The sequence below is a fragment of the Anas platyrhynchos genome, chromosome 1 (genome assembly GCF_047663525.1).
Source record: "Anas platyrhynchos isolate ZD024472 breed Pekin duck chromosome 1, IASCAAS_PekinDuck_T2T, whole genome shotgun sequence".
In the NCBI taxonomy this organism is placed as follows: Eukaryota; Metazoa; Chordata; class Aves; order Anseriformes; family Anatidae; genus Anas; species Anas platyrhynchos.
Genome location: NC_092587.1, coordinates 175,659,619 through 175,947,976, shown reverse-complemented (window position 1 = coordinate 175,947,976; position 288,358 = coordinate 175,659,619). Strand labels below are relative to the sequence as shown.

General features: G+C 38.4%; 2 protein-coding genes across 11 annotated transcripts; both read right to left on the bottom strand.

Moving 5' to 3' along the window:
• Nucleotides 1-55,856: 55,856 nt before the first annotated feature.
• On the bottom strand, nt 55,857-107,301 carry AKAP11 (A-kinase anchoring protein 11). Of its 7 annotated transcripts, XM_072032526.1 has the most exons (13): nt 97,848-97,862; nt 95,617-95,736; nt 93,527-93,630; nt 87,635-87,751; nt 83,899-83,946; nt 82,398-82,532; nt 81,254-81,512; nt 76,144-80,800; nt 73,637-73,792; nt 69,107-69,220; nt 68,315-68,361; nt 66,175-66,335; nt 55,857-60,786 (listed from the first exon to the last, which is right to left on the bottom strand). In XM_072032526.1, exons 3-13 carry the CDS (start codon nt 93,584-93,586, stop codon nt 60,640-60,642), a joined length of 5,901 nt encoding a protein of 1,966 aa, XP_071888627.1. In that variant the 5' UTR covers nt 93,587-93,630; nt 95,617-95,736; nt 97,848-97,862; the 3' UTR covers nt 55,857-60,639. The 7 variants fall into 7 exon arrangements, with proteins under 7 accessions (XP_071888627.1, XP_071888628.1, XP_071888626.1 ...); XM_072032527.1 differs by lacking the exons at nt 95,617-95,736; nt 97,848-97,862 and adding an exon at nt 107,079-107,301; XM_072032525.1 differs by lacking the exon at nt 95,617-95,736 and having other exon boundaries at nt 97,848-97,998.
• A 7,241-nt stretch (nt 107,302-114,542) lies between these two features.
• DGKH (diacylglycerol kinase eta) lies at nt 114,543-287,792 on the bottom strand. Of its 4 annotated transcripts, XM_027472310.3 has the most exons (31): nt 287,633-287,792; nt 280,953-281,150; nt 199,133-199,243; nt 197,306-197,386; nt 180,135-180,239; nt 179,676-179,808; nt 172,347-172,453; nt 171,339-171,464; nt 170,051-170,153; nt 168,169-168,331; nt 165,836-165,944; nt 165,406-165,545; nt 163,587-163,674; nt 161,276-161,361; nt 159,754-159,853; nt 158,167-158,443; nt 157,597-157,725; nt 152,000-152,134; nt 150,202-150,319; nt 149,202-149,312; nt 148,955-149,051; nt 145,853-145,960; nt 142,568-142,681; nt 142,144-142,278; nt 140,997-141,160; nt 139,693-139,798; nt 138,077-138,169; nt 133,053-133,172; nt 132,624-132,732; nt 131,051-131,181; nt 114,543-125,147 (listed from the first exon to the last, which is right to left on the bottom strand). In XM_027472310.3, the coding sequence occupies exons 1-31, from the start codon at nt 287,684-287,686 to the stop codon at nt 125,058-125,060; spliced, it is 3,741 nt and encodes a 1,246-aa protein (XP_027328111.3). In that variant the 5' UTR covers nt 287,687-287,792; the 3' UTR covers nt 114,543-125,057. The 4 variants fall into 4 exon arrangements, with proteins under 4 accessions (XP_027328111.3, XP_071888623.1, XP_071888624.1 ...); XM_072032522.1 differs by lacking the exon at nt 149,202-149,312; XM_072032523.1 differs by lacking the exon at nt 131,051-131,181 and having other exon boundaries at nt 287,633-287,791.
• Nucleotides 287,793-288,358: the final 566 nt, after the last annotated feature.

The following is a 288,358-nucleotide window of genomic DNA, read 5'->3' as shown; positions in this document are numbered from 1 at the left end:
TTAATGTAAATGCACCCACACAAGCCCACAGAGCAGACTTTCTCGTTTCTCCTGTCCTCTGCTCCGTCAGCCTGATGAAGGTTTTGGTGTGTGGCTCTGCATGGGGTCAGGAATGTTAGCAATCCCCACTGTAATGCATGTGTGGCTAGAGCAGCAGAGCAGTCAAGGACAACTTGCTGCCCCCACTTTGTGACACAGCTGGTTACAATAGAAACTTTCACGCTTCTCTGCTGTTGCCCCGGTGTTGTTTTTGTAGATGGCAAGCTTGTCAGCTTGCAGTGAGCTGAAGGAGGCATATCATATTGTGCACAGAACCAAGGAAACTGGACAAAATTTCTGAATATCTGCTCTACTCCATCATCTCCATATGCACAGGAGCCCCAAGTAAATGGCTGCAGGAGCCCTAGAAGTCCTTCACAAACAGGAGATAAAATGACTTCCCAGCTACGCCACTGGAGGATGAGGAAGGCTGGGGCTACATGCTTGAATCAGAATGCCCATCCATCAGTACTGGCCCTTTCCATCTCACTTTCCCCCCATAGGTGGGGATTTGGATTGCCAGCAGCCACCACAACAGAACATGCTGATCTCATGGCCAAAAACCAACCAACCAACCAAACAAACAAACAAACAACTACCAACAACAACAAACAACAAATAAAATGTGATGATTCTTCCCTAACAAGGGTCATCAAAAAGCAAAGAGGTACTGTCCCCATACTGTATGCATATGTGTGAAGGACTGTAGGATGGTTTCTGGTACTTAAAGCCAGCACTAGCTCACCTGTGGGGCTGAAGACACTGATCACCTGCTGCATGAGGTATGTAAGCAGAAATATACTTTTATAATATGAATTTTTGTCATTTTCAACATTATTTTTGAAATCTAATCCCTCATTTTTTCCTTTCTTTACATTTGGTATTATAAAGGAGTTGATGGTCAAACGTGAATTTGCTGGCTAATTCAGGAGTTTGCAGTGATCAGTTTAAATATTTTCTTTGTTATCAGTGGCTTTCTTCATTAGTTAAATGGCTATAAGTATCTCTCTTTTTATGTTTTCTAATTTATTTTACTTAAAATCAAATATAAAGATAGGTTTCAGTAGCTTCAGTTTTCCTAACATGCGATTTTTGTCTCAGCATATATTGTCCCCAAATGGTATATGATCCCAGAAGAAGAGAGATGAACACCAAAGGAGAACACGTATTCTCGTGGCCAGAGGGACAGGGCTAAAGTTTAAGTGGGGAAAGGAAGAGAAGAGTGGAGAATGAGAGAGAGTGATGACATTTGTTTTCTCAGATGAAAAGCTATTGTCCCTTGAGACTGCTTAATGTATTTATCTTTTAGGGGAAGAAAAAAATTCCCACTAGATAGACTGAAAATTCGACAAAGGTCTGAGAAATAGGATCTTCTCAGGCTTTGTCTGTAGGTGGGTAAAGTCATAATAGCTCTGTTTTTCTTGGTTTTCTTTACATGAGAAAAACTGAGTAAGAATGCCTTACTGTGCATAATTGTAAGGATATTCATTTCTCTGAGCCTTTTTACACTGCATCGCAGTCAACTGAAAGGTCAATTTAGTTATTTTTCCCTCCCTCACATCCTATACAGAAGAAAAAAAGAAAAGAAAAAAAGAAAGAAAGGAAAAGAAAAAAAAAAGAACAACACACACACCAAAACATGTAGACAGGTCTTTCAGATTTCAATGAAAATAACAGATGTTACCCATCAAAACAGCTTTCACCCAGAGCAAGGATGATATAGCCACAGAGTGACTGAGATTTTCCTTCCAGCAGACAAAGCTTTATCTCAGACAGAGGCAGGCAGCACTCTGCTTAGCAGAAACGACTATCATAATTTCACTGTAAAACATCCTCTGCTTTGGGACTGAAAGGAAACCTTTGATCTAATTGCATCTACTGATTTACCATATAGATGATGGAGCATATTGACTGTCAAAATCACTAGACTCAGCATTTGTTTGTTTGGCACGGAGCATGCAGAAGCTTAGGTTGCATATTGTTTTGGTCAGAAGCAGGCTATGAATTCCCTTCATGTTGCCTGATCTGCGAGCTGGAAAGACCGCCGATCTTTTGGGTGGGCTCCGGAGCAGTCTCTATTTCCCAATTTATTTAAATTCAGGGCACAAAATTGTTGTAACAAAACCACAAAAGCCATGGAGTTTACAGACTAGAACCTCTTCTCCAGTGGCTTTCACGTAGTTAGTGTAATACCAAGTAAGCAAATATGGCTTAACGGGGATTTAGTTTCTGCCCCAAAACAGGGAGTAGCTAGAGAGACTGACACTTCGCATGTGTGCCAAACTGCAGGTCAAGCACAGATCCAGTGCAATAGTGGTCTCAAGTTCAGTAAATGTTCAATCTGACTGAGTTTAAGCTCCTGCTCAAACAAAGTCAGAGCACAACAAAGAAAGATTGAACTCTGTCTTCCCCTTTGTGTACAGCAGATCAGATAAGCTGGTAACAACCACAGACTTTCACACTAACCTTAGTCCATTAACATAACATTCCATAAGGCAGACGTCAAAATCATAAAACAATGTAGGGCAGAGAAGCTGTGGGCTCATCCATAGCATGGGGCTGAGATAGGTGGGCTATCTGGTCTCAGCTGGGTGTGCATCCCCAGAGAGCAGGTCAGTCACAGTGCCTGGGGTGCTTTGACTGCTCCTATGCCCCAATACCCAAACCATCCACAGTGGAAAATAGATTTGGTAAGAACCTTTTGGCTAGAGGTTTTGAAGGACACATACGGTGTTTCCCAATGACATTCCATCCAACTGTCTCTAGGTCAGAAGAGGGATGACAAGAGCCACAAGAGATTTTCAGTTTTAATAACTTAATGGGAGTTGAGCACTCTAGAAAAAATCTAGCTTTAATTGGACATGTATGGCATGCTTGAAATTGGGTGCAATATTATCAAAACCAAAGAGTTTCTATTTCAGGCAGTTATAGTAATAATAATAATAAAAATAATAATAATTTTAAAAAGCCAGTCATGAGAAAGGTCTTTTGCCTGTGGTAAAAGGCACCATCACCATTAATTTTTTCTCCAGCTGACAGCTTCCGACAGCTTTTGCTGCAGCCTTCTGCAATCTCCTTGCCTTGCAGTGCACCTTTGAGTCCTGGAGGGTAGCACAGTGCTGCTGCTCCCGGGCAGGGCATCTCCCAGCAGAACTGACATTGCCATTGCTGAACAGCTTTCCCTAATGGAGCTCTGCGCACAAGTGTTTGGTTTTCAGGGATAATGCTGTGGCTTTTTATATTGTCTACAAGTATGCAGAGCTGCTGTGCATTACCAGTGCTTCTCAAGAGACCTGTTAACTTCCTTTTAATATTTCAACCTCTGACCTGTGTGTTAATGTGTTGTTATAATTGGAAAAGTTGCTCTGCCTTACTCAGCAGTTTAGCTCCATGTGTGTGTTCCAAGTTGTGCTTGCTGACTTTATTGACACACATAATAAATTTAATACTTCTCCTCTTGCTGGATACTATTATTGCCAAGTCCCAGGCATGCAATCTTCAGTCTTAATGGGGACGCGTAAGCCAGAAGGACACAGTCTGTTTGTTGTGTGTGTTTTTTTTTAACTAGGACTGACATTGCAGTCATCAGGTAACAAAATGAGGGATAAGAATGAATCCCTTCAATAGGAAAAATGTTATTCTGGTCCAGCAGTCCTGTCAACACAGCTTGGCAGAGTGCTTGTTCTCCGTTTCTCACTGGCAATGAAGAATATTCAATCCCCATCAACATAATATCTGCCCACCCCTTAGTTATTTAAAACTGTATTTGAATGTCTGTTTCTTTTTGCTTTCCAACTTTGTCCACAAAAGCCAGAACCAGAGCTATTCCTTGGCCTGGAGTTAGACCATATTAAGTTCTGATGAAGTGTGGCCAAAGGTAGCAAGCTGTTTGACAGCTTTTGATGTTAACCTTAAGTTTAGGTTAAGCAGTGTTGTCTAGAAAAAAAAAAAAAAAAAAAAAAAAAAAAAAAAAAAAAGAAAGAACAGAATTGATTGTAAAAAGCTAGGACTTTTTCATCAGTGGGAAAATTAAAGGCTTCCTACCACCATAAAGAAAATAATAATTTGAAAAGAATGGGTTCAGTAAGAAGAACCTAATTTAATATAAAATGTTAGCCCAACCATATATAGAAAGTTAACCCATCCCTATACATAAAACTTACTCCTGTTTCACATCTTCACATTAATTATTTGTATTTTCTTCTTTTTCAACTTATATTTTTAGGATCACCACAAATTTGCTTCAGCCTTAGTAGAAGTCTTTCAACAGAGCAGAGACAATTGCGTTTGGGGAGTTGGGAGCTGATGGTAATGTTAAAACTGGGATCAGGTTAAAGCCGTGACAGCCCTGCCACAAGGGCAAGGAGGGCTGGTGCTAAAGGGGCAGAGGTGGGGAAAGTCTTGCATGGGCATATTATCACCTCCATGAACTGATTTGCCACATGTTCACGCTCATTTTTACCAGCAAAGGAAATGGAAGGATGTTCAGGAGTGAGGGAAGGAGAGCTGGACCATGTCACCTTCAACTTACATGAGCTTCAGCTGTCACAGAACCACAGTGTGGGGGCTATGGCTACAGAAGAAAGCTTTGAGCAGCACACACACCTGCATCACTATCTCCAAGTGCATTATCTGTCTGTGGACCTAATCCAGTGAATGTTGTGCCTGCATAGTGATTATTACAACAAGGCACTTTTTTTTTTCTTTTCTTTCTTTCTTTTTTTTAAACAATTAATTTCATGCCAAGCTCAGCTACAGTGGTAAGAACCTCAAATAATTCTCTGGGTTTCATTTCCTCCGTGTGGTCATGGATTTTCCAGACGAGCTCAGCACCTTTATATGCAGCCCATTCAAGCAGTCCTACTGCATGAAAATCCCACAGCAGTGATTGCCATTGTGATCTCCCTCAAACTCAGCTTCCATTTGTACAAACATTGATTTGATGGGTTGTTTGTAAACAGTAAGCGAGTACTCCAGCTCGCAGTGTCCTTGCAAAAGCAAGTAGCACGATCCCACACTACAGACGAGTGCTGCAGACTGAGTCATCATAGTGCAGCTTCTGTAAAAACATTGCAAACGTAGCTGCATAGCCTGTGGGAGACAGCCTTATTAGCTTCTGACTGTACAGTTCTGACAATAATGAAAGAAAAATATTCTGATGTCCTGTGGGAATGTGGATGTCTGGTCTCAGATATGAATGAGTGAAGTATTAATCAGTCATTGCATTCCCTTAATGAGGAATTGCATTAACTGTGTCATTTGCTGTTATTGCTTGAAGGGTTAGAAAGCTATGTTGTACTCATTCAGCTCAGTCCCGTGCATAGTAATTTTTCTGTGCAAGTACATACCTTACCACAAAGAACAAATCTGTTGGAAAATGCTCTTATTGATTACAAGTACTCTTGTTAACTAGAGACATTCCCAAATGGCGATCTCTGCTTCTGCAAACCATGAGAAATGGCACTATTAGCAAAAACAATAGTACCAAACTCAAAGCAGCAGGTGCTGGCTTTGAAACAGTTGTCTTTTCATTCTGAGAATATGTTAATACTTTGCAAATATTCTGTAGGTATGCCAGGTGACTCAATTCTCTCCTTTTTTTTTTCTTTCTTTTTTTTTTTTTTTTTTGCTACAGTTAAATAACATGATATTTCTGAATGCAGATTAACAAAACAAGAAATATCTATATTTAATGTGTGGAGAGCATTCTTAAAACTTAAGAACAAATTAAAAATCTGTTTGGGTTTCTTTGGATTTTAGACAATATATTTTTGTTACAGGAGGTATTTTTATTTTAACCATTTTAGTTAGCATATAGTTAGCATAGCAAAAATAGAAAGGACAAACAAATATTTTTCTGTTATTCTCAATGTACATTTTGTCCTTCTCTGGCATAAAAAAAATAATGATTATTTCAATCACCAAAACATGTAAGATTTTGGATCTTGATCCAGCTCCCAGGGTATCAGATGGGTGTCTGCCCACAGTTCTTGACTGTCGTAGAGTAAAAAAGAATAGCACACTTCAAGCCTCTTCCTCCACCTATGGAAAGCTGGGATTTGTTGCTAGGCCAGGTAGCACAGATCATTTGGCAGAAGTCCTTGCATAACTGTAACCATTATACACAGCACTTTTACTTTTTTTTTCAAAATCGTGGTCCCATTTCCTTCAGGTGGCAGCACACTGACCCATATGCCAACACCTGCCTGACTAACCTCACAGGTATCCCTACAAGTAAGGGACTGACCTACTGGGTCTTAGGTGCACCATGGGCAGGGGATGGGATATGGCAGCAAGACACGGTTTTACAGGATGTTGCAGTTTCACCCAGGCAAAAGTGAGCATGTTTCCTTTCAAAATTAGGACACGCAGGAGGGTTTCTGGCTTCCACACTCCTTGACCTGCCATGGAGAAGATGGGGTTCAAAGCCATGAGCTGATCTTCAGTTACTGAGTCCCAGGCAGCGAGGTGCCTTGGCTGTTTTGTTTTCTCTGCAGTTAGCTGCATCTATGAAATTATGCCCTACACGAGGAGAGTTCACACCGTCTGTATTTAGATATTTAACTTGGCATGCTCTGAATTGCTTCCAAACTAAATGCTGGAGGTGTTCTAATAGAGATGTTGTGCACTCAGAGGGAAAATTTGTTAAGAAAAAAACAGTCTCTCTTTAAAAATACTATAAAACAATCCTGCACTGCAATGATGCAGGAAATCCTTACGTTTACTGTATTACCAGACAAGCGGAAAGAGAAGCATACGGAAGGCTAAACCAATGTATTTGTTATCTTATCTCTTGTTTGGAAAAAGAAAAAAGAATTTAAAGTTGCAGTTTGGATATGTGTCACTTCAGAAGCTATAAGCCTCAATCATAGGCAAGAAACATATATATATGAATTATAAGTTGGGGCAAATTCAGGTGTCATTTTCACTTTCTCTCGTTTGTCTGAAGATTAGCTGGCTAAGCAAAACACTTCTGTATCTCTGGGTAACAAAGCAGATTTTGGCAGTTCTTCAGGGCTGTGGGTGTTCTCTGTGGGTTTTAGTGACACATTCTTGTACGCTTCAGGCGGAAACCGTCTTAGTGTGGGACAGGCAGAAAGGGTTAAGAACCCACTGCTGCTGTGTTTGATAATGTTTTCTTCTCTATTTCATTTTCGCTGTACAGGAAAATAGTTGCTCTGATTTAGTTTGCTAATGAACTGAGCACTGCCATCTTGTGTTTTATTTATCAAGCGCAATTATCCTTTGATATATTTCAGAGGGTGGCAATAAAGGAATCCGTGAAGACCTTATCTGTAGATTACATGCCATACTGTGCATACTGTTCAAGTCCATGATCTTTTGTTGTATAGATCTTAAAATGCAACAAATAAGGCAAATTTTTAACTGTAATATAATTTTAAAAGCTTGCCTGTATAACTTCAAGATATATATTTAGATTTAAACCTTCTTCCTGCATTTTTTTTTTCTAGAAAGGTTGGAGATTAACAGTGTCATGGGAACTTCACAAGCTGAGGCCTCTCAGTTTCTCTGCACAACTCTGAGACCAGAATTTGTGCACAATTTTTCATAAACCGTGAACTCAAAATCTAGTAATTATTTGTGAAGTATGTTGACTCAGGGCTTGATGGTGGAAGGACAATTCTGTAAAGATAGCCCAGACCCAAAACTAACACATCTTCCTTGCAAGTATTAATTCAAGGGCTGTTCTTTGAGCTCTGTGTTAAGCAATAGATGAGACAGCATAATTTGAAAAACTCCAAGATGAAACCTGGAGCCGAGGACTGCTTATCACGGTTCTTCAGTACGGGAAGAGATGCTGATACAGCCTTCCTTTATGAAAATCATTTCAGTAAAACATAACCTTAAAACGAAAGAAAGCAATAAAAACAGTCTGCTTTGCAGTCTCTTGTTGTCTGATGAAGAAGTGCCAACACAACAGGATCAAGGCATACCTACACATCAGTGTTGTTAGAGAAGTCAAAACACATTAAAGAGTATCAAGAATACCAATCATGCACTTTCATGACAACTTCTTTTCTCCAAGAGGCACCACAGTATATCTGCAGAAATGTAGATAAAAGTATAGAAAGAAAGAGTATTGGTGAGAAGCCACTTCAGCATATCACTATTAAATAAATTATTTAATAAGTAAAGCTGGCTAATTCAACAACATGCCACAGAAATGCCCTTTAAACTGAAAAAAAAAAAAAAAAAAAAAAAAAAAAGAGAACAACTGGGAGCTTAAGCTACCCTAAATGGCTTCTGTTTGGCATCATGAGCAAAGCCATCTTTATCAAAACCACCAAGGACTACTTTCTTATCTACCACGTTTTGACTTTCTACTATATTAAGGGCCACCATGACAGCAAACCAACTGGAATGCTATGAGGAAGTTTAAGAGTTTCTTCAGTCCTTAAAACTGAAGCCACTGCTTGAAACTGCCTGGATGGACCCTGGGTAGGACCAAGAAGAAGTCAAGGCACCCAGCACCACGTAGACCCTGGCCATTCCAATCCGGGGGCTCATGGGACAGCTTCGTCTCTGAATAACTGGAAGCTGAGTGCTGAGAGAAATTGCTGTACAACCCGCATTTCCATAGCAGTGAGACGTGGGCCAAGAGCAATTCAAAACGGGAAGACAGAACCATCTCTGGTTGATGCTTCAGGTGATGTCTAGACCATCACAAGGAATCAAGGCCATTGGTGCAAAAACCTGCTCATTGCCCGCAGCCTGGAATAGCAATGGTGTTGTCCAAGACAACAGCAATTCTTGCCTCTTGCCAGGAATAAAGTGTGTGTCACTTGATGACGAGGGACTTTTCCTCTGACTCAATGCCTGAGGGAAAATTTCACTGACCAGAGTCCCCTGCTAACAATCCCTAAATCCAAGAACTATGTCCTCACACCTGGCCTACCATCTTTTGGGGCTGTGTTTAGGCTCCTGATGAGTGCTGCAAAACCCAAACCATCTTTGTGGGCCATGTTCAAGAATAAGAAATTCAGTCATTAGCCAGAAAAGTAGGAAGATGGAGGGAGCTCCCTGTGTTCATCAGGCAAACTTCCTCCTAATGTCCATGTAGAAAGAGACAATCCATATAGTTTCATGGTTGGGTTTATATATATAATAATTATTTTTTTTTTTGAGTTTATATATATTGCAAGGAAATCAGCCCTGAAGAAATCACTATGGTGCTTTATCAGCACCACAGGGCTTATAGTATAAATGTGCAATGCCTGCAGGCTTCCCTTGTGCTGTGAATTTGCATAAATGGCCATCACGTGGACACATGCTGGACACTCCAGCTTGGGATGCTATCATTGCGCTGGTTCTTGGAAGCAACCTAGAAAAGGATCATTGACATGACCACAGGATGGTTTCTTCTCCTCCTTTGAACCTCCAGTTCTTCCCATTGCTCCAGAAATCCAGAATCCATGACTCATGAGAACAACTTACACGATGCACATGCTAATGTATAGTTATCAAGACATATGGAGGGTTATTTACTTTTGCTATAGATGGATGATATGGCCATTAGTGAGCCCTGGTGTTCTTTACAGTCCTATTCTTCATCTGTAAGATGGGTTTAATGATATAATTTTTTAAAAGAACATTGAAAGACAGAGCTTAGAAGTACTACATGTAAGAGCTAGAAACTATTAACAGTCTCCAGTCAACAAAGTTGAGATAAGTTGCTTGAATAGAAAGGATTATGAATAGTTTTATTAATGTTTTTAAAGCACTTTAAGGCCCTAGCATGGATTGTGGGAACAAATATTGTATAAACGTGCTATTATTAAATGACCACTCTGCTCTGGGAAATGGCATGGGAGTGGTTTTCCATATTTGTTGTGACTCAGTGATTCCAGGTAAAACACATCCGTTTCACAAGTTAAAAAAAGAGAGTATTTCTAACTGTCAGCTCTGTCAACACATCTTAGCCAAGCTGCGTTTTGCCTGGCTTGCTGATTAACACCAGCAGTGGCAAGGCTACTGGCCAAACACTCTTTGCCATTGGCTTCCATCCTGTTCTCCAGGGCTTCACGTGAAGATGTGAGTATTCTACCTGCAGATGAAAGGTTGTACAGAGAGGCTGACAGACATTGCATATTTAATGTTACCAATGGTCTTTGACTCCAAGAGCCTCCAGCTCATCTTCCCCACTTTGGGAGGTTTTAGCAGAGTTTTTACATGTTAAAAATCTTAAACAATTATTTAGATTATTAAAGGCAGCAGTGACTAGATTCACACAGGGAATGGGTTGGGTAAGAAGTGCCATTTTCACATTTTCACGTAGTCACTTTACAGAGTGCAATTTATGGTATTTAATTATACATTATTTGTCAAAATACCAAAGCTATTCATCTCCTCTCTGGACTAACAACCCATCAAAATGTCACTTTCTTTTTTTTTTTTTTTTTCAGTGTGGCTTCTAACCACTGATATTTAGCACAGATAATTATGCCTCTTCAAATGTAAAGTAGTTAAGCTTTGTAAAGCATGATGCGTGAAGCAGTTTTACAAGCTGTTTTTCCAAGTCTGAATTTCTGAGCTAGACTGATACATCGTGAGCCTCTTGCATGACTTTTGGTGGTTTCGTGAAAAGCATTGGGAGGGGAAAACAGTGTTGTATTGTATTTCCACTGTGTTTGGATTATGGCCCATGTGGGCTCAAACACCCCCAGAAGCAAGTTGAAGCTGGACTTGTGGCCATCGACACCACTCTGGATATGGCTTATGGAAAGGTTCCATTTCATTTTACACTTGCAATAACATTATCCTTCGTGTGTTATTTTTTTTCTTTTTGTTAGCTGAAAGGCATATGTTTTGACTTTTCCCATCAACGTAGGAGCAATGGCTTGTATTTTAAGTCATGAGACAGAAAAGAAATAACAAAGTCAAGGCTTTATTTCCAAACCGCACCTATGAAACATTTTTATGAGTGTTTTCACTGATTTGCATAATTGATTTTGCTGTTTTTTAAATCACTTTTGCTAATTGTAATCATTTATTTTTGCCGAGAGTTAACAGTTTGCAAGGATATTTTCAAACTATAGAAGCAAATTCTCTCTACCAGGATATTTACAGCTGCAACTATAGCCAGAAAGTGCTGATATACATAAAATGCATCAAATATATTACCTTCCTCACCAGTCCATAAAAAATCCAATAAAATCAAGTGGCACAGAAAACTTTTTTACAAGGTGCTCTGACACCAGAACACTGGATTTCATCATTCATATGGTCTGATCATAGCCATGTAACTGCCTATGAACTGATAAACTCAGGTCAGATTTAACATTAAATGGCCAGCAACCATTAGTCTTCAAACCCTGTCAGCTGATGCACAACAAGAACAAATTTAATTTTATGAGCTAATTTGTGAAGTCAGAAACTACTCAAGCTAGTAAAGGTATAAGAAGTAGCACTGAGTATAAATGTTATCTTGTTATTTGCTGGACTTAAGATAGTGACCACCCAGTAAGTATTATAAATACCAAAAACATAGTCTTTTTCTAATGCCAACATGACAATATTGGAAAATAATCAGTATAAAGTTGAACAGCTTTATATTTTACTAGCAGACCCATTGGAACTCATCTCTCATTACACTGAATTCTACTGTTTTTTATGAAAACAAATTCCCCCATGATGCAGAAACTTAAATAAATCAAGGCAAAGTGATAAAAAAAAAAAATCACAGGACTTCTAGTGGACCTAATTTTAGAAGTAGAATTAATTTGACAGTCAAGTAAACTCAGTTGATTTGAAGGGAAGGGCTTTTAAGCATGTAGGCTTAGAAGGAGTAGGCTAGTGTGATTCAGTTTTATTTAGTTAACAAGAACTGCATTAAAAAAAAAATCCCCTAAAATAATTCTCATGAACTGAATCAGGCTGGGACCCTGTCTGACTTCTTAAATCCATATTAGATTATAGTTTTGTCTTCTGAATCTCTCCAGAGGGACTTTGCTTTCCCAGTAACTATAGAAGGATTTTATTTTATTTTTTTTTTTAAAAAAAAAGCACTTAGGAAAGACTATTTCATCAGGCACATCTAACAGAGGTGTCTGCTAAGCTGGGCAGGATAGATCCCACTGTAAATATACAAAGCAGACGTAAGGAAAAGCCATTTACTTATTCAAATTTACTCTCTGGGTGCTGTGCTGAGGACTAAGCATGCCCACCTGAAAGCTGGTCCTGGTGGCCCTTGTAGCTTCTGTGATTTGCTTGGTGTTTCTTATTCCCACTGAAGCAAACGGGAGAAGGAACCCCAGTACTCTATGGAGTCTAGATCACTGGGTCCCTGCAGATAGTTTGCTGGCATCAGGGAGAAAAGCCCTGCCAGATGGCACCCCTGAGAGAGGGGATTAGCTCCATCTCAAAGCTGGCATCCACTTTCATAACATCCACTTTCATAGCATGGGTTTACACGTGACAAAAAGATGGTTATATGTGCAGACTCAGTTCTCCATGTCACTCTACGTTTGACTTTGTGGGATGGGGAATTTGGCCATGCTGGCTATCACAGGCAGGGCAAATATCAAACTGGGCATGCAGATGATCCAGCTCACAGCAGGAACCACAGCTGTAGCTGGCAGCCTCTCTGAGAGCACAGACACATATAATCATCCCTGCCCCATGCAACGAGCTGACATCAGCTTACGCTCACAAGTGGACTCGGTGCCTGAAGTGCAGACAACTCATTTCAGGGATCATTAACTGGCCTTCTCCAAAATTCCTGGTCTGAAAGTGTTGATGGTATTTAAGATGCTATCACATTCAAACAGAGGAGACACTGAAGTATTGATATTTAAACAGACTGAGAACCACTTTTTGCCAATACAGAAGGAAACGTTTATTGGAGAAATCATACATTTGCAGAATTATGTGTGCTGAAAGTTATATTCACCACAGAATCCCTTATTTTTGTTAACAGGCTGCATATAGATAATATCTCCTTTGTAGTGACACACCATAGTACAAACGGAAAAGTCAGACATAGTGGTGATTATCTTGTGGACAATTCCTCATTTCTCTTGGAAATGTCTCAGGGATGAAGTAACAGTAACCACAGTGAAAAAAAAAAAAAAAAAAAAAAAAAAAAAAAAGTCAAACAAACAATACAGTATTATGGCAACTGATTACTTCTGGTTCAAAAAAAAAAAGGGGGGGGGGCATCTGTATTTTTTTTTCTTTTCTTTTCTTTTCTTTTCTTTTCTTTTCTTTTCTTTTCTTTTCTTTTCTTTTCTTTTCTTTTCTTTTCTTTTCTTTTCTTTTCTTTTCTTTTCTTTTCTTTTCTTTTCTTTTCTTTTCTTTTCTTTTCTTTTCTTTTCTTTTCTTTTCTTTTCTTTTCTTTTTTCTTTTCTTTTCTACTGGCATATATATTTTTCCTCAATCCACGTCCCCCCAGTCTTTCTGCTGGGATTCATGCTCAAAGCAAAATAGCTATATAAAGTGCAAAGTGTGGTTCCCAGAGGAGCTCAAAAATATAGGATCTACGCTGTTTTCAAGGCATCTAGTCAAATAGTGCATTTGACTTTGAAATTAAATATGGTCCTGGGGATTCCTTTTGTGGTCACATAGATCAATAGGATAACTTTCAATATGCAATACATAGTGTTCACAGCAGGAGGATCACAAAGTGGGAAGCTTAAACAAGTTAATGGTCATCCAAGTAAAAAGAAAAAAAAAAAAGATTATCATAATCATACAATGATCACTTACCACTCCTGTAACTTCCCAGACTGTTTTTGCTTTCCAATTTTTGTTTATAGTAACAATAAATAAGGGAAATTAAAAATAATAATCATATTTTTTTAAAAAAGACATTTTTAGGGAACACCAAAAATTAAATTGTACCAAGAATAAAATCATGTTTGGAAAGAGCCAAGCAAATATTAAAGTCATGGCTAACTACCACAAACTACAACGTATTATCTAGTACATATTCACTTCCAAACTCCTAGAGTTTATACATATATTTTTAAAAAAGCATTTACACTAAAACTATTTGGGATGGAAAAGAAAGGCTCTATTTTAGGGACATAATGAGGGATGCAATTCTAGAAGCTACATTTCATTAAAGACAGCAGAGTCCTGTTTAAATGCTTCCACTGATTAAAAGGCACAAAGTATAGCACAAAGCAAGAGTCCATTTTTTAACGTAGTACATCAAACCAGAAAGCAAATAGAGTTAAACTGCCTTGAAAACCATAAGGTGTGGGACAACTGACTGTGAAACACTCACGTCACAAGTTGATACTGAATTACACCACGTGTGTAATGTGCTAGCTTCACTTCCTGCAAGTTCTCAAGATATGGCAAGAGTGCTACCCAAACTCCAGGTGACACGGGCATGGCTCATGGTATCAAAGCCAAGATTCAAAAGTAGACACAACCTCCTACCCACACCAGCTGAAAAAAAGAATTGTAAAGAAACTGCTGCCAGCATTGACCAGCTACCAGCTTCCACCTTTCTGATAGAGCTTGGATATTGACAGAGTGAGCTAGAAATTGGATAAATATAAAATATAATAAAATATAGCAATCAGAACTCCCAAATAAAAAAAAATAATAATAATAATAAAAAAAAACTAGATGAGCAGAGCAGAGAAGAGAAGAGAGGAAAAAGGAAAAAAAAAAGAAAAGAAAAAAAAAGAAAAGAAAGAAAAGAAAAGAAAAGAAAAAAGAAAAGAAAAGAAAAGAAAAGAAAAGAAAAGAAAAGAAAAGAAAAGAAAAGAAAAGAAAAGAAAAGAAAAGAAAAGAAAAGAAAAGAAAAGAAAAGAAAAGAAAAGAAAAGAAAAGAAAAGAAAAAAAGAAAAAAAATCTTAAAATAGCTACATTTTAAGTTAATTGCTTTTCAATGTCAACAAGAAATAAATTATTTGAATGCTTTCTGTCATTTATGCTTAAATCAAATTTCACTTAGAGCAGCAGATTTCTATATTACTAATATTTTGCTACAGGGTTGGCCACTAAACCAAGGGCTGCTTTCCAGTAGACCCCTCATTCTGCCACAAATTGCACAACAACACAAGCAAACATAAATAATGCATCTGGAAATACATGACATATTTAAAACCTGCAATCAAAGACAGCACAATGGGGAGCCAAAAACACTGGTACAGGCTCTACAGCATTTATATAGCATGGACCCTTTGCCCCTGGATGCAATCTGCTTGGTACATGCTGGAAAACCTCACTGGGCCGGCACTTCGTTCCTGATTGTCCTCGGCAGAGATCCAGCTTTAACCATGCTGGCTTCAGCTGGAGAGATGACTGAGGGAATGAGGGAAGATGGACAAATTCATCCATTGGTCTGAAGGCCAAAAACATCTGCTGGAGTCATGGAGTTGTTGAGTTGGCTGAGTTCACAGAAAGGAAGCCCCGCTGGGAGTCGGTACCCAGCTCTTTCTAGTTTTGAGGGTTATCCTTGAAGACCACAGATTTTTGCTACCTAGGGGCAGCAGAATGTCAAACCAACCAAGAAATCCTTCGGTCTATTAGCACAACATGACACAGCCAAAATACCCTTCGTGAAAATCAGATAAGTATTAAAACGTGGAACTTTTTAAAGAAATCCACAGGGCCACATACAGTCCAAAAGCTGAGCTCACGGCACTAAATTAAATGCTTCAAGTGTGCACTGACTGGTAATGCATTCATTTGGAAGATGTAGATGTGGATATTGAAGTGACAGGCAACACAACTAGTGCTGAAGACAGATAAGATTCTTTTTTTTTGAGGAACAGGACCCAAGCAGATTGAAGGTCAAGATTAAATAGTAGGATAGTTCCAGTGTTAGGCAACCTTAAGACTAACGTTTTAAGAGGCTGTGTCATTAATGCCACAGTTCCTTGTCCCTGACTCTTGCTAAGTATTTGATGTGGTGATATTTGGTAACAGTACGATGCCAGTTTCATTTGTGTGATTCATGTCATCGGCTTTTAGAAGAGTGATATTGAATTAACAAACTATTCCACATAGTTCTGGATTAAAAACTTTTTTATAAACACCTTAGTTTTCAGTTTCTAGATAAGTGTAATCTTAAAAAGCAGTAGATTAAACAAATAAATTAATAATTCAATGCTGCAGCCTGCAACTCTGTACCAAACTTTACAACTGAATTTAGCTTCTGTCTCTGATGACTAAGGAGTTGCAATAAGTGTTGTCCTTGTGGTTTAAGTACAATTTCCTAGCAGTCTGCTGTATCTGAGTCATCATAAACACTTAGCAGGAGAGGAGTGAAAACTCCCTTCATTTTGTACTTCTCATATTTGAGCTAGAGGCACAGAACATTTTAGAGGCTACTTCCAGTTCACTTATTGAAACAAGTGGGAGTCTTTATGGTGAATTCCTTAGTTTTGGATTGGACTGAGTATTGTGCCGTACATTTAACAGAAAAGTTTAAAAGTTGTCTCCTTCCATTACAAGACTCAAGATATACAAATGTTTTCTAACAGTTAGCATTGTAATTGATGTGGTATTTGAAAGTTAGCTTTAGCAATATAGGTAATGCATATGTACATAATTTAAGAACCTGATCCTGTAAAATGATGGTGACATTTTCAGCAGAAAGCTATATCTTTGGCTTACATACAAATGTTGCAGGCTTTAAGCAAATATCCCTTACTAGTTGGTTTATTAGGCAAAGATTGCAACTCGCAGGTGTCAAAACTCGCAGTTTTTCTGGGCTTTGCATGACTAGCTGTGAAGCACTCAATTGCCTTTAGCACTGCTTGTAATTCAAACTTGAGCACCTAGATAAAGAGACTGAAATTCAAGCACTCAGATTTATGGATTATCATCAAACACACACCATCTCCCCGGGCCTGCATTTCTACTTCTGTAGAAGTGGGACCACTCTACACTAACTCCACAGAAGGAAAAGTTTCATGAAACATTCTGTGAGACTTCAGCTGTTGTAGAAAAACTTGTAGAAGATACCATTAGAAGATACTATTTTGTTCACAGATGTATTTTCATCAAAACTTTGCTCTCATGCTATGACATAGACAGTTATACCGATACACCCAGTGAGTTTTAGAAGATTTATGGATTCTTATTACACATTTAATGGTGGAGAGAGAAGATAGGAGATATGATTTATCTTTTGTACATTTAATATTTGGTTAACAAATACATGGAGAAACAATCCTATTTTAGTAAGCTCCTGGCTAAATATTTAAACAGTAAGATATTAATTCAAGAGCAATTTTTAAGTTACTATCCATCTTATTTTTGTAAGATGTCTCATAAGAATTACAGTGTTGAATCTTGAAATATTTATTGAAGCAACACTATGTTTTTGCCTGGGTAACAACTCAGTAATGACTTCAGCATATAATTCACATTATTTAAGTCATATGTGACATCCATATTTTAAACAGTAAGTCAGCTCCTTCAAATTGTATCAACACTGTGTTGTATAACCTTGTGGTAGGAATAGAAGCAGTTTTTGTTTGAAGCTACTATTTAAATTTTCACCAGAGAAAGAGAAAGTATCAATTTATCCATGGAAATAAGATGTTTCTGAATATTACAAAATAACCATTATTTATGGTTAACTGCATCCAGAACCTTTTCTAAACTTGATGTGAACTTGTACAGCTCTTCCAAGGAATGTTTTTAGTCAATCTTGTATGACATCCGTAGCCATAATCTGGGGAAAGTAGAGTAACTGGATACCGGTATTTAGTACCAGGAGGATGTACTCTGTCTCTTACGATTTATCAATTATGTTTATAGTGCCTCAGTAACCAATGTGTACAATGAAGAGACTGATTGCATTCATGAAAAATGGGCCTTTTAAACTGTAATGCTGAACGGCTGGGCTTACAGGCAGCCAGATAACTGAAGAACTGAATGAAGATTAAAGAGCTTTCAATTATAATGTATAATTACTAAGAAACTCTGTGCAAGTTAAAACCAGGAAAAAAGTTACCCTCAACATTGTTTTTCACACATTGAAAGAAAATATGCTGCATCTTTGTTGTGTCAAAATCAAAGCCCAGATCTTTTTAGTTCAGGATGAGAATTTAGACACAAAGGAACTGACTCTTATGTCTATGGAGACCATTGAAGGCACCGCTCGATGCTGTTAACAGGAATAGACACATTATTTTGAGTGTGCCTTTTTCCTGGACGTAGGTTAAAAAATATATTAAAAACAAAAAAAAAAAATCCAGATGCTCTTTAGAGTTACATCAATGACACAAGGAAAGATAATGTTCCTGAGGGGGAAAAAAAAAAAAAAAAAAAGAGAGAGAGAGAGAGAGAGAAAAAAAGAAAAAAAGAAAAAAAAAAAAAGAAAAGGGGGGATTACATCAGGCTTTCATTTTTAAAATCACCATGATTTCATCACTCTGTGGTTGGCTAGACAGATCGCTAACATTTTTGGTAATTAACACTGTTTTTGTCACTTTGTGAAATTGTTTGCAAATCTATATTTACATAATTGCTTCTCCAAACTGCAACAGAATCTGGCACAGGCATGCGTCATGGAACAAGTTGTTTTTAGACCTGCTCATTGTCTAACCTCTCTGATTGTGGAGAAATACAAGGTTTTACCTTCATCATCTTAATTAGCTGACCCATGTTGTGTTTTTTACATGCTTGAAAACAATTAGCTTCTGTTTCCTAGTAACCGATCTTTAACTTCAGAACTGACATACACATTGCAAAAGAGATTTCATCGAGCTTCAGAATAACATCCTCCTGAATATTTGGTAGTTTTCTGCTCTTCTTCATAACAGTAAATCTATGCCTGTGCAAAGTCGATGGACCAAGACAATAATCCTGGCCCTTCTGAGATCTGCCCGTGTGGCATTAAATCAAGGATCAAGGTATTAATTAGTTGCTCAGCTTTACTCTTACTTACATAATGACTGTATTTTTATTCAAAGAGACACACTCAGCAGTGAGGCTCCGCGTATTTACAGCATTGAGCTTCAGCCCTCTCATGGCCTGGAGACAAGTGCTCTGAAGCCCTGGACCCCACAGTGAGACCGCTGACATGGAAAATATGGCCTTTGAAAGATCAAAGTTATCTTGTCTAGGAAATTACCCACAGTCTCTTATTATGAGTGTGAGCTTTTCATGTTTCCATTTTAAAATCTGTTGTGAATGTTGAAATCATGTGTTCTCCTTTCAGCCCTAATGTTTCCTTTAAAGAAGCTATAGGAAGGAAATTTGAGTCTGTGCCTACTGCTTTCTATGTGAATAGAATATTAAACTGGGGGAGAATAAGGCCATCAGGAAAAAAAAAAAAAAAAAAAAAAAAAAAACAAAAAAAAAACAAAGACATTGTAAGAAAAAAAAAGAAAAACAACACCATGTTTTCGGTCTTTCTATTAGTACTATTAGTAACAGTCATATGGCATCAAAGTTAACCCACCCTCATGAGTTGTCATTGATGTCTGCATCACATTTCTAATCATATCTCAGCCTTACAAATCCCTGGCAGTCTTTCCACTGCCACTAACAGAAGACACTTTAAGCACCTTAGCAGTCTGCTAAATTTTAATTGCTGCTTCTTTTTAATGGCAGTGAGCCATAGATTTACCCAAGAGAGTTTTCAATGTATGGAAATCCTTCAGAGGATAGCAAGAGGTTTGTCGGTGCTTCTGTGCCGTAAGAGCTCATCATCCCTTCCCCACCACTCTAATGTATCTTTTTCTGGAATTCCTGGAAAGTCTGAAATGACTGCAGATTACCAGATCCAGCACAGCCTGTTTGCCCTGCTCCTCCCACCATATGGAAAATCATATATGATGAGACCTGAGCGTATGGCAAGCCAGAAAGTATATTTGTAGCTGTCACGTTGTTATTAAACATTTTCTCCATCACCAGCTGCAGAGGCCCCAGAAGAAAGGCTGCTGAGGGCCTTTCAAACTACACATCTGTTTGTTTATTTGTTCAACGTGTTCAACTTATGTCAGCTGTTCGGAGAGCTTTCTCAAACCACTTAAGCAATGGTCAGCCTGCTTCCCGAAACTAGTCCCACGGCCGGCACTGATGCAGGCATGTATCAGAAATTTGTCTTAAAACAAGCCAAGTAAATAATTACAGTTCAGTATAAATTACAGAGCAACTCCTCTTCTAAGGCTTATCATTCTTCCACTGCCTTCTATTCCTTTGACTTTATCTGGGAAGGAAAACATGGGGAGGTGGTAAGCACAAGGAAAGGGGTTATTTTGAGGGGCATGAATCAGCCATTCACAGGCCCTCTAATAAATGCACTTCAGGCAAAAATAGTTTTAATTTCTTCTTTGTAGTTGGTCGCTCTAAATTCATACGTGTACCAACAGATATCTAGCCACCTCACATGGAAAATTGGAAATTGAAAACCAAAGACGCCAAAACACGTCGAAAGAAGAAACGCGATTGCAAGGATGGAAGGTAAATATGAATGTTTCACTAAGTGCTCAAGCCTGTTGCCCACACACAGATATTTAGAGATATTTGAGGTTCCTTGTAGTCTCCTGCCTGCACTCCATCTGCTGGCCCATGGCTCCCCCGTAGACTTTGTGTCCTACTCCTCAGCCCCCCTTGGATGTCTCAGACACCACAGGGCATCTATGTTTAGGAGGCTGAATCCCTAAGCCACAAGTGTTTGATATTCAGGTCCAGACTGTAGACACCTAAATATACCTTCTAAATGTGAATGTCTTCATGTGATCCAGGTGTCTGAGCTCCTGTTATAGCTGGCGGAGACTAGTCAATAGGGGCAGAGAAGTTTGCAGAGCTATTCTGATCTCCCTAAAACAGATCCCATGTCTGGACCTCCTGACCACATGGATAGGGCTGACCAGCTTTCTCTTACTGTTGCAGCAGCTTGACTCCTGGCTGAGATGAGAGGCTGGTACTTAGACCCTGGTTGTAAGTGTCTACAACCAAGAACTGGATCCCATCCCGAAAACCCCATCAATTGTTGTGAGCAGCTGTTAATGATAAGGAACCATACTGTCTCAGTCTTTTCTGATATTAAGAGACAATGATTTTGATGAGTTGGGCCTTTCATGAAGTCTCTGTAAGTACTCTGACAATTATATACCTGGATTGCTTTATAGTATGCCATAGAAGTAAAGCATGGCTGTTCTGCATTGAGTGGCAAAGGGGCTATGAAGGGACAAGGTGTCCACCTTCTGCTGAAAGACCCTCAAGTCAAACATGGCCATGCCAACAGAGAGGAAATTCCCTGTACAATTGGGTGGTCTTCTTCTTCTCCATCGGTCTTTACTTAGGCTGCCCTTAACAAAGGAATATAGACCTGGTACTGCTGATCAAAAGTGTTCTTTTAATACATGCAGAGTTTTAAAAAAATCTCAGAGATTTTACTTAAACTTTGTGGAGAGCTCTGCGTTTTTTTCTGCCACTGAGAAAAAAAAAATCAAGTTTTCCTCTCAGATTTCCTCTCAATTTTCCAAGGTTCCTCAAAGGCATGGCCAGCAATCTGGTGCAGTTCTTCATTTCTGCAGGGCCCCTGTGAAAAGCTGTTTTAGCTCTATTAACAACACAGCTGAAATCCTTTAGAGAGAGTTAACAGATTATGAAAGCAAACAGATACTGCATGTTTTCATACAGCTCCCCTTCCACAGGACCAGATAAGCTCCCTCTTCACTAACCTCCCACTGTTCTGCCATTTCTGAGAGACTGCTTTTTAAATACATCTGAGATGTATTTAAAAATCAGAAGTTGAATTATTAGCCCATAACCCAAAGTGGAAAATATTGGAAAATATAGTGGAAAATATATCACAAACTGAAAGAAATTCAAACCATATTCTCCTGTGTCCCCTGTGGGAGTTCTCCACATTAAACAAGAATCCTAAGTGAGATTAACAGTGACTGAACGGCACAAAAAAATGGGGGAAGGAAAAGAAAACATCCTCCTCTTCTCCTCCACTACTATATGGTGTGAAGGCTTGCAATTGAATGTTACAAGAACACGAGTGCTTGATATTATATGTGCAGAGAGAAGAAACAGGGTAAGTAGCTTGGGAGAATGTTTTTTCTTCATTTTACTTACTGGTTCATATGTCCATATAGCCACTTAAAACTAGTGTGAATACTAACATTCAATGTCTGCATATGGACAATAAAACACATCAAACAATCACAGAAAATATTCTGAAACTCTTAAATTTCATCACTCCACCGGTTGAAGGTAAAATATTTCCATATCTAGAAAAAAAAAAAAAAAAAAAGAAAGAAAGAAAATAGAAATGATGCAATTTTCTCTCTGTATAAATATTTTAAAAGTTTCTTAGATACTGGTTCTTGTGCTTCTGCCTTCCTTTACTGTGATGAACTTTTGTCTTGTAAAACCATTTATCTCTTCTGGTAAATTTAAGACACTTTTCACCTAAATTGACAATATCCCCCACACCTATCTACTTAATCTGTTTCTCTGTTGTGTGTTGTTGTTGTTTGTTTGTTTGTTTGATTGTTTGTTTAATTTTGATTTTGATTAAAGTAACTTAAATGGAAAGTTTGCAGAAGTTTTATAAGGGGAGAAGGATTATTATTATTATTATTATTATTATTATTATTATTATTATTATTATTATTTCCACTGCCTTTAAAATATCTTAAGCTTCACATTTGAAAATGCAACACTCACAGGAGAAAATAGCTAAAGATGAAAATTTTTAGAAGCCAATAGAAAATACAACTAGCGTAGAGCTACTTTGCTAGCCCAGTAGGCTATAAATCAGTTGTTGCCATTATCACTTCTACTGTGAAAACTGTTCTCTAATGTACTCAAACACACAATAACCCTGAATACAAATAAGAGGACAAATGGCTCCAAAATCAAATTCATAATATGATTTGCCCAAATTTTCCAGGACAAAATTGCATGATATGCATTTAACTTTCTTCAAAACTATGCCCACATACAGAGAGTTCCATGGCCACTGGATGGGTTGCTTTGGCTTTTATATCTCTTAATAAGTAAGTTAGTCTATTAGTAGAGAATATTTTAAATGACGCCTGTTTTAAAATGACTTTTCTGTCCAGAGCAGAGTATCCCAGATGGAGGTGACTTTGGCACAGGAGGACAACTGGATCATACAATACTAGTGCAATGCTGGAACACCTCAGTACTGGGCAGCATGTAGGTACAGCACAGGGGGAAGTCTCTGCAGAAAGGCTGTAGATATTTTTTTTATTCTATACACTAATTTCCAGAAGCAGGTGTAGAAGCACATTATGTAGTAACCATACTATGGCACCGCTTTGAGTTTTCATTTGTCAGGCTGGGATCACAGACAGGACACCAATTTCTGCCACCATTCACTGAGACACTGTACAGCCAGTGTAAAATTACTTTTTAGTACCAAATATGTTTTTTTTCACCACCCTAAGATGAATTGTCCAAAGTACTGAAAATTTGGTCTTCCTCAGAGTCCAGGGAAGAAGACCATATGCTTCAAATTGATTTAGATTCCTTGTTTGGTCAGTATAGAAGACCCTACAATTCTCAGAATGAAGCTCCCACCGAAAATAAATAAATAAAAAGTATGTATTTGATAGAAAATGACATTGAATATCTAGGCAATTAATATTTATTTTGATGTTATGTTTTTTTTAGCATGTGGTTTCCGGAACTGCCTGTTTCCGTATTTGTTCTGGTGAGAACAATTCTGAGGAGAAGGACCTGGGAGTGTTGCTTGATGAGTAGCTCACCATGAGCCAGCAATGTGTGCCTGCAGCCCAGAAACCAGATGTATCCTGGGCTGCATCAAAGGAAGTGTGGCCAGGAGGGTGAGGGAGGTGATTGTCCCCCTCTGCTCTGCTCTTGTGAGACCCCACCTGGAGTGCTGCCTTCAGCTCTGGGGCTCTCAGCACAAGAAGGACATGGACCTATTAGAGCAAGTCCAGAGGAGGACCATGAGGATTATCAGAGGGCTGGAGCACCTACTCTATGAAGACAGGCTGAGGGAGTTGGGGTCATTCAGCCTGGAGAAGAGAAGGCTCCGGGGAAAATTAGAGCAGCATTCCAGTGCTTAAAGGAGCCTACAGAAAAGCTGGGGAGGGACTTTCTACATTGGTATTTAGTGATAAGTCAAGGGATAATAGATGAAAGAGAGGAGTTTTAGGTTAGATATTAGGAAGAAATTCTACACTGTGAGGGTGGTGAGGCCCTGGCACAGACTGCCCAGAGAAGCTGTGGCTGCCCCATCCCTGGAGGTGCTCAAGGCCAGGCTGGATGGGGCTTTGGGCAGCCTGGTCTGGTGGGAGGTGTCCCTGCCCATGGCAAGGGGTTGGAATTAGATGGCCTTTAAGGTCTCTTCCAATCCAAACCATTCCATGATTCTATGATTCTAAAATACCACATGCAGTATCCAGCAAGGAAGACATTGATGCATTACTATTAAACTGAAAGATAAACACGCACTCTGCATATTTTGCTGCTTCTGTTTCAACACTCTGCTCAAGATTACTGAAGGTACGCAGATTTCTGCCTATATTTTCAAAATGCTAAAAGCCTCATACAAGGAGTTTGCACTTGATTTGTGACAATCGACTACTTAGGTTTGCTTTGCTGCTAGCACGTTTTCCAGCACACAGATGCATTCATGGACAATTAAATGTGTCTATGCCATGGGATACTGGTTCCTTTTGTACCAACAGAGAGGCCTCTAATTCTTCTGAGGAAATACTGATAAATACCTTAAATAATTTTTAGACATACTTAAACCTGTCAGAAGAACCAGAAAATGAACAGGAAAAGCTTTCTAAGGAAACAGGATTTGAGTTTCCTTAGACCTCAGCGAAGTGTTGCATATTTCTTAGAAATATAACTTTTTTATATTAAAAAAAAAAAAAAATCATTCAAAGCACCTCTGCTAATAGTTTGCTGCCTGGTTTGAGGCCGTTTAACCTTAAGGTGTGGCAGGCTGTGGAAACTTACTGTGACTCACTGAGTAATAACCAGCTACAACATAAAACACCAGCCTACACACAATTTTCCAACCTCATTCTGTAAATCTTTCACTTGAAAAGAAAAATAAAACAATTATCTTATTTAGTATGTTTTAATCTTTATTACAAAAAGTAATATACTTAGGGATATTATTCTTTCTTGAAAGCACATTAAAATATTAAAGAAAATTGAATATATATCCCCAAAGAGCTTATTTGAAAATCTACAATCCATTTCTTTATCTAAAATGTATTTTAAAATGACATATGACAGCTACAATATTACATGCAAGTATATACAGCTTGGAAAAAGAAACTTTGCAATATCTATTACATTATTATTATTAACAAAACAACAACAAAAAAAAAAAAGGCAAGAAGTTGACACTAATTTTTAATATATATATAAACATATATGTATATATTATTTTCATCCTTCCAGACAGGATAAGAGTTATACTCAGCCTTCATGTGAATAATCTTTGTTCACAGAAATACTCCAAGTGACTCCAGACCAAGGACCAAATGAAGGATGCTGTAAGTCCTTTATAGCCTCATCTCACCTAAGTTTCCTTTTTGCAAATGAAAACCAAAATGTTTAAGAAGTGAGAAGTCAGAACGGACACAGAAAAGGCAATATCACAATCCCGAAAAGGGAGTCGGAAAGTAGCTGGATGCACATCTGCATCTGGGAACCTCAAAGTGCTCCTAGAGTTCAAGACTTAATGTGGCAATATGCTTAGATAAGTAGCCCTGAGTGAGCATGGATCCCAAGGATAGCCACAGCTACAAGTGTTTCCCATTTACAATAATGCAATAAGATAGATATGACCTTCAGGATGTGATCTTTTCACGTGCACCTGCTCCAAATGCCTTTGCCAAGAAAGATAAGGTTGTTCAAAGGCAGGAGGAGATGGATCAGGTGGGGAACAGCTCCGTAACTGATGGCACATGCACTGAAAAAGGACTAGAGAAATGATGAATGGATGTCTTCAAAACACAAAGCGTTTTGGCAGCACTGAAGCAACCCGTCCTCCTGAGGACTAAACTTTCAGGAGCAACTGTGAAGCTTTAATTTTGCTTTTCTCTGTGTCTTTAGCTACCACAAAATATACTTCTTTTGAAAGTCTTTGGTCTATAATACACTGTAGGATTCTTTAGTCTCTTTCCAGACACCAGGATGAATGATGAGCTTCCAGTTCTCGCCCTTTCCTCTCTCCTCTTCCATCATGTTAATCAAGGATGTAGATGGACAGGTGTGGTAAGAGAGCTCTCAGGTAGCAGCCATCCCTCTCTCGGCTTGGGGTTCTTGGCTGGCAAGCCTTTGATTCTTCTGTTGGATGGCTTCTTATGCCAGATAACACGAAATGGAAGGGATTCATCAGTGGCAGAGGAAAAATGCAGAGTTCACAAAGTTAAAGTTCTTTTAAAAAGTAGGAGATTTTTAAGTCCAACATCAACTGCCTAATTTTGGTAGGAAGCATGAGGTTACTCCAAAGAGAAGAGGCAGTGAACCATGTATTTGTGGCATTCAGATTGGTGATATAAACATGTAACTCCAAAACAGGAATGATTTACAGTGCCAAAAACTACAGAGTTATGTGCAATCCAGACTATGGATGGAGGTGCCCAGGCACAGCAGGCTGATCATTTCTGGTGACTGCCCCATTATATGCCAAGTGTCCAGGTAAAGTTCTGTTGGAGTCTATCCATTTTTAGAAAGAGGTGTGTGTTTATATATATATACGTATATATATATATATATATATATGTATACTTTGTTATAAAAAGTTTGCCAATGTACAAAAGAGTAAGTATTAAATACACTAAATAGTCACAGTAATCCTTTGATCCCTTCAGAATCAATGTTCTTGTTTTTTGTTTTTGTCTCAAAAATCACCACGGCTTTTCCATCTGTGTGCTAAAATCACAAGTGAAATTGCATGCCTAATTTAACAAAATAAGCAGTGCCTTTGCATGTGTGATCCCGGTGACTGCATGTGCAGAACCCCTAAAGCGTCTGCGAGGCCACAAAGGCAGTCAGCTTATGCCTGTAATTACTTCAACAACACAAACACGTTCTGTGCAAACCATATTTTGTCCTTTGGTATTTACTATGCAAGTGCTAAACGATAAAAGAAATGCAGAAACAGAAAACACAGTAGTTTTCCAAGCCTGTGGGATGATTCACATAAGGGTTTGGAGAATTGGACCCCAAATGCAGGAAACAATGTTCTGTTTTGTTTTTAAATTAAAAAAAAAAAAAAAAAAAAAGTAAAAATTCTAAATTTATAGATGGCACGTTTTTTTCACTCTGCAGCATCTCACACAAGTTTTGTTTGTGGCCATCTTGAACGCCCACAGCTCCAGAGACACTGTAATTACCCCAGCCCATGTGATGCAGCATGTGCCTTCCTCTGCCAAATGATAGATGTCTCTTCCATACAGCACTTTCCTGGCTCTATACTCCGCATGCAATAATGCCCATGAAGTAGGAATACAATTGCCCAGTCCAATAGGAAAGCAATTAATTTGGATGATCTGAATGCTTTTAATTTCCTAAGTATATTTAACATAAATCTTAGACAAGCACCATAAGAAATAAAGCTAATCTGTTCCTACATGTACCTATAAAATTCCTCATTTGTGCTTGCTAGCGGCAAGAACATCACATAAACTGCACACTGTTACAACAGTATTAAAATAATACTATTAATACTCTAAAAATAATTAAAAATTAGCCACCCAAGACTATAGGTAAATGCTTAAGAGAGTCAAACGTAGTCAAACCCAAAATTGCTTTGCCAAAATATGATGAGCTCCAAGGATTTAATGGCACTGATCACAAGGATGGGAAACAAGCCCCCAAGAGTCTTCCTGTCTCGAGCCAAGCAAAATACAGAAAACAGCAAATTGCAGCTACAGTACAAAATCAAGAAATACAAAAGAGACCACACAAATATTTACCACTGAGTTTGAAGGACAGCCCTCGGAGAGGACTATCAAACAGGGAAAAGTCCGCCCCCAAAAATCCCTTGAGTGTGATTTCTCTAACTCAGCAAGTAAGATTTCCAGTTCAATAGTGTAAATATTTTTAAGTATAGTTAAAATACAAATATTTTTATATAAATTCCATATTAATATTGCTTGCAAAATTAACAAATACATGGCTAAAAAAAGAATATCCCTTATGCTAAATCTGAGCAGCTGGCAGTAGATCACTTGGTGTGTGCTGTTTGTATTTAGACATGCAATCTAACCTGGGCTCCACTGCCTACACAGGTAAATTTTACTTAAGCATTTCAGGCTATTTTTTATTAAATTTTAATTAAATTAAAAAAAATAAAAAAACTGAGTAATGTTACATGGAAATAATATTTGCGTTCCTAGCAATGGACAATGGGAGTAAAATTATATCGTGGATGTTAAATACATCTATGTAATCTCAGTCATGGAGCAATGAGGTTATTTTTTGCACATCATTTTAAATTTGTGAGATGCAACCTGCAAAATATCAAGTGGTATTTTTTAATATAATAAAACTTCCAAATTTAAGAATAATTATATCACTTTCATAATTGTACACATAAATATGTACAAACACAGAAAATGCCCAGTTTAGGAACATGTAGAAACATACCTTTGTTCACATCTGAGAATATGATTTTTTCAAATACACAGTTATGACAAAGAACTGGCAGACACTTGAACCATTTCTTTTGTAACTTTTGAAACATTACATTGTATTTTTTTCCTTTTCAAAATGGCATATTTCTTTCAAAATCTAGAAGGAAATTGTGTGATCAGTTAGAGAGTGAAAATTGTCTGTAGCATATGAAACATTCACATGGATGCCAAATTATTCATTTATTCAAATGTTTGTATTTAACTGGTAAGCAAAAAAAAAGAACAAATATGTCACTCTTTGCCCAAGCTTCCTTTGGATGCACATTCATGTTTCGAATGCTTGTTTTGAAAAGCTGTCCATAAATCCCATCCAAGTGGCATTGTGGCTCAAGGGTTCCTAGAAGTAAGAGATAACAAAACACTCCTTAGATCACCCAGTTCATCTCACTGCTAATGTCAGACAAAATAACAACAAAATAACAACTCTTACTGCCAGGAAGTTTCTCTTCCCAGCATCCAATGGCATTTTCCTCCACTGTTTCACTCCATTGCATCTGCCTCATGCAGTATTTTGAATTATTTTCTCCTTTTCTGATATTCTACACTGTAGTCACATTGCTCTTAGTGTAAAGCCACCATGCACTGGCACGTTTTTGGTGAAATAATGCTAGTGTTAACCTCAGACATCCAAGAATCAAAAGGTAGGACCCCAAAATAACAAAGTCAGAAAGAGGTTTTGAGATCAGCAAAATAACAGTGAGTTTTGGAAGTATCTTAACCTTTTCCTGCATTGCCCCCAGCAGTTCTGGATTTAATGAGAAATAATGCCCTGGCAGACAAAAGGACCAAGTTCCTGATTGCCACCATAGACTTGCCCCCTTCCCCTGCATTTTGAAGACTCACAACTGCTGCAAACCCTATTTCCTGGGAGTTTCCTGCATCTAAGGAAGGAGTAAAGAGGTGGCTGCCGATGTGCTGCGGGAGGCACAGTCTAGGTCCTTCTCTGTGCAGTTCAGATTTCTCTCAACTGGAAGAGTCACTTGAGCCCACATCTGCCCCATCCCAAGCTCTGCATCCGCTGCTGGTCTCTAGACCATAGCCAACAGCCTTCTGTTTTTGGGGAAGACTTTTATTTTCCTGTGAGTGCGGAATGGAAACAACAATTGAAACCTCAGAGGTTGCCACATCATGAATTTCTCTGGCAGCTCTTGTCATATGGGAATTTTAAAAGAGCCTTTAGTAGTCTTGAATCCAAAAATATTCCCATGAATTCTGACTTTTATCTGCAATGGTCAATGGTTTCCATGAATTGCAACGTAGGGGTTGGCTGTCCATAGAAAGAACACTGCCTGCTTTCCCAGCCTTTGAAGGAAGAACCAAAGGAGCCACCTCCAAGGAGGTTTGCCATCTCTGCTGGTTTCCAAAGAATGGAAATCCTATCCCACAGTCTCATTTAGGATGACTCTTCCCCCTTTTCCATGAGCCTTCCCAACACAGGGAGGAAAAGCCAGCAGAAAACCATGTCTGAATGCTATCTTGATCCAAGAGTGTCGGCTGGGTGGCAGAAAAGAGGAATGGAGAGGAGACAGAGAAATAACTGGGTAAGAGGGAGCAGGGCTGGTAGGGGTGTGTGAAGCAAGAAAAGCAAGAGCATGAGGGAAAGTGGCCAGAGCCCCCAACAAGAAGCAAGAGGAACTGCTTAGTAAGGGCTGTACAGTGCAGCCACAGCAGCCGAGCAGAGAAAGAGCAATGTAGGAAGAAATGACAGATTTACAGTCATAATTACTAGCCGCAAATAAGATCTTCTTTCCTAGAGAGCTGATGAGATAGTCAGACTGGTGTGGATGTGCTTCCCAAGCGATCCGTAGGTAGGCAGAACAACAACAGGATGCTTTTGTTCATTTACTTCTAATACCCTGCATTTTTAGTTCATAATCTCTGAACATCTGCAGGAGGTAGCAAGGTAATAACAAGACTGAGGATGCCTAAATGGCAGTTTTGGTCTGTTTTAAAATACCTGCATGACGGCTGCTTGTCAGAAGAGCCCTCAAATGTCCCAGAAGGAAATTTTTCTGAATCAGAAAAGACAGAGGGAAAACAGGTATTTCTCTTAGTGGGGAAAAAATGTGTCTCAAACTTTTAGAACTACTGTCTGAGTCCTGGGACAGGATGCTACAGGATCCTAGGGTCCAGAAAGCTCTGTTATAAAAGACAATATAAAAGACAATTCTATTTTAAAAAGCTAATTGGAGATATCCAATACAAAGAGGTGGCAAGAATCATATTTTGCTGAATGCAAAAAACAACCTTTCTTCATAATCAAAAAGTGAGTGTTGATAAACTATCACCATGCACAGGAAAAATCTACTGTGACTAATATTTCACCTGAGAATTTCCTTAAGTTGAGAAAGAAAGTGACCACTGAGGCTCATGTAATGATTTTTTACTGTTCTCCACTTTTTCTTAGTTAGAATAGATTAAATCAAGCTAAGGAATTGCACTTCCTTGCATCAGAAAACCTCACTCACATACCAAGATGTCAGAGCGCATCAGAAAACCCTAAATTGCGCAAAACCACAAGTGGCCTACTGCGTTTTATATTTTTACTACGATGAATTAATACATCGTGGTTTTCTCTATTTGTTTCCTGTTCAGTATTGTCTTAAAAAAATACTTGTTTAAAAAAACTTGTTTACTTATATTACTGGAGGGAATGATCTTGATTCCACCCTCAACAGAATTTGAAGGGCAATAATAGCTTAGAGCATGCAGCCAAGCAGCAGCATCCTTCTCAAGAAAATCTACTCCTTTCACTTGCCTGCAGATAAAGAAGCAAAAGAGTCAGAATTTTGCCCACCATTTTTTTTTTTCTGTAGCATACATCAGCCTTTCAAGGCATTTGAAACCTTCTCAGGATTCAGTTTAACTTAAGTTGATCCAGGGAGATCACTGGAAATATGTCAGCAAAGGTGGCTAGCTGTGGTTAGCTGCTGGTGTGCTCCAAGCTTCTAGAAACAATGAGATGTGAGTCATCAGTAAGTGATGTGGGACTTTTCCCCTCTTAGAATATCTGTTGTTATTCTGCAATTTGATTTATGCTCCTGTACTTCTAACATTAGGAATTACCCAAGCAATGGAAGGGCTTTCAAGAGAAGATGCCATTCTTAGCTGGCTGTCCTGTGTTAGAAAGCAGGTACAGTAAGAAGGGATCACAAACTTTTCTGATAAGAGGATTTATCCTCCTACATACATGGAAAAAATGACTTTGTGAGAGCACATGCTCACCATTCTCCATATTATAAGTAAAACTGCTTGTGAATGAGGGCATATGACATTGAGTCAGGAAGACACTTTTAACAAGGAACTGTGTGTTTCTGGTTTTATAGCATCATTTTTCTAAGTTGAAGCACAATTTAAGTGTAATGACTTCCCATCTATTTAGAAATTCTGATATTATTTTTTTTTTTTCAGAATAATTTAAAAATATATATAAAGGAAGAGGAAATCAAGTAAAACCATCCCACTGTTAAAGTACTGAGTGGTGCATTTTCATCTTCAAGTGCCAAAAGAACTACCCTTATCATCCTTAGGTAGGCTGGGCTCACCGCCCAGCAACCAAGTTAAAATTTATCAGCAAAACTTATAAATTCATGGTCATGGGAGTCATGTTTCTGTAGAATGTGGGAGGATTATGCTGAGTCCTGGATGAGTGGCAGATATCCCACTGCAGTGTCACAGCTGTGGTTTTGGACTTTTTGGAGCAGCGTGGAGTCCCACAGCTCCTGACTTACCCTCTGCTCAACCAGGGTGCTTCTGGAGTCCTCACCCAAAGACTCCATCCCAATCCTAATTTCCTTCTGATGAAATATTCTTTTAACTCTTGGAAGTGCACAGGTTATTCCTCCATATATGCAGAATTCAGAAACATATCAAAGGTTTAAAAGTAAGACAAAGTTTTAAATGGCCAGTCATTCAGACATATCCATACATCCTTCAGCCAAACGTCTGCTCTGGTACCACCAGATCACTCAGCCATGGGCAAGCAGCCAGCAAACTGCTTCATGTACGCAGTCAGCATTCCTAATCATGCTCTTCTTGCTATTATTTCTCTAATATCTAACCAACTGGTGACTTAAACACCCGCTTACTGTGTCCTACTGTGAGCAAAGTTTATAGGCTGAGGGCTGCTTTTGCATCTCACGTGTACAACACACGTGGCAAAATGAGGTCCTGTCTTGATGGCATCTACCGTATGTTACAAATAATAGCAAAAATATAACTGCTGCTACTATTTGACATGACCTATTTCCAGATAGGAAATGGTCTATCATAGCGTAATTGAGAAGATAACCCATTATTAACTCCTGTCTCCTAAAGTTCCAAGAAGGCTGATTATATGGTTCACCGTGAAACACTGCAATTTCACTAACATATTTGTTGGGAGCAATTATAATCTATACAGTACTTCATAGATCTTGGACTACAATAGCTTTAAGTGGAGCAAATGGCTTGTGTGCCCCAATCTCAAATGAAACGTGACACTATTATATCTTCGGAGGTTACCAGCAAATCTCTTTCTCCTGGGTAAACAAAGAAAATCATGACTAGGAGAGAAAAAGAAAATATTTTGAAAACTTGCGAGCCCAGATTCTCTCTGTCAACAGCTGTGCAGACACTGGGGTTGACTTGTTGCCAGAGTCAGCACACTCGCTAAAATCTCACGTTCTGCTTGCAGCAGCTTCATGATAAAAAAAAAAAAAAAAAAAAAAAAAAGGAAAAAATGCTTCCCTTCTTTGCCTCCTTCAGCAGACTACCCCAGCCTGCAAAGCAGCCAATCTGAGTGTTTGTTGCAACAGCAATTTGCAAAGTTTTCACTCATTAAAAACTTTGCCAGAGCTTTATTCCATGACCTGAATGACTGGCTGCCTGCCTGCCTTTTCCCGGACTGGTGAGGGTGAGATGGAGAGGTAACACTGTTATCTTGGTGTCTTAAAATGGCAAAATAAGGGGTTTTCACCTCTCAGCCAAACAAGGCTACAACAAGAACCGCTGATCTGGCACCTGGGTTCACTCCAGGAGGTGCCATTCCTGATGTAGCAGCCAGTGCAATCCCTGGCAATGGACACTGAGGAGCCTGGCACTGCATGCCGAGGACACAAAAAAGGGCAGTGCTTGAGACAGCTGATGGTCCTGGCTGTTTGCTGTAGCCCCAGGAGGAGGCTGAACACCTGAAAGCAGGAGAGCCTCTCAGCCATGACCTTGGGGCAGCTTCTGAAAGGTACCCTCGGGTGTTGCATGAGCTGTTCTGCATGAACCCCCACCAGCTTAGTACACTCTTGAGGCTACATGCTTATATTTCTGCCCTCCCTCCCCTTGACATCCCATTCCCTAATTTCCACGGTCCTGGCATTGACCAGGAGGGCTGGGAGAGCAGCAGGATCATGGTTTTGGTATGGCACATAGACAGTCTGAAAGCAAAGCTCATGTCCTGACTTCCCACTCCTGGCTAGCACCAGGGCAAGAGAACAGAGCGGGCCCAGCACAGCTCCCGGGAGAGAAGCTGGACCTCAGGAAAGGATTTATCACTGCACCCCAAGCACATGGAGCAGCCAGTGCAATCAGTCGATACAAGCTTGTTGAGATGAACAGGTTTCAAGGGTTATTGTTGCGCATAGCTCATTGCCACCAAACTGAAGATCTGTTGGTTATCTAGATCTATCTATCCCAGCACCTTCTGTTCATGTTATGGGAAAGAATATGGCTTTATAAATAAAAACAAACATGACTGTGATTGAGGGGGGGTCCAAGGCACCCCAGAATCCTCAGTCATTCCTCCTGACTAGGTGGAAGTGGCTCCCCAAACATCGTGTCTGTTCCTGAACCACTAGTGGAGGCCTGTAACTCCATAATACTGATGTTCAAGGCATCCATCTCAGGATCTGTGTTCTTCTGGGGGCCAAAAGCTTACAGGCATCTGTATCCCTTTCTCCTTCCAGCTCTCAATGCCTCCCCAGTGAGGTGGCCTCCTTTTTTCCTCAGATGTCAGGAAGCTTTGAGTTTCTGCTAATGAGCCGTGGATGGGAAGGAGGGAGTACCTCAAGAGAAGACGTCTTCTCCCTTCTCAGTGTAAACAAATAAAAAATGTTCTTCTTTCTCCACTGGGGTACAATTTGTAGACCATTTCCCAAATGCAGCAAACAAAAGCCAAACAAAGTCATTTGTCATGCCTCTTCCCGCATGTCCTCAGAAAGGCGAGGTGCGTGTGTACCATGGGGCAGAGCCGGCTAAGAGGAAGCATGGGGAGGATGTGATGTACCACAGAGAGACCAGGGAGTTTTGGTGGTTTAGATACACACCTCTGTCATCAGTTCTTAGCAGAAAATGACAGTCAGAAGGCCAAAGTAGCTGTCATTTAGAGAAACTAAAAGGTCCTCAAAATAACTTAGGTTTTGTCTCTAATAATATTGTACTGAGGAAATCCATTATCTTATTTACGGTCTGTTTTTTGGGGTCAGAGCAGACACTGTGCTATATATTGTGAAATACAGGTTGTAATGTTGTAACAGGTTGGGTCACTGCTGTGGGTTTGTCATATCTAGTTTATCTGTACTCACCAAGTATAACAATCAGCTTGTAGGTTGGTGAAAGCCAGGCCAATGACAACTGACTTGCAGTATTTTAATCATAGTTCACAAAACTGTTCCAAGAAAAGATCTTGGCTTTAACAGAACACTGGTTAGAATGCGTTTGGCATGTTTCATCTGGCAAGGTGAAGAACTGACCAACTTTATTGAACATATCTGCAAGGAATGGGTTGAATCTGTATCGAAACAAGACTCTCACATCGCATCAACAGTTCTTGCCAGATATTACCATTCACAAGCAAAGTGGCATTTTGTAAGCACATTATCTCTGCCCAACAAACAAGGCAGAGTTCATTGCACCACACAAGCTATCCCCCACTTTCTCAATTGCTTTCAGAGAAGGAAAAACAGCCACTCAGTGTGCCCTGAATCTCACCTAGCTTTATGTCACTTCTATGTAGCAGTTAGTGCGTAAGCTAGCCTCCTGCTAGTCATCCACCCTACTTTTCTGACCTACTTTACACATTACCGAGATGAGTATCTCCATAGAACTGCTTCTTCATTGACCATAAAGGGAATCAGCAGTGATAAAGGTGACGAAGATCAGCGTCAGATAGGAAATCTACTCAGAGCGACCAAGCCTCAACTGTTCAAAAGTTTGATGACATCAGTTCTTGGCTATCTAATTTGTAGATAGTACAGACAGAGAAAGTTCAGATATTCTAATCCCAGCTTTATAGGGCAGTTTCTGAGTAGTCAGTTGGACATAGAAATTAAGTGATCAGATCTTTTGAAACCAAGTTATTTCTTTAATAATAATAATGCTACATGTCTAGGGTGGGACCATAGTACCCATCAAAGAGCACAGGACTGTAGGTACAATAGTACAGACAAACTGGCAATAGAGCTGGGTATGTAGCAGTATGCTACACTCAGGGTGAGAGAAGTCAGCCAAGTTAGCACAGCCACTGCAAAGCCTTGAAACCTTTCACAGCCTTCCAATGATAGTGACCAAATAGCCCTTTTTCCTGTTAAATGTCGTGTGGTTTTTTTCTTTTAATCCAAAAGCCCATTTTTGTTGTTGCTGCTGCTATTTGACACTGTCTTGCTTTAAAAATGATAAAAAATCTGACTACAGAACACGCTGCAAACAGGCAAAAGGAAACAGCATTGAACTGAAATTTCATGTGCAGTCTTCTTGACTGTTTATGAGTGAAAGCAGTTTTGAAGACTCTCTTAGGGACCATAAGGATAACTATGTTTATTTGCATGTCCAGGGAGAGAAAGAAAAATGAAGACAGAATATATTCAATAGCATCAAATTTGGGGGATAAACACTCATGCAGTCCAACTAGCCTGTGGTAGTGTCTCCTGGGAGGCAAGGTTCAGGCTTGCATTCCTACCTCTCAGCAGCAGTGATTCTTGGCCGAGCTGTACCTTCAGTGGAGCTTCACAATCACAGTACTCCATAATGAACCTCAGTGACTTTCTTAGAGATGCATTCACCACTTTATGTCATCTGTGGTCCAGGTAGAGTCACCATCCACCCAGAACAGACAGGAATTGGGAGATGGGAAAAGGTAAGGAACTCAAACTACGGTTCCTTCACAGGATGGCAGTAATTCAAGCAGATGCAGATTGATAACGAGCTGCCACTAAAATGGCACTGATATGTGACCACCTAGCTCACACACACAACAAAAAGCCTGGTCTCATTTTCCTTGCATGCATTAAATTCCTTTTCTTTCCCTTGCATGTATTAAATTCTTAATTTATTGTTTGTTTGGGCAAAAATCTTCATATTCCAGATTGAGTCATCTCAGTGTCTGTCTGAAGTGTCTGCCATCCTCCAGAGGAAGGGGTAGTGAAACAGCACCTGTGATAAACACAAAGAAGTGTTTCTTCTCCATCTTGATCTTCCTGTCCATAAACAGAGGAAAGACTGATTCCAAAAAAGCACATATTTTCAGGAAAAGCATCTCTGTCTCATCTTGGCTGTAAAAGATGTGCAGAAACCCTACCCTGTTGCCAGATAGGTCTTCCTATCTCCCTGGGCAAATGTCCAAGCCTCTTGTTGATAAGCAGTCAGCCAGAACGACAGTGTGGCAAAAATAAGGCAATAGAGGGGAGCAGAAAGGTTCAGATAAACCTTACCTACCTCTGTTGTGGAGTAGCGAGGAAGGAGATTCATAAGATGACACTGGTGGGGAATGATCAGTGATGTTTCTCAAGGTTGTGTATTGCTTTGATGGCTGAAGCAGTCTTCTGAATGCAGTACCGCTGAATGACAGCAGTAACCACACAGATATTTACTTCTTAAATCACACGCAGCACACACTTCTCGTTTTGATCACAAGAAAACTCAGGCAGAGAGAATTTAGCAACTCCCTCACATTTGCCTGGTGGAAGCGTCAGAGCTGGGCCTACCCAGCTCTGGATTAAAAGGGTGCAGAGAGATTGCAGAGGCACAGGTACACAAAAATAAAATGAAACAATACAAAAATACAACATGTATTCAGTCCAAACTCAGACTTTATTGGCCCAGTGTCAGGACCTAAAGAAAGTGGCCTGCTGAGCACCCAGCCAAGAGGGCTCTGATACTGCTTTGTGACAACTTGCAAACAATGAAAAACATTCCCTAATGACTGCTGAAGTGATGCCAACATTTGTGGTTTGACAGTTGGGCCTAAATATATTTGTTTGGTTTTCTTCAAGCTCCGGTCCCTAGAATCAAGTTATTACCTGAGAAATTCACCTATTTCCATTTGAAAGCCCTTACACTTACAGGGAGAGGAAAAACTATGAGGGAACGGAGAAAAAGGAAAAAGTGGAAAAAGGAAAAAGCATTTGAAAATGTGAAGCCTAAACATGAGAAAGAAAATAAGCAGGAATTCTTTGGGAAACCTTATGATTTTTAAGCAGATGTCTTAATTTGCTGGGGGGTGATTCAGATCTTGAGGACATGGAGCAATTGTTTGTCACTAATAATTTGACTGGGTCTTCCAGTCCTGAGGATTTTGTGGCCCCAGCCTTCTGCCAGGCCAAAGCTGAAGGTGTACAACCCTGAGAAACATCTTTCCACGTTAGCTATTTTTTCTTTAAAAGTGATATCCATCAATGCTGTTAACTCAGAATGATCCCTTTGCTTTTACCCGTGGTTGCTTTTAGCAGGTAAGTGCAAATTACTGTGAGCTTACCTCATGCACTTAAAAACCGGGTACATCAAGGATGAAAAGTTTCCAGACTTCTGTCACGTAGGACCACACACCAATACTGCCCTGGGGAGGCAGGTACGTGACATTTTGCTGAATTTTTGCCCACCTTCACCATTTGCTTTCAGTCTGAGTAAGTTTGACTGATATTGTGAGTAATTTGGTTTCAAGAAAAGGCAGAGCAGGACAGGGCAGGCAGTTAGGATAGGAACTGAGATACCTAGAAATCGAGTGTGAGAAGTCTGGTGGTAGCTCACATCAAAGAAACCTTGTGCAGCCCATCTTCTGGATGCCACTTTATGTTCCTCTGAACCCCTCGTGCCTGGCTATAGCTGTTTGGCACAGAGGCATCCTGGCATAGATGGGATGCGTTGCAAAGCGAGAAAAGAGCAACAGAGTGTTTAATGTTTGGCTAAGCGATATGTTCTTCCATCCGTCTGGTTTACTGATAGCTGCCTCCAGGTGCATGGAAAAGCGCAGAGTTATAAATCCCTGGTTTGCCATTCAGAGCCTCAAGGAAAATAATAACCCAGCACTCTCCTGCAGACGTGTCGCTATATACTCTGAATGGACATCAATGTCTCTAATGGGCTATCTGTCCTCAGAACTATGTTTTATTGGCAGCTCCACCTGATACACAAAGACTAAGAGTCCATGCCTGACCTTAAAAATACCTACTTGAAAGTTTTCTGAGGAAAGTTGAGAACTCTGCCGCGTTGGTGGCTTGGGTTCCTGCTCTGCTAACAGCAACGTTGCACTATCTGTGTTACTGGAGGCTTACATTTGTTAGTCAGAAGGTGCTATTTCTCTTTTGAAGCCTCCCTTCCCTCCCCAGGACTGACAGTCTTCTCGGAAGCAGACTCTAGCCCAACTACATGAGGGCATTGGGCCAGCACATAATGCTGCACATTTAGTTTAAACCAGTTTGCTAGCATCCTCTGTCATGGTAAATTAGGTTATTTTCAATTATTTTCACTAGATGAATTTTCTGGCTGCTGATTGTAACAACCAAGGGGACACAAGAGCTAGGGCCAGTGTAAAAGAAGGTGCAGGGATGTCTTGCAGGAAGAGCTAAGATAGGACAAAGGACCCATACGTTTGCTTCTCTCAGGGTTCCCACACCACATTGCTAGGGTCTCTGGTGTCCTCAAAGCCTAATGGGGTGCAAAAGGTCCTGAGAAAAGCTCATTGCCTTTCTTTAGAGTCAAGAAACTGCCTTTTCCTCCTTCTGCATCTGTTGACCTTGATGGTCTGATCCCATAGCCACATGCAATCAGTCTTTTTGGAGATGAGAATGTCTGTCTCCCTTTCCTCTGACTCAGCTTCTGCCTGGGAAGGATGGGTGAGTGCACCTAGGTAGGTTTGTTTCTGGGTGTGAAGTTGAGGTTGATGCTAGGGTTGAAGCAAGGCCTTCCACTCTCGCTCAGGAAGACACAAGTAGGGCAAAGCTCTCCAGTAGCATACGTTGGCATCAACAGCAGGCTCCAGCTATCCATGCCAGCACAATGCAAGATGAGACAGGGCAGTGCGTGCTGCAATGTTTGCTCATAGGAGGGAAAAGTTGGGACCCAGCTGCTAGGGATCAGCCCCAAGTACCCGCATGCCTGTCAACATTTTGCTTTAGTGATAAAAAACACATTTATAAATCTTCCCTTGGATTGTCAGAGTGAAAAATAAATGTTAAGGCTTCAATAGGATTTTCAGCTACTGCTGTGTGTGCTACAAATGATGCCAGTGCAGGGCCCAGAGCTGAGCTGGAGACAGTAGTAAGAAAGTTGGAATTTGGCTACTGTAACTATTCATGGCAGCTGTAATCTATGTAATATTTTGTGGACTCCTTGATATGCCTGATGACTCTCTACAAAAAGCATCTTGAAAGAAAATGATTATCTTAAATTATAGGAAACTAATGGAAGAGCAAGATAATAAGAAAAAAAGGAAAATAGTTCTGAGTATCAGAAGCTCCATAGGAAAAGAAAAGAAAAGAAAAATCTCTTTTCAGACCTAACAAAAGCCTGAGTATTAACTGTGTGGAAAGGCAAGACATTGTGCTTCCTCTGAGGGGGAAAAAGAAAGAAAAATATCAGCTGCATCTCTGCAATTGTGTTTTAATTCTTCTCACCCGGTTGAGATCTGCATACATTCCTCTATTTGTACAAACAGTCCAAAAAACTCATATCAATGAAAGTATAGGAGTGCACCTGGACCAAGACATGGCCCACAACTTCCATTTAACATGCTGAGTAGCTTCTTCATCATCTCCCTATTTAGTGAGTTTAAAAAACATGCTGTACTGAGTCCTGGCATTAGCAGATGCCTGCCAGCATCGGAGATTTAATTTGTCAGAGTCAAAAAGCACTAATAAATAGCTGACTTTCATTGTCCAAGCCTCAAGGTTTGTTCATATTTACAAGGCATTCCTACATAGCTTAAACATTATTTTTGGAGAGTTTTTTCAAATAATAGTAATAAAAATCTATAAACCACAAACAGAAAGGTTTCTAAAAGAAAACACAGAGCCCCACGGACAGCTTGCCTGAGAAGGGAGATGAGCTGCAAGTGACTGCCTGTCCTCCTGACAGCATGCCAGGACTGGCCGTGCATCGCAGGGTGGAAAACGTAACAGGAGACACGGGGAGGATGTCATGTACCGCAGACAGGGCACAGGGTTTTTAGTGGTTAAGATGACAACAAATGCGCACCTCTGTCATCAGTCCCTAGTAGAAAGCCATATCCACGGAGAAATTTAGAGAAACCAAAAAGGTCCTCAAAAACAACTGAGGTTTTGTTTCTTGAATAATGATAATGTACTGAGGAAATCCATTATCCTATTTCTGGTTTGTTGTTCAGACTCCCAGCCAACAGCGCACCATACTCAGTGAATATATACATTCTAATGACATGACAGGGCAGGACACAGATGTTACGAGTTTGTCACAGAGTCCCGCATGGTTTGGCTTAAACAGAATATAATCACCAACTAGAGAAGCATTTGCAACTTTAACGAGTGCCAGGCCAGCATCTACTAATTGCTGCAAAATAATTGCACAGGACAACTAGACAGAGGAGTAAGAGATGGAGGGAAAGGTTTGGGGGAAGAGTCCAAGGAACGGAAGGACTGAATTCAAAACAACTCGGGTTGAAATCATGTAGCAATTTAATTCTGTTAAAGTTGAACTGTGACTAATTTGATTAATTTAAGGATGAAGGCAGCGTTTTAACTTAAATGTTGTCAAAGACTATCCACTGCTCTTCTCTAGGGATGGCCAGTCAGTGGGAAACCTCAAAGATTAGGTTTAACACCTCACCTCTTCCCAAGAGAACCCCTGAGGTGCAGATGGGTTTCTGAATCACCATTCTTGTCCTTTTTCACTCATTTCCTTTTTCATCCAAAGTTTTCTGAGATTTTCAAAATTTGGGCATTTTAAATATAGCCGCCTTGCCTCTCATGGCTACCTAGCAAGTGACACCCTAAGCAATGCTTTTAAAGATGGTAACTACTGAAGTTCTCCTTGACTTTGATTGTGCTTTCCTTTAAATTCTTGGTCTCTGGTCAGTCATGAGTCCTTCAAATATTTATGCACTGAAAATTATAGACCCCTGCTGTCAATTGATTTTTTTTTTTGGTGAATAATCCACAACTACACAACATGTTAAATTAGACACACTCGGAAGAGTTTGATTAGAAAACAAAGATGAATCGTTGGTATAGTATAAGTAGGGATTCACTTCTATTTGTGGCTGGATTTACAAAGATGATTGAGTTTTGCAACATTTCAATGCTAGATCCCCAGCTCTTCTGTAAAATTTAGTGTCTTAACAGATAAATGAAGGAAGAACAGGTGCCTGATCTGGGATCTGAGGTCCAGATGGTCCCATGTCCTCTCTGTAGAAATCTAAGCTCACTTTAAAGAACTTTAAAGAAGATTTGTCCTACAGACAGCCTCTGAGGGATGTCCAGAAAAGTGTTGTACAGTAAGCCAACTCTTTGGCACTGTGGATGATTGGGTCTCGGTACTCAAGCTCATTCTCCCCCCCTTTTCCAATTGCGTAGACATACCCTTAAATTACATTCATGATCTATGAAAATGGACAGGAACAACCAGAAGCCAATTCAAACTTTGGAAAGTTGCCTTGTCTTCTGGAGATGCTTCTGTCTATCCTTTGGGAACAGTGAGAGCCAAAGTAAGTTGGTGACAAAATCCTCTGGTCAGTTGACAGAAAGGAACAAGCTGAGATTCTCGTGGCATTTTTTAAAATTCTTTTTCACAGATATTTGAAGGGACATTACATATTTATGAAAATATTAAAAAGTCAGCAACATTTCAAGCACTTTGGGACATTTTAGCATATATGATATTACAACCAGAAATACATTATTTGTTTTACATTATTGTCTGGTTCTAAGAGTTTCTAATGATATATATATGTATATATGTATGTATGTATATATGTGTGTGTGTATATATAATGTAATATTGGTAACAAAACCCATATTGTGAGCAAGCAAAATAAACAGTTTTTTCAACAATATATGAGCAGAAATGTCTTCATGCATACAGTTTCAATAGAACTTATTAACACAGCTGAACAAGAAGAAATTTCTGTCCAGTGAGAAAACTGGGTATGTCTAAATCTCTTTGCCCTTCCAAATGGGGGAAGAAACATGAAAATTGTGTCTTAGGGAAGTTACAGTTCAGGTACCTATCTATGCTATTGGGTTAGACTATAGTTCCCTGCTGTGTGACAGCCACAGACATCTGTGGTGCATCTCACAGAGAAGACAAACTGTGGTGTGCCATGAGCCTTGAATGACAACAGGAAAGCTCTGCTCTTTGAAAACAGTGAGGCTCCAGGACCTCGAAATAATCCTTTTAGCATTTCAGAGGACTGGTGAATGAACTTTATTGACATTAAATTAATCAAATTGCTTTAATTTGTGTTGTCAAGCAACCTGACAGTCATCCTGGTTTCTCCTAACCTGAAGCAACAAATTTTACATATTGATGGAAACATTTCAGGGGAAAAAAAAATCCTGTGGTAAATTTTGATTTTTACAAGAACCACATTTTCCGTTTTTAAGACTGAATTTCCAAGCAACTCCTAACTATGGCTAAAAAACATATCCATAATCAGTAACCACTGGTTAGCAATCGGAAAGAAATCTCAGGTTCAAAACAAACACCGTGGGTTTGCAACCTTCTGCGGTTTCATCATAGGTATCACGATAACTAGCCTTTTTCCCCCAACACCAAACAGCATGAATTCACTGTCTCAAAATCTTACAAAGAAAACAAAAATGTGAGCTCTAAACACTCAGCCACCAGCAAGCAAATAAAAACAACATAAAACACATTATTTGTACGTCTCTCTGGTTGGGGTCCTGACTCATGAGTCTCGAAAGTTTGGAGTTCCGAAACTACTTTTGTTTGTCACTAATAACCACTCATCCCAAGGAACATGTGGTTTATTGTTTCATGCCAGGCCTTCGATGCTTAAGGGCTTGAGGTTCCTTGGTGAGACAACCTCTCATAGCTCCAAGACATGTTCTTCCGCATTATCGGAATACTTTATTATTTTTTTAAGCACCAAATGTAAAATCAATAGGTCTTTCCCTTGATAGACATTATAATATTTTTAAGAGTAACTTTGCTAGCCACAGAAGTTTTGCAATATTTCGAGACCACTGATAACTGAGCAGGATGGAAAAGAACACAAGTACATCCAAGTCTACTGTTTGTTTGTTTTTAATTACTTTTTTCTGCTATGGCTAGAGACTTCTCGAATTGTCCTCTTGGTGAAGCACTTGGGCTTTTCTATCAAAATACTTAGCTGAGTCATAAGGGTTGGGGAAAAAGTAACACAGGATGAGCTGACAGTTATATTGAATTGCCTGGTAACCAAACGTACATTTTTCAAAAGTGCCCAGATAAGTTCCATTTCCTAACAAAATTTAATTCTCTACCCTCTTCCTGCTACAACAGCCCCAAGACTGATCAACTAGCTTTTCTATTACAAACAGATACTGGTTGTCTATAAAAAGCACCTGCCCCAGGAGAAGGCAATGCAGAGTTTGTCTATGGTAGTGAGCATAACAAGTCACTCTCAGAAGACAAGACTCCACTCCTTTTTCCACTTGATAATATCTCTGCAAGCAAGTCCACTTCATGGAATCACAGAATAGTTTGGGTTGGAAGGGACCTCAAAGACCACCCAGTTCCAGCCCCCTGCCATGGGCAGGGACACCTCCCACCAGACCAGGCTGCCCAAAGCCCCATCCAGTCTGGCCTTGAGCACCTCCAGGGATGGGGCAGCCACAGCTTCTCTGGGCAGCCTGGGCCAGTGCCTCACCACCCTCTGAGCGAAGAATTTCCTCCTAATATCTAATCTAAATCTCCTCCTCTTTCAGTTTAAAGCCATTATCCCTTGTCCTATCACTAAATGCCCTTGTAAAAAGTTCCTCTCCAGCTTTCTTGTAGGCCCCCTTCAGGTACTGGAAGGTTTCTCTAAGGTTTCCCCAGAGCTTTCTCTTCACTAGTCTAAATAACCCCAACTATCTCAACCTGTCTTCATAGGAGACACTTCAACACTCTGATCCTCTTTGTGGCCCTCCTCTGGACCCACTCTAACAACTTCATGTCTTTTTTATGCTTGGGTAGTACTGCAGCGGGGATCTCGTGACAGCAGAGTCAAGGGGGAGAATCGCCTCCCTCATCCTGCTGGCCATGATTTTTTTGATGTAGCCCAGGACATAGTTGGCTTTCTGGGCTGCAAGTGCACACTGCAGGCTCATTTTCAGTTTTTCATCCACCAGTATCCCAAGTTCTTTGCCACAGGACTTCTCTACACCCACTTGTTGCTAGCCTGCATTCATGTTCAGGATTGCCCCAACACAGATTGCACTTGACCTTGTTGAACTTCACGAGGTTCACACAGGCCCACCTCTCAAGGCTGCCCGGGTCCGTCTGGATGACATCCCTTCCATCCAGCATGTCAATCACACCACTCAGCTTGGTGTCATCCACAAAGTGCTGGGGCTGCTCACAATCCCACTGTCCATGTCACCAACAAAGATGTTAAATGATACAGGTCCCAACAGACCCCCGAGGAACACCACTTGTCACTGGTTTCCATTTGGACATCGAGCTGTTGACCACACCTCTTTTTGTGCGACCACCAGCCAATTCCTCATCCACTGAGTGGTCTGTCCATCAAGTCCACATCTCTCCAATGTGGAAACAAGAATGTCACATGGGACAGTGTCAAATGTGCTGGCTGTAATCAATGTCCATTCCCTCCTCCTAATTTCTTCCAGGAGCATGGTCACCTATAACTCCAAAATTACTGCTACAAGCAGGTAACATTGAGATATATGTAGTGAAAATCTCTTACAGGACTGAACAGTTGAGTCACCAAAGGGTCAAACTTCCTTTAGGTGTGGGGATTCACCTCTACTGATATCAAACTCCTACTATGTAGACATCAACATATGAGCTAGTAACTCACACGCCTCCACAGTCAAAAGAAAGGAAAAGGTGTGCTTAGTGCCCAATTCATTTGACTTATTTTCAAATGTCTACATTAGGATGAGACAAATCATGCCCTAGAAGAGACCTTTTTTTGCTTCACTAACTACTATATGGAGCTTGTGGCAAGTAACCCCACCATATGCTGCGTCCCTCCAGCAAGGTGAACCCCTCCTTGAGTGCCTACATTTCTCACATTCAGCATTTCAGCTCTGGTAAGACTTTCCTTTCTAAGATAGAAATTTATCACATTCCAGGTTTTACAGCCAGGACCTCAGCTATGGCCCAAATTTTTGCTTCAGTTCATACTGGAGAGAGAAGGGTTCCAAAACCCTACCAAATTCACTAGGGAGGCCAGATCCATCATTTCAGAAGACCACTCAGATGCCTCCTGCTTTTTGATACTCGCTTCTTGGTATGTCTACCAACTACTTGGCCTGTCTCATCTGAGGGAACTTTAAAATCCCAGTGGGTTGCAGTCCAAGAAGTGCTCCTTATTGCCACATTCTATAGTAAAATTAGACTTCACAGTTTTAATCAAAGCTCATCATCTTGCTGTGAAATATCCCAGGATTCATGACATGAGCAATAGAAATAATAAATAAGAGCAATCTGACTAACCCCATAAACTGGTTAAGCAATTTTACACTTCCATTTAAGCTACTTTGGACAAAAATGCATGAACCATTGTGATAGGGCTGCCAAAAGGGGGTCTCCAGCCTACTTCTGAAAATGCAAGTTAAATGCTTTGGAAAATGTCATTCCCTGTCCCTTCTAGCAAAAAGATCTTGGCCTGACTATTCATCTGGCTGGAGCTTTACTTTTGTCAGCTATGCCAAAGCAAATTAAGGGGAAATGTTATTAGAAAATAAAAACATTTATCAGCAGAACAGGTGTTTCAGGCTCTTTTCCCTTCAGAAGTTCACTGCAGAAATTTTCAATGGGAATGTCCATCTGAAGGGAACTCCTGGCAGATCCTCAGCCTGTCCATCAACCCTCTCAAGCTGCCTTCATACCTGAGGACAAATGCTAAACTGACAGAGACTGACAGTCAACAGTATCCCTTGGGCTGGGATATGTCTGCTTTCCTCTAACAGACTGATAATTCAATCTTCAGCACTAACCAGAGCATGCTAGTATATTGTCAAATTCTGGTATTTATTCACAGGGTAAGGACGTTGTCCTGCACATTTCTGGAAAGCAGTGATGAAGTGCTATAAAATTAGCATCAAGCAGAAGAAAAAGATCCTGTCTACATAAACATACTGCTTGTAAATTCTTCTAATATATATAATTCATAAAATAAACCTAACGACACCTCTTTATGGTTATTTCTCACTAAGAACTTCAAAAGAGACAACAATCCAGTAAGAATGGATTTTTTCCTTGGATTTCTCGCCTGTTAATATACCGAAGTGGTCATTCCCTAAACACACATTCATTTTGACAAATACATTTTACTGTCCTCTTACAGATGTGAGATAGATCAAATATTTCCAAAATTTCTGTAAAAAATTACCTCACTATTAATTAGTAAACACACTGGATGTCGCCATGTCAACCATACATGAGTCATCTTGTCAGATGCAATGACATTTAAGGAAGCTCAGGCTAAGAATATCAAGATATTGAATTGAATATAAGAATATCAAATTATGAATCATGGAATAATAAGCTGTGTCATCTTCATTTTGATATGTTCTTGGCAACAGTCAACAACAGAGGTGTCATCCTCTCATAAGATTCTTAAAATTCCAAAAATCTTCCTCTATTACATAAGGCTATTAGTCTTAAAAGATTTTTCCAATAACTAAGAATGACCGGACAGCTTAAATAATTGTCTAATTAAAACTCTGTACCAAAATTTTTAGCATCCAATTTTGTCTTTGAAATACATAGAATACGACCATCTGTGATGTCTACTCAAAAACTCATCTCCTCAAGTAACTCCAAAGCTTTGTGAAACTGTGAACTTGAAAATTCCATGTTCTTTCTCCCTTCTTCTTCTTCTAAAAAAAAAAAAAAAAAAAAAAAAAAAAAAAAAAAAAAGTCTACCAAAATCTGAAAAATTAGTGACACTGCATACATTATCTAAAGGGCTAAAACCTATGGACTCCCAAACTTCATTCTATATGGTCTGTATTGTAGGGTTAGATAAGCAAAACCATGTTTACCCCATACGCACAGCTTCAGCTGGAATTAAGCCTGGGCATTTGCACATTCATAGCAATTCTGGTGTCTAAGCATAAGCCTATGCTAATGACCAATCCACAGAGATCAGAGGTAAGCAAAATGATGCCACATTTGATGACAATAATTGCTGCAATGTAACTGAAACAAGCATGTTCATCGTTGAAAGTCCATTATAGGGTTTTACTAGGCCTGTAGTTTTAACTTAAAACATGTATCTGTACTTTTGGTGCTGGTTCTGCAAACTACAACTTTTACTTCTTTCGTTGCCCTCCAACTGGAGTTGTGCACATACAAGTTAAAGGATCCATACTTTTCTCTGACGATTTGTTAGTTAGCATTACAACTTTCAGCAAAACTGTCCGGTTTCATTTTTGCATCACAACACTCAACATGTTGTATTGTCCTTTTTTTTTTTTTTTTCAGTAACTTAGATTTCCACAGCTTCAACACCTTTCTGCCATACCAGTAATCTCCGCCTTTTTAGCTTCCCATACCCCCACCATTTGGCACTCAGAGGCTCTATTAGGTGTGCCACTGGTGCCTGTGGGTAACCTCACCCACCTCTCAGCCTACTGCTCCTCACACTCCCTTGCAACACTAACCAAACCGGAAAATCCCCAGTGCAGACACCCACCTGTGTCATCTTCACAGCTGGGTAAACGCACATTTTCTTCTAAGTCTGGCATCGAAATCACCTCAGCCATAACATTCATAATAATTTCCTGTAATCTGGAGTTGCCACTCTTGCTGCGGTGAAGAGAAGGATGGCAGGGTTTTAAAACAAGGATTTTAAAGGGCAACTTTATACTCAAGTTGGGAGCCAGGTTTTACTGCTGTTTTGAGAGCAGAGTGATTAAAAGGAAGAGGCAAAAGCACACAAAGAACTAAAAGTAGGTCAATTTTAAGAGTATACGTGGTCCTTGAACATTGTTTATGGGATCTTGCTGAGAGTGAGTCTCTCTGATACTGTTTTGGTGCAACAAATTTCTTCAAGGTCAAGCAGACTGTATATAGTCAGGGGTGGGAGGCAAGTGGAAGATATGAAATCACTTAAGGCTGCCCAGATACTGAAAATAAAGATGGTTCTTCCTCACCAACACAGTCCACATATAACGATTTGATAGGAAAAGTTTGCTCCTTAAGACATGGAAAAGAACAACTTTACCTTAGACTTCCAAGATGCGCATTCATCCTTAATGTTAGAGATATGTACTTTTGAAACTTTCTTCCTATTAAGAGATCACAACGCCAAGGAAAAATCTGAGTACAGGCGTTATCTCTATAGACTTTTAGAGTCTAACTTTGTGTAATTCCTCTCCTGAAATGGCTTTTGTAATTATCAGTGGTTCACGCAAATCTTAAAGTTGAAGCAGAAGAACTGGTGTAAAGCCATATGCAAGGTAGAGAGGTAAAGAAAAAGAGAATAATTTAAAACAACAATAAAGGCCGGAGCGGATGTACTCACTCATCACTAGACACATTACATGATTAATCACTTGTCCTCACTGTAACAACGAAGCCAGGAAATCCACAAAACCTCAGTATGTATGTAACAGTGCATTTCTAGCTAACAAATTACAGCTATCAAGCTACAGAAAGATGCATGCACTACATTTACTATAATTTAACATACTGGCCTTCCCTTAAAACCTGGCAAGGTTTGCTAGGATGCAAGCCCATAGCATCAAACTATATATTTGAATGAGGGTAAACATTTTAGTGTTTAGCATTTACATGGAATTCAGCCAAAAGGCCAAGATGGCTCCGGGCAATTTGAACAAAGCTCATCGTGAAGGTGCTTTTGATGGTCCAGCTAAGCCAGCACATCCACCGCTAACCATAAAAAACAGGGCAAATGTTATAAACAGGTTGTGGTGGCGTTACCTGGAGCCAAAGCGCGAGGCTGGCCGCGTTTCATGTCAAACCACTGACCAGCTCTTCTGCCGCTTGGAAAGTATGGCTGACATCCGATTGCAGGCCGCCCGGCGAGGTTCACCAAACCACCAGCAGTAAAGTGGTTACGCTGCTTTCTTCAAAAACATTTCTGTGGCTTTCTTAAGAACGCTGTATTTGTCAGGTGAGCAGCACAGCCTGGATGGGTTGATCTTCTTGTTGCCATTACCTGTGCTTTGCTGCCATTTCAGGCCCCCCTGCTACTCAATCCTCTGGAAAGAATATGAAGAACCATTCTCTGGAGGGGCTGCAAGCATCCAAACTAATTTTTAGCCAAACAAGGAACATTTTCAGTCTTAACTCCCATGCAACAAGCAGGAGTTATTTATATAACTAGTTATTTATATAATACACCTAGTTATTTATATAACTCTACTGTGAGTACTTCTGATTTCAAGCATAACTTAAACAGCATTTTCACCTTTTAAGCTGCAATTCTGTGGTAATCCATAACCAGTTTATGGGCTCTTAATGGGAGAGGACTGCAATCCTGCAATGCTTACTTCAGCTCTTCACAAGAGGTAGTTAATTAGCTGTTGAATTAACTATGTGCACCCCAATTAATCTATGACCAGCTCCTAACATGCCTGTTAGCAAACATCTGCTGCACATCAGCTTCTGCTCCCATACTGTTTCCCTGGTGCATCAATCAAATTCAGCTTGGGAGGAGACTCCTTCACGTGGAGAAGAGGGGGAGACAATTCCCGCTGGCTGGCTGCACAAAGGCATTGGTCAGCTTCACGGAAAGCAAAACTAAGAAGCATTAAGACAGGAGACTTGCTCAGAAGATTTTCCAGGGCCCCATGTCGGAGCTGAATAAGGAAATCCCTTAATCCAGCCTAAGCACAATGTTACAGGCATCATTCATCTTACTGCAGTCTTTACTGCTCTGGCTTTTATGCCAATGTTATGCCTTGGGAAATGATACAAAAATAATAATATAATACAGAACTTCAGATCCTTGTATTTTTTGTGCTGTCTCTGGAAATTCTTAGGCTTTCTGGCCATATATCCAGTGTTTGTGTTACCTTGAAGGTAATTCATGATCTAGAACAGAAGGAGAGAGACGTTTCATCCTTATCACCCACCACAGAAACATTTCCAAAACTGAGTCAGGTTCTTGTCGTAATAATGTGACCAGCTTCAAAATCCTGAGGGCTTTTCCATCTGCAATCAGTTTGGGACTGTCTCTGACTGATTTATGGATTTGTCGCAAGTGGCATACAATTTTCAAGCTTTATTAAAAGAGAAAAGAAATAGAAATTGTAAAATACACATTGTTATATTTCAGAGCATAAGTAAAATGCTAACTGTTGTAGGATATGGCAAAAACTCTTCAGAAGAGCTTAGGATCATTGTCCCACTTTATATAAAGAGGTGAAAACAAGGGACATTGAAGGGCACAGTTTGCCTCAGGTCAAAACCAGGCATGAGCAGAGCTAGGTGCCAAAGTCAAGTTCATGAGCAAACTGACAATAAAGCCCTCCAAGTCTCACATACCTTGTCTTTCTCTCCTCCTACACAGTAAGCTCGAACGATTTTCATCGTTTATATGACTTATTTTGTCTGGTTGCATTTACTGTGCAGAGGGGAGGGCAGGCGGTTTGCTTTTTCCTGGCTGCTGTGCACAGACTGCCTCTTCCCAGAGGAGAATTAACTTTCACTGAGGGTATCAGACCATCTTCAGGGTTGGAGCAGTTTCCAGAGTACACAGCCTGAGGTAGGGCAACCCTTACGAGCAGCAGAGAGCAGCATCGAAGCCAAGTCAGAGAAGAGAGAGACAGAAATTGCAGGAATCGGGTCCCAGGGTACCTTGTGGGGTTGGTCACTGCAATCCATAACCCCTGGTGAAAGTTGCTAGACTGGGAAGGACTGGAGAAAGTCCTGCCCAGTGAGGACACCACAAACAAGAAGCAAAGAAATCTTTGAAACCTTTACTCTTCTCAACATCCCAAGACTGTTGAAATTGCTAAAAAATAAATAAATACAAACAGAAGTTGGATTTATAACATGCCTGTATTTGAACATTGGACTTTTTGAACATTGGACTTGCAAATGGAAGACTGCTGGTAGGAAATTAAGTTCAAATTAACTGAGCTAGCTGCCAGAGTCAAGACTGCGTTATGACCACGGACCATTTTCTTTCTTTTCCTCTTTGTTAATTAGACACAATTAGATGAGCTTTAGCTACCGTGCTCTTCCAGTCTGGTTAACTACAAAATGTTCATGTTTTAAGAAAGAAAATTAAAAATGAATGGTGGTAACAAACAACCTTCTCGTTGCTGATGTGTATTCCGATTAAGGGTTATATCCCTAATTAATCTAAAACACTCATCCAGTGTAATTTGGACGACTACAGCAATAAGGACTTCTTTACATACTTACATTTTCTCTTTAAGTCACGGCCAGCTAAAACAAAAAGAAAAACAAAGTAAATCAAATTTGAAAACACATACTACAAGACTGGTGGTATATACCATAAACAGTGGCATTCCTACACTTTTAAAAGAAAAAAAAATCTCACGGAATAATTTGAAACAGAAATCACCATTAATCCTTCTCTAAAACTGTCTCTCTAAGAGCCTCTCAAGAGCATTTTGATCATGCTGCTGAGGGCCCTCCAGACTCCTGGGGGAATTTCCAACACCCACCTCTTTATTTTCTCAGGCAGTCACAGGAAAAGAGGTTTTGCTGAAGATGCCAGCGCGTACTAGGCTAGTCAGGATGTCTTCGGCTTAACCCTTTCAGGGCTCTGACCACCCTGAAGATACGATCTTCACGTTGTGCTTTACAGCATTAACTTGGCTTATGTCCCAAGGATGTAAGCTAACAGCTTCAAAAAATGTGTTTCCTGTTGCTACAAAAATGTCAGCTAAGCATCTCACAGTCCTGCAACAATTAGCTTGGAACCTCTCTTATTCTCAGTGCCTTTTAACTCCAATACATCCAGTCAACTCTAATTCTTTTCTGATACATACATGGATATTTCACGGCATACTGTACAGAGTTCTGCTTAACAGGACACCTGAGAGATAGCATTTCTCTGGAAATAATTTCTCTAAACGATTAGGTTGTGATGAGCTTCTTCCAGTTTGTTTTCCACAGAGTCACATTCCATTTTCCAAAAGACTCATCGTGCATCTCCTCTAAATCAGTGACTTTTGGGGTAAGGAAATGGTTCTCTTTTAGGTTTCTGTCAAGCCTTGGACAGAAGCATCGTTGTGGGAACGTGAGTAGTATGTCTGATTATGTGTGGTTAATTAGTCCAGTTGCAACATCTGCTCATAGAACAGAATTACAGGACAATAATTATAAATACACATTCTTCTCAGAAACAGAAACATCAAGAGTTGTGTCCACTATTTGTCATTAAACATTACCATTTAAATTGAGATGTGAGGTAGGTGGGAGAGACAACTTTTGCCAGCTTTCAAAATGAATGCGTTCTGCCCTGCACCTGGAGGCTGCTGTTGTGCAGCACACTGAATATACCTCCACGTGAGTAACGTAGTGCATTAGATTTACACTATACTCCACTATCAGTTTAAAAGTTGCTTTCAGATCAGCACAAAATCCACGGGTTTTGCAAGCAACAAGTTGGGTTCCAAACCAAAGCAACCACAGATTACTTTCCTACAGGAGTGAAAAACTCAGCCAAAAGCAAGTTTAGCTCTTCTTCAGTGCTCGATGATTTCTGGTAGGCAGCCCTATTCCATAGCGTCCCAGCTAAGGCTCTCCTTGCTGGTTTGTAACCACTTCCACCGGCCAAGAATGAGAAGGCCAGAAGTCACATCAGGACAGCAGAGTAGGGTCAGGAGAAAAGCAGAGCACAACAGCCATACTACAAGACTGGACGAGGGTCAGAAATAAGTAGAGGCCAGCTACAGCCACAAGGAAAGTGTGGGAGGAGACTTGGAGGTTATAGGAGGTGGAGACTGTACAAAATAAGAGATGGGTAATAAGTGGGCTACAGGTAGATAACAGATTTTTTTTTTTTTTTCTCCTGGGTATGTCTTATTCCTGCACAAAGCACTAAAACTTTGGGAAACCAAGTCAAGTGACCCAGTACATGTGTTTTTCTTTGGACCATTCTCAATTAAAAACAAAACCCAAAAACATCCACATATGCACACACAAAGCCCCTTCACAGGCCTAGCAGCAGCAGCAGTCACTTTTGCAGGACTGGAAGCAAGTCAATTACACATTTTGACCACATTTCAGTCATCTTAATTCATATGGAAAGGTGATGGACTAGATAGCCAGCACCTTGACCACAGACATGGTCTCATACTTGTCATGGTTAGCTCCCTTGCCCCGAGCAGTCACACGCTTCGTGGTTTGCCTCAACAGCAGGGGAAGAGACATTTGATTAATCTGGTGTTCAATAAATAACCGGTAAGGCTCAGGGCACATTTCTGCAGCCTTGGCATGACTCACTTTCCGTAGCCACCTTCCAATCAGAGGCCTGGAGCAGTAACCACCGAGGAATTCAGTCACACCAAAAGCTCAGGCTGCAGAGCTAGAGGAAGGTATGAGCAAAGGCAGCAGGAGAAGGGAGTAGCGCACATATTGGGCAAAGACTATGGATTAGCTGGAGTCTCAACTCTCTATTTAATAGACCAGGGTTAAACAAAGTGCATGGATACTGTTCTGTGGTTGAATAAAGCCAGCCAGAGCCAGACTGCTGAAAGAAAGAAAAATAAAGCCCAGGCAGGAAGAGAAAAGCACAGACTAATCTTCAACATGAGTATCCTCTTCTTTCCCTTCACAAAATCTCTTCTTTTTTTTTGTTCCCAAACTTGCCACCCATCTTTTATGTGTGTGTGCGCTTTTGTTTTTTGGCTGCACAGTATTTTAAGTTAAACGTTTGCTTGATTGAATTAGCATGTATTTTCTACGCAGTTGAACCTGAGCCATTATCTAAAGAGAAAAATCTTCCAAACACACATGGCAATGAAATAAAAGAAAGCTTCTTTTGAAATTAATCTTGTAAATACTGCACAAACTTCCTTTGAAGAACCATTGCAAAAACACAGGATCATGGACAGCTGTGCATGCTTACTGGTTTAAAAGTAACTTCAGCAAAAAAATTCCTTATTCCTGAAATGAAACCCTGCTGGAAATTTAGATTTTTTTAACGCATAAAACAAAAACGTCACCTATTTGCAGTAATAGCATCTTTAAAACTGTACCAGTGCACAACAACTTTGATCAAAACTATTATTTTGGGGGTACCTGACAATATATTCTTCAGTAAATTTCATAAGGTATCAAAACACTTGAGGATTTTGAATAAGCCTATGACACCTTGCGTTTCATACATCACATTCATTAACAGTGCATTCCTGCACTTGATTCAGAAGCTTGCTTTTACACCAATTCTCCAAATCCTGTACAACGTGCCACAGACCAAACTCAGCTCACGTGGAAATATCAAGCCAACCTCCTTGGCCTAGCTTTCAGGCAGGATGAGATCGAGGTAGATTGGTTATCGCACCCTACTTACACTGAGATATTATTGTTGATTTCTTTTCTATTATCTCCTAACATAACCCATGCAACTGTACTTAATATGACTGACACTTTGTGCTTACCTTTCAACCCAAAGACGGTAAAACAGCGTCCTCCTATTCTTCCTGGACAGCAATTTAATTCTGTAAGAAGTATGCCATCTACTGATGCACTAGCACTATTTACTATGCCGTTCGTTCTTCAAGTGCCTTCACATAACCACTGACCAAGACCAATCTTAGCTGAAAAATAATAACGAATTTACAAGAAATGACAGATCTCTTGAAGCCAGTGAAATGTTTTATTTTAAGCCACTGCTAAAACAAGAACAAATTTAGTGCAACCTGGAGTTCATAATCTGAAAACTGAATATAGTTATTAAAATGGCAAAAGTCATCACCATTATACAGTACAAGACCTTCATATTCATTGAGTACAGTTACATAAACATTTATAGTAATTCAGACTGCTTTTGGTATACAGTTGCATCACTAACTGGGCTGTGAATTACCTTAACACTGCACGAATAAGCAGCAGTTCCAGCGAATTATAATAAAGTTTAGTATTAAATACTATTCAGACATTACAACAGAACAAAGGCCCTCTAAAACTACAACCCCAGCTATACAACAGGAATGTACAAAGATGGTATAAAATAAAGTGTCTACAGTGGCTGGGCTCTGTACTTGCCTCTTCAGAGCTCAAGTAAAGTAAATGCTTGACAGTAGTGGCTCTTGCTGGAAAGCCAGAATTCTTGCACTAAAATCATTCCTTAATCTTTGCAAATCACCTGTGTAAAACTAATTTTTTTTGTGCTGGTGACAGTGTTTAGTACTTACTGTGTTCCCATCTCCAACAATATGTGGCTCTTTATAGAAAAGGTCCCAGACAAGTAGTATTTGAAAACATTTAAAATCTGGTACCATTCTGGGGAGACCTAATTAGTCTCGGAATGTGGGTTGCTGGGTTTGTGTTTGCTTTTTTTTTTTTTAATTTTATTATTTTTAAAAAGTTTACACAATCTTTTTTTTTTTTATACTCAAGAACAAACATACTATGCAAACTATATTCAAGTACGTGGTATTGACTCCTTTTTCACATCCTCATTTTGAGACAGTAGATCTTTAAGCTTAGCATGTGGATTTGTCTTGTTTTCTGTATTTAGGCTTTATGCATACTTTTGTATTATTTATGTACTCCATTCTGAATGTTTAGATTTATGTTAAATATGGCCACTTCTATTTGCTAATTTATAGAGGGATGATTTTCCAAGTGCTTTCTCTATAGTACCTTACAAAACATCAAAACAGTTCTATTTTTCAGAACACCAAATGTATTTAATGAAGTGTTTGAGAGGGTGCCTTATGGAACAGTAACACCACTGCATATTTTCTTTAAAATTAAATTACTATGTCAGGTTTCCCATACAAAAAATGCAAGAGGAAAAAAAACTACACCTCATTATGTGTTTATAAAGCACATTTGTCTGGTTTAAATGGACCAAAACGTGGTCCTCTATGTTTTTACAGTTTTCATTTTCACTTCTGTATTTGTGGTCAGGAGTTTTAAATAAACTTAGTAATAGCATTAAGACTCACTTTAGCAAAGAACAGCTGTGTCACTAATATGACAGACAGCACCAGTTAGACACAATCAGAGCAAGGTTTCCCCAACGGTTATTAAAATTATTCAATTATAATAATTTAGAAAGGCTGTTTTTATGCTTTTTCCAATTTCAGTAGCCAAGAAAAGTAGTCAAGGCATCCAGAATACAAGTTGAAAACAATTTGTGTAGAAAATTGTTTTGTTTTAAGTAAAAAATGAAATATTTTATAACTTTTCTTCTCATGTAATTTGGAAGCTGTTACTTTCCTTGCAGGCTAATAAATCAACTTCTTCATTAACACCAATCAATCGAGTTATGCAATGTATTTGATCCAGTCTGAAAAGATGACTCCATTTACAACAACCATTTTTAGTGTAACTATTGTCTAATTAACTTTTGGAACAGTTTTAAGTTTTCATATTTGCACAATCTGCTTCTACCTTTTAACCAGAAAAGGCAATTAAAAAGAAAAAGCTTCACCAACTTCTCAGCTGGGCTTTTTGGACAAGTACAGAAACACTGTACTAGCCCTATTGCATCCTCACATCATGAATTTTCACTTCAGATGGAATACCAAAATGCAACACTAAAATTAGTTCCAAGGAACTCTTTTTTTTTTTTTTCAGATTTGATCTTCTTGACATTTCAAATTTCAAGTTAAATTGATGCAAGTACATTAATGATCTAATAAAGGGAAGATGTTAAAAGCCAGAGAATGGCTTTTTGTCTAGAACAAAGCTGAAAGTCAATGTTATCAAAGGCTACACCGGGGGGGGGGGGGGGGGGAAGGAAAAGGAAAATTTGGGGGAGAGTGAAGAAAAAGAAATAAATGTGCACAACCCTTCAAGTGTATTTGTCATTAGTCCCATCCTCCACATATAAAAATTAAAATCTTTCCCCTCTGTGCTCTAGAGAAAACACATTCCTGTCACTTAACATCAATTACCTATAACAAGGAAAAACAGCACAATTTTTTGTTGGATTTTTTTTTTTTTTGGTCTTTGTGTCTTTGTCAAATGACATACATAAATCTTTCAATCAGTGAAATGATACATGAAGTGAGGTAATAACCTATAAGAATAACATGGAATTTTAAGTTAGCAGTAAAAATTTACATTGCATGTTCCTATAGGTGATATCTAAATACATGTACAGATACATACACATACCTATGCGTGTGCGCGCGCACGTGTGTGAACATATTTGCAAATATAAATCTTTACCTCAGTTTGAAAGGTAAACTCTGAGATCCAAGACAGGGTCCCTTTTGAAATCCAGATGACAAATGAAGACTAAAACTACCCAGGTCTCTACAAAAAGACCTTCAATGACTAGCAGAATACCTTCCTGACACACAAAAACATTGCAAGAAAAGTGCTCTTGAGATTACCAGTGTGACACCTTACAGTAATTTAGGATTGCAGGAGGAATCAGTTGCCATATTGCACTAAAATTCATGAACAGATTTAGAGACTTCACTTCTTTTCATTTAGGATCCAACCCTGAAACTCATACGACATACCAACAGTGTATTTCCCTGTGACAAAGCCATTAAGATTCTGTGGCTCATCCAACATAAGCAAAACTCCACGATACTCTTGCAAGTGATTTGAATTTTGAGGTGGCAGCCTTGTAATTACTAGCATGTGTCTTTTTCTAAACAAAGGATGTACAAACAAACAAACCCCAAAAAGCACTTTCAAACCACAGGATAAAAATCCAGATTTTCCTTCGGATAGGAATGCAAGTCAGCAGCACTAGTAAGAAACATTAGATTTGCTATAACGACTTGATCAAAAGTGCCTTGAAAAAAAAAACAGCAAAGGTAGTTAAGAAAAATGAAAAATCAATTTGCAACAAATTTCTCCTTTATGTTTTAATTAGCCTTCCTTGCTAACATTGAAGTGCTCAAAATGTAACAAAATTCTCTTCATTACTGGTGAGAAAACTTATATGGAAGGTAAGAAATAAAGAATTAGACTGGTCAAATAGATGACCAAAATTCTCAGAGGAAAAAGATTCTATCTGCCACTTTTAACATGCTGTGAGGCTGTCCCAGATTTGGCCTGGATAGAGTTAATTTTCTTCATGGAGTTTCACAGGGTGCTGTGTTTTGGATTTGTGATGAGACCAATATTGATAACACACTGATGTTTTTGTTGTTGCAGAGCAGCGCTTACACAGAGCCTGGAAGTTTTCAGCCCCTCCTGCTGCCCGATAGTGAGCCGGTTGGGGGTGCACAAGGAGCTAGGAGAGGACACAGCCAGGACAGCTGACCCCAACTGGCGAGAGGGATATCCCACACTATATAGATGACATAACGCTCAGGAATAAAGCTGGAGTAAAGGCAGCGAGGGGGGGATTTGGAGTCATGGCATTTGCCCTCCCAAGCAACTGTTAGGCATGATGGAACCCTGCTTTGCTGGAAATGGCTGAACACCTGCCTGCTGATGGGTAGTACTGGATGAATTCCTTGTTTTGCTTTGTGCGTGCAGCTTCTCTTTACTTATTAAGCTGTCTTTATTTCAGTCCACAAGTTCTCACGCTTTCACCTTTCCAGTTCTCCTCACCATCCCGCTGAGGGGGAAGTGAGCAAGCAGCTGTGGGGTGCTTACCGACCTACTGGGGTTAAACCACAATAGAGACCAACAAACAAATTCTTCAGACTCAACATTAATGTCTGTTCAAGTGTTCACATACAAGAAGCTTCAGGAAGAAATTTAACAATTTAAACTCAATTGGCAAGATTCAGGAAACTTTGCTGAAGGTTTTATGAAATCATGCTCAGCTGCCCACTCTGCCCTTCTACCACAAGTTACCAATTCTCTGGTCAACAAAAGGGAACATGTATTTGCACCTCAATTTCAGAGCAGACTCACATCTTCATAGGCAGTTAAATCTGATAAAGGCAGCTATGAAGGCAGACTGTCCTAAAAGTCTGCTTGGACAAGCCGCAATTTTCCCCCTGGTAATTCTGCCCTTGGGCACAAAACACCTGGCCAAGATCGGTAATTTTTACCGTTGTCTGCAGTAGGATTTTTTGGAACACATTTTTCTAGAATATAAGCTCTCTTAGTCCTACTGCGAATACAGCACACACAAATGGGAAAAAGAGCTATCCTGGTACAGCAGGAATCCTGAATATCACGTCTGAGACTGTCTCCTCTCAACTACTGTCATGGACAAGGTATTTTTTTCATAACTATTTCAATGGTCTGAACACAGCAGTAAATACAAGTTATGCATGGCTGGACAATATCGATTATGGACTGAATAAACATACCATGTGCACAGTATCACAAAGCACAGCACAGCTATTTTGACTTTCACCTCAGTCTTTTAAATGCTGACAATTACTTGAACGTTCATTAATTGGATTTTACATCACGTATCTGTGTTCTTCCTATCTCCTTTTCAAAGAGGAATGAAGTGAAGAGTGTTGCATCTTTGGATTTTTTTTCAGGCATTTTCCAGTAGCCACCCAGCCAAAGACTTATTCAGAGCTTGCTCTCCATCAGACGCCTTCTCTATCATTTCACAGTACTTCAACACTGCTTGCAAGAGATCTCCCACTTTCCAATCCCTTTCTCGCAGTCTTCTGGAAAGCTAAAGGGGAGACAGGGAGCATAAAATATTTTGACCAGCACATCCTGATTAGCAGTTACAAAAGTTATTCTTGAAACATTAGCTCATAAGAGATCAGTTGTAACAAGTTAATCATTATTCCCACATCTATAAAAACAAAAACTTCCTCAAGGATCAAGCACTTTTCTTTTGGGCAGTTTTCACTAAAATTTCTTCTGGAGGGAGTGACATTTTCAAATGATGTGGTGCCACAGGTATGAGGACTGTGGTTCATCAAGCCTGCAGAAAACAGGAAATTCTGAACACAAGATTAAAACATTTGCCACCCCTCCCATGCCAATAACGCACATATAAAAAGTCAAAACTCAGTCTTAATAAAAGGATGTGGATTTTCCTTTCACAACATATAGTGTGGTTTGGGTGGTACGGATGCTACCCTCAACGGAAACAGCGTCTTCAGAGCTGGGAAATTATGGCATCTTAGGGAAGAGGAAAAGGTGAGGGTTATGTTAAACTACCACTTGGGAACAGAGATCGGCGGAGCTGAAAACATTTTTTTCACCCAGGAATCCAAGCAAGAAACTTCCTCTACTGATGTGTCAAGATTAGCTACGTATGGAAGAAAGCCAACACTAAGACACAACAGATTTGTCAGTTTGCCTAGGAGCAAAAAAATCTTTTAGTTTAAAATACATATATTCTTGGTAGCTTTCAGCATCACCATCAATGCTGCGTTTAATAAAGACAATTTAGACATTCACCTTACTTATTCTTTGCAATGGTAGGATTTTATTGCTTTTTATAGTCCTTACAGTGATATTCTATAAATTAAGTTTTCAAAAGTCATAAACAGTAGTCAGTGATATAGCTTCCACAGCTACCAAATGAAATATTCATGGTGTTGTTTTTTTCTTTTCCTCAAGACCTGTCAGACTGAAATATGTAAATTCTAGGAAAGAAATGAAGAGGAAGACAACTTCTCCTTGATACTTCACCTAGGTGATATTCCGACTGCAACAAGGCAGGTGATGGAACTGGCAGGAACAGTGTGGACACTGAACATTTTAGCCTGTATTTTTAGTTATACATGCTTTTATGACTGGCTTGCCTACAAAACAGTTGGCTTCCTGAGCAAGCATTAATTTGAATGAGCAAAAAAGAATCCTCTAATTTTGAATATATACTGAAAACAAACTTTTTGCAGTTAAAACACAGATTCTACATATAAATTCTATATATAAAGAGACTGAACTCTGACGTTATTTCTGTGAATTATTTGTAACATTTAAAATACACAATTAAACAAGAGTTAATAATCTACAACAGGCAATTTTATAAATGGTGTATAAAAGGATAGCATTTTTTCTTATGCCAGAGAGGTTTGGCTAAAGTGTAAAGACCTCCTTAAGCAAATACAGCCTAAAATTTCTGCCTAAAGAAAAAGATAGCATTATGTTAAGATGAGAGCAAGCACCTGGCTTCGCTTATCTTTCTGTTTTAATTGAAATCAAAGTTTAATCCCACCATTTCTTTATGTCTGATGTTTCCTACCAGCACACAAACAAAACAACTGCGTTTACTCAAGATGGACACCAGAAATCCTACAACAGCTAGATACACACTGATTAAAAATTCAGTGTTTTCGAGGTATATGCATATCCATGTTGTTGAGGCTTCCTAAAAAGAAAAATGAGACCTATCCACTCTAATTTACCAGCTTCTTGTACTAGCTCCTAACCAATGTATTTTGTTTCATACACAGGTAATTAACTTTTCTGCCTTATTGAGCATAATATGAACGTTGAAGAGTTTATATCCAGTATCAGCTAGTAATACCTTACCTGATATACACTAGTAGTACTTTTATCTTTCATACAGCCACATCACATTAGTGGCTCGTTATCCCACTCTAAACAAGCATATGTCTTTCTTCCCTTCCAGAACTCTCCAACTGTTTATAGTGAAAATTATTTTCAATATGATCTAAAAAGCCCAGGTTCATTCCTTATATAACTGAGGTGCCTTGCCAAAATAGCGATGAGATGATCAAAAAAAAAAAACCATAGCTGGGAAAGATTCTATGTAGAGGTCAGTTCAGTTTTCTGCTGGGCTGCAGTGCCCTCTGGAGGTGCCTGTCTAGCTTTACTAGCAACAGAACCGAGAATGACTGCTAATATAAGAACCTCAATTTGGGTCAAAGATCACCAGCGTGAGCCTAACTATAAGACTTATTAAATTGTACTGGTAAATATCTCATTTTTATTATTATAATCCTGAAAGAACAGAGGGACCTTTCTAAAGGATCTTATTAAAGTTACAAGCATCCTTTCAGAAAGTTTTCATTATTTGAATTTATATATATTTTTTAATATTTTTAAATATACTTTAGTTTTTAAATATAGTTTTTTAAAATATATTTTAATTTCAAAAACTGATCACATGGTGTTGTATGCATCCTAGTCTTTCCTGTAACAGATTGTTCAGAGACAGTGCTCTGAGAATTCTGCACTTTCCTTCAAACCCTATGAAAGAGGGAAAGATGCTGAGCCTGACTGACAATAACAGGCGGTGTTCTGGGGTTTGGCAATTCAGCCCAGACATAAACAGGTCTGTAGACAGACAGTGTTACACATTACAACTGGGAAATGGGACAGAATGAAAGCCAGGTAATCTTTCTCTGCCCCAAAAGGGAAAAATCAGTATTTCAGTTCATTTTAACATAACTGCACTTGGAGAACTAAAAATTAATATGTAAAACCAAGTGAATCAATTATTAAAAATGTATATTTTTTTCAGGATTGCACTATTGCCTGCCTGAAGATCCTGTTTTTATTTTTTAGGTGTTAATTCTGTATCACTTTATTACGTGTATCAGGTAGCAGAACATTACTTTTTTTTTTTTTTTAAAGGAGTCTACACACAGCAGATGCTTATCTTCCAGAGTGCTCTTTTCAGCATATTCTCTTATTAGGGTAGCTAGAATGGTTTCCAGATACTTTCCTATGTGTTTTTAGGCATCAGTTCAAAGAGTAACTTGGCAGATTACAAAGTTACGATGCTAAGAGCTTGCAGAAGCATTAGAAATAGTTCTAAGCCAAACATGTCGACCTCCAGAAAATGAGCAGAGGGGATATATTTCAACTTCCCCAAAAATATTTCCCAAAGTTCTGGGTTATTTTAAATAAGAATACAAGAGTTGGGCAGATTAGAACCTCGTGAAGATCAGCAAGGAGAATTGCAGAGCCCTGCACCTGGGGAGGAACATCCCAGGCACCACAACAGGCTGGGAAGCACCCAGCTGGGAAGCAGCTCTGCAAAGGACCTGGGGACCCAGTGGACACCAAGCTCAGCGTGAGCCAGCAATGAGCCTTTGCTACAAAGGCAGCTGATGGCATCCTGGGCTGAGTTAGGCAAACTATTGCCAGCAGGTCGAGGGAGGTGAACATTCCTCTCTATTCATCACTGGTGAGGGCCCCCCTGCAAGTTCCAGCAGACCCACTAAGATACAGACATGGAGATTCTGTAAGAAGTTCAATAGCCACCAAGATGAATAAAGGGCTCAAGTATCTTTTCTGTGAGGACAGGCTGAGGGAGCTGGGACCATTCAGCCTGGAGAAGACTGGGGGTGGATCTATAAATCCCCGAAGGGAAAGTGCAAAGGGGCCACCTCCAGACTCTTTTCAGTGGTGCCCAGTGGCAGGACAAGAGGCAATGGGCAGAAACTGGCACACAGCAGGTTCCCTCTGAACATCAGGAAACACTTCTTTGCTGTGCAGGTGACAGAACACGGGCACAGGCTGCCCAGAGAGCCTCCCAGAGAGCCTTCCTCCTTGGAGATCTTCAAAAGCCACTTTGATGTGGTCCTGGGCACCCTGCTCTGGGTGACCCTGCTTGAGCAGAGGGGAAGTTGGACCAGATGGCCTCCAGAAGTCCCTGCGAACCTCAGCCCTGCTGTGGTTCTGTGACTTAGCGCTCCCAGGATCACATGCATATACCACACAGTTACACACACACAGAAGAGAAAGCCAGCATTATTTTCCAGACTTTCTACAGGTAGAAAGGGAGAAGCCAGCCTTAGGAAAATTCAGCCCAGGTCTGATCCAGACTGACCTTTAGATACCTTTCACACTCTTAACACAAGTCTACAGTAACTAAGCACCACTGGTGCAAACATTCACCTAGGTTTGGGAGCCTTTAGTATTCTGTAATATTGACCTCTACTTCCCTTCACACCCCTGATCTGAGTTTTGGTTAAGCACCAAGTTGAAGACTCAGTAGCAAGTTTCTGAGCTCAGTGCAAGCTTTAGCTTCCTTAGATACTGATACACATTTATTTGTTTTTGCCTAGGTATTCATTATTATATACATGCTAATGGAATTATTAACTTTTGACTTAACGTTTAACTTTTCCACACTTTTAACTTGTGGTAACTTTTCCACACATTACCAGGTCACAAAATAAAAATAGTTGGGAAGTTATCATTCCTAGCAATCTCATGCAGGTGTTGTCTCTAATGCTGTTTAGTTAGGCCTTCAGTAGCTACGCAAAGTTGAATTAATTCCTTGGCAGAAGATTAAAAAAATAGCTAATATGTGGTAAATGCTGGATTATCATGCACAGTTTGGTGTGTTATCACGAAGGAATAAATTTTATGATTCATAGTAATACAAAAATTTCTATCACGCTTGTGATGGAAATATTCTCAGGTCAGTAGGTATGCCAAAATTTTGGCCTTTCCCTAAGAGATGCAAATTCCTGAATCTTCTCTAATTCCTTTACATTCAGCTTTCTCTTTGGTCACATAAAATTCAATCTCTAAAACCAAAACAAAGGCACCTAAAATGAAACCGCTTTATTGAGCCTTCTTAATAGCTTTGATTGCAGCTGCTTCCAGAATAAAAACATACATAATACTTAATTAGAATCTAAATTTCATTCTGGTAAGAAAATGTGCATTTGCTGGCATAAAACCTGAGACAGCACATCAGAACATAACATTACAAATCCATTTGCATAAGCAAATTCTCAGAAATGAGAAGTTTCAAATTAGAAGTTTCAATTTATAGTCAATTAAATGCTAAGTTTAAAAAAGTGCTTGAAAAAGTACATTTTTCACTGAACAAAAATGCTCTAATTGTATCTCCCTCAGAGTAAGCCAAGGAAAACAACTTGTGAAACAAGATAGCTCAGCTTTGATTAATGCTGTTTTATTTACGGTACATGCACAGACTAAACAGCCTGTTCCACTTTGACCTATCTGGATTTAAATAATGATTTTCCTCACTGGCATACCTCATTATTTTTGATTGGAAAAGCTCAATGGCTGATGTAGCAAATAAAAACAAAGCAAATCCTGCTTTCACCGCCTCCCGCCTCTCCCCCAGTGTCCAGCAAACCAAAGTACTTACCAGGACAAATTCTCCTGTAGCAGTGTCATGAAAGTGAAGATCGGACACCTCTGTTTCAGAAGCTACCAGCCACTGGAGTGCTGCTCTGAGCTGGGGGTCCACTAGATTTGGTTCCAGATCAATATTTACTATGGCTAGAGTCTTCTTTACTTGCTCCAAACCTAACATTAAAAATAAAGTCATTAAATCTACAGGTTCAAATTGTTTCAAAAAGTCTCTGTAGTTCATTGATTAGACTATTACCTTAAATACATTAATACAGACAGACAGTATGAAGGGCAAAATTTTACAACTGAATACAAACATATGAGTATTAAAAGGAATCTAAGCTTTAATGCATGTTCCAAATGACAACGAGTTGAATTTAATACTGCCTTTTAAACTGAACAGTAATAGTCTCACATCCTTCAGTTGTTTCAGTTTTCCAGCTGCTGTTTTTTCTCTGCCCTCATCTAATAAATTTTCTAGTTTGTATTTCACAACTCCTTCCTGTATAAAGTTAATCAGATTTCCTGAGTTTTTTCAAACTATAGTGCTGTTCTAACTGTTCCAACCAAGTTCCTACAGTTGAAGTACATAAGGTATTCACTCCTAACTGGGAAAGTTGAGCAAAAGGAACTGTCAACCTGTGTGTTTGTGGTGAGTAACAGAGTATTGGTCTAGGAGTCCCAAATCTAATACATTTTTAGGAGAAAGAACCAATTAAAAAAAAAATAGTGACACTAAACTCCACAGAAAGCACTGCGGTAACATTATCACTAGGCAATTTGGATATGTTTCTTAGTTTTATACAATAAATGTACATTTGAGAATGACAAGACTGTCTCAAATCATTTGAGAAACAAGGTACAGTCAGCTCTGACAAAGCCAGACCTTGTAGGTATTGACATGATTAGATCTTCCAAATGTACAAGACCACACACAAAGTTTTTCGACCCAGAATACTACTTAAATGGTCTTACAATGAAAGCAACAGAAGTCTTTTCAAAACGATACCAAGATGAAGTAATCACACTGAAGAAATGGTCACTAGAAAATCCACTGTAAACTATAAATTAGTTTCTTGCAATACAGGAGACACTAACTGTGTAAGAAATAAAATCATGCCCTATTTTCCTCAAGCAATTTGATCATTTGAGATGCTTTTTTTTTTTTTTTTCCTAAGTCAGGAACAACAAAAAGCAATAGAGCCTAGATGAAACCTACAGAACAGAAAATATTAATTGTAATTAATTTTTGAGGATAGACACAATGATTTCCTTAATACCTCACAGGAAGATCTAATTTACAGAAAATAAATAAATCAAGAAACGTGGTTTAAATCAGTAAAGTCTTCCAGGAGCTTAAAATACACATAAAATCACATGCCTTTCTGTTTGTCGTAATCATTTGAAGACATACAATGTGACTGAACAACCACCGTAAACAGGTAGCAGAGGTTTCTTGAAATTATTTTATCCTCAGACAATACCAAAACCAATGAAAACCTCTGTAATAATTTATTTAAAATCAGCCTCATACTGAGAAACCAAAACACAGAAGGCACTGTGTATTCACTTGAGTTAACAACCTCTTGCACTTCACTCAGACTGGAACCAGTGCAAAGTTCTCTGAAAACAAAGAAGCTGTAACAGGAGTTCAGACAGACCCTGTTTTGTATTTCACTAAGAAAAGGATTCAATACATTTGCTAGAATGCCATTTTTTTTTGCATCGTTTCTCATAAACACTCTTCAAAGCTTACTATGGTCAGTATGAATGACTTTTTCAATGTCTCCAACAGTCATGCAGATGCACTGCCATCACTCATCATATATTTCACAAAGAAGATATGCTATGCATATAAATTTATACTTCCAAGAAACTGACCAGTGTTCACTACCATACATTAAATACATGTGTTATCTGAAAATGAGACACTAGCATTTCTCAAAGGCTGAATTAGCAAGTGCGTTAACAAGTGTTAGCACGGCATTAGTCTGTGAAAATATTCCAGTGCTTGACTGACATGTGATATGATCAATACGGATTAATAGGGTTGTAATTTTGTTTTGAAGATTACAAAAGCAAAGAATAAACAAAAATAACTTATGTCAAGTGCACAGGCCAAGAACAGCAGTGTATGCTGGAATTGACATTACCTTCTACAGCATCCTTGGTGTCTTCATCTTTATCGTCTGTTCCATCACTGTATTTTTAAAATACAACAAAAATATTAATATATGCACAATAAATATAGTCAATCTTAAGACTGTAATGAAGGTTAAACAGTAAAGGACAGGAAGATCATAGAAGAATTAAGAAATGACGATGAAAAGAAGCTTTGCTTCTCACACCATTTCATGTTGGAAATAGATTTGTCATGGAGTTCATGAGATTTGCTCTTAGAGGAAGAGAGGAAAGGAGAAACATGAGAAGAGACCTTTTAGAATGAGATGAAAACTTGTTGATTTTAATTAAGTAGGACAGTTTAGTTTTGCTTCATATGCAAAAAGGTTGAGCCATCTTTTATCACAGGTATGAACAGCTATAGGTTATTCAAAGCTGCTGCATGGTAAGTGTTCTACAAAAATCATTCACCAAGCAATTTTGAAAGTTTCCACTAGGTAAAGGAAAAACAGAAATCCTGTAGGAAGCAAGCTCTAGTTTGCATGAAAAAGTAAATCTAAAAATTTGTAAAACCGCAAGCAAAAACATGCATAAATGGGACCTTTCATTTTGCAAGCAGAACACATTCATCAGTTTTGCACAGCAACATTTAACCATTCAATATGGATTAATTAATGAAAAAATCATATAGTGATTAAGTGAGAGGAGAGTGAATAATGTATAAGCATTAAAAAATGTGCCATATTCTTATTTTCCCAAAAATGATGATTACATGCATTAATTATGAGGAACCCATCTGGTTTACGTTTCTCAACTCAACCAACCTGTCTGATGTTGGAAAGGATAAATTCTCCTCATACATATCTCCTTCTAAACCAAGACTGCTCCAGCTACTGCTGTTACCATTACTGCCAGGAGAAGAAGAGAACACAGCTGAACTAGAAAAAGAACAATAGCTCAAACTAGAACCTTTGCTTTCCTCAGAGCTGTTTTGACAAGACATTTAACACAAGAGCACTGAAACTTCCTAAACAGGTTTGCTGGAACTTCAGAGCAGCAATTTGCATACCAATGCAAAACTGGTAAGTTTCTGTATACAGGTGAAAGTATTAATTTGTACTCATTAATTTTCCAGATCAGTGCTAACAGTAATTCTATCCTTAGGCCTAAGCATACTGTTTGTCATTTATACGAGCTCAAAAAATTCAGTGCTATTACTCACAGGAATATGGATTACAAATATTTGTTTAAAGGCTAGCTAAAAGTTCCTAATATTATATATTGTGAAGACAACTGCACAAATTAAATCCTTCTCATTTCAAAAGCCCAGCAGTGATCTCCAACAGCTGGATGAGAAGGAATTATTAGAATAAATAAAAAAAATACTTTTAAAAAAATGAATTCTGAATACTGGTCTTTAAGCTAAATTTTTGTTTTATAAATCAATAAAACTAAGACTAAAAACATTAATTTACTCACAGTTCACAAGCATATTGCATTTATTCCATGAATACATTCAAAAGAACTGAAAAAACGTACAGTGTCTTTACACCGGTGTATTTTAGACGCTGCAGTTAATTTGCTAGCCCTGTGCTCTTGTACAAAATTGTGTTACTCATAGGATTAAATCTCCCGCTTTCCAATTTCATACCTCCCCCTAAGCGTGTCTGGAAGCCTTCCAAGGATAGGATTGAGACAACCAGCATGTTGTGATAAGTATGAATTATCTATTGTAGATGGCATGACCAGCCACATTGCAATTCCAGGAAACTGCTGTAAGAAAATGCTTTCTTCAGCTCAAAACTCTTCCTTCCCACTCATCCCACTCACAGCAAATAATCAAATTTAAAACAAGAAATGGTGGAAAGGAACATTTCAAGAGCCAGATACTAATTTCTTTCAAGAAGCTGTCAGTAATAGCATCACCTGTCAGTGTCTTTTGCTTCCCTGTGTGCCTGCTTCAATACTAATTTCCATATAGTAACAGCAGGTTAGCAAGCTTGCAATGTGAACACACCCTAACTGAGGGGAAGAAAATAAAGAAAATTGAAGAGCAGAAGCTTCCAAATAAACAAAATTGGTCCTAGAACTGCAAGCCAACCTAATAAAATGCACAATGAAAAAAAAAAAAAAAGCACTAAAGGCAGTTACCAAGAATCTGCAATTACTGGCTGGATTTGCATGGAAAATGCAAATCTGGTCTTAAGAACATTTTTCAAGCTACTGTATTAGGAGTACCACAGTAAAAGTTAATATTGATTTTGTTTCTGAATTACATATATAGAATAGAGATTTAACACAATTCATTGGTATCAACGCTTTGCACTCCGGCTCTTTCTTTGAAGGTTTTAGCTTAGCAGAAGTGGAAATAAAAGCTGTCCCAGTTCTCAGACTAAAGGAAAAAGTATTTGCAAGCTAACAGAATGACCTCACACACAGTACTGTTCTGATTAGATACATTAATCTATTTTACAGAGGTCAAACTTGGTCTGAAATTACATTATATTTAACCAGGAGATTAGGATTGTATGGTTATGTATGGCAACATATGAAGGTTGTGGTGTTTTGTTGATTTTTTTTGTTGTTTTTGTTTTTTTTTTTTTTTGTAATGTGACTTTTAGTTCATTATCTTACAACAATGTAAATCTTGAAAATAAAGATCTGCGATGACAGAACAAGCAATAAACAGAAGAAGGCATTATAATGCTTCATGCTGCTCTTCAAAATGAGCCAGCATAAGAAGTACCCAAAAGAAAAGCTTTCAGTTATATATACATATAAATATACATACACCCTATATATGGGATCTGTAACTCAGTTCATCTGCTTCAAGATTTTGTATTATGTGCATACAGCCAAAGGCTACAGACGTCTGCTCTGAAGTATAACCTCATCTGGATTGCTCTGATTCATCTTCTGGAAAAGCCTAAGCCTATACCTATATGTTAAATAAACAACAGTCATAAGCTTTTTTCTATTTCTAACCTTAAGCTGCCAACATTAGAAATGCAAAGCAGATGATACAAACTTTCCTTCTTGTTTCCATTCAAATAAAGCTTCTTTCCAAGCTGTCTTGCCCCCTTGCTTACAGTTAACTTAATCCTCTGTGAGGTGCAGAAGCACAATTTTTACATTGACCTGAGACCCAGAGAGCATGGACCTTGCCAACAGAGCTACTACAAAAAATGTCTTTTCCCCCCCCCTCTGAGAGAAGTAAAGCAAAGGCAGTTAAATTGAACTGGACTGCTGCAGATTGTACTGGGTTGTTTTCTGAGAAGTCTCAGCCTGTCTTCCACAAATTTCACACTACCATTAATTGAATTTGTAAGCTTATTATGAAGATAATGTAGAAAATGTTAGCTAAAGGAGTCTCAAGTGCCACTATCCCTTGAATACTGCAAAGGGCCTTGAAAATATTGGGGGAAAAGGCAAGTCCTCTGCACAAATAAAACTTGCTTCCAGTGCACTATGTTACTCAATTATAATGTATTGGCACTACAAACAAATCAGTCTAATGCTACCTGGTACCTCAAGGATGGCGCAAGATTGAGGACAGCTTCTCAGATACGAGAAAATGACTTGCCTTAAGAAATGTTCCCTTTGCCAAGGGAACAAAGTAACTGAAGTACTTTAAATATTTCAAATTGTCATGGGTTACATATGATCAGTGCAATATTTTAAAATAGATGGTCCTGACCCCACACACAAAAAGAAAACACACTTTCAACTATTGTAACTGCATGATGGATGGCAAGGTTATTTTCCTGTTTAATAAAAAAGTTTGCTTAAAAGAAAAGTAAAAGCAGTAAATCTTCATCGCTGCCACACACTTCCTTATTTCCTGAGAAGACTATCAAAATATTACTGCTCCACAACTGGCATTCTTAGTGAAGCTCATTTTGTTACAGAAGGTCTCCCCCTCCATGTCTTTTTGCTCAAGGCAATAACCCCAGATCCTCTCATCTCCACCTGCTAAAACCTACTGCCAAACACACACATGCTGTTAACAATCCACAGCAGTTTTTCAAAAAAAATTTGTGCATGCCAGTTTCTTCTGCCAACACCTTGCTATCCAGATTACGTCCCCCCATTCTTTGGGTTAAATGCCAGTATAGGTCATTCTTCTCCTAATGAACAGATATTCTTTAAAGTTTTAGATTATTTTTTTTTTTTTAATTTAAAGATGTTTTGGGAATGATAATAAAAACACAATGGGTACTAAAGGTCCAGAGTATTTTTTTGCACGTTTTTCCCCATAGCATTATTTAACCCATATTTATTCTAATTGCCAATACACTAGATCTTTTTTTCCTTATAGTTCAAATTTATCACGTAAGTCAAATTTTCACTCGTTCAATAGATAATGCATTATCAAAATAACTTTAAGGCAATGTATTCTTTCATAAAAGTATTTAGTTGTATGACTATAAAGTTTTAGTATTGGCTGGATTAAAATACTCGGCTAAGTAAAACAAAAATACTACAAACATTTGAGTAGTTTTATTTTAGTACCAAATATTTATTATTTTTTTAAAAAAAAGGAAAATCCCTCCCCCATTTCTACTGTTCTTCAAGAGAAGTGCTGGATGTTCTGTGTAAGTGATATAACCCTCATGCAAAACTAAACTTACTCCTTCCTCATACCTTGCCTACGCAAAGGCTAGGGCCACGACTCACTATAGTTTCCTCTGAGAACAGACGTTGCCAATTTTTCAAGTTCTTGCTTTAATTTAGCTGGCTACCAGTCAGCCAGGGAAGTGCAGAAGAGGCTCTTGTGGAAAAAGTTACCATCCCAAACAGGTAAGTTCCAACACTATGCACCTGTAAGTTCCTGGTTAGTAACACATCAGTGCACAAGCAACATCAGTTACAACAGCTTAAGAAGTCAACCCCTAAAAATAGCTGCTTGAAATCCTCATGCAAAAACTAAGAGCACATTTCTTCTTTTCAAGGATAGATGAATTTACATAAAGCACATTAATTTTTAAATCCAGACCACAATAAACAACACTACTGTAGAGTTGTACTTTATGTGTGGTGACTGTTTTTAAAAATACCTGCATCTTTTGCTAATATTTAAGCTGCACACAGTGTTATTTGATGCAACTCCCTGACATAAGTGAAAATGCATAGTCTACATATTTTACACTCCATGTAGTATTAACATTCACGAACAAGAAAAAAATATTTAGTAAGAAAACAGATTCAAACACATTAGAGTCGTTTTTAACATAAAGGTCATTATTTAAGACAAAATAAGATCTTTTCCTTCATCTCCCTGGATAAAACCACTTGATATCATGTTACCTGATGCCAAGATAAATGTTTAACTGTGCAAATATATTCATAGTTACCTGTCACTGAGATGAAGAAAACTGCTGCTCTCATCAAGATGTTCATCTTCAAAACTTAGATTGGACCAGCTGCCAGTGCTATCATCACCAATACTAAGGCTCATCTGCTGGCTAACAATAGATTCAACAGAGTGAAATCCTTCTCTTCCAGCAGAGCTAAACAAAAATTTAAGACAAAAACATCACTACATCTCATGCCAATCCGTGTTAATTCACTTACAGAAATTTAACACTATTGCGAAGATACTAATTTCCAAGGGGAATAAAAATAAAAGGGTGTAAAGGGCATCCATTAATTTGTACCCTGTTCTCAAAATAAGAAATAAAGCAATTAAATCAATTTGAAACTTCAACAGGCTTAGATCACGGATTGCTATTTGTAAATCTTTTACTAGAAGGCAGAGGGAATGGCACACACAATTCTCATTCCAAAGATTATTTGCTATAAAGCATTGAACAGTTTTACCATCTAGGCATTTTAGTCTTACAGACTATAGATCAAGGTATGCTTTTCAAGCAGAAGAATTAACATTTTTTGGAATTGCTCACCACAGGACTGTTCAACTCTTTCCCCTCCTTGCTTTCATTGCTACCAGCAAGGTGGTCTGCTACTGTGGGCAAATTGCTTAAGAACACAATATTTAACAGGTTAGAATTGTTTCATTTCTGAAAAAGGGTCTTTCCACAGATAAAGATTTGTCTTCCTGTTTCAAGTATGTGTAGCAACACATGACTTTTCCTTCCTCGGGAAATGAATTTACATTTTTAATCCAAAAAAACAACAACAATCAAACAGGTATGTTCAATAAAGGTAGCCATCATAAGATCCTTCAAAAGACCCAGTTTGGTAACTTCAGAGAATTTTCAACTCCTTAGAAAGAAATATAATATGAAAATATACAGTTATGAGCTAACCCTCATGGGTAAACCGTAGTTAGATGTAGATGACGTGGTAGAAAGCTCAAGAAAAATGACCATCCTACTACCACCACAGTGAGCAGTCACTGTAACATCCACAACTTAAAAAGCCAGCCCTAATCACATCACTGTCAATGCTTCACTCCAGTAAACATGAATTTTTGAATGCAAAGATACAGCTCAGAATAATTTGACTGTTTGAATCACAGTCCATCTGGGCAACACAGAAGGTAACAGTTCAAGAAACATCACTGGATGATGCTGTAAGAAGCATTTGTAAATTTTGTTATGTTAAAACCTTAACATCTCCTCCCTATCACAGATATTACAACAAACAGTACTTATCCAAACCCTGCACTTTAGATGCTCTTGTCATATTCTAACTAAAAGTTTTAAGCAATATTTTTAAGAAGTGATTCAAAACCCAAGTACCATCTCTGATACTGTGGGTATTAGAAAAAACATATTACTGCTTTCTTTCGGTTACACACTGATTAAGGTTCCAAACTCTTCATATGCTGCACCACACAGTTTATTAGCATTTGTAAACTACCAGAATTTGTTATTAAATGCTTTTACTGAAAGACCATAGAAATTAAAATGGGGTTTGCTTTCTGCAAAAGCTCTGTCACTACTCCCAAAGAACAAAAATTTTCATTGCTGTTTACAGGCATAAGCATAGTATGAGTTTCAAGTCAAACCTTGAAAAAAATGAATTCAGATCCACTGCAGTCTTTAGCTACTGAACATAAACAGTTCTATTTTATTATTCATCATGCTGTCCCTCTAGAAACTAAAGGAAAATAAATCCTCTGCCGCCGTGAGGAACTCTGTGCTCCCCACCCCCTACAAAGTAGGACAATAAGTATTATGATGAACTGGAATAAGCAACAAGGTAAAAATTGCTCCTGGACCCAAAAGGTAGATTTCCAGTCATTCTGATCCCTGCAGTTTAAGAAAGAGTTGCTGTTTGCCCTAAAGTTAGTGTGGAAATGGTAAATAAGCCTTCGCTAAGCATACAAAAATCTGAACATCAGTTTCTTGTCTACTGTGTTACTGTTTTATAAGTGTCTTAAGATTTTTTTTTCTTCCAATAATAAGGATACTATTTTAACAATCACAAGCAAAGTAAACCCTTTGTACTTTAAAGTAATGTCCAGTCTGGACAGCACCAAAAGTTGGTTCTACTGATAATTCAGATTACTTTTATTTTTCAGTACAGAAGATGAAATACAGGTAGGGAACAAACTTGGATTCAGTCATGGCTCATACAGCAACAAAACCTGTAAGGTCTGCTCTTCTCTACTGTAGGTAAAATAACATCATTTCAAGTTGAAATATTAAGTTCCAATTATTAGTTAGCTACTGGAACATATGCATGCTGATATACATAGGAATCTTGGTTTCAAGCTCCCACAGGTGGAAAAAAACTTTTCTACCTATGAATCATTTATATATCACCATAAGAATAGAAAGTACTCTGAACATAAAATTTGTACTTGGGAATTTTTTCTTCTAGAAATACATTATATCTGTATTAAAAACCCTTTTTTTCTGGTACAGAATGCAACAAGAAAAATTATTATTACCTTATGTTAACTGCCTGACCAATATTAGTCATAGCTGAGGTCATTATTTCAGTAGTAAGGCTTTCAGCAAAACTGACGCCATCCTGTCCAATTCCACTGTCAGCTGTCACGCTTGTGTAACTCAGCTCTCCCTCTGCTTTCTCAACAGCCGCAGGAGCCACCTTGTCAGGAAACACTGTCTTCTGTTCTACATCAACGTGGATTTTGGGAATATCGAGGTGAAAGACTCTTGGTTTTTGGCAGGCACCACCCAATCTAGAATGAAGAAAATGCCTCACTGGAAAGGAGGAACTTTGCGCAGGTAAGTGAGGAGATGCACTTTCGGTACAGCACTGATGTTCCTTCATACTGCAGCATCTACAGACAGTTCCAGAAAAAGGAGACAGTTTGTCCGTATATGAAAGCCTATCCCCATTTTTTCTGTTTTCAGCCACCTGGAGAACAGCAGATTCTAAACTCTTTTCTAGAGTATCATCTGCTACCTTCCTAGCATATTGTTCTATAGCTTGAATTATGCCTTCACTGTAGCCATTTTCATTTAAACTGCCCGTACTATGATACAGTTTATGACTGGGGGAGAAAGGAAGAAGTGTTCTAGAAATTCGTATTTTAACAAGATCTCCTGTCACTTCCTCAAGTTCAGTCTTTTCATATAGACAGGAATCTGTCAGAGATTTTGGTAAACATGCTCCTGATATTTTCAATTTTTTCCTGACATCACTAGTTATGTTGCAAGCAAGGGATTCTGAAAAGTGTAACAATTCCGTGCAATCTGTTCTCTGCGTGCCAATACCCCTTTCGTAAGTTTGCTCCTCACAGTGATGAATGCTGCTTTTTGCTTGCTGTGCTGCATCTTTATTCACTGTTTTGATCAGCTCCAGTTTACCATTTACCTGTGCGTTTTGCCCAGGAAACACCGTTGCGTTGCATCTCAATTTAGTTTTCCTAGCAGCTTGCCGTAGGCCTGACTTGATGGACCTGTAAGCAAGTCTGCTAGCATACTGATCCATCAACAGTTCAGGGTTACCACCTTCTCTTTTCAAAATACGAATTATATGATCTGCGTATTCATCCGTCACACTTTCACAGCTTGGGTACTTGGAAGTCAAACCCATCGTGCCTGAACCTTGTGGTAAAGAAAGTACAGAGGAATCTCTCTCACCAAGACACTGGTCCCGCACCGGACCACACCACTCCTTTGAACTAGAATCTTTATCATCTTTTCTCACATAAAGGCAATCCACTTGACAATTAACCCGCTTCAACCTCAACATTTTACAATGCCTTGATTTCACCATTTTCTTGGCTTCACTGATTACTTTTCCTGCCATATCACCTGCATAATTCCATAAAGAGCTGCATGTTTCTTCTGGGGTATTTATAAACGCTGGATATCCACATATTTTGTTTTGCATACTTAACTGAACCTGTCTATCAGCTTCTCTTCCATTTGTTTTATCATCTAAATGGGAAGCAGCCATTTCAGTCGCTACTGAAATTATCTGACTAGCTAAGTTATCTGCATACTGAATAGTTTTTTCTGAATGTTCCTCATTTTCAGCAACCTTTTCAGAATGATCTTCATCTTCACTACTTTCTACTTCTTCAGAAAGTGACCGCATGAGTTTCAGCATAAATTCCTCCTTTTCCAAAGAGCTGTGTTCACTTTCAGACAAACCTGCAACAGATGGATTGTATGGTGTAGAAGGTGGCGTTGCAGGTGCAAATTCCTTTGCTAATTCTCCCTTGAGTTTCTTTGATAGTTTTCTCAGGTTTCTTTCTGAACTAGCTTGACACGGTACTAAAGGAGTTGGTGGGGGCGTGTCAGGCATTACACTGCTATTTCCATCTTTGATACTTGACTTATCAGCCATCTGCAAAGCATCTTCACTGCCAAACATCACTGAAGAGAAGCTATTTGCATGCGGAAAGCAATCAGCTTGCCTGTAAGTCAAAGGTCCCGCTGGTGGTTTTTGAATATCGTGATTTTTTGAGGGCTTGTTTAAGTGTGTCATTGAGCAGCTTCCTGCATCAGTGAAGTCCTCTGGAACATGCCTAGCAAAAGTCACAGTGGAACAAGACGGTGGCGATTTTGAAAACCTGTGTCCTTTTTGTTCCTGCCAATAATCTTTAGATTCTGAAACACACTGAACCAAATTAGCTGGAGTAAGAAGAAATTTAGAGGGATTATTCAAAGGCATCTGTTGTTGTTCAACAACTACAGAAACATTACTTGGTTTCTCAGCATCTTGCTTCTTTATCACACATTGTTCTTTTCTACTGGTATCTGCATAAGTCTGTGAGCCCACGTTACATGCCGAATTCTCACCAGCGTTGCATAACACAGTTTTACTTTCATCCACAGATTGTTTTATGATGTATTTGGCCAAGTGATCTGCAAACATATTCTTGGGAACATCTTCACCAGTACACTGCACATACGTTTTTTTATCTACTATTTTTCTTGACAAAAGCTCTGTGTACTCTTCTACTGCTTTTGTTACCCGAGATGAGGTTATGGCTTCATAAGCCTCATTTACTATCATATCTACCATAGTTCCAGAGAAACTATTAATGCTTTTTGACCCACTCGTTAATTCTGAATTAGTGCTTATTCCAGACACGTTACTTGATTGTTTGGTATCGTTTTGGTTATGTAAGAGTGATGGATTATTTTCAGTACTTTGATTCTGATCTGAAGTTAGGTATATATTTCTGAAAGAAGAGACTTCCTCCTCTCTTTTTCTGCTTGTGAAAAATGGATGAGAGCAGTCGTTGTACACTTTCATACTGTTATCAGAATTCAGAGCAGTGCATACTTTTGCTTTATAAGCATCAGAGGGAAACTGATGTTGACAAAGAGCTCTTCCAGCTAAGGGCACAGGTATTGAACTTACAACACCGGAGGTACAAAACAGTGCTTGCTGTACTGTATATTCTTTCTTGGAATCTTGGATTGGATTCAGTGCTACCCTGTCATTAAAATCTGGCAAAAACGTGGAAGTCCGTGTTGACTCTAACATACTTTCTGCACTCACATATTTAATGTTGTCCATGGAAACACTAATGGCTGCTTGTGTGGTGAAGGTCACATCAACCTGGGATAGCTCAATAAAAGCCTCCTGAATGACAGATTCAGACAGATCTCTGGCATAGGATCTCACCACCTTGTCTTCATAATCAAATGAAGAAGGCTGTGCAACTGTAGGTGTCGAGGGGTATGAAAACTGGCATACTTCCATGATTCCTTCAAACACAAGTTCTTCAGCAAGGTCTGCAGCAAACCGTGCAACGGTATTGGTAAATATTTGCTTCTTCACGTGCCGCAGTTCTTTCAAAGCACCAGTTATAGCTTCACTCACCAAAAAGTTTGCTAGCCCATTAATGGCACGCTCCTTCAGGGAGATTGCTCTCCGTCTTCCAATCTCATAGAAAGCCATTTGAAAGACCGAAGAAGTCAACCTAGCAGCCAAGTGACAAAGTGCGTTGGTGCATGAAGAAACACCTTTTTGCAGGTCCTTAAAAGCACTGCCAAAACTTTTTTCAACTAACTCAGTTGCAAATTTTTGAATGCTATCTCGAATTATTGATGATTTATGCTTAGATTTCACTTGTTTATCTGGCTCCTTGCTGGTTTTGATTTTGAGATCTGTAGCTTGTCCTTCTTCTTTCATAGCAATCCTGTTGCATTTGGAATCATTTCCTGCACCTACTTGTTCCGATGAAGAGTCAGAATGAAAAACAGAACCCAGTATTTCAAATGAAACACTATCAGCATATTCTGAGTAAGTATTATAAAGTGCATCAGGGTGGTTTTGACCTGTCTCGTCTCCGCCAAGATTCATACGACACAAGCATTCAGAAGAACCACAGCTCCCTAGTGGACTGAAAGCTGATGATCTAATAGGGCTGAACAAGCCCCCGTTCTCTTCTCCTGATGTTTTAACTGGGCGAGGGGAATCTGGGACATCAAAAACGCTGCTGTATGGTGATTCTGGTTTGCGAGGAGTTGGTTTCTTTACATTGGCGGGGAGGGTAGGACGATCAAACTTGAATTTCTGAGGATTCATTGTAATGCTTGTAGAACACAGTTGTTCATGGGCAGCCCTCCTTTTCTGGGAGGGATTCCCTAGGACGGGATCCCTAATAACTTTACCAGACTTTTCCAGGGTTTGTTCTAGTTCATCGAACTGATCAAAGCTATCAAAAAATTCACTGACTTCTGAGTCTGAATCCTCTATTCCGTCTTTCACTACTGGAATTTTTGGCAGCTGGAGCTTTGCCTTCAAGCTTTTCTGATATCCTTCTTCATCTAAGAAGATAATGGGGCTTGGGCTGGAGCAATCTGACTCAGAGGATTCAGCTGGAGAAGAGGAAAACAACGTTTTACATAACAAATTAACACCTTGATCAGAAGGATTATATGGCTTATAGAAACTCCTTTGTATCCAAGGATCAGAAATTGAGGTTGTAACTGAATTTTTTACTGAAGACAGTTCCTTAAGTCCCAAAATATCAATCAAAGCAGAAGATCTTGCAGATGATTTTCGACGTACAGAACCCACAGAGATCTTTGAGTCAACAGCTTCTAAACATTGAGCAGGGATGGTCTGTGAAGCAGCATCTCGATGGTTTCGAGAAGTAAAGCTGCATGTACCTGAAAAGGAAAAAACAACGGCTTCAAAACCAAGAATTTATACAGAAAAGCAGAACACTTTGGACAGATTTTGATAGCAGTTGCTGGACTTCCAATTGCTACAATACACCAACTCATCTTTCATAATTAAAGCAATATTTTTTTCCAAATCCTATTACACTAATGACTGAAATTCATGTGTTTTTTTGTTGTTTTTTTTTTTAGCACAAGGTAGAAAAAGATGCTATTTTATCTGCATGTGACATGGAGGTTAGAATTTTTGGTTTATGATTTGGTTTGTGAAACTGTTGTGAAAAGAACAACCTCAAAAATTAAATTTACAATTGTATAATACCCCTTTACAAAATACAAATGTAAAAAAAATATATATATTTATTTACATTATTTTCTCATAACATCCTGATAGCCTAAATTTCAATTAACAATTCCTACTAACAGCATGCAAGAACTTACCAACACTTTGCATCTTTGAAGGTTCATCTTCATCTAATTGCTCAAAAGCAGTGACAAAATCATCCTCAATTGAAGAGACTGACTGATTAGTATCATCATCTTCTGTACGGGATGTCTCTGTTCGATGTTTTTGCAATGACTTTTTTTCTATCGCATATCTTAGGCCTGTGGTATACTTGCTCAGCAAGGTAAATACATAATCTGCTTTGATCCTTGGGAATGAAGGAGACAGTCGCATCACACAAAGCACTTCAGGAAGCTGATTCATGAAAAAGAGCAACAAGAAAACCAGTATAAAAATCTTTGAATAATTTCAACTGTCAGGAATAACAACAGATTCCCTCAACACATTTTATGAACAGCGAACAATTTACAAGTATTTTAAAGCTAAGAAAATAAATGTGCAAAGTGATAGTTAAAATCATTTAGCATTTTAATGACCTCTGCAATCTGAATAAGTCAACGCAATAAGACAAAAGAGATTGTATAATACAACCCTAATAATATGCAGTCATGAATCTATTTAAAGAACACACGTGTTAAAAAATCCATAAAGACAGAATTTCAGAGCATGTTTGTGCTGAACATTATTTCAGTTTACAGATTATATGTTTCAATATATAAAAAAAACTTGTATGCAACATGATTTAATTTACCATGCAAGGCAACATTGCATAAAGTTGCTTTAACTACATGTGACTGGAGAAGAAAAGAACCCACTGAGTTTTATGAAGACCTGACACTCTCATAATTTCTTGGCATCTCTGTTTCAAGGGGGGAAGTCTGCAGAAGATGTAAGCTAGAGCAGAGCAGAGATGGCCAATTTGACAAGTTTCACCTTCTTTCCAAATTGGCAGTAAAAGGGACTATAGTTGAGCAAAAGGACTGGATCAGCATTGTAGATATTTTGAGTTAATAATACAGGTACTTAACTGTACCTGAAAAAAAAAATTGAGATTTTCTAACACTCATTTTAAACAACAAAAAAAAAAAACAAATAGAAATGTAACATTAATACTACTGCAGCCCAAAAATACAGGCTAAACAAAGCGTGATATTATTAAACTCTTTCAGAGGCCAAATAATGCCTCTTTAAGGCAATATAACTCTGTACTTCAGACACACAAGACAACAAAATATTTACCTGATGTTTTGTAACACAAGGTTTTGCCACGGTCTTCTTTACATCTTTTAGAAAAACAACCTCGTTTTCTTTTAGTTTGCACAACTGAAGCGATTTCAGAACATCTGGAAGCTCTGCAGAAACAGCTGCCAACTCCTGATTTTAATATATGAAAACATTGAGAACATGAAGTGAAAAAAACTAAGTGAAAAATAATGAAGAGGTTTTGATCTCATATCCTCCTCAAATATTAACAGCTGCTACTTTTGGTAAAGCTTCTCTTTTATCCACTATTTATTACTCTATTCTCTGCTTACTCTCCTGAGCTCTGGTATAAAACTCTTTTCCACAAATAATTCAATCCACAAATCTTTAACTTGCTCTTTTACCAAAAGAAGAATTTTCAGTGTTTCTCATGGGACAGAAAAGGCTTAAATGTCACAAAGACGGATCTTGGAAGCACCAAGAAGCAACTGCACATTGTACAAAGTACCCAGATACATTCAGAAGACTGATCTCAGTGGATCTCTACATGCTCTTAGCATGCTTTATTGGAATGGTGCTATGGCCCACTATTATAGAAAAACGAACATTGGCTTTTTCTTTTTCAGCATTATCTCAGATACTTTTATATTTACTGAAAATACAGAGAAGGCTTGTGAAGGATTTATGGTTGTTTTTTTTTTCAAAGCAATCTAAACAGTACGCATCTATATTGTACAAAGCAAGTCTTCATAAACCTATTCAGCCTGATTTTTGTATAAATGTCATCTAACTCTATATAATTAAATAGCTCTCATCCATACTTGAGAGAATATTTAGCAAGACTATAACTTTATTAATTAGCAATACAGGTACAATTCTGAACACAAATGGATTCATAGTTTCTATTGTTTAACAGACGTTTTAAACATCAGCAAACCATTACAGTAATCCCTATTGAGATCTAGACAAAGTGTGGAGTAGTACTACAAACACGTTATGGTGTTATACTGACATGTAAGTTGTGCAAGAGAAATAAATCCTTAACTTCTTAAAATTGTATGACACCACTAATTGGCTACACTTCCCTCCTCAAATATTTCCTCATCTAACTCTACAGAAATAATAGCAACTCCATGGCTAGCAGTCAATTCAGAGAACTTCTAGCTTTGCACACTGCAACTGTACTATATTAGTAAACACAAATATTAAGAAAGTCGTAAGCAAAAATATTGATACAGTTTTTAACAACAACAAAAAAAACTACATGCAATTTAAGTAGGCCACTTCAGACCATTCCAGTACAAAGACTGCTTCAGGCTGTATTTAAAATAGATACAGAAACTCTAGTGATGACATTAAAATGATCATATTCAACTTCTCAAACCTGTTTAAAATTGTTATGCTTCTAAATGCTGAATGTAAACATACTTAATTTCTCAAAAATCAAAACTCCTCTATCCAACAAGCTGTGTACTACTTAGAAGAAATCACCAGTGCTGAAGAACATTGTTTTCCAATCCAGATAGACATGCCATACCTGCAAATGTGCAGTATCCATCTCTTCAGCAAAACCTATAAATGTAATCTGTAGAATAAACACATGAACAATATTAAAGAAACAGAATAAAACTTTGTAGATTTCCTACAGAAATGTAAAAGTTTAGCGTATTTTATCATAAAGCTTCATTCTACCACTAGAAAAAACATACATTTGAGTACCTTAACTTGCCTGAACAGTAGTGCAGAGTCTTACATATAAACAGTTAACACTATAATATTTGACTTGTAAATATCAGATCAGGCTAAATGCCACATACAACATGTAAAACCCACTACACAGAACATTTTCTAATGGCCTATGGGCTGGTATAAATTTATCAACACATACATGTCTCACTCAATCTATTAAAATAAACATGATTTAGCAAAGATCAGCGCTTTAAGCTGGATGCGTATAAACCAGTTCCAATCTAAAATCTGTCCATGCTAACAAACTACAATGCGTTTGGATATACTGAAGAGAGTACAGTGCTAACACCTAGACTGTTTACCACGTGAACTGATTAGCCTCAGGCCAAAAGACAGCAGGTGTGTTTTAATCCACTTCTTTGCATGCAATATCCAAATAGAATAACCCCTAAATTGAAAGGATTAAAATATTCAACCCCCAAAAAAGCTCTTGTCAGACTCAAGAACCTGGTATATGTAAGAAATGTCAACCATACCTCTGGTTTTTGGGCTTGTAGAAAGGTGATATTTTATTACACTCTCCTTCTATTCTGCCTATGGGCATCTTGTATCATTCAACACTAACAGATCAAAGGCAGCAACTATTTTGTATTATCATCATTCTTTAGTGTCAACTCATGACCTATGTTCCAACCACCTATTCAAACTTTGTTTCCAATGTGAGAGTTCCTCAGTTCTCATTTAATATTTCCCTAATGACTCATCAATAGCGTAACTGCATACTATTAAAAACCCAAAGCATTTATTTTCAAAACAAGGTTGTAATATCTGGTACACAAAGAATAAATGCTTCCACTGATGTTTGCAGTTAAATGCGATAAGGCTTGGATTTGATTATTTTAGAGCACTATGCAATAGAATGGATTCTTCATATTCAAGTCACAGCTCACATAGAATCACAGAATGGTTTTGGTTGGAAGAGACCTTAAAGATCAACTATTTCCAACCCCCTGCCATGGGCAGGGACACCTCCCACCAGCCCAGGTTGCTCAAAGCCCCATCCAGCCTGTTCTTGAACACCTCCAGGGATGGGGCATCCACAACTTTTCACATTAAATTTGTGACACCTACTCCCTATTTATATAAAGTAGTCAAATGGTTCTCACGTCTAAAATTAGCAAAGCACACCTCTATGCTTATCACTTACTAATCGTTTTAGCAACTTGCTTGTGCATATATAGAAACTACGGAAGAAGTAGAAAAAGAAATGGCTGAAAAACAATTGTTTTGTAGTATATTTGAGTTTCAAGTAAGTGGTATGTTTTGTCACACACTGATATGATAAGCCTCCTTTCAAATTGAAATCATACTAAAATATTAAAAATTCTGATTTATTTCAGTCAGTGTCATGCTTGAGAACTCCTCTGCCCCCCAAAAGCATTTTTTTTTGTTTACATCCACTTATCCTTACTTCAGTTATGACAAAATCCTAAATGAAACACTTTGCAATAACATTCCAAAGAGCTCTTGGCAAATTACAATTCTGCAGCACCATATTCACTGTGCTAACTATGAAACAATCATTTTCAAGTGATCCATCCATCAGCTCCTACATTTTTTTTATCCATACAATATCCAAAATACACCTTTCAATTCCTACATCTTTCACCTGCACAGTACCTACAATATGAACTGAATTTCTCCACAGAAGAGGCATGAAAGAATACCAAGCTATTTAAGGACTTGGAGGAAAAGCAGTTCTCTGAATAATATTTTAGGAGGCTTTAGGGTCTGTTGATGCTCGTACATCCATTTGATGCTGGTACACCATTTCTTAGCGGGTGTATGCTCTTTTGTCTTCTTATATGTCCTTTTCTCCTCCTCAAAATAGTAATTCCAATCCCTTCCATCTCCCAGAGAATACTTCATTGTGCAAGACAGGGCAGCATGCAGGAGCTGCAGCTTTGCACTGATGAGTGCTAACAGGTCAGTAGGAACACTGATTAGCCAGCAAACTGCCATCAAAGAGACCACACCACTGAGTCTGCTTATTTCTGCCTCAGTGACAACATTAATTTAGACTTATTATGTCTAAACTCTAGTTTTTAGAGAAACGTTGTATCATTTAAGATCACAAACACCTCTGAAAATAGTGCAGCCATTCAAAAGTTGTTGGGGAGTAGGCCAACGATCAGTAAGACAAGCCTATGCTTTAAACTAAAACTAAGCTATATAAAGCTATATATAAGCTATATATAAACTTAAACTAAAACTAAGCTATATTTGAAGGTTATCAAAATCCATGGGCGCAGAGGTGCTCAACTGAAATGGCACAGGAAGCCTAAATCTAGTTTTCTTAAGTCTAGCAATTATCTTCAGAGTCCTAATGATTTCTTTTAACAATTTTCTGTATATAGATATCTTTCTCTGTATTTATATAAGAACAAAAAACACCTGTTCTGTGGTCCTTCTATCAACCCTCTTACATTTCAACCACAAGGCTCTTAACTGTTTGAGCTAATAAGGTAACTAAATATAGAAAGCTATCGTTCTCCATAGGGACCATCGTTATAGGCATACCAACAGCTGCCAGCTATTTGCTATTTAGCAAATTTGGCTTTAAAAAAAAAATAAAAATGAGGGCTGGTTCATCTTTCACAAGAATAGCTCCTTGCCTGCTCCCTGAACACATCTTCCAGTCACCAACCTCACTATCCAGCCAGTCTGCAACACCCCGTAGAGGTCCAGGCAATCCTCCCTCCCCTCTGCTGGTGACACTTCTAATGCTACTCCTTATCCAACTACCAGTCTTCCTTAATGATTTTCTGAGCTTTTTTTTGCTTCATTTCCCCTTCTCTCTGACCAGTTAAGGTCACCACCCCCTTCTATATGCTCCTTATCAAGCCTGTCAACTACTCAGTAGCCTTCTAAAGCTCTTAATACGAGATACACAGTACATGTTGCTTCTTAGCTCTTTATTTTCCCTTAGAGCAGCTTCTCCAGTCTTATAACTCAAACAGCTCTAGTCATCCTCCTCACAGCTCAAGATTTACCTGTATAGTCCTAATTTCTGTCCAGGCCTACTGTTTTTTTGTTGTTTGTTCATTTGGTTTTTAATCCATTTTCCACCACCAGACCTTGTTTAATTTTTGGCCTAAATACTCATATATGAGAAGCCCTGATCCACTATGCTGGATCAGCTATTAGTGCTGAGCATAAGATAAATGAGTTCATCTTCAGACCTGGATCAAAATGCTCTGCCACTTTTGTTAGGGTACTGTCCATACAACCTGATCACAGTAGTGCTCACAGACGCAGCACACCCAGTCACACAATTCTTACAAGTCCACACATTTTGTTATTTAGTTTCACAATTCCTACAAAGCAGAGAAATGTCATCTTGAAACGTCACAGTTGTTTTCAAGACTACAGTGACTGAATTCACGAATGACAATTTGGGGGTAGAGAGTTAAAAGCCAGTAAGTTGCAATATTGCTCACATTTGCTATTCCCATTCTGCTGCAAGCTAAGTAACTTTCTACCATAACCAAAACACATATATAAATAGTAATATTAAGCCAAACCTCAATAAAATGATCTTGTTCTTCCCGATTTACACATTCATCTGCTGATATACTGCATAACTCTTTCCTGCTGTGTAGCAGTGACTTCATAGACTGCAGAACACCTTCACCAAAACTCTGAAAAATAATGGAAAAAAAAAAAGACAAATGTATTTTCAGTTTTGAATACAGGGTCTATCCCTTACACTCCCACAGGTTTCCTTACTATAAGTACTGTTTCAAACAATTTTGTACATAAACCACCAGTTTTAACCATTAAATTCCACATCCTGAGTTTAAAAAGATAAGGTCTTTTCTTCAAGAAAATTTTATTGCAAAATAAGTTGTCTGTACTTAAAAAAAAAAAAAAATAATAATAATATGGTGAGAACATGTAGACTTGGGAAAAAGAAAACAGATGAATCCAAGAAGAAACCCAAGCCCCACCCATTCCTTGGAGCCTGTACATGGAACTTTCCATCAGCTTTTCCTTAAAGAGAATTAAAAGCAAGTTTAGCCAAGAAATGTTATAGAGGTGGCTTCACCACTCAGAGTGGAAAAAAACAAATATAAGAACACAAGAACCACCCTGCACTTTCTCCTTTCCCATTCTGTGAAAAAATAAAGAATTCTGTGCAATTATTTCTTTTACCATTTCTTATCTAAATTTATGGTGACATGCAAGCATTGCTAAAAAAATGGTTTAAAAATCTAGGAATTTCTCCCAGTGTAAGAAAATGTAGCAAAACAGAAAAGTTATCACTACTATCTGAAATCAAATAAAACAAGATGACAGAAAAACAGAAGGTATCCTCAGCTTGTAAGAAAACCAACCTACAATATCTTCTCAGTTATTATTTTTTGAAGTCAGTCCCCTTATTTTCTTCAATTTTGTTTTTAAAATTGTCTTCTCTAGCAAGTAGAAAGGTTAAGAAGTAAAAATAAGACCACAACGTGGTTGCAAATTGTTCATCTAGTTATCTATTCTCCACGTGACTGCCCTGATAAAAATTAAGTGAGAAATGCATCAAGTTTACAAGTTATTTCAAACCTGCATAGCTTCCTAAACAACAGTACAAGCACTAGAAAGCAAAATTTAGTCAGAGAAGGCTTTGCATTTCTGACAATCCCACAGCGAAAATAATCTCTTTATGGTAAAAACTGATCATATACATCACAATTAAACCTCAAGAAAGATGATTCTACTCTGAAAAAAAAACAAAAACCGTGTTATATACTACTGCACTAGAAGCCCAATTAGGATGGCCAGTGTTACCACACTTGTGTTCATCGTAATATGGAACTAGGAAAGCATTTCTAGATTGGAGAGACAAAAGTAAAATTCAGGATCCCTGAAATTACCAAAACGTATTTCAGAACGTTAGCAAACAAGGCTAGGACAGCAATGGCCAAGTGACATTAAAGCAGTCAAAGTAGTCATTTTTATGGAAAAGCAAGAGATGGCAATGCAACTGAAGCATTTTGGAGTGCATTTAAGGCGGTTTGGGGGTCATTTGAAACAAATTTTAAATTTATTCAAATAATTCTGACTTTCATCTACTCCTTTGTCTCCATATGTTTAGTTGCAATTTTCCTCTCACACATTGCATACAGATCTCCATACTTTCCAAAATACGCAGACAATGTCTCTGAGTCTTTAAATCATCCAGATTTACAGGTGGCTGCAATGCCAATAGTGCTCAGACACTCTCCCTCAATAAATCTAGAAGCACAGTCTCTCCCCAACTCATCCCACAGAAGAGTAATTTCTGAAGTCAAACCAACATGTTGAAATGTCTTATTTCCAGCTTATACAATAACTTAATCAGTCACAGCACTCAAAATATTAATAAAAAAGTCAAACATGACCTGCTAATTTTCTGCAGGCTAGAAGTAATCCAGTCTGACAAGCGCTGAAGATTATTCTCTAGTTACTGGGCTTTCTAAGGCTACAAAGTATCGATATACGTAAGTATTTTCTTCCTTAATGAGTTTAATATTTCAAAAGAAAAGGCAGGATGGAAAACTAGAACAGAAGCATGGTATTAATAATTACTGTAGTTCAAGTTACTAAATTCAGAATTTTGGAGAATACTAGGCTGAATACATAAGAAAGAAACGTGCAGCAATCTGAAAAAAAAAAAATAATCTCCCTCAGGTCTGGAAGAACTATCAAGCAGTGCTATATGAAGGTCTGGCAGACCCCCTGCTACAACGCCCTTGCCACACAAACCCAATACACACATTGACAGAGACCCTACATGACTGAAGAGATCAAATATACTGACTTAAGGAGTGGAAGGAGGTGATGTGTGCTTTTAAGATCGTATGAATCAATATAAAAGAGCTTAGAGCATGGAAAGAATAAATAGATATAGAAATTACCAGGCAGAAGATAGATAACATCTCCCTCAACGATACTACGTTCCATAGGTTATTGACACTGAACCAAAGGGAGAGTTAAAAAACAAAGAGCTTGTAAAAGAGCTGCTTCCAGAAAAGAACTGGTCTAGACAGAGCCAGCAAAGTTGTTTGTTTTTTTTGATAGGGTAATAGATGTGGGCCAGTAACCAAAAACCAACTTCTTCCAACTCAAGACTAAGGTCAAGTATCATCAGCATGAATAAGTATAACAAACAAAACAAAAAGAGTAAATGTACAGATGAACCTAGTAACTCAAAGCAAGCAGGCATCATCAATTAAGAAGAGCAACGCCATATACAGGAGCAAATTGTTCAAGGTGAAAATAGTTTGAAATGCAAAACTTTCCAGCACAAGGTTCTGTCCTTAAAAACTAATAAGAAGCAAGCAAATAAATAGAATTCTGAATTTACAAGCTGGGAAACAAGAGACCTGACTTTATCTCTCGATCACGATATAGCAGTGACCAATCAATATGATGCAGCACTGAAAATAGCAAACATGACCCTTGCAGCATCCTTTATCAGAACTGACATCATTCCAGTCACTGAGCACATCGTCTGTAATTGCACGTACCATATCATCCACACGTAAAAAGAAGATTAACTTGCAACAAGCACAGAAAGGAGGACTATGAAGGATAATCACCGGAATGCAGCAGCTTTCATACAAAAGCACACTAAAACCTTGGCTTACAGTTTCCAAAAAATCAAGGTTAACAGAGAAGAGACTTACAAGTGCAAATACACCATGAGGATGAACATCAGCAAAAGGGAAAAAAAAATCACAACTATTTAAGGTGAATACTGACACCCATGAACAGGTATAAATTTGCTGTGAATAGTTTCAGTCTGAAATTCATAGAATTAATCATTACAGCAGTATGGTTCAAAAAGGCTTAATAAAATCAGCATTAGGGGGCTTTGGGGTTCAGGGTTTTTTGTTTGTTTTGGTTTTGTGCTTTTGGCTTAATCTCCCTTCATTAACTCTGAGGCTATAATTTGAAAACTTCTTCATATTACCAAAACTGTGCTTCTGACAGCAGAGGACTGGACTCAATTTCAGAGAAAACCTCCTATCCAATAGGCACTGAAAGCAAGTTCCCTCAACTCCAGCCTGTGAGACACTAGGCTAAATTAAAAATTGAAAATCTGACAGTCTCAGGGACTCGCTGATAGGCGTAGATAAGGACAAGAGGTCATCTTCAACAGAAAGATGCTAATTTGTTCTTCTAAGTAATACAACTACTACCAATATACATCTACTTATGAGAAAAAAAAAAAAAAAAAAAAGCTACCTAGAAAGATCTACTTGCTAGGTCTGTCTACTCCTTCCTCACAGCAATCTCAACTTCAGATGTCTGACAGGAAACCCTACTTCAATAGTAAGCTTGCAATCTGTGTTCACTAAGTTATACTAGGGGAAAATACAAATATCCTAAATTGCATGCAGAGCAAGACAGACCTCAACAATCACAAATCCGCATCACTTCTCCAGCTTAAAAGAACAACGCAGAGTTTTGCATTGTTCCCTTTGTAGACCGCAAATCAAGAAGTCATTAGCTACAGATCCTTCACAGTATGACTAGTGTACAGTTTCTACCAGTAATCTCAGGAACTGTTTTATACAACTGCTTCCTAAAAATTTCAAGCAACCAAATAAGCCTGCAAAGATGTCTGTAACACTGGAGAAAGCTTTGGCAAAGCAAGCAGAAAATTTCTAGGAAATACTAAAGGTATCAGGAAAAAAAAGTCCTATTTTTTCCTTCCATTATCTGCCCAGAAACCAAGTCCAATACTGGCAAGTCACATTTACTCTACTCTTAAGTAACAGAAGAGCTCTTCTTGACTTCTTGTGCTGTAAGATTTAAATGGGCTTATTATTTTGAAGTCACTTTGTAAAAATGGAAACCTGAACTTTCAACGTGCATACCACAACCATGCGCTGACTTCTACAGCTACTTCAACATTTCTTTTTGAAGTATTATGAAGACAGGACTCAGACTGTGAGCTGTGAATCAACAGCAGATGAAATGTAGCACAATTCTGACCACCCTACTGCCTGGCTCTGTGAAAAAGAACGAAAGCTCCCCGCCATAAGCTAAGTAGCTGCCCCTCAGGGAAAAATCAAGAGGAGGCCGCTACAAATCAAAACACCAGAGTCTGGCTGAATGAAAACAGAGTTCTGCGAGACACCTGGGAAGGGAAGAATTCATGCCACTGGAACCACACGGACCAGACTGCTTAATGGCAATTCACAGAACTAGTATTTTAGGCAACAATTAGTATCTGTGAGGAATCACTGGTCACTGTCATTATTAGAGAGAGGTTTCTGCAATGCAAAGGCCTAAAAACCTACGGGGTTTTTGTCTGTTTTTATGTTGGGGTTGTGCATGTTTAAATTGAAGAGTAAACAAAAAGGGCAGATTAAAAACATCCTCTAAAATTCACTCTATCCTCAAGTGTAAAATGACCTGAATATTGTTAAATAAATAATTTAACTGTAGTTTATTTGTAAACCTGTAAAAAAAGTTGTATACAATGTGTATTAAAGGGAAAGAATATCACCCATAATTAGAAACTGCTTAATGCATGGCAGTTATCAGAAACTGGAACAAGTGATTCTCTGCCTGGCAGTCCCATAAAGCTCATCTTTGCTCTCAAGCAACTCTTACAGGACCTATACCACACACCCTGACTCTCTTAAAAAAAAAAAAAAATCTTTTACAAAACAAAACAATGCAGTTTCTAGGTGACAAAATTCTTTCTTGCTCAATTTCTCTTCAGCACAGTACAGTTTTAAGTCAGAAGTCAAGGAAGATCCAGAAAAATACTCATCTGCATTCAACTACTTTGAGAAATATCATTGGATAAATCAATTTGTTCCTTCAGGATAAACTGCCGTGTAATACTTTCATTTGAGGAAGTTGCAGTTTATTTCTCTAAACTGAAGGGAAAAATAAAAAAGAATAAATAAATACTGTTCAAAAAATCTTTCACAAGCACGAGGCAGACGTTACGTTTCACCAAAGCACTGCCCAGAAGTTCACATAAACATAAAGATAAGCCAGAACGGAAACAAAGATATAAAGATACTACAATAAGCCGTAACACAGATTTCGCTTTCAATGAATGCTATGTGTGTGTATTTTAATTTGTTACATATAAATGTGAACCAACAATCAAAATAAAATAGTTATATTCCATAAACAAGGCAAATTTTAACATACAAATACATCACAGTTATATCACATCACCTCAAAACAGAAAAGGAAGACAAGAGGCAAAAGTCTTCTTCCATTTATTCTTTCTCACAGTTCTACGATGCTAAATATGCCAATGCATAAAGCAAGGACAGGTTTTTTGCCTCTTTGAAATATTAGTCTACCAAAGTTAAAACTTAAAAAGCAACAAACAAAAAATCATTCACGTTCACTTAGTTTATTATTAGACTGATGCAAAATCTATGAAATTATTTTTTTTAATGAGTTACCTTTTTCACAGATGTTCTTGGTTTCATTCGACTGCCCTGAGCCCTTGCGTATGTATCCATGATTTTACCAGTCTTAGTATCCAATGAAAGTCAGCTCAAAATACCTACAAAAAACATTTACACTTGATCATTTTTATGGTTCCCTACCTAGCTAGTAATACACTTTGAAAATGCAAGTAGAGAAAACAAGAGGCAAAAGAAAGAAAACATATTTTGAAACTAAGATCAAGTAGCACCCCATCCAGATTGTTGCCCTTGGAAAATATATTGCCTTAACTTCAAATGAGACATAAAATGTAAAATTAATGGTAACAATAACCCCCACACACATATTACAACTAGTTCATATAATGTTTAACTACATTTCAATGGTGGAAGACAACATTACGTGAAATATTGTTTCACCATTGTTGAGCCTTGAGTGAAGCTCATCAGCAGGTTCTTGTACCACGCAAGGCACTGGAACCACACTTCAGCAATCCAGAGGGGAAACATAGTTCTCACCCACTCGGCCAACTGGCCTGATTCTTTCTGTCACCTACAAGCGTTACAGATAAACAGCATGCAAATCCTGTTTAGGATAACACACATCCACAAGCTTCTTCTTGCACTGCTCTGGGCAGTCCTGCCTCAGCTGACAAAATTCAGGGGACCAAGGATGCATTCACCAACACTTTACCATGATGGGTCAGAAGAGCTGCTGCTCTTATTGAGCCAGCTACCCTTATTGATCTCAAACCCAATTCTAACAACAAATATATGTATCTAGGAATGAAATCTAAACAGGTTTCACAATCTTCTGTTTAATTCACAGCAATGAAAAGAAACAAAATAATCTCATTTCGCTCATCCCTATATCCCCTCAAAACAGTGATGAATAAAAGGCATTAATAACAACAGAAAGCATATGCAGGCCTTTTAAGTTGTATACAAGTTTTGATACTTTGTCTTTCTTGATGGTCACAGAATTTAGCCAAGAAAAGACTCCTGGACTAACCAAAACAAACCAGATAAGGAGCATATCAAATTGACTGCAAATAAAAAATAAAAACAAATCAATGCATCAGAGCATAGGTCTCCTTTGCACAGCTAACCAGCTTGGTTTTCTTGACATTACCTCATGCGCGCACACACTCTGTACAGGAAAAAGCATAGGTTTGTCCTTCAGTAGGTGTAATTTAAATATGGAAAGTAGTACTGACATAAAGTCATGGTATTCTTCATCTTCTCTCCCCCATCAGCAACTATAAAAACAAAGCCTCCTCACAGGTATAATAATAATGATGACTGCATATATCTGTACACATTCCACCATGATTTCTGCATTCCTTCATAAAGATGAACTTGTCAGAACCTTCAAAACAAAAAGTTACTCCTACATAAACTGCACCATTTCCATTTCTGGAGCACAGCATCTCACTTAACTAGCTCTCTCAAGTTTGGAAAATGAAGACAACATGCAACAGATAAGCAAACAGTATATATATATATAATCTGTATATAATAAATTCAAATAAACAAATCTCAATCATAGAAAACTTTTGTGGATGGAAGATTAAAAACATAACGATGCTTCTGTTTATATTTGCGTGTTAAAAGAAACGCCATGAAGTAATAACAAGCAAGAAAAATAAACCCACCTTCCATTGTCCCTGCTGCTCTACCTGAAGTGGCTAACCCACTCACTGGGTTAATCTCATCACACCAGGGAACCACTCCGACCACATCCTTGTGCTCAGAACAGCCATCTCTGGGACAGCTGGTTTCTCACCCAGGCTCGAGTGCTACTGCTCCAGCTCTGCCATCCACAGACCAACCATTCCTTGCAGCAATTCTAACAAAGCCCTACACAAAAATCATGGAGATGACTTCATAACCACGTGGGTTTCAACAGTGTCTACTCAGGTACAGCGCTCCACAGCTTCATCACCTTCAGACAGCAGGTTAAGCGTTATCCTAGAGTGTCAGTGAGCACACACTGGAGACCCACGCACCCTCACTGAGCCCCCTGCAGCATCATGTACCTCGTGGAACCAGCAGCCCTATAAAGCACAGTGCAAAGATGCCGGAGAATAACTCTACTGGCTTACCCCTGCCTCAACTCGACACCAGAGCCATTTTGTCGTGTCTGCATCCAGCCCTACACAGGCTCCCTCCACCACCTAGGGTATCCCAGGTCCGTCACTCATTTCAGAGGAATCTCAGGGGTTCTGCTTGTCCGAGAATACAACACAGAACAAAAACTGACAATGAATAAAATTATTATCCATTTTCTACAGTACCCAAAATTTCAAACTAACTGGAAAGGAAGCAAAAATACTGACAAACAAAACAGCCTGGAAATAGTTTGTACCTTACGTAAATTAAAACCCAACATTTATGGTAGATTCAGCATGAAGAAGTAGAAGTTGACTATTAGATTACATTTCCTCCTACTGTAAACTCAACAAAAAGGGGAATAAGTAGCACAAATACCAGATGGAAGAGGAACAAAACTTTCCTGGTTCTGAAAAGCTATCAGCATTCATTAAACAAACATGGGAATAACTGATAAAAGCCCATTTAAGCATCTTTGTCTTTCTAGCAAGTTTTATTATGTTTTCTTTAGCAAATCATTGGCAAAATGATTTTAAGCTTTCTCATCAAACCACATAATGAGCATTCAGCTAGCTTTCCCAATCTTGTTTGAGTGCATGTAACAGGCAGAATTCAGGAGCCAAATCAGCTTAAGTGCATTCAAGAGGAATTTTGCCATGAACTGTAACTCTTTATACAAATTTATCCCACACAACTTCACTAGAAGTCAGCGTTCACTGACAACCATTAGCAAACAAAAAGGAAATCTTTTTTGTCATTAAGCACAAGTGTGCAGAGCAAATCTTTTAAGTAGCTATACGGACATGTACACGTGTCTATGTTGCATGGACGTGTACATGTGCACGTCTATGTCATAGGTATACAAAGGCTTGAGGCATTTGAACTGTACATGCAGTAAATCTGAACTATTGATAATAAGTTCTTATTAAGTTTCCTTAATGCTTTTTTTCTCTGTTCTAATAACTTATCACTTTTATTAATTGGGTTGGCAGCCTTGAAACAGTCTATTCATAAAAATAAACTGTCTTGACAACAGCCACATCCACACTAACCGGGGTAGGTAAATACACCTGTGTTAGAAGTGTTGTATTCTTTCATTCTTGCTTGGTTCTCTCATTTTTTTGCTCCCTTATTTCAAAGACATATGACATAGACACTAAACTTCACCAATTTCAAGAGAATCCTTCCTTTCCTCTGGCTAGATCATTGCTAAATATTATTGCCCCTACCATTCCCTGGGACTGGACCTATTTCTCAAAATACAGCCTTGGAAAAAAAATCATTACTCCGGTACCAGAGATATTCATTAATCTAGATTTATCTAGATTTCAGGAGGACCATGCAATTAAGTTGCTGTACTTTATTGTGTCACGTGTTTCGTGCATAACTAAACCATTTAAGGGGGGTGCTGTTGTTTTCCAAGCAGCAGCATTTTTTAATCAAACTTACTCCCTCTTAGAAAGACCTTTACCATAGAATACCTTATTTAGGAGGCATTTTTTTCAGCTTATAATCATACCAAATGATTAACAGGAAGATGGAATAATCTAATTCACATTATTATGCTTCCTCACTGCGTAACACGTTCCAACACCGTACTTTTTCAGCTGCCCATAGATTTTTAAAGAATCCACAAGGGATAAGAAATTACGAGGGATCGACCGAGATGGCATAACTCAATTATCTTGCCTCAAAAACTCACCTTGCCTGCGGGCCTGGAAATCCACCTGGACAAATGGAACGAAACCCTCTCTAGAAACACTCGATTTCCAAATGATTTGATATTGGCAGTATTTTTGTCTAGATTCAATTGGACAATTCTGATATAACCTTGCCAAGATGAAGTGATGTAAGGCTGCTTCCTAGCGTAAGGGAGCAGAAGGGGGTTATTTAAGGAATATTGATTTTACTACCACTGATCTTGTCCAGGTACAACAGGAGGCTTTATTCTTCGATGCCTCACTCTGGTGACATCCCAGAGCTTCAACAACCCTGTTACGATACCAGATCTATAGCTCACAGCGACCTTACTCGATATGCAAGGGAGCCCTGCAGAAACCACTCCAGGTGTAACAAAACCCCCCAGAACCCCCTCAGCGAGAGCCGGGAAAGCCGACCGGCAGCACCCGCCGCTCCCCCTCCCACCTGTGGCAGCGGGCGAGGAGGAGGAGGAGGAGGAGGAGGAGGAGGAGGAGGAGGAGGAGGAGGAGGGGAGCGGCCGTACCTGTGGGGATCCCTCAGCGCCCGCCGCCATTTCGCCTCCTCACAGCGCCGGCCCCGCCGCCGCCGCCGCCGCTCCCGTCAGGGCCGCGCGGCCCCGCCCCCCGCGCGCGACGCTCTCGCGACGCTTCCCCCCCCCCGCCCAACCGGGGGTCACGTGGGGCTCCCTCCAGCCTTCCCCATTGGCTGAGGTCGGGCGGGAGGGAGGGGCTGTGAGGGGGCGCGCGCTGCCGCTGGCCGTTGGGGCCGTTATGGCCGTTACGGGCCCGTAGGGGGCGGGGCTGTGCCCTGTGAGGGGACGGCTGGGCGCGAACCTCGTGCCGGGGAGGGCGCTGATGCACGGGGACGTGCCTCAAGCAGTACACAGGGATTAACTCTCCTCGAACAATGCGAAACAAAGTTAATCCAGCACTAATGGCGCTGCCCCTCCCCAAAAGGCGCCCAGTGCCCAGCCAGGTTTAGCTGAGGCTGGGCGTACTGAGGTGGCACCGTGTCCATAGAGGCAAGTCAGTTGTGACAAAGCTCTGGAAGGTGGGAAGGAAACAGTCCCCAAGCTTGTTCTCAGCAAGAACCCAAAACTTAGACAGTGGCTGGAGGTAGAAAACAAAATAGTAATTAAAAATAAAAATAAATAAATAAATAAATAAGATAGCCCTGTAGCTTTTTTAGTATTGAGGATTTCAAAGCGTGACTTACAGACAGACAGACAGACAGAGACTGCCCTGGGTTCTTATCATCTGCATTTCTTTCTTCTTTCCAGCACCATCTGAGCCCTGTGGAAAGGCTGTGGGAATTTTTGTCAGGAGATCTCCACAGCTTTTCCACATGATTCCTGTTTCTAGTTTTGCTTAAGCTGTTACCTTTCTATCTCGTCCTTGATCACAGGCCATTTCTGGGTTGTATAATCATTTTAGATGCTTTAGAAGTCAGAGGATACATATTCAATTACTCATTTTGCCAACAGATAGAGAATCTACATTTTAATTCACCCTAAAAACTAGTAAGCTACGGGGCAAAGCCTGCAAACCATGCACAAACAAGGAGGATAAAAGAAACAAAGCACTACTGGTTCTCAAGTGTGTCACAGTGTTAGCTAAGTGGGACAAATAAAAGGTTGCTCGTATTCCCAGCAACTGCACGTCCCTGTGGGATGGGGAAAAAGTACATGAATAATTGAATCAAATTTGACTCAAGTTTGTCATCATTTCAATGTCCATTGAGACCGTCCCGGTTTGGAAATATATTCTTTTGAGTAAAGAAATTGTAAGAGTTTTGCAGATCTTTGGTTAACCAAAAAATAGCTCTTTTTGACCAACTCCTTCAATCCAAATGCCCTTCAGTTTTCATGAAAACTAAACGCCCTGTAAGAGGGGTTTGTTGTTTTTCATATATCAAGACTTGCAGTTGGTAAACATTTACCAAAACAAAATAGATCTGGAAGTAATGTAAACATGAGAAAGCAGGCTTTAAAAATAAATTCAAGCTTTTTATTCCCTTTGTTCTATAATTCCCCTTAGACTATTCAGAATAATGAGTTCCTATGGCTTCCTGCCAAACCCTTGAAAAAAAAATCAAGATTTACCCTCATCAGGAAACTATGAAACAAAACCCACAGCACGCCATTGTTTGTCAGAAAAAAATGTTTTTTATACAATAATAAAAATTGAGATAGCTTTGAAATTACTTTTTTTTTTTTTTTTTTTTTTTTTTTTTTTCCAACTGATTTAAGGTCTGAGTATGTAAGTGCACAGGAAACTTGGCTGGTCAGCCAACACTTCTTAAATGTAGATTAATTATGAAGAAATAGAGTATTTCTGGGCTCTAATATTTTATGTCCTGTACAGCACATTTTGTACAGCTCAGTTTTATGTTTTTCGGAGCTGGGCCTCCCCAGCTGGCCCTGTCCCATTGCTCCCAGCCAGGGGGAAGGGCAAGCTGGGGACAGCCCCAGCCCATAGATAAGCATCACACTCTTCTGTGGGGACAGAAATGGGTCGAGGCCATGCAGGATGTCAGTCCATAAATGGGGGACAGGAAAATGTCCCTCTATAACTAAAGCTTTTTTAAGGCCAGGCAAGACATTAAATTGCATCCTATAAACTATGCTGATGTAATTAATAAGAAGAATTTCTTTCTCAAAGGCAGATAGATAATTTATAGTCTTGCTATTCCTACTTTTAATTTGAGATAGGTGCACTTTAATCTGAAAACCTGGATAAGCCTTTCCACTGATGCCCTTGCAGTAGGCTGGGAAGGATCTGCCATTCTTGATACTATTTTTCCTCAAAAAAAAAAAAAATCCAAGGCTTATTTAATGTGAACTAATGATATAATTTCATGAATGATTTTGGGTGGCTTATCTGTTTATAACAAGCTTCTGCTCCCCAGCTCAGCTACCTCCCTGCTTTTACATCTGAACTGCTTCTGGACTGTGCCAGCATGAGCATTTGTGAAATCAAGCAGTAAATGAGATTGAACTGAGAAGACTAAAAAACAACCTGCTTTCCTTCCTTTTTGCTGATCCAGTTCACCAACATAATAAATGTGTCAGCATCGCACTGGGGATAGCACAGAGACGACCGCGAACAGAAACAGCTTAAATTGGCTTGTTCTGCCACCAAGTGCATACCCATGTGATGACTTGCATTGCCCTTTAAACCCTGCTCAAGGCCGCCTTGAAAACACTCTTGACACACCTACCAGCTCCAAAACTGGAACTCTTCATCTGAGTGCATTGTTTCATTACTCATCTTGTCAGGAATCTTTCACGTGTGCTGCGCCATGGCATTTGTCTCTGACAAATGGTTCAGTTTCGGGCATTATGGCATAATGGTTTCTTTAGGCTGTTTCACTAATCTGTTGTTTCCAGTGACATCTTTCAGAAGTAATTTTTATTTGCATGGTTTTAGATTTTTTTTATGTCCTTTTTTTTTTTTTTTTAAACACTGAAACTAATAATCTTTATATATAACTACGTTGCACTGTTATTATTTTTTTTTCCCAGGAGTTCGATCTGTAACTTACATAAATCATCTCCCAAAACAATATGCATGAGAGCCATAATCCACAGACTATATTCAGAATTCATCACTCAGTTCACCAGTTATGTCCTGCTGACAAATGGCTTCTCAGAGCCAACTTATTAGGCCTTTAAATACAAAATGGAAAGCGTTGCAAAATAACTTTATAAAGAGATGCATTGTGCTGCATAAAGGCGGCTTCAGATGCTTGGAGATTCTTATCCAAGAACTCTCTGGAGTCACATCCTTTCTGTGCATTGTGTTTACTTAAAGGATGCGATAACACCGTCACTACGTTACACAAGGGTGTATGATAGTAACAAGAGCTGGCTGGGAAGTGAAATTTTTATTCTATAAGAAATTCCAGCTTGTCAATATTTTGTTTCATCAAGCACTGCAACAAAACACGTTGGCTCTGCAGCCTTTCTGGCAAAAATGGAACAATCTATTTCTTTGCCAGCTGACATGCCTGGGGAGCCAAGAAACCAACTGAGCAGTCGGCATATTGCCAGGAAGAGAGAGGGCCACTCAGCTGAGCTAAAGTAAACAGCCAGCTTGGGTGGACTTCTGTCCAGCTGCCACAGCCATGTCATGGCTTTAGCTTCTCCCAAAAGTTGTGATGGATCCAGTACCATCCAACATTTCCAGTGCCAATCTGTTCAATTAGAAAATGCACAAACACCCTCCCAAAAACTGACTGCTGTCAGAAAGGAATGAAACTGTACTTCACTTTGGATTCCTTATGGGCTTCTTCAACTTTGTCTTGCAATTTATGCACCTGTTGTTTTTGTTTGTTTATTTTTATTTTTTTTTCCCACTAGTGAGAGTTTATGACATCAACTAAGCTTTCCTTAGAGATCACAGATGACACTCAAACCCAGAAGGGAGTTTTTAGGGTGTCCTTCATTGCTAGTTCTGTGACTATTGTTATCCAAATGTTGTTATGTGCCAGGAATACCTAATAATATCTGTTTGCGGATGCCCACTATCCAGAAGGTACTGTTATGATGGACCATTAGATTGAAATCAACTCATGTCTCTTATCAAATATATGTCTCATTGTCTTCAGTCTGTATTTATGGATGGATCTAAGTTACAATGAGCTTGTCAAAGTACAGTCATGAGGCAAATACATCTGAACTAAGTAAAAGATCATGATCTTTACACCATACTGTATAATTGGTAATGTCAAGGTCAACAGCAATACAGAGAGCCCTCTACGTTTTCTGAACCAGCAGTGCATAAGTGCTAAGTTTGCTGAAGACAGACTCAGAAATTACTGCAGAATCCTGGAATTGTTGAAATTATCTTTCTATTTCAATGTTTTTGGAAAAGGTATTGGAAAAGTTTGTTAAAAAGGACATCTTTGCCTTCCTGCAGTTTAAGATTATAGTATCATCATAGAAGTCATCAGCTGCTTTTTAAAATATTTAGATTATCTCTGTTTTAGAATAAATCTCATCATTTTTAAAATCTGCAGATACTGTATACTCTGCAAGAAAGTTTCTACAATAAATCTCTTGGTTATTGCCAACCACTTGCTGCATATATTTGCTCTTTAAAGCCAAGAGATGTCATATACATCGTTACTTCAGCTGTGGTAACTCCAGGAGATAATGAACTGCCTCATAAAAGTTTAGGGATAATTAAATTTTCTGCAACTTCGTCTATTTAAGTAGTCTCTCACACTCCTGCTGTGAAATAAGAGGAACAACAGATGCTTTGCTGAGCTACATTTCAAATCTTGTTCCTTCTACTTGTAAATAAACCTGAATCTTATTTTTGTGTCCTCTCATTCAACTACAGTGGAGGTGCTACAGCATTCTTGGTGAATCCCATCCTGTTACCATCTGGTTTCCAACTTATTTTTATGGTGGTTGTTTTGCTTTTCATTGACCTTTGTCCTTTGCCTTTCCTATGCATGTCCCACTTTATTGCTGTTTTTACACAGTATATGCTCAAACTGGAAATAATGTGCATTGTAAGCCTTTCCCACACTGAAGATAGTCTAATGTGCAGTTCATGGTGTATTTTATTCTTCATTCCTGGAGGATTATATGTTAAAATGTGGTCTTTCTCTCAGATGGTACAATAACTTCAGTATAAGTTTAAGGTTCAAGTCAGTCTCAGTCAATATGTCCATTTGGATTGCCCAATTTTATATTCCACGCACAAATAACTGCTGCTGTGAATCATTTAAGTCTCTCTAATTCTTAATTTCCTCAATTGTACCACATCCTCAGAAATTATTTCATTTCCTCCCTGATTCGATACATAAAGGAAGAAATGCTCTTTTAAACATCAGTGCATTTTAATGCATTTCACTGTCTTCTCTGTCAAAATATTGAAGGGAAACTGACAAGTTCTTACACTGCTTGGTGACACCTTATCAGCAATAATAGGAGTATCAGTAGCTTCTCAAAAAAAAAAAAAAAAATCATTTTCACTTCTCTTAAAAAAAAAAGAAACTAGCAGTGACAAGGAAGAAATCAGACAGACTAGGAGTGTCATGCTCCTGCATGTATGTGGTTGTATAAAAGCTCATCATGATGCAAAGAATCCCTAACGCCTTATGCCACAGAAAGGCAATTATTATCCCAATGCCTGCCACTGTGAAAAATGGCCACTGAAAGCTCTGCTCCAAGGACCTCTTTGCAAATCATGGTTTGGAGACTGAAAATCTTGGCCAGAATGAGACAAAGAATAGAAAAGCCTGAAAGAAATACTGTTAGTTGTTCCCCACTGCAGTAAGATTCCTGACTGACTTTGAGCTACATTTACTGAGTGCTATGTCATTTTCCCAATGAAGATTTCCCAGGAGAATTTCTGAGCTCAGAAATGCTACATTTACACAGCCTATTTAGAGCCAAATACATTTAATTTTTCAACTGTCACAGGAGCAGATCAGAGCAGAAATGTGGAATGTAAACAAGTAAAGCTGAAATATATTTCCAGAATAAATCTAGTTTACCTACAGAACTGGAGTGATGGTTACCACACGTACTCCTGATACCTAAATATAGCTTTATCGTACACATTAACCATGGGCTAAAAACTATATGGAAGACAGGATCTGAATTCTATTGTGCAAGTGATGCAGTGGGCAGGGTATTGCTGAACTATGCCTGAGTAAATAGGAATGGCTTTAAAATTTTCTGCATCTAGAGATACAAGGATAATGACCACAGTAATGTCTATAATATTCTGTCACTGAGTCAAGGTGCAGCTTCAAAAAGAGAAAAGAAGCAGCTCCATGATTTCAGTTTGGCCAGGAAGACAGCAGGTGAATGGAATAAGCTTGAATCTAAGAACAAGTCTCTTCATTTCTTTGTTGCTAAAATGTGATATGCAGAAAATAGAGTATCAGCTGCAGAGCAGCAAAAATATTCAGAAGCATTTTCAGTAGTTTCTCTTATGGCTCAGTTGACTGTGACAGTAAATTGAGTTTTCTGAGATTCAGAAATAGTGTAAAATTATACATCCTGGTAAGGCCATTTGTTGTTATATTGGACAGTGTAGCAATGATGTATTAGTCATTCTTTTAATTTAAAAAATATTTTCTAAAAAAATGTTTTTAATTGGTTGAAAGGGGAATAAGCAATTATCTCTTTGGTCATTTGCAAGAAACTGTGTTAGGAATATTTGGAAACGTAAATCATAGAAGTATATGTAATAAATCATAAAATTATATTAAAATAAAATTGTTTGAATTTTAACAGTGTATCATCATTTTCATCTGATAAGACACTGTTCTATCTATGAGTGAATAGAAAATGAGAAATGGTATTTGCTTTCAAATGATTGCCCAGGCCACATGCTGCATAATAAAACAGATGTGCTATAGATAAGTCATACTTTGATCCTGAAAGCTGTGTTGTAAAAAGTATTGCATCATTTTTTTCCTTATCTGCAGAAAAGTTTCCAGAATTACCAGCAGCTTTTCCTTTCGTTAGCTTTGAAGATGTGGAAATATTGAGGCTTGTCCCTGCAAGATGGTTATCAGGAAAGACTGCAGTCAGAAGGTTTCCTTATAATTTTCCTGCTACTAAAAGTGAAGTAAGGATTGACAAATTGCAATTTTGGGGGTTTTAGGGACAATAAAGTTGGGGTACAGGAAATAAACTAGTGGCTGAAGCCTCTATAATACTCATGTTTATTCCCCTTTATGCTAAAAAGTATACAGTAGTCATAAACAGAATTATATGATCCTTCATGAGGATTGCATATTTGCATAATAAAATCACAGAAAATGAAGTTATAATAATGTACAGACGATGGATTCTGTAGTAATATAACATTTAAATGCATCATACTAAAGGAGAAAAAAAAATAAAATGGATTTCATTTCTCCTACAGGCCTAACTTTACAAGTTTTATATCTGAAAACAAAGTTACATTGATCTAATTTAGTTACCTCATTGGCAAAATTATGTTGATTTTCCAGGTCTTTGAAAGCATTTTTTGTTTCTGAAAATTGATAATAATAGCTTGTGTGAAGAATGCTGAGAACATCAAGGTTTGGGAAGAATCACTGCAGAGTTTGCACACATCCTATGTAAGGAAATAGACTAATGTTTTGTCTTCGGGTCCTAATTCTCTCAGGCTCTGGCAAGGCAGGTTTGCCTGAAGATATACTTTCTCATCCTGCCTCCTTCGTCATTCACATAAAGGAAACCCTTCGCAGCACTGCAGTTCCTGCTATTCTAACTGGCTGATTTTCCTTATCACAGAAAAAAAAAAAAAAAAGAGGATATTTAATGAGGCACAGCATTAGAACACACAAGTCCAGTCCTCATAGTTGGTATGTGGTGCAGGAAGAGCCAAAGCTGAGAAATGGAAAATGTGCCAGGATCCATTGTAGAGATTATAGCCTTGTTTGCTTGTTTGTTTGTTTTTAATTCAGGGCATTTATTTTGTCCCCTTGTACCTAACATGTCCAAGGAAAGGATAATTTTCTACTTAGCTGCACTTGAAAAGAGAGCAGTATTGCTGGTCTGTATTGATTGTGTTAATGCTGAGTTTCTAGGCAAAATGAATGTCAGTTTTCTAGCTGACAAGTTTTAAGATATCATTAAAAAATTTGAATTACAGTTATTTCTGTAACAGTGTTCTCTGTAGCAATCCCAAAGGGGTGCTGTATGGCTCTTTGTAAACTATGTCTTGATTCATGATTCTATGATTCTAAAATTAGAAAGAAAAGCCTAATTTAAAATATTAATGTGCTGTGTGTACATAAAGACTGATGGTTTTTGGACTACATTAATTACATAAAAATCTCTCTGACATCCAGCTGAAGTGTGATCATGCACACTTCTTTTTTCATTCAACAGTCTTTCACCATTCAAAATTAATGAGCAATGAACCAAAGTCAAAAGTAGAATTCTGCAAAAGGGAAAAAAATGAAGAGCAGTGGTACAGAACTGATGTCCATCTATGCACATACTATTTTACCAAGGACAAAATATTCAGTCAATTTGATATAACAGATTTCCTTTGACATAGCTGACAAACAGCTGCACAAAGTATGCATGCAGTAGTATGTTGTACAGATCAGCTTGCTTCATCTCTCTTGAAGAACGCAGGTTTCTTTAAAATTCAGAATGTTTCTGTAATTTTCTGAGATTTATGACCAAAAGAAGCTCATTTAGACTTGATTTCCTATTAAATTTCCTATCACAGCAGAAATGGCATTATGTCTATGTCAGATCCAACAATCCAGCCTATACACCATCTCTGGAAGTAATTAATAAAAGACGTGTTAAATGAAGGTGCAGTAACTCCATTATCTGATTTAGGTCAAATATACAAAGCATTTGTTTATAACTTCTGACATTTAATCTTTTTTTTTTTTAAGCGTTTCACTCTGAGACATGGGATTTCTACAAATGTTCTTGTTAGTAATATGGATCTGATCCCCTAACTAGTGGTTGTTGGTGGTTTTTTGTTTGTTTGTTATGTTGTTGCTGTTTGTTTGTCTAAGTAAAAGCTTTGCACTTCTTCAAAAGCCAACCAGAATGAGGAATTTCTGATCTTTCACAAAATGGAATGAGAATTGTACCTGAAAGACTGAACTAATGAAAAAAGGAGAATGTTGTCAAATGCATTAGCAGCCACGTAGGGCTGACTTTAGCTATGCTATACCATGTGCAAGGCTGAATAGTTCAATATTTACAGTTCTTACACATGCATTAAAAATAATAATAATAACAACTCACCTCTCACTTGAGATCACTGAGAGATCACTGAGATAATTTTGCTAAGGTGGAGAAGATTTATCCAATGCAAAAATCGGATTGACCATTACCAGAATTTGAACACACAATGGAAAGGACCATGGGATCTTTAATGACCACAAATGGTTATTTTTTTCTTCTTCTGTCTCACTGGGAGGAGGATGGAAAGCTCCAGCAAAATGCTGGCTTGAAGTCTCTTCCCTGGGCACAGCAACTATCATCAGTAACTAATCAGGCAGCTACAGAATTAGCAACATCATTTCAGGCTATGCTTTTCACCTTTCTTTGGAGATGTCACATTCCCGTATGGAAACTGCTTAGCTCATGATTTTTTAATAGCACTTGTAAAGGACTGGGGCCTTCTTCCTCGCCTCTAATAGCAGCTCGGTGACATTCTGGAGAAGAAGGAGTTGTCAGTGTTTCTGCTGTAATTTGATTTAGCTCATTAACCCAGCAGATCCCTACCGTGTTGTTGTGGTCGTTGCCTGTTCTTGACCATGTTAGGGAGTTACACTAGCTGGCAAAGAGGCCTGACAGAAAACAGTGCTGGGGCTCAGAAAATAGCAGAGAGCAAGGCAGGGAATGGGCAAGATCTGTTGATGTGAAATCACAACCCAAAATTTCCTCTCTTTAAATTTTGTTATAACATAACTCATAGTATGTGTTGAAAAGAAGCGAGCAGCTTTGTGGTTTAAAGGGATTATAAACAGGGAGTAAAACAAGCTGTTTGCAGTGGGTTTTTCTCTGTGATGTGGCCCCGTAGGCACTAGGTGGCCTACTTTTAAAGGAAATTGCAAATCACATCTAGTTTAGTAGGCAAGACAGGATTAAAATGTGCAATTTGCTCAAGTTATGTAAGTATTTTATAAATCATGTTATTCTGTGAAGAATTCAGAGGATATTAGTTGCTGTTTATTGCAGTACAGTGGAATCACAGAATATTGTACTCACTTCATAAATATTAGAGGTGATTTATCAGATTGTTTAGACACTGGATCAAGTTAATAAATTAAAATATCTGTATGCAGGCTTTTGTTGTATACCATAGTTTAAATTTCTTTCATAGAGGATGAAGTTGAATTGCTTCTAACTTGCTGTGACAGATGCAGAGTTACTACAGCTCAGCTGAGGTGGTTTCCTGTGACATAATCATAAGCATGAGCCATTACAACTCAACAAACAGCAATGACAGCAATTAAGGAAGAATTACGTACACTAAAACAACATCATTTGTATTTGCAGAGGTGTATTTCCCCATTCCCAGACTCCATCCAGTAAAAAGTCTTCAACTCCCCTGTGGAAGGATACTCATATGTTTGAAGGAAGAGTCATCACCAATGTTGGTGTTAGACACCTTCAAAGCTACCGACAGGCAAAGGAGAAGGAAAGGTAGGAGATGCAGTAACCCTGCACAGTGTGGTGTTGCCAACTGTCTTTTTGCTCCAGTTTTATTTTTGACTGCCAGAAAGGAAGGATGAGAGAAAAAGAAAAGATTCAAAAACAGACACTGCATTTTTGCTGAGGTACATGAATGTCTTCTGGGAAAGCCCACAGAATGGGTCCTGCTAGGAGCTGTAACTTGTGTACCTCTAAAAGAGAGCATCTTCTACTCTAGGGCAGTTTAAAAAAAAATAATAATTGCAAAGAAACAATTCAACTTTTTTTGTAAATATCTTGAACCACTAAATATACATATATATATTTCAGTGAATATCAAAAGCAGACCAAGCTCTGATAAAATAGTAAGGGACTCTATCAAGGATGTTGTAGGTACCAGAATCACCTCATACTCCAGGCAAGCCTGCAGCAGATTCTAGCATGTCATGGACCTTAACATTCTCATCTTTATCTATTTAATATAGGAGGTGGGAACCTGACAGCAGCAACAAGTGAGTCTGGCAGCTGCAGTAGGAACGTTAACAAGTTGGTGATATGTCATGTAACAGCTTTCCAGGGGTGCTTCCCAGGGTTTCTCCTAGGGAGACCTCTTCCACCACCCCAGAGATAGCTTAAGGGCCAAGTTCCTACAAGTCATGAAGCAAATAGGTCTGCTGAGGCTAGAAGAGCTCCTTAAATTAATGAGAAATATTTTCTCTTTCCACTTCCCCAGGGATTACTCTGGATACCAAAAACTAGGTACTAGATTAACAGATGTAAAAGAATCACAAAGCTTGATGTTACAGATTTTTCTCCATTTAATGCATCAAGGGAAAAAATCTTTAATAATATTCTAGATTGACTGGCCATCTAAGAAAACACAGGACAATGAATCTTGTTTCAAAATATACACATTTCGAGACAGAATTTATGTTGAGTAAATAAGACAACCTATTGTTTATCCTGCTGGCAAATAATATGGGTTAATTTAACTTCTATTTAAAAGAATGTACTTCATCAAACCTTAACTGAGCTTAGTCAGCCATTAGCTATGGTTCTTATTGACTGAGAAATAAATGGTGATTGATTATCCTGACATAATTAATGGTTATTGTATTTTTCAGGAATTTAGGTTCATTTGCCCAGGCTACTCTTTCTATAGTGTTTGGAAGATTTAATTAATATTCCTATCAATATTTTAAATAGGCTTAAGATTCTGGGAATTACACAGTAATCATTTTCATGGCTGAGTGGCCACAGGGAGATGCAATTATACTGAAAATGTAATACTGAAGACATTTGATTTGTAAAGCACTATTTACCTTCCTAATGCAATTTGGGGAAGGTTTTATACTAAAGCTGTAAAACTTACACTGTTCATTTCTAGGTGCTGTGGTGGAGCAGGGCTGGCACAAGTGTTGTCTACTCTTATCTCCCCTTGTTTAGCTAATTCATTTATAAATTCTTTAAGAAACGTATTTGATTTTTATTCATATATAAACTTATTTGAATATTTTCTTCTGGTAAGTAAGAAAACAAGTGACAGATGTGACTAACTGCCATCTGGAAAAATAATTTCAGATTTCAACTGGATTTTATGAGGCAGTCAGTACTGTCTGGTGCTCTTCTGTCTCTTATGTCAAGTATTCCATATGTGCAAATATTTTATTGGGTTTATGGCATCATCCTCCAAACCTGAACTATGAATCAAATGTGGGTTTGACCCCCAAACCCACCTGCTCCTCTCAGTGATTGTAAAAGCTGGGAACGACTGGCTAGAAAGCATTACCTACTGAGCTCTTTTTGCAGATATTCTGAAGTCACTTGTGAACCTACTATGCTTAAATTTGCAGCTTTCCCTAGTCCAAACAGCGTTTTGGAAGCAGCTCCATGACATCTTCAACCACTTCCAAACTTGCTTCCTTCTTATTCATCTGAAAATATTCACCTAATGTTTCAGATTGATTGACTGAGTACATGCTTTTAGACAAACAGTTATCAGGGAAGTAAGTCATCAAGCATAAATTAGAAGGACATACTCTGATACTGTGTGAGATTCACCAGCTGCTTGCAGGCTCCTGTGCAAAAACTTGCTGACCTGACCTCCAGAGAACTGAATGCTCCCACAGAGGTTCAAAGAAGCCGATCCCAGAAAATCTCAGCAAAGTTCTCTCAGCATATGAGAAAACATGCTGTTTGTTATGATATTAGCAGGTTATTATTACCAGGGACAGTGTGTTAGGGATTCAGAGGTGTTAAATGTTTGATTTTTAATTAATGAACTGAGTTACTCAGAGGATAGCGTGATTGCCAGGAGAATGTATATCTGCTGTCACTCTGAAGTAGACAGGCAGCAGATAAGATTTTTTTTTGGAATGAAATTGAAGAAAGGAAATTGCATTTGGCAAACGTAAATTGGGAAATGACAGTAGGCACCTGAGAACAACTGAAAGCTTTGAGACATGGGAGAAGAAAATAGCAGCTAAAGGTCAGAGTGGAGGTATGAGTTCAGAGGGGTAACTGCAGGCACAGCTCTGGGCTGCTGCCAGAAAAAAAGGAAATGGAAAGTAAAACCCCAGCAGAAATCCTGACATTCCAGGATGTCCCATTTCATCACTGTGAAATCTATGAGCCTCTCCCCCTATAAAAAGACAGATGAACTTCCGTGTAGATCCTCTTAGTTCTTATCTAAAAGAAGAGGAACTGGGTCAGCTGCTGCTCTCACTCATATGTTGTGCACTTGGCTGGGTCAGAAAATACTGTGTCTCCTTTATGTTCTCATGCCTAGCATACAAGCTTGATCCATGAAGTTTTCCTGCCATTAGTTGACTGTGGGGTGAATATGGCCAGAGTTCCCTTGCCCTGGATTATTTTATTTCCCAAATGTGTGCTTATAAATATGATCTGAACTGCAATGATGTAATTCAAAACCAAATTGTATAATGCCAAAGGAAACGGTACGACTCAACTAGACAGTTTGGGCTAACACCATACTCCTACCTCTGTTTCCAGGACAGGGGGCAGATTTTAATCTAAATACAGACTACCAGTGGCTTGAATGGCATCATCTTAAAATAGCTTTCTTTTCCACTTTTTACCACATGCATCTATGTGCATGACTAACAGACTAACGTGAAGTGAGGGAGCTGTTGATGATAGCTGCTCAGTTTCACTTTTCCTTCTGTAGTCTGTCACTCCATGCCCACTAAAACTCTTCAAAAAGAATCATAGAATCATTAGGTTGGAAAAGACTCTTAAGATCATCAAGGCCAACCATCACCTAACACTATGAAGTCCACTGCTAAACCATGTCCCTAAGCACCACGTTCACATGCCTCTTAAATACCTCAAAGGGTGGTGACACCACTACTCTGGTTGTTCCACTGCCTAACCACCCTTCCTGTGGAGAAATATTTCATAATGTCCAATCTAAATCTCCCCTGGCACAACTTGAGGCCATCTCCTCATGTTCTATCACATGTTACCTGGGAAAAGAGACCAACACCTTCCTCCCTGCAACCTTCTTTCAGGTAGTTGTAGAGAGTGATGACGTCTCCCATCAGTCTCCTGTCCTCCAGACTAAACAATCCCAGTTCCCTCAGCCACGCCTCTTAAGTCTCATTTTCTGATCCCTTCACCAGCTTTGTTGCACTTGTCTGCACACACCTGAACAGTTCGATATCCTTCTTGTAGTGAGGGGCTCAAATACGAACACAGTATTTGAGGTGTGGTCTCATCAGTGCTGCGCACAAAGGGACAATCACTTCCCTAGTCGATTTCTGATGCAGACCAGGATACCACTGGTCTTCTTGGCCACCTGGGCACACTGAGGGCTCATGTTAAACTAGTTGTTGACCAGCAGTCCCAGGTCCTTTTTTGTGGAGCAGCTTCCCAGATGCACTTGCCCAAGCCACGGCTTTGGGTAGTTATGACACATGTGCAGCACCTGACATTTAGCCTTGCTGAATGCCATGCAAGTGGATGCAGCCCATCAATCTAACCTATTCAGATCCCTCTGCAGACCTCTACTACCCTCAAGAAGATCAACACTCACACCTAACTCGGTGTCACCTGCAAACCTACTGAGGGTGCGCTTGATCATTGATAAAGATAGTGAGCCCTGGTGGGACTCCACTAGTGACCAGCCTCCAACTGAATTTAACTCCGTTCACCACGACTCTTTGGGCACAGCCATCCAGCCAGTTTTTACTCAGTGAACAGTGCATCCAAGCCATTCGCAGCCAGTTCTCCAGGTGAATGCTGTGGCAAACAAATCCTTTGCTAAAATCCAAGTAAACAATGTCTACAGCCTTTCCATCATCTACTAAGCATGACATCTTATCACAGAAGGGGATCAGGTTAGTCAGGAAGGACCTGCCTTTGATAAACCCATGCTGACTGGGCTTGATCACCTGGTTGTGCTGTATGCTGGCAATTAAGATGATCTGCCTCATGATCTTCCCTGGCATCAGGGGAATCTCTAAAATTTGATTTCACATTTTAGACAAGACATCTATATGGCCCTTTTTGATAAATTTTCCAGGCAAGAATTCTATTAGATTTGCTTCTAGGGGTTTCATGCCTTCAGGATTTAAATTGATTTAAACTCTGACATGTCTATCAACTCATGTTTTCAGGTTATAATAAACTCTGTCATGAGGGTTAAAAGCCCAATTTCAAATAATTTATCATCAGGTATTCAGTGTCATTGGCATTAAGAGATTGATTAAACACAAGGACTAAAATATACATTGTGGTAGGAAGTTCATCCATTTAACCATCATCTTTTTAATGTAATTAAAAAATTCCTTAAGTACATATGCCAAATTTATAGCAAAACCGCATTTTTAAACCCTTTGAATTCTTAGTCACCTAAATCTAACATACAGACACGATGAACTACATGAAACCTATTTGTGTTACATGTTACTGCCAGAAGCAATTCTAGAGAATTCATGGTGTCAATGAACCATCATGTTCAGTCTCCTCATACACTGCAGAGCCACCCCAGTAGCATCCCCTACTTTAGCTCATTGGCTATTTTTCTTAATAGAGCCTCTTATCTATTCCATGGCTGTGATTATTACAACCAACCATTTAGGATTTATTAAAGAAATGGAATACATAGAAAACACCCCCAAAATTAAAGTAGGATCAAAGCTTGTACAAGATTTATAAGCACCTGGAGTTCACTGGTTGCTAAAACCACCATCTCTGACCTTTAAACAATACAGGTTATCCATAAAAATGCCTCTCAAGTATACGTTCACATCAGGACAACAGGAACCTGGCTCCCTAATCAACTGGCTGGAGCTCACGTACACTGTACATTGTCTTCTGCATATGCCATTGATCGCAGTTACTTTCGCATCACGTCTTGTGTTAAGTGCTAGCCTAGTAGCTCACTGACCCACAACACAGCAGATGATCGTTGCCTGCAGAATTGCCCTCTGTCTTCAGCTCTTGGCGTGGAATCAGCTCCAGTGACTGTTTACCTGGGTTGGAGTTATAGAGGTTCAGCATATACTACCAGGAAAAAATGTGTTTGTTTTACTGCCACTGACCTTGGAGAAATGTATATTATGTTTTAACGACTGTTGTTACTATGGATGCAAGTGTAAATCTATTTTTACAGTTAATACGCTGTATGCCGGCAAGACCTAGCGGAAGATCCCTGCAAATGTAAACACCTACATGCACGGTGACCTACTTACTAGTTACATGGGGACTCGCACGTAGCCATATAAAGGATTTTCAAAAGCTGCATTCAAAGCCTGCAATTTGAAACAATTTTAGTGCAATGTGTGGCAGACTGAATAGAAATGATGCTTGATAGTCATTCATCCAAATTTTATTTAGCTTTAGCATACAGAGTTTTCTTTTAAATTACAAAGGCTTACAGTGTGCCAAGAACTTAATATTGTATTGATTTCAGTGGGGAATTTTGTTTTAGATTTGATGACATTGCTACCAGCCCACATTTTGAGTGGATAACATCTAAAATTCAGTGTAATGGTGTTGAAGGATCTCCATCAATTTCCAGACACAGAAAGAATTCAAGGACTTACATACATCGAATGTATTCTGTTTATTTGAGAAGGAAGATCTCATATGAGTGCCCATTATAGAAGGCATCTCTTATCATGTACAATAAAATCAACCATTGCTTCCAGCAGAATACAAAAATACACATCTCAGTGACTTCCATACAATAATAAATATGTAATCATGCATTCAACAATAAAAAGGCACGGAAAACTGGTCACTTAGTAGTCATAAAAATTACTAACTATATTAACAAAGCCACCCAAATTATCTGTACAAGGAAATGTAACAATATATTCCAAAGGTGAAAACACATAAAACATCTTTAAAATAGTATATGCAATAAATACCTCAATTGTTTTAATATATTAAAAATAAAACTGTGCCATTGTAAACAGTATGTAAACAAACAAAATTCACTGTTCCTTACCATTATTACAAGTAAATAAAGCCAAAAGTTACACCCCTGCTCTGTTAGATATACTTCATTGGCAAGTTTTGTCAGGCAGTTTAAAGTTTTACTCTTTTCTGCAGCAAACAGAGCCCACTATGTGTGTAATTGTAAGTACTATAGCAATTGCTAAGCTTCAAAACTGACTACCCAGCATGTAGTAGGTCGTTAAATAGTCAGAACTGAAACCAGAAAAAACAATTTTTAATTTTTTTTTTTATTTTTTTGCAGTGTTACGGACAAATTAATTTATTTATACTACATACAACAGTGTCAGTAAAACTTAGCCACTCATAGACCACCACTCATCTATAGGTCTCAGAGGCTGTTCAAGCTGGTAAGCATCCTTCCTGCCCCCGGCAGAAGCAGCGAGGCACACCAAGGGTAACTGACTTGCCCCCAGTCCTACCAACTCAGCAGCAGGAAACCAAAAGCAGAACCCAGACCTCCAGCCCTTGCCTCCTCATTTCCTCCTATATCCTGCACTCGTCATGGCCTTTCAGACAAATAACATTGAGTCCTGAACCCCATTCCTGATTACAATTACAGAAAGACAATGCACATGCAAAAGCAAAGCTGTCTGCTCACTTGGGCACCCACCTGCTCCCACTAATCATGGAAACTGACCACAGAGGGAGCACAATGGGAGCTTGTACCTCACATCTGCAATCAGATCCCCATTAGCAGACCAGCGAGCTCAGGCAGAGCCCTGTGTATCCTTTGTAAGCCATGGCTGATCATTCTTTTGAGGTTTCTATAGCCAACAGAGACAAAATCCTGGAAAGTTCAACCAGCATGCATACTTCCTTTCTTATTAGCAAGGGGAAGAGTGTGAATCGGAATATTATCCTTTCTTAAAAAAAATTAGAGCAAAAGAAGCCTAGGGGTGGTGGGCATTGCGTACAGATGTCTTCAGAAAGAGCCTCACGGGGGAATAAGGCTGGCTCCCTAATTCTTCAGCTTCTGATAACATTTGATAACATTGTTGATAACTATCTCATTTTGCAAGTCCTACTGTATCCCCGGGATGGCTACCTACAACGAATGCAAACTTACCTCTTCCAGACACATATATTTCAAAGTGCACAATAGCTGTTGTTTGAAAACAAAATTTTTAGCCTCAGATGAAAAAAAAAAATAATAATAATTTGTATTTATTAGGCTGTTACACAGCCTTCTGTCTCTTTACAGGAAGAATAGACTCAGAGCATACAGAATTAAAAGATACCCTGGAAGGGGATTTAGGAAGCACTGCATTACAATATTTTTCCTCCCTGGTGCTAGAAGAACTGATCCTTCTGTCTCTTAGTAAGTGCTTTCTTTAATGTCAATGTATGACTTACCCTACCACTTAATATTTGCATAATTGTATTCACTCATGAAATATTAAAAGAATAATTCTACAGACTGGCTCTGAAGATACCTCCATGTCTTGATGAGAAGTTTAAAACACTATATAAAGTTGGGTTGTTTTTTTTTGTTCATGTGTTTGTTTAGGTAAGGTACTTTTGGACAAGGTTCTTTATGTTTCATTCCAGATCAGCAGAGCCAAGTGAACTGTATAAATAATTCTTCATCTTCACTTACTACACTGCATGCCAACTTTGTGGAGGAAGATATGAAAAATGATCTATTTTTAGAAGATTCTATATTAAATCTTACAAAAGTTATTTTAGAAGCTATTTTCTTAGACGTATTCAAGGACCAGAACAATGAAAAAAGTCTGTACATTCAATGAGGCATATATTCCCACCTGTGTTGTATCTTGCAGGTTCTGTAGAAAAATCCAAATAGCAACTGCGGATTTCACATTGGGATAAATAAATACATTTCAGTCACTCAAAAAAAAAATCACAGTAGGAAAATAGCCAGTAAACAATAGATTCAGAGGGGTTTAATCTTGGCCCCAGTGAGATCAATAGGAGTTTTGCCAAGGATTTCAACAAAGCCAAAATTTCACCCAGAATATTGTACAATTCTTTAGCTGACAACAATCATAAACATCCTGCCACTCCATTGTATAAGTTAAATATTAATAAGCATCTGTAAACATCCTGCAATTTATCTGATATAAAAATATTATAATAAAAACAATGCAGCATCTCAAGCATTGTATATATTTAAGGTTTTGGCTCTACACACAAGTTGGCGTCGTTATATTGGGCAAAACCAGGGCATATATATACATATATATGTACAGGTGTGTGTGCACACACACTACGAACTAGGTACTGCATATATACACACATGCACACGCAAATACTGGCAAGAGAACAACATTCATAGGTATGGCATTCAACAGTCTACCAATGATCAGTCTGACGATGACTTCCATGTGAAGAACAATTTCTACCTACCCAAATCTCTTCTAGGCTTACACGTAAATGCTAAAACTCAAGTACACGAGCAATCTCGAGGGGGGACTAAAGTGCTGTTTGAAGCCAAGCACATGTGTAAGTGCCAACAGTCTGTGGCCTTAATCTGCATATTTGCAAAGGCAATGAATTTCCCTGTGGGGTAAGCATGACCAAGGGGAAACGAACAGCAGAAGCTACTGAGCATGCAGGTTGAACAAGATGATCTCCACCGGTCCTTTACAACCTAAACTATCCTTTGATTCTGAGATTTTTATTTTTTTTCCACCTGACTAGAACAGTACAAACCATGTTAGGTATTTTCACCTAATTGAGAAAGCAGAAAAAAAGGCCGAAATGTAGAAATTGTGTATTTCAGCTTTTTGCTTCAAAATACATTCAGACCCAAACATATGAGCTGTGCAGAAAACTATAGTATCACATCTCTGAATGAGATGCATCCAGCAACATTTACACTGTGCTTTATGCATTTATTCATGCAAGTAAGTGGATGTTATTGCAGAACTGACTAAATACTGGACTTGGCTGGAACACTACTCTAAGAGACAAGCTTGGCCAATAAGAGAAACCACTCATGTTGTGCTAGGACCTCTCTCAGCACCTCTGAAATACCCTTAGAAGAAATCAGCTTTTTGAAAATGCCAAAACATCCAGAGCAATTCCATAACATTCAGATTTAAAGATAACCTGCTCTGGACATCCTATAGAAACTTTCTACCCGTCCCAAGCGAAGAATACCAATGAATGTATTCTGAAAAAAATAACCATCAGTGGAGAGCGATAAGGCAAGTGCGTACTTAGATTCTGGATTTTACTGGTATTTAAGACACTATTTGTTTATTACGATAGTTGATATGTATGTGAGTTATGGTACAACCTAAAGCATATTGAAATACCTATTTCAATAGAGAGAGATGGCATCTCGTGAGAGGACAGTGCCACTGGAAACCTTCTGGGTGAGTGTCTCCACACCTATGTACTCATCATAAACATTCACAAATCATCCAAGAAGAAGCTCTGATATCTTAAAAATCTCACTAAGACCCCCCTGTGTCGTATCTTGTCAGCACATGTATTCTCCCTCACAGAAGAGACAAAACCAAGCAGCTTCTAAGGGTTTTCCTCAACCTCTATATTCACATAATAATTGACCACAGCTGCAATGAGAAGCAGTCCCATGCCAAGCTTACTGCAACTAATGCAGGGAGGGAGAAAAACATAGTATTATCTATAACCCTTTTCCTGTTACAGTCATTGTCAGGTTATTAATAACTAAAAAGTTTCCAATCCTATTTTTCTAGTTGATTAAAAGTAGGACTTACAATGATAATTCCCTTCAGATGTTCATAGTAGGGATTTGGGGCACTGTGCACGTCTTTGTTAAAAAATAAATAAATAAAATGGCTTTAAGCTTTGCACCATATTTTACTTTCAGTTTCTTTTCAATCCTGTCACTAATCTTTCAATCATACTACAATATTTTTCCTAGGTATTTGTTCTGTAGAATAGTCACTTGCATACCTGTTCTACTAATAGCGATAATAATTTCTAGTAGGTTCAAAAACCTGACACAGTTGATGAAGTTACCCAAGCACTTCTTTTTCAAAGGGCATTCAAGTAGATAGTGCTAATTGTTAGCGAGACGGCAAACTAAATCACGCTTTCGGCAGGAATTGCAAGAGTACAACCTGGAGGATTTTAGCTTACCATGGCTATAGGAGACTTAGAGGCCTGAAGCCTTGGTTAGGAGACCTCCTGGAGCATCCTACAGATCTTTCCTAGCCTGCCTGTCCAGCTATTCTGAATGGAAACTGGGGGAGACGTGCGTGGGTCTCATCTTGCCAAGCAGCTGGGAAGTTATCCAGGCACAGGAGCTGGGAAGCCGTGTGGGAACACGAGTACAGACACGACCTGTGTTAAATACAAATTACACACCAGCTTCTTCTGCCCTTGCTAATATAAGCAAAAGGTTACATGAATATGAACTCAAAATCCCATCCAAATGCTTACATAAAAAGTGTGTGTCAACTGGGAAACAAGGTCTTCAACTATTTGAGAGAGATTTTTATCGTTCTACCATGTAAATATATGCATTTTCTCTTGGCTGCTCTGAAGGTGGTAGCTCTTTAAGCACTGAAGCTAAATTCATTACAGTTTGTCCAGAAATACTCTCAGGTCTGTAATTGCCAGCATTTTGCTAGTTTGCTGAAGTGTTAACAGTGCTAATATATATACATACATACATATGTTACATATATATATATATATATATATATATATCCACACACTTTTACAGATAATGAAAGGATTGTGTTTTGAGTTTAGTTCTACATAATTTATAAAAAAAAAAAAAAAACACCTTTCAAAAGCATTTTTTTGGTTATAAAATTATGGGCAATCAATTCAAGCCTACAAAAGTTACTGCAAGTGGTGGTATTAGCTCCAACTGGCAGCAGGAATACTCCTGGAACAATCCAGGTGGTTTCCAAATGGATTACAATTTCTGAGAAACAGGCTGGGCTTCTGTATGGCAGAAATGAGCATTTCAAGTACATAAGCTAACCATTAACAGAGCTATTAAACCTAATGCAACAGTAGTAGAAAAGAACTAGAAAATTTTTTTTTCTTTTTATAGAAAAGATCAAGTTCCACACTATGCTCTATATATAAATACACGAATTTATACAACCAGTAAAGATCATCTACTGATAATTACCATATGATGCTTTATCAATCCTACTGACACTATCATTCAGCTCTGAAGAGGCAGCAGACAGGTTTAAACTCCTGTCCAAACTCTTCAGCTTCCTTGAGTCATCAGAAACTCCTCCTTTTACCTAAGACAGCAATACAGTCATGTACAGTTCCTGCAAACATCAAATCTTTGCAGTTAGCATAAGCAGCATCAAACCTTGATGATATGAAATTCATACCACGAAACATACAATCTATGAAAACAATCAAAAAATGGGAGAGCCCACGGTACAAATGCAACACTCAGGACATTGCAGTGAAGAGGTACGTTGGGGTGAAAAACTAAAAGCAAAATTCATACAATTTTCTGGGGCTCTCACTGACATAAGTGACAAGATGATTTCCTGGTTGTACACTAAATATATTGCTCCAGCTCAGTTATCCTCAACAACATACATTGCTTGCAACTTTAACTTTCACAAATACACTTTACACTGCTAATTATTAGTTACCACAACTCTCAAACTTGTATTCAAGAACTTAATACTCAGGGGCACAGATAGAACAACAGAGAAAATATTAGTAATGCAATCATTAATAGCAAGCATCAGGCAAAACGGAATCATTGTGGATTTGGTGTTGTTGTTTTTATATGTCCTTTGTGAAATTATCTATGTATAACATGTAGTTTGAAATTTATTTTAAAAGTAACACTGCTGTACTTCCTCTCCTAGTTGGTTTAAATATTACTTTTCCATTACATATGAAGGTTTCCTGCCTAGATGCAATGAAAAACACTAATTATTTTAGCCTTGCAACAAGATCTGTGCATTATCAGGGCATAATGAATTTTCATTAAGTGAACAAACATCACTGAGTTCAATTAAAAAGTAAAAATTGTCAGGTTTTGTATTTCTCTACAAAAACAAACAAACAAAAACCACCACCAACAACAAAAAAGGAAATATATGAAATGGGCCATTATAAAAAAAAAAATCAATTCCTCTTACGTAAATTACAATTATAAACATTACAGTCTGAATTTCTTTGGGTGGGGATGGAGAAAGAAAGGTGTTTTCTATTTATTATTTATAGGACCAAGGATATTTACTCCAGTCCCAAAGAAAGAAATACTGCATTTAAATTGTCTGGGAAGGTTTTTGATCACATGCTTTATCTTTTACTGTTCTTCCAGAGGTTTAAAATATTTTTTTTTTTTGAAAGAAAGATGTATTTAGGAGAAAAAATAATGGTTAGGGAGAAATACACAAAAAGGTATCATAAAGAAAATTTGTAGTTGCCATCATAGTAAAAAAAAATATTTTTGAACAAGTTTTTTCTTTAAGGTCCTGTAAGAAAATAAATAAAACCATGAGCTTGCCTGACTTCATTCAGTTTCTAAAAAAAAAGGCGTTACGTATTACAAAGGCAATACATGCATCACCCAAACCAGAGGCTGCTACAACAATTGAACACAAGCTGGAAAATAATCTACTTGAAAATCACAAAACATAAACACGTGCTAAGCAATTTACTGTCATTTAAAAGCCTTCTCTTCCACTTTCTGAAGCATAGCACATTAATCTACATGAATACCATCCACTCAAAAAATGTTGATTGCTTGGCATTGCCTTCACAGATTTTAAGGTATGCTGACTGACCATGCAGGTTAAGTATATCACACTACTGGGAAAAGAAAAATTAATCCAGTAAACACTATACAGTGTTTTTTTGTCTTCATGAATCTAGCATGTTGAAGCAGGCTCCACAAAAGCTACTGGGATTAACTAGTTTTCTGGAAAATTAACTACTTCTAGGGAATTGGCTTATCTTATTTGTATTGAAATATTAGGAAGTATGCTTTAAAGCACTTCAAACATCAGGATTAAATTATAAAGATTTCTTTTTGCTAACATACATCCTATGTATGTCCTCAGTTCTAGGAGCTGAGATTTTGACAGTACTAAGGAAAAAAACAATACTTGGAAATCTGCAATAATTGTGAGATAGTTAACACTGTGTTCAAAAATCTTTCCTTAGAAAAGCCACGTCACAGAAGACTGTTATAACCCATGACCTCGGTAGCAAAATCCCATAAAATATTTTGAGCCTCCTTATCAAATGCATTTGGAATTGATATTCAAAACTATTCTAAGGCATAGAGCTGCATAAAACGTGCTCCCCAGGGCATACAGATCATGCTATTAAAAATAGCATAACCAATGCTTAAAATACTTTTTCTATTTGCACATTTAAAAAAAAACCTCTGCTTTAGGACAATCAAAGTTGAATTCTTTGGTGGTCACTTAAAAAAATGGAACTTTGTAAAGACAAGTTGTCCTATACTGAGGTAATCTAAGAGCGTCATAAGAAAATCGCATTACAAAACAAAACTTGGTCATTCTCCCTGCCCAAAAGCACCTCTGTTTTTTTAATATACTCATTTAGGCCTCTATAGCCATCATCGTGTTGTCTTAACTTAAGACATCCTGCTCTATAGCCCATCTTACCACATTGCATATAGCAAGACTGAAAGTTGCGGAGAGAGTGAATCCTACAATCAGGAAAGCAAATAAAGTTTTCATGAATTACGTCCTTGACTTCACCAGGAATACTAACTCCATAGTCTACCATAACATTGACATATTAGAATGCTGCTGCACATTAAAATATAGCACAGCTTACAGGGAAAAAAAAAAAAAAAAGAGAGAGAGAAAAAAAGAAATACAACTTGTGAAGACTTGACAGATGCCATCTGAACATCATTAAAGGGGTCAATGTCAAGTACATTAAAAATATATATCTTTCCATTGTTTGCATAACTTTCCATTGTTTACATATGCTTTTAATACAACAGCATGAAAATAATGTCACTTGGCAAGCAGCTTTTGTGTTGTTTTTTACTGAAAACCTAATGGAACATAGCCCTTTACTTTTGTTTGTTGACCAGAACAATCGATTATGTCCACAAAGCTGCCAGAGTGGTGCTAGTTTAACCTATAGCAGCTGGAGCACATAGTACTATAACTGGATATAAACAAAGCCTGGTTTACTGCTTTTTAACATCTCTGGTGATAAAACAATGAAGGGAACACATCTGATTTTCCAAGGGATGATTCCCATCATCCTCATGAGAAAAGGATGACAAAACCAGGATGCGGTACTTGACGTTGTCCCCTTTAAATGGGGAAAAGCTTTTGACCAAACAAATGAAACCTTACTCTATTGTCTACTAGGAAAATAGAAATACATATTAGCATACTCCTTAACCTGTAAAAATTGACAAATATACTTGATGAAGCCTAAGTCAAAGTGTTCCTCTGGTGGGAATGCCACGTTGATCAGAACAGCAAGGAGACAGGTTCTGGGCAAGTTCTCTGGCATGTGATGCAATATCATCTCATCTCAAACATTTAAGTAGTTTTTTTGTGTCTTAACCCCTAGATATATTTAATATTTATATAAAATATAAAGCACATTATTTTTCTACTGGATTAATACTTTGTGAGAAATTAACCAGGAAATTCAATTATGAAGCTATGTTTTGTTTAAGTAAACTTTAAATAACCTTATAAACTCTAGTCTAATGCAATTGCTAAACAAAGATGGTTTTCATTTTTTAACCTGTTTACACTCATAGATTATTGGCTTGCACGTGATTCATCTTTGCATGCATAGTGTAAAACTTTAGAGTTTTTTAATTTATTTTTATGATCTACTGATGTAGGAGTGCTGACAAGAAACAAATTGATGCCTTTGTAAAGAAATGCATACATAGAAATTTTTAAATTAATAGTAAATTAGTAATGAGTAAAAGCTTTTACCCCACAAAAATCAAATCAGATGCTACATTTTAACACTTTTCTTCCTTATGATAAATACTTTAAATTTTCCCATAAAAATTTTCATTAATCTTTCAACCTGCTTTTAGAACAATAGAATAAATAAAACCATTAGTTCATACAAGTTCAAATAAGCTACAGATGTTTAAGATAACTGAATAACTACATTAAAATGCACCATGAGAAAATTCTTTATAATTTTCCATGCAGGAAGCCAATTGATATTTTTGTGAGGTACCGGTCTTTCAAAAATACTCATAAATTAGTTACCTGATACACCTTCTGTACATGGTATATTTAAAAATCTAACTGTACAGTGTTTCAATCATATATAATGCATATAATTTGCTGAATATGGCACAAATGCTATATTTTCCACACCCACACATCCTTTGCCATAGAACACATTTAGGAATAACACAACACTGAAGAATAGAAAAGTGCCTGAAACCAAAAAAAGGACACTCAAGTAGTAATAAATTAAATCTCATTCAAACCGATATAAAAGTTGTTCAAGTGTTTAAAGTATCAGAAGTGTCATGCAACGGAACGACAGACAATTCAGGCAGGCACACCATGCATTATAGTTTGCATTCATGGTATAACAAGGTATCTTTCCCCGTCCTCCGTGGCCCGTGAGCGTGAGGTACCTGAGGCACTGCTAGACTCGCGTGTTGAACCTCGAAAGCGGCCACCTCTCAGTCTCCTGCACAGGAGGTTTTACGGAAGCCATGCCTGGAAAGGACTACCAGACAACCTCATGCTGTACGGTGGCATCTTGCTGCGTCGGAAAGAGAGGCATACTGAGCTGCATGTAAGCAAAGCGATCATTTCTCGGTTATATTTCCAGTCAGTGCAGTTCACCGTCAACCAACTGATTTACCAAAATGTGCTTATCTGAACTGGCCAAATTTGAACACCAAGAAAATGCCTTCATGGAACGTGTAACCTTTTCCTTTTTTTCCTTTTTTTTTTTTCCTTTTTTTTTTTTTTTTGGCACAAATCCTTTTATGCTCTTGCAACAAGCTCTTCACCATACAAGCATTCAGAGACACTAGCCTGTACAAATACACCAGTGCTTATTCTTCCATACAGTATACAAAGACAGCTAAGTGCCTGCAACAGCTCTGCTTCTCCAGCAACTTTCCCTCTCTCTCTCAGGAGAGTACCAGCATAATTACACGTCAGACAAAGGGGTGTTCTTGCTGAGCTCTTTAATTCCCTGGAGAATTCGCTTCATATGACCCACTTTCGTTATCCCCAGGTCCTACAGAAATTAATAAGAAAAAAAAAAAAAAGAGAGAGAGAGAAAAAAAGAAAAAGAAGAAAGTTTATTTACAAAAATGAAACAAAGTCAACAATTACGATCTAGCCATGCAACAGATGTCTAGAAATGTGCTAACTGCAATCAACATTAACTGGAAAAGATTCTATGGCACTAGCAAGTGTTGCTTAACAAAAACAATCCAACAAAAACAAATGCTTAGAGCATACAATGAATCTCTGTCTGGCAGATGGAAAAATACTTACCTGCAACAATCATAACCCAAAGCACTGCAATATCTTTCAAAAACATCTTTTGCTTGACTTCTAAGTACATATCCTTTCACAGTTTCTGAAGAAAAAGAACAATCTCCCCCTCCTCTCTAATATAGCAATCAAATGCTCAGTAGGATGTGATGGATTAGAGCTGTCCAGCAATGTCACTTGATCTGTGGCCCTATGATGCCTGTCTTAATCAACAAGCAACACATCCCCAGTTTCTCCACGGAAAGTGGAAATGACATCTACCAGCATGTAGGACAACTTCCCTTTAGAGAGCAATAGAAAACCTAAGCGTTTGGTTTTCATTCTAAAAAGGTTCAGTCTCCTAATGTGGATATCCATGATAACTAGAGAGCTGGGATAAATATTCTCAGAGAGATGACAGTCACATCCCAAAGGAAAATATAAAAAGCAGAAATGCAAATCTCTTTGTAGCCACCACTGAAGCAATCATATCAGTTGAAAAATTTCTAATATTGTTTTTTTTTGAACCCATCTCTGTATGAGTGACAACAGACAATAAATTTTTGCAGCAAAACTCTTCCAGCATTAATAACAGCTTTAACAACATCCTTTTTCAATTTTTACTGGTCCAATGGTCAGAGGAGCAGAATGGGATGCCCAGCTGTGCTAATGATCCCCAACTGCACTAATGAATTTTCATCTCAGTTTGGTGGAAATCTTCTGTTATCTGTAAAATCCAGCTTTGAAAAAACTCTAAAATCCTTGTTGTTGTTCATGCTGAGCAAATGGCATACTCAAATAGTAGTCCTTTGTAAAATAAACATTATATAAATACATTGTGATTAAATAAAAGTCTTAGCAAAATTCACTATCTATTCCTTTGGAATAAAAATCCTTTCATTTTAGTAGGAAAATGTTCCATTATGAAGACATGGAAAAGAGTGGAATTAAGCAGCTTGAAATAATTATTTTTATACAGATTGAAAAATGAAACCATATATATCATTCTGTGCACACTTTACACAAAGGCTACATCTACCTTTCTACAGCCACAGAAACCTCAAAAAATCTGCACTGCATATTATTTGAAAGTGTTAATACGAAATTCATTTAGCATTTCTCCAAAACAAGAAGGTTGGTAAGATGGGCATGAATTATTTCAGAGTAAATGCATGGATTGAACAGATGGATTAATTTTCAGAGTCAAGATTGAATTCTCGTTATGCCAGAAATTATTAAAAAAAAAAGGGGGGGGGGGGGGGGAGGGGGCTGTTTTTTAGTAGAAAACCGACAATACTTCACTATCCATTACAGAACTTTGGAATGTATATGTCAGCTTTAAAGAGTTCACGATGTACTCAAGGAAGTCCCCAAACCAAGTGCTATTCATAAACCTATCAGAAGAAAAAAAAAAAAAGATTTTTCCACATCACATCCATTTATATCTTGTTTCCACTAATGAGTGGTCACCTAAGCTAAAATAAAATTAAATTAAATTAAAAGTAATACCAATTTTTAAGTTAAGAGATTTGATGTGGGCAAACTGGTTAAAATTATCCAACAATGATATTAACCATTTTCATTATAGATTTGGAGTAGAAAAACCTTTTCTTACTTATGCCAAACTTAATTTTCCAGTTAAACAAAATTATGCATGACTATTGAAACTACTGAAATATCCCAGTTGCTCTGTGGCAGAAATTCTATCTAAAGAAAAACCTGTATGATACTTTCCAAACCATGAGAAACCACATGTGTTAAAGGTTAAGAACTTCCAGATTTTTCAGAAAGCAAATGACAAAGAAAGAATATTATTAAACTGCCAAAAACCTTAGCCATTTTTCCCAGCAACTTTTATAAATTATCATGAATGCTCCGACATTACAGTGACAAGAAATGTTAGTATCAATTCCATCCTGAGTGACATTGCTATAACGTAGCTGAGACCAACAAGTCTTAAGAGACTTATTGCAATTCTGGGGACCCTTTTGTTAAATCCTGCTACACAATAAATAAATAAATAAATAAAAATCGATGCTTGTGTAACAGCTTGGATTGAAGGAAATTAATGTTATACGTTCCTGGCAGTAGATATTATCTAGTATTCCCAGTTTACTACTGATGCAGGAACGTTTGCAGAAGTTCTCTCATCTCAGACTAAAAGGGTCTGCCACAGCAGCCTACCATGCATCATTCCCAAAATTATCTCCAAAATCTCAGCTTTGAAGTCAAGACTCTAGCCAGAGTTTGAGGAAGAAAACAGACTTTTTTCCCCAGCTATGGTCTTAAAACTACAGGGTCACCTCTCCTTACGCTCTCCCTACAAACTTTACCATTTTTATGCCTCTGGCAGATATGACTCAAAAAAATAAATAAATAAATAAAATAGGACAAGAAGAAGCTGATGAAAATTCTTGCAACAACTTTCAGGAGTTCTTCATCTGCATTACCCAACTGTGATTAGCCCCATCTGCTTAGCCAACAATACATTCATTCCAGGTTTGCCCACAGATTTTGCTAAAATGTATCAAGAGTGTAAAACAACCAAGCAATTTATATAAAAATTCCTGTATCTTCCAGATCAGAAAACTACCCTACTTGTGTTCCCAGTGTCAAAAGAAATCACGCATGTCTGAAGTCTAGCAAATCTTATAAACCAATTTCTGTACAAGAACTTTTCCAAAATGCACTACTACCAAAGACAGAGATGAAATGCCAGTCCTCAGCACAGACTTCAGCTTAACACTCACTCCTCCTTAAGCTGGCAAGAGATGTGGAAAACCTTCAAGGAAACCAAGGTTACTCTGGAGTTCTAAGGAGATGTCACCTTAGTCCTACCAAATGTGTTGCAGTTCTAATTATTGCCATGTTACGTGCATACAGAATCACAGAATCGTCTAGGTTGGAAGAGACCTCCAAGATCATCTAGTCCAACCTCTGACCTAACACTAACAAGTCCTTCACTAAACCATATCACTAAGCTTTACATCTAAATGTCTTCTAAAGACCTCCAGGGATCTTGACTCACCATATGTGAACCTAGTGAGGCTCAACAACGGCAAGTGCCAGGTGCTGCACCTTGGTCAGGGCAATCCCAGCCATGAGCACAGACTGGGAGAAGAGCTCACTGAGAGCAGCCCTGCAGAGAGGGATTTGGGGTTGTGGCGGCCAAAAAGCCGGGTAGCAGCCAGCAGTGTGTGCCTGCAGCCCAGCAGGCCAATTGCGTCCTGGGCTGCACCCCCAGAGGGGTGGGCAGCAGGGCAGGGAGGGGATTGTGCCCCTCTGCTCTGCCCTCGTGAGGCCCCACCTCTGGAGTGCTGCGTGAGTTTCATCAAAACCTTCTCCTTACTGCTTTTTATCTCTACTTTTGACCATAGAAAAGCGGGCCCAGAGGATTCAATTAAAATCAGAGAATCACAAAACTGAAAATGGGCAACTATTTTTCCTGTTGTACACCTGAGAGGTCATAGAGGTAACTACAGCACATGGATTAAGAGACTGTGAATCAATGACTATGCCATTTAGTTTGGCAGGAAGCACAAGCCTTGCATGGGAGGAGAAGCTGTAGACAGACTATCATTCACAGCAGCACTGAAGACTCATCTGCACATCTCAATAGCCAAACAGAGGACAAATTAGCAGGGCAGCTTGTGATATGTTCCTCATTTTCTAGGTATCACATTATACATCTTGACACCAGCTCAGGTCACTGGGCAGAAAACTGCAGGGTCCCTGAGACACCCTTAATTAGCTACCTGCAGGCCCCAGATGTAATGAGCAAGATGAGTGCTCAACTCTGCTATTTAAATTTAGTGTTGCTCCACAGAGTGCAAGCCATGCTTGGCCAAAAGCTTGGCCTACCTTACAAAAAGTACTACTTTGGAAGTTTCCAGCTCTGATAACAAGCAGAAGGGACAATTTTAGTGCAAGACTTCCACTTGCCAAGGTATGCACAGCAACTTAAATCCTGCTTAAATTATTCAAGACTGTAGAAGTCTTTCTCTGTGTAGACTCTAAGACACAAATTTCAGGGTGTTAGCCTTTGTGATGGGGTTTCATTTAGGCTGAATCCTCATCTGCCTTAGTAACAGAGAGAACAGGTTGATGATTACTCTGCTGCTGTTATTTACTTGGTTGAAGTGCCAGTCTTCTGCATATGTAGTCAGATTGGTACCCATTAGGGGCCTGAAACCATGCCTAGTTTGACGATGGTCTTACCCACCATTTCTGGCAGTTGAACTTCATGATCTTTGTAGGTCCTTTTCAGCTGAACCATTCTACTTATCCCAACAAATTTGATATCTCGTTTTTATTAAGTTTATTAACTTTGCATTGTATTTTGCAGAATCTCCCAGTCAAGCTTTACATTTGTTCAGTGACCATTGAGAAAAAGAACTTGTAATCATCATTGGATCATTGTGGTGGGTTGCTTGGGCTGTTTTGTTCATGGAGGGACTGTACTATCCTGAAAGAAAGGGATTTAACTTCCATGGAGAGAAGCTTAGGTGATCTAATATCAAAGGGTAAAATAACAGGCAACAGCTAAAGTCATCCTATCAGATGCAACTATCTTGAGCAGCTACAGTCTACTGCAAAAGTCACACAACGTAAGCACTACATTATAGTGTCAGGATTTCAAACTACGTAAGAAACTTTATGAAAAATGTCACATGTATATGAAAGTATTGCCCATATCAGGAGACTACTGCACTGTGACTACAGCAATGACTTGCACTCTAAACATAAATGTTTGCAATTTATATAATATCCTATTTCCTCTCTTACGTGCTAAAAGCAGTTGCAAAACACATTATCAAGAACTCATTACTACTGAGTTCCTGGAAAAACTAATGTAATGAATCCCCAAAGATGTAGCCTCTATTACATATAATGGATGCACTTAAGTCATTCTTGAAAAAGACCAGCAAGCTCAAATAACAGCCTCAGACTGCTACGTAACATTTCTCCCTGCAAAACTTACCAATCTGAACTCAGAGGAAGGAAGTTTTAGGATATTTGAGACAGTCAGAAAGACAAAATAAAGTGTTCTTTTTTAAGCCTATATAGTTAAAATCAGGCAGAGATCGGCTGGGGATGAGAAAATCTCCTGCGAAAGTCTACTTTGACATAAAAACACCATTACCATTCAAGTCCAACACCACAGTTTATTAAGCTGCTCATCTCTCTCACATCAACTTTATCCAGTATATGTACAACAGATCATTGGAAGCAGGTGAGCTGCTTGCAGCTGCTGACCTCGTGGGAGATATATTCAAGATTATTATCACCAGCTTAATAAACTGATCCACACTGATCCTGTTTAATGGAAACAGCGATCTCTTGAAGATAACATTATATTACGCTGATGTCAGTAAGATATCAAACATGCTTTTCCTATGCCTTCTGACATAAACTATAATGCTATCATTCTACATAAGGTGCAAAAAAGGAAATTTCTGATAACACATATATTCTTGGTAGCGAGTACAATTCAGCACTTAAGAAATTCAGGCCAAAGGACAGCGCATATTAGTTTATTGCATATTTGCACAGTGTAAGCCAAGCTACAAGCACATAACAAGTGCAGGGAAAGAAGAAAAGTTGGTTGTTGTTTTGTCAAAGAAAATGGTCAATAGCAGAAAAGTAGCACAAAGGAAATACCTTAAGATCTCGCCTTTCCAGATGTAAAAGCTCAGAGCCTCGGATGTCATGGCTGATGAAGATTTCTTTGTACTCTCCCAAACTGAGCAGATCCAGCCAAGCAGCAACTTCATCTGTGCCCCATTTTTGAACTACCAAAGTTAAGAGCAAAACCCCCTTAATTTCTACATGCTCAAATGCATTACAAGCAAAGGTTAGGCCAAAGAGAGTGGAAAACAGAGTAGAATTGCCGTGCTAGCAAAGGGAAAGGTTAGAGGTGTCATTTCCAGAAAAAACGACAATTTCCTTTATACATGCAGGTTACAGGTTAGCAGTTAACATGAGAAAGTATCTAAACAAAGTTGGGGTTCTTTGCTTTGCAGCCATGCTTTCAGCTTTACTACAGTTTCTTCAGTAAAGCCTTTAAAACCTCATGTCCCAACAAATTCGCATTAAACAATCTTAGGATCAGTGACGCAAAGTCTAATGTTCTGCTTTATACCATTAATTTATTAGTAGTCATCCAGGAAGAGGAGAAGCCTTCAAAACTAATCAACATGTAAAATTAATATATAAACTATACCTCAGATACAGCAATGGCAGCAAGCAAGTCCAGTTTTAATTAACAATTTCTAGTATTAATTAATGCTACAAGTATTCTTTAAACTATTGTGTTACATGGGTCATTAATAAGCTCTCTGTAAAACATTGTTCTCTAAGGTTAGTTGCCCACATTAGTCCTAATAAAAGCACATTTATTGAAAAGAAAAAAAAGCTATGCTACTTATTACTATAATTTTGCAACTTTGTTCAATGCTGCTTTAGTTTTAAAGTGAAGTCAATCTGAAGTCTAATCTGAAACTAAAGTCTAGTCAACAATGGCAAAATTTTGCAGATTAAAAACATTAAAAACACAAAGATGTAAGAACAGTTTTAGGGCCATCTGATCACTGATTAACTCCTGGACATAATATTAAGGAAGTAACTTCACGGATAATGGTGGGAAGAGAGGAGAGTGGAGTTTGTTCAAATTCTACTAATTAAAAGATCAATATTGACTATCATGGCTTTTTGTTTGACTTGCCTAAATCGCTGAACTTGAAAACCACCTGAAATTTAAGACTAACTGGTTAAATAAACCAGTGTGATAAAGGTATTGCACAGCTCCTGAAACTAACCTGAATAACCTGAATTGGAGCTTCACAGGGAAATTGTGGGTCTACATATGGCTTATATTGCTACGAGTTAATCAACTGCAACCACCAGCAATGACATGGGTCCTGTTTCATGATAAAACAGTAGCTATCTAAATATTTTTGCAGTAGTTCTTTGGTTCACCTGGAAGTCATGGGGTCCTACTGAATACTTTCTAAATGCATTGAAGGAATGTTCATCCTAATAAAGATGCCAGTTAGTTCAGTTGCCTCTCAATTTATCAGGGTCAGGACTTTACGCTTAGGTATAGCACATAATTTCAACTCTTACTAAAAATATGAAACAAACAAACAAAAAAAAAACAACCAACCCACAGACAAACACAAAATCACATTTTCCCCAAATGTTATTATTTTTCTTGTAATTTCAAAACACATACCAGGCTGAGGGCTGGTCTTATGCTTCTGAATTTTTTCTTTTTTAAACTTTGGCACTATGCGAAACACTGTACTTCTGTTGTTTCTTTTAGCATAATCCAAAGGAGGATCCTGGATGAAAGAAAAACATAGTTACCTTTAATTAACAGAAAACAACGCTTAAATTACATACTTGAGATGGTTTTACTTCTGCAAAGAATTATGTAAGGATTTAACTCCATACTAGTTTCATTTGCTAAATAACCATTTGAAGCCTTTTCAGTTCATAAGAGGGAGCAGAATACAAAAAAAATGCCCTAAGCTCTGAGCTTGCTCACAGAAGACAGAAATGATCTAGCATCATTACTGAAATTGCCTCTCCACATTATGAGTCTAACTTACTCTTAAAAATAAAGTTTAATTAGAAACAGAAAGTTATTAATCAAACTCACCTCATCATCATTAGGTTGAAACACATAATAAAGCCAAGGTATCTCAGCAAGTTTTCTCAACTCTGTCTCCACGCTGTGCAAAGCATCAGACAGCAGCTCTTCATGGGGAGCTTCTAACTGCTGTTTATAAATAGGCCAGAAAATAGTACTTTAAGATTTGTTACCATATAACTTTTTATATCAGAATATGTTGTTACTACACACAAACAGATGACTACATTGCAGCAAATGTAAAAGAAAAACGTGAAAACATGTCTTATCAACTTAAATTTTCCTTCAGAGGCATTTCAGACCACCCTGATGCTACATTTAGTATAGACCCATTTGCCACGCTCGTGAGTCTTCACAGAACAAAAGTTATCTGATAACACCGACACCAGAACACAACATTGGAAATGGTAGCTTCTAGCACAAAGGAGTAAAAAGCTGACCAGAAGGACAATAGCCTGGAAAGTCTTTGTATGAAACGTGATGTTAAAAAAAAATAAAAAATGAGTAGATGGTAGTAAGCCCAAGTTATTATTTGTAGATTTCTTCATATGATAGAACACTCTTATGTGGTCAAGTAAAAGGAAATGGATCTTGTGCCATGGATCTCTAAGACACTCAAGAATCTCATGGAATGGATTTCCAAGGCATTCCATTCCCAAAGACATCCCATTCGCAAAGGCATTCCACTGGTGATATGAGATCTGAACTATCCCTTCTTAATAGGTTAGACATGGAGCCACTTCAGCTACTACTGCTGGCTAAAGGTGTGAAAGAACTGGCAACAGGCATGGAAGGGGACGGGACTGTAGCCTACCAAGGGGAGACAAAAAGCCAAAGTGAAGGCCAAAGAGGAAATGAAAGTATAAAAAGCTTGGGACTTACTGACCTATAGGAATTTGGCTCTATCAGCACTTTGAGAATCCTATGGATATATCAGTTTTCCTCTGAATCTCGGTCAGAAAACCACATTCTGCAGCTGTTGTGTAAGTGAAATTTGTGTGGAAAGGGTAAGGCAAACAGCTCATCAAACACAAAGCTGTTTTGGGCTTATCTGGGGTTGCTGAAGCCCCATTTTGAGATAAAGCGTTGAATACTGGAACAAGTTGCTTGGAATCACTGAGTAAGCAATCTGAACATCCATTTTTCTCTTTGAAGTAAAAGTAGGCCCAAAGCAGTTCAGAATATCTTTTTGAAAAGATCTAATGAAGTTATGTACAAACGAATCCTTTTTTAAAATGGATTTTTAAGAGCATCTTTGATCTCCAGTGCTGGAAAAAGATTTTGACTTCTTAGGTTTTTGGAGATAAATTACAAGTCCCCACTAATTTATCCTACCTAACAGAAACTTTTTTCTTCAATAGTTTGCATATATTACCACTTTTCAGAGCAGAGACCATCATTAGTAAGATATCACTCTTTAGTATAGTTATATTGGAAATATTAGCTCCTTCTTGCTACGGTGTTCTTTTTTCTTCTAAAGTCCACAGAACTCAGGGAGAGAATTCAATCCCTATAAGCAGACTGATCTTTCTTTTGCCTTACATTTTTTTCAACTTGAATGTTTAGATAATTTTGAGGATGATCCATTTGTCTTTGAAGAAGTTACAAATTTTGTGTTTTCATTTTTAAAAATTGTTTATGAAGTCTTGTATTTTTATATAAATGACTGAAGCTCTCTCTCAATAAGCACTTATCTAATTGCTTGATTCTCAAAGGGAAATGTTTTGCTTAGGGCCAAGAAACTCTCAGTTGATGGTGAGAAAGTTTATTCATTAGAAATATTACTCAATAAATAAATAAATAAATAAATAAATAAAAACAACCTACAGTGCAATTCTGGTAAAGGAGTCATCAAATTTAGGGTAAATTCTCCTGCTAGGAAAAGCTTCTTATATTCAAGTTTAAAGATGTTTAAAGATGTTTTAGATGTTTAAAGTAAAGGATTTTTCAGTTTCTTCCCAAATAAAATTTTTCATGTGATGATATTTGATTTCAGTGAGTTCAGATCCTTTCATTCAACTGAAATGAATGTTGTACTTATCCCTTAGTATAATGTAAAATAGTGCTCTGTTCCAAATTGGAAATGCTTTTGAAAAAGTAAAAAGTGAAACAGTGCGTTCATCTACCTGGAGTTCTTTAAAGTCTTTGACCCGGTACCAATACGACATCCTTTTCTCTAAATTGGTGAGATATGGATTTGAAGGGTGGACAAGGAATAGGCTGAATGGCTGTAGTCAGAGATGCAGTCAACAGCTCAATGCCCAGGTGGAGGCCAGTGATGAGTGGTATCCCTCAGGGGGCTGTCTTAGGACTGGTGCTTTTTAGTATCTTTATCACATGGGTGACAGGCAGACAATGACAGGAAAAGGGGGAATGGTTTTAAATGAAAAGATGGGAGATTTAGATTAGATGTTAGGAGGAAAGTCTTCACTCAGGGGATGGTGAGGCACTAGAACACGTTGTCCAGAGAAGTTGTGGATACCCCATCCCTGAAATTGCTTAAGGCCAAGTTCAATAAGACTCTGGTCAACCTAATGTCGTGGGTGGTATCCCCATCATGGTAGAGGGGTTGGAACTAGATGATCTTTAAGGTCCCTTCCAACCCAAGCCATTCTAATTATTTGTAAATATCTGGACAAAACATAACTACATTTCTTTTTTTTTTTTTCCAAACCGTATTCCAGCCATAACTACCTGTGAGATTCACAAATCAGCTTCGTTGTCCCATCTTTTCATTTACCTAAAAATGGTATTTATATCTAATTCACCCTTGGATGTCACCCAGCCAATACTGTCATATGAAATTGGTTAATGTTATCTTACAGGAGGTGGCAAGAATCAGTCTCCTTGTATATGCATTTACATTTCTTGTCTCCTTATAATGGAAATTCTCAGAGCTGGTAAACAGCATCCAGAGAAAAAGCTTACCAAGTAGCATATGCAAGGGAGGCATCAATTGACAGCTACAGGGAGCTTTGATCACAGATGAGAGGGTGGGGGATTATTGAAAAAAAAAAAAAAAAAAAAAAAAAGTAAGATATTAAAGAAAGTGTCTATCTTTGTCACGGGAGAAAGACTGGAGAACAGTGTTTGATAGAACAGCAGAAGACAGATCAAGCAACACCTTACACTTCATCTGTTTCTAATCAAAGTGAGGAACCAACATACATGTAGCTTTTGCATTTATAAAATATGTGCCAATAAGGCTGCAATGGTGCCTTGTTATTGTAACTGTGGAATACTATTCTGAGTAAGAAAAGTAATGAAATAAAAGAATGCTGTCAAATGAGTGTAATGCATATTTCTGGAAGATACCTAGGTAACTTCCAAACAACCTTTTTATTAAATAAATATATTTTATGTAGACCCATGAAGACGTATGCATAGACCATAATGAGAAACAGAAATAAAATATGCAAAAATCAGACACAGACAAATGAATCAAATTAAGTTTAGGAGTTTGAACACTGGATCAGCTCAACGACACAATGAGAGCACAATGAGAGGTAATGTTTCAGTTGGAAAGTTTCCATAATAACATTATGCCTAGATTGCCTTGATAAATTACACTAGTCCTAGTATTGCATCAGCAACGTAAACCTTTTCCTCTAATTCCTCTTCCCAAACTATTTTAAAAATTAAACAATTTTCTCTATCAATGCCTCACTCAACCTCAAATGGGGGATTAGTAATAACCATCTGGAGGGAAAAAAAAAAAAAGAAAAAAAAAACCGCCAGTAGGTATTTTTCCCATGTCTTGAACAAAAGCAATTAATGAATATTTTTCCCTTTTAAAACTTCATAAAATAGATCATATAAGCCTAATCTTTAACTATTTTATTAAATGAGGAGGTGCTCTTGACTCTCTGGACAGACAGGAGACCTTGCAGAGGGATCTAGACAGACTGGAACATTGTACAATCATCAACGGCATCGTTTGGCAAAGTAGGAAGACGATCCAGATGATCTTGGAGGTCTTTTCCAACCCTAATGATTCTATGATTGGAAAATGTGAGATTCTGCACCAGGGACAGACTAATGCTGGACATAGGCACAGACTGGGAGATGAGTGGCTAGAAAGTAGTTGTGCAGAAAGGGAGCTGGGGTTGCTGGTCGCCAGTTGGCTTAACACAAGCCAGCAGTGTGCCCTGGCAAACCAGGAGGGCAAAACTGGTCAAAAGAGGTGATTATCCCACAGTAATTAGCATTGGCACAGCCTCCCCTTCAATATTGTGTGCAGTTCTGGGCTACACAATGTAAAAAGAGTGTTAGGTTCCTTGAATGTCCAAAGGAGGGCAACAATAGGCAATAGGTAATAGGGCTGGAAGGCATTAGCTGTGAGGAGAGGCCGAGGACACCTGAGGTGTCTACTCTGGAGAACAAGAGGCTAGGAGGCAACCTTATTGCTCCCTAACAACTTCCTGAGGAGGGGAGGTGGAGAGAGAGCTGACCATCTCTTCTCTCCAGTAACCAATGATAGAACATGTGGGAACAGCACAAAGCTGCACCGAGGAGGTTCAGACTGGACATTGGGAAACATTTCTTTACCGTGAGGGTGGTCAGACACTGGAACAGTCTTCCTAGAAAGGCAGTTAATGTCCCATGCCTGCCAGTGTTCAAGAACCATTTGGATAATGCCCTTAATAACATGCTTTAAATCTCAGTTAGCCCTGAAGTGGTCAGGCAGTTGGACTTTGTGATCTTTGTAGGTCCCTTCCAATTAACCTATTCTATTCTATTTCTAGAACTTAAGTGGTTATTAGCCTTTAGGCCATATATTAGCCCTTGTTACTGTAGAATGGACTTGTACCATTTTCACATGTAAAGAGGTATCCAAACCTGCCCCAATATGTTTCACACCTGAACTCAGACAAATTGGTATATTCTGCTTCCAGCCACAAATGCAGTGTACTATCTTCCATCTGGCCTTACAGAGCTGCTTATAACACATCTTAAATTCCGTGTTAGTATGCTAGATCAAAGAACAGATCACATCAAGTATGAGGGAATAAGATAACATTTTGTCACCTTACCAAAGGAACTCTTCCTACTAGCAGGGATTCAGTTTCATTATGTAAGGCCTTCACATTGACAGCTATCTCCATGGCAGTGTTTCTGGTAAGACTCTGGGGAATAAGAAGCATAAAAATTATTTGATGGGATGCTAGTTGGTCTGAGAATAAGCACTTTGGGCTTACAGCATATACTGTGTATGCTTCTAGGATAAATACATCAATTTAGCTCTACATTGAAAACTTCTTCAACACTGAGATCACAAAAAAGAAAAATATACTATTTATTTACTGTCTTTTCCCCAACTTTATTTAATATGACCTTATACAATCCCAAAGGTCCAGTGACAAGACACCTCTGAGAAGAATCCATGACATTTATGGATGGCAAAGGCCAACAGAGAAGTTGTGGGCCTCTTGTAACAGCTCATTGACACAAATCATTCACCTTTATCTTAGCAGAAGTAAACTGCTAGTCATACTTTAAGAAGCACAGGTTAACTGACATATTTACCACAGATAAGCTTAGGTCACTTAAAATTACATAAATAGACTCTACCTAATTAATAATCTTTTGGTCCAACCCCTGCAAACACACAGATTGCCTAGTGCAAAGAAAGACTTAGTTCCCTTTCTCCCCTCTCTGTATTCTCTGCATAATGTTTGGATAAACAATTAAGTGTGAAAATTTCTATGAACACATTCACAAGAATTGACTTGTGTGTAGTAATATCATTTGTTGAGCCTTCATCATGCCTGTACTCTGTGTCTGGAGATATGCCTACACTGTTGTTTGCTGATGTCAGCTTAATTTGGCTATTGTTTTTGCTACTTGCTGACATGAGCTGGATTTACTTGTGCTCAGAACTACAAGAGCACACCATCTTGCTTGACTAATATACATGCTGCTGCATCACTTCAGGATGAATGCCCCTGGCTGTGGATTTCCACTTTAGATGGAGTGAATTCTTGACTTCTTCCAAAAGACAACAGACATACTTTCACCATGCCCCTCATTCAATCTTCCTTTTGGTTACTCCCACACCACAACAAAACTCAGATATTCCACATATTCAGTCATTAATGTCCCTTTCCAACACCCAGTAATCACAGAAGGGAACATCAACTGGGGAGGACAATGATGAATGCAGAAACTACATCTGTTTTCTCAGATGTCACATTGATCTATGATTGGGGGGGACTTTTCTCCCTCTTCCGTAGGAAGACAGTTTTTCTAACTCATATTCCCAGTACTAATATGAAATTTCAGAATCTTTGAGCATTATCTCTCCCAAATTTATCAGCTATGGGGTGTTTCCTTAAGCATGTGAAGAGCTAAGACTTCCTGCAGACCAGCACCTTCAGAATTGGAAGTAACTTTCCCTTTATTTTCACCTTAGGAAAAAGTGACAAAAAAGGGGAGTCAACACAGATCTGTTCACCTGTTAAGCAATTTCATTTTAAACTTGAGTATGTGTATGTATATCTAAGAGTCTTGTTCATAAAAACTTTAAGAATTATCACCCAACTTGTTGCAATATGGGAGCAGGGAGAGCACGGATCCTATGTCACAACATTTTATGCCCACAGATATTATAATGTATTTACTTATACATAAATGTCTGTTCTTCCTTTACCTCAGGAAACCTTGGGTTGGCTTTATTTAATGCATGTGAACATGCATTAACAGCATGAGCAAGCTCTTGCTCCAAGAGGCCATGTATTTTTGCTGCTTCACAGATTCTACAAAAATAGGAAGAAGAGAAAAATATTTCTTACCTCCTATAAAGAGTAATTTTTAAGAGTACACAATATTATCATGTGAGAAAATATAAAAAGTTCACAAAACAGGTAAGAAATGTAGTCTTTTATAACAAAAGTTCTAATATAAGCATCACTTCAAGCAACACAGAACCTCATATAAATGATATCTATAATACAGAAGATTTATTCTGCTATGAAATAGAGATGCATTTATCTGTCTTAGAACACAAATGCTATGCAAGACTTGGACCAAAAAAAAATGTGGGGCTATTAACTCAAATAAACCAGAAAGGAAAACTCTCACATATTAAGATAACTCATCTGAAATTATCTTAAAAAATATTAAATATATTCCACAAAGCATAAAACAAAAAGCTTAAGAACTCCTTTAGATATGACATTAAAATTGGCTGCAATCATTACAGATTATTTGAAGTTCAACATAATTACAACCTCAGGACTATCTGTTTAACAGCAAAGAAGTTTTTAAACTGTCTTGGCTAAATTTCCCTTGAGGTAAACTATAATCTAAATCATCTTTCTATGTCTACTTAAGTCACCAGAACAATACAAAAACCATTGAAGAACTACAAATATGTAGTTCTTTGATTCCTTTTTTATATTATCAGTGCTACTAAACAGGGACTCCAAGAATTACTTTTGATTACTTTTCTCCTATCAAGACAGGCTGAGAGAGCTGGGGATGTTCAGCCTGAAGAAGAGAGGGCTCTGGGGAGAACACACAGTGGTCTTTCAGTACTTCAAGGGGGCTTGTAAAAAAAGATGGAGAGCATATAATGCTCAGGCAGATAATGATAGGACAAGGGGGAATAGCTTTAAACTACAAGAGGGGAGATTTAAATCAGCTGTTAGGAGGAAATTATTCATTCAGAGGGTGGTGAGGTGCTGGCACAGGTTGCCCAGAGAACCTGTGGATGCCCCATCCCTGGAGGTGTTCAAGGCCAGGTTGGATGGGGCTTTGGGCAACCTGGTCTGGTGGGAGGTGTCCCTGCCCATGGCAGGAGGGTGGAATTAGATGGTATTTAAGGTCCCTTCCAACCTAAGCCATTCTATGATTCTGTGAAAATACACACTACTAAATCTATGTATGCACTTGCATGAATAATTCAGTCTTGGTGTATAGGTTACCAATCCAAACTTACTAATTCTATTGTACCTGGTAATAAGTTCTTCTGCAGCTTGTGAACAGAGCTGTATCTGAGTGACTTCTTCTTCTGTAGCCAACTCAGCCTGTTGAGGGTACAAGGGAGATCGAATGACAGGTTTGCAGGAATCATACTTCTGTTTGTCTTCCCAAGACTTCAGGGTGTTTTCAAAGGCCTGATCAAAATGAATTATACAGTCAGTTTACAGCACTTGTGGTATTTTTGTCGATATACGTAAAAGCTTATGGAATGACACACAATTTAATATAAGTAGTATTAGGTCTCTAAATAATGAAGTGACATTTATTTGTTTAAAACTTAGTATAGAGAATAATCTGATTCTATATAAAATAAAGATAATTATCCAGTTCTGAAAGATATCTCTCTCCCTGTTATTCTCATCAAATGTCTTCCAAAATTGTAAGAATATGAAGGCAAGAATAATGTAAGCATATTTTGTGAGGACAGTAGGATCCAAATCTCAAAGTAATAGAAATATCAAACCTAAACAAATGGCAGAAAAAAAGTTAACAAATTTAATAAAATACAATTTCAATGCTATTAATTCCACACTAGATTCAACATCCAGCTAGTGGACAGAGAACTGAGGCACAATAAAGCCTTTTGCACAGTAATCCTAGATAAGCATGAACTCTGTAGTGGTTTTGTGACTAGAGTCTGCTTGTGTCTCTTCTTTCTGAGACTGTGTCATGTGGAAGATGGAGAATTAGTGGGACACAGAGATGAGAGAAATCTGCAGAAATTATGCTGAAAAATAGACATTATAGAACTTCACTATTTCTGCAACTTGTTAACATTTCCAGTATATGACTGTGTATAAATTTAGTGACTCAAAAAATAAAAATTAAAAAAAAAAAAAATTGAGCATTCTTCCTCTTCGAATATATTAAATAAGAACATGGGAATAGCACTAATGTAACTGAAAAGAACTAGTAAAGAGCTGTGTCACTTGTGCAAAAGAACACTTCTCTATCCTGCTCATTACAGAAATTAGATAACTGCAAGTAATTATTTAAGTAATATAAATAGTTATAAAACATTTTTGTAAGCACTATTTTTTCCTATTATAACTAAATCGAATTACTACCGAAAACAATTTTAGCAAAGGTATCTTATAACATGCTTTCTTCAACGTACTCTGTCTCGTGTTAGCATCTGAGCTCTGTTTTTATGTACAATTTTAATAACTCCCGGGGGCTGGATCCATGCCTCTCCATCGACTTGCACTGGAACCCCTTCATCACCAAGTATGGTGATCTTTACTGACCGACACTGGAAAAGAACAAACATGTTATTTTACAGAGCAATAAATATTAATCAAACTGACGGACCACCTGAAATATGTTGATTACTAGGAGCTGTGGCTTCCCTCCAGATTTGCCTCAAGGGTGAAGCGCTTTTATACTTCATCCATCATTTAAGACAATTTGTTACCCGTTAACATTAAAACAATGTCAGTGCTTTATTAATGTATAGGGCAGTGGTCATCTAGAGTACCACCACTCTCCAGCATCCCAAACTGATGCCAACTAAGTCATGTGCTTTCCATCAAGAAACAGACCTGAGCTATCCGGTGGTGCTGCAGTTTGATAACTCTTGAAACCGCCATCTGCATGCTGCCAAATACTGCCACAACTTCTAAGATTTTATCATCAAAAGATGGGGCCCCAAATATCTGAAAGAAAAATAAAATATTCCATTTTCCGTGGCACATTTGGTGCTTAGAGTGCATGACCAATGAAGCACAAATTCAGCCTTCTTTGCTGTAGGTTCACTTACAGATTCAATTTCAATATTTAAATGCATCTAAATGCTTTAGAATAACTACATTGTCCCTATAAATATTATAGGAATGAGATACCACAGAGAGCAGGCAAATGTTATGTTAAAACAGCAATGATAACAGCATTTCAAACATCTGAATGACAAGGCATATCCTTATATATACAAAAGATGGCATGTTCCCGTATGCAGCCTATGAAATGCTTTTCAGTGCAAAACGAAAGGCCAGTTTAAACCTCCACTCGGTTAAGGTACTTAATATCTAAGAGGTTCTTGAAGTTAAGAGGAACAATGATGCTTTTTTCTCAGAAGTGCTTATGTTCCTATAATTCTCTGGAAACCAACATCTGATCCACTCTCAGCTTTGATAAATGATGCTTTAATACCGAGGAGAATCTTGTTTGAAGTGTATATAATTATCTGCCATAAACATTATTTAAAAAAAAAAAAGTCTAACAAATGTTCCTATCCAGCCAAGACTTTGAATTCCCATGAGCTCACAAAACTGCACCACGCTGAGTGTGTGCCATTGCCACCTGGTGTGCTGGAGGAGAACTCAGCCATGTTGGGGGGAAGTCTTAGGCTGGAGTTCAGTTGGTTCAAGGGACCTAGAAGACACCTTAAGCCCTATGGTCACTTGAAGCTTGATCATTTCATAGTGATATGCAATAGGGAGCAGCAAGGGAGAAAAGTCAGCAGGAGGTATCACTCCAGGAAGATTATAATGGGTAAATAATGGGTAAATTTCTCTGAGTGGTACTCAAACAACCTCACTTGGTGAAGTAAGCTACATTGTACACCAGAGAACAGATGAGAAAATGCATGAAAAGGAGCCCAAAGGACACAACTGCTCCCTGAAACTGGAGGCGCCTCCTTCCTGGAGGTGAAGAATAAGAGGGTGAAGATCCAGGACTGCATAGTCCTGGCTGCAGTGATGGCTTAGTGAGGAAGAGGATGGGAAATGGGGAGGAACTTTGGTCCTTGCTGCCCATCACAAGCCAATGGGAGACTTCTCCCCAGTGCAGTGAGTGTGGCTTTGACCTGGAGACTGTGGAATTCATGTCAGGGAAAGGGCTGCACAGCACAGTTACCAGTTTGCCCTCAGTTGCTGTAGTTTACCACAGTTGTGGCACTTGCCGTGAGAGCATCCCAGGATTGCATAGGTGAGTCTTCAATAAATCAGTGTCAAAGAATGAAAATGCAATTTTACTAGGCCTAGTGTGTTCTGAACCAAAAGTTTTCACTGATGGATTTTTTTCATTTACAGTGGGTAAGTGAACTGCTTGAAAAGATCAGAAGCAGAATTTCTGTTTTTTCAAGGTAAAAAGGTATGGACAGTCCCTGATCCAGCTTTAATAACTGACATCTACAGGGCTATCTCAGCAGGGGTTAAGAAAAGTAGTTCCAAGACTTCATTTATTTTGGGCTTCCATTTTAGAAAAAGAATAGACAAACCACAGCCTAATCTACTGTGTCTCTCCACAAGTAAAATATATCTGCAGTGAAAAACAACCATATATATAATTGTTTTTTTTTCAAATGAAGCCAAACAAATCTCTACATATCAATGCTCAGAAAACAATTCCCTCCTTTGCTGTTGCACCTCACCACAGGTCATGTTTCCAACTTGTCTTTTGGACACCAAAACAACACGCTTAAAGAAGCCCTGCTTAACTCAGTATACGGCTGCCCTCTTTGGCTCACCAGTAACATTTCAGAAATACTCACAGCCATCAAGACAACATCTTTCTTTAGTCCAGATAAGCGGAACTGACAGCATTTCAGACCACCATCTCTGACCATCGGTCACTCAAGATTGCAGTAAATCAGTGGCTTATGCTCCTAACTTTGTCCAGAGCAAACATGTACTTTGCTGGCAGTTCTGATCCCCAGATGACTAAAAATATCAATAAAACTCCTCCAAGACATACACATTTGCTGTATGCCAGTATGACAGCTAGGACAGATCTTTTCTCTCAGTCAGACAGCCCAGGGAGAAAAATAAACTCCCAAACAGGAGCTGAGCAGACGTTAGAGATGCTTTCAAGCTTCTCTGAACATGGAGAACATCAAAATATTAGATATCTGCAGCCAAATATAAACATAACTGCCATTCTCCAATGTATTCCAAAAAAAAAAAAAAAAAAAAAGTATATTGAAACATGTTGAAATACTTGTTCTGACTTTAAAACATGTATAAAAACAGAGCATAGTAAGTCACAAGAAAGCAAAAGCAGTTTGGTGAAAGAAGTCCTGGATTGTCGAGATTAAAACCAGAATCTAATTGGCGAGTACAGTTTTAAGTGAATCAGACCTCACAGTAAATCAGGATATTCAGAACTGGGATAGTCTGCAAGCAATTACAATGGTTGTACTGTGCATGAAGTAGAGAACATGAAACAGTCTTAGTGCTGCTGTAGCTGTAAGACATTCAGGCACCTGTGTAGTGCAACATTTCTTGGAAGATATGAGGAGGAAGGTAAAAATAGATATCATTGCAAAATTTTTAAGAAGCTCATTCATTGAAAATAATGTCTAAAACCAGATTACCATCCCCACTAAATTACCAGTCACTAAATTTTCGCAGTGACCATCCCTTAATCCAAAGCTGTTTGTAGAACAGGAGGAAAACTCAAGTACAAACTGTGTGAGAGATTGTCTTTGTCCATCTTCCGTATTATTAGAATATAACAGTGGAATCTATGCTTTGAGAAACTTTGTTGTACAACTTCTGCAAATAATGTGTAGAGAAACTAGTAGTGTCTTTAAAATTATTTTCTAAATATATTATTCCATAGAGCCGCTTTTTTCTTTTTTAATCATTGTGAAAAGTTTGCTGGAATGTAAAGGACATGACAGAAGACAATAGACAATGCATAACCATGGTATATATTTTCCATTTAAAAAAACAATCAAATACAAGACAATACAGTTTAAACTCAAGTAGCCTCCCTGAATAAGAGTTGTTATCCAGACTGTACCATTAAAATTAAACAAGAACAGCAGTTCATGGGATTTATTGTAGGTTTTGCCCAGAAGGTTATTTCTCTTCAGTGTTACTCACATCATCTTCCTTGGTTCCACCCCAGAAATTAGTCCCACCAGCATAACTGGGAATGTTTAGCACAGCTATGCCCTGCAGACTTGGAAGGGGGATGTACTGTCCGTCACACTGTAATGGATAAAAGCTCATTCAGTATATAAATAATGTGATAAAAGTAGTCAGCCGTTTTAATACATGAAGCCTCAATGGTGTTGGCAGGGGAGGACAGAGTCATTAATAGGTTGACAGAAGCCTATTCCACCCACACTGCAAAGCAGCTCTAATACAAACTTTTCCTCCCTAATCTCAGCACCAATTTTTGCAGCAATGACAAAACAGGAGTATCTACAGCAGAGGTGTTCCGTGACTCTTCCAAGAAGCATTTTTGCATCCCTACCTGTGAAATTTCTCATGCACTTAAACCATGCTCTCCCTATCACGGATTAGAAGTCTTTTAGCAATGAAAAATCTAATTTTTTTAAATCCTCGGTGTACACATTAAGCCAGCAATGTTCATTGACATTACAAAAAGCTTGGTTTGCCCATCCTGTTTCTGAATTCCCAAAGTTACAATACACTTGTTATTTAGGTAAGCCTATTAAGTGGGGAAAAAAAATACGTTTCTAGCATTGCTACAAGTGTACTTAATACGAGTGTTGTTAGTACTTGTATAGCTGGCTTCCTGCAGAAATAACTCACTCTCCTTCCAAAAGTGCAATGGCAAATCTAGGACTCACTGTTATGTTATCTTGGCTGTGGCTAAAATTTGTGGGTTTGTTTGCAGGTAAGAGGTTGGTCCTCTTTATCTTCCAAAAGACATAAGCAACAACTAGCGCTACTCAACACAACCAAGTAATCATGTCAGTCAGGTCAGGCTTACCTTGATTACGACCAGAGTAATTTTACAGTGAAATCTCTCTTGATTTACAGCAGTAAAACTGCACATGTGAGCCCAATCATCCCAAACCATTGAACTGGGAGTCAAAAGTATAGTCCTGCAGCAGGGCCACAATATGTATTTGAAGCAAGTAGGACATGTAAGGTCATAAATGTTGGATTCAGGTATCACTTCGGGGATCATCAGTTTGCAGGTAAAGTTTTCTTCAAAGAACATTGCTAAATTACCGACTTACTAGTCCCATCAAAGTATCTTATAATTATACAAATCACAGAATCAGAGAATGGCTTGGGTTGGAAGGGACCTTAAGGATCATCTAACATCCTGCCATGGGCAGGGACACCTCCCACCAGCCCAGGTTGCCCAAAGCCCCATCCAGCCTGGCCTTGAACACCTCCAGGGATGGGGCAGCCACAGCTTCTCTGGGCAGCCTGTGCCAGGGCCTCACAACCCTCTGGGTGAAGAATTTCCTCCTAGCATCAAATCTAAATCTCCCATTATTTAGTTTAAAGCCATTCCCCCTTGTCCTATCACTACACTTCCTGACAAAGAGTCCCTCCCCAGCTTTCCTGTAGGTTCGCTTTAGGTACTAGAAAGCTGCTGTAAGGTCTCCCCACAGCCTTCTCTTTCCCAGGCTGAACAACCCCTATTCCCTCAGCCTGTCTTTCTAGAAGAGGTGCTCCAGCCTTCTGATCATCCTCATGGCCTTCCTCTGGACTCCCTCAAATAGGTCCATGAGGAAATCTTTAGCAATTGTATCAGGAGTAGAAAGAGATGAAAAGTATTTCCAGAATATGCTTAGCACCCTCTTTTTATGATTTAATCTCAGCAACAAGACACAATTTAACATTTTTATCAAAATATGACAGTATCCAACATGTGCTCTGATATTAATAAATGCTACATAGCCATTTGCATTATAGTGGAGGTCTGCCTCCAATTCCTGAAATTGATAATTTTAATTTTTCAGTGCTGAGCTCCTCATCACAAGTTTTAGCATAAGGCTGATATTATGCAAGGCAACATTAAATATGAAATTTCTACTTGTTGGTTTACTTCCAGACATATTCAAAAATAATTATGGAAGGGTCAGATATGAATGCCTTATTGAATCTTATTTGAATCATATTCAGATATCCTTAAATTAGAATTCTATCTGCAGCATACATAATGTTCTTTCCTGTCATTATATTCACTAACTACTGTATAATTCCATAATAATTATTCAATCCTTTGATAACAGCAATCTGCCTCTACCATACAAATTCCTCCTAAAGCTCAGTGAAGAGAAAGAGTTCCAGTAAATTAAAATTATTCTTTTAACTTATAAAGTATCTTCATACACATATCATGAGCTTCCATATTAAATACATAAAATGAAAAGAAAAAAAAAAAGAGAGAAACCATTTAGGTTCTCTTTCAAACTCCAGCTTAGATATTCTTCAGGTGAGCACAGCTGTAACCATCCCAGAGTATTTTTCTGCATTTAGTAACCATTTATATAATCTAATTTAAGTTCCTAGTATTGTGAAGAAGTCTTAGATTTGGTGCTAGAGCTTAAAAGAAAAAAAAAAATCTTTAAGTTCAGATAATTACCATTGATTGCATTTGTTGTTGCATTTGTTGTTGCTGTGGTAATACTTTGGTTTCTCTGTGTGACTTTCTTGAACACCTATTTGAGAAAGTCTCTGTAGGTGTAGCTAAGCTTCTTGTGATGTACACTCAGAATCTCTCCTCTTGTCAGGATTTTTTTTCATAAAGCCGACCATCTGTGTGCTCTCTCTATATGTGTAATCAAGCTGTCAGATTGTTTAAAGTGAACCTGAAGGATTAAGACTCCTTATCCCTTTCCTTCTGTTTAGTGTATGTACATTTCTGTTATTATCCTTAAAACCTGGTCTCCCAATTTAATGTAATAGACATTAAGAAGAATATCTTTTATATATTTTCTATGCAAGAGTTTTTTCTAACAAAACAAAACAAAACAGCAATTACAAAAAATGGGAAAACTGATATTTTGAGATATTTAAATACTGATATTTTCTCCAGGAAATCACTTGGGGAATCACCTCTTACATAACACATTCTTAGACAGTGCATATGAGGACAAGATTTTATCAGCTTAGGCTGACACAAGAACTCTAAAAGTTTCAAGAGGAACACCGAATTCTTCACTACATAATGCAGAAGCAAAAAACGTCATTCTACCCATGAATAAAAATTACCTCAAGTTGAACTTTTTGTTCTAAGTTCTTGTAAGTTCTCTGCAGCAGCTCTTTTGTGCCAAGAACTCCATACCACATCATGTTTTTTGTCCGACTTCTGAAAATAGAAAAAAATCAGATTCACATACTGAAGTACATATTATTATGTTTTGCATTTGTAGGAAAAAGAAAAAGTGAAGAACTTCAAATAAAGAGATAAGGAAAATAAAACTTATGGAAATGTCTTGGCTCTGTCACTGACAATTACCTGCACTTTTCAGGGTGCTCTTCTCGCTTGTTATTAAATTCAAGTGAAATTTTTGCATCTAACCCAATTCCAAAATAGTTGTTCATGACACATTTTTCTGAATATCCCTCCCTGTTAGAAGAAGAGATAATTAGGTGCACATTTTTACAGTTCCTGGACACACAGAACTTTGACCAAGATTGTGGTTGGTCTCAGAGCAGATACATCAGCAAAAGACATCACAAGGTGGTTCCTCTGAGCCTTCCTGAGGAAATCTAATGGTAGTTGAAGACACAGGTTGGCTTTTGTCTCCTTTTTAAGTGCAAAGTTCCCATAGGACAAAGAAGAAACTCTAACATAACCCATTATCTCCACCAGACCCAAACTAACAGAGGCATACAAGGCAAGAGCTGCCTTTGGCACAGCTGTAAGACAGCCACACCAAAGTGGGATGCATTTACATGTAGGCATGCTGGTGCTGGATGTTTGGCTGATGCTGTTAGCACAGCAGTGCTGTTTTAGGGCTTCCATGTAGGGCTACAGCCTACAAGACAGATGTTATCCATAAGACTCTGTCAATGCTATACCCTAGGATGCAGAGACAACTTAAGACACAAATTTTCCACCTCACTGTCCCAGTCCTTAGGAGGACACTCTTCGTTGTCCTCCACTTCAAGACCCTGCTTCAATATATTGCTGGCAGCTTAACTAGCGTTCAGACCAGCACTTCAGGCAGGAAAACCCAGTTCTGATGTACTGCTCTCCTTGTCCTCTTGCCAGTGTGCAAGGAATAAGTGAGCACGTCTTCCTTTAGTTCTGCTGCTGCGAGGTAATTCTGCACTACTAATAACTGAAGGCTAATTCTAAAATGGCACAATCCAATGTGTTTTCAGACCTTGAAGTCTACTGAAAAATGATTGCAAATCAGAATTTTATAGTGAAAAGAAAATATGTCAAGCTTAAAAAGATTAAGCAAAGCAAACTAAAGCAAAACAATAAATTTAGAAAAAGAAAATCTTACAGTGAATCTGGATCCGGGTCAATAAATGGTGTAGCACCAAATGGATCGATGTTTGCTAGCAACATTTTACTAATAATTGAACTTCCTGCAATAGAAGCAGCTAGGCCAGCCCTTAAACCTGATAAAAAGAAAACAAACAAGAAAAAATAAACAATTTTAATTTGTTAAATAGAGAAACATATATTGTCATAATATAAACCACAAAATTTTGAGAGAGAAAATATTAATCAAATCCATGTATGTAGGGACTGCATTTCAATCTCAACTTTTACCTATACTGTTTATCTTTTATCTTTTTAGCTTTCTGGCTCTCTTGAACAGAAAGAAAGGTATGCTGAAGTGTGGTGGCTAAATTTTCAGGTAACGCCACCAAAAAAAAAAAGAAAAAGAAGAAAATTCAATAAAATTCAATTGACTGGCTGGCAAATAATAACCAAATGAGTTATCCAACATTCAGAAAGATTATTAGAGTTTTCTACTCAGTCTAATCTTCATCTCCAAACTGATCACAATTTTCTTTTGGTCCTGTCCTTTAGAAGGCAACTGTCATAAGATCAACATTCATGTGGTTGGTTCTGCAACTAGCCAACTATCCTTCAGTGAATGCTTAAATATTCAGCTTGGTAAGTACAAGCTGATTGGAAGACTCTTGAAGATGTGACGTCTTCAGAAGAAATGAAGAAAGGATGGATATCATGACAACATTAGGAGAAAAGCGGAAAGAAAAACAAAACAAAACAAGCATAGACACGGCAGGAATGGAAAGAAAGAAAGAAAGAAAGAAAGAAAGAAAGAAAGAAAGAAAGAAAGAAAGAAAGAAAGAAAGAAAGAAAGAAAGAAAGAAAGAAAGAAAGAAAGAAAGAAAGAAAGAAAGAAAGAAAGAAAGAAAGAAAGAAAGAAAGAAAGAAAGAAAGAAAGAAAGAAAGAAAGAAAGAAAGAAAGAAAGAAAGAAAGAAAGAAAACAAATTGTAGTTGGGTAGGCCTGGTCCGAAGGAGACTGAAAAATGTAAAGAAAACAGAATGAGTGACATGAAAATAACTGGCAGCTTAAGGAAGGTAACTGGCATGGTAAGAAATACCCTTATCATTTTTAGAACTGGAAAAGTCATAGTTTGATTGATTTAATTTAATTAGTGGTGAGGTCACAGCCTTGCCGTGCCTACTTTGACTAATACTGAAGTCACGACACAAAGTATTGTTTGATGCATGTAAAGAAAGAGAAGTACTTTCTACAAGCTTTTACCTAAATTGACCTAAAGAAAAATGTAAGTTCAGTTCCATTTTGTTTTAACTATACCAATTAAGTCAATTAAAACAGTGCTTTACTGGTGTTCCCTGGTATTAATTGCATTTGGATAGGAGGAATTTTTTTCAACATTTTTCACCATACATCAGCTTTGTGTAGTTTCAGGTATACATTTCCTGAGAGGTACATATAGATATCTCTTAGCCTTACATGGACCTATCCATGCTGATCCTTACATGGTTCTGTCCGCTGGTTAGGAGGAATGATAGAATATTCTGAATTTCCTTTTTCGTCCTCCTGAATCAAATGCAATGCTTGCTACATCTGGTGCTGTGCCAAATGAGCAGGTAGATTCTACATCACTTTGCATCTCCTACTATATGATCCAATGCAAAGATAAGTGTATCAGATTAGACAAATTTGGAACTTTTTATGCCATTTCCAGGTAGAGCCCCTGGCACGATGTAAAAATTGCTATTTGACAGCAACAAGGGGAACAGAGGGCAGTATTAACACACTGTAAGGAACAGCGAATTTCAAAATCATAATTACCTGGACAGATAATCCTAGTGTTAAGCACAGGGAGGTTTTCTTTACTGGCAGCCAAAGCTGGAGCAGAGAAAGAGCCTGTCTGGGAATGGATACCTCGACTCGTACGTCGATCTGGAGATCTTGGTGCAGTTTTAACTGTGCAGAGGACATAAAAATTAGAGCACTAATTAGATCTATTATGGCAATATCAGATACATTTTGTTGTTGGTGGTGGTGTTTTATTTTTCAGACCTGAAAATATTTCAAACCCATTAGTTTAATCTGTTACCCTTTAGTGAGAAATGTCCTTCCCTCTCACTGCATACTTTTTCTTCTAAATACAGGGAAGAAAACTCAGAAATAAAGTCAAGTGACAAGCACAAATTAAAATGAGTGAGTGTACATGGCGTTCAGTGTGAGGAGTTCCTAACTTATGCTTCAAGACACTAGCAAGAAAATAAATTATATTCACCTTAAAATGTAATAGTATTTAATACTGCAGTAAGTTTCTGATAAACCTAACACCAGGTTTCACAAAAATGCAGACATGAGAAAAAAAGAAAAACAATTATTAATAAAGGATACATATAAATATATTAATTTTAATTTTGACATATGTTTAATTATAAATATACCTATATTATAGAGTTAGTTTTTATTTATAACAATTTTAATATGAATAGCTATACTATTCTCAGGCCCAAATTAGGCCACCTGATCAACAGCCAACTATTTGCTTTAAGCAACTAAAACTGACGCTCTGCCTGCATCAGGTTTCTGAAAACATCAGTCAACTCTGATATCTTTATCTACAGCCAAACTGAAAACGGCAAGGGAAGGGAAAGAAAGCCATGTTCAGACATTTTTGTCTTCTGCAGTTAGAAAGATCATGGGGGATATAAGTTTGACATCTTTTCCTTTTCACAAAAAGCAGGAATTCCCCAAATAATAGAAATAACTTTTGTTAAAATTCTACAGAATATGGATCAACAAACCTTTAAGACACATCACAAAGTTTAATAGCTGATCAAATTGTTGGTGACAAAGGCAAGTAACAGCTCAGGAAAAAGAAGGGGAAGAAAAGGGGCAAGAGAAGATATTGACAAAAAGGAAATACTGGCTTGGTGAGGCCAGCTATCCCCAGTGCCTGCCTCTGTAGGTAATGGAAAAGGACAGGCTTTTCAGAGGGCTGGCTTCAGGTGCTTTCCAGTTTCGGACTGACTGACAGAATACCCCAATGGCTACTCCTGCCTAGGGAACATAATCTTCATGAAAGTCAGCCCCATCATCAGAATCTGGTGCTCCGGGGAAGAGAGTTTGTGTATTGTTGAACACTTTGATACAGCATTTCCATGCACATGAAGAAAGATTTTACACCCATCTGATCATAGTCAGATATTTCTTGGCTATTTCTGCTCCAAATTATCTCACATGTTAAAAATACTTCAATTTAGGACAACTTCTACGTTGACCAACTGAAATCACTCAAAAAATGAAATTATTTCAAAGTGATCTGAAATTTTCTTCTCAACACCTGAAAACTTATTAGATGCAGGACAGGGATGAGGAGGTGAAATTTTTTGGATTGTTTTATATTGGTCTGACCAAGGGGTCTAACAATGCCTTCTGATCTAACCAGCCTTAGGAATTATCACAAAATGCTGTAGTATTGCATGATAACAATATAGCACAACTATTTGTATATGGGCATGATAAAACACTATACTATAGTGTTAAAAAATGAAATTAAAATGGCTAGTTAGATCTAACCAGAGTTATTAAATATTTAGATGAAGGTAATTAACATATGGAAAAATATTGTTTCTGGTCATTTGATGAATGTAATCTCAGAGGGTAAAATATAATATTCAGAACACAATTAACTTCAATTTTTCATAATGCTACTGAAAAATTCACAATGTTATTCATACAGACTGTTCTGTCTGTACTTGGGAACAAGGCAGTTATATTAAATAGGAAAATCAACAGAGCAGCTGCTCTTTATTTGACAGATCAGACTCAGGGGGATAACTGCAATAAAGATAAGCTTTTGCTGTTCATGCTCTGATAAAAACAACAGAGCCTTAATGAGTAAAACTAATGTTTCATTGCAGATAATTGAATTCATGTTTCATGCTTTCTCCCTAAACACCTATTTCCCATTGACAGCATTAATATACACTCTATTTCACACGTTTTGGATGTACGAAGAATAACACACCTCCCAATAAGCACAGAAATTGTATCACCAAGAAACAAGTTTTTATATATATATTTATATAAATGTACATGTATGTGAAAGTATGTATTTTTATTTTATTTTACACTAACAGCAGTAGGACCAGGTCATCCTTAGTGCCAGCATCCTCTGTGAGGTACTGTTGGAATTGGACAACCAACACACACTGATTTCTGTAACAAGGGTTAGAGGAAAGAGAACAATGAATAGACAACCATTGGACAAAGTCTAAAAGCAATTCCTGGAGGTAAGGAAATTCTGAATCAACTGAATCCCCAAGGAACCAATGATACATTTCTAAGGTAGGAACTGTGGATACAGGCACCAACTTCAGTGCAGAGCCTCAGGAAGACATCTGGGCAATTTGGTGTGGCTTTGGGTAACAGAAGGAGAGGCAAATTCCAAATAACTTTTCTGGCAGCTTATTTTGCTACAGGAATTTGCTCACTAAATATCTACATGATGACTTTTGCTGTACACCAGCTGGCATGACTCTCAGGTTCTCTCCTGAAACCTTACCTGCAGTGCGTCACTGCCCACTTTGGTAATATGGCAGACTGAATTTTCCATCCCTAGCAACAAATAGGTTTCCTGAAATTATTATGCAGCTTGAGACTCTTGAATAACTTTGGCATATGAACACAAAAAGCAGTATTGAAATTTGTGATGAGCAGCTTCCAAATACAACCTCTGGCTGGTTGTGCTAGATGCCAAAACCAAGCAGAAGAAGAGGTCTATCACAGATAAATTGCTCTTTCTTCTTTCACTGCAGCCACTCGTTGGCAGATTTTGTAAATGAAACATGAAAGAGAGATTTTTTTCCCTATCATTTGAATGTGGGAATTATTACTATGCTATTTCAGGAGATAAGTGAAAATACTATTCTATAAAAACTATTTCACACATAGCAACCAAACACTATGCAACAAAATAGGCTATTACTTTTATGAAAATGTTGCCTTCCAGGAAAGTTGTTTTGGACTCAGATCACTCAATATTCCAATTGCTTTGTACAATTATTGATAGAAATAATACATGTGGATTATTTTGAGTTGGACTTTAAAACTCAACATGGGCTACCCACACATACATGCTGCCTTCCTTTTTTTGAAAATCACCTACAAAGCCCCATGGTGAGGACACATGATGCTCCTACTGGAAAGCAGAAACACTTGGGCATGAATAGCTGATACAGTTCATTTGAACAAGGACAGAGCAGGTAAGGGGCTGTACAGCTTGGAAAGCAAGCATAGCTTGGTATAGTGACTTGCTATACGGCAGCCAATAGCCACAAGGAACTAGCTGGACTAACAATTTGGTTTGGGAATGAGGACCCAAGGGTTTTTTTAGTGAAAAGGAGCCCTAGTAACTTCCACAGAATCACAGAATGGTTAAGGTTGGAAGGGACCTCTGGATGTCTTCTGGTCCAGCCCCCCTGCTCAAGAAAGGAGCTAGAGCAGGTTGACCAGGATCATGTCCAAGTAGCTTTTGAAGATCTCCAAGGAGGGAGGCTCCACCACCTGTTTGGGCAACCTGTGCCACTGCTCCACCACCAATACAGTAAAGAAGTGCTTCCTGATGCTCTGATGGAAACTTTTTTCCCTTTTTGAAGATAGGAGTGGCATTTACTTCCTTTCAGTCTTCAGGCATTTCTCCCATTTGCCATAATTGAACAAAGACTGTAGGGAGTTGCCTCATGATCCCATCTGCCAGCTCCCTTAGCATCTTCGGGTGCATCCCATCAGGGCCCATGGACTTGTGAATGTTCGGTTTGCTCAAGTATTCTCTGACCTGATCCTCTTCCACCAAAGGCACATCTTCCTTGCCCCAGCCTTTCAGCCAGGCCTCTGGGACCTGCAATTCCTGAAGGCCAGTCTTGCTGGTAAAGGCTGAGGCAAGGAAGGGATTCAGTGCCTTGGCCTTTTCACTGTCTTGGGTAACAAGGTCCCCTGTGTCCTTCAGCAGAGGGCCCACATTTCCCATAGTCTTCCTTTTGTCACTGAGGGACATGTAAAAGCCCTTCTTTGACAGTGGTCCTCTGCCTATGGAAGAAGCTGTGAAAGCTGGAAAAGTATAGGATACTTGAGGATGATAGCACAGGCTACCTAGAAAGATTAATAAGATCAGGCTATTTTTCTTCATTTTCCTGATTCTTTGGCCAGTCCTTTTCTAAATGACTTAACTTAGTTAATTTCTGAAAGTATTTTGTAATGGGTATTGCTGAACTATTTACGTCTGCTCCTCTGAAGGAGGATCCAGACAGTAATAAGTCATTTAATAAAAATGAAATTAAATTCTTCACTTGTTATAATTTAAACTACCTTTTAGCATCCGTAACCATCCTAGCGTTGGTGCCTGGAGCTACTCAACAAACACAACAGGAACAGTGTTCCATGGTCTCTTTATTTTAAATTTTCTAATTGAAATTCAATGAATGCAGAACCTCTACTATTATTTTTTAATGGTTCAATCTTGAGGAAAAGGTGCATGAAGAAGAGGTAGCGAATGTAATATTACCTGCCAGATGAGCCAGAAGGTCGGACACACCAAGGACATTAAAGACTTGGTTTCATATCTCTGCTTTGGATTAGACAACTAGAGGGAATGACCTTCGTACTTGCACTTCTCAGCAGGCTTTCATGTTTCTATTATATTCTTTCCTACTTTAAGCTGTTCTACGTCACATAAAATACTTAAATATGTATTCTCTCAGTTCCAAAAAACTCTGTTTCAAGGTAAGTTCCCAGCTGAGAATTGCAGGTTTGTTGTCAGTACAATGAATAAATATGTCAGTTTTGCACAATTTGAAGCACTTTCAACAGAAATGATTGACAGAAATTCCTGTAATATGCCCTAAAATTTCTATGACTGAGACATGCTATTGCCACTCTTCTGTAGGTTCTAGTCATTGTTCAGGTTCATATAGAAAGTTGAGTGCAAACGCTGGGTTAAATGCAGGCACCTCTCTCCCCAACAAGTAACCTTTTCAGCTTTGCAAATGTGTTCCAAAAGACTGTTCATCTTCTCTGGCATTTTTCCTTCAACTCCTATTTATCCAAATCTAAAAGTTTGCGACTAGTCTCCAGTGTAACAACATGCCAGTATTTGGCAAATAGTATATTCATTGCAAAATATTCTCTCAGACCAGTTAGAAAGGACAATCACAGCTGTACGCTTTCACACAAGTTCCATTCTCCTACTGCATGCAATGCAAGGTGTTCCAACAACCAGAAACATTTTATACACAAAGAAGATATTTTTCAGAAAGTGATATAAAACCAATAGAAATAATCAAACTGGTTTTAATTATGCAATCAACTATGCTGGTTTCATAGGAAAACTACATAATTTAAAATTATTTTATTACTAATTTACTCACTTGACTGGGACTCATATTCCTTTGTATCTTCGTCTTTTTCCTCTTCTTTGGATTCATCCAATTCTTTGCTATATTCTACAGGGGACTGGTTCACTTGTTCTTCACTATGAGCATTCTGCTCATCCACAACTGCTTATTTAAAAAAAAATGACAGAAAGGTTAACGATCTTTAATGAAAATCTGAATAAATGAAATATGAGCTTCTTTTTCCCACAGCTTTAAGTTTTAAAATATTAAAAAAAATGGTTCTATTGCCATTTCAGTGAAAAAGATTCTAGTAATTGCCTTTGCCTATTGACATTTTTCTGCCAGAAATTTTCATTTTGTGGAGAATAATAGTTACCAAAGAAACACACTTGTGTATGCACACACATATGCACAAATATGTTATCATATATACAGACTGTCATCAGCATCTAAAACAAAACACATTTCTTGTCTTTGCAACTTGTATTAGGCATATAATTTTAACGATGTAAGAATTCAGAAATCAAGTTTAATTATTAAAATTCATGGAGGAGAGGAAGATGGAGAGGGAGAGGATCAAAATCAGTAAAGATGAATGCGCACCTTTTTCTGCTTGTTCAATGATCTGCCTTACAGCCTTCTTCAAGCTGTTTGCCCGAAGCATTAACTGTTCTCTTGGTTTGAAGAGTTTCTGGGTGGAAGACTTTGGAACACACTCTGCTAATTGCTCTTTACTTTCAGACAAGGATTCCTCACTTGAAAACTCCTCTCCTTCTTCTTCCACAATGTGGGGAGTGATGCCTGGGAGAATAGGAGCAGCCTGGGCTTCTGTGTGAAGAGCTTGGAGCAACAGGTCTAGCTTCTCATTTAACTCTGAACACTAAGACAAAGGTGAAGAGAACATACATACACCAAATAGCAGTGAACGTCAACATTTTGAGGAAATTAAGTATCATGTTATAGGGACGGACCTAAATTCTCCATGTGGTATGATTTAAAGTTGTATCTACATGTCTACGTAATTGTGAAAAGTCTAAATCAGGTTCAACATTTTGTATATCAAATTATGAGTCAGTTTGCATGATTTTTTGTAGACAGACCCTGCAACACCCAGCCAGTTTGCAGCAATTATAACCACAAAAGCTCTGACTAAAATAACACATTGTGTTAAACTCAGCCTGCCTCTTAATTAGGGTGCAGATTAGATTTTACACCTCTTTGGATGTCCAACACTACAGACTGAACTACCACAGATTTGTCCATACCAAACAATATAACAAATTATGAAATTATGGACATACCCAAATTTGGACAAATGATGGGGACATGCCCAGCAGTTAGACTGAGAATACATACAATTGGTTTTTTGTTGTTGTTGTTGTTTTGTTTTTTGTTTGTTTGTTTGTTTTGCTACACACCTGTACATTTAAGCAAGTGAATTGGCACTGAGGAAACACTGTCAAACATCTCTACCCCTCACCAAGCAGTACCTCTCTGTAAGTACACTGGAAAAGAGGGAATTTGCTGTGCTTAAAAGAAAGGAAACCAATACTGTTTTGCCATGGCAGAGTGAAAAAGAAGATACATTTTCTAAAACGTACACTGAATACTACAGAAACGTGAATCATGAAGTAATTGCCATTTGGCAAGTACATTTCCGGACTCTGGGATTATTAGTGATTTTGTTTTTTATTTTTCTTTTCAGCTCTTATAAGCTTTGTGCCTCAGACCAGATCCCTTCTGTCTTTTTCAATATTTTTGCAACATGATTTCTACAATTTGCATCTTGATCTGTTATTTTTAACATTATGATTTCTCTTCCCTTCATTCTCCCAGCATACATACAGTCCACTGTTTTCCTGTAGGTAACTCAATCCCCTTCAGACAAAAAGTAAGAATCCTAATGCAAAATATTTCCATTTTTCTCTATGTATGTTACTGTGTGTTTTATGAAGGCAAAAAAAAATGCAAATAGAATTTATAGAGACCTTACATTGCAAAGATGATTTGGAAATAACTGTTCTATGCACTAAGAGAAGAATTTTACAGTCACTGGCTGAAATGTAAGCCAAGCTGGGTATCCTGAAGCCATTTAAAAATTAAACACCCACAGGAAACAAAAACAAAGAAAACAAAAACAAACAAACAAAACCCCCACACCTTTAACCCTGAGAATAGTCATAGTCTTACTTTAATGGCCATGGCATCAGCTTCATCTGCATTTTCCATTGGTTTTTCGTAAGTCTTCCCTATTTTGGCAACAAAGTCCTTTACAGTTTCACATAATATTCTTGGCAATAATAGGAGAGGAGAAATCAAATGAGATAAAATAAATATGTTTTGAATATTAAATTCTTATGGCTATTGATTTATACGCATACAGTTATACACCATTCGTGTTTTGAACTGTTTTCATACTTGCAAAGCAAATTATACTCTTCTCAAGAGCTTGCAAAATCAAAGTGATAAAACAAAAAAAGTCTCCATTTTTATTTAAGCCTTTGCACACATTGTATTTAAGTTTGTCTCTTATTTGTAATAACTGAAATGAACATGACTAATATTATCAATTCCCATGCTTGTAAACCTTCCATACTAGTGTTGTTAGTAAACTTGCATTCACTTTATTAACCTCAAACAGCCTTGCAAAATTCCCATCTGAAGATGAAGCCTAGAACCCATGGAGAAAATCTAAATGACTTTAATGGAATACTTCTGAGATGAAAACGGATGGCCACACGCATCCTACTGCCCAGCTCATACTGGTGAACCACAGCTGGCCCTCAGGCATGTCTACATAAACTGCAGGGGCTGAAATGAATTTTCATTGTGTAAATCAGAGACAGACTTGGTTCTTATTACCTACACTGCAGACAGACAGCAACCTTACTAACAGTGTGGATAATTGGTTAGTACTGTTCATTTGGTTGAAATTTACTTTACATAATCTAAATAGTGAGATTTAACAAGATACAGACAGTTTAGGATTTGGAACAATAATAAAATTCTGCAGTGTAATTTTCAACATACACTATGTATGATTTTTAAATGAAATTTTATTAACTTAAATAACTTAATAAAATTTTATTAACTTAAATAGAAGGAAAAAAAAAGATGTAATGGCAGATGTATTTTTGAAGACTCTAGGAGGAAGTATACACAGAACACTTCCGATTTCAGATGATGTTCATGATTTGTAGAGCAATTCTCTCTAATTTTTAAGTGTTTCAGGTTGCAGAAAAAAATACCCTGTTTTCTAAGACCACTGTTTATTGAATTGATACAGACAGCTACAAAGCAACCAATTTGAAATTCTGTTTCTCAGTGGTGAAGCTGTTTGTCCTCTTAATTCCACAGATATGCATAAAATGAAACAAAAAAAAAAAATGTAACATGATGTAGGCCACATATTTGCATTAGTAACAGTATTTAAGCTGCATGCTGATTTTGAGTGTATTAAAATAATTTTATATAATTTAAAAAAAAAAAAACAAAACACTAACATGTTTAGTATTAAGATATCCGTTACAACTTTACCATATAAAACTTTTGCAAGGAAAACATCCACTCAAAAGCATGTAAATCAACATATATTAAGCCAAACCAGCTGGGCCAACCATGAGAAAATTGGGCTTATACAGAAGGTTATTATGGCTGTAATGTTTCACAGAGGATTTATCCCATACATTGTACATTAAAACAACCAACTCACTTGGCAGATGATATGACAACTGAGTGCTGATCAGAATTGAGAATTTTTGCAAGATGAGCAGCAACTGAATCCTCATAAGCAGATATCTGAAAACAGAGAGGAAAGATTTCCATTTCCACACTTTTCAGCATTTTAACACCAACCAGTGAGTTAAAACACCTCCAAAAATAGCAGGATTTCCATGGCAGATCTACAGCAAGGGCAAGCAGCTGGCAGTGCTGCTCCTCTATCTGCATACTATATTTTATATACCAATTTTTTAATATTCAAAATAACACTGTATCTGATAACTTGATTGACAACTCTTTTCCTCCTGTAGATGAAAGAGTAATTTATTTCTAGGGTAAAAATAGCCCATGAGATAGAAACAATCTACCTTCTTTTCAGATTTATAACATACTGTATTATTATAATTGAATTCCCCTTTTTTCCAAAACAAGCAATTTTTCCCTGAAACTAAGCAACTTGTCTAAGAAGTCAAATATCTGTGGTTATAATCTTGAATTTTCTTTTTACTGTCAAATAGTAACTTACTCCCCCCAGTAGCCCTACTGACAAAGGCTGCAAAGTCTTTGATGTTATCAAAGACAATCTTTTAATGGTTAATGCCTAATTATTTTTTACAAAACTGTTTGAGAGAACAAAATCTGTGCATTTTCCTTCTCACCCACAAGAATTGTAAGTTCTGTAATGGTAAAGAAAAGATTCAGAATGGATCAGAATCACATCTTCACACACTATATCCTGCCTCAAAATAGGCATGGATCCAGATCTCATTTTTAAGAGAAAATTCCAACCACATTACAAAGTTAAAGCTAAAAATAACTGCAGCTCTGAAACCTTTTGATGGCTTCCTTTATGAATTTCTTAAAATCTCTTAGTGTGTTTTTGCCCTTGATACACATAGATATACATCTCTTTCTTTTATATTTACCAGGCTGATATACCAATTGTACCAATCTTCTTTTTTTTTTTTTTTTTCCTTCTAGCTTTAGTTGTAGAATCAAGGGGAAAAAAGCAATACCTAAACACCTAATCTCTAAGAATGCTCATACTGATGTTTGAACACCAGTAGTCTTCTGGAACCAAATCAAGTGAAATAATTCTCTTGAAACTCAACGAAAGAGAAGGAAAAGGATTGGACATATACTTTTATTTACTTTTTGAACCACATTTTAATACATTACATACTGTAAGGTTAAAAATTATTTTCTTAAATATCATAAATTATGCAAAAACATTAAAATAGAAACCAAACAGGGTACTGAAAAGAAAACTGCTTTCTCCAACTCAAAGATATTGCAGAACCAATTTTCCAACAAGAGGTTTTGTATAACCATTTACTTCTATTTTTAGGAGGGGATAAACATAATTTCAAAGCTGGAAATAATGAGAACATGTTTTTTTCTTTCTTTTTTTTTGCACTTTATGAGATAAAGATACACTTGTAAATATTAAGAGTCTTGCAACATTAGAGAAGATAAAGCCTCAAATCCACATTGCTGACACTGGAAACAAACAACAACCACATTAGAATCACAGCCAGTGGAACTTCAATCTTTTTGCATCTCTATATCCAGCAAGCTGTCAAAGGTTATAACCTCCCTGCCAATTAAAACAGCCTGAATCATTAAATTATTCACGAACCTGCTGATTAATTATTGCTTCTCAAGTACTTTTGAGCTAAAGTTGATACGCGTTAAATTTCTCAGGAATATATTATTTTGTCATTTTAATCAGTCTTTCTATGCCAATTAATTTGATTAAAGCATCTCGCTCTCCCTCAAAATCGAATACTCATCAGATAGTACAAACACAAATCTAGTTTTAAAGATATACTGAGCTTTTCTTTGAGGTCACACATGATTTCAAGCTCTCCAAAAGAACAAAGAGAACATTAGGTGGTATCGCCTGATCTAACTCACTTGTATAAGCTCTCTCTTTCTTACAACAGTTTCTTTCTTTCAGAATAACAATCGCTGCCTTCAAAATGTTTTTCTCAAAGCTTATTCCAAATTCAAGGTAAGTAGAAAACATTTTGCTTTTTCAGTACATGTCTACGGGAAGATTTTCTTTGACTGCTCTGCTAAAGACTCTGTAGCTTTGTTCTTTTTTCACAAATAATACAGAACTAGAAACCCTAATTATTTGATACACATGCAGTGCAGATATGAATTCAATTGAGTTAGCAGATCAGAAAATATCTGTTTCTATTTTTTACACAAGTACGTCAATTATATTTCAAATATTGCCATCCCAACAGCTCAAAGTTAAGTACATGAAGAAAAAATAATCAAAAGTAAAACTTCACCTGGCATTCCTCTGACTCCTCTTCTGCAGTGACTGAAGGAATAGAAGGCTTTGCTGGTAATTTCAGTTCGTATGACATTATACTCCACCTACAAGGAACATAACAGCTTTTATGTTTCCAGATTATTAGAGTATTATCTTTTCTCCAACATATCAACAAAAAGCAAATTCATTGTCATACCACAGAATAACTTAAAAACAAACAAACAAAAACTTAATATTTTAGTTATAAGCTAAATGAATATGGGTGAAATATTTAAAACCAATGACAATTTATTACTTTTATTTTTTGTTAGTGATTTGATAATAAATCTTATTTATGAAGAAATCATGGGACATCCAATGAAGCTAATGGAGAATCCAGGTAAACGTTTGCAGTATGAAAGAATTCATGCAAAATAACCATGGAAGTCAAAAGAAAATATATATGGCTCCTGCAGAAAAAGCTCTAACTTATCATCAGCTTTTCATCTCAACTACGGGGTGAAGGCATATGAACAAAGCAAATGGTGAAGTATTTTCATTGACATATGTACTTTTTCCCCTGGTAAAGGACAGTACTCTACGGCATGGGTAGTATGAAAGTACTTATATCAACATCCTTCTAAGCATGCTGAAAAAAAAAAAAAAAAGAAATCACTGCAGATGGCCGTGGAAGCCAGTCTACTGCAGTTAGAGCAAAAAAGAATGACACTAAGCACTTTTCAGTACAGAAGAAGACAAGCTTAATCTATGTGTACTCCAGAATGCCCAGGCCAATGATTATTTCTAAAGATCAGTTACAAGCACTTTATTTATTTTGCTGTGAAATGGTCTAATAGCCTGCAGAACTGCTTAAAATAAAAAAATTACTTGTTTCTCTATGTAATTAAAAATAAATAAATATGAAATCATTTGATAAGACTCAAGTTTTTTGTAACGAAAATAAGAACATAAATACCCATGCAGGAAACTAACTGAGCAAGATACCAGCACACATGTATGTGCACTCATTCCAAAAGCAGAGCCTTACATCTCTGTTAGAATGACACAACCACCAGCTTCTCAGACCTTTTTTAAAATCAGGATTGTTCCTTTGCTTTATAGATGGAAACAGCCTGCAATTACCATACAAAACCAGGACCAGGAAGATCACAAATAGAAATAGCAGTACTGGATCAAGCCAAAGATCCATTTAGCCCAGCTTCTTGTCTACAGCTGCTAATGCCTCAGGCATACTAGAATGAAGAGACATCATATGAACTGCCCTTACACCCAAGGAAACAAAGTTCAAGTATTTCCAAAATAAAGATGTTACCTTTAATAATGTTTAATATTATGCAAGAAGCATGTAAAACTACCCATAATGGTTTTGAATATATGTGATTTCTTAATGCTTATACCTTCTACTAATGGACAGTTACGCAGGTCATCAGCTATAAAAAAAAAAAAAAAAAAAAAGTCTCCTTTTGTTCATCTTCGAGCAAAACAGTTGAGACTCATCAGCCACCCTCCCTCCTAAACTCTTTGTTTCAAACTCTTTGGTTTGAAATGGACAGTGAAGATCTGCCCCAATTACTATTTCAATGTCCCTCATTTCTGCTCTCATACAGGCATGGGTTTTTCAACATGGTCCTGGCAACCTGGATGTCCCTACTTGAGCAGATGACCAGACGGACAAGGAAGACCAGAAGACCTCCAGAGGTCCTTTCTGACCTTAACTATTCTGTGCTTCTGTGATTAAGTTTCTATCCATTAAGATGAATTTAGACCATCTGAAAACGAAAAAAAACATAATTTGAATCTCATGGTAAGTCAAATATATACACATTTCAGTTTACCTGTCCAACATTTTTGTGCTGGCTCTTTCCAATTTCTCCAAAATCTGTGGAAGTTGCGTATCATCATCACAGGATCCTCCCCAGCCAAGGACACGGGCAAGGTCATTTCCAGTACCAAGGGGTAACACTCCTAACTGACACTGAAACACAACACAGCAGCAAATCTACTATTGAAAACTAGAAAACAAAAGTGCAAACACTTACAAAGTTATTTCAAGCAACTAATGTCAATCACATAGCTGATTTCTAAAGCTTGTAAATCAAAATGAGTAATCAAGGTAAAACTTACCCTGTTTACTTCCCAGAATTTTTTCATTTAACAGAACTGCTGAGTTTGGTCCGTATAAACACGAGAATGAGCCAGGTTAAGGAAGATTAAGCATACAAAAGTATAGTGAGTATAGTGAAGGAAATAAGTATACACACTTGCCTGTTTGTGCAAGCTGAGTTTATCAATTTCTGACAACACCCAACCCACGCTTCCATCTCCACCACATACAAGAATCCGGAAGTTGTCGAACTTCTGAAATAACCGCAAACTGGAGAGAAAATGTGGCCCGTTAGAATCAGCTATGTTTGTTACCGACAGACCAATTATACTAATGAACAGCCATTAAATGAAAATAGGGTACATGGCACCTTCATGGTGAGGCTTGAATTGTTCTGAGGTATGTGGATACAACCAACTACTGTAATAAACATATCTGCATCCCATCTATCACTGTATATTCCACTTTTACTGACATTTCTGATAAATAACATGCAGTTTCACTTTAAAAGAATTCCCTTGATATTGTTTTCAGGATTTTATTATTATTATTCAAAAATTTTCTAAGCTTTGAAATTACAACTGCTCTGTGCTTCCCACTTAGGTCAGAAGCACAAGGCACCACCAGGAATTTTTCACAAGAAAAGGTTACGACACGACAACAGGATGTTCTCCACAGTACAGGTAAGCTTTTGCCAACTTGTGACTAACAAAATGCAAGGACAGTTTGAGGCAATTATTACACATGAGGTGATGACAACAATGTAAAACAAATAATACCATATTTCATATTAGATCCTTAAAGCAGTATCCTGCTCTCACTTCCTACAGCTCCTCATTCTATTCTACAATAAACAACACTCGTCACCAGTACAGAAAAGGAGGACAAGAAAGACAGAACAAGCAGAAAGGTGAGACACAGAGGAAAGGGGAATGAGATATGAAGAAACAGCCAAGAGGGAAAAACAACAGGGGTTTAAACTTAAACTAAATAAGTAAATAATAATAAAGAATTTGAAAGTGTTAACTTTTAAACAAAAATAAAGATGTTTATTTTTAATGCATGTTATTTTCCAGAATATGCATAACCTCAGAACTGTTTCTAAAAAGCAACATATTAAGATCACAAATTTTTGAAATATTCAGATTTTTCTAAAGAAAATAATTTCACTTGTACACAATAGGTAGATACCTATTCAGAACAAAAGATGCAGATATTTGAGGAAAAAATATAGATTCCAGAATTTCTACTACCCCTCAGAAAAGGGAGAAAGCCCCCTACAAATACACTCTCTCAACTATGTTTATTAGGTCAACTAGAAAAAAGAAGACATCATTCTATCTGATAAATAACTGCTAAGGACCTCTCTTTGGAAACTGATTGAGGAAAATATTTAAAAGCAACCAATCTGACCTATAATTACTGTGAAAATCCAAAGTGAACGTCTTGAATCATACCAATTTCAGATAAAGTATATGAAACAAGAGAGCTTTCAAACAGGCATATTTTTCAGATTGTCTCTCAAAAATTCTCTCCAGTTATGACAAGCCTTCCTTACTTTTATGTCATTATAATTACATGTACAAAATGTTAGCTGAAAGGGACTTAGATCAATCTCAAATTTAAATCATAATGGATTATAATGAAAAGAATATTACAACTTAGAGTTAATACATTTCTGTAACACAATACTAACTATAAAAACCCACAGCTGTATTCCCCTATATTTGTATTATTTGCCCACTGCTTTAACTTATTTTTTTTCTTTTACTATGTCTTAATTTTTATAATGCAATCATAATTCTGCATCCATAAGATTACCAAAAATTGTGTTTCCAGTTGATGCTACTTATATTAATAGACCACTTAACCATAAGGCTACTTCCGAGTGGAATTAAGTTAGGCAACAGAAAAATGTACATGAATTTAATCTTCATGAACGTTCAAAGATGATTGGGTTGTGGACACCAATATGCAAATTTCACCTTTCTCTCTCCAACAATCTACCTTTAGATTTTGTAGAATGCCTAATGGTTTTAATTGTGGTCTTCACAGAATCATCTAGGTTGGAAGAGAACTCCAAGATCATCTAGTCCAACCTCTGACCTAACACTAACAAGTCCTCCACTAAACCGTATCACCAAGCTCTAAATCCAAAGGTCTTTTAAAGACCTACAGGTCTTACTCCAAATACTGTGAGATGCTCATCTTCATGACCACTCTCATGTGTTGCCTAAATCATATTTTGAACATTGTTCTACAATGAAACAAGTTTAAGTATATTCATGATCACCCATTCCAGATGAGTTTTCCTAAAACAAAAATGTCATCCCTTCCACCACCAGAATTCGTACTAAGACTCTGTTAGCTATTGCAAATTTTAAATAGGAAGATATTGGTGACAGAATTATAGCAATGAGGGGACAATACAATACTATACTTTGCACTATATTTCCTTGCAGAAAGGATTGCTCAAGATTTCCAAGGTCATTACCCTAAGTGAGGTCCTCCATTCATTAAATCGAACACCTGAGCTGGATTTAACGACTGTTTGAATCGACGAAGAAACTTTACTCCCTGATTGTCTCCACTCTTTGAGTTAACAAAAACTAAAAGAGGACTGGCACAGGATGGCGGGCATGTGGCTTTCCAGAAACCTGTGAACATAGTTAGAAAGAATGAAATAAATAAGGCTTTCTAATATGAACAACACAAAAAGAAATCATGGGAAAGAGGAAGAAAGGAATGAAAGACAAAAGGAGTACATCTTATCATGCATTACGTAAACACTAAACTGAAAAGTAGCCCTTTAAGGAAAACATAATTGCTCAAAATTTACCAGTTCATTTTTTCTCTCAAGTATTTTCAGTGCCTAGATTTAGTAAAATCCTGAAGACAATAGCTTTATTGTTTTTCTACAGTGAACAAGGTTAGCTTTTTAGAAGACTGCTCAAATCTCTTCTTCACAGATTATCACATAATTACATACAAATTTTCAGTTGGAAATGTTTAGTTTTTTTATAATCTGATTTTTCTTTAACTTTACTGGGTTGAACTTGATTATCCAAGTCTGAACTTTCTAAGAATAAGTTATCATACTCAGTTGCTCTTTACATGAGATTTTTTTTCCAGGCTGAAGTTATACTATTTAATATAATAGAATTATTGAACAACAGACCTTCAGTTGTGATCCAAAGCTCATTAACGTCAATGAAGGTCTTAACTGATTATAGCAGGCTCTCTGTAAGGCCCTCAGTAAATAGCACTAATGGACACTGCTGTCAGTAACGTTACCACTTCATGGAAGTAGTGCTTTCTCATCAAAACCTGACATCATAGCTATAGGTGTTGACATTTACCTCAGGCAATATTAAAATAACTATGCCATTTTTATTGCCTAGAACAAATAGTAAAGCTACATATAAAAATTGTTTTTAAAGGATGCTACTATAATTTCATATTACAATAATGCATAATTTAAAATAAGGTTTCTTTAATTTGTTCAAGTGTAAGGAAAAAAAATTTCACATATGAAACAATCTTCTTAGCATGAATGATAGATAGCAGCATGATGCTCTGGTCTGAGACCCCAAAGAGCAAGTAAATAGAAAAGACTACATAAATACAATATAAACAATGACTTTTATTAGCTTCATACAATAAAAGTCATTAAACTGTGTTAAAGTTGTTGGTCTACATTTGTCATGAACAGGAACTATAAAAAGAAAGCTGTTAGATTTCGTGATAGTCCATATTAATTCCACTCCCTGCCTTCAAATACAGTCTCCCACTGCTCATGTATCTCTACCGTGAGCCACAAAAGAGCATGTCTGAGTTGTAAAGATTTGCTGGGTTTCTTTATCAGTGTGTTGCAGGATTCTTACACTGCTTATACTTTAAAAAAAAAAAAATAGAATAAAAAAAAAATAAATCAGAGAGACCATATAACCAATTCTGCTCTTTAGCCTGGTAAGACAGCTTTTGGATCTGAGCCATTCAGCTAGCTTACTTTAGCCAGCATTTAGCATAAAGCAAAGTTATCCAGAATTTGAGAGCTCGTTCTGCAAGTGATGCATGTCAGGTAGGCATCAGACCACTTTGTCTAAAGACTCTGATCATTCAGTTGAAAAGTTTCCAAGAGTCATAAATAAAAACGGGGGAAAAAATAACTAGTGGGGTAACTTTTCAATTCATTTTTAAAATCTTGTTGGTTAAATTACCCTCTAAAAAGCTATATGGAAAATTCTACTATTCTCTAAATTTGAAGACTGCATTCGCCTGTTCAGCTGAGGGATTTTAGGCTTCTTTAGTTATACAGATATGACTAGACACTGCAAGTCCAGAGCTACCACTGAACACACTACAATACTACGTACCATCAGAGTCTATACTGTTTAGTGCTGTTGGAGGTATGATCGATACCTTACATTGGCCGAGTGGACATTTACGAGGATACAGATCTTTACAGGCAGTGTGAACCTAAAAAAAGAAAGAAAAAATGATTTCCCTACCCTACGGTGGAATTTCTGGACGAAACTATAATTTATACAGTATCTATGTAATAATAACACATATAACATTTAGGTGTAGACTGAAGAGTGGAACTGCACAAAAACATACGAGCATTCAACCACAGAGGCTGGTTACTCGTTCCACAGGATTTAAGTTTGGTCAACTTCATCTTTGGCTACCCCTATAGCAGGTGTGAATTGTCCTTTCAAAAGGACCACTTACCACCATCCCCTAGCAAGGTAGGACCAAATTCCCAGCAGCCAGCATCTGTGCTGAGGGGAGAAGGCACCCTGTACACATGCAAAGCTACAGCTCTATATTTGCCCAGTCCACCTGGATATTCTGGAAGATCTATTGCAGGAAAGCTAGCATAGATATCAAGCTAGACAAACCAGCTAGAGGTATAGCTGGTGTCCCATAAATTGTGTGTTGTATTGGCCTCTTCCATAGTTACTACAAAACCAGACACATGCAGAGGGTGCTGCACTTCATCTACATTTCAAATCACCTGGATTTGAAATTAATCTCGGGAGATGTCAATAACTTTCCATTGCCTACACACAGATTTAGACATTTATATGCCAAAAGCCTCAACAATAAAAAGTCTGCTGGCTTTCCACTTCTGTACTCTAGCATATATATGCTAACATATACTCTTGCATTCTTTTTAGATGAGCTAAAAAAAATAAAGAATAAAATATATTTTGGGGAAAGAGCAACTGTACATTACAGAATTTCAATGAGCAACCTACAGACCATACTGAAGAAGAGAACTTCACGAGTCCTGCAGTAATATTTTTAAAGATGAATGCAAATTATCCCTTATAAAAGAGACGTGAAAGTTAACATATGATTATCAAGCATATAGAACAGGCAGCAGAACCTTCAGTTATCAGTTAGGAGAAGACAGAGAAACCACTTTGGATGTCAACACCTTTTAAAGAAAAGCTGCATCTGTGGGTGTATTAAAAATTAAACAAAGCAAGTACGACAGTCATGAGGAACGATGAACGTTAGAGGGACCTGAGTTTGCACAAGCTGCCCACTCCTTCTTAATCCAAAAGCAAGGTTATGAAATGAAAAAGAAAAAAAATGGCAAGGTATAAAGCTGGCAGAATCTTAGGCACTTGGATGTGGGTTCATTGCACCTACCATAGCTTTACACCAAAGGCACTTCCAATCTTGCAGGCGTAAAACACTGCCACAGGTCTTGTCGCAGACTGCACATTTGGCACTGACAGGCAAATTACCCTCTAACCACTGGTGAGGCATAGCTATCTGTGAAGAAGTAGTCACAAAAGTTAAATACTCAGAAATAGAAATTGCAGGCTTTTGTGTCTCAATTACAGGTGGATTTTAGCTACTTCCCATAGCTCTTCCCTTTCATCAAAAAAGCAGGTACAGCAAACCAGCATTAGTGACAATAATTCTTGCAAGGCAACTGCTGTCAAGGTAGCCTATGGTGCTGTTCACATGCTAGGCAGAAAATGTGACATCTGAAGAAGGGATAGACATCGCACTCAGCTATTCATGACACTGCAGTAGTAACTAACCACAAAACAAACAGTTAAATCTAGAGACTCCCTAAAATAAATAAGTACCCATTCACTTAATGCTGAGTACTTAGCACAAACCAATCAAAATAACTAAAACTCAGAATGGGCAGGACAGCAGAGTATATCTGTGGCTTTATGTACCACCTCAGTCATCTACAACTGGTATGTCACATCTCTGTAAGCAGTCCCTAAACAGAGTACAAAGCTTTTCTCAGTGCACTCACCATTATAATTTATAGAGAATAGCTATAGATAAGGAGGACACAAAACAGATTGTCAAAAGAGACCAGTAATGGCATAAAATACCACCTTTGCATAAGAGCAATTAGAAATTCTCGAAGCAGTTCTCCAGCTTCAGAGTTTCTCTGCATGGGGTCTTTAAAATCTTGTACCACAGGGACAACTGAGAGTCCACAGATACTAAACTTGTAAGACAGAAATATAACTTTTTTGCTTTAAATACCATGTTAATTTTTGAAAAGCATTCAGGAATACATACCATTAACTTTACTGGGTCTCATGACAACATTTCTACGCTTAGCCATTTTTTTCCATTAAGAAGAAACAGCTGTTGGAAAGTACTGTAAATAACAGTAGTACTTACACCATCTTCATCTTCAATGATATCTTTTCCAATGGAGGCTAATGTAGTCCATTTGCAGTTATTTGTTGCTCTGACAGCACATCTTTTATGTGCTTTAAACTTACACACTGTAATACACACACAAACATGTATACTATGTTATTTGTAGTATTTCAGTGATACATATCTTAGAAAAATAAATATATTCCATAAAACAGCCAAGCACACGTTACTTAGTGTTGCACACAAACTAACTAAAAGAAAATTCACTTTATAATCACTCCAGTTTACAATCACTAAACTGGATTTAGGGGCAACAGATCCTGTATGCAGCCTTTGCAGTTTTTCATACACCCTTTGAAAGAGTTCAACATTTGCAGACCTTCAGGGCTTCGATATCTCTGCAACCTTACAGCTGAGTAATTAGCCAGGCTAAGAGAATCTGCTAGAAAAATGGTTAGAAAATTCAGCAGCTGAGAAATACCCTGTTTTGTTTGCTTAGCTATAGCCCATCTTAACTGTGTCCTCAGATTCACATCAGTCCCCATATTTCAGGTGCAATGCAATGTATAATATACCTCTAATATGCCTTTCTGCTTTTGCATTTTCTATTCCTAGAGTGACACAACTCAGATATCTGGTTTAAATTTACAGGATGTAGCAGGAGAGTGTCTTAGAGATGAGTTTTGCTTCAGGAGCTCTGCTTCTTTGGTTAAAGTATCCTGATTCCTTTTACACACTGTACTATGCTGGTTTTCCCAGACGCTGAGAAAGTGAAGGATTAGGTGATGATCTATTTATTCAGGCAACTAGTGGTTACAGTACTTTCCAAGAGGTTACAGTAAGTGAGGAAGAGCCTGACTTCTTACAGGATTATTTATGAAAAATGCACTAATGGTAATAATCAGCTCAGACGTCTAATACAGGCAGACAATCTAATAACTATTTGTATTTTGTTCAATTTAATTAGTATCACTATTTAATTATATCACTCTACACCAAGCAGACTGACGCACACAACTGTGGGTACTTCTGTTATTGGAAGTGCATGAGATCATTCTATTTGTAATGCATTATATAAATTATTTTGGCAAAGATCATTAAAGGTTTATGAGAACTAGCCAGCAGACCAGAAGTGGTAGTCTTTTTTTCCTAACAAATATTTGACAGGAAACTATCAAAAGGTTTGGCCCATCACTTGTCTACCATTAAAAACATTAAGCCATGGTACAAAAGGTCTTGTGAATCATAAATTTCTCATTTTAATTCCACTGATCCATTGCCAGATCAATTTAAAAAGTGAACAGAAACTATGGAAGCAACATTTGACAGCCATTATCTGTATTCTGGGAGATGTGTGACAGTATGCGTTTAGTTCAAAGGAAGAAAAGGAAACAGAAGAAGGAGTATTGCTGCTTTACAGCAACTCCCCTGGTCATTTTAAAAAGCAGTGCTCACAGACTTAAAGTGTGCAAGTATCTCATTTTCCTCAACTAACGGGATAGGCTCACATTTTCAAAATAGCTCAGCATCATATTGTCATGAGTTTGCCAATGCAAGCTGGTTCCACATGTCTAAACTCAGCTGTCAGAGAAGCATAGAAACAGAAGCTACATTTTCAAATGTGTTGGGCCTTTAGCAGTTTTGCCACTTGAATGTTTTGGAGAAGAGATGCCATCAAACTCAGCCTTGAACTCACAAATGATATGCATTTGTCTTTGCTGTGCAGATCAAAATAGAACACATCAGGGATGAAGGGCAGTAGGAAAATCCAAATGACTAAGGCATGCAAAAATAACAGAATTTTAAAATCTTCTTGAGCTACCCTTCAAATAGGCCTCAGTGCCCCGTATTTACCTTCTGCCCTCTCAGCCACCAAAAGGATGTGAAGACCTGCAGCAAGCCACGTTATGGTCAATATTCTGTCAAGAGACAGCTAAAGTTCGCTTTGTGGGCACAATATAATTTAGCAAATCTCAAAACAGACTTTCTGTAAGTCACCCCCTGCAGTCCCAGTATCATCTAACAACAATTCAAATTATTTTGAGCATTGAGCAAACATTACTAGAAACAACAGTCTAAAGACACAAATGAATTTTTCCATCAAAACACACAGTGAAACAGAAAAGAGGGGTATAAAGGAAATTTTAAGTCAACTGTCTACCTTAATTACCACTAGCCCCTAATGTCTTTTGTCTCAGATGATACTGGATTCCATTCACAAATTTGTCTTATATCTGAAATCTTTTGGAAATATGTGATGTTGCTAAGCCACTGCTTTGCCAATAAAATTTAAATTATAATAAAAGAAAAAAAAAAAAAAAAAACAACCAACAGCTAATCCAAATCTAGACTATTTGTAGAACATTATTTTAAATTTTAATTTCCTGTGTAAATGTTTCTAGCTGTAATATAAAGTTGATGTCTCCGAAAGCCAACCAACAGAATGACTTAATTAGCAAACAGTTGTCACAGTTACACCAACATCTGCTGTCAGAGAGTGATTGAATCTGCAGCTATTATTATCTGTAATGAAGAAATGTCAACATTGTTGAATGTCATCAAATAAGCTCTTGCATTCAAAACATAGATCTTTGCTATAAAATACTTCTGCCTCAAAGGCCTTTCATTCTATCCACCCATCAATACGACTACATTGGGGAAAAGACATTGAGTGTCCCGCCAACCTTACCACTCTAACACCTATTTTTTGAGTACTGTCTTCTGCATTCTTCAAAGAACAAGTCACTCAGGCTGTTCTTTTCCAACTTCAAAGGCCAAATCCAAAGTTTTGAAATTGATCTGATGACCCCTGAGTTTACATTGTCCAGACAGAAGGATTTGTCTTGGGGTATTCCAAGAAACCTGGTATTTTGTTTCCAAGAATACTATCACACACAGGATTGACAAACCACAGTGAAAATGGAGTGACTTGAATGAAAACAACCTAACTTCACTCCAATTTGCAGTCTACGCCTATGTTTTATAGGATAAAATTCAGTAGTTTCTTGGTAGCTTTTAGTATTTTCATTCCAGTAACTAAGTTAATTTATACTTCAAAGTGCTAAAAATACTTGCATTACAAAGATAAGGACTATAAAATCAAGTTAGTCATGCAACTTTAATTTAGTTTCCATATGCATGTGTGAAATCTTCAGTTACTTGATAATACTCTTTTTGAGAAGAGGACCCTCATTGCCTCATGAATGGATGGTTCTTGATAAGTATGCACCTGTGCCATACTCTGATTCATAGTAATATTCAACACGTATTTGCCTCATTTACCAAAAGCTAGCAAAATACTGCTTTTTAGACACAAATATTCATTTCTTCCTGGTCTTTTTTTTTTTTTTTTTTAATTATTGTATTCAGCATGAAAATTTTTGAAAAAATGCACCTTTGTTTTCTCTGTACTGGGCAAATATGGGTTTGATTTAATACCCATTTTAACAAAGGGGTAAGTGAAGCATACAGAGATAAAGGACAATGTTGTCCACTAATTTGGGGTATCAAAAAGGCAACAAAGACCTGCTTTTTCAATACTATATATTTTGTATCGGTCTCTTCAAAATGCAGCTTTAATTGATTTCTGCAGTTAAAAACACTCAACACTTCTGTGATACAGGCCCAGATTATCAATGTAGGTGCCCAGAAAACAAACGAGTAACTATGGATTTGATCAAAAATACCAGTTAAGTGATTTTCCCAGGATTGCAAAGGGGTGTGTACCCCTTTGTGTACAAAGTCACAGAATACAGTTTTCTATTATAGTCTAATTCTTTAACTAATAACATCTTTTCTCTTCCAGGTGGCTTCACTAACTATTCATTCCACAGTCTTTGAAGAAAATGTGGCAAAAATCCTGGAGACAATGACTTCCCAACCAGTATATGTGCAATGCCCTAAGCAATGGTTAAGAAGATGAGAGTTTTGTGTGCAAAAAAAAGCAGTTGTAATGAAAAAAGATCAAGTGCACAAAGTGCATTTGCTGAGACAATTTAATCCTACTATTTCCTTATTGCTTGACTTTATGATCCTAAACTGTTCTTTCGACATTGTTTTGTCTGTGCAATTCATCACAGTAGAAAGCATCTCATTTAAACCACAATTTCCATCTTATTAGGAATACTCAGTCATCAAGACTCAGTCATGATAACGAAAACACAACATAGAGAAATACATCTTTGAGAATAATCAAAAAGGCTGCATTCACTGTCAATGACTTGGATAGAAATACAGTATTAATACAGAGAAATTGAGGCTAAAGAGCTTTGAAAGAGCTTCTGTAGATAGTGATCTGTAGATCTTTAGGATTCTCTGTCTGAATATTCAATATATCCCCATATTTCCTGACAACCTCTTAGGCTGATTCCTGAGCATATAGCAAGCTAAATTCTGAGTAAGAGAAATATCTGAGGAAGCATAAAGAACAAAAGCCTTACTTTATTCAGTTGCTTGTGACAATTTCCAAAGCAAGATAAAAATATGTAATTTCGCTGTCCTACTAAAGATTGTGGATGAATGTAGAAGAGATCATTCCTTTAGAGTTAGCTAGAGGAAAATCTTCGTTTATCAATACCACACACAAAAACCACTTAAAAGTACATTATCTTTTGAGAAGACACAGAAGAAGAAACCAGTGGGAGGAATAGCACTGTACAATTGCATACAATTAACTTTTTTAAAAGTCAACTCCTTTTTGAGCAGTAAAAAGAATGCAGCATGGTTTGATATATATTTATGCCTTCATTTTGACATTTCATATCAATTCTTTGACTTCTAAAGAGATGCAAGTTCACACTATAGTTGTTCCCCTAGTAAAGGTATTAACATGCCCCCTTTTCCAACACTAGCTTTCACAAAGCTTGCAGAAGTATCCTCAGGGTGCTTGCATTTAATTTGGTCAATCTTTGCCAAAGGTTACTGGCAGAGAAGAGGCCCCCCAAAAAAGGCACCCAGCTTAGTCCCAAAATAAATGAGGCTAATAATGAGGCTAAAAAAACAATTCTGTAGTACTATTGGAGACCAGCAGGTCTAAGAGAATAAAATATTACAGAAGTAATCTTCTAAAATATTGTGAGCTGCAGAATATCAGCAAAGGGATTTATTTTTATTTTTGCCTACAGCTAGCAGTCCAGAATCAGACCACAAAGAGTACAAAGGCTCTAAGCTACTTTGAAGATAACTTGGTGTGCCAGTAACCCAAACCACTGAAAGGAGGAAGAATTCCAATATCTCCTGAGAAGAAGCCTCTCATGCTTCTTAATACATGAGATAATAGAGAAGCTTGGGATCAACGACCACACAAATAATTGAATTTAGTATAGATATAAATGGATTCCCTGAGTAAAGCAGCACCGAAGGCTTCAGATGTCAAGCATGAATATTTAAACATTTTTTTTAAAGCTGCAGTGAGAAAATGTAGAACAGAACATGTCTGGGGAATGTGAAGACTTCATACCTACACTACATCATCTCTTTAAACAGTATACATTGCTAACTCGGGATAAGTCAAAAAATAGATGGTAAAATGCGTTAGAAGTGCAGATGACAGAAGCAAGTAAATACGAGCCCAGTCACATCAGAATTTCAAAGAAAGAACTTGTATCAAACAATGTACACTTTTTACATGAAGATATTAAGGATGATTACCATGGCTTTTTATAGAATGGGGGACAAAGTAAGAGTATTTCAGTACAAAAGTCAACCTGCAACTGGTTTAGATTAGATGCACAATTGAAGTGCTTTTATTTAAAAAAAAAAAAAATAATGAGGGAAAAAAAATACATATAAACTAGTAGCTAAAGAGTAAGAGGAAGTAAAATTCTTTACAGGTAAATGAATATTATATCTACATTTAAACCAATCTAGATCATACATGTTTATGAAACCGAGACAGAGGAAGCTAATCCAGTCTACCATTAATAGTCATTTGTAAAAAAAAATAAAATGGTGAAAGATCAATTGGCACCAGAAATGTGGATAAAAGTAGCATTAGTTTGTAATAAATTATGCAGGAAGTTGACAAAGTTCAAATCTGGAAATTAAGGAAAGTACCTTCACGTAAATTTAACACCAACTCCTTGGAAATAAAAACCGTACTTAGAAGCACTGCAACCATACATACCTAGAAGGAAAAGAGCTTTTCCCCTCCTTTGCCTGACCAAATATAAGTGTATTTGCACATAGATGCAATACAACTGCATTTTAGTCAAGCACACGGCACTTCCATCTGCGAGTACCAGGCATTGAAAATACCATGTCCAAGTGACTTATACACAATGGAAAACATACACCAGGGAAGTTGGATGTAAATAGGCTACCTTAATTTCTATGAAATGGGTTTGCCCTGTTCCTTAACAAATGTACTGTTAGTTACTTTTAAACAAGGGCAATACAGGATGGTCAGTTAATGCCTCTTTTGCAGGACTTCTTGAATACACATTATCATACACAGACTTTCAGTATTATAACAGCATTGATAAGAGAAATGCATTTGCAGTTGGATAACCTATCCAGAACTGAAGTCTTGAATGGTGTCAGTAAAAGTAACTCTTATCTGGACAGTTAGCTATTTTGTAATTAAATATTTCATACTTAAGCAATAAAGTGACACTTGTCTCTAAATTTCTTATATATCATAAGGTCACAATAACATTTTTCTTCTTTATTCTAACACAAGCAGGCTTGTCACTGCTTTTTTACAGAACTCACACTAGAAAATATATAAACTTCTTCAGATTTATCACAAATATTTATTTGCAAAAGATCATTTCTCTAGATAAGCTAAATGCTGAAGTTTTACCTGTGTCTCCTTTTTGTTTCTGATGGATTTCATCTGTTTTACCATCCAAATGCAAAGGCATTTAAATCCCCATTCCTTCAATGAATGACAGAATCTTTAAAGCAAGAAAACTCTCCGCAGCATGGAACAAAGTGTTAATAATCTTTATATACTTGGGAGAGAAACTATCAGTATGACTTCTATTTTTCTGTGGAATGCCGATTCTGCAAACACGTAAGGCTATTTTGTTATGCATGTGCATTTTTCATGTACATATCAAAGAAATCCTTGCAAGCCCTCCACTCAGGCAAGCACATTCCAAACGGGTAGCTGCCTCAGAATGAAACATTTTTACTGAACTGAGTTAGAAAAAGGCACCCAGAGCACGAAGAGGGCGAGCCGTATCATTAGCACTCACTCTCTCCAAGAGAAAGCCACTCACGTGAACAGATTTCTCCCTTCAGGCTTTTTTCCTTACCCATTATTTTCAGAATCATTACTTGCCTAAAACTGTCATTAATTTATACATGGCATTATAAACAGGGGGAAGAAAGCGTTTATTTTACCTTCACAAGACAGGCCATGGGAAGTGACTCCAGAGAGGCTCTCTCTACACACGTTACAGAAGGTAGGTCGGGCATGGGAGCAGGCGTACCAGTTATGCATCCCTGAGAAATGTTCCACATTAAACTGTGCGGTCTAGTAAAGGAGAAGTTAAGACAAATTTGCAAGTACAGAACACAGCTACGGTGACTGAAATTACCTATGGTTCCACATTACAGGGGACAGTGCAATGTTCATGAAAAGCATTTTTAAAAGGATACTCAGCTTGCTTTCCCTCCAAGCTACTAAACAAAAGTATCATAAAAAGCCTTCATTCTGCTAGCAAAGCTCTTAACATGAAGCTTCCTTCTGGTATCAAATACACTTTTCACACTAAAAAGGGTGGACGGCTCTAGTTCTGTGTCCTGTAGCTTGATCTGTTTGAGCTAGAACAGGTTGCACCAACAGGGTTATCAACTTACCTCATAGTGTTCCCTGGACTGTACGGACTTCAAAGAGCTTATCCAGTCCTCCATTTCTTTTCTGTTCTCAGCACACAATATTAGCCTCCTGAATGGAGTGATTATCTGGAAAAGATTTGCACTCTGATGATTCCAAATACTAAAGCTCATGATAGAGTACAGTACTTAATGTAAACTGTGAGATGAAGCAAAAGGAAGAAACATCCTAGACCACAACTTATTCAATGCTTAAAAGTAACATTTTCTTTAATACACGACCAACAATGAAAAAGTTTGCTTTTCCTTCTGCAGTTCCCAAGATTCAAATTGGGCTTCAATACAGTTTTTTACAATGTAAATTGATTATGCCTCCTTCGTGGCTCTTTGTTGATGCACTAAGGCTTAAATACTCAAGCAAAAAGCACTGAAACAAGTAAAAGAAATGTCCTAGAAATTACTAATTTGCTAAGATTGCAATCCTAGTTCATAACAGCATTATAGCAACTGCAAGATCCATTCAGATTACTACAGACAAAAAACAAACAAACAAAAACCTCGAAGTCTTAAAAACAATAACACGAGCTTTCACCATATTTCTCTAACTTATATATTGACATTACATTTACAGAGTTTTACACATATATACATTTAAACCCGAACTTTCTGTATAAGGTCTTAGTCTAGGAACACATACAAATCTTTACAGGAAGACATGGAAAACAAAAGCTTACAACAGCTGAAATCAAATCCTACAGTCCTACTAGAGCAGTTGAATGAATTCCTGAAGCAAGTTGATGCTAGGGAGTTCTCAGTGGTCTGGATTTAGATTCTAGAAATCTGAAAATGCTTTACCTAGGAGGTTCAGAGAGTAGAAGCTGTTTCCCCCTTTCCCTCACTAGTAGAAAAATAATTAAAATAACAGTAAAGCACCAGAAACTATCAGCTAACTCCCACTGAAATTATTTTGAGCAATGCACTAAAATAGATGAAGCAGTTACTTTCACAGCAAAGGATTTAAAACAAAATAACTACAAGAAATTAAAGGGAAGTTATTTGTGTTATTTTCTTGGAGGAAGTCTGAAAAAAATAAAATAAAATCTCTACCACTCATATATAAATCCATTGCATTGCATGTACCACCCACATCTGCTTATTGCTTAAATAAAACAAAGAAAGGACCAAGAAAGGACCACCAAAAAACATCAGCTCTGAATATTTTTAAATGCTATAGGCTAGATATTAAAACATTTGCACAATATTAGCAAGCACTTATCTACATCTGCATTTACTTACCCAGTCTCTGCTGTAAATAGTCTCTAGCCTTGATTTGTCCTACCCACTTCTTCATTAAACTGAGCTGCACTTTAACATATCTCAGAGGCAACGTAACTGAAGTGCAGCAAGCTGCAAGTCACATGGAGGAGAGGCAAAAACCCTTTGGGCTTGCCTTTTTTTTTTTTTTTTTTTTTTGATATACGCACTTCACATGGAAGTGAATAGTTTCTCTGTTTTCTATTTCCCTCAATCATGCTTAAGCTTTTTAATAAGGTTTATTAGTAGCTATCCACGACTCTTCCTAAAGAACAGTTAATGCAAAGAGCAATGCTTCTCTCATTAGTTTGGAGCCAAACAGACGCTTTATTACTTCAAAATGTTTTTCTAGGCCAGGTCATCAAATGAAGCCCAGAAAAGCCATTAAATCATAATATAACCCTGGCTCCAACAACAATCAGCATTCTGCAGGAATTTCCAGGTTTCAGTAGACTCAGAAATCTTATTTGCACAAATACACCCAACCAGATTATTTCCTATTAGCTAGCATGACATTATAACATGGATTAAGTAAGGGCAAAGTGCACCCAAAATCCTGCACTTCACGTCTGTCCTTCCTCCCTGCTCATTACTGATTCTAACCTGTAACCAGGTGCTGTGAAATGCCACTAAGCAACAACTGCTGCATTTACTGCTGAAGACTCTTGGAAATCTTGATCTTGATAAATTTAACATTTATTTTCATTACTCATTTCTTTAATATTACCAACCACAGAAATCCCCTGAATGTTCTCTCGCTCTCCCCTCCCAAAATCAAGACCTTAGGTTCTTACTTATGCTGAATTATCTAGTGCCAGCTGAGATGCCCTTTGGTAATCCAAGGCATCAGCACAGGGCTGGTAGATAAAATAAAGGACCATAGCACCTAGAGAAGTAGCTATGAAGAAGGCAAGTGGGACACACAGGGCATCCCTAAATATCCTACACACAAATGTAGGGGCAAACAAATCACGTCACCAAACATTGCTAGCTAATGCATACAAACATACCAGAAATTCCTATATCCCAAGTTCTTATTAGTTATCTGTTGAGAGTATTTCAGGAGCCTAAGAGTTAAATTATATACTGATGATTGCACAAATGTAGGATTACTTATCAGTGCTATAAAAATAAAGTGGAAATTTGGAAGATACATGTCTGTAAATATATAGCGTCTATATAACTTGATGATTAATCTACGTATTCCCTTTAAATTACATTTCTAACAACTTCAAGAAGGAATCTGAGACATGAAAGAAGACAAAATGCATTATATGCAAATATACTGACAATACCAAGGGGGAGGAGAGAGAGAGAAAGAATCTAAGCAGTCCGTTTAGGTTTTCATCCATTTCAGACTCTACAAAATCATGGAGAAAATGTATTATTAGATATTTCGTGTAACATAAGAACTCAGGGAACCAAGGAACTAATTATCAAACATCAAGAATAGATGCATCATATCCTGTAAAACAGTATCCCAAACCTTCAGCTTAGGAAGTTCTTAAAGTCCAAGAGCTACCGAATATTATTAAATTATGCAAGAGGAAGAATCACTATACATGTTCTATGTCCTAAACTCCTTTCATGAATATCTCCTACTGCTGCTATATGACTCCAATTCAACATACATTTATGAGCTTTACAATATCTCAGTATAGCTGTTCTTGGTTGTCCTAAACTGAGAATAATTTCCTTGACCATCTTATCTGCGTTTACACAAAAGGTAGGCTTTCTGTGTGAGCCTCATGAAGTTCAACAAGGCCAGGTGCAAGGTGCTTCATCTGGGTCAGGACAATCCCAAGCCCAAATAAAGTCTGGGCAGAGAACGGATTGAGAGCAGCCCTGAGGACCTGCGGGCGTTGGTTGATGAGAAGCTCGTTGTGAGCCAGCAATGTGCACTTGTAGCCCAAAAAGCCAACCGTATCCTGGGCTGCACCAAAACAGCATGGCCAGAAGAGTGAGGGAGGTGATTGTCCCCCTCTGCTCTGCTCTTGTGAGACCCCACCTGGAGCACTGAATTCAGTTCTGGGGCCCCCAGCACAAGAAGGACATGGACCTATTAGAGCAAGTCCAGAGGAGGGTCATGAAGATGATCAGAGGACAAGGGGTAATGACCTTAAACTACAAGAGGGTAGATTTAGATTAGATATGAGGAAGAAATTCTTCATTCAGAGGGTGGTGAGGCCCTGTCACAGGCTGCCCAGGGAAGCTGTGGATGCCCCATCCCTGGAGGTGCTCAAGGCCAGGCTGGATGGGGCTTTGGGCAACCTGAGCTGGTGGGAGGGGGGTGGAACTGTATGGTCTTTGAGGTCCCTTCCAACCCAAACCATTCTGTGATTCTTATTAAATGCTCACAGAATGTTATGATAAATTAACCTCAGTGATATGTTTAGACTGCATTTATTAAAGACAGTTAAACTTGCAAGCAGATATGATAAAAATTTAAAAGCTTTTAATTGTCCTTAGAACTAATTTCTAACCATGTAAATTGGATTTTGCTCCTTATCTCATCTCATTGCATATACCCATATTCAGATTCCTGTAGTCAGTATCTTTTCTTCTATTACACATTACATTTTTTTTTCCTTTATTACTGCTCCCTGCCCCAAACATGATTATTTATATATCACTTTGAATATGCTAAACTCTCAATAGACAAGAAGAAATCATAAAATACAATGACAAAGAAGTATCACAGGAACCACTGGAAGACCACTGAGGTAACATAAGAATGAGAAAATTCTTAAATCTTAGGGGGAGTCAGGTGCTAATGGTTCACACGCTGACAAAGCAGCAGACAAATCAAAAAGGATGAAGCAGCAGACAAAAGCCTTAAAAATAAATAAATCAAGCAGATTTAATTTAGAAGATTAAGTTGCACTGAAAATTTTCACCCTTGCCAAGTAGCCAGGAAGAAGTCATTGCTGATTTTGGAAGAGTGAGTTACCAAAGCCAGATACTGCAGTATATTGGAAAGTAATGAAATTGACGTAGTGGGAATAAAAAACACTTTTAACGCAATAGGCATAGGGAAAGAGAGAGCATGTGCAGTCTCAAAAGTCAAAGGGAAACAATGCAAATCCTGAAACATTTGAGGGAATAAAAAATGTCCGAATAGCAAGAAAGGTGGCCCACTGTTGCGATAATGTTCCTGTCATGTTCAGAAGAAAAATGGGTTTTTTAGTGGGGGAATGAAGGAGAGAAGAGGACATTTTTTAGCCTGTCACAATACAAAGTCTTGCCATAAATTGGGATTTTCTCACATGTTGAAACTAAAATAATCTGGTTCTAAAAAATATAAACACTCATATACATATACAGATGTACATCCAGAAATTATTTTGATGAAAATGACAGAGTTGTTTTGGGCCACTAATGCAATTTTTATCTCAAACAGCACCTATTAGGAAAAAGCTTAAAACCTTGAAGAGAAATAAAATTACTATTAATTTCACTGCAAATTTGAAAGCACCTTTTGCTTTCATGGGGGCTAACTTCACCAACAACATTCTATATGCCTTCAGCCCAGTGGGTTTATATTTATAACTTTTAAAATGAAATCATTAAGAACCAGAGTTCAGTTAGAGCACATTTTCTAAATGTCAACATTTTATCACATCAGCAGTATTTCAGAAGATACAGGTCCTACAGTTTGGTGGTTAAAGTTCAGGGTTCCTTTATGTGGAAGTCCTATGCACTGCAAAGGGTGTTGATTTAGTCAGGTTACAGGCTGGCAATGTGATGAATTCATTCTCTTTACTGCAATACAGGAACAAAGATGCTGCCATAAACATCTCCCTTGCACATTCATGAGGTAAAATACTTAATCTGTCTTCCAAACAAGCACTGTTCATCTTACCAGCAAGTCAAAGAAAGGTAAATCAAAAATAAATTAGTGCCAGGGTATTCCAACTAAGCAGTCTTTTATAGACAACAGCACTTATTGATAGGTACTTCAACTAATATAAATATTATGCACTGTCTCGAATACTTATGCATTATCAAAAAGAAAACAGCAGCATAAAATTGCAAGATCAATGCTGTCAACAATGCAGTAAAATGGTGGCTTCTTTGTGGGTGTTCTGGGATACACCTGTTCTGCTTCCCTTCTCATTGTAACTATATCGAAACCAAATTCTTATGGTTTTTGTGCACATGTGAACGTCCCTAAAACCACAATTCACCATTAAAAACTGCATTAATTATTTGCAAAAAAAACTGATATTTCACAGCAATATTGTAATTTGCTATCAAAAACAAAGCCAAAACATCGTTTCAAAGAAAAATGCACACACCACATTTGCTAATCAAGAAAATAATGGTCTGCATTCAGCAGCAATAGAGCAGCTATTGTAAAGCACCCCACTTCCTGCAACATGATATTTGCATTAAAGTACCTTGTGCTGCTCTGAACTATTATCAGGCATTAGACTAATAGCACTTAGTATGGCAGATCTTGAATTGGCTTAGTAATGTAGAAACATCACTTAGAATCAGAAGCGGGTGGGGAAATGGTTTTCCTGTTCTTTGAACAGATATTTTTAAAATATCTTTCTGGAACAAATGAAGAGAGGGCAATATAACAAGAGAGCACACCCCACCTTTCCTGTTAGGGACAGCACCTAACATCTGGGGCATGTACATAAGAGAATCAATGCTTTGTAACTTATCTGTCCTGTAAGAAGTTGGGGAGTGAATCCTGGGAAACAATACTGTGGCAGGATAGCAGTCCTCCCTTGCTATCTGTTCGCCCCTTCAATTTCTTGTCCTCATGGAAATGAGGACCCCACCACATTCACATGGACCTTGTAGGATGGATGAATGCATCTTTGTCATAGGCATGTGGGTAGGCTGCTTGGGTCACTGATGCATCTGAATCTACCTGAACTTGTCTGCAAAAATCACAAAGATTAACAGTTGGGCACCTTTCTATAGTACTTTTATTTCTTTGTGTTAAGAATACTAAATAAATTATAGAGCTATCATTACTAAACGTGTAGCTGGTGCTTTACAGTGAATCGTCAGTATTATTTTTCAAGATGAGACGAGCCTGGCAAAAGTATAAATTACCACACAGAGGGAGCCGAGAACTTAAAAGCAAGGTGAGTAATAAATGGCTACTGTATTTGCCTGAGAACAATACAGAATTTATTATCAGACCAATTAGTTCTGTCTACTCCACTAAAACGTTGCTTCCCTCTTTTTGCTGGCATTCTCCTGTTTCACTGTTGCCAATCTCACAAGTAACAAAACAATGCGTGGTTTTGGCCCCCATAGTAAGAATTCTATGATTCTTAGGAGAGGGAAGGAAAAGTCCCATAAAGCGTATTCCACACCAGCACACCAGGACAAGGGGGCTGAACTAAAAGGCAGGACCCAGGTACAAGGTCTGCACTGATTTCACTTTGCAGTCGAATCCAGGCCAGGTAATTTAGGTGGCTTAGTTTGACCACATCCCTAGCAAAAATGAAGGAGCATCTCCCAGAATACATCCAGGCATATGACGGACAAGAAGATGACGCGGAGTCACCTTCAGCATGTATCCACCAACAGCAAATCATGCTTGACCAACCTGATAGCCTTCTATGATGAAATGACTGTCTAGGTGGTTGAAGGGAAAGAGGTGGATAACACTTGACTTCAGTACGGCTTTCAGCACTATCCCATAAACTCTTCATATAAAAGTTGATGCAATATGGGCTGGATGTACAATAAGGTAGACTGAAAGTTAGCTGAATGGCTGTGCCCAGAGAGAATTGTGGTCTATATCACAAAGTTTAATTGGAGGCCAGAAGTTGGGAGGAATAATCCCAGGCATCAGCCAATGCTGTGGGCAGTCCATTTGTAAAAGAGCTTTGCAGAAAAGGACCAGGAGTCAACAACATGTCCTTGTGGCAAAGGTGTCCAGCAGTATCCTGGACTGTGTTAGGCAAAGTATTGCCAGCAGGCCAAGAGAGGTGATCCTTTGCCATCTACTCAGCACTGGTGAGGCCACGCCTGGAGTACTGGGTCCAGTCCTGGGTACTCCAGTACAAGAGAGACAAAAATATACTGGAGAGAGTCCAACAAAGGGCCACCAAGATGATCAAAGGGCTGGAGCACCTCTCCTATGCGGAGAGGCTGGGAGAGCTGGGAGTGCTCAGCCTGGAGAAGAGGAGGCTCAGGGAGATCTAATCAATGTCTGAATGAGGGTGCAAAGAAGACAGAGCCAGGCTCTTTTCAGTGGTGCCCCGTGACAGGATAAAATCCAACAGGCAGAAACTGAAACACAAAAGGCTCCATCTTAACATCTGAGCACTGGTCCAGGTTGCTCAGACAGGTTGAGGAGTCTCCCTTTGAAAATATTCAAAAGCCACTTGTACACAGTCCTGGACAGCCAGCTTTAGATGGCCCTGCTTGAGTAGCAGGGTTGGCCCAGGTGATTTCCAGAGGTCCTTCTGACCTCAGCTCTGCTGTCACTCTGTGAAAACACAATCCAGGTAAAACAAGAAATCCAGCTACAACGTGTCCTGTCGGGAACAATAAAACAGACACACAAAGTAACCAGCGTAGAGGAGTTTGTCAGAAATCAACAGTTTCTCAGTTTTGACCTCACATATCCAACATCAACCGACTGCTAAATGAAAAAAAACATTCCTTCAGAAGTATAAGCTTATAGCACGACAGTTACAAGAACCAGCGTAGGACAGCGTCATCAATTTGGACCGAAGAATCAGAAATCTATCTTAAATCAGTACTTAAATACAGACAGCCAACCATTCTTGTCAATGTAAACTGGAAACTGCTATTTGTAGTTCAAGGCCTGCAAGTTCTTTGAAGTTTTTACATAAAATGTTGTTAAGTAAGTCACTTCGCAGGGCTCTGCGCTTAGTGCCTGCCTCACAAGCTCATTACGTGTCCAGCAGATGGGCTGGCTTCAGTGCTTCAAGGGAAACATTTAGTTATATATTTAAAGGCATTAGGTGTAAAGTTAGATAAAATAGAACAGCAGCTGACTGTTTTCTTCTTCTGTAACAAGAGATTCCTGTTTAAACATAATCCAGCTGCTTGAAGTTAAGGATCCTTGCTCACTAGAAGCAGGAAATTTATTCAAAGCTTACGCCAACAGCACTGTTTATAAAATTGTTTCGTGTACAGGAACTGCACTGAGGGATACTTTTTAAGGTTTATCCAGGTATTTCAACTACTTTTAAAGCAAGAAGAGAAAGAAACAGAGAACAGAGAAGTTCAAAATTGCAAGAATGTAGCCTGGCAATCCTTTTTTGCTAATTCATGGAGCAGTGCATGTACTCCAAATATCCCAATGGTTTCATTGGTGCCATACTACAAGTTCAGGCAAGGAAATAAAATATTTATTTTATTGATTTACTTATACACAGGTCTACCTATTGTGTTTCACAAATTAAAGAAACTCTTCAAAAAGTAAAGGGAAAAGAAAAAGAAACTTGTATTTTCTGTAACTTACTTTTTAAATTTTTCTCATTAAGCTCAAAACTGTGGAAAACAAGCTCCAGGTAAATGTAACCAGAACCAAAATATACAATATAGCCCAGAACGTTCACATTTGAACAGTCCCATTTTTTTCCTCTTCTGAAAATTGTTCAGCTTTCTTGTAATAGCTCAATCCCAAGTGATTTATCCACGGATTTTAGCCTCACAGCTGAAAGGCTTTATTGCTTTTTCATAATGAAACTTAAAGCTTCAGTGTCTCCAGACACTCTAGGGAAAGGGAGACAGTGCATCATTCAGAGATAAGGAGCTTAAAACTTGAAAGCCACACCCAAAGCTACCCAAAGAGCTCTCAGCTTCATTACCTTTTCTTGTCACTGTCAGAGGGCAGGGGAAAATGGGCAAATGCTAAATGGAGGGAAAAAACTAAGTGCATCACAACTGCAAACTAATTGCTTTTGTCTCTCCATTTTTTTTCCCCGGCATAATTAATTTGCTATTTCAGTTTTGTTTTGTTTTTAAGCTGCCTGTATATAGCAAAAAAATGGACTAGAAAATTGAACAAAATGGAATAAAAAGCACTTTCCCTCTGTTTCTGTGGTTTGGGTATTGCTCCAACTAAGAGTAGCAAAAAGCTGACACCATTTAGAGGCTAATCAGCATCCTTATGAAGCAGCAGATAGCTCACAACTAGGGAAAAGCTAAATACATCCAAATAGTTAGCTACCCATTCAAAGCTGAGTCACATTGGTGAGGCTAGCACAGGAACTCGATCTGTTTCCAGACATATTGCACCTTCCTAAAATATCAAGAGGACCTGATAACTTCAAGGATGTTACTCCAGGGCCTCTGTCCACCCTGTACCTGACTGCAAATAGACACATGGGCAACGTCTGGATATGCCATCCCTGGATCTCGAAACTGTGGCATGCACTGCCCCTTGTGAGAAAACCAAGCCAGAATTTGAAATGCAATGTTTCTGGGAGTGGGATTCAGCTCACAGTTTAAGACACTTTACTTAAAGACATCTACAAATGCATCTCAACTCCCACCATCACTGGTATGTGCTGGGTAGAGCCATGTTCATACTGAACTTGAACTCAAAGGAAAGTTAAGTGTGCCTAAACCCAGGAAATCATTACACAACTAAGGGATACATCTGATGTAAAGTATGCTGAGGAGAATCCTAAGGATAGCACCACACACAGTATGTAGCTCTTCACTGTTTTTTTTCTTCTTTTTTTTTTCCCCCTCCTTCATGTAAATTCATAATACTAACATAAATTCATAAACCATGTCATTAAACTCCCAGGCTAAGAACAAGGCAGTGATATTGAATCGTTTCATCTCCTCACCCTACAAAACAGTGAGGACAGCTACTCTAAATCTCAGCTGTATGGCAGAAAATGAGGTCTGTCTGAAACAGGCAATGCCAGCAACTGTGGGATACCAGCAGGAAAAACACATCCCATCATCGGAAGTGTTCAAACTCAGGTTGGATGTGGCTTCAAACAACCTGATCTAGTGGAAGATGTCCCTGCCCATGGCAGGGAAGTTGGGCTGAATGATCTTAAAGGTCTTAATCTTCCAACACAAATGATTCTGTGGTCCTATGATTATAAGGCTGTGAAGCAGGTGTACTTTCTGGGCAGGCTGTAGAGTACAGTGGGCACCTCAAGAAAAAATTTTGCTTCACAGTAGCTGAAACCAGGGGAAACAACCCAAAGTCTAGAACAAGCCAAAATCAGTCAGGCCCAGGAGTCTCCCAAAACAGGAGCAGCAAGTTGATTTCACCAAAATACAGAATAAATAAATAAATAAATAAATAAATAAAGGGGAGAAGTAACAAAAAGCCCAGGAAAGGTGAAAACACCCTTTAGGTGAGTGTCCAGCAGAAACTGCCTAAGAAAAAAATTGACCAAGGTCAATATGTTCATTGAGAGTAAGCTGGAGCAAATTGGATTTTGTAAGCAGGCAAGACAGCATCAGAGAAATCCACTGGCATCCATAAGCACTTCTGCACTTTATAAATAAAGCTCAAGAACCTGAAATTTGGGCTAATCACTTTCAATAATTGTCAGTACTAAAACTGAATTTGTGTTAGATTATCCAAATAGGAAAAAAAAATACTATCAGGATAATTATTCCCAGCTTTGAGGCTCTCTCTCTATCTCTGATTTCCAAAAAGACAGAAGTCTAGAGTGTTCAAACCTAAAGAAAAGATGAAATGTTTAAAACTCCTCTGGGAAAATGCAGTTCTCATTTCCTCTTGATGTGGCTTGGGGAAAGTTAAGCATTTCTCCTATTCCCTGAAGAATTCCCTGAAGTTCCCATAGCCCCTGAAGAAAAGCCTCAGTTGGAACTCAGAAAAAAATCTGGGTGGCAAGAAAGGAAGCAAAGTGTGTCCAAGTCTCTAAGAAATTCACACCATCTACCCTGACACACTGCAAAGGTCTGGCAACACATTCTGTTTTAAAAGCCCGTAGTTAATATTAAAATTTAATTTTCTAAAATCAATTAGAAGCAGCTAATCTCAACAATGAGCACAGAACTAAGTGACATCAGAAGAGGTAGTGCTGAAATAAACTTCTAAAAAGCAATGTGCCTTCAGGCCCAATTGTAATTTTCCATTTTCAACTTGAAATTCTGCTGAATTGCATGAATTTTTAGTACAACTGGGCAATCTCCCATTACAACCAGCAAGTGTACAGCAGGATTCAAAGACAGGCAGAAGTGTTTTGTGCTTTAAGCTGGTTCTGCATACATTATATACTGATAAACTTTAAATTCATGGCTAAAATGTAAGATCCACCACAGCCAAAAACACGGAGAGGAAACATGGTGATCAGAGAAGATCAGGAAGAACACAAGGTAAACTTTAAGCAGTACAGTTGCTGCAATGGAGATATGGTCTCACAAATCTATAAAAAGGAGCTAACCATCTCAAACTAATTGGTGAAAGGAAATATAATCAGCAAATGTACATGTTTAGCTTTTCAGAGTCTATCCATATGTACAGCAAATCAAGGAAATCACAGCCAACTGGATAAATATATTTTCTTTAAAAACTTGTTATATAGAACCCTCTGCTTTCAAGTCAAAATGAATTGATAAATTTGACCAAAACAAGTGGAATAAGGGGAAAAAATCTTCACTTTTTTGTGACAAAATTGTGTTCAGGTTCTAAATTTAATGAAATACCATGTTTGTTTGTTTTTCTCCCCTTTTTCAAATAGGGAAAAATGTTTTGAAACAAAACTCACTCCCTTAAAGTTGAAATAAATTATTTCTGCTCAAAAAAGTTCAAACATCAGGTTGACCCATAATGGTTTTCAGTTCAGTCATTGAACCAAGAAGACTAATTATTTTCATGACCCAATCATGAGATGAGATGACAAGCTACTTGAGAGATGTTTAAAGATAGAAAGGAGTATTAGGTATTTTTAATATGGCAAAAAAATAATAAACACCTTATTATTTGGCACAAAATTTTGTGATGAAATTCTTATAGTAGAAAAGGAATGTAAAGTAGTGTGGTGATATGAAAATGTTTACAGACAAAAAATATCTGTAATAATAATTGTTACAATGCATACAGCAAAGCAAAGTATTAAACAGACAGTACAGTGGCTTAAAAAAATACAAAAAAAATACATGGAAACAGAAAAATAAGTATTTATGAATCACAGACAGTAGTACCAAATTAACAGGAAAAGGACCTTGGTTTTGTCACACAGGATAAAAAATGCATAATGTGTGGCTGCTGCAGAAAACAGGCAAAACATGGAATCCACAAGGAATGCTAAGGGTTGTAATTCAGAACACATTCTCAAAACCAAGTGTTTTGACTTATGTTCACTTGGAAACCTTAGTGTAAAACTGGTCCACTTCCAAGATAATACTGCAGAAAAAGAGCTCGAAGAACAGCAAGAAGGGGTAAGAGTAAAGAAGAATGTTTACAAAGAATATTTACATCAGAAAATCAAAAGGAAGCAATAACAAAGATAAAGAACATTTTATGGTTTTCTGCTGCCTTTGCCTCATAGTAATAGGTGAGAATACTTAAAAGCCTACTTCATATCTAGGGAAATATTTTTCCACAGAATAAATAGACTCCCATATGATGTACAGCATCACTAAAACCAATAAATCAGCAAAAAAAAAAAATGATATTAGACATTTCTGCAAGCATATCCAGAATCACAGTAATCAATGTTATTGGCTGAAATATAAAGTCTCATTTCCAGCCAATTTCTAATTACTAAGAACTGCAGCAGGCTTTCCAGGACAGCAGATCTGCCCACTGCAGCTTCTGCCCTCTCAAGATGACCATTCTCAGAAGCTGCATATTCAACAAAAAATGATTAGATTCGGAAGGCTGAAAGTCAGAGTCTACATTTTTGGTTGTCTGGATGACAAAGCTCCTATCACAGCTACAGCAGATTTAGTTAATCATCCGTGGGGTCTATAATGAATAGAGTAAATGCAGGAATCTACTTTAAATGGATATCAATCTTATCCTAGATACCTGTATTTAGGGGTCTCTAAACCCATCACTGAATCCCAAACTGAAGTTAGGGCAATCTGAATCTCTATCCTGAGTACCATGGAGTACACTAGTTCTCATATTCCTCCAGGACACCTTCCAGAACAATAGTGAAATTGTTTCTTCTGTTACTCTCAGACACAATTAGATAAGATTTTATTTAGTCAGAATTTTCCCTTTTCTGAATGTAAGAAAGTATGAAAGAAAGAAGATAGAAGTAAGAGATTGAGTGTCCATGGCTTTTTGTAAAGTCTTAAATGGACTAGAAGTTGGCCTAACCTAAATCAAATGTATAAGGGCAGCTATGCAAAATAATACCTCAAACCCAGAAATCCTACCTTGAAATTACTCTTCCCTTTCATATTCATCACAGAAGAACATATCTCAATTATGTGTTTTCAACACCAACTTGGATGGACTAAATACAGGTGCAGCCACAGGATGCCTGTGCATAACCCAGGACATTTTCCCCATACATGTGTCTCAACAGTTGAAAGGCAGCATGGTTAACATCTGCTGACTGTTTCTTGTTGATGTGCATTAAAAGTCCTTCATTATCAAAAGCAGGACAGAGGTAGATAACTAAGCCAAAAGTTAGCCTGTCAAAATCTCCTTTCAAATGACAATTCATAATCGCTTTCCTTGCCATAAAGAATATCATTAATTGAATATGCCTGTTCAAGAAACATCTTAGCGTTTAAATATCCCATTGCTTATAGCTTCCAGAACAAAAGCACACCACCAACAGTGCACATGCCTAAGATCCCTATGCATGCACGTTGGAGATCATCTATTCAGTCTCATTCAACCTCAGTCTTGTTAAGGTAACAATAAAGATATTTTTTCTAAAGGCACTTGAGACATTAACGAGTCCCTGTAAACCAAAATGCATGAGGATTACACCTCTTGACAAAATTGGTCATTGCCCCATCTGCTTTGTGCAATAACATGGGAGACTGATTCATCCTAACAGTGTCCCCAAAGAGGCGGCACGCTGTGCAGCTATGCTCCTCAGGAACTGCAGAGAAGAATCAACAATCCATGGAGGCAGAAGGAAAGAGAAAAAAACGTTCAGCAGAGTACTCAAAAACATCACAAGGACTCAACACCACCCACCAAACTGTAGGCAGAGGGAGACCCAAAGCCCTAAGTAGGCTCCTGATGTGGCTAACGGATAGGGCAATGCAGATCTTTGGTGGGCTGAATTTTTCTTGAACTGAGTTTTTCTCTTTCCACAGACTTAGCCTCAACACACAAGTGAGAAGAATTTGGCCTTCAGAGTCCAATTTAAAGCCTTCTGAAGTCAAGAGACACCGTTTGCTCTATTTCCTCTATTGGTAAGACAGGGGTCTACATATTGCAGTAATACAAAATGTCTATAACCCATGAGAAACTGCCCTAGCACAAGCTTGTTCACTAGGATTTATTTGCTAGAAATGAGATTGCTGTTCATTGAAAAGTAATAAAGAATAAAGCAATAAAAAAAAAAAAAAGAAAAAGATAAGCTGTTTTAAATTTAGTAGCTCCTCATTTTAATTAGCAGATATTTATTTATCTCAACTTTCTCCTTAGCCTCTATTTGTTTGTAGTAAGAAAGAAAAAGTAATTCTGGTGAATAAACACTGATATTTAGTTACATAAAATATTATACAGGCATGTGTATTACAAATAAACTCAACCTTAAATGTGTGTGTTATGTCTAATTTTAGGATTTGAGTTTTATCCAAAAAACAACATGGAAAATTTTGACATGCACACCTCTGTCTCCAAACGGACAAACTAGAAGGGACAAAAGAAGGCCAAACAGTAGCTTCCACAAGCTGGGGGTTGATAAATGGGGGGCTGGTGAGGGCACGGAGGAATTAAAGTGAAATGACAAAATGATTTGTTTAAAAAAAAATAGATTTAATGAAACTTTTAAAAATGTGTTTTTCTAGAAATATGGTTACTTGGTGGACATTCCATCTATGGACATTTGTGTTAAAAGTACTCTCTATGTGGGGGACAAAGAAACGGGAGGAGGAAGAGCTCATTACCAGAAGGCAAGACTCAAGGATTTTATTTTTGCCTTTTTAACAAAGAAAATGCTAACAGACCACTTGCAACATGAAATTTTAAAAAGATAATCTGGCCTTTCTTAAAGATGGGAGAAAAAAAGAAAAGCATTTTGTTTTATGTATAAGGAGTACTGCTGGGAAGCTAATGCCACCACCCCCTCAAAACCAGTGCAAGCAAGGCCAGAGATGTCTGTCTTTACTGAGTTGTGTTGCTGGGAGACTGAGTTAGGCAAACACAAAGGAAGAAGCCAAAAGATTAAGCGAGATGATGACTATTACCATATTTTACAGTCAAATCAGATGGCACTTCAGCCCAGGAGACCTCTAAACCCAAATAATTTTTCAGAAATGAATTTAGGATTCCTTAGAGAAAGCACTGTTTGTTCTAAATTACCCAGGACATGAAAATAAATAGTGTCTCCAAAGCTGTTAAAGCTGTAGCCCTCTAAGCTTCTTTTTCTACTGTCTTCCCCAGAAATCTTGATACTAATTACAAAACATGTCTTTGGTGAACAGTGGGTGTGCTTACAGGATTCTACATGAACCCAAAACACCAAACGTTTTAAGAAATTGTTATGGAAAAATAAAAAATAATAATAAATAAAAAAAATACCAAAACCATATTATCTTTCTCCACCCCCCACAAATTTTCACCAAGATGAATGTCTTCTTTCCTGACTCAGCAATCAGCAACTTTGCAGCCAAAGTCTTCTTAATTTTCTTCCCCATAATAGAAACTACAGCAAGGGAAGTTTAGAAGTCTTCAGGGCATGCCGAGTCCTATATCCTTCTTAAATAACAAGTGCCAGTCATGACTACCAGGATCCTCAGCCCATGATCTTTGTATGCCTCATTATTCCTCAGCTAGCCTGATGCCCACACGACAGCTTTAATTCTGGCTAGGAGACAGACAGAAGCAGAGCTCCCCAGCAACAGAAAGGACCTTTTCCAAAGGCAAGCTAGTACATCACACAGTCACCCCTCATCAGAGGCCTTCAGTCAAATTAGTCTTTCTAATCTCATTAGTAGTCACTAAAGAAACTATTATTGACATAACACGCCTGCCCGTCCAGGCCAATGCAAGCACATATTTGATGTGCTCTGACAGCTTGGGTAGCTGCCTGGGAAGTACCAGGATAAAGGAGACCTGACAAAGCTTCTAGGAGGCTTGCATTGGACTATCTTGGAGATGGAGTAATAGCACAGTAATTATCACTTAGTTCCAGCAAAGCAATTGAACGATAGATAGCAAGACCTGTGTGTAAAACACACTTGTGAACTTAGAAAAACAGGGATTTGTGAAGACCCTTATTTCTTATACCACTATCAGAATCGAGGTATGACTGTGAAGACAGTTCTTCATATGAACTTAGGAACTACTAATGTGAGGATACGATCAGTAGTGGAAAAACCATAAAATACACTTCAATATGACAGAAAACCAAGAATATCATTATAGGAAATTAGAACAGTAACACAATTACATTTGAATCAATTCAGCCTGTCAGTTCAGAGACAAACTACAACATAAAACCAAGCTGAAAGCACCAATACCAAAGCTTGCTAAATTTTTAATGCCTCGTATAAGCATCTTTTGAAGTAAATGTTACCTAACCTTCTAAATTCTGCTCAAAAATATAAAAATAAAAATCAGAGACAAAATTACCAGTAACTGATGTGATACTGCTGTGATATATTAGGCAATTTTCAAATAGAGGACATTTTATTTCCAAAGAGAAAAAATGAGACTCTCTTCAGAGGATTCTTGATTTTCTTAGTAACAGTCTCCCTACAGCTTTATGACCAGTATTATAATGGTTCCATACCGTGAAGCTGTTGTTGACATTTTTTGTGCTTGATTCAGCTACGCTGGCATCTGACAGGTCAACTTCATCAAATATTAGAGACTGTGAATGGAAAAGAACACAAAAACATTAAATATAGCCTGAGTCTGCTCTGAAGTATGCTCACATTTGTTGCTTTCATTTCCTCCTGTCCATTCCAATTGGAAAATAAAAACAGAAAAAAAGAGAGGGTGAAAAAATAGAAAACACTGATGAGGTGATAGAATTTCCTATTCTACCACTTAACACAGTCTTATTTGCTGTCTAATCAGATGAGAGTGTTAAACAGTGGTTCCAAGACAAAAATACATACTGCTTTAAAATCTTTTAAGGATTTGTTTTCATTTTTTTTTTTTTTTTAAATAGATCCAGCTTTGAGATGTCTACTGTGTTCCATAAAGGTGGTATCAGAGAACAGAGATTCACACACAATAACATACAAGTGTATTAATCAGCTTTAGGATGGAATTCTAAATTCATGAAAAAGAATCTATTATATGCTATTGGTAAGAAGAGAAAATGGAGCTTAAGAGACTAAGAGATTCATCTTTCCACTTCTTTGTTTGATGTTCCCATAAGAGAAATATGTGTCTTCATTAAACACCCCAGCTTCTGGCAAAGGATTTCAGTCCTTTTGAACTCATGATGGGTCACAAAGCAAAGGAAAGACCACCGAAAACATCTCGCCCCATTGTAGTCGTACCTTGCTCTTTCTCCTCTATGTCATGGGAAGGAGAAATAATAATAAAAAAAAAAAAAAAAAAGTGTGCTGTATACCCCAGCACACAATCAATGTTTGGGGAGTCTCAGCAAGGATTCAGTGCTGCAGAGTATTTGTGCAACTACCCACTCACTACTCCTTCTTTTCTCACCTTTATGACAGAGATAACGTTGCCATTCTCACAGCTCTTATCTGTCATGTTTATTAAGACTTTGTAAAAACTTCTCAGGGTAGCAACACGCGTAGAAAAGTGTGATAACAGAGGTACTTCAGTGCTGGGCTCCCTGGAGAGACGTCTTCCTTGGTTTACCACAGCCGTACAACTACGGCAATTACAGTCACATAGTTATAGAATGAGAGGTTTCTGTGCCTCAGTAATAGTTTTATGAAGAAGACCAGGCTAGAGAAAATTATGGGTACCTCAAGCACCTCACCTACAGCTCCCCTCAGTTGCTACAACCCTACAAGATATAGAAAAGTAATGCCCATCACTATGAAACAGCACAGTCCAAGCCGCCTCAACAACCCTAAATGCTCTCTGCTCTGGTCTTGAGGGGGAGGGAGGAAATGCCTTTCAGAAAGGAAAGAAGTCTTCCCCTCTGCCCACCCCCAAATTTCCCACTAAAAGTTTCCATTGATGGGAAACAGCCTTTCCCCATACAAATCACTTCTGGCAGAAAATCATCCCATCTTGATTTCGTGTAACAATTTCCATCCCTTTAAGAGCAATATGGGCATTGGATTAGAAGAGCGTTAATGGCGTTCAGTTTGTGAGATAGCTCCTAAGCATTATTCAATGAGCCAACACCCGCCCCCCCCCAAAAAAAAACAACTCTTTAAGATGAACTTATTATTTGTCTGAATAGTCCAAGAGGTTAAGAGAACTGAGATAAACTTGACTTAAAAATATAAAAATTAAAAGATACCATGAATCTTCCTTAGTTAAAGTTAATTTAGCATACTACATCTTATATACTGCAATTTTTAGTGAAACAATCACTAATAAATCATTAAATCATCATGATTACAATTACAAATCTAAGCAAAATTTAAGATCTTGGCATTAGATGTTAATATCATAGAATTACCTTTGAATCCTTAGCATAGTAAAGGGTACGACCTCGAAGCTTGAAATAACGCTTTTTCCACCTCTGAAAAGAACTGGTTTGCTTCAGTAGTAGTCCTTCTTTTATACTTGTCTGAAAAATATTAAAATACAGTAGACAACGTAAATACATATCTAAATAGCTAAGTATATAGATCAAATTTATTGGTTTTTATTATTATTTATGTTACATTTCATCTATTGTATAAATTTCTATTAAGTTGAGACTAATTCTCCGGGCAACCAGACTCTACATAGCTTTTTTTTTTTTTTTTTTTACCAATGCCAATGCTGGCAAAATGCTAATTTTTCATATAAAACAAAAAGGCAGTCAAAGAGGTTGTGAAGATTACCACAACGTAATTCAAGAGTTTGGATAGCTACAAAACCACAAAGATTAAACCAAGCAACAGCTTCTGGTGGCACAATGCAAAGAAAAACTGATAAAAAACAATCTACAAGAGGTCATTTCCAGTTCCAGAACCTGATTACACTGAGCAGAAAACCAATCTCCACATGGACCCTAATAGACTGAGGTACTTAAAGGTGTGTCTAATTCAAGTATGGGAATTATGCCTTTAAAGTAGATCCAGGATGATGCAAGTTTTGCCTGACTTTAAGTACCTCGCTGAACCAAGGTCTTCAGCATGCACTCAGCTTACAAATAGGCATAATTATGTTACTGGAAGTGTGAGAACAGTAACTGCTTGAGATATTTTTGCCAGGCAAATATTTCTAGTCAAAAACCTATTTGCCAATCCAAAGCATTCTGCTGCAAACCAAATCCTGCCTACATGAAGCCCGTTTTTTGAAATTCAAAAAACACGAATCAGTGTATTTTAAATGTGTACACTGCTTTTGCCAGCATGTGTGGGATTCATCAACCTGATTACATAAATTCTCCACTTAATCTGATGAATTGACACGACACAGCTTCCTAATTGCATCAATCTTGAAATCCATTTTCTTCAGCTTTGAAACGCACAAATAATATGAGAAAAAGCAAGTGCACTTGGATATTATATTCCAATGTAGTCTCCAATGCATAATATTTCCAATTCCTACTACAACATGGGGATGCAAATCTTACAGTGCAATTTTTAGACAATGTGATGTAAACATCATTTGTAGTTATTCTAGACCTTTTAAAGGCTTAATCAGACCTGACTCGAAGTTCGTAAACATTTTCATCTGTTATCAGATGTACAATTGTCCTTAACTTCAATGCAAGTAATAAAAATACAGAAAAAGCAGAAAGCACTTTAATGTTCCTACCATTTCCTTTAAATGCGAGGCATTATTGCTATGAACATCGCACCCTTCATTTAGACATTCCTAACGTAATAAGCTCAGAATACAGCCCAACGATGACAAAGCAATTGAATTAATGCTCTCTAAAAAGCAACCCTCTCAGATGAAACACCGTGGATGAAAGTTTTGATTTATCTCCCTTTACTTCACATGACAGCGAGCCAGAACAACACGTTCGCTCAGCTGCCCTGTTCTAGCTGAGGGGTAGCAATTCCCAGCTGAAAGGGAGTGGAGAGCATACACGACACACACAACTTCATGATTGCCTGCAATTTTCTGACCAGACCCTATGATAAGCTATTTTTACATGATATAAATAGATTTAATCAGCAATTCAGCCAGAAGCAAGTGCAAGTGCATATTCAAAGCTATCTGTTATAGCCATGCAGCCCTTCTGGTTTGCATTGATTGCTCCTTCAGATTTCCAAAGTTATCACACAGGATGGGAGTAGATATAGCTTGTGTGTTTGTCAGGGTTTGAAAGAAATAAAACCATAGAAATACAGTTCCAAAGGAAACAGTACTCCACATGCGTGGCAGGCATTGACTTAGTGGAAAAATTTCCCGAGTGGAAGGAAATCCATGCCCATTGAAACATACTGCAGATACTAGGAGACTCAGAACATACATGTCACACTGAATTCCGTTTCAGGAATTTTAAAAATCCAATGAAAGACTACAAACCTATCTAAAACCTGAGTTATTACTTGCTAAATATTAAAATAATTATTCCATGCCATTTTTAAGCCTACACAAGCCATTTCTCCTTATTTCTACACATACCTTAGAACACTCCTATCCCTAAAATCAAACCAAGGACTTCAAAATTAAATCCATTTTGCAAGTCAATCCCTTAAAATTAACTCCCTGCACTTAAATAACCATACAGGCTCTACAGAATGTGTTTTTGTATCAAAATGTTAGAAAAATACTAGATTCATAAACATCTCCCCAAGAAACTTAAGCACTTCATGAAGCATAAATCTGAATTTCATGTTTTGCCACAAGTATGTATTCTGAGCTAAGGTTTAAGTGTGTCAAGCAGCCAGTTCCAAAACTGCAGACACCAAACTTGAGCCCAGTATCTTTAATCAACTTTGTTTAGCCTTTAAAATGTGCAGAAGACACCCAGCTGCCAACTGAGTCATTAGCTAATCTGCTAATAACACTCTCCTGCATCTACACACAAGTCACAACACTTACAGGAATTTACAACTGGAAGGGACCTCCCAGGGTACTGAATTTGGGTCCCCGTTATTACATACAGCCAGGTCTTGTGAATTTTTTTCAAAAACATTCATCAGGATACGGCTACACCTTAAGAAAGCAATCACTACCTTTCCTCTCTGCAATTAAGACAGTACTCCAAGATCTCACTCTTTGGAGAAACTTTCCTCTAATTAATCTCAGCTGGACATTAAATCTGAAGCATATGCAATAATCATTGCCAATTATATTAACCACTTTCCTACTGCATTTTAGGAGAAACAAAAAACCACACATCTTACAATCGTATTTCACACATTTTCAGGACCACCTCTCATCTGCTTACAAAAATCTCCAACCTCCCCATGCAGCCAGTTGTATAATTTAGTAATTATACAACCTCCCTCCAGATGTATGTGGCTATAATAAAAGCAAAGGTTTAATGGGTACAACAAAGAGTTGCAATTAACATAAATAATATCACAATAAAGGTTTCCTTTAGTTATCGAAGAGCTTGACTGTGTTTTCAACACAGGACCAAATTAATTGCTAACAATCTTTATTACTACATTAGCCATTAACAATTAGGAAAATGATTACAAGTACTGTGGTATTACAATCACCACACCACAGTACTCCACAGTCATATATTTTCCTAAAGACATGTAATCAAAAAAATCAGAGCCACATTTCATAAAATTAAAAAGTTGTAAATTTATGTTCAGTGATCCAAAAATTTTGAATTCAACTCTACACCACAAAAATCAGAATGACAAAAAGAAATAGGATTTGTGGGCATTTAAATCTCTAAAAAATGAGAGGCATCTTCTTCTATATCATCAGATTTTTAAATATTCTGTATATAACATCTGTAATTTAAAAAACAATTGGTTTTGTTTCAACAAGAATTAACCACACTACCTTACTTTTGACTCATTCCGTTTGTGAAGTCCTGCATTTGTGCAAAAATCAAAATTTGTACTTCTGTTGCTCCAAGAAAAACCCAAAGAAGGGAAATTTTTCTGATCGTAGAAAAGAATATAGTAAACTACTGATATATGTTTTACTGGCAGCTGCAAATTGAACTAATGAATAATTAATAACAAGACTCTGCCTTCATTTTCAGGTATATAATTGCTTGTGCTGCTCAAAATGTGTCACAAGAGTGAAGAAAATGTCAGGAAATTTGTACAACTGATGAGAATGAAAATGAGAACAGGAAAGGCCATAAAACAGGCCAGGTCAAATGTAAGCAGGAAATTAAGAGGATAAAGAAGAATTTTAAGACCACCTTGCAACAGATGCTCACGCTGAGACTAAAATGTTCTTTAAATATTTTCAAAGATGAAAGACAGCCAAGCGGCTGCCAGGATCATTTTTCAGCAGCGGCATGAAAAGAGTACTAAAGGATAACAAGATCATAGTGAAGAAGCTCAGCAAATTCTTGGCATCTGTCTTTACTGATGAAGATGATGAGATGGTTTCTCATACAACACGATCTTTGTAACATCAGAATAGCTACATCAACAAGAAGCACATATATGGGAAATATTAAACTAGTCAAATTGCTCGGTCATGTGGATCGGATGGCACTGACCCAAGAGTCCTGAAGAGCCTGAGAGAACCACTGATACTAAATTTAAGATAGAAATTAAGATAGTAAATAGTAAGATAGTATACTGAGTATACAAAAGAATAAGATTGCTGAGCCCATAAAAAAAAGGAGGTGGGGTGAAATACTTTCAAAAGAAAATATTGCCTTCCTACCTGCAGGTGGAGAGAAAGCATGTGGATAAATCAAGATCCAGTAGACTTGGATTTTCAGAAAACCTTTGACAAGGCTTCCTACCAAAGAGTACTGAAGAAATTAACTTAGAATGGAATTAGAAAAAAGGGGGCTTTTTATGGACTGAAATTTGCTCAAAGGATAGGAAGCATGAGTATGACTTAGTAGTCACTCTGCTGAATGAAAAAGTCTTAACAGTAGGGTTCCCAAGGAATCAGGACTGGGACTAGGTATATTCAACTTCATTGACCCAAAGAAGGATCACGGAATAAAATCTTCAGACTTGCAGCAGATACTAAGGTATTTTTTTGAGTAGTCAAATTCCATGTTAGTGCTTATGTATTCCGGGTTCAATCAAGCCAGAAGAGACAACAAAATATTGAATGTCATCAAGAAAAGTACCACATCAAGACCAGCTTAGGAAAGATACAAAGCAGCACATCTTTACGTCGTAGGTAGTGACTTTGTGAAACGTGATGCCATGGAAGACTGTGGAGGCAGATGGTGTCAGCAATTATAGAAAAACTATCAGATAAATTCAAAAATGCTACCTTCACATACAGTCCCTTTAATATACCATGGGGAAGTACCAGAGGAATGGACCATCGAAGAGACAAACTTGTGTGCTGCTCCTAAGCAGCCTTTCCTATACCCCTGTTGATGGAATCTGTCCCCATAGTAAAACATTTCTAAGGCTGGAATCTTCCTGCAACATTAAAAGCACCAATTTTGTTTTGAATTCTGATGCTAGTGCTTGTGAGTGTCTCTAAGCCCTCATTTACCAAAATAATTAATATTTTGATTGATGACAGACCAGACCACTAACGGAGGGGGGAAAAAAAGACAACATTTGATGTTTTTTATCATCCTCCTGTGATGTTTCCCACAAAGTACTGAAATAAAACCATCCCGCTTCCTTTTAATATTGTGGAGGCTTTGGTACATTTCCATAGTCTGCACAGGTAGGGCTGTAGGCAGACAGAATCTTCATTCTGTTGCAAGGTAAAGTCTCACAGCTCCTATTAACTCAGAGCCCCTTAAGATATTCAACGTCTTCAGTAGATCAAAAATGACTTCTATTATTAACAAAATGTGACAATCAAACTCTTAATTTTGATTAAAATTATGACCTGAGTATTCCAAGCTTGTGGTTTTCTTGACAATCTCTGCACAGCAGCTTCCATTACTGCCACTTATGCTGACAGATATTTCATTAATTATGTCAAAATAAAAATAGATTTTATCTACAGAGAATAAAAACTTCATCAGCTGCTCAGTGCAAGGTTACATTTTTATTGAGGATTCCTTACAAAAAAAGAGGGCTGACATCTGAAAATTAAAACCAAACCAAGAGCTAAGTTATACCTATGAATTGATGCAATTAAAAATGGCCAAAATAAAAATTAAATTGAAAAAACAATGTAACCATGTGGACTACAAAACGTTGCTTTAATTTCAAGAATATCTTGATAAATAGATGTACCATCAAGAGCTCATCACCCAGCGTAATCTGTGGAGAAATTTCATGGGGGTACCTAAAGCACCATGCTTGCCTGAACCAAGCTGCCCCAGACTGCTGCTAAACCATCTTCCAAGTTACAAGCAAATGCTATTAGTGACAGACGAATCACAGAAAGTGACAAGTTGCATAATCTCAGTCTATTGTTGATGATGATAGTTATTCCAGCACAATTAAAGTAATAAGAAAAACGAGCAAACAAAAATAATAAAAATATATACATATATAAAAGAAGAAAAAAAAATGTTTTTCCAAAATCTCTGAGGGAAAGCCAGCCCCACTCCCCACCATACAACTAACCTATGATTAAGCATCATGATTTTTGTGTAACAAAATGGTATGTTCTGCCAACATAACTCCTACAGCCCATATTTCTGGGGTCATTTATGTGTATGAACTCTAGCCTAAGTGAAGCTGTAACACAAACACAAATAAATGCAATTAAACAACTTATGCAGTCCCTCAACTTTGTTCTTTCCTCACATTTCAGCAAGGACACAAATTTTGTCATTACTGTTAAACTAAAAAAAAATCTGACTTTCAGATTCCTCTACTTGGTATGTGCAGTAAAACATGAAGCAATCTGAAATTGTGGAGAAACTGCCATAATAAAAATATATTGGTAACAAGGTGAAGTTCAATTAGCAGGCTGATATAAAAATAGAGGTTATAGAATGCATCACAAATTAGTAGGATATTGCCATAATAGGGTGAAACTTCGCACTGGGAATTAAAAACAAAACACAACTATCTTAGTTATAAACTTAATACCAGACTGAGAATCAGGGAATAAACTTTATTGGCAGTTCAAGTATTTAAACTCCTAACTTCCATCCCTATACCACATGTTGACCTCAGTCTGTGTGCTCATTAATCACAGAATGAAACAGCTGTAATATACTGAAAAAGGATAAAGCACTTCATAGGACTGAGACTTGGTGCCAAATATCTAAGGGTCTGGGCTTTATTTTACAACTGAGCTAACTTAGAGTAATATTTTAAAGCTACTGTTTGGAGCTTCAATAGCCATTCCTTTTAAATTACACATGCCCTGGGCAGAAAGATTTAAAACAACTAAGTTTAACTGGTTTTGAGTCTGAAGAATATAAATGGCATGTATTTTAGAGAAATAAATAATAATAAAAAAAATGAAATAATACAAAACATAATAAAAAGTCAAAGCACTCAGCTGGCAAGATATTTTTCTTTACTGGAGTTATATAGATCTCAACTTGGTCTTGGTCTTGGTCTCACCTAAATAGAAGTGGCATTCAACACATTAGCTAGTCTGTAAAGTCTATGTAGTATAGTTCTAAAATAAACCATTAGAAAGAAGGTGGCATACATGGCTACATGGCAAAATGAATATATATATATATATATATATATATATATATAAAATAAAAAATGCCACTACATTTCCACAGAGAAGAGCAAACTCTTTCTGTAGTTCTATCTAGTATTAATATGCAAATAACAGTTGATCAATTACTTGAGGAAATTACAAAAGCATCATATAACAAAAATATATTAAACACTGTTACAAACTTCAAGCGATCCTTTCTTGCAAACAAATTACAAGTTAAACTTGTCATAACAAACCTTCTGTGTTTTACTTATTGCAGTTTTAATTTTTTTCCCCTCGGAGAATGTTTAAACAAATTCCAGTGATGATGTCAGACTTCCTAGGAGCTGTGCTCCATAGAAAAGAGCCTACGCAAAACAATTTAAAGCTTGTGACACCCTAGGGAAAGCTGGGGAACAACTCAGTTCTTTCTGGTGGGCATTTTCCACACCTATATCTGACTTTCACCAATGAAGTCAGAAAAGAGAAAAAGTAAAGAAAAATTCACAAGGTCAGGAAGTTGTAAACATATAGTTTCAGAAAATCTCAGGATTACATACATGTGTTCAAAAACATTAGGCTCTTGGAATCCTTATGATTATTCCCTTCTCTGAAGAGATGAAAAATCTAAAAATATCATCCCATGTTCACTCTTAAATGTTTTCTAAATTACTGGTTACTTTAGAAAGTGATCAGTCATTGCAGTTGATATCTTACTAAATACTCAAGTCTATACAGACAAACAGCCAACAATTTGACAGATGCTGCAGCCCTGAGATCTACAGATTCCTGACAGGTTTATAATTATAAACCAAGAAGTTTGTTAACTGAATACCCAAGCATTCCTCATTTTTATGCAGTATTTCCTATTGCTCTGGATATAGAGATTATATGTTTTAATCTAATTCAGTGGTTGTACTGTGTTTCAAGTTTATATTGGCCTCAATTTTGTTTTACTGGATGGCACATAAAATCCTGGATACACATTAATCATGCTTTGAATTACATTTTCTAGTATTTTTCCATTAACAGTCTTAGCTTAATAATCTACTTCTAGAACAGTTAACTCAATAAAACCTTTAATTCCATAATAACTCACAAGCATGGACCTTTAAGCATGGACATCTAAGCATGGAACTCTTGCTTAGCTACAGATCTCTTCAGGCATGGGAAGAAAAACAGTAATATATTATTGAGAAAGTCATCTTTAAGTAAATAGGTTTGGAATATAATTTTAGTGAACACAGTAAAATCCATAGGTAAGGATCACCTCCCCAGATCTGCTGGAAATTCGCTTTGTAATGCAGCTGGGGAAGCTGCTGGCTTTCTTTGCTGCAAGGGCATGTTGCAGACTCACAGTCAGCTTGTTGCCCACCACAAACCCCGTGGCCTGTCTTAAGAAGCTGCTTTCCAACCTGTCAGCCCCCAGCTTGTACCAGTGCATGGGTTTATTCCTCCCCAGGGGCACAACATGGCAATTACCTCTGCTGAGCTTCTAAAGGTTTCCATTGTCATGTTTTTCCAGTATATCCCTTTGAAGGGCAGCACAACCAGCTGCTTATTGTCTACTCCCTATTTTGTATGATCTGAAAACTTGCTGAGGGTAAACCTTATATTAACATTCCGGCTATTAATTAATACGTTACATGATACTAACCCTATTCACAACCTTTGGGGTGTACCACTAGTGACTGATCTCCAGCTGGACTTTGTGCCACTGGTCACAACCCTTTGAGCCTGGCAGCTCGGCCAGCTTTCAGCCCACCTCACCATCTATTCATCTAGCCTGTACTTCACGAGTTTGTTCATGAGAGTGTCTGGGGAGTCAGTGTCAAAGGTCTTACTAAATTCATGGTAAACACCGTCCACTGAGCTGGCTGTGTTGCTGTTGAATGCTACCAGGCTGGTTGGGGATGACTTCCCCTTCATAAAACCATGCTGACTACTTCCAATCACCTTCTTGTCCTTCATTCATTTGGAAATGTGTGAAATGGTTTCCAGGATTATTTCACTCCATCCCCTTCCCAGGAATCGAGGTGAGGCCTGATCCTCCTTCTTGCTCTTCATGAAAGTATGACTGGCATTTCCTTTCTTCCAGCCCTCAGGAACCTCCCCCAATGGTTATGACCATTGAAAGGTAATGGAGATTGGTTTTGCAATACCGTCAACCAGTTCCCTCAGCACTAGGGGGTGTAATCCATCAGCTGCAGTGGGCTGGTGAACATCCATTTCATTCAAGTGTTCCCCAACTTGATCCTCCTCCACCTAAGGTAAGTTTTCATTGCCCCAGGCTTTTGCACTGGTCTCAGGGACCTAGGATTGCTGAAGGCTGATCTTATCAATGAAGACCAAGGTGAAGAAGTCATGGGGTACCTTGGCTTTCTCCTTGTCCTTTGTTGCCTACCTCAATCAGCAGCAGGCACATATTTGCTCTATTCTTCCTTTTGCTGCCGTTGCGCTTGCAGAAGACCTTGTTGGCCTTCACATCCCTTGCTAGATTCACATTCAGATGGGCTTTAGTTCTAAAAGAGATTTTTATTTTTTTTGTAGGAAAGCGACATCTTTTTGTAAGTTTGCTTTTCTTTTAATTCTTTACAAATGATATTGAGTTACCCCAGCACAATTTCTCCCAATCAGGAATTTCTCATACAAAAGTCTAGCAGTCTAGACAATGTCTGGAGCCCAATCTGGCACCAAAAATCCCAGTTCCAGTTACTACATTTTACATAATGTGGACTTATTAAATTTAGTAGGTAAATATTTTATGGCTTGGTATATTTTGGAGGAAAATAAAGAACAGTCTGTGACAGAGTATAGAATGAATGCCAAATGGATTTGCAGTTTACTGTCCAGGCCACAGATAATCCTCTGGTAGGTAGCTTGTTCAATGCACTTCATCTCAAGGAGGTGTTATGCTGATGCATTCACTTGTTTGCACAGCTACATATAAATATTACATGTTTCCCTACTAAACCACAGTGTATTCAGGGAACAGATTACTGCTGCAAGAATGCTGGTGAATTCCCCCAAACTGCAAAGCACTTTGTAAAGAGGGTCTGAGGTGTTTCTAGCTTTTTCTATGGCTTCCCATGGTAAAATCGTATTTTACTTCACAGTCTTTAACAGCAACCACAATAGAAGCAGATCTCTCGTATTACGCTCAGAGGAGGAAATTCTCTCTTTTGAGACCATGAGACTGGAAAGCAGAAGAATAACCTATATCGGATCCTCCCTTCCCCTCTGTTTACTGACAGGAAATACAGGCCTGTAATTACTTGTGAATTCACATTCCCTCTGTGCCCAGGCTCATTCATGTACATGCTATTTTCTCTCATTCAGAAAACACAGTAAAGCTGCTTCTCCCAAAACACACGTCTCTGGAAAGGGGCAGATCAGCACTTCTCAGAGTTTTACACAGCACATCTCGTGCTCATCTCTCCACCAAGGAATGCAGCCTCAGGCTCTGATGATGCATTCAAAACCTCGAGTTGTGAAACCCAACTCAAACCCCACTTCACTCCATGGGAAAATCAGGGGGTGAGGAGTCCTCTCAATGCATATTCCTTGGCACATGAAGGAGCAGAAGGTGACTGGGAACAGTTGGTATGGATTTAACAAAGGCAAATCATGCCTGAACACTAGCAAATCTTTTTGGAGACCCTACATCATCAAATAACATAGCACTTCCCACTCCAATTGCTAATCAATCACTCTTATGCTAAAATACAACACATGGAGTAGTTACTCACTTTTCTTCTGTCACTGAGTTAAGCAGTTAAGTATGGACTTTGCCTTTTCAATTTTAAACAGCTGGATGGTAATTTTTTTCCATTTAATTCAAACTGCTATTAAAAAAATAAAATAGTCCTAGTATAAAAGCAAGAAACTACAAACAGGGAAATAAATGTGCTAGAATAAAGCAATGTGAAACTTTAACTTGAATATGTGGTGCTGGGTTGTCGTTGTTGCTGGGTTGGCTTTTTGTTTTATTTTTTTTCCCCATGATTGAGGAAAGTACTTTTCATATAAATAAGTTCTCAGTTTTATAAAACCTGTCACTTTACATATCCATTGTGTAAGAGGATTTAGCACCTTGAAGGTAAGAGCATTTATATGTTTTACAGTGTGCTTGTTTTCAATTGTTACACAAAAGCTGCTTTTCAGGTGAGGTAAAAAAAGGCAAATTCTATTTCAGCTTTAATAAAACCTGAAACATATTCTTAAATCTTAGTTTAACAATGTATCTTCTATATCCACTAACAAAATCAGAGGCTCATAAAAGACCTAAAAGGAGCATACAAAAGATCTTTTAGTCCACACTGTCCTCCAAGGTATACAGATTGGCAAAAACTGTATCTATCATTGTATTCAGGGGTCTCATTTTTTCACTTTAATTTTTTTCCTGTCCCTCTTATTGGTAAAATGGCCACTATCACCCAACATCTGCAGCAGAACACAGCAACACATGAACAACAGAGGCATTGTATCTCATAACCCTGCATTTACTGCTTCTGTAGAGTTAATCTTCACATGTCCAGCTCCCAACTGCAGAATCCCTAGACAGAACTATGGGGGTCTACAAGCTGGCTTTTCACATGACCTGACAATCACTACAAAAATATACCATCCTCCTTTCCCTTCTATTAAAACGAGCTCCGCATCTGCCTTTATCAGCCATACTTAGACTATTCCCATAAGACATTTATCTAAAATATTCTTAAAGCCCCTAGTTACAGAGACCTTCTACCACTTGTTTCCCCTGGTGTAAACCTCCCTTTTTACACTTTAAGCCCCCACAGTGCTGTTGGAGGACAATGATATAGACATAAAACGTCAATAAATTAACTACAAACTCAAAGGTCATTCCTAATTCATAAAGGTCACTCCTATTTCATAGCACTTTGTAAGAAGAACAGAGAGAACAACAATCTCTTGATAAGGCAATTGCAACTACTCTTCACTTGGCATGTCCTGATTACCTTTGTTCAAATCACAAACTTTTCAACAAGAGAAAATATTACGCACATGCAGTTATTACACAAGTCACAAGGTTGTTTTGCTTTCTTGACCAAACTAATGAACTTAGTAGATACAGCAGTATTTTTAACAAACAATCAAACCCTGACCAGAGATGGAGAACTGCAAACGTTTTTCCACTCAGGATATAGGTTATGAAAGTCTTACATCCTGCTGTAAGATTAGGTTTAGCATACTGCCCTCAAGGTAGATATGATTATGCTGTATGAAACCTCTCAATGAAGCGTTGTCTTCAAGAGCATTTATGAGCAAGAAGCTCTGCTATCCTCTGGGATGCGGATCGAGTGTCCTATTTGTTTCACTGGCCTTTCACATGAAAGTGGAAAGCATGGAAAATATTTTTTAAAAATAGATGTGGTTAATCAGATTTCCTCTTATGTTTCCTGATCACGTTTCTCTGGTATCTATTCTCTTCCATTTAAAATGATTTTTTTCTCATAATTGCTTACTTGTATTTAACATAGGTACTGTAAACTTTTGAGATTCACCCAATTTCTAAGCAATTAAGTAGTTGAGGAATGTCTGCGGCCTATCTTTTCCCTGTAATGACAATCTGAGGAGTTTGCTGGACAAACCTTACAAAATCATGCCTGTGCCACCTGGTTCTCCCCCGTGCGGTGACATAGAAGGGTACAGGCAGCCACCCTTGGGGCACTGTGCAGCATTACAGGTTAAGCAGCCATCAATATTCAGTATTTCTGAGCTGAGACAGTGTATTATGAGCTTCACTGGCTGAGACCCAGGCGTGCATGTTTCAGGACCAGAGCAAAAAGGCAGGGCAAGTGCTTCTTTGCACTGCAATCACTGAACCCACCAAAACTTCCAAGCCCAAGCAACCCATTTTCTTTGCACACTTGTGCTGGAGGCTGAGTTATGTCAGAACGTTCTCCATGCACAGTCATAGAAAACAAGCTGAAAAAAATTAAAAATGTATTAAACAGATCTAAGGTGTATGATGAAAATTTTAAATCTACAGGGTGATCTTCAATCTCCTTTCAGCTAGCTAGGCTTCAAAGAAAAGCTTTATTAGTACGTTAGGCTATTTTAATTGCAAGAAAAGTAATTCTAGCTATTCTACACATTGGGAATACTTTAAGAAAATATGATTAGTCCAAAATCTCATTTGCACAAAGATACTGTTTATTAATTGGTTCCAGACAGTAGTTAAAGGTGCTGAAGGCACCTGGATGAGAGAAAGGCTTTAATAAAGCAAAAGCTCCTACACCAAGAGTAATTTTCAAGTCACCATATACTAGCAAGAAGTCTGGCAATAAAAGTCATTAATACTACTTTTTCTTTTCTTCTTTTTTATTATTTTTTTTATTTCTCCTCTTTTTTGTTTTTAATTTTACACCAGAGATCCTCCTCAGCCAGTTAAACCACGTTCGCACTTTGCATCTTGCTACTGTAGCCCTGCTGATTCAACTGTGGAAACAGAAGAAAAACTACACTTGTCTTTTTATACATATGATACGCTGGCTTCATTCATCTGGGCTGAAATTACCATCACTAGCAATTCTAGAGACGCAACAGTTAGCACCCCAAAAAAAGGATGTTTCCTACAAGCTACGACAAGCTCAAAATCAGTTGTGCTGATTTAAAAGCGGTTCCATCGATTTATCCCATCAGCTGCAGAGGCCCTAACCATTTTTCTCTAATACCACAGCTCCTAGCCTATTTTTCAGGTTGCTAACTGAAAGGTGATCAATCAGCCAAGCTGGTTAATGACAGCCAGAGATTTCAAGGGAGCATTTGACCAAGCTTCACTGAGCAGCAGCCTCTAAGTGCGCTCATTTGTTCTAAAGTTGTGCAGAGTGCTAGAGGACTATGCATCTAATGAGGCTGTAGTTGATGCTTTCAAAGTATCGGCACAACTTCAAATTAGTTTTCCATGCACAAATATGAGCATACAGCAAATGCATTAGGTGTTTTAACTACAAAACAGAAATAACATCTCACCGGAGTTTCCTCTCTGAACTACGGATCAGAATTGCAGAGCCTTCAAAGGCTTTCACTTGTATGTCAAAATGCAGCTCCCTTACCCTCAGAAGAGGCAGAAGCTGTACAAAAGACTGGGCTTATATTTTCTTTCATTAACTGGAGTGGTAAACGGCCGATGGATGAATGTGCTGTCAACATAGTGCCATGGGTGCAGTCACAAACAATGTCCTTAAGCCCCGTTACGCTCCAATGGCAGTCACGGTTTAATTTATATACCTGTTAGTTAATGAAGGTCTTAAAACTCACAAGAGAAGCCCACAGGGGAAAAAATGCGGACGGGCACTGACAAGCTAATACATGATGAGAATGGCAGGAAGCCTTGAGGTAGGTTGGTTATTGAGATCTAATGGGGCTCCTCCATCCTCCCTGTGACCACCTCATCCATCTGGAGCACAGCACCAAGCCCCAGAAGCCCATTTGATTAATGGGTCCTGCTAGGCACCAGGCTTTTTGCTTTTTATCTGCATTAGGAAAGAGTTTGGGGTTATAATTCTGAAGGCAGGTGATTCCTTCTTATTTTTTTAAGATTGGTGGAATGTCAATATTCATTTTCTATATGCAAAAAAAAAATAAATTGTCTGTCCAAGTTCGAGACCCTGGTCAATGATGCATTTTTCACATTTCCAGTACAGACTATTTTTTCTATACTCCTCTATTTTAAGATCTGGCTTCAGTGGAGGGAAGGTTAATAAAAAACATAACTAAAAATATTCTCTCAAATAAAGCATGGAAAATGGAGGGGGGAAGTGTTTTCTTCACAGTTTTTGAGATTTTTTTAAAGACATTTTAGGGTAATTTTACTTCCTGATGTTTTAATCACTTAAGTTGAATGCCGAACCTGCTGTACCTTGAAGCATCCCTTTGGTGCTATCTATACTTCGACCAAAAATGGACTGAATACGGTCCAGGGCACAAAATAAGAAGTTACTTCCCTAAAGAGCCTGCAGTTTTAAACAATCAAGGTACAAAAAGAATGCACTATAACCGCCCAAGGAAGAAATACATCAGTTTTTAACTGAGAAACAACTATTTTCATATTACCATTTGAATCCCAAAAGCAGATTAAAGACTTTTAATGGAAACAGACAAGTGGCATGATGTGTGAAATGAGAAGGAGGGTCCTTATAGCAGCATTGACACAGAAGAAAGGACAATATAAAGAAAAAAGACAGGATTATAAAGTCTGGCATCTTTGCCAATACTGGAAAAATCCACACACAAATCAGAAAGGGTCTCCTGCAGCGTGAGCTTACATCCTCTCATTTACAGTAACCATTTAAATATTTTATGAATAATAAAGCACTGAGAATAACTACACTTTGGAGATTCAGCTTAAATTTATTAATAGCATTTATTGTCATTTGATACATGGTGTCATTGAAATCATACAGTTGAGTTTAGCTGTTTAATTCACCTATTTGGAAACCTTTTCACTGAGCACATAGAATCAATATCAAAACAAAAACCTTTGTTGAGAGAATGTGCATTAGCATTGCTATGAAGAGATGAGACATCTTTCTGGATAAGAAAGCTCCAGCTGTATTAAACAGGAGAGTGACATAAAGTACATCTCCATACCTATTCATACACAAAGTAAAATACTCTTGTTCTAAATATATTTGCTAGCTGGTTCCAACCACTTGACTGAAGAGCCACAAAAAAAAAAAAAAAAAAAAAAAAAAGAATAAATATAATCAATTTTAAGATTACACTAACATTTCTCCAGTATGGAAGAGAAATATTCAATGAACAGAATCCAACTAGAGTACAAGCAGATATGTTAACAGCAAAAAATGAAAAAAATAAAAAAAGTAGGAACCACTGTTTATTGCAGAAGAGAGGTTTATTAGTATAGATTTTTTTTTCTTTTCTGTGTTGCATGAAAGATTCATCTGTTATAATCTACAAATTAGGATTTGAATAATAAATGATGACCACCAACCACCCTTTTTTATATTCAGAAGATTGAGGCAGGTTCTTGAAATGGAAGAAAAAGCCCTCTTAACCATGAACCACCCCAGCATATGCTGTGATGCTAAGCTACAGAGACCAGATGCAGAGTTACTCTGGGTCTTGATGTTTGGCAAAGACTGCCAATTAAACAATCCTAGAAATGGCTTGCTATAGTTGAACCAATGGTGAGGAGGAAGTACATGGAAGCTATCTGTATGAAGATGTCAAAATTTACACGAAACCCGCATGTAACTGAGGATATACTGAGGATATACAATACCCATGTGCCAAGTTTACAAGGCAAAATGCAAAGACAGCTCCAGTACTAACTTGATACTAATTATAAGGAATTCTGGTTTAGACAAAATTTAGAATTTAGATACTATAGTGCTAATTTTGACATTAAAGGTATAACCTTTAAAGGTATATCATTAGCCAACATGAATATAATTTAATCCTCTATTGGTTCTAAGAGATATCGTTATGAAGCAATAACACATTATGAGGCAAATGTTTCCTGCAGTGTTTCAATGAATAAATCATTATTATTTCTACAAATGTATCACATATTGCGATGATAAAAAATATTAGGTAAAAATAAAAATATTTTTAATTTAGTGTCAGCATTTCACAATACACATAATTAATGCCCACCTGTTATTTCCTAGAAAGAGATGATAAACATGTTTATAATTACTAATTCTTTTTCCTACAATAAATAGAAAAGTCACATAGACAAACAGTATTTCCACACCTTGCTAGAGGTTATTTTTTCCTTTGAACCAACCATTTATTTCATTAATGTCTCTTGTGATCACATTTACTCTTTACACTGCTCTTTTACATTGCAGGATGTCAGAGGCATAAATCTACTTTAGAGGTAGATACCAATATTTTAATATTTGTAATATTTTAATTCAACAAAATAGCTGTTGCCAGTGAAATTTCTTGTTAATCTTCTTTAGATATGTTTCATTTTATGTTTTACAGTATATTAAAATGTTTGTATTGATTCTGTAACTGAAATTTCCAGGTGTTATTTCTTTAGGCAATCCATAAAAGTTGTTGGAAAAGCCTGTTCTTACAACAACTTCAGTGTAACATTGACTGTGTGACAAAATGGTGCGAAACAAAGAACCCATGCTGATTTTTACAATCTCTCAGTAACCTCTATCTAATGTCTTAAGCAAATATTAAGAGAAAACACAAGCAGCATCCTGCTAAAAATAGTAACTTACTTTTAAATGAGATGAATCCAGAGATGAAGCTTTTATTCCGTTTTTTAAAGTTGAATTCTAGCTCCTGACCACTGGGGGGTAGCAGTGTGATGGCAATGCCCATGCAGTGTTTTCTGTTGAGCAGAGCACAGGGACCCTAGCGCTTGCTTGGGAGTGCATTGCTGTGGTGGGTTTTGGACATCTTTGACTCTTTATAGCACACATACTTTAACTATAGGGGTGTACATACATGTGGCTGATTGCATTATCAAAATCTTAATTATGAGAGAAAAGAAGTGGTGTAACCTCCTTTTCTTCTACAAAGAATCTGTAATGGAAGAGTCACAAATTCACATTTAGTGAAGAGTATATGAAAGAGGTTTTGGCAATCATTTACTGAAAAGTGACATTTTCAATCACTAAGTTACAAAAGAGTAAACGTTTTCTAAGAGAAGTTAGTAATTTATCAGTGGTTTATATATTTATGTTTTTAAATATAGATTTGCATATTCTATACATAATACAAAATGCTTGGGCTCTACTCTTATCAAAAGAAACATTAAGTCCTATTCTCTTTTTCAGTGTAAATAGAGTCAATCTTTTTTTTTTCTGATAGTTACATCAGCCTGTGGTATATTTAACTCGCAAGTCAGTCCTGTGAAAGCCACTTACCTTTTTTTAAGGTAAGTACATAAATATTTATTAGATTTGTACTGAAAGCAAACACAATAGAGGAGAAAAATGACAAAAGCAGTTACCTGCTATATAAGTAGCTATAAGTACATACAAGATCCTACAGTGCAGCTAAGTGTTGTAGCAAATTGGTTGTGCGTTATGAATTGTTCTTATCCAGCTATGGTGATTCACAGACTTTATATATATAATCACGTACATTGCAAATATATATTATTTTTACTCATATAACAGTTCAAAGTTTATGTGGTAGTGTTGCTATATGTGGTTAGAGACAAATTTTCAGAAGTATACGGGCAGGAAAAGAAAGAAGTCTTTCAGTTGGCCAGCCCAACTGAGCCACAGTCCACTGATTTATTCCTCTACAATCTTTCTTTCCTAATGCTATTGCAAGCAATACGTTGCAAAGTCAATAAACACCAGCCTTCCTACAAGCTGTGTACAGGCAGCGTTTGTACTCAAATCTAAATGAGTATTGTTAAGGGCTTGCCCAGACTCGAAAGTGAATGCAGATTATGGGAGTGTTTGACGCTAAAGCGCAATAGCTGGTCCGTAACCCAATGCGCAGTCACTCTTACCCACAAGCGAAAGCATCACATTCCTGCTTTGCTTAATCCCCAGCTCAAGAACTTCTTTGCTGACAGGATGATTCATTAAATCAGCAGCTACATCTGAAATAATTCTTCAGCTCTGACAACCCATGAAAAACACAGGAAGGAGAAACAGAATGGGGCAAGGCGCTTCGTGCTAAGAGCAGAAAAAGTTGTGATGGACAAGCGAGGGCTGTATCGTCTTCAGCAGTTACTGCAAAACCTGACACAGTTCAAGAACTGTGAAGAACTTCCTTTGCCATGCCAATGCTGTCTGAAGAAGATGAGGTTGCTTTTAAAAAGGAGTTTCAGCTGTCTGATTAAATACAATGCCATCTTGCTTTATCAGAATGCTTTTACCTACTATTGTAATCCCTAAGGGTTTCCTTTGTTAGTTGATACCCTTTTTCCTAAGCCAAACAAGGCTGGACAGGTTGTGCTGGCAAAACTACGTTGGCAACTAATACGCCTGTTTTAATCAGGTTTACTATTACCACAATCAAAGGACATTAGAAAAGTTACTCCTGTTTTTACTTTGCATGTTTGCTAAATCTTTTATAATACTGTTGCTTTAATTTTAAAATAGAGAGTCAATTCTTCCTCTTTGTAAAGCTTTCCTCAGAGCAGCAGAGAAAGACATTGCAAAACAGCAATAAAAACAGGAAAAAGAAGCTTAAAAAAAAATCAGTGTTTCAAAAATATGACAAGTATTGAAAAAATGTTAAAAATTATTTAAAGTACTTCTATCCTTTCGTTTGCCAGTCAAAGCTTGCAGGCATTAAAAGAAGGTAGGAGGGATAGCATATTTTTAGGCTGAGCTGCTGATACGTAGAAAACTGCAATTACTTGCATAAGGTCATGGTGAGTCAGCACCAACAGAAAAGCGAACCTAAATCCTAATCCCATGCTCAGACTACTGGATTGACTCATTTCCCACATCTAGTTACTCTGTTGGTCCTTTATGCAATGTTTCCCTCAAACCATGAAGTTGCTTTTGTAAATGGAATTTTTCATGTTACAGCTCCCCCTTGAAAATCAATCAAGGATTTCATTCCTTTTTTTAATGAACTTCTGTGATCTCATTTCCCATGTCATACTTGGGCAATTGTCATACTATATCCTTGCTTAATGTTAGATAAATGAGTCAAGTTCAGCATTCACAGATGACTGATATTAGTTTTAAGGCTTTTTAAGAACACGTACAGGAATATGTCTCTACAAAACCCCCCAATGACACACTAAATGAGCTACACCTTATATATCAACAGATCTGTAAATATGACACAGAATATTTTTCAGGAATCAGCTGTTCCATGCTAGAGAAAAAATTAACATAAGTTTATTTTTCACAGAAAATGACTTGGTTGTCACAAAATGCTGAAAGCTACTAATAAATGATGTCAAAGGACCCAAGAAAGTTTGGTATCCCAGTTCTCATGAAAGGTCCCATTAAAAAAAAAAAAAAAAAAAAAAAAAAAAAAGGACTTAAGAAGAAGAAGACTGAAAGAAAACCAATGTAGCCCGCAACTGAGTACTGAAGTTCTTGTTATCTGCTTAAAAAAAAGAATAGTGTCTAAATCTCACATCGTCTGCAACTGTTATGGATAACATGGATAAAAAGTCCATGTAAATACCAAGGGCTTCTCCTCTGCACTTCATCTAAATCTGTAAACCTCCAATTTTCAAGCTTCATTGACAGGAGTAAGAGCTGCTTCCCCTGTCGAAGTTGAAAGCTTTGATGAAGCCAAGGAGAGTATCATAAATGCAGCTAATCTGTCCCTGCTCAACAGAGTCCCTGTACGTCTCAGGACTAGGTGAAGGCAATGCAGATTGTTTTTTAGGTATCCAAAGTACTTCCCCAGCCAGGTTAAGGAAGAACCCAAATCTTCACCCTGAAGATTCCTCATGTGGAATCAGCATTGCCTTAAGTGTTGGCATTTATCAGCCAGGTCCCAGTTTCACAATTCTGTTTCATCTCCTCGTTCACCAGCAAAACCAAAAGAAAGGGACAGAGAACTTGGTTGTTAATGTATAAACTGCTGCACATAGGAAATAGTTGAATTTCTTATCACTCTGTTGCAATTTCCTCATACCTTCCAAGTTTGCAGCAGCACAGACTATCGGTCACATTATGGGAAGTAGGAAAGATGTGACATCCTGCCGAGAGACAGGCATCGCACAAAGACTCCTTAGGCCACTTGTTCTATTTCCAGAGCGAAACTCTGGAAATAGCATCACACACCTGGTTGTGTGAATCAGCATGGAGGCTACCGTGAAATGGTTAGTTCACTGACCCTGTCTAAAGAACATCCTAGTGGATGTGAAGCCCTCTAAAGTACCTGAAAGATAACAATAAAGTGCTTTTAATATATATTTCTGAGTATCTTTCAAAGTATTGAAAGCAAACCTAGTAACTGAGGAAAGACTAAAATAAAACCAAAGAAGGTAAAGAACATAAACTTCAAACAGAAAAGAGCAGACAGTTGTGATGGTGCCACTATAAGCACTTCCTACACATCTTTTCACTCCCCTAAAGCTACCAAACTGAAACTTTCTGTTACCGATTGCTCAAGACTTGAAAAACGATGCATTAGCTGCTAGCTGAGAGCACATGAGGTGATATGGGTTACTCCTTGAACAAGGCTCTGCAATCATATGGGTACTACTCTAGAAGAAAACCAGACAGAAGAAAGAAGAGAAACAGAAAATAAAATAAAAATAAAATCTACTGACAACTCCCAACAAGGTTTTTAAGACAGCAGCCTCAAAAACACTGCATTTTAACTGCATGAGAAACATTGCCTCCATGAAGCTGCAATGGCACACACGTCTGTATGACAACAGACTTTCACAGATGCTGTGAAAATCAGACAGATCTATTAGCAAACTGATTTTTTGCCAGCATAAGTTATATCAGTTGTCTGAAGAATTATAAGCTGTACTAGAAAAGAATTAAACAAACTCCAGTAAAAACACTTTTGGTGTTTTTTGACACTGTTTAGATTCCTGATGCAAAAATAAGAAGAATAATCATATCCTGACCCCATGTGGACCATGACCAATGCTTCTCTTGGGTTGCATCTAATCAGATGTTCAGGTTTTGTGACAAAGCACTGGCTGAGCAGATCTGCAAGAGCACGTGTCTAAAACTAATTCTGAAGGAATCGAGTCTAAAAGGTTGTTATTAACTGTAAATTTAATTCATCAATGGTAAAGAGATGATCAGATTGCATCCTTCAATCACTTCCTAAGTTTAAAGCTGGACAGAACAAGGAGGTTCACTTAGTTGGAGCGAGTGTCAAAATCACGACCTTTACATTCCATTTCCAGGAGAACAATTCAACTATCAGCTGGCCCCAAATCTTTACCAAATCCGATGTGTTTAAGATGAGAACATGGAAATAAACTCAGTAAAATTCCAGGACAGACTGTGCTCTTCCACCCTGCTTTCTGACACACACACAGCAAACACTTATGAATTAAACAGGAAAACTTGAAGAAGGCGAGAGCGCAACAGCAAATAGAGAACTCTTCTGGTCAGCATCATGCTTTTGGAAACAAAGTCAAGCTTCACGGATTTAAAGATTGCATTATTTAATACAGTGGTAAAAGTACTCTTGTTCATTAGAAAATATATACCTGCTTTAAAAAATAAAGCTGCTCAGAGCACCAAATACCATAGACCAGTAAACAGAAGAATTGTCATTTTTGATTGATATAGTATTTATTGGCCGGGCAGGTGTAATTTTTAAACAAGTTTAAAAAAAACACTTAGTTCCAAACATTTATCTTGGAGTAAAGAAATGAGGTATTTTAGGCAAAGAAGACTGGGATTGAGCTTTCCAGATGCAAAACCCCTCCCCTCTGATTCATTAACTAACCTTGGAAAGCCTTTACCATCTTCCAGCACTCCAGTTTCCCAGGATATAAAGTGCAGATAATGCCTCTGCCATCAGAGAAGGCGAGGAAGTATTTATTTAGCCTTTGGACACAGTTTGATCTCCAGGCATTTTGCAGTGTGCCAGGTTATTTTCAATGCATCCTGCAATGGATATAAACCAAATAATCACAATTCACACAGAAAGCACGACTTTTTGCTTACTAGAAGCCCTAGCTTTATAGTGATGACCTCCAGAAGCATAAGTGTTCTCCTTATACCTTCTCTTTCTGTATTTTTCTAACAAAGAATACCCTATTTTAAAAATAATAATAAATAAATAAGATCCACATTTTGCCACAACATGTGCATTATTCATGTTGGTTAGAAAAATATTTAAGATCAAATGTTCTAAAACTGGGAGTATTCATATCACAAGATTGGCCAGTTTCACAAATGCCAATGGAAAATCAGTTTCATAACTAGAAAAAATCTGAAAACCTTACGGGAAGTGTGATATTTAAATCTGAGATGCAATAATTTGCAGCATGCAGTGGTGTACAGAATGGACAAAATGCAGAGGTGTGCAGTCATCCTTGGATAATTTTAGTATTTCACTTGTGTAAAATCTTCATATTCTGGCATATGTGAAGGATCATTTTTTGGTACAATTTTTTTCTCTATTCCCCCAATGAAGTGGGGATAGTAAAAGTCTTCAAGCATGTAGAGAACAGTTTTTTTTCTTCCACTGATGTGTCACATCTCCACCAGTGGAATATACAAATCAGCCTATTCTATTTACTGCCATCAGAAATTTGCATCTCCAGAGCCACAACAAAAATAGGGCTGCAACAGCTTCTTCCCCTAACAAGCTAAATAATTTTGTCCTGCTTTGCTTTAGCGCTGCTTGATCCAGAGCAGGGCTAAATCTACCATTCACTGCTGAAAGAACACATTTACAGTTATCCATCCTCCTTTTCTGTGAGTAAAAAGGGTGCTGGTTGCAAGGGAAGGGCAGAAGACAGCTTTAAGTAAATCACTTCTTATGAAGAGCTTCTTATGAAGTTTGCTGAAAGCATTTTTCAGCAAAGAAAATCCAAGAAAGGAAAGAATGAGGAGGAAGCCCACTTGAAGCAGCATCGCTTTCTTATATTGCTATGTTACTTGTTACAATAATTTGGAAGAACAGCTCCCTAACACTGCTCTGGGGAGTTTTATACAACCGTATGGAAGATCTTTGTTCATCTCCCTGCCTATGGCACGTGAGGAGCCTGAAAAAAAAAAAAAAAAATCCATAGGTGCCTACAAATTATGGACAGAGTGCAATGCACAATACACGTGGTAATCACATTCACTGAGCCCTCTTGCATGGCCGGAAAAAAAAAAAAAAAAAAAAAAAAGAGAGAGAGAAAAAAAAAAAGATGCAAGTAGTTCCTCTCCTCACGCAAAAAGTAACACGGAACCACTCCCTGCTTTACAAACATTTTTTTTCTGATTAGTTCAGACGGAGCACACCCAAACTGCAGCCGCTCTCTCCCCGGCAGCGTGACCTCCCACAACCTTCCTGGTAGGCTTATGCAACCAGGAAACCAAAAGCAATTCAGCGCGAGTTGGCTAATTGCGACCAATCGGGCCTTTTTAAATTAAAAACAAATAGCTGTCACCCAATTTAGAACCAGCAGTAAAAAGTCACTTGAAAAAAAAAAAAAAAACAAAAAACACAACACAATGAGCACAAAGGCACAGTGCAGATTCAGAAGGCTCTGAACACTCTTCCAATTTTTCAAGCAATGCCACAGAAGTGTTTTCCTCGAATTAAATGCTCCTTCCCAGTTGTGATATAGAGACTAGTAGGATTCAGTAACCTGTTAGAAATGTCACAGGATGCCAGGTGTGCATTGCCATGACATTTTTAAATATACCTTTCACCCCACATTTGCATTAATCAGATGCATGATGCCAAATTATCACTCTAATAAACCCCCATGAATTGCATTTCATTAGTTTTACTTCAACTTAATAATAACCTTCATTAGAAGACCGCTTAAAAATTAATGTTACGGTAGCTTTCTAAGGAAATACAGTCGCTTTGAATATTTACACCCAGACTAAAAGGCTTGTGTATAATTCTCGTAAATATGCATGAACAGAGAGAATAGTTTCCAGAGTTACCAAATGATGGAAGAAGAATATTTGTGCACATTGAAACCTGAGTGTGAGCACCAGTGATGGACACGATGCTTACAGAAATCTTTTCCACTGCAAGTATATCTGCATACAGAGAGGCCCTATTTCAAATCTTCTCCTCTGTAGGTGGCATCAGGCTACCAGATTTTTTCTGTAAGGCTGATAGAGCATCTTCTCCTGGTGGAAGATGATATCCTTCTTGGTCTTTGTCTGGGATCGGCAGGTTCAAACCAAGAAACAACAAAGCAGCAGTAGGAACTGGGACAAAAATCGCCATCTGCAGACAACTTCATAGGAAATTTGAGGAACTACAGACCTTCTCAAAGTGCAGTTTTGTAGGGAAGGGATGGAGAGAAAATCAGAGCCAAAACAGTCCCCATTATATCACACGCACTGACCCCTCTTCCAAAATCATGGCTAAAGGAGCAGGTGAGGACAGAGAGTTTTCGACACAGCCAAAGAGAAGAAGCATGAAAAGAAGAAGAAAGGGTGTCATCTAATTGTTTCTAGCTAAGTGATCTCACCACAGCAAAAGATAAGATCTCAGGCAAACAGCTACATATTGCTATATTTTGCTAAAAATAGCTGCTCATCTGAAGCACTGGACAGCCAAAAATGAAAACATACTGTGTTTTTTTTTAAGCATAGGTGACTTCAGATGTGAGAAACTTGCTTTCACTAGAGTCTGGTTAACTTTCTGTCTCTATCTCCTGGTATATCACATCGCTATGGTAGATAACTGGATATTTTAAAACATCTTCAAAGTCTAAAAGGGTCATGCAGCTGCCATTAGCGTCAGCAGAATTACAGCTGGAAGTTGGTGAGAAGACAAGCCCAGTAAAAATTTCACCTCTACAACTGCATCCACCATCACTCCACGTAGAACAGACAGTGACGGATGCCTGGAGCTGAAACAGATACACAAAGTGTCCAAACGGTTCATCTTTACCACATTTAAATAGTGATTTACTGTAAAAAGAGTAATGAACATGCTTTCCTTTGGTCTTAAGAAAAGCTTTCCCCTTCACCATCATTACTAATTTACTCTAATTTTCTCACACAGCTAAAAATGATTTCAAGAAAATCCTCAAGTTTATACACGGAATTTTCACATAATAACAAAAGTGAAACTTTTATACACACATACAAAGTAATCGTTTGAAGAGTGATTATAAAGCACCACTGCTTACCACTTTCCCATCGCTTTCGTACCCGAAGACAAACAGAAATCACTGGCTGATCCCCAAATTGCTCTGTACTCCCACTCAAGCTTGCCGAGATAAAACCTAGGTCATAAACCTGTTCATAAGCCAGCTCCTGATTATGTTAAACTAACCCTAGGCTCATTGCATCTGAGTTTATTGAGTACCTATTTTTGTCATGACCACACTTAGAATAATCATACCGGGTTATGGGAGGACATACAGACAGGAGGAAAAAAAAAAAAAAAAAGGAAATAGAAATCAATATACTCAGTAGATCCACATTAATATATCCAAGGTAGCTGCTGTAAGAGATGCCAGCTTGCCGTAAGCTTTCAGCTGAAGCTGCAACTGTGAAGTTACTAAAAATAATTTTTTTCCCTTGGAAAATTGATTTTCATTTGCAAGCTAGTCATTGTAGTTTTGCATTAATCCAATTATTTCACTTCAAATTACTAAAAGACAATATAGAAGGATAATTGTTGGGAAATAGATAGGAAGCGAGGCAATTTGTGCTTAATATAGTGAAATAATTGCAAATTAAAAATATAATTTATCAAAATTTACTTTATCTATATTCAGCTTCTTGTCAGGGTATAAGATTTGGTTCAGTAATCTTCATATTAAAAAAGAACTGCAGAGAGGGAAGGATTTTTAAACGGCTCCATCCTTACAATGTAAGAAGAAAAACATCTGGTAAAGATAATTATCCATAATCATTTCTAACAGCACCGAGTGACAAAGAAGAAAAACAAACAAATACTGACTCTGTGATCCTGATAGACAAGTAGAGCACCCCTTTTTATATTTTTAAATAAGTGCCTCATTTTAGTTTCTCTTCAAATATCCAAGGAAGGGTAAAGCCTTCAGAAAAGCAGAACAAATTTCATTGAATGCATTCTTCTCAATGCACAGTCCAGAGGGAAGTCAAGAGAGAGAAGGATGCAAAAAATTATTTTCTTCTGCCATTTATTAACATTTTGAAAGAAACTGAGGAAGGAGACAGGTTTTTTTTTTTTGGTTTGTTTGTTTTTTAAATGGACTGGGTAAATTGCTCAGTGGGTGATCCAATATTTAGCAAAACATGAGCTCAGCCAGTCCATGCGCTGGTTGCCCACTCTATCAGCCAGAATCAGCCTGCTCAAGCAGTGATGCTCCCTGCTTTTACTAGGGGAAGGTATTTATGTTCAGAGAGAAAAAATATTTCTTAGCTGTCCGGGTGTCCTCCCCTGCAGGACCAAGAGAGGGAAACGGGTTGTGGCCACCTCTGACTAACATCCTGGTAACACAGCTCTGAATTGGGTCTCGGAGGAAAAAAGGTTTCTGAAGAGTAAATGCCTTCCTTGTTCAACGGCGGTTGGAACTGAAAGCCAGGCAAAAACACTTCTTCCATCACAAGGAGAAGCCGTTTTACTGAATTTTTGCAATGCAAATTTTTTTTCATTTCCATCCTACATACCCAGGAAAAATAACCCGCATGGAAAACTTGGCTGTATCACATTTATACAGCTCTCAGTATTCAAATCAGATGGTCAACAGCCTTCCACCTTCCTGCCTGTGATGGGAAACTTTTAGATTGCCTCTTGCTTCCTACATCTAAACTTAAAGGGCTTTGCTTAGTGTGAGCTGTCTGCTGTAGGAAAATGAACACAAGAAGGAGTAAAGTTCCATCAATTCCTACTCAACCCAACTGTGTACCCTCTGGTGGTTTCACATCAAAGATGTGTAATGCCAAAACACCCGTACAACCTATCTAGGGTCAGATTCTTCAAACCTGACTTCGCCTTCTGCAGATATATCTGAGAGCATAGCAAATTCACATTTTTCATTCATGACTGCAATATGATAAATACAAAAAAAAATTAAGAAAAAAAAAAAAGCAGGTTTACTCTTTGTGCTAAAGCATCAGATATTTTGGTGGCCTAAGGGAAAATGCAAAAATTTCCAAGTAATTTCTGAAGAGATTCTCACAAGTAATAACCTTGGCAAATGAAGCATTATTCCTGAGTAAGCATAATGACTTGGTAAAATTAATTACTTTCCCTTTTAACCCGTTAATCATCCAGCTTTCATTCTGGAGGAAGCGCAGAGTTTCATCTGCCTTTGTACTGCAACATTAAACCAACAAAATTGCCAGTGGCAAAATAAACATAATAATGCTTCATGTAAGGTTTCCAAGATTCTGGTGGGAGCTCTGTACAGAAGAAGTATTTCTGTACTCTGGGTTACGACATTCTGTTATTTAAATATTAATAAAACAGTGATGTAAACCACATTAGAAAAGAAAACAAATCTTTTCAATTAAGTTTATTTTTAGAACAAGTCCTAGGATTCCGAATACAGCAGCATTTTCTGAACACAGTGTTTTTCCCTCAAGATTTCTAAGTGGCAAGACTCCATAATCTGCTCGGTGGTGGGAGGCGAACTTCTGCAGCAAGAACAGAGGCAGTTTAAAGGGCACCTCCGAACATTTCCAAATGGACAGGCGACGCTCTGAATAGCTGCTGCAAACATTGAACGCAACAGTCAGGCAAGGATTAAAAAAAATAAAAAAAAAAAGCAAAATTTCGAATTTTTAATGGCATGAAACGCCTAGTTATGAGAATATTTTTCCAAGAGAAGTTAGTAAACTGAACCCTAAGGGATACAACAGAGAATATTAGCTCACAGCTCAAGAGGAACGGGGCTAAGCAGTGCTGTAACAAACTTAATTTATTCACCAGACTGATGCAATCTGGCCTCGACCAGATTGTATTGTCACATCTCTACATGGAAAAAAAAAAATTCAAAAGCTGTTATTTTTAGGGGAGAAAATATTTCTTTAATGTTGCTGGACAAAAGCCAGCAGCACAGGGCTATGTCAAGATGATGGAATAACCCAACCTTACATCTCTAAGCATCACGGTCACAGGAAACAGAGGCCAAGGCTAAAATGTGACCTGTGGTGGGAGGATTTAGTTAAATCTCAGGCTTTAACAGAAGTGATTTCTTTCCAAAAAAAAAAAAAAAAAAAAAAAGACATAAATAGTTAAGTACATGGGTCATACTACATTTGTTTAGCAACCATAAAACAACCACTTGCACTCTCCATGCCACGCTTCCACGAGGGAGATGATGTGCAACTCTCTTGCCTGCATCCTCTGGACAGATCAGCCAGAAGCAAGACTGAGCTCTGAACTTTGCTACTCAATCACAGCAAACGCTACCAAGAAACCGCCACTCGTCCCACGGCCGATTGGCAAGGGCTCTGCTGCGGATTTCTTGGAAACTGGGTTTTTTCATTCCAATGAAAACACCTGCTGCTGATGGACAGCTGGCATTTTAACAGAAGCATTTGTAATGCCTAAAGTTTAATGCCAAACTTTTCAACGGAAGACCTGAAAGGGTCCGCTTGCACGCATTTACAAACTCATTTATACCAAGACATAGGAGAAGCAGGAAACCCACTGTGTATTTAGGAAAAAAAAAAAAAAATAGCAGAGTTTGTGCCTAGGATAGGGTTAAGGAGGGAGGCTGGCAGCCAGGAGCAGAAGCCAGGTGCCAACCCCCCCACTTGTGGACTTTAAGAAAACCATTCCTCCTCCCGGCACCCCGCTCACTGAACGTGCATCTGCGGGCAAGCACGAACAGAACGTGGCTCGGTCAAGTGAATCATAAATACTGCCCTTGCAAAGAATGTGCAGCATTTGTAAATACTCCAAAAGAAAAGCAATCTGTAACTGGGGATATAGAGAGGTTTCCTAACAGGCAAGCCTCTGACACTGTTAGGGTCAAGCAGGCAAAATGCCAGGGGCAAAGAGGAAAAAAGGAAAATAATAAAAAAAAATCCCCCCCTCCCAAATCCCTAAACACTTCTTAAGTCTATGTAAGAATCATGATTCACAGAATCATGCTTCTGATTAAACTGATGTGCCAAGGTTTTCTTTCTGAAGTGATAAACTGGGAAAGTTACTGGTTCCAGTTACTGTGTATTGGGAAATCCAATCGTGAAAAACATACCCCAGGACCTATCAGAAGGATTCAGTGTTTAAAACAGAACTTTTATTTTTTGTGGGTGTGCCAGTAAAAGGGGCTTTGAGCAAAGAATTTAATTATTCACACAGAAGTTATTATGTATTTAGGTCCATCACTGATGACCAATTTTTCCAGGAATTCTAGCTGTCCCATACAAACGTATCTGGAAGCATCACATCAGCAAACAGCCAAGGTACTTCAAAAGAATCACAGTAGTAATAGTAATCACATTTAGCAAAGATCAAATACAGGGATAAATGTCAAAAATAATCATAATAAAAGCTTAGTTTTTACTCATAGGAACTATAATAGTAGCAGCAGGATACAGGCTACATACTTTACAAGCATAAATCTCTCAAAGGGGAGGGAAAATAGCAGCAGACATGATATTGGACTTCATCATAGGTCTGGAAGAAAAGTGAACAACTAACAAACATGGGAAAATACATGAAAGAAGGAGAATTAATACCAAAAAAAAAAAAAAAATCCCAAAGGCAAAGTTTTTGTAGGCACTCTGCAAAAGTCTGGAACATACTTGAAGAAAAACCTCATGTACATCTGCTTCCTAAATACAAAAAACTTCTTTAGTAAAATCACTGACTCTCAGCCATGAACTAACTTCAAGAAATCCTTGTAGTAATTTTCCACATAATAACAACTCAGAAAACATAATCTAGAGGATCTGAATTTTATACAAGACTTCAACCTGCAGGTGAGTAATAGCCTGAATAAATGTTAACAAACAAAAAAACAACCAAACAAAAACCCACCACAATTACAGTTTCTTGAGTAAAAAAGATTAGAAAAGATTCTGTGACTTGCTTTTCTTTAGGTACATCTAAACCCAAAATTTCAAGAAGATCTAGCTCAAGTATTTAATGTGAATAAAGTAAACCATCCCTGCCCTAGTGGGAGTGGAGACAGAAGGGGCTCTTGACTGAGCCAGTTCTCAGCTTCAGTGAACACATCAAAACTGAGGGTCTGTTACTAACAGCTAATCTACTACTTTGCTCTAGTATCTGAGCAAGCTTGTGGAAATCATAAAGCTTCAAGGGGAGGACAAAAGAAGAAACAGTACAGAAGGATTTAAGTCCACTGTAAAGGTCTTTAGTGTTCCCATTACGATGATGCCTGATCGCTCACCACAGCACGAGAGCAATTAATGGGGACATGAAAAATCAGCGGTTTCATTACAAACTGGGGAACCATTCTGTAAGGCAAAGAGCTTAAGTTCACGAAGTTTGAACAGTGTATTGTTCTTTCCAGATTTTTACTGCCCATGAGAGTGTACCCACTACCTTAATTTTAAATACAACTGATGCAGTTTCGGTTTCACACTTTCCAAAGTACTCTGACTAATAGCAGTGCATCCTGTCGATCGGCACTGAAGACAAATTGTTACAGATTTTTAATCCTCTTACCCTATATACGGCACATTTCTAAAATCTGTGTTCATTAAAGCACATTGTCTCACGTGTTTTAATACATGCCCACCTTCTGCTCTCTTCATCACTGCCTGCAAGTTCTGTATAGGGGGCTAAAGGTCTGTTTTTGTAATTGCCTGGATTGGCCCCCTCTTAGCCAGCACTGATCACTCCTGATCCTCTCTCACGTCAAAACATGGTTGGGACTCTCTGAATATCACAAGGATATCTGATCTGGCAGGTGTTGTCAACACAAACATGCACAAAACCCAGGCCATACCACCAGGAAGGAGGTTTCACAGAAGAACAATCACAATCACTTCTATTCAGGAGCACACAAAAGGATGTCTGATGGTCTGGTAGTTTAAACTATAGGACCACGATGCAAGAAATTGGACCAGATGATCTCAAAGGTCTTTTCCAACCTTAATGATTCTGTAAATCCAATGTTTGCACTCCATTCCTCAGCTGCAGGGGGCTCAAACCCCCATGTCCCTTTTGAAGACAATAACTTCACCAGAAGCTGCTTAGCCATGAAGCAATGCCATACTCATTCTGCTGACAACGTACCACTTTGCAAAAAATAATTAGCAACATCCTAAAGGCTTCTAAAAAGGCAGCATGACTCCATGTGTTGACAGATACTTTCCCAGAAAGCAGAAGACTGAGGTTCTGACCTCTGCCCCATCAGCTGTTCATGCAGTTTATCTTATACAGCCACTGGAAAACTCAGTTATGGGTGTGCTTTTTAGTTTGGTGTTGATGTTTGTTTGTTTCATTTGATGCATCACTCTGTGGATTTAATACTATGATTTTTCAGGCATAAGTTCTGGAATTACACAGTTACATCTTCTGCCACTCAACTCGTAAGTGAAATGAGCACAATATCTAAAACAAAAGAAGAGCAAATTTTAACCAAAATATGGTTTCTGCCTTGGATTGTATCATACCAGAGAAATGGTGGAGCGGTGCTTTAGTACCTTCAGAAATGCTACTCGACCTCTATTGAATCCACAAACTTTAACTGAGGAAAAGAAAGCACAGTTTTATTTCCAGAATGAAACAATCAAAATCTGGTTTCATGGATCTATTTAGACCACAAAATCTTATAAATATTTAGGTTAGCATCTCAGTCTTACATTTGTACCTTTTCAAATCCCCCGTCATTATGGTTCTTACTCTATCAACACATCAATTACCTTAATCGCCAGTACCCCAAAATAACTCTTTTTGAATGTCAGCTGCTATATTTTTCACTCCTTTGCCAACTAATACTCTGGTTTTAGCAAGTCAGTTTACAACTTTTCAGGGCTATTTTAATCTCTACAAGTACTTTGGTTGCTGAAATTTTGATTTGTTTAAAACAAACTATCACAGAAAAAAACAACACCCTTCTACAACATTAACACTCTACTGTCTAGGCTGCAGATTATCCCAAATAGAGGTTTTCACAAGCTACAGTCATTTAGTGTGATGGCCTTTGAGAGGATGAAATTCAAGACACAACAAAAACACGTGATATCTTGTGCTATGCATCCAGATACCGCTGTCATGAACACGTATACAGGGAAGTACTTCTGAATACAGCTGCCAAATTGCTTTTTTTCCAGCACGAGTTCTCAACAGGGAGCACAGTTTCTTCCTTTTTGCATTGATACAGCAGTCCCAGAAGCAGACGTGGCAACCTGTAATGCATGGATCTAATTCAAGGTCTTCTCAAAGTCAACAGCAAAAATTATTTTGTTTTCTGTGAGTGGAGGATTAAGTTCTCCAGGAACTCACAGTTCAGCATCTGCTGCAAGTACCTTCACACCCCAGGACCTCCATGGCTTTTCATCACAGTATCCTATCGCATTTTCCCCCTTCTTATTTTCGGCTCAATGGTACAAACAGAAAAATCTCCATGAATGTTTGTAATCAAATAGGATGCATATTCCACTTAGATGTAAATTTCAGAGCACTCCAGAATTTTGTGCTAACTCAGACACACATGAAGAATTAACCGTCTGTGTTGCCCCATCTGTTCCTACTGTACTTTAGATCAGCCCACAAGACAGTTTGGCATGTTTCATTTTCTTGCCACCTAAAGGCAGAATGATTTTGTGTTATGAAAAACAATGCGTGAGACTAAAATCATACATCTTTCTGTACTTTAGGATAAGGACTGTTTCAGCAAACAATGCAAATGTTTTCTTTGGCAACTTACTGGTCTGCAGTTTGTGTTCATTAAAATATTTGTAGTCTGCAAGTACTGAATAAAAAGGAAGTTTTATACATTAGACAAATTAATATATGAGAAAATAATTGCATTATAAAAGAATTCTTATTTTTACTCTTTCTTTCAATAAACAGAGATAACAGACCTACAGCAATGCATATGTAATAGCAATTTACATGTGTTAATTCTTAGGAAGTGAAGTAATATCTACTTCCCAAAATACATTACTGCTAAACAGTAAACAACCAAGACTGAAATGCCAATCATAAATAATTAGTAAACACAATTACCCATTACACTGTTATTTCATTAACATTTCTTTCAGAGAAAAATCAGCACTGAAACATGGTGACATTGTTTAGGACAACAAAGTCATGGCTTTTGCTTACACTGTATATAACAAAATACTTATGTATTTATGGAAAGCTTATCCTCAATAGAATCAGACCTGATCCAAGAATCCATGTGAATGTCAAGTGTTGATATTCTATGACATTTAGACTTAAAGAACAAAAATTTCAAAAACAGCCTGCACAACCTACATTAAGGTTTCAAATTTTGCATCAAACTGACTCCAAGTATAAAAATACATTTTCTGTATTTCACACATTTGTTTTTCTTTTTAGGTTATATTTACCATACTACGTCTAAAAACAACACTTCTTACAAACTTTCACATCAGCCAATGTGTTAAGAGTCAGCTTAGATGTCTTGGTGACTCTTTGCTAATGTCATCTCACAAGAGAGGAGCCTGAGAGATGCAGTGGATGGAAATATACTTTATATCCTGTGTAGTTTCATATCACAACTGAAAATAAATTTACAAGTACAGATTTCTTTTGGAATATAGGCAGTACTGAAAAATTATTAGTTTTACAAAACACTGTAAGAAGCCCAGGAAAAACAGAGCTGCAAAGGCATTACTTGCGAATTGGGGATGGGGACTCAATTCCCACCTGTCTCAGCCTTCCTGATTGCTGCACCAGGCAACTTTTCACTTTTCTTTTTTACCTTTATTTCACAGTTGGAAATAGCAAAAATACTTTCTTATTCATAGAAGAGGGAAAAGAAAAATTTAGCTATTTTGATGATTCATTCAGACACAATAGCAATGGGAGTCCTTCTAATATCCAGAATAAGTTAGACAGGCAGGCATTACTGGCAGAAGTTTCAAATAATTCTTATGCAATACCAAATTACACTGCAGTCTATCGAGCGATCAGAAGTGAACCTTCTATTATTTTAAAAAAGCATTCATACAAGATTTCCAGAGAAGTGAAAAGACTGTATAGCATGATGAATTTAACTGCATTATAGCAGTGTTAAATAGTACTTTGTCCTATTAAGTGTTTTTAATACACATCTTCCAAGAAAGTGGTTTTATAATTATATTTTCTGGAAGCATCCAGAGTCAGTTCAATGCCTGCATAGATGACAACAGCCTCTTAATTTACCTCATTAGCCCACAAATGTAGGAGAGTTGTTTACCTTTACACAAGGGTAAAAGTTTGACTCTAACTGAGGACATTCTAGAGTAGAAGAGTTTATTTTTAAATATAAAACCTTTCTCTTTGTATGTTTAAAAATCTTTACACAAAGCAGACAATTTTCATATGAACTGTTTAGATGAAAAGGATGATTTTAGCTGCAGGAATCCTAAAAAGAATGTTTCAAGAGTGTTCAAATTCATACCTGCAAAGTTGCTCTAGTTTAGTCATTGAAAATTGAACAATAACAAAGGCAGGTACTCTAACCTAGGTAACAGATAGAATAAATCTCAGATAGACAGAATCTCAGGTCTGACTTTTAATCAGAGCAAATCATCAAGGTCAAGGATCTCACTCCAGGGCATTTCCAATAGTACTTATGGCTTAAGTTATAGTTATCTACAGTTTAAAAGCAAAATAAGTCAAGTTAACCTGTGACACAGTGCTCTGAATTTACAATTTTACTATAAAATGTCTGATTTTTTAGACATGTCATTATATCAATTTTAAAGCTGTGTGTGTTTTGACACTGAAATACCTTTGCTGACAACTTCAGCAGTGTAGGTATAATTGTCCTAAAGCAATGGTTGATTACCTGCCAAGTCCTCCAACTATTAGTCCTCATGCTCTTCTGTCTACATGGACAGCCTGACTTTTTATCTGAGTATCATAAAATCTAGAGAATTTTTGCACCGTATCAGGTCATCATGGACCCAACATTAGCTTCCTACTTAAGAGTGAGTACACAGTCAGTGACTATTTGGGATACAGAATTCAGATGCGTGTGTTACATCCATTATTACCTGAGTATCAAAATGGCCTCTTAACCACCATGCCATTGAGAAGAAGTGTTTTAAGGTCCTTCTGCACTCTGTTCTGCTTTGTTCATAAACCTGTGATCATTATGTAAAAGCAGAGTACTCAACCGTAGCTCTATCTCAGGAGTTTTCAACTTTTTTTACTTGAAGACCCCCCCCAAAAGCAAGGTACAGACCTCTGAATAGAGGCTTTACACTCTCAGACAATAGGCCTGCCCTTCTCTATGACTGTTTGGAAGCCTATATCCCCAGACACTAACTAAAAAATGCTGTCTTTTGAGAAACACACTCCAGCAAGTTAGAAGATAACATTCCAGTTTCCAATATAGCTCTTGGGGCTGTGGTATCTATGAGACTATTTACTGTAAAAACATCACAGTGCTCAAACAGTTCATTTTCTGGGAAATTCCCCATCAGTGACAACAACAATAATAAAATTCCTGGATCTTATCACCAAGAAAAACAAGAGACATAAATTCATGAAAGCCATGATTCTGAATTAAAATACTGGATGATACAACACAAGATGAAGGGATGAAACTGTGAGGCAGACCATTCATAAAGCTCGCACATCTGGCCTACTTCTTACGGGTCACCAGACGAGTGCAGCAGGATCCAGACTCCAAGATATTTATGCAATCAGCTCATGATGTTTGATAATCTTCTGTGAGACAGCAGTTGTGTCATCCTAAAACAGGTGAGTGCAAGTTGAATTGGTCTCCTACTCTTTTTTTTTTTTTCCCTACAGCTGATGACTTTCCTTAATAGCAGGTAAAGCACTGATGAAGACTCAAATGTGTCTAAGGAATTCTTGTGACCTCAAGGGAAGGAGAGAAAAAGTCAATGGTTGTTTTCCCAAAGGAAAGACAAAAAAGCAGATCAGGAGAGAAAAACTGAGAAGAAACAAAAGAAGAGAGAATTCTCACAGACATGTTTTGGAAATGGAGGAATTTGAACAGCAATGCTGGATGATAACAAGAAGGCTCTGTAGTCAACGATTATTACATACTTTACACATATTCTTGAAATCTTCAGTATTTCAAGACCTCTAAGGTACTATACATGCCCTTTAAAGCTCTTCAAACAAGTCCTCTTCTAGGTATGATAAAATGTCTGAGAACACGAGATTCCCTTTCCTCCCTTAATCCACTCCTACATTGCTCATATTTTTAACAGAAGGATCTACCACCATGGATCTTAACAGGTACTATATCAATATCTTGATGCGATTTCATGCAAAGCATTCAGCTTTGTACAGTGCACACACCAGCACGGACCGTGCTGCCAATAAGCCTTCACAGGCAAACAAAGCAAGATGTTTTCTGACATGCAGTCCTTGGAAAGAGTCCCTCTGACTGTTCAAAACATTCATTAAACAGCTCATTATGTTACCCATTTATCGCAACACATCCACATGCCTGGATTCCTTCCTTGCTCTCAGGAAAGTCTTAACAAAACAAAACAAAACAAAAAATAGAAGGTATCCAGAAAAGGCAGGTATTTTTCCTCTCCTTAGAGCTTGGCCATTAGATATCTCAACTCACCTTTTAGTTTCCCAAATGCACATTCCATTCTAATTCTGGAACTACTCAGAAAATAGCTGCAGCAGCTTTCTTTCACCCATGCGTCCTTCCAAAAAAGACCGCAGAAGCGCAATTTTCTTTGTCATTACAAAAGCAAGCTAAGTCATTCAAAAATTTTCACAACAATGTTCATAAAAAAGACATGCCAGTGATGCCAGTACCATCAGTAAAAATGCCTGTATGGTACTCCACCTTGTGAGCAGCAAAGAAACATACTCTGCTCTGCACAGCCTTCCCCAGTATGGAATTCCCCTGAGTTTCCACCTACCCACTTCAACCTGGTCAACTATTCAGCAGAAGAACACATGGAAGTAAAAAAGAATTTTGAAGGTGAACAGGTTTGTGCTCCTTGCCTCCCTTAGAGCACTTGTAGATACCCTGCTTCTGTATTTCACAGAATCACAGAATTGTCTAGGTTGGAAGAGACCTCAAGATCATCGAGTCCAACCTCTGACCTAACACTAACTAGTCCTCCACTAAACCATATCACTAAGTTCAACATCTAAACATCTTCTAAACACCTCCAGGGATGGTGACTCCACCACTTCCCTGGGCAGCCCATTCCAATGCCTAACAACCCTCTCAGTAAAGAAGTTCTTCCTAATATCCAACCTAAAACACCCCTGGTGCAACTTTAGCCCATTCCCCCTCGTCCTGTCACCAGGCACGTGGAAGAATAGACCAACCCCCACCTCACTACAGCCTCCTTTAATGTACTTATAGAGAGCAAGGCATTACAAGGCATGTTCAGACTTCCTTGAAACTGTTTCTTTTATCTGTGAAAGTCTTCTCATATTTTTAGGACGATCCAGCCACTGCTAGCAGAAAAACTCCAAAGCAGCATCCACCAACAAAGCTGCATGCTTTCTGCTCTGGTTCTCATTGCAGAAGTTCGTTTGCAGCAGGCAGCTTAAAATCAACACTGGGGAGATAAATGTCTGGCAGTTTTTCAGCCTTGCTGTTTTTTTACCCACTCTAGGGCCTTCCTTTACCAGACAACATATGTGACGTTGATGTCCTGAGCATGTATTGGAGTTTTTAGAAGTTGGAGTTTCATCTAAACAGGATGACCCGTATTTTGGATGTCCCTGATACATACTAGTTTAAAGGATATCAGTCCTTCTTCTTTTTAAGCACAAAAGAAAAACAATCTGGGGGTCATATTTGGTTTTAATGGAGGTGTACTGAAAAATTAGAATATATTAGGGAATGGATTTATTTGATGCGTTGAATTAACTTTGACCAAACTATTCCTACAGTTTTCAAACTGTGCAGCATTCAGAGAATTAGCAGATCAAAACTGCTGGATGTTGACTGGCTGCAGAGGTGGGCTGACAAAAATCTCGTGAAGACCACCAAGGAGAAATGCAGAGCCCTACACCTGGGGAGGAACAAGCCCAGGCACCAGGACATGCTGGGGACCACCCAGCTGGAAAGCAGCTCTGCAGAAATGGGCCCAGGAGCCCTGGTAGACACCAAGGTGAACAGGAGCCAGCAACGTGCCCTTAACTGTAGGCAGGCTAATGGTATTCTGGGACACATTAGGCAAAGCATCACCAGTAGGTCAACAGAGGTGGTCCTTCCCCTCTGCTCAGCACTGATGAGGCCATACCTGAAGTACTGTGTCCAGTTCTGGGTTCCCCAGTACAAGAGAGACCAGAACATACCAGAGAGAGACCAACAAGAGCAACTGAGATGACTGGAGCACCTCTCCTGTGAGGAGAGGCAGGGATATATAAGACTGCTCATCCTGGAGAAGAGGAGGCTCAAGGAGGCTCTCACCAAGGTCTATAAATACATAAGGGAGGGTGCAAAGAAGATGAAGATGGAACCAGGCTCTTTTCAGTGGTGTGCCGTACCAGGACAAGAGGCAGTGCACACAAACAGGAATGCAAGATATTGCTTGTGAATATCAGGAAGTACTTCTTCACTGTGCAGGTGACAGAGCACTTGAATAGGTTGCCCAGAGAGGTTGTGGAGTCTCTCCCCTGGGAGATCTTGAAAAGCCACGTGGATGTGGTCCTGGGCACCCTGCTCTGGATGTCCCTGCTTGAGCAGGGGGGGTTGATCCAGATGACCTCCAGAGGTCTCTTCTAACCTCAACCATTCTGTGACTCTGGTTGAAGCCCTGCCCAATTTCCCCAGGACATATTGCCCTGGGGGCTGCTAATGGATGCTGAGCTCATGCAGTTCTATACACGAAGAAAGAGAGCAAAGTGAGAAGGGAAAAGGGCAAACATCAGGCCAGGAAGTCTTACAGACCTGAGAACACATTCTGAAGTTCCCCAGTTTGTAAGGTTTTACTGTATTCACCTATCATTTCAAAGACTGATGGAAGAAGAGATGAGCTCAAATTTGACATTTTCTCTTAAAAGCCTTGACAAATTTTCTTCAAAATACAGTAGAAAACTGAGCTACTTTCCAACAACATAAACTGAGTCTACAGAGAGAAATATTAATATAAAGCAGCATATAAGGCTGTTTAGTTACCTGACTGATGTGTAGAGTCCTATAAAAAGCAATCAATTCCTCTCGAGGAGTGACAAGTTTTCTTCCCATATTTTTATCAAAACATTTTTTTAACAAACTATTTTTTAATGAAAACTTCCCACATTTTTATCAAAATCTCTTCCTGTGTTTTTAACAAAACCCAAGATTATTTGCATTTGGAGTACAAAGAGGTGGACTGCACGTGACTACCCTTCCTACATGCTCCAGAATATCATACGAAACACCTCAAGGTTTGGTGACCCACCACATTAGTGCTGAACATGAAACAGGAAGTTTTTGTGTTGCAGACCAGGCACAGTCATTCTTGATTTAAGAACAACACACAACCCTCCAGAATAAATCACACAGCGTGATGTGGGTCAGCTCCGTGTTAAGCCACTGTTTAGCCACCACCCTCACTATGGGAAGGACTTTTACTTTCTTCCAGGGATGAGAGTTTTTGAGAATAAGGCAGTAGTACAAGGCAGCCAAAAAAAAAGAAAAATACCCTCAGTAGATTCTGGATGAACATCGTGGGCTGTAAGAGTGACTGCTCTCTCTGAAGAACTTAGGCCTTCCTGAGGTGCAGCAAACTTAGTACTGCCCCAGGAAAGCGAAAAATAATAATCTAGGAGAAAAGAGCCACTGGTTATCTCTAAAGTCTAGTCCAGAACAATATTTGAAATTAACAAGGGCCTCTTTGTATATGTCATTTGTCACAATTTCATAATGTCAGAACTTTGTTAGCATCCTGCAGCAACCCTGATATATAAAACCCTCCTCCCCAAACCCATACCAAGTAAGTGAGCTCTGACAACGTGTGTCAGATTTACACTACCAACAACCCTCTCTTGCTACTCAAGACCAGAAAATTGGAAAGGTCTGTTTAGAGTCTACACACTGACACTACCAAGACATTCAGGTAAGACGGTGTTTTTCAGTGTTCAGCACTATCAAGGTGAAATCCATTAGAAGAGAGGCACTCCATATGTATACCACGGGCTTGAAGCCATTTGTTTCCAACTCAGTTAGCTACCAGTATCTCCATTTTCCAATATTTGTCTGCCACTACCCTTTTTCGTATACTTCTGAGGAAAATCTATTTTAGTGATACTTATCCTAGCTAAAAATAAGTGAGAACTTACTTTTCGGCTGTTTCAACCTCTAATTAAAACCAATTCTACAGCCGGACACAGATACTATGCTAAAAAGCAATAGCCTTGAGCAACACAATTTTCATTGTTAAAGAAAGTGGTTCATAAGCAATTATATCTTGTCAGCTCTAACAGTTAATCTAACCTCTTCAATGACACACAGTTATTTCACACTCAACATCCTGCCACGAACCAGTAATTATGGCCCATACTTGCTATCTCTACTGACACTGATTTCCAGACTACAGAGACATAGGCAAATGAGCTTATAACCTTAAGATAACCAAAGGACACTGAAGAGGTTATTTTTTGCAACATGACATTTATTCCTGAAATTGTTTGACCATTAAACAACAATCATTTCATCGTTTAATCTGATCCTAATGGAGACTGCCTCAAATGGAAAGCTTTTCCACTGTATCTTTTTTTTTTTTTTCAACTGCAGCAAGTCATTAAAACAAAATTAATACATGATGAATATAGTGCAATAAAGAAAAAAAAAATCTCTAGATCTCATTTTGCTCCAGGGAGATTGAGATTTCTCTTGCTGGAGAAGGGGGAGGAGGGAGAATGAATGCTGTCAAGCAGCAGTTGCACAAGCAGGGACTTCAAGCACCTTCTTTCACCTTCCCAGAAATGACTGGCAAGAGACTTCAGTTCTCAAAGTTTGTTTGTATCTGACAGAAGTAATGTCAGAACATCGCCAATAACCTTTGAGAAGTCAGGGACTTGGGGAAATACAGCTCAGAAAAACCTAAGAGAAAAACACTGTCTTTATCTTTAAAAGAAAAGAGAGAGAGATTAAAAGGAGAGACAAAAAATAATGACTGAAGTATTTTCCTAGGAAAATGTTGAAAAATATGTTAAATCACAGTAATTTTCTCATAACAAAACTGTGAGAATATAGCAAAAGTATATCTATACTATTTCTATATCTTTACATCAGCAAGAATTTTGACAGTTCCTCATGATGTTCTCATTGAAAGATAAAAAGTTAGTCTTAGGTGGTGGTAAAAGTGACTGGGCAACTTTATTTAGGGAAAATGAAAATAGAAACATGACATTAAAAAGGCAATGTGGGTTATTTACAAACTTCATGAGTTTGAAGGCCATAATGGAAAGATATACTCTCATAATAGCAAGTATGAGTGGATATTTGAATAGATTTTTCAATTAAACATTGCAATGTCAATAGTAAGCATAATCAAAATACACTATAGGCTATCATTCTACAGGTTGGCCTGAGAACACGAAGTATAATCTGTTCCTGTAGAGTTTGCAAATTAATTTAAGCACTTTAGTTAAGCACTAAAAGAAGGGACTGAAGAGATGGCATGATCCTATTTACTTGCTATGCGCATTGTTAAAAAACAGAGACTTAATATATTACATCAAAAAAATAAGTGGTACATCATCTGTGATTTAAACTGTTTTCTTCAGTGTCCTCTGCTATTTATAGTTGATAACCCAAGCCACCAGACAGCTGATTTTACAAAGAATGATACCTTTAGTAGTTACTTAAGGAGGACATTGCCAAAACTAGTGCATGTTATGTCTGGTCTAGCAATTTTCTTGAAATAGAATATATCTTTTAAAAGTTTTGCTTTATGGTTTTTGGCTAAAAGTTTATGTATATATATCATGTATATCCAATTTAATGTATGTAACTTCTGTCAACAGAAGTCTGAAGTCTATACACTGGAAAAATTAAAGCACCACAAAGAAAAAAAAAAAAAAAAGTGTTCTCATGGAACAGGTCTTCCAGATCATTTTGGTCATAAAAACACTTTTTTTTTTCTTTTTTTTCTTTTTAAGATTTAAGGAATTTGAATAGAGTCCACACAGTAGATTATAATTAGTTTAATTTTCTGATGCAGACTTCTATTCAACAGGTCAGGTGTTTAAGGAAATAATGAAGATGTAGGATATTATTGAATAAAAGCAAGCTGCAGGAAATCACCCTTATCCAAGACATATTTCATTAATATACTTCTTTTCTCTGGCTCTGCATTTATGTTATCAAAAGTTCCATCCCAAAGAACCAGCTCTCTTGGTTACCAAACTGAAAGACTCAAAACTTTTATAATTCATTTTTTATTTCCTTTTTCCTTCACCACATCCACACGTAGCAGTTTGCCAACTGCCCTTCAGTGCCCAGATTTCCATTGAAAGAAAGTTCTAACTCAGCCAAGAAAACCGAAAGAGTTTGGAGGCTGCACAGATGGGAAATCATCAGAAGAAAACCGTTAAGGAGAAAGACATTAATTGCTCTCTCACTTCCTCTTACAACGAGGAACTCTTCAAATGTTCAGTTAAGGTGCCATAGACAAGGGCATATCTAAAGAATCAAATCAGATTTTAAATCAGATCAAAATTCCTTTGCCCTCTCAATAAAACTAAGAAAAAAAAAAAAAAAGGAAATCAAGAGACCTAAAGACAAAATTCTTCTCTCATGGCATCTTCAGGCTCTTGGAACATTCTTGTTGCCCTTATTATGTAACACGTTATTAAACTATTCATGTACTAATTTAGTCTCGTGAAACAATAAATGAGGGTTTAGCAGTCAAACAGATTTGGACATCCATATGCAGTTTCACTGACTTGGAGAAATTCCTCCTCAGTGGGACCAGGACCATATCCACGCAGCTTTTGAAGATCTCCAAGAAGGGAGACTCCACAACCTCTCTGGGCAGCCAGGGCCAGTGCTCAGCTGCCTGCACAGCACAGGAGTGCTGCCTCAAGCTTTCTGTGTGCCAGTCCATTGCTTCTGGTCCCAGCATTGAACAGAACCGAAAACAGCTTGTCCTATTAATTATCCTATTTGCACCCTCCATTCAGGTATTTATCCACACTAATAAGTTGCCCCTTGAGCCTCCTCTTCTCCAGGATGAGCAGTCCCAGATCTCTCAGCCTCTCCTCACAGGAGAGGTGCTCCAGTCATCTCAATTGCTCTTGTTGGACTCTCTCAGGTATGTTCTGGTCTCTCTTGTACTGGGGAACACAGAACTGGATTCAGTGCTTCAGGTGTGGCCTCACCATTGCTAGGCAGAGGGGAAGGATCACTTCTCTAGACCTACTGATGATGCTTTGTCTAATGCAGCCCAGAATACCATTAGCCTCCCTAGGGTCAAGGGCACGTTGCTGGCTCCTGTTCAACTTGGTGTCTACAAGGGCTCCTGGGCCCATTTCTGCAGAGCTGCTTTCCAGCTGGGTGGTCCCCAGCATGTCCTGGTGCCTGGGCTTGTTCCTCCCCAGGTGCAGGGCTCTGCATTTCTCCTTGTTGGTCTTCACGAGATTTTTGTCAGCCCACTTCTCCGGCCTGACAAGGTCAGGCAGCATGGCCCTGTGGGAAGTTGGCCATTCCCTCATGTTTTGTATGATCCGTAAATCTACTGAGGGTGCGCTCTACCCCATCAGTCAGATTGTTATTTAAATTCATAGAAATATTTACGCTGGAAAAGACCTCTAAAATCATCTAGTCTAACCTTTAACTTAGTACTGACAAGTCCACCATTAAATCATGCTACTAAGTACTATATATACACATTTCTTGAAGACCTTCAGGGATGGTGACTCAACCACTCCCCTGGGCAGCCTATTTCCAATGCTGCACAACCTTTTCAGTAAAGAAATTTCTTGTAATATCCAACCTAAACCTCCCTTGGTGCAACTTGAGGCCATTTTCTCTTGCCTTATCAGACGTTAAACAGGACTGGACCCAGTAGTGACCCCTGGGGCAATCTGCTCATTACTGGCCTCCAATCAGATGTACCACTGACCACTACACTGGCCATTCAGCCAGTCTCCAATCCACCTCACTGTCTGCTCATTCAGCCCATACTTCAACACCTTCTCTGTGAGGATCTTATGGGGTAAAAGGCCTTACAGAAGTCCAGGGAGACAATACTCACTGCTTTCCCTTCATCCATCAGGCTGGTGATTTCATTATAGAAGCTTATCAGGTTGGTCAGGCATGACTTCCTCTTGGTGAATCCATGCTGACTGCTCCTGATGATTTTCTCCACCTGCATGTGCCTGGAAAGGGCGTCCAGGATTAACTGTTCTGTCATCTTCCTAGGGATCAAGCTGAGGCTGATCAACTTGTAGTTCCCCAGGTCTTCCTTCTCGTCCTTTTAGCAGATAGGAGTGACATTTGGTTTTCTCTAGTGTTCAAGCACGTCTGCCAGCTCCCTCAGCACTTGTGGGTGCACCCTACCAGGACGCATGGACTTAGGAATGTCCGATTTGCTCAAGTATTCTCTGACCTGATCTTCTTCATGCAAAGGCACATCTTCCTTGCCCCGGCCTTTCAGCCAGGCCTCTGAGACCTGCAATTCCTGAAAGCCAGTCTTGCTGGTAAAGGCTGAGGCAAAGAAGAGATTCAGCACTTCGGCCTTTTAACCGTCTTGGGTAACTAGGTCCCCTGTTTCCTTCAGGAGAAGGCCCACATTTCTAAAAGTCTTCCTTTTGTCATTGAGGTACTTGTAAAAGCTCTTCTTGTTGCCCTTGATGTCCCTGGCCAGATTCAATTCTGTCTGGGCTTTAGCTTTCCTATCTTGATTCCTGGCTGCTCAGACAATGTCTCCGTATTCTAATACTAATACTAAACCAGCTAATTACTAATACTGAACTAACTGTTCTAATTCAAAATACTATTGCTAAACTAATGACACCAGTCACATTCTCCACAAAACCGGAAGCAACTATGTCAGGATTTTGTAACCAAAAGCTGTTCATTCCTACCAAAATCCCAAGCAAGGAAGCAAGGAATAAATAGTGCTTTTTTCCTGTTGTGTTCTTACCTCAGATAATGTCAGGTAAATGACAGGTAATGCCATGTTCTCAAAATAAATAGGAGATGATAAGTCTGTTTAAACATTCACCATATTGTACATAGTATATTAAGCAGCTTGTATAAGGAATACTTTGGTAGATGTACTTTCTTTCATTCCTACAGCTCTCTAGGAACATAACAACAAAAAAACACGGGAGTACAAACAGAGAGCTGAGCTATAAATAGAAAATTTTCCTACTAAAATTATTACTAGAATTTCTTGGTAAACAGTTTTAGTTGGAAGAAGCCTGAGAGAAAGACTCATATGATCCCCTTGCAAACTGCAAAATTTCCACTTCTGTCCAGACTTGATACAAAACCAAGCAGCAAAGATGCTGCCTGGAATAAGACATCTAATTATACTCCATAACACTTTGCTATTTACACAAAACAACAACAAGCAAAATAAAAAAACACTCCCATTTTTCATGCAGGAAATTAAAAACCCTAATTATGCAATCATCATTATCAACACAAATGTTACTATTTGGAGCAGCAGAAGCATTTTACAATCACAGGGAAAAAAGAGGAACAAAGAAACAAATATTTATACTGTCTCTATCTTTATTTCAAAAGTATAATCAGATTACATTTATCAAAAACTTTTTACGTGACCAAGTCAAGCAGTCAAAAGCTAACTAAATTCAGATTTGTTTGGTTTAGCAATTGTAATTTAGATCTGTAAAGCTTTTTTTTTTTTACAGTCCTATAATTACAAAATGACACTATTTTTTCTCACTGGAGCCTCACTCAAGTCAGTGAGCAGGACATAAGGTACTCAAAAAGCAAGAAAATGGTGTATTCATTTTTATCCTGACCATCTGGATATGCCATGCCATCCAGTCTTTATGTTGGGTTCAGAATTATTAATTTACTTTTAGTAAGGCACTTCTCACCATCATGCCATTCAAGTATCAGTGCACATTATCTTCTTATCTACCCCGTGGATCAGAATATGTTGCTTTTCTCCTTTTTTAAACACAGAGAGCGAATCACTGATAGAGCTGAGGGCAGAACATCCGAACTTGTCACCAGTCACTTCGCAGATCGCTCGTTCCTGTGGATCACAAATGTACTTAGCATTTAATGTTCTCATGGACCTCAGAAGTGGTAAGAACCCAGTTCTGCCATAAATAACATCCAAAGCCAGATGACTTATAATTTTAGTGTCTATACATCCCAAAATGGCTTTAAGTAATCCTTTAAAAGCAAGGAAGAAGCAAGTCTTATATATAGAGGCTGCTGTATATCATTCACCTAACTCCAAAGAACTGCCCACCTGTCCTTGTAATCTTCAGCTTCATTCTCCACACACATGATGATCTATCAGGTGAGACATGGGACCTACAAACTACAGCCTTAGTAGCTACCTCCTCCCCTTGCTGAATGCCTGGAGCACTGTCCATCTTCTGTTTGCCATTTCTTATGAAATAAAAACCTGTCCCTCTTGCAGTTTCTTCTTCCCCAGTGCTACTATTCCCTCCCTCCTTCCCAGTAGTGCACCGTGTGCTGCTGACAGCAGTGTGGGACCAGATTTTGATAAGAATATTTGTGCTCAGGCATTATTTTGACAAGCTGCCAAAATTCTGCAGGCAACAAAAGCAACAAGAAAAAAAAAGAGTATCTGTTTTCAATCTTTTGTAACTGAGCTAAAATAACACTATAGGATTTCAGGCAACAAAGAAAAAGCACTTTTTTGGCTTTGTGGTTATCTCTGCTGAATTCCAAAGACCTGCAGTAAATAATAGAGTTAATAGAATGTTCTTTTAAAAAAATAACAGAGTACAAAAAGCTTTTATAATGAAAAGTGTTAGACAACCTAACCTAGAATAAAAGGACGTCAACTGCAGACTTTTGGTGCCCTTGAAAAAATAATTAAAAGTGTAGTTCATCAGTCAGCAGCAGTAGCCAAAGACCAGATAAATGCACAAATCTCACATTCACCTCAGAGATATGATACTTCCACATCTGGGCAAAGTTGACCTCATTTCTTCCTTTTCCATCCCACACTCTTCCTGGTCTACAAACTATGTGCAATCAAAATAATGTTGCCTGAGGCTGTATCATTTTTTTCATACGTCCTTTTTCCCAAAGATATAGCATGGAAACAAGAGGGAAGCAGCTCAGAGCTGGAGAGAAGAGAGATCCTCTGCAACGGTAGCTACCAAAAGCACAGCCCCTGTCAGAGAAAACTATCACAATTTTGCTCTTAAGTGTTGACCTACAAAGTAAGCTGTACAAAAAAAAAAAAATCTTCATGGAGGTTTCTGTGGAAAATAGCCTACAATGCAGCTTCAAACAGATTTGGGGGAGAAAAAAAAAAAAAGTCCCCCCTCTATGTAATTTACAACACTGAAATCTCCTTGTTCTGGTGCTCAAAATACCAAACCCTGTGAAAAAGCGGCTCCTCTTTTTCAATAGAACAACATCAGGAATGTTTTAAAAGAGTATACAGCATTATGACTAATTTTTTCAAAGTTGAGCGAATGGTTTGGTTTTCACTGATCTTGCCAAATCATCCTTTTAGCATTGTGGCATCCACACAGAGGAGTATTTCTTCAAACCATTCATTATTGAAATGCATTCAACAGGTCTGATTTGATTCTTAATTGCAGGAGATTAATTGCCCTGAAACATCAATATACCATTAGATTGTCTTAAAACATCCAGCACTGTATTGTTAATGACTGAAAAGGGAAAGTACATCTGTATTCCTCCACACATCCAGTCTTCTCTTGGGACTGGGACAAAATGCACATCCCTAAACTATAAAGTCCTGCTTAAAATTTGAGCACTTTTCCCCCAGTGTCAGATTAGCTACAGGAATGAAATTATTTTTCTAAGTACAGACATAAAGCAGTCTCTGTCACAGCTATGTCTTGGACCATTAATGTCTTTGAAAACAACAGTCAAGCTCTCAGTTGTCACTAAAATCCAATCTGGGATGTAATAGGAAGTGCAGAGGTGACACCTGGATGCAGGTACAACGTGGGTAGTACTACAACTGCTCTATCTCTTCCCCTATATGGTGACCAGAAATATATTCACTAATTAGGGGCAAAAGAGAGGACTTGCATGTTCTTTGTCCCCCTTGTAAGTCTGCCCCGGCAGAACTGAATGCTGTGCAAGAGGAAACCACCTGCTATCCTTCAAATCGAGCACGAGAATAAATTAGTCAGTGGATTATTCAGTCATGGAAAAGGCGCAGGCTCTTTCTCTAGCGTAACACACACAAGAGAAAAAAACTGCCCGAAGTTGAACTGTGCTTTCAGCATGGGCTTAGTAAACACATGGAAGAGTACAGCTGGATCCTCTTTTGGACGGATGGAATGAACTCTATGAACAAGATGAAGTTGGAAAATGTTATTTCACCCTCTGTCATCACTTCATTAGGTTTCTCCCTATTGTTGGAGGCTAGAAGACTTTTCCCTGTAATGAGTTTCATTTTGTGAGTCATTAGGCTCTTTCCTTCATAATTCAGAGCCCTATCTGTGATTATAACTGCACGCTTGGCTTTAGCGACGCAACAGAAACCCTGTGTAAGTGAGGCATCTTTTTTGATACCCTTTTGTTATCCTAGCAGGCTGATGCAGGTAGCAGACACCACTGGGGGTTTCCTCTCAGCCAGCTCCTAGCCCACCTGTGCAGACAGTGCAAAAAAGACTCTTTTACTTTTTGATGCACTTTATCCTACAGCAGGCACCAAAACCAGGTCAGACATCAGCCTAAGAGTGTTCCCTTCTCTCCACTGGTTATAAAGTGCAAATGACTGGCTCAATATTAGTAAGATGATTATTACCTGTCTGTCATTTTTCCTCTCTATTCTGTTCTAGACTCATTTCTATGTTGCCTTTTTTCCCTGTTACTGATTAGCATGACCTGTACACTTGTCATTTTTCTGTGCACTTCTTTACCAATTTTGTCTCTGTGTTACAACTCCAATATGTATTTTCTACTACTGGAGACTCATTCTTAACCAAATTTCTGGTGGATTTTCTGCCTGAAAAACACTATCTTCATTGAAACAAACAAACAAACAAACAAAACAGTAATGAACACAAAAGCTAAGTATAAATGTCATATTTGGATCCAGGGTTTTGGTTACAGGTAAACTTAGGGATTTACTTTCATCAAAGCAGATGAAAGTCAATCCTGACAGCAAGAATCCAAGTAGATGACTTGTTTTTGCAGAATGCTGTCCATATATGAATTGCAAAAGAGGCTTGGTTATGCACCCAGTGCTGGCTTAAGAGTCACTGCAAAAGGGGCTGAATAAAGACCTAGGCTCTATCTGTTATTATCCACTGTAGTTTTTCACACTACTGGGATTTTTGCATGTATACATTAGTCTATCAATATGTCCACTCATCTTTTCTTCTAACTTGCCCAGCTGGTTCCTCCCTTTGGAAAGAAATAAGGAATATACTCCGTAATCTAAATAGGGAACAGCAGGCTCAAAGCACTTATTTCTCACATGCTGCTTCTTTATTAAAGTGCTTTAAGACTGGGACTCAAGCTGCTGAAATAGTACATACATATCTTAGCAGTCAGGTCTCAGCAGATTGCCAGCAACAGCTGTGAGCTGTTGTTCTATCTGAGGCATTTACAGTTTCAGAAGGAAGGACCTATGTTAATTCACACGTTTTAGGGTTAATGGAAGATACAGAAAGAGCAAGAAGAGGAAAAGATCACGGTCATCCACAGAAGCATACACACACAATTAGCAGGACTAACTTGGATGTTTCTGAAAAAAGGAGCATTTTATGCTGTTCTACATGAGCTTCAGTGCTTAAATCAAATAAATCTGAATTATGTTTAAGAAAAAAATCATTAGCATTTATCTAGCATCTATAAAAATATCCACATCGATTATTTCTAAAAAGTTGGAGATCTCACATTAACTTGGTCAACAACAACAACAACAACAAACAGATCCACTGATTTCACACACTTTTTCTTCATTGGAAATATTACACAAATGCAAATAAACTGATGGATTGACTATTTACAGAAATGCAACGTAGATCTCTTTTCAAAATGTACCATCTTCAGTCATATGTCTAATGAAGTCAAGAAAGTCAAATGCTTCTTCTGTTGGAGAGATTCAGCCTTTAATATCATGCTCCAGATCACTTCAGGCAAGTTAATGAAATATGTCAGCCTTCCCATACCCTCACAACATAGAAATATGGTTGCGTGTTGTAAAAAGAATGTATGTGAACAGTCAGCATACAAGAGCAAGGAGGAGATGCACAAAAAGAGTTACAGGCTAGCTTTTTGGACTGTAAAAACTAAAAAGTTTTGGTAAAAGTTGCATCTAGCAGGATGTTTAAAAATGAAGTGTTTGTTCCTCAAAGTAAATCATTGAAACATTAAAGCAGCATTTTAAAAATAGTTTTTTCTACCATTCTAGAATTTACATTTTTATGTCTCTCTGTATTTACAAGCAGCTTCTCTACCCAAACATCAATCTGACATTTAAAAAAAACAAAACACGTGTATCAGAGGAATGATATGCAAAATAATCACTGATCATCAGGGAGCAGAAATTAATTTAAAAATATGCCTGTTTGAATAGATTATTTCATCAATTTACACATGTATTTTTCCTAAGGAAAAAATGTCATGTTAATATTATATGGATGACTTTTCTGCAGATGCTAGCTATCATTTGTTAGGTTAAAGTATCTGTTGCTTGTGTAAATGTAAGGTAAAAGAAAGACACAAAACTAATACAGGAGACAACTGAGAAGCAGGTCATTTCTTAAACTCTTGTACCCAAGCAGTTTTCAAGTTTCCAGAACAGTTGAAAATGCATATATGAACAGATTTATGGCAAACATCTTAGGCATCCCAAGTTCTGTTTAATTCATTTCTTGACTACCAATTTCAGATAACACAAATCTAATTTTTCAAGTTGTTAAGTATCTGCAAGTCCCATGAATTACAACTGATATTGGGGTCCCTGGGCTTCTACAGTGTATGGGAGATATAAGATTTTATATATTCATGAAAATGTTATCTTGAGCTCTCTCCAAGTAATCACTCTGCTTAGTAACAAACAGCTTTATTGCTTGTTAACTCTTTTCCATTGCAAAAACTGAAGATAACTAGCAATGCAGCTCTACATTTAAAAAAATCTCTGAGGCAGGAGACCGAGCAGGAAGGAGAAAAACTCACTTTCACTTTAATTAAGATGTACTAACATCTTAAATAATTTCTTAATGGGAAGAAATTTTTACACTGAACTTGTCTGTTTTTAATAGGTTGGGTTTCCTTCTATAGAAAATAAAGAACATTGAGGGAGATGTTCAAATTTAGTTTTCAATTAATTTTCTACCAGGCTTTAGTATATCTGTCCTCTGCTAAAGAAGTAGAGGTAACAGACTGATGCCTGAACTTTTAGGTTAAAATGTTCTAAAGCCTATTGCAAGTAGAAATACCTCCTGATAAAACGAAGTTTTTTAATCCCTAAAAGTTTTCAATTACATTTCAGCAGCACATTTCAATTTAGATTACGAGATTAAAATGAAAAACAAATAATTTGAGAATACATAATTTCAAAATTTATGGTTATTAAAGATACACCTCTTTTTGACCTAAGACTAAAATGCCTTAATTGCAATCTCAGTGCATAAAAACCCTCTAGCAAGTTAAAAAGAGAATTATATAGCTACATTAGCTTTTCAGCCAAAATTTAAATTAAATATGGGAGAGATATAAAGTTGCAAGAAAAAGGTGAACCACCTCTGACTACTGCTAAAGGCTTGTGTACTTACAGTTCCTAACACAACATCACAAAAATCAACCAAAAATATGCACATATAAAACTATGTTTTTTAATTCTTCTCTCTAAAAATTATCAATGTAACAATTAAGCAAACTATCAGCAAAATAAAATTAAATTAGATGATGGAAAATGTACAACAAAAATGATCTTCTCTCACTATCCAGAATATATTGCAAAGCAAATTTAAATTTGAAAAAAATCCCAAGAGCAATTGATTACAGTGATCAGATGAAATTTTACATATATATATATTTTTTTTTAACTTCATGCACAAACAGTTTTGGAGAGGACTGTGGGCTGGAGGTAAAGATATTGTAAAGGAAAGCAGGCATAATGCAAAACTATGAAGAATAGTTAAGTTGGATGGATCATGGGCGAGCACTGCATTAGCAATCAGGCAACTAAAAGTCTTACATTTTCTAACATTGTATGTCATAAAATTATTTGAGATGCCTAAATCAAGTATGAAAAGGAAACATCATCTTACCAGTCTGATTACTCCACTGACTCCTTCACTGGATCTTGTATATGTACTCATCAGCAGATTGTTTAAAAAAAGGCATTTGCTCTCAGACCCTCTTTAATGGTTTTAGTATTTCCTCACAATGAATTGACAGCATCACAGTTCTCAGTAGCACCATTTAAATCCATGATTCTCTTTCCCTACCAGACTCGAGGGAAAAGTTAGCCCTGCATTCTCATACTATCTTAAGTAACTAGAAATGCCCCCAACAAAAAGAACTGGGGGGAAATGAGTAATTACTGAGTATTAAGCAGAAGAATTAATGTACCAAAACACATGCACTTACAAGCAAGACTAAGAAACTTAGGGGGAAGCTCCACTGGTACTAACTTGGTCTTGTGTGGTCACACACACACAGAGAAAGCCAAATTAAATTAAATTAAAAGAGAGGACACTGGAAATGGATAATTAGAAAAGAACCACGATGCAGAAGATACTGCCTGCTAGCAGCTGGAGTAGCTAACAGAATATTGACGGAAAGCAGCCAGCCCTATCCACCAATTACACGTCTGTTTAAAAGCTGCAATGAAGACATGGCCTTTAAAACCAGCATTAATGTCCAAACAATTTTCTCCTCTTTGAGATAAAGCAGGGATGCCACTGCATGTTGATTCACCTCAATGGCTTTTGGGGTGAAAAAATAGAGTGGAGAAAACACAACACCAAAACTACCTCCATCTGTGCATGTGTCCAAAACCCCTAAAAATTTCCGTGTGTATGCAATTTACATACCTAGTGTGTACAGATGTATATATGCACATGTATATGCCTCTGTGTAAAGAGTGTATATGTATAAAAATAGCTATATATGCATATATGTAAAGAAAATATCAAAAATATGCAGATATATCCCCAAAGTATGTACATTTGTATGAATATTTTGTACATATTAACACATATATGTATATATATATATTTGTATATGTGTACACAAAATCTCAGCTATGTGTTTTACTCAAAATTTGCATCCCAAAAGTAAGATTAACTTTGCCTGAAGAGAATCAGATATACAGGAAAAAAAACTGGACTGCTGGCTGTTACTGCAGTAAAGACCAAGTCTTATTTCCAGTCCCCCTTTGCTCTGTAGTGACTGTGTAGTGTAGGAATAAAGAGACCTACTCTACTGTTTTCCTGCCTCCAAAGACCCTGATTAATTCCAAAATCATGACTTAGAAATTCATGGAAGTGAGTATTTGCAAATCAGCTGAAGCAAAGGAAAAGCCCTTCCTCTTGTGACTTACTGGGATCACTCACTGGCCTCTGTTTTTCTCTCTATTGCTACACCATATTACTTTATTCAATTGTTAAATATATTTAAAGCAAAAATTTTAAACCATATATTTAATTAAAAACATATGACAAAAATGTCTAATCTAAAGTGCTTACAAATACAAGAAATATCAGCTTTAAGTATTACTTATGCTTGAAGAAAATGGAGCTCTCAGATGCTACCCCTGTATGACACTACTCACCCTATCCTTTAAAATTACCTATTTTCTTTGAAAATATCGGCTTTTTATTCCATGTGTCATGAGATGACAACAGTGAGCCCTTACTGCTCATCACAGACAGTAAGTGGAGGAAGATGAGAAGGAAAAAAAAAAGCATAAAAAAACAAATAACTAAAATAAAGGTAAATAACCAGTGGATCTGGGGAAAGGGTACAGTAGGATCAGGTTATCTCAAATTCACTACACCACCTGATGAATGCAGCAGCATTCCCACACCAGGAGTGTGGGAGAAAGAGAAAAAAAAGGAGAAAGAAGGGCTACCATCAACACATTTTCAACATGCAGAATTTGAGACATCAGCATCGTGCATTCAGGAAAGTCAGGTACTGTCTGGGGGCTTAATCTCAGCTCTACCCCAAGTTTTCCACACTTTTCCACAAGGTTTCCGCACTGGGACTTACTTGAAAAAGTTGAACAAAAAAATTGCAAGAGAACTGGCAAAGCATAATAATGGCTTATTTCTCATCATTTTACCATCTGTTTTCTGAATTAACATGGAAACAGTCATAATTATTAAATCAGAGTAATCACAACGAATTGCAAGAGTTCCCTGTCTCGCTTTATTTTCTACAAGCTATTGGTTTTCACTAGCATCCACTTATCACATTTTTTACAATTTGTAAGCACTCTCAATTCTGTAACTCTATCCCAAGAGATTTTTTTCTTTTTTCTTTCCTTTTTTTTTTTTTTTAATTGATCAGTGCTATCAGATAGTTGAGTTTGGTGCATCAAAGTGTCTGTCGTAAATGACAAAACTATATGAATTTAAAGTACAGTCACCATATATATGGTCCCATGCATGCAGGTGTTTTCCTTCTGGATGAATAAGCAAACAGTCCTTGGTAATCTGGTTAGGGCAGATTTTAAATTTGGAAAAAAAAAAAAAAAAAAGAAAAACATTAGAAATAAAACATCCCGGTCCCCAAACATCTTCTGCTCAACGTGTAAGTGTTATCTAATCTGCATTTTTTTTTCTCAATTTACAAAATAAACTTCCTCATGTTTTATGTCACATGCAAGCTGAAAACGTTCCACTGAAGGCACATATGTCAATAGCCTACAAAAAGCTTTCAAAAATAGGTTTCTGAAAGAATCGGGATATTAAAACTTCAGAAAAAAAAATATATATATATTTTCTTGTTTCTCCAAATCTGTCTGCCTCTATACAAGCTGAACTGAACCCAGTGATGAAGAATACTTATATTATCAGGAGTCTCGAAATAAGAAGGTATGCATATTAAACCAGGTATTAAATTAGCAGCAAAATTCAAGATATTGGAAACATTTCCTAAATAGTGTATTATTTTAACCTCACCATTGCTGGAGTGACAGACCAGTTAAACCAGGCTTTTGTACAAATTCCAGTGCTTGGAATAAATGAAGCAGAAAGATTGGACTCCGTTCCCCTTCCCACACAACTCTTGCTCTCCAAATAATTGTTTGCACTTCCTGGTGCAGCGCCTTTCTGTCAGCTCTCGCCCAGCTGCAATAACCAACAGCGCGAGGTCAGCTCGTGCCTTCCCCTCTCCATCACTCTGGCTGCTCTTCTAGACCATTTTATCTGCTTTTACCTACTCTTTTTTGTAATCCAATGTCAAAGAAAAAGATTGTTTCCTGATCCGAACATTCATAATTAGATTTAATAATCCAAAAAATTACTTCTTCGCATAAGTGGGCGAAAAATGCTATAAATAGATAAAAATATTTGGACCAAAAAAATAAGAAGGGGAATTTAACTACTTGCTCTCACAGTGCAGTTGTGCAGGCATCATGAAATCTCAAATTTATTTCCCATTGACCAAATTCAAATCACTCAACTGGAGCTCCACTGTTTAAGCCATGCACTTTGGGCTAAGACTGCATGAAAACGAGAGCGGTAGAGGACGAGCCAAGGGGGCTTACAGAATCCCTGAACAAACATCGAGGGTTTTTTCTCTCTCATCTCTGTTTTCCCAACTTTTCCCAGCTTATTTCTGAGCCAGATCATGTTCACCACGCGGGCTGCACAAACCTCCCTTTTCCTCTCCTGATTTCCTTTCTAGTTTTAGAACTCCCAGGCTGACGTCGCTCTCCTCTTCTGTTAAAAGGCTGTGTTTATCCCCAGTTTAACATATTTCTTTTTTAGTAAAACTAATCTCCAGCATGCTCAACGGAAGTTTTCCACATGTTCTATTTGGATGAGCGTGTATTAGTTAGTGGGTCCTATTTTTAGCTGTTTTGCCTTACTTTACAGTTTATTTCCTTAAATAGCAATCTGGATATCGACACAGAGCTGCGCAGATGAAAAATAAAACATATTCCCTGTTTCGCATACATTTAGGGACATGGAATTTGGAGTTTATAAATAGGAATATCGAAATTTGAGAAGCAGTGAAGTATTGCATCATAACGTTACACTAGGTGTTCTTGTTTGATTTTTAGGATTTGGTACCTTATCCAGATTTTTTCATAGGAGATCAATTCGTGTAATTTTTGACTTTTATTTTTTTTGAAAACGATGGAGCTGCAATAGCTGCTACAGTAACCTTAATTACTGTAAACTAATACTATAAACTTTATTCTGAATTCTCTTTAAAGCTGAGACACCTAACCTTAGGTGGATAGTATCTCCCTCTGGAGGCCTTCAGAGGCATCTTCTTCTCTCTCCTGATGGCAGGAGACTTCATCATGCAGCAGGTTGGCTCTGGTGTGCAAACCCTGCCCAAGGTGCTCATCTCCCCCTCCCCTTCCCAGCCCCTCATCCCAGTCACAGCTCTGTATTTCACCCTCCGGTCAACTATGCTGATGAAATGATTCAGGTCAAGTTTTTATTTTATTTTTAAAGGAGTTATTTTCATCACTGAAAGTAAAATGAATGGTGAATAGTATCAGTACGGTTTCACCATACTGGCAGCTTGGATGCAAAATACTGTGATAATGACACGGAAGAAAAATAGCTTGCAAAATCCCACTCCGAGTCAGAGAAAGGTACAAAAAGTACAAAGCTCTGTCCGCATTAGGGAAAAATGGTAAACTTTGTGATGAAAGCATCCTGTTCAGTGAGGCTGAGAAGAGGGAAAATCAGATGGTATTTTCCAACATGCTAGCAAGTCAGGTAATCTGGTTAGTTAGCAACAGTGGAGTAGCTTCTTTTGCACAGCAGACATTTCAAACACAGGACCAGGAGGGGAAAAAAAAAAATCTCCCTTTTGATACAGTGGAGCTTGCTAGTTTCATAGCTTTGATACAAGTTTGAATTAACCAAAATCCTCCCCCTCTGCAAACAAAGGAAAGCATTTACCCATGCTCTTTTTTTTTTTGGCTGGTTCCTTTCAAGTTTTCTTCTTCTTTTCTTTATCTGCATTTCCATTGCACATCCTAGGAAGGCAATCTTTCCTAACCTCCTAAGCAGCCTAGTGACAACCCTTGCATTTAATCTCCCTCGATCTTTGAGAAATCAGTCATATCATCTATATGATAATATGTAACAATATATGATAATATTTAATAACCCTGTTCTCCTACGGGGATGCATCTGTGCTGCCAGCAACTTCCAGAACATACTCACTGACTCCAAACAGCCTTCCCATTTCTACAGCACTTTTTATAGTCCTGAAGTTGGAAACTTACTTAGTCATGACTGAGGTTGGATTTTATTTTATTTTATTTTTGGTATTTTACAGCTTTTTCTAGAACAATATAATGAAATGAACAGCTTAGGGAAGATATTTTTGATGACAACAATAACAACAGCACACCTCTGCTTCACAGCAACGCAGACAGTGCAATACAGATTATAACAGAAACATCAATAAATCAAGTACATGAAATTGTTTAATACTACACAATGCTAAAAGTTGCCATTTGGTACATTTACAAGTAACTGAAATGAAAGACAAAAGCAGCTGTGTGTTCAACAGCCAACCATTACCTTGCTGCTCGGTGCTTTGAAAATAAAGCATTTTAAAATAGCAAATTATCTGCCACTGCATATCAGTAAGCATTCAGCAACACAGTGTAATGCTCTCCTTGTTAGGTTCTAAATACCTGCTCCTGCAGTGTCAAATAAGTCCTTGTTTTGGTAAAGTAAGACTCCAAACTACCTGTCTTTTGAGCAAAAAGAGAAAGCTGATCAACTAGCTTTGCCAAAATGCATTTTTAAAAATTGACATTATAATTAAGAAAATTAGTATGAAGGCAGTCACAAGCTGCCGAGCATTTCTATTGTATTAACTCATGATGCGAAGTTTTACCCAAAGTGTTCATAACTAATCATTTTCATCTTTACAGTAATGGGAATCAAAATAAACCTAGGATAATATTTTTATGCCTCCAGGAGCAACACAAAGTCAAATTCAATTCCTGCACAGCAATATCCTGGATCTTTGCTATTGTCAGTGAACATGAAAATTTTAAGAAGAAAATGTTATGAGGAATGGAGAAAGACAGTTTCAAGTAAACAAAATGTATGTACCCCAAATTAAAGAAAAATTAAACAGACATGCTGCATTGAAGAACCAGGTATCCATTGCATATTACTAAATTAAGCCAGTTGTAGATAACAGCATATATTACGAAGAGAAAGAGAGGTAGCTGTGGATTAATAAAATTATAATTAAAATGAAAATGAAACAACAGATAAAGCATACATAGACACAGGACCAGGAATGTCTGAGAATTACAGAGACCAACGTGATTTCCTCCAATATACTGATGATTAAAAACCAAATCTGTTTTAGAAGAAACAGTACTTATTCCACACGTTTACTGAAGATAACTACAACTGCTGAAATTAGCTCAGTTAAAATACACTATTCTTAGACATTTGCCTTTACACATAAGTCTGTATTTACAGATATACGCTTGTAATTTGCAGTCTTAATTTCCTTACAATACTTACTGCTTCACTGATTCCCTAGAACCATGTCTTCTACAAAATCAAGGCTCTAGCCCAAGCCTACCTCCCAGGAGTATCCTCACAAATCTGCTAAGATTTCCAGCATGTACTGGGGATATTATGTCTCTCAAGGTTTTTATATGCCACTACCCTCAGTTATATTTATTACTCCTAGCATAATCTAATATAGAAAGAATTCATCCGATTGGCTAAAGTGCACAGCTGGGCTGGGAGTGAAATGTTTCTATATAAAGCAATATTTTGAGCTTCCAGTTTTGGATGTTCCATGCGCATGAAACTTTGAAGGAAACGAAAATTTCCATCGACAAGTAAATAATAAGCTGCCCTAAAAACACTGTCAGTTATTTAAGATATTTTTAAACATCTGCATTTCTTATCAGCATCCGTCGGTTTCAAAGTGAAGAGCAATGGGAGGCTGCACCAGCGTGCGGCTCGAAGCAAGCGGCCGCTCCTTCTGCTACTCGCTGAAGAGGTAGGGGCTAGGAAGAGAAGAAAGGAGGCACAAAAAGGAAAGCACTCCTGCTCATCTCCCAGCGTGCTTCATCTTCCCCCAAAAAGCCTCCTTGCACTGGATGACCTTGCTCTCACGGGTAATTTAAGGACTGAAATATGAAAGGCACAAGCGAGGAGGGCAGGAACCTAGAATATGGGGAGGGGGGCAGAAATCATAAAAAGGAGTGGATACGGTGGCACAGGAGACCCAAGTGTGGAAGCACTGTAACAAAAGCTGGGGGAGAAAAAGCATGAAAAACACATGAAGAAGTGCAAATACTGGAACTTTTAAGGAACAAAAGCTCTCTGCCTTCCAAGGACACCTCATCAGTTGACACCTTGATTAGTCTACACGCTCTAAAACCTTTAATCTTTAAACTTTTTTTTGTTTTTTAATCCTTTTTCCCCAGTCTAAAGTAGCAGTTGATTGAAGCAGTCTTCTAATAAAGAAAAATTAGTTATTTATATTCCAGCATCAAAGAGCTGCACTTGCCTTTCTTCTCAGGAAAAGTGCCTGATCTACACGTATCATCTATTTACTTATCTATAAGGAAATTTAAACAGCTTAGGTGTTCATTACAAGATGCATTTCTCCTGTTTTGCTAGCATCCTTTTGAAATGCTTATCATACAGTGTTTGCAGTACTGTAAAAATTAGCTGAGCTCCTAAGCCTTGTGCAAATTCAACCCACCACTATACTCGGAGAATTAAAATACAGTCCTATTTCCCATGCTATTCTGATTCATACTTTCCATAAAGATATTAACAAAATCAATCACAAAACGCCTGACACTTTGTACTTCTGCAGAACGGTCTTAAACTGGTAGGACTGCCCTATCGAAAGTCATTTTCATGTAGTGGAAAAGGGCATGGGAAAGATTAGATCTGCGCAGCCTAGATTTGCCTTGCACAGTGAGTGAAATCATCAGCAGGAGCATTCAGAAAGTTATTTGTGAGTGAATTGTTCTCGTTACCCAAACAGACTGCTACCTTGCTCAGGTTTCTCACTGAACTTATTTAAACTACTCTTTGAGTGTAATTAATACAGCTTCTCACAGATGACCTAAATGCTAGCTATGGCCAAGCCCCAACACAATTGCCTCTTTGGGAGCCCAGCAGCTCACCTCAAGCTATCTGAACAAATTAAGTACATTACAGCAGAAGAGAATGAATATAACCCCAGAATGGCTAACACACAGGTGAAAACTACATTACTGGGAAGACAGGTGAAGGAAAGCAGCAATATCCCACAGAAACCTCTGGCATCAACAGCAAACTGCTCCATCAGACTCCATGTTAGTAAATCGCATTGTCTATAGGCATCGAGGGGGTAAAGTAAAAACTGACTAGATAATATAATGCTATAGAAAAAGAATAGGGAGACAGAAAAGATGGGAAGAAATTGGATAAATTGCTTTGCAGAGGCACTTCTTCCCTTCTGCTAATTACACAGGCAGTTCGGGTGACAAAGTAGATGACTAACGTTGGTATCAGTGAAATGAAGTGAAATGAATTCCACCGTAACTACTCCTTTTAGAGTTTATTAAAAAAGTTATTATATTCACAATATGAAGGTTGGATTTCCCTCTATTATGCCCTGATAGCTATGTTTATTTCATATATTTTCTGTAAAACAATTCAGTTGAGTAAAGTAGTTTTTTAATCAATTTTTCATATAGCTTTTCCAACTTAATTTATTTTCACTTGAAAAAGCACTATGGTCATATTCAAATTGATGGTTAAAAGCATTTCAGATGACAGATGTCATCTGTATTTATTTGCATCATGAAGTGGTTTCTTAAAGGCAAGGCATAACAAAATGAGTATGAATCCTCTAATGAAAGAGACGCTAATATTTGTATTTATGAAATTATAAGTATTTGAAGGTAATCCTTCAAAGATTTCTTGAGAAATGCTACATGGATGTGGCATGTAAGTGTTGCAAGCCTAAGTGGAAAGGTCTAACTAAAAACTTATATTGATGTTAAAAAGCTAAAACATCCCTTTTCCTTAAAAACATAAAATAAATAAGTTTTATGCTGTTTCCAAGTTGTATGTAACAAAACAGACAAAGATCAGTCCATTATCACCAGACACTTTTCCAGATACATCTGCTTCACCTCAACTCTGAAGTTTATTAGTTTGTGACTTTATTAGAGAAGCCTAGGAGTAAGCAGGTAAATGGAACGTAGTTCATTAGCAGCTATGAACAAAATACACGCTAATTCAGTGTTGCAACATGTAAAGTGAATGGAATTAAGGAAAGCAATTTTAGATAATGAAATTTTAAATACTTTATATTCTATTAAGTTGCTTCCAGACTCCATCAGACAAAAGACAGACAGACAGAATCAGCAACAGAGTTAATTATCCCTCTTTTAGATCTTTCAAGTGGAATAGCCTGTTCTATTGATAAATTGATTCACCAAACTAATACTAAGGTTTAAAATGAAGAAGTTCATTCAACTGCTATATTATGGCTGCATATCATTTTTTTTCTGAGAAAAGTTAAGAGAAAACTGGCCTTGATAAAATTGTTGGACACTACAAAGCTACAAAGTGTAAAAAAAATAAGTGTGGTGCAGCTGTCAAAAATGTGCATCTTATTTTGAGATCATAGATGAGTTTTTATTTCCATCCAGTCTCCGCAACCATTGACATGTTCACTGGAAAAAAATGCTCAGCACTGCCAAGGTATATTGTTTATTGGCATAGAGACCAAGTACTCAAATGAGTAGTTACATCAGGTATGCATTCAGCATAAACCAAACATCACTCGCAAGGAGATGATGTAACAAATTTAAAAGTGGAGAAAAAAAAAAAAGAAATAGAAAAAAGCTGTGAAATAGAAGCAAGCATGGTGCTCCCAACAACCCCGCACGGAGAGGAGGGCACGAATGCAAGACACAGCAATAAAAAAAAACAATTGTGGAGTGGGCTGCTGCTCCTGGAACCATTATTTTTTGACACTGTTGAAGGTTGGCTGACAGATGCTATTAGCAGGTGCGGGACCGCCGCAGCAGATGCCAGCCGAGCCCTGCTGACTCACTGCGGCAGGTGCTGCCCATCAATTCACCCTGGGGGGGAGCAAGGGAAGGTGACCCCTCCAGCCGTGCCACCCATAGCAGGCAAACGGAGAGAAACCCTAAGCGTAGAGCCAGTGAACCAGCTGTATCCAAAGGTCGCTCTCTGGGATCACCTTCTTGGGCACGGATCTACTCAGCGACGTGTTCTGTATGTCCTCGTCTAGCCAAGCACGTGCGGTCAGAGAAGGCAGGTGCCGACATTTCACAGCCCTCACAGCTAAAGGACTGCTTCGGAAACTGAAAATAAGCTCGCAAAAAGGATGGCGAGGCCCTACTCCAGTAAAATAAAACGTTTAGTCCTACCAGGTTTGTTTGCAAAATCAAAGTTCTCTCAGATGTAGTTACGCTCATATGATATGATATGATCTTTTTAAAATTGGTTGCTAAAGCTTTCCATGCTTCCTGAATGGATAAAAGGGGCCATATTCTCATCCTCTACAGTAACTTCCCAGAGTTTGCATAGTTTTTAACCTTGGCTTTTATTTTGATGTGAACGAGCACTCCCATTTACTTCATGCAGTAAACCCAAGAGAAGCTGTTCCTGACCCATGATGAAAGCTTCAGGATTTGAATCCCTGAGGCAGACGTCCTAAGGCCTTTCACCAAGAGCTCAGAACGAAACAGAAACTGTCCTGACACCCTTCCCAGCAACAGGACTTTCAATATCCCTTCTGTGGAGCAGCTCGGAGGCGAAGGGGACTTACTACATGCCAAAACTCCCCCGCTTCTGAGGGTTTTTGTCCTGCCTTTAGTTTCTTCCACGAACCATGAGACAGGCTAGGCCTGTCCCTGCGCTGAGGGGAAGACAGGCAGTTCTTCCACATAATGACTTTGTAACAGCCTCTCCAGATATGTTATTCTCTTTTGGAGAACACATTTCTCTCTAGAAGCAGCTCCAAGTGGCCCTTAGGAACTCCCGAGTTTGTTACATCTGCTTCCTTTTGCCTGGAAATGGTGAGGCTTCTCATCCAAGCCTTTACAGTTATAAATTGAGGTTGGGTGGTGTGGCAGAAGAACCATCAGCCAGCCAGCCAGCCTCCGCCCTCCTTCCCTTGAGGTAGGCTTAGCAAAAGACAACAAACAACTCCAAACCCTGGAACTAATATGACATTGTAACATATAATTAATGAACTATATCACTATACTATCAGGAGAGACGATTCAGAACTGCCAAGTGAAACATTTAAGAACTGCCCGCAAACCTCTCCCTTATTACCCATGGCCTCAGAAGCCGAGTCCCATCTTTGAACTCGTCTTTGTAGACCAGCGCCCAGCAGTTCTCAGTGTTTTCCTCAACCGAGTGTGCTCTGGGCTTCTAAAAACCCTTCGCATTTATCTCCTTCCACCACTTCTGTGACTCCCCTGTTCTGCAAATTCCCAAAAGCTGAAGGTGCGAAGTACCCCTCCCTCCTCCCTTCTCCTTTCCAGACAGCAGGAGGCAGAAAATAGTAAGAAAGCTGTTTTTTACCCCACTTCCCACACTCACATTCTCCTGAATAAAAACTATACAACATTTGTACAGTTAACTATGAATAAATCAATTTAAATACTTCTACCATCTGTCATGGTCAGTGTTTCTTGTTTTCTAAAGCAATGAACAACTTGAAAACCTAGAATGAGGTATGTCTGGATCTTCTTAGGGGTCCAGAAACTACTCGAGAACAGAGTAGAAAGCATGCAGAAGAGGCGTTAACATGGATGTTAAGCCTCCCAAAGCAGCAAGCCTCATACCTTCATCTTCACATAAATCAAAACCTCAGCTCCCACGAAACTGTTGGGTTTTGGCAACCTATATATTAGCAGGTTGATTAGCCTCATCCTTGAATTCAGATTTCTGTTTAAGAGAAAACAAAGTTGCCCGTGCCCTTTGTTTTATTCTCCTACTTCAGCACTGTTCATAATAAGAGACCACTTTAACCACCATCAGATTTTCAAGAACAGTCGGCATTAACAACACCCATTTAGGCATGTAAATAAGTCACTTTGGGTTTGCTGGATGATGAGTGCTCTTAAAGAGCTGCCTGATCTACTACTTCTGTGCCACTTACTGTACCATTCACTGAGACTGAAGACGGACTGCCCACTACCCAGGAGTAACTTCCATTGTCCTGCACACATGGAAAACAGTTCTGTTGTGTAACAGAAATGAATTTCATAACGCTATTCCTTACAGCTCTGGGCTTAAGTGTTTAAATTACACACTTTGTACACGCTGAAAATAAAGTGAACTTCCCAAAGTACCTTCATTTTTACCATCACAATTCATGCTGGGTTGTAGCAGGTGAAACAGAGGCTCACTCTTCTCCCAGTGCATGTGGATACACGCATTTTAGTTTTGTTCTTTTGATACTTCCTGATACTAAAGCGTTTGGGAGAGGCCATTATTTAATGGCTGAAGGGAATCCAGCCTGATTAAAATTGCACAGCTTTTTCTTGCAGGCATTTCATTAGGAAGGTAAGAACTCATATTCTTCTGAAAACTAAAGAGGAGGCATGGACATTCCCAGTTGTTGTCATGGATACAGCTGCTGAGAAAAATGTCATTGTACCCCTGCAGATAAATGCATGTGCCAACTGCTTTGAATATATAGTGGTAAAACCACCACAGATGTTAAACATTCTCACGTGGCAAGCAGTTTCCTCTCAAAATATGCACTAAATACAAAGGAAAAGGAGTTATTTTTAAACATAAAGGTTATGCCATGAAGGAAGAAAAGGCTAGGCAGCTTGAAAAAAAAATGTTGGCACTTTCATAGCTCATGATGTCATGGAGGAAAAAATATTATGGAACAATAGTATGAGTAAAGGATCAAGTGTCAGCCCAACTTTGAGTTATCTGGATTTTGTCAGTGTGTGTTATAACAGTATTGTTAACTACAATAACTATATTTCTTAGGTCAATGGGCGATTAAAAAAAAAAAAAACAAAAACACACACACACAACAAAAACAAATAAAGAAAGCAACAAACACACATCGGAAAATTTTTTAACAGGGAAGCTCTGATCTTGATTAGACCATCTCATAGCGTAGGCATTTTTATTTGGACTAGGGCAGTTCCAATCTCTTTCTGCTTCAGCTTTACGTAACTCTTTGCTGACAACAAAAACCTAAGGGGTTCAAGACAGTTCTTACTTGTACCATTTTCGACATCCACTGACTTAGGTTGTTCACCTGAAGTGAAGTAAGTTACCAAGATGCTCCTGGAGTTGCACCATTCAGATGAAGAAAAATCAAATGACATCCCTATAGAGAACAGGCGAGATTTTGGATTCTCCTCTCCTCAGACAGGGGATTCATACAACTCCCTCTCCCTCCTCACACAATCCTTCAAATATCATGCTTCTAAATAAAGAGAACCAAGGCAGGCTGCTCCTACGGCTATTGTTACCTTGAGTAGGTGAAGCAGCGAGGGTTGTTCTGGATGGGGAAAGGTGCGTGTAGTGGTGAGCCACGCGAAGACAAAAGAGAAAAGAATTGCTCCCTTCAGCAGCATGGAAGAAATCTTCCCAGTCTGAGGAGCTCATTCACCACTGTACAAAGAGTGAAGAAATAAGGAAGTAGGATTGAGTACCCTGCTATAAATCTCTCCTCGTATTTTGGGACAGGCCTGAACAATACAATGCAGTGTTTTGCAGAGATATGTGAGCTATCGCTACATGAAGTACATTGGAACTGGAAGCAAGATAACCGCTGTAGCATGATGTAACACCCCAGCTAATTAGCTCCTTTGGGAACAAAGCACAACACAGCTACGTTGGATCCAGAAGGCAAGCAAGTTCACTTGGGGCTAGCTAGGGCGCCTCTGTACAGCACCACTGTCTCTTCCAGGTAGGTGGGTCCACAATATACCAGCTGAAAATAAAGCTGAAAAAAAATATAATAATAATAACATGAAGAAGCACATTTTTTTCCTGGAAAAGTAGCTCTAAAGTATATACTATAAAAAAAATAAAGCTCAGAACATACAATTACACTCCAAAGCTTTGATTGTTCTACCACCATTCAAGGGGTCTCCTGTGTTTGACATGTGGATAGGCAGTGCGTGGATCCTGCTTTAGCACAGATTCCTACACGGCTGCTTTCACAACAAGTAATTGCTTGTACCTCAGCCAAGAGTGTAGCTGGTGACCGTTGGTCTCCCATATCTGATCACCATGGCCCAATACCCTGCCCCAGTGTCCACTGATACACATAAATCCTTTGAACTCATCCAGTTGTTTTAGGAAAGAAAAAAACACAAGAATAAAAAATGAGTTTTGTGTAACAGCTCATTCGTGGCAATTCCCCCTTTCCATGAGGGCAATCAACAGGCCTCACATAATCACAGATAAGTGGTACATGGTTCAACTAAAGAAAAAGTTAAAAGGCTTTTTGAACAAGTGTTCAACAAATCCTGTGGTATCTGTCTCAGCTTAGGAGTTGTAACTTTGTCCTCAGAAATTCACTCATTCACTCATGGAGGGAGGGGAGCAGAATCCAGCCTTTCTAGTTCGGCAGATAAGCTTTAAATATAATGTCATGTCATAAGTACAGTCATCAGCCACACAGATAATTACAGCAGGGAAATAAGTTTCTGAACACACAAGGCTTGAAAAATGAAAACTTCATAATTACAGAAGGGCTTCCAGTACCTGCACCCACATCCCAGCCCTTTGATCCCACTAGCCTACACCACCACCTTCCACATTTGTCTAGCAGACAATCAGGGAAAAAACTATCCTCAAATTAAAATTGGTTCTCATCCTCTGAAGACACAAAAGGCTGAGAAAATCAACATTGCACTCCTGAAAGAGGGAATGGGTTAGCTGGGTTTCTAAGAAGACAGGCAGTCATGTTTTACTACTTGGGCTCTGATAACAGCAATTAAAAACACAGTCTTAAGCGAAACGACATCACAAATTCATGGATAGGGACCCACCTGAGGAGAAGTAAGGCAAACAAAGAATAGAGCGCCTCAGGAGCTACAGATTGTGGAAAAATAATGAGCACTTTCATAGGCTGAATGCTGCCCTCCAGGCAACATCTTCCCTTTTAAGATCCACCCACAGAATTAAGCTTGTCCCATAAGCATCAACCAGTCACGTACACTAGCTTCTGGGAGAAAAGCTGTTACAAAGCCATTAGGACAGGCAATAGCTGACACGGTGCTACAGATGTAAGACCCACAGATCATCTTACTGACCAAGCTGCCCTACAGTACTTTTAGGGGCTTGCATGCATCAGCGAGCACAACCTAGAGGCACTTAAACCCTGTTTCTTGTTTGCTATAAATGTCCTCAGTGTGATCTGCTTACTATGAGCACAGAAGGTAAGGTGGGTACTGAGCATAGAGCACAAAGCACTAAATCATGCACATTCACTCCTACTCCAGTGTTACTCCGTTTATCTTTACATCGGGTTTGAGTAGATCAAGTACTACACCCTCCTTGCTGATGCACTGCCCACACCCTCCTCCACTGAGCTTTCACTTAAGCTTCTGTTGGCCATGATGAGAGTGAAGATGCCCTAAAAGCTGATTAAAATAAACAAATAAATTGATTCATTGGCAAATTTATGCCCAAGTCCAGGTGGGAAAAAAAAAAAAAAAAAAAAGAAACCTTTTGAGTCACTGAAGGAAACAGTCAAGTTAAGCATTTACTGTGACATGTAGTTCCAGGTCTAAAAAGCTCTTCCCAAGTTATTTTGCTGTTTGCACACAATCCTCTACCCACACTTTGATCTTGCTTCAGAAGGAAGCTGTCCCACACATTACGTTACATTTAAGTTGCACTGACGAAATGTGCTGGCTGCCCTCTCCATTCTTCACTCTTCCACGGAAGCTTTTAGGAACACTAAGCATGTCCATCCCCACTGTCGAAATCCCGGGATGCTGACATTTCAAATTGTACTCTTCTCTATGCAACTTGTGAAAATAACAAAGAAGACAAAAACCTCCCACCAGTGCTCAGACAGCTGCTTGCCTGTGTGCAATGAACCCAGCCCAGGTTGCCAAGAGAGACTGTAATGAGGAGCAGCATTTACTCTTGAATACTCTCAAATGGGCTTTCACTGTATATTAACTCCAAGCAATAAAACATCAAGACTACATTCTTGTTTCAGTTTAGAATTAGGTTTTATAGCCGACATATAAAAGGAGATAGTTGTAATAGACATGCTATGATGTTCTTAACTGGAACAATATAAACAGTGCTTCTATAATAGGCACTACTCTGAACTTTGTCAGGGAACTGCCTGAACTTCAAGCTTCACGCCTGGCACTGCTTCTCCCAAATTTTAAACCTGAAAGGAACATCCATAAAGATGGGAATAGCCAAGCTATACACAGTGCTGAAATATGGAAGAGAATAAGCAATTCTCACATAGCATGTATTGAAATTCTCACGGTAAGCTCCATTCCCTAGGGTAAAAATTAAGCATAGATTCAGTCAAATTTAGGAGGCTGTAAAGGAAAGAACAATTCAGCCTATTATACTACTTAACAAGATACTGCTAGAGATTTTCAACCTTTCCACCTAAAAATAAGGCATTTTTGCAATTAAAACAAAAGCAACCATTAAATGTTAGAAATGCTAGAAGTACCAGAACATTTTTCCTTCTTTATACCTATCAGATGAATAATAAGTTGATACACCATGCTATAAAGTTCTATTACAAGTGTTTCTAACACAGCAGGACTACACACTTGCACATATGATTAGGTTTTAATCACTGATCAAATGTTTCAAGCAAAATTCAGCATGACCTATAACTATTTTTTCCTGTGGATATTACATACTTGTTTTGTCTTACAGATCTATTTTTCTATAAATTACATGATATACCTCTCCAATGAAAGAAAAACACAGAAAAGCTTTTTTTTGTTTGTTTGTTTGTTTGGTTGTTGTTGTTTTTTTTTTTTTTTTTTTTTAACACTATGAAACTCTGTGCACAAAATGAATCACAAGTTTAGTATTGCTTAGCACCTGAGGAAGAAGAGCTGGGATCAGTATTGCTCCATAGCCATATGCTGTAGTAAAACCGATTAGTGGTATTAGCAACAACTCAAGACCCACAAAGTTTAAGTGGTTCAAGGTCAAGTAAGAGGGAAGATCAAGTTTGGACTCAAAGAGAAGACAGGCGGCCTTTCAAATAAACTGCATAGCTTGAAAAGTATTATAATCACATTGATGACAAAGTATTTTACAGAGGGAAAACACTAAAAGTGTATCCCGGACATGAAAGGCCAAGAAGCCTACTTTCAACAAGTTCCTGTGCCAGTTATTTCTTTGCTGCATTTAGATGGGTGCTATTCTGTACCACACTCATGACATCTGAGTCACCCCTTAGCACTTGCACGAGGTGCAGGATCACCTCTGCTGATGAGACCCAGCTATGTGGGAGGAACTGTGAAGACGGTGCAGCACTACCCAGACACTCTCCATGGCATTTTTCTGCATCTTGGTCAAACCCTAGGTCATACAGAACGACAAAAAAAGAAAAGAGAACAAGAAAAAAAAAAAAAAAAGGAAAGACAGAAAATATGGAGATAACTTAAGATTTTGTAATTTCCTCTTGCCAAAAGGGAGTTCAGTTCTCAGCTCCTCTGATTGTCTCTTAAATTCTAGTCTTAAAATTTTAACTAAAACAGCATACAGTCTTAGGGCAAATCCAACAGTACTATTGTAGACAGAAAACTTTCCAGGGAGGTTTAGACAAATGAGAAAGGTTTTAGAACTTGACATGGCTTCATGCCATTGATCTGCATTCGCATCACTTGTAATGCAAACAGAAAGTTATTTAAAATACTCCTAATTAGGTACAAAAAGTGTGCACTTGCCCTCTGCTGAATAGACAGCAAACCTACTGTTTCGCACCTATTCCATGTTAGAAGGTATGGAAGGGAGGCAAAGCTACTTTTACCTTCGATGACCTTTCTTAAAGTTGTAGCTTTGAAAAGAAGTAGTTTTATTTTTTGCTTCTGGAGGTATTCAAACAAGCCTTTAAATACTGACAAACCTTACTTAGCAGATACGGGTTATCTTTGACACTTGTGTTTAAGGGAGACAGAGAATACTGCATTTGAAACATACCAGGAACCACATTTTAGTGATCTGTAAGACATTATTTGCAAAGAATGGCTCTGAGCAACCTAACGTTGTTTTGAAAATGTCTCTCCTTTAAGCATGGGGTTGGGAGTCCAGAAGTCCTTTCCAGCCCAAATAATTATTATGATTCTGTATCAACCCCATAAATATTTTTTCCCTACAAAAAGCCCCTCTCTATAACCTCTCACACCTACACACAGTAATTTAAAGTGTGGATTAGCTATAAATAACCTTAGTCTATATTTCAAAGAAAAGGTATAATCATCCTTTTCATTACTCATATAGAAAAACAGAAAATTTCCTGGTCATTTCCAACTCCTTGCTGTGAGACAGCCTCCCAGGGACACAGGTTTATCACGGGCTCAAAGGGTAATTTGAAATAGCAGCCCTTTGTAAAACTGCTGAGGAAGGGTGGGGAAAGAGCAGAACCTATGATGTTAACTCCTTTTATCTCCTCCTTGACGGTGGAGGCACCAACCAAGTGAAAAACTGAGTTGCTTTTTCCCTAAATGGTGTAAGCAAAAAGGAAAAAATGAAATAAATCAACATTGGTATGTGGTCGTACACACATGCACAGAATTACTTGCCTCTTTCTGCAAGAATTAAGATCTCCTGAAGTGTACGCATAATCAGGACTATGCAAAGGTTAAAGAAACTGAAATAAAGATTAGGTATTCTTTCAAAAACCACAGCTATTCACTGCAGTTGCATTTACCTGGTAGCACCAGGTAACGTGAGATAATATGCAAAAGTACCAATGGTTGTTTTTTTACGTGCAGCTTGACATTGCCAGCACATTTAATAGCTTCCTTTTGACAAGAGCCCATCAGAAGTTCTGTACTTATTAATATCTCCTTCTCCTTTGAAATGCTGAGGAAGCAGCAGAACACAGGCTTTCAATGCAGCATCAGGGACACAGGCAGAAACCTGACAGCCCTCTGAAGCCCTGAGTGATTCTCTTTCATGTATTTTATAAAATTAGCAAGTGGGGCAAGGGAGGAAGCTTGCTATCTAGTAGACAGGATGGAAGCACCGGCCCTAATTTGTTTAACTGCTTTTGAGCTTTTGAAACCTTATTTGCCAGTGGGGATCAGGGAAGGTTGGAGACTACTGGCCTAAGCAGTTAAGTGTCCCAGGTGTAAATTTTACCTTGTCTGAGTTTTACCTTGCTGAGTTTTGAGGCACATTGTTCAAACTGTTCTCTCTACAAGAAGCTAAGCAGTGGATTCAGTACAGGTGAAAGTCCCTTCTTGTCCAGAAGCAGGCAAGAAGCTGCACAGAAATATGTGCATTAGCCAAGGATTCATTCATACTTCATTCATTCTAACAAAAAACAAACACAAAGCAAATGATACACAACAAAAAATCACCCTCAAGTTGCAGTCAACTGAGCTACACAAGAAAGCTCTCTTAAATTCTGTTTCCTCCCCCCATATAATGCAAATGTCCAGATTACATGCAAAGTTTGCTCAGACAGGTTAACTCACTCAAGGGAAAGAAAATCAAGTTTAACAACATCAGATAGGACTTCGGGCTTCTAAGCTCTGAAGGGCATTCCTGTTCATTTTGCCTTTAATGAGAAGCTGTGTAAATGATAAAAATATATTTTTTTTATTTCCTTAAAAGCTCTGGTTTAATCAGAAACATTTGCTCTTCATCTCAAGCCCAAGTAACTCACTTTTCCTACCTCCCCACCACAGGCTTGCACCCTCTCAGAAGGAAGAGGAATTAGTGTACACACCAAGAACTACACCACATTATTTCAGTGATGGGATCCTTGACTCACCACAACCCCTTTTACCCTTTTCACTCTCTTTTTTTCACTTTGCCTCGAACAGGAGGCTGAGACAGAGGCCAGTCAATGTTTGTCAATACAGTAACTCATGAAGCTCCCCACAAAAATGGCAATAGCAGCTGAAAAATCAGCAAAAAGGGTGCACTAGTTATCAAGTCAATAGCTCCCCAGTGAACTGTGCTCCCAAGATGGATTAGTACCCCTGAAGCAGGCAGCGTGGAGTGAAATGATCCAGAGGAGCAACCTCATATATCTGCAGCCTCTGTGAGACTCCATGCCCAGCAAACTTTTGAGGTTTTGGAAGCTCCTGTCTTCATGGGGATGAACGGGAGAAGTCGAGGCACGGGCTGAAGGGAAGCCACCCTTCCTCGGCTGTAGTTAGTTCCTGGAGAAACAGTGACAGCAGCAGGAAGGAAAGAGGAGACCGAGCAAGCAGCGAGATGTCTCTATGGGAGCATTAAAACAAACACACAAGTATGTGCCCGTCCTCACGATCAACGCAAAGCGGGGACTGGGAGGGAAGAGGTCTGCCTGACGGGCAGCCGGGACCGCTGGTGAGCCACGCTGATGTCCTTGGCTGCTTCCACCAGCACAAGCCACCCTTCCCACCAAGAGCTGGGAAGACGCTGACCTCCCTCTTGCTCCTGAGCATTTACAGCAGCTCTCAGGACTACCAGCTGTCAAACTGAAGACAGCCAAACTGAGTTGCTAAATTTAAGCAACCACACAACGGGATGTAACTGACCAGAGCAGCATGACGGCCCTTTAGATCCACTTAAATCTCCACAGGCACGAAAGACCTCGGCGGATCTTCGCAGCACGAAACGATGCCAGAAGTGCAAAACGACACCGAGGGCACGGCCAGCTTCCTTCAGCACAAAGAGACCTCGAAAGACCCTGGCACTGGCTGGCCAGGAGCCCTCCCGGTGTCTCCCCACAGAGGGGTCCCTCTTCTTTCCCACCCTGTGGATGCACGGGAGGCTTCAAAAACCTATGAGGGTTGCTAAGTGACAATAATGCAGCCCTCTCTCACACCATTTACAAAACCCAAACGTTTAAAGGCAAGGAGATGAACAGTTCAGAGCATCGTAAATCTCACGCCGCCCATCTAATAAACAAATAAATTCGCATCAAGTAGAAAGTCTTGCCGATTTCATTACAATAATCTGAACCCTCCCAAGGGGCATAGCTCGGTTATCGTGCTTTCAGGATCTAAGCGGTGAAATATTTCCAAACGGGAACATTAGTCAAACAAGGAGAAAAAAAAAATAGCTGAAAAAAAAAATTATTTGCTATTTCTTCATACTTGTGCAATACATCAGGGTAATTCCTACACGGTAAAAGTTTTATAAGTCAACCACGCTCTGACTTTGCGTACAAAATTTTGATGGCCCACATCCAGCAAGCACTTAAGCGCCGGCTTAATTTTAAGAAGTAATTAATCATATAAAAGTGTACAGGACGACTGAAGTATTTCAGTATGTGCTTAACTGTTTTACTAGAATAAATCTCTGATTTCTTTTTAAATACCATCTAATGCTGTGTTCTTATTTTTAGCATATCAATGAAATAATATTTATTTGGGGTCAGCGTTGAGCTTGTTTGTTGTGATAAATGCAATGTTTACATTCAGAAAGAATGATTTTTTCATTATTATGATGTGGAGGATGTAAGTTATGGATGCCCCCAAGCTAGGCTTTTTGCCATTGCTAGCAAAATGAGTGTTGTGGCTTGAACTTAGTATAATAGAGCTATTGCTACTGCACTGGTATTTAAGTAGCCTGATCCTTTTTTTTTTAAAAAAGAAAGATTTGGGAGAATGAAACTTACATTTGGTAGATAGAATGAGAAAGTATAAAACAGTAAGGGCAACGAAGCAAACAAAGATGAAAGGATGAGTTATTTTTTTCATTAAAGACAAGGTCCAGGTATCAGAGCATAAAAATGGGGGGAAAAAAAGCTAGCCATGCTGTCATTAACTTTATAATATCATATCCACCTGTGTTAGAAATAACAGTAAAGAACATTATGTGAAAAAATAGAAGAACCTCAAAAAAATAATGGCCAACTAGAAAAAATACAGCTCTTGTGGCTCCTCCACTAGTAGCATCCGTCTAGGTGAGCTACTGAACCACCTTCACAAGACACTGAGCCATGTATTAATCAGCACTAGCAGAAGAGCAAAAAAAAAAACCACCAAAACATGGAAATTAATACAGAAACATTCTTTTCTACCCAACACTCCGTATTCGAAGCTTCAATGAAACCACATACAAATACACGACACTTAAAATAACCTTCTTGCTGTACTTAGATTTTGAAGCCTCCAGACTGCATATGCTGCTCTGTAGAGCCCTTAAAGAAGCACAGTTGGTCAGAGTTCAAAGAAAATGAAAGTAACACTATTGAGGGGAAAAAAAAAAAAAAAAAAAAAAAAATCTTAGGCTTTTGTGGCTCCAGAGCAAGAACACTGGTCTAAGCTGCCTTTTATCGTCTTCAGCTAGTCAAGAGGATTCAATACTTCCTTTCAGATAAAGGCTTTGTGATAGCCAGACAGACTATTCTTTTGATCACTACTTCAATTACAAAATCACTGTAATTCTGTGTGTTCTGTTACCCATATCCAAACTAAGCTGGATAGCCCAGCTAGCCATCCAGCAGTCACACAGCAGTCCTGTATCATGGATTCTGATGTAACTTCTGGAAACGACTTAAAATGTCCACAAATTATCTATATAGCCTTACATGGATAAAGATCCAGCTATAGAAAAGTCCTTTCTTGATCTCTGGCATGACTGTTACATGTCTTCAGGGCTGTGCACGTGAAGTTCACAAGATAAGAATCAAGAAAAGGATTCCCAGTTGTCATTTATTCTTGACTTACTCTCTTCTTGTGCTTCTTAAAAGCAGAAAAACTCTCGAAATTGCAGAATAAGCTCAATGTCTTTCACCTGGTCATCTTGAGAGAAAAGCATTCCCCAACTCCTCAGAACAAAACACAAAACAATCCAAATCTCTTATGTTAAAGATGAGAGTGTGATTATCTTGTCTTTTTTTTTTTTCACATTCACAGCTCACCAGCTGGCTGAGAGAAAAAAAAAAAGGAAAAAAAAAAAAAGAAAAAAAAGTATGATTTGTGTTATTTTTCAATACAAAATAGCATTAATCCTTTAATGATTCTAGAAATAAAAAAGGCAACATTTTCTTTGAAGACCCTCTTGCAAATATCCACTGAAAAATGTTTCAAGCTCCCCCTTTCTGATACTTCGCTAGCAATTTAAGCTTTGCCAATACACGCATCACTAAAATGCCTTAGCAGATTTCATTTCAGTTTTATACAAACATGTGTCAGAATTTGGAGTGGTAATGACCACTATGCTTTAAATAGTGTAACTCTTTCCAGGCTAACCCTACTCCCTTCAACAGAGCATGTTCAGTCATTTTTAACTTCCTCAAACTCCCATGGTTTTGGCTGAAACTTTCCATTAATCGACCCTTTTTTTGAAACCTTACGTAGAGATGCATCAAGTACAGGAAGCAACACATATTGCACACCATTTCAAGCTGAAAACTATTTTAATTCTTCCAGGCGTTCTCTAGAACTGAATAATACACATATGGATACAAAAACTTACATTTATTACTCTGTGCTTTAGTACGTGTGTCTGCGTGTATCAGTGGCATGCACTGGTGCCTGATTCCAAATATCTCACTTGGAAATGAGGTTAAAGAACTCCAGGGAATCAAATCTGCCAGAGATTTTGCGACAGTTGTGACAAACAGCTGGTGGAACACTTTACCAAGGATGTATATGGACAAGTAATTCACCTGCAGGACGAAAATCCTGGGAAATATAATGCCGACGACAGACACCCTGCAGCACCCTTAAATCGTTTCAGCAGACGCCGCCAGGTGCCAAGAGGGCGAGGGTGATTGCTGCGCACTGGGTCACCTTAGTTCTGCCCCACGCTGTGTAAACACGATGATAAAGTTTTAGTGACGCTACTTATGTTACCGCAGTGGGGAAATAAATGGCAAATTACAGTGCATTTTGAAGTCATGCGGACTCAGGCAGTCCTCATGCACACAGAGAAGCCACAGGAGGGTTAAATTTGCTACCATGGCATTCTCTTGAGAAATTCTGGTACATAAAATCACATTTCCTTAATCAGAAAGGAATCAAGCACTATTTAGCTGAGTAAATCAGGACCTACCAAATAATAAAAGCTAGATAAAGCAGATTACATTACACAGAATGACGTTGGCGAAGCCTAGCACCAACACCAACCACGGGGCTTTACATTGAGTTGAATTAACAAACTATAGCAATCGGCGAGAAATGTATAACAGAAACAAACAGGAAGTGACTACTGGGACTTGGCACTGCGAAATGTCACCATATGGAAGAGTTTAGAAACTTTTTGAAGGCTCAGTTCCTAAATGGCTGGTGTTATCCACTAAGGCCAATAAAAACACAGTGGGAATTTAATTAATTTACTTTTATTACTCTGTAATGATTTAGGATATCTAAAAAAAATATATATATTAAGACCCCAGACAAGTTAATTCTGGTAGCAAGTCTTGCAATTGAACTAAATAGCACTGTATCATTTCCACTAATTATAAGATAGCCGTACTTCAGCAAATCTCCCACACTACAGTAATTTCATTATTTCAAACAAACAAGCAAACAAAAACACTTAGGGTGAAGGAGGTGAAGAAAGCGTTCTCCCTGATATGCTGCAAGTGTATTTATCTCGCTAAATACACCCTATTTTCTTACATTTCCTGATTCATGCTTTCTGCTCCAGAATGTCTGCTTCATCCAAAAATAAACACAGGCCAGATACCCAATCGCAGATTCGAGAGCAAAACATGTATCCAGCAGAGCTTTCCCATTAACTGCACATGGACCCATCTCAGTAGGAAGCCAGGTCAGCAGTGAAAGTGCTATTCTTCATACCCACTTTGTAGCAGAGAGTACTCAAGACAGGAGCAGGAGCTATAACCATACTCTTCTAACTGCTCTGCTTCCAAGCATCCAGGGACCACTTCATCTATTTTCTTGTGCTTGCCCCCAAGATGAGCAGGGAGGGGAAAAAAAAGTGTCAGCTCTAATTTGAACCTTCCTGTCTCGACAGGTTCCAGCGATAAAGAACTAAAACAACAAACTTCTTTTTAAGAAGTGTATTTGACACTACAGCAATTAACTTTAAAGAAATTAGAACCTAGCTGATGACAGGCAGAGTTTTCATACTGCAGCCCAAAAAAAAATGAAATCATCTGTTTCATTTAAGAAAGGCACCAGCACTGTCTTAACCAGCATCTTTAAAAGTTAAGAAGACATATTTAACGCAGATGCAAGGAGAACTTTCCACAATTTAAATCCCCAATATAACACTGCTTGTACATCATCATATACACTGCTTCAAGATCGGCTACAATTTTCCAGCATCATCATAAAAATAAAACATCTATTTCAAAAGCAGTTTTTACCAAGACACTTCTTACATACTGAACATTGAGGTATCGCAGAAGGGAAGAAGTTGTGGGTAGACACAATGAAATCAAGAACTGTTTCAACACTCTCCATTTGGGATTTCAGCTCAAAACTGCTCAGCTTCACAGGGCACTTGCCACCTGTTTATTCTGTTGCACTTCCTCCAGGGAACACATATGTGCTCCACAGATGCAACAGCTTCCAGGATAAGGTTCAAAGATGCTGGCTTTAATCTTGTAGAAGTGCTAATTAATTTCGGTCCTGGCTCCCCTACTGCCACAGTATCACTCCATAAACACGTATGCGACTGGAGTGAACAGCTCCTCGATGCAAGCAAGGTGCTGTCCCACAGAACAGTTTAGTCCCTTGTGCTGCGACTTACTGTCTCCTCCTTGGTTTTGCAGAAACTAAAACATGTTGATCCTCAGGTTTTCTGTATCGGGGAAATAAATCATGGCCATATTTTGACACAAGACATGCCTCTAAAAATGTGAGGAATAAGTAGAGATAAATTAAAATACAACAAGAACACAAGTTACATAAATGGCCAGCCTAGCATCCATCCTTTTCTAGCAGTGATTTACTGTAAAAACAGTTACACTGAAATCAACCAAGCCATTTGCAGAGGAACTAAGTGTTCAATTTGAGCAAGTGGTGGCAAAATTGGACTACAGATTTCTAAGCAGAACAGTAAGCATGCGATTAGCATATCATATGCAAGCAATGAACTTCAGTGTAATTACATTTTCTTTCTTTCCATTTTTCCATTCTGTTTTTCACTCCCTTCCCACCTCCTTGGCCAAGTAATTAATTGTTTGCACTTAGGAAGAAGAAGGCAAAGCTTCAAAACTCACTTTGAGCGCTACAGGTGTTAGAGATCAACAAACCTATTTTTACACCAGGGAAAAGGTTTTGCTCTTCTACATGCTTTTGCTAAATCTTATTATATAGATGCTAAAAAAAAATCCACTACTGAAGGGTTCTGTCTGCAAAGAATCACCATATGGTAGCTTTCACAAATGATCAACTGTACCAAAACATCTAAAAATAACATCTTCCTTAAGTAAAATAAAAACAATTACCAGCAGAGACTTTTGGGTACTGTTCTACGCTAAGGAATCAATACCACGTTGCTGAAATGTTTCAAGTAAGTATATAAGCAACCTCCGGAGAAAAACAGCGCTGTGTTAAATGGCCCACGAACATCAATGATAAATGTAATATACATGTTTTGGGTTCTTTCAGAAGTCTATTCTTAGCTGTAAGACAAACCCCATCCATTTAATTAAAACCTTAGCTTACAAACACATTCACAGAGTAAGTGAAGCTTAACAAATCTAATTTGAATGAAAGGGACTAGCTGGGTAAAAGAGCAGTTCCCTGATGTTCCTTGCTCTAGTGGTTTCATGTAACCACTGATCACCAACTACTACAACAGCAAACATGCAACACCCTTAAACTAAATGGGAGTTGACTGTCTAAATATAGCTACTTTTAAATAATGCATCGTGAGTTATAAAATAAAGTGCTACTGAATTATTTAACCCGGGTCTCATCTTTAACAAAGATATATCACTTTTAATTAAATGGGAAGTTATTTATAGTCTTGGTTACATATTATTGTAAATTGCAACCAGTAAAGCAACATTTTACAAAGAGGTACTAACCAGTTATGCCAGTAGCCAGTTTTTCCTATACAAATCCGATTCACAGAAACAGAACTAAGATAAGCAAAATCATCACTTTCAGAGTTGCCTTAAAACTTCAGAAGATGACAGTTTGGCACTCATTCACAGCCCTCAGTCACAGAATATCCCACCAACCCATAACACTTGGCAAGAATTCATTGGCACTTCACGCTCACAAAACTGTTTCAATAACATTCATAATCCCCACGTTTTCTTTACACAAGCACCAGCCTCTAAGAGAGCAAACCCTTGAATACACTTAGCACTACTACAGTTGAAAAAGCATCCCGCTCTGTCACTTGTAAAACGTTTTGAAGACCGGCACACAGAAGCAGTGTTAAAGATGAAAGTTGGTGCCTGGCTGTGTTTTCAACGCAATGTAACAGTTGTATATTATTTACTATAGTAACCCTCCAGCCAGGCCTAACATCTGCAACTGCAAAATTAACGTTTAGCAATCAGAGGGGGATGACACGTTGTGTTTAGAAGGTTTCTGGAAAAAATTGCCTTCCACCTTACATAATGGGATAAGAAACTATCAAACAACGAATGTTTCTTGTTGAAAGGTGCCAGCACTCGGGATGCGGCGTGTGAAGCAGGGTGAAAGCACGGCACCAAACCGGCAGGAATCCAAAGGCAGATCCTTGCTGGCTTTAACGGGTAAAGGAAACAACACATGACCTGCAGAAATCAAGCTGTAAGTGCGATCTGTCTGGGCCTGTACGGAGTCACTCAGCCCCTAAAAACAGGCTCCACTGATACTTAGGAAAAGAAACAGTCGTGTTCCTGAGCTAACCCCAACAGGGCATCCGGAGAACGTGGACCAGGGGTTGCAGGAGGTTACGGGAGCCTCCCGTGCGAGTTCAGTCTCATAACTTGTCTACTCCTAAACACGTGCGTGTTAACCTCACGGGGCTGGGAGGCTGCAGAGCGATGTGCCCGCCACCCAAAAGTTGAGCAGAGGATTCCCTTGGGGGAGCAGCTCCCCCCCCTACCCCGAGCCAGCCGCTGCTCAGAGCAACTTTGACAGCTGCTGGGCGCCCTCGCACCTACAGCCCGGAGGCAGCGCTGCCTCCCCCTGCCTCGCACGACCCCTCCTGCTCCCAAAGCGGGTCCGGGGGTGCAGGAGAAGCCGTGCAGGGCGGGATGCCGCCGAGGAAGAGGAGCAGGAGGGAGGCAGCCGCCGCTTCCCCCACACCCCGGAGGCAGGCGGGGCGGCTGCCGGCCGCCTTTTGGCAGGCGGTTTCCCCTCCGGCCCCGCGGCCCCGCCGCCCCGGGGGGCTTTCTGCCAGCCGGGGACAGATGTGGCCAAAACAGCTGGCCGGGGAGGAGGGGAGAGGGAGGGAGGGAAGGAAGGAAGAGGCGCAGCTGCCTCGCCCCCGCCGCCCCGGGGGGCAGAGGGATGCGCTCGGGATGCGGCGGCTGCCCCCGGGGCGGCCAAAGTGGCCCCCGGGGCGGCGGGGCTGGGCGGCTGCCTCCCCGCTTTTACCTTGCTGCGGATCTGCCCCGAGGTGGACACTTTGCGGATGAGTTTTTGGGGGCCCTCGTGCTCCCCTTCGCTGTCCGACGACTCGTCCGCTGCCCCCACCGCCGCTCCCACCGCCGCCGGGTGCTGCTGGGGCTGCTGCTGCTGCTGGATGCCGCCGCCGCTCATCCCCGCCTCGGCCCCGGCCATCTTCCCGGACTCCTGCCGAGAGAGAAGCACACGAGCCCGGCTCAGCCAGGGCAGCCGCTGCCGCTCCCCTCCCCGGGGAGGAGGAGGAGGAGGAGGAGGAGGAGGAGGAGGGACGGGAGGGTGGGGAAGGAGGCGGTGCAGAGGGGAGGGGACGGAGGCGGCCGCGGGGACCGAGCCGGGGAAGAGCTGGGTGCCGACAGCGCGGCCGCCATCTTCCGCCGGGCCGGCCCCCCGCGCCCTCAGCCCCGCTGCGAGCCCTCGGGGGCGACAGCCGGGTGGCCCCAGGGCTCCTTTTCCCCTTGGGACACTCGTGGCGGGTGTCCCTGGTGGCTGAGGCACCTGCCCAGGTGCGTGGAGCCGAGGTGTGCCCGAAGGAGGGCAGCCCCCCGCTATCGCTCTGCCAAGAAGGCGGCGGGCGGAATGGGGGCACCTCGCCTCCCGTGGTGACCGTCCTGCCTCCTGGCATGAGGAGAGGGAACCGTCCTGCTCCGAATTTGGGGACGCTATTTTGGAATTTGGGGGCAAGCTGCAGGGAGCACGGGCAGCAACCTGGGATGGGGTGTATGGCCGTATATACGTCCGTACACCTCGTACTCCCCATCCACTGTGTGGCACGGAGGTGTGCGACCACCACCCGTATCTTTCAAGCACTGGACAAACTCATGGATCGCTTTCCCCTTGTTCCCTCATAACCCTTTAATTTTCTTATTCCTTTGTTACAATTACTGCTTTAAGAGTACCCTTTTTGGGGGGAATACACAAAGGGTCACTTTTCCCTGTTCGTCTCCGATCTGGCAGCTCGCAGGATCCAGCCTTGTCACCACATGTTCTGAACTGTGGGACTGGGAAATTATTGTGGCTTGCATGTAGTCAGTGTTCAAAATAAGCACTTAAATCACAGCGATGCTAAATAAGATGCACAGATCTTGGGTGCACGGACTGGATTAAACATAAGAAAGCAATCAATACTTGCGGCTTCTATATTCCCACAATTCTATTTATATTTCTAGAAAGGGAACTGACATCTCTAATACGCTAGTACAAGTGCCGCAGTACCTAAACACGAAGCAGTTGAGGAGAAACAAAGCCGAAATATACAACCTATCCTACAGTGCAAACACTTTGCTGCGAGCTTAATTTCATAGACTGGCACATCCCATTTCCTTTATTGGGACTCCTATTCATAGCAGGTGAAATTAAATGTTTCCATGAAGCCTTGCTGGTTTTGTGTCTTGGTTTTGTGTCACTACATCAGGTACTTCCAATGAGGTCCTACTCCACTTCTCTGTGTAGGGTCACTACTATTAAGGTATATTTTAAGAGTTTTGACAGTATAACCTACTTTTATTACTACAATATAATAGGGCCCGAGTCTTACCACTGACATTGTATCTCAAAATAGATTAAATTTTCCGTATTGATTAATGGTGAAATATTGGAGCCTTTTGAAGGTAAATGACAATTGAATGTTGCAAGTCAATGACAAGACCAGGTTTGCTAATTAACGCTAACACGTATTGCATAGGATTGAGACTGTGATTTGAGGAACACTTAGTGCTAATAGGATGCCTGCAACACTCACTAGCTCCATTTAATCCAACTGAATTAAACAGCACTTAGATGAACAACTCCATCACTGTTAAATTTGTTCCCATACTAAAACAGCATTCAAAATTATGGTGTATGTGACAGCTGTGTATCTGTCACAAGGCTAACATCCTATGCAAAATTACATGCAAAATTGTATACAAGTAGACATTTCACCTTCCAAAAATAAGGTGAAAAGGAGAGATATTATATGTAATTTTGGATTATTACCTTTGAACTTGGGATGATCATAAAGTTGACCCTGTTGGTGACCCTAAATTTGCATCTTTGGGTAATATATATATATATATATATTTTTATTTTTTTTTTTGAATGAATGAATGAAATGTAATTTTGTTGCTTGTTCCTTCAATACTCACACCTTGATCCTGCAAACAGTGAGTGGTTAAAGTGTACTTCTAAAAACAGCTTTCCGATGGACTTTTGGAATAATAGGTACATGGCATTGCTATTTTCCTGAACAAGACTCTAATCTGGTTTGTTTTCAAACCAATTTTACATTTTGTTACGCTGCAAGCTAATTCAAAAACTCATCTTGAATTTTATAAAACATTGGACCATTTAGCAATGGATGTAAATGCATTATCTTCTCATACGGTAGGTAATACACTGGGAAAATAGAAACAAGTTCATAATTTGCATTTTTTAATATAACAGTACCTGCCACACTCGATCAACTGCACTGCACTGGAGGAGCTGCAGATCTCCTTCAATATCTGCATAGACAGCTTAGATTCTTTCCTCAAATACCTAAAACCTGTTAAATGAGTATCTGTAGGTGAAATGGGCAATAAATACAGTTCTCCAGCTTCTGTTCATGTTCTTAAGTAACAACTCTAGCTCCTGCACTGTGCAGGGGGGGGTCACAAGTCCTTGCATGGGCTACCCCATTGTCGTGTTCCTCTCCACTGGCTGGAGGAAAAACTCAGTTACAAGGGGGAGGGCACCAGCCTTTCACTTGAAAGTGAGTCTCTTTCATCATATCTTGCTAAACTTCAGAACTGAAGTACTGGAAATGTTCTCTCATCACTTCATGTGGAGAGCTGAGTAGTAACAACCCAGATCTGCAGATGTAGGAAATGTCCCACAAGTACAGTTTGGTTTCTACATACGGTTTCTGCAAGGTATGTAGGGAATTTGTAAAATTCTAGGTGCTAAAATCTGCCATCAGCTAGTGTTTTCAGTGTGTCTCAAATCAGAGAAAATGTGGGATAAATTACTCGAGTTATTCGGTCACATTAGTGTAGAAAGGTGTTTCTACAAATCTGTGTTGTCTGTGCACAGGGACAGCTTTACAGATCTCACTGTTTTGACCAGTTCTGCTTTTCAAAGGCATTAATACATCCTCAGGGTCTAGTTTCAGTCGTTAACCAGGTGAAGCTGCCTGAGATATCCATGGGACTTTGCCTGAATAAGGACTGCCAACTTGACTTCCATCACTTGCATCTCTCAGCAGTGACTTACCCAAGTGATTGATGTCAGATGCAATATGAGAAATAACGTATAGCAGATTTCAGCTCAGGGAGTATAGCTATGAGTACTGTGCTACAAATGGCACCAGTAAAATCCTCTAGACTTCTACAAGCTCTGAGTCAGGCTCTTGAAGAACACAGGGCTAGATGTAGCCTTTAAAAACACATCCAATAATTGCACATGTTATGTCTTTCATTTAACATCCTCAGTTTCATGCTTCTTAATAATTTCTTTGAATGTCCTGCCTAAAGCATGTGAAAAGAGTTGAGAAAGGTTGGCATTTAAAGGGAGATTCTCAACTGATACAAAACAGCTCCACTGACATCATTTGGGCTACGGCAATTGATATCAGCAGATGATCTGCCCTTTATATTCAACGAATTCCAAAGTGCTGGGTAAATACATGCACTGTGAGAATGTTTTAACTGAACAGCTTCCAGTGCTGATAATAGCATATGCGTCGCTAAAAAGCATATGCAATGTACAAAAAATCCAAATACACATACGCTCCAGCTGCACTGGAGATTATAGTTTCTAATGCAGATTAACGCATCACTTGATTCCAGGAACAAAAAATGATTCCAGCTCTAATATTGATTCCTGGCATAATAGGCATATTTACCTCTTTTTCTCTAGGTCACTTTGGCATCTATAAACTGAAGGGCAATATGTTTTTCTCTTCACCTCAGAAGGTTGTTCTGAGGGGGTTTGGGCAAATAATAGTATATGTGTCAGGTTGGCAATGCCCTGTTTAAAAGATTTTATTGAATCTTTCCTAATTTTGATGGTTAATGAAAACTATAGTTTTTAACCAGGCTCACCATACTGAGCAAATTAATTTCAGATCTGCCTGTCTGCACTCCCTCTGCAGATCAAGTTAGCTATGTTATTCTTACTTGGCTTCCTTACTTACCAAAGGGGAAGCCAAAATATAATGAAATGTATGCATACCATTGTTGAAGAGAGTAACTACTTTGCTGGTATTACAGCAGTGTCTATGTTTCGGGAGTAGCTGAAACCATTCAGCAACCTCTAGGTTACAAAACTGTTTTGTATGCTCCAGAGTGAAAAGGTGTAAAACAGCAGAGGTCAGCACAGTAAAGAAAGAGCTGCTGTGAAAATGTGTTAGGACGCACCTATGGATTTCAAGGTGAAAGGTAAAGTCAAGACTCAGGTCCAATATAAAACATGAAAGAAAGATACAGAACTTTGTAACATATATTATGTGTATTTTGAGTACAAAACTGTATCTCCCTTTGAAGAGTTCAGGATGATACACTTACATTTTCTGTTACTTCTCTTTAGCTACATCATGGAGGGCATGATGCCACTCCAACTGAAGTCAGGAGAAGGTTGTCTATTCAAAAGTGAGCCCTGAATTAAGGAGAGGATTTTATAGATGTCTGAAATTTCACACAGACAATTTCAACCCTGACATTTTCAAAGGAGAAGCTGCGGCTCCATTTGATGTCGGTCAGTTATTTCTCAGGACAGCTGTAGGAACAGTGCTTCCAAATGACTTCTGACAATTTGCATAGGTAATTACCGTGCACAGATTCATAAACTGCAATCAAAAGTTTCACCTCTCCTGTTGCTCTTTTTCTGTGTTTTGAGAGCTAGGGAGAGGTCTGGGCACTTTTTTTTTTTTTTCTTCATCATGCAGCCCTTCACCTAAATCTCCCTTTGTCCCCATTATAATAAAAAGCCCACTTAAAAGCAGATCATCTATACAAAGAAGAACGATGTGGCTTTTGCCACAAAGACTATGTATTTTACCAGCAGGTTACCAGGTAGAGGACTGAGTGCTTTAGCTGAAATTTGAGGCTTGTAAAGGAAATTAGTGCAGTGGTTAACCTTAAAACTGCATTCATGTGTGTACTCTGAACAAATGCAGCAATGAAATGATAAACATGACCCAAATCCTGTCCTTTACTGGGGGGAGGGGGAGGCTGAGGGGGGAAAAAAAATAGGAAAGATAAAAGATGTGCTCCTTGTTTATCTGAGCCCTGCGCACAGAAGGAAGCGGGCTTGGATGCTTCAGCCAGGACTCCGCATTTCCAAGCGGAGGGGCTGCAATCCATCTGCCTCCCGAGTTTCATCTGAGTTTCAGATGACGGCAGCCAATTTAAATGTCACTGCTTAATAGGATAACGCGTTCGCGGGGAATCAGATTCGCCGCCTTCCTCCCACGGTGTCTTCGTCTCCCCAGGCAAAAATCTCGGGTTCGCCTTTGCGTGATCCTTTTGGTGTCAGCTCCATATTACCGGAACACGCATACAGCTGTTTTCCCTATCACAGCTGCATCTCCGGCAGCAGCTTCGGGGGCTGAGGACTGCAGAGGGCGGTGAAGGGGGATGTTGAACTTCACAACAAGAACGAGGCCAGTAAAAATGTGTTTGGGAGGGCACGGGGCTACAGATCCTAATGGGGAAAGGGGTGATCTTAGTTCCCTGTGGGTATCTCCGGGGATTAGAGCGAGCGGGCTGGGACAGCCAAAGTGTGGCTCTCCCACAGCTGCTGCTTAAAACTGGGTTTACAAGTAAACCCAGGAGCCCTGGACTCACAGTGAGATGTCAAAAAAAAAAGGCACAGCCATCCAAGGGGGAGCTTGGCAGTGGCGTGGGTGCGTGCTTCACGCCATCTCCCCAAGTTCAGGGCCAGAGCCAGCCTCGCCTTGACCTCTCGGATAGCCTGGAATCTCCCGAGTGGCCACCCAAAGCCTATTTTTAGCCCTCCCTGCCTGGTGAGTGTGTGCGTGTGTTTGCACAATGGAGAAAAACCCAACGGCGGGACCAGACGACACCGAGAAGGGAAATCTGATTTTATCGCCCGCTGAGGATGCCGGTGACATGATTTCCTTCGGGCTGGGAGGAGGGTCTCCGAGTTGCTCAAACAAACCCCAAAGCCACCCCAGCTCCCTCCCGGCCTGTTTGGGGACCCCAGTTTGGTGGCACCCCCTTCACCCGCGCCCTGTGAGGCGAGGTGACCGCGGGGCACCCCAGCCCAGCTCCGCTTCGCCGTAAGCGAGCGCAGCTCGGCCGATACACGACGCTTGTACGATTGCCGTGGCCTGGCTGCAAAATTTTAATAATAACGATAATAAAAGAGAATTTTTAAAAGTGTCTCTTTCTGGAAACCTCCTCCCTTTCCCTTCACGGGGTGCTTTCGCCGTGCTAAGGAGGCGGCTGAGCGGTGCCCCCCCCCCCCAACCCGCCCCGTTTAACCCCGGTAAAGTTGAGGGAAGGCTCGGGGCGCCCCGATGAGCTCCCCGAGAGCCGGCAGGGCTCCGGGCCGGCAGGAGGGAAGACGGGGGGGAAGCGGGGACAGGGCTGACAGCCCTGCTGAACAATAGGGAAGCGGGCAGGAAGGCGGGTAGGAAATGCCTGTGCGCTGCGAGGCATGCATGTACCTACCAGTTCCTCCCAGGCGGGGCTGCGGGCGCCGTACGGGTGGCCGTGCTCCTCCATCCCCCCCGCAGCAGGTAGCCCAAACCTCGCCGGGGAGAGCCCTTCCCTCCTGCCTCCGCCGCTCCGGCTCCCTGCACGTCCCCACCGCCACTCTTCCTCCTCCTCCCCCCCCCCCCACCCCGTTTCCCCCCCCACCCCGTTTCCCCGCTCCTCCCTTTTCTCCCCCGGCCCCCCCTCTGGCCCCAGGCGCCGCCCCGGGCTCCTCGCCCCCTCCCCGGGGAAGAGCCGAGGATTAGGGGCAGGTCGCCTCGGGTATAAGCCGGTTGGAGGCCGCTCCGGCCGTCGGAGCTGGCGACAGCCCCCCCAAGGGGAGCTGGGGGGGTGCTGGGTGCCCGGAGCCCCCCGACGGGCCGCCCCTCGCACCGCGCCCCCAGCCCAAGGGGGACCGGGAGGCATCGGGGGGAGCCCCTTGGCCATGTAGGATGGAAGGGGACACACATTTTAGCCCCTCGTGGGCAGCCCCTTGCCCACGGAGGGGCTCTGTGGGCATCGAGGCCAGGGCCAGAGGCACCTGCGGTGGCCCCCGTGCTAAAACAGGCCGTGAGGTGGCTGGCACCGCACGCCACCCATGTGTGTGGGGCCACCATGCCTGGTGGAGCAGCAGGATCCCTCTGCCCTGCACTGAGCCTGTTGTTAATCCGCAGTGTGTACGCTCCTAGACTTCTCAGTTTA

What these genes read in the sequence shown, in the direction of transcription:
- AKAP11 (XM_072032527.1), bottom strand. Translation starts at nt 93,586, where the DNA reads ATGGATACATACGCAAGGGCTCAGGGCAGTCGAATGAAACCAAGAACA. An exon ending in TGGATACTGCACATTTGCAG is followed by an intron (nt 82,533 to 83,898) that starts GTATGGCATGTC and finishes TATTAAAATCAG; the next exon opens with GAGTTGGCAGCTGTTTCTGC. An exon ending in TCCTTTCCAACATCAGACAG is followed by an intron (nt 68,362 to 69,106) that starts GTTGGTTGAGTT and finishes TTAAAAATACAG; the next exon opens with TGATGGAACAGACGATAAAG.
- DGKH (XM_027472310.3), bottom strand. Translation starts at nt 287,686, where the DNA reads ATGGAGGAGCACGGCCACCCGTACGGCGCCCGCAGCCCCGCCTGGGAG. An exon ending in CTGATGCCATGGCCATTAAA is followed by an intron (nt 158,444 to 159,753) that starts GTAAGACTATGA and finishes CCTTTGTCTTAG; the next exon opens with TGTTCAGAGTTAAATGAGAA. An exon ending in AGATGCTAACACGAGACAGA is followed by an intron (nt 141,161 to 142,143) that starts GTACGTTGAAGA and finishes CATTTTGATCAG; the next exon opens with GCCTTTGAAAACACCCTGAA.